Source organism: Colius striatus, chromosome 15 (assembly GCF_028858725.1).
Source record: "Colius striatus isolate bColStr4 chromosome 15, bColStr4.1.hap1, whole genome shotgun sequence".
Lineage (NCBI taxonomy): Eukaryota > Metazoa > Chordata > Aves > Coliiformes > Coliidae > Colius > Colius striatus.
This window is the reverse complement of record NC_084773.1, coordinates 9,805,841-10,062,926: the sequence shown is the minus strand read 5'-3', so window position 1 is coordinate 10,062,926 and position 257,086 is coordinate 9,805,841. Positions and strand designations below refer to the sequence as shown.

Below are 257,086 nucleotides of genomic sequence, written 5' to 3'. Positions count from 1 at the left end.
TTCTGCTTCTGGGTGGGGGGTGGGTGTCTGTATGTAGGACAGGCAGCAGCCAGGGGAGGGCAGCCCTCAGCCTCTGCCCAGGCACAGCTCACACCAGGCTCCAGTGCCCAGAGGCACTGCAAGAGCAGCTGCACACCAGCACCCATCTGCACCATCTCCTCAGCCAACAGATGACAGTGCAGGTTCTAAAGAGTGGGAGATGCCACCACTGTGGGCTGCCTGGTGTCCCCTCTGCCACATGCAGTGGGCTGCACTCACACGGCTGTGGGCACAGCCCCTTCTCCCAAGGGGCTCAGCTGAGGGCATCGGCACTCACCTGCAGGGCAGCCAGCCTGTAAGGAGCAGTACTCAGGAGGGAAAGCACCAGCAGCCCTTCTGCAGGCAGGTACAGGGCAGAGGGAAGGCAGCAAGGTGACTCCTGTGCTGGTGCAGCTTGGTCAGGCAGCTGGTGGCACCTTCCCTCACAGGCTGGGCCTGCCAGGAGCTGTGAGCTGCTGACAGCCCTGAGGGCCAGGCTCCAGGGAGAAACATGAGCCCTGAGGCCATGCAGAGGCCAGTGGCTCATCACCCCAACACAGCCAGTCCCAGAGCAGAGGTACAGGGCTGGTGAGGCACACAGCCTCCCGCAGAAGAGAGGTGCCAGGCCTGTTCTTACCTCCCCCTTCAGGTGCCCCAGAGGAGGCAGGGAAGAGCCCTGCAGCTCCCCTGCCCTCTCCCTGACAGAAGCAGAAACCAACCAACACCCTTTCAGGCTCATGTGACATCCCTGAAGGCTGTACTCAGCCAAGTCCTTCACATTTTATGAACTCAACTGTTCTGATTGGATCCAGGAGCAACAACTGCCTCCCAAAAAAAGCCACAAGAGCCATCTCTGGAAGTGCCAAGGTGACAAAGTCCAACCCAGCTTTCTAATGAAGACCAAGAGTTCTACTCTCCCAGCCGTGACAATGTGAGATGCGAGGGTTAGGAGGTGATAAAGGCCAAGCACTTTAGCAATGCTTGGCCAGACAGACTGGATTTCCTTTTCCTTTCCCAGCTGGCCCAGCAAGCAGATGGCAGAGGAAGTTCAGAACCCAGCTGGAGCTCAGTGCCCAGGGCACCATGGGTGTCACCAGCTCCTTTGCAGCTCAGGCAATGGCCCTCAGCCACCCCACAGCCACAGTGGTTACTGAGTTCCCAGCACAGCAGCCCCAGCTCTGCCCTGGGACAGCCCAAGCCTTTAATGCTCAGCTCTGCCTCTCTCTGTGGCCCAGGCAGCAGCACACTGCCCTGCAGCTCCAGTCCTGACCTTCAGTTTCCACAGCCCAGCACAGACTCATCAGCACCCAACTCTGACCACACAGGAAGTTGTCTCAGCTTCCCACAAACCTTCCTCCTCAAAACCTGAGCAGGAACCAACTCTGCCTTGCACACCAGACACCAAACTGTCGGGAGATGCCCAACAGAGGGAGAGCCTCAGTCCTCCCAGCCTGGGGGCAGCTCAGGCTTCCCACTGCTGGTGCGCAGGGAGAAAACCCAGAGAGGGGCCTGATCTGCTCCCTAGGGTAGGGAAAGGCTGTCAGAGTGAAGGGTACACAGAACCACTGCTAGGCCAGGTCTGGTGTTTTGGTAGTCCTTCTCTGCTTGGAGAAAACTGAGCCCAGACACCAAGCTGCCAGCAGAGAGCCAAGTCCCACCGACCGCTGCCAGGCTCAGGAGGCCTGGGGAGGCCACAACACACAGCACGTGACAGCATTCAGCAGGGAACCAGTTTAATCACATTGGCTTTGCACTGCTCTTGTCAGTATCACAAGTTATGCATTTTCCTAAGAAACACAAAGCACACTTGGGTTGTACAGAACACTGGTCCTGCCTGGAGAAAACAGGGAGAGAACAAGACACATTGACCACCATGCTGGGCAGCAGAAAGGACATCTCATCTCTACATCGCCAACAGTTACTTTGGAGAAGGAAAAGACCCCTCTGTGCCGAGCTGCCCCCACCCACCTGAGGTCAGGGCACCCCAGAACACATCTGCATCCCCACTAGCACAACAGTAACAAACACACCACACCCACATCCAGAAACCCCTTCTTAAAACCCTCTGATGAGGTTAATCTACTCTAGGCAATAAATAAACTGAGAGCCAGGGTAAATTTGCTCATCTACAAAATTAACAGCTGCTTCCATAGGCTGCACACATGCTACTTACAGCACAGAGACAGAAGGTGCTCTGTTTAAAGTTAAACCCACATCACGCCTGCCTGTTGTCTGAGTGCCCAGGCACTGCCATGGCTGTGGGCCTCCCAGCCCCGGGCTGCTCTGGGCACTGAGCAAAACTGCTCTGCAGCAGCTCCTCCAGGCGTCACGGGACAGCCAGCTGGCCTCAGGCTCCACAGAACCCACACTGCCCTTCAGGAAATTGGGTCCTACCTAAGAGAAGGCTTGAATACTAACTCCAGGGTTGTTTATCCAAAGAAGTATTGATCCATGGAAGGTTACAGTTAACACAGATCATCATCACTTTATTTCTCAGAACCAGAAATGGTGTTGAACAAACAAACAGCAACAAGAAGAAGAAAAAAAAAAAAAGAGACACACAGCATGTCATTTCCAGAAGTGCAACCAGGGTAGAGGGTGGCTCTCAGCGACACGAAGGGCTTCTGCAGCGGGGAGAGGAGGGGAGCCACGGCAGAAGATGGCAGCTCCCGCTCCCGGCGGGCGCCTGACCTTGCGACGCTCTCTGAGGGGATTCGTCACCGCAGCCTCCAGCCCACCCCGCCAGCAGGACCCACGGCCTGTGAGACCCCCCCCAGCACCCACCGAGCCAGGGAGTTGCGGGAAGGGAGGCTTTGCAGGGAGCAACCCCAAAACAACAGACCTTAAAATAAATAGGACCAGAGCTTCTTTACAGTAGGCGATGCACTAGTTTTACCAGGAACAAAACTAAGACAACAGTCACTTCTTGCCAATGGAGAAACTTTTCCTCCTTTTCACATTTCCCAGCGCTCTGTCTTCCCCGCTGCAGTGCGGCCGGGACGGCATTGCTGGGGGGTGGGGGGGGAGAGTGGGCAGCAGCAACAGCGAGTCCTATCCTCATGCCAGGGCGAGCAGGACCAGCTCGGGGGGAGCCTTGCACAGCCCCAGGCTGGCAGCCAGGGGAGGCAGGCAGGGCTGCCCCTGGGCATCCCCACGGCAGCCAAAACAATCCTCAGGGCAGCACCCAGGGGCTCTGCACCGTGACCCGGCCGTACAGCTCCAGATGCCGCCACTGCTGCCAACAGCTATGATCCAGCTGCCCCCTCCAAAAACACTTCTTCCAGGGGGAAGAGGGGCAGGGTGGGGGCACAAGCGGGGCCTGACCTCCTCCATGCTCTCCCAGCACCCCACCACAGCCGAGGCTTGGGGGGACTAGTGGAGGGCCGGTGGAGTGCTGCCAGGGTTCACCCTCCAGCCCAGGCTGGAGGACAGGAAGGGGAACCCAATCCCCATCGCGAGAGGACAGTGGGGCAGTGGTGAGGGGGGTGGGGGGGGGGAAGAGGTGGGGGACAGGCAGCGCTCACTTCTTGGAGCTCTGTGTCTTCTTGGGCAGCAGGACGGCCTGGATGTTGGGCAGGACGCCGCCCTGGGCGATGGTCACGCCGCCCAGCAGCTTGTTGAGCTCCTCGTCGTTGCGGATGGCGAGCTGCAGGTGCCGCGGGATGATGCGCGTCTTCTTGTTGTCGCGGGCCGCGTTACCCGCCAGCTCCAGGATCTCGGCCGAGAGGTACTCCAGCACCGCCGCCAGGTACACCGGCGCCCCGGCGCCCACCCGCTCCGCGTAGTTACCCTTCCTCAGCAGCCGGTGAACCCGACCCACGGGGAACTGCAGCCCGGCCCGCGACGAGCGCGACTTGGCCTTTGCCCGCGCCTTGCCGCCGGACTTCCCCCGGCCCGACATGGTCGGCAGGCAGCGGCCCCTCGCCGCCGCCTCCCGAGAAGCGCCGCGCACAGACGGTCCCGGCGCCTGCAGGGAGACAAACGCGGTTACGCAGGCCGGATCCCCCCCCCGCCTCGGTCCCTGCCCGCCGCTGCCGCCCTTACCCGCAGCCGCCGCCTCTCCGCCCTGCGCGCCGCCCGCCGCCGCACTACCAGCGCCGCCGCCGCCGCGCCGCGGATATCGCTGCCCGCCCCGCCGCCCGCCGCCTCCCATTGGCTGCTGCCGCCGACGGCGCGGCGCTGATTGGTCGCTGCGGCGATCCCTGATTTGCATAGGGCTCGCAGCGCCCCGGCTGTGCCGCGGGGCCGGTGCTCAGGGCAGCGCCCGGCGGGGAGCGCCCCGTGTGCGGGGCCGGGGCCGCAGCCGCCGCTCCCCGCGCCTCGGCAGCGTCTTTCCTGGCTGTGCCGAGGGCGTGAGCGGGGGTTGGCCGGGGCCCCCGTGGGTGTCCCAGCAGCGCCGCTCCCCACCCGCTGCCCTTTTTGCTTTGCCAAAACCCCCACTCCTCGGGCAGCAGGATGCCTCTGGGAGCAAGGGCCCGTGAGCAGAGAGATGCTCCGGGGGGGCAGAACCAACCGCGGGGGTTCTGCACCTCCCGGAGCACCCCCCAACCTCAAGCAAGCCTCTTTGCCAGAGCATCAGGCATCAAAGGGGAAAGTTGCTCACAAGCCAGTTTTTGGGGCCAGGTTATGGCAGGTCGAGCAGAGTCGCCTCCTTGCCAGGTAGGAGCAGCTGCTGCCAGGCTCCAGTTTAAAGATGGTACAGTTCAGCAATTACACTCTTCCTTAAAGCCTCAGCAAAGGTTGGGGTTTTTTGTGCTGCGGAATCTGACAGCCTGAAGGCTGTAGCCTGTCTTGGCATCACCCCTGCCTCCCCAAGGGAAGGATTATGTTCCCCGGAGCAAGGAAAGGTGAGCATCCCCCACTTCTGCTCAGCATCTTCAGTGCCTCCACAGCAACTGGAGACCTGAAATGAATTTGAGATGAGCCAGTGACCTCTGGAAGAGGCTGATCTGCAGCTAGCACTGACGGCCAGGGCAGCTGAGCCACTCACCCTGGAGGAGCAATGGCTAGGTAGGGAGAGAAAGGACAGGCATTGGGGCGATAGTCCTGGCACCCACAGACCTATTTACTCTGAGCTGCTAATTAGAGCTGCTAATGCAGCGACTCTCTTGCCTCAGGTCACTGTGGGAATGATGAGAAGCCAGCTAGCAACAGGCTTTCTGTCTGGAAATCCTAATCCAGCCCTAGCTTCCCATAAGCCAGGAGCCCTTCTGGGCTCAGCTGCCTCTGTGGCACGCGAGGGACTGAGTGACAGATTTAGCTCTGTGCTTGGGGCTCCCTGGGTGCCCATTCTGCAGCTCCTGCCCTGGCTTTGCTGTCCCTCCCCAGGGTCAAAGCCCAGCTACGGCCACCCCTACGGCTCCCCTGGGACAGATCATTTGAGAGGAGCCCCAAAATAAATCCCCAGGGAATATTTTCCACTGGCAACTGGAAATCCTCCAGCAACACAGACCTGCCGCTACCCTGAGGGCTCAGCAGCAGTGAGCTGGGCTCTCCCTCAGCAGACAGAGAGGAGATACGAGCTCCGCCTGTGAAACAGGAGCAATGGGGCTGCACTAGGAAAAAGGGACACAGAAACAGGCATGGACCAGTCAGCCAGTTCATCTCATTTTATTGTTTCCAGTAAAAAAAAGTATTGCTTTCCAGCAAGGGTCCCACCATGTAAAGCTTTTGTTCTAGAACATCTGGCTCTGTCCAGCCTCAAGAACCACTGCCCTGTGCTGTTCTGTAACGGCATTTGGGTTATCTGGGCTTTAATGAATGACCTTTATGAACACGGCAGAGCACATCCCTCCACAGATCAAGAAAATCCTCTCTGTCTTTCAAATCTCATTACAAAATGACTGTACAAACAACGTGACCAGGACTTGCTGTCCCACTCCACTGCCTGCAGGGAAATCCAGGCAAAGCCCAGCTCCTGCCAGGCACTGCCTCAACATCGCCCTGGTGCAGAGCAGGGCCACTCTGGCTGATCTTACCAGCCTGGGATTTCTTCCTAGTAGTTGTTTCATGCCCCTCTGCACTGCAGCCATCCTTTGAGGATGAGAGCATTAGAAAAGAATTTGTACAGAATCAATAGGTAATTAAATGGAAAAGAGGTATCAGTTTAATACAAAGAAGAAAGAGGGAAAAGAGAAGCAAACAGAAGGAGACACAAACTATGAACACAGGCAGAAGGAAGGAGCTTCTCCTCCCTAGCAGGCTGAGAAGCTTCTCAGGGCTTTATCTTTGTTTGGCACGAGTGACTGGCAGGGAGGGAGGCCAGCAGGTTATATTCACTCCTGTCAGCACCAGACAAAGCCAAAACATTTAAAGACAAACACCAACCTTTAAGAAAACACAGAGAACAGAGATAACAAACTTTGACAACAGCTCAACACCTGAGAATCTCAACACAAGCCTGCAAAGCCTTCCAAAAAAAACCATTCCTCATCTGCTTAGGAAAACCAGGAAGAAAAAGGATGGCCAGCCATCCCAGCTAGTGCCTAAGCCTTGTGCTTCTTTGCAGCTGGCTCTCCCTCCTTCCCCAGCCACTGCTGCAGGATACCTGCGCTGGTTTTCTTGGGTGAAGGGTTGTGGATGAACTGACTTGTCCACTTGGGCAAATCATTTTCTTTCTTCTGGGGAGAGCTCTCCTGGGAGTTTTTTAACCAGCCCAGCATCATTTTGCTGCTTGGGGTGGCTTTGACCTCCTGGAGAGATAAAAGACCGTGTGAGAGAAGTCAGAAGCATGGCGAGAGCAGAGCACGCAGCTGACTGCGTGAGTTGATCCAGAGCAGGATGTGGAGGCTGGAGCAATGGCCCTGCCTGCCACCAGGCAGGAGACTCCCTGGGCTGCAGGGAACAGGTTTGTTCCAAGCCCCATTTCATATGGAATTTGCCTCATTTGGCACAGAAATCCTGGCACAGGGCGACAGCTTATTTCTGGAAGCAGAGTGAAGGGAACCTGTTTCGGGCTCTGCACTCCAGCACCAGGCACAGGCATGCCCTGCAGACACTGCCCACTGCTGCCCCTGCAGAGCCTGGCAGCACTCTCCTTGCTCAGCGACGTCACCGTGGCCAAGGTGTCCCTGCCAAGCCCCTGCCAGCACTCACCTTCTTGGCTCCCAGCTCGATGGGCGCGAGGCACTCGGGCGCGTTGTTGCGGACGCTGTTGACAAAGGTGGACACTGGGTGGAAAACGATGTTCTCTGTGGGCTGGATAAGTTTAATCGCCTCTTGGGTTGGCACTTCAGCAAAGTCCAGCCACTTCCTGATGGCCTCGTCCCCATCCAGGATGGCTGGCATCCTAGGGAATGAGACAGTCAGAGCCACAGCCCAGTGCTGACGTGGCAGAGCAGGGTGACAAAAGCCAGGCTTGTAAGTTAGCAAGGAGCCAGCAGCTCAGGGGAAAAGTGAAGCAGATGCTCTTCCCAAGGCAGAGCATGCATTCACTTGGCTCAGGCAGCTACTTTGCTGGAACAGGCAGTGGGGTCAACTGCCAGGCCCTGCTCAGGCAGAGTGATCCAGCTCCAGAGTGATCCAACTCCAACTGCTACCCACTGAGGCACAAGGATAGGGATTTACAGAAAGGGCATGAGCTGGTGACCCAAAACCAGCTGGTAACAGCGTGTTTTTCTCCGAGGGTATGAGGAGAAGGCAGGACTCCCTCCCTGCCTGTGTGCCACCAGACTGGTGTTTATGAGTACAGCTTTCCTCCCTTCAATGCCCTGCAGCCCCCTTGCCAACTCTCACTACCTGTGATGGATGAAGCTCACATCCTTGGAGGCATCCACGGTGATGATAGTGTAAGTGTACAGCACTTCTCCTCCTGACGGCGGCTCCCAGCAGTCAAAAATCCCAGCCATGGTCAGTAACCTCCATCCTCTCCATTCCTCATCTCCCGCCTTCCCGTCGGCCTGCAGGAGAGGGCCCCTCGCCCCAGTCAGTGCTGACCCACAGGCAGCTGAAGCATTGCAGACTTGCCAGGGCCACGGCAGGTCAATGACTCAGATCTAAGTGATGGACAGGAGCCCTTCTACTAATTTGATGTAACTCCAGGAGAGGTACCTAGAGGCTCATCTTCCCCCAGGCAAGCCAGCATCCTCCTCCCCTTCTGAACATCTCAGCTCAGCTGATGAAAGAGGTAGTGAAACTCCCAGCCCAGTCCCCTGTGAGACACATCACCCTCTCATGCAAATATCCAGCCCGTGGGGAGCAGTGAGCGTGACGGCGGGGAGGCTGTGGCAGGTCCCAGCCACGGACCGCAGCGGCACAGACCGCTGCCCACAGAACACAGCCCCCTGGGGAAACGCAGCCCCCAGAGCTGGGCATGGCTGGAGGGAAGGGGGGCACTTGGAGGGAGCGCAAGGGCTCAGGGCTGGGCAGGGGCTGAGTGTTCAGACACGGTGAGGGACTCCGTACCGCAGCGTCCTTGCTCTGAGGGAAGTAAATGAAATAGGGCTGCTTCCCCCCGCTGTGCTGCTGCCACTCGTAGAAGCCATCTGCCAGGACCACGCAGCGCTTGCCCTTGAGGAGAGCACCCTGTGGGACAGAAAGCACGAGGAGCAGTGAGCAGCCACCTTGGGCACTGCAGAGCCGGGACGGGGCTCCTGGGACCACCCAGTCCTCTCGCTCCCTCTCGGGCTCCCCAAATCGCCCTGCAGGGTGCACAAACACCCCTGTCTGCGCTGCCCTGAAGGATGAGCTGCACCAGCAACCTTGGCAGGTCTATTGGAATGAAACCCATCAGCTCTGCAGTACACAGACATAATGCCCTGGGCTGCAGGCAAACGGTGACCGGTCCTTACTATGGAGATGCTTCAATTTTGCCAGCTACAAGATCTCTTCAAGCTGGACACATAGAGAGGGGCAGCTCACCTTGTAGGAAGACTTCTTCAGCATGGTGTCGCTGCGGCAGTTGGAGGTGTTAAACGGCATTTTGGAGGGGTCATCCTTTTTGAACCAGGAGGGGATGAGGCCCCAGCGCATGTCCATGAGGACTCGCTCGGAGGAGTCGGCATCCTTCCGAACAAACAGAAACACCTCGGGTCAGAGCCACGGCGCAGGGACCCTGAGCATCCCCACAGCTTGAGAGGGAGGCTTCTCCCTTTGCAAGGGGGGAACACTCTGCCAAGTGCTGAGCTGAGGCTCAGCTCCAGCACCAAATCTGTCTCTGCTCTTGGCAAGGTTGCCCCTCACAAGCCCTGCAGAAGAAGCTACTAATTAAGAATATGCAAAGGCTTATTTGTAATGGCTTTCCCATAAGAATTACTCCTCAGCAGAAAGTGCAGGAATGTGTTGCAGGAATAACTAACCCAGTGTCCCAGTGAGGCTTGTCTGACAGTGCTCTGGAGGCACGAACACAGTTTTGCTTCACCAGGAAGGGCCTGGACACACACAGTCCCCACATCTTGAGTAAACGGTGACACTGGGCTGGTGTGAAAGTCCCCAGAGCCTCCCTCTGCCCAGGCAGCATGCCCCAGGGTGCAAAGTCCCATCTTCATTTCAATAACGTGATTTCTGTGGGCCCGGCTCACTTTCACTGCTCACGCTTTGCATGTCACCCGCTGTCAGGCAATGGAAACGCCCGTGGCTTCCGCTTCTCCCGCGCTCTCGCTTTCTGCCCTCACTGCCAGCCCCAGGCGGGGCACAGCTGGGCTCAGCTTGGCCCTCGTAGCCTTTGCTCCCCAAAACTGCAGCTCATATGCACACATACCTACTAGTGGTGTGTAGGTATGCACTGACCTAGGTACATGTCCTCAAGTTGCACCAGGGGAGGTTTAAATTGGAGTATGAGGAAGAACTGTTGCCCTGAGAGGGCTGTCAGCCCCTGTGCCATGCTGCCCAGGGAGGTGGAGCTCCAATAGCTGGAGCTATTGCAGAGCCCTGGAGCTGAGGTGCTGAGGGCCATGGGTTAGTGGTGGCCTGGGCAGTGTAAGGGGAGGGGTTGGACTCCAGGAGCTTGAAGGGTTTTCCAACCAAAATGCTTCCATGATTCTATGATGCATATAGACCCCGTGTGGCAACAGCTGAATGGAACCACACAACCACACAGGACCCGCAAGGCAGGAAAAGACGGTGCAAAGGGTGCCCAGTGGCAGCACCCAGGGCACTCCAGTGGCATCCCACCCCCTCCCCTGTGCCCTCACGGCTGCAAAGTGCTGCAGCCCCTTCCGCTGCCCCGGGGCAGGGCAGGAAGTGCAGAGGGAGCCCAGACTGGGGTGTTTCAGCTCAGTGCCCCCAGCTTCACTCTGCTGAGCACCAAAGAGCAGCAGTTCACTGGGCACCCTCTTACGCGGAGACCAAAGGGCATGCAGAGAGCTGTTCAGGCTGCCCAGGTGGGCTGGGGAAGGGCTGTTGAGGCTTAAATTAGCCGTGATAACGGTCACCACAGGTGCACAGTTATCTTACAGCTCGGAAGTTGAGGGGTTTTTTCTCTACCAATGCGAGCTAGAGACACTCAGCAGCGTTATGAAATGAGAAAATCCCGTTCAGTAAAACAAAATAAAACCAACAGAGCAATTATAGACGTGGTAGAGAAAAATCTATTACAGTTAATCACTTCTATATCATTTCTTGGCAGAAAACAGGCAGCCACTAGGCTGAAAGGATGACACCGATTCCCCGCCCTCCCCAGGAACACGTAGATACTAACAAAGTAGACACCGTTGCAACTAGAAAATTGAGCCCCTGGCCGGTCGAGCGAGCACAGAGAAGCCAAGCGAGCCGCTGGCAGCCAGGCCGGGTGCGGCAGCAGCGCGGGACCCGCAGCCCTGCCCGCGGGCTGGGCGCAGCGGGACCCGCCGGCCCGGGGCCCCGGCTGGCGAAGCGAGGAGGGAGGTACCTGCTGGAGGTGGCGGCGGGACAGCAGCACCGGCCCGCTGCTCTGCGGGCCCTTGTTGTAGGAGGGCCGGTAGCGCTCGGCCTGGATCCAGTCGGGCTGGCGCCGGCGGCCGCCGCGGTCGCGGTAGGCGCAGGCGCGGCGGAGGTTGTCGGCGCCGAGCGAACAGGCCGTGCGCCCGCACATCGCGCCGCAGCCTCTGCCTCTGCCCGGGGCCGCCGCGGCACCGGCCCGGCCCAGCGCCCGCCCCCGGCAGGCGGGAAGCGGCAGGGCCCTCCCCCGGCAGCGCAGGGCACGGCCCGGAACAGGGCTTGAGGAGGGGCGGCGGCCGCCCGCGCCCGGGGTCACCTCTCCCCCGCCTCCCGCCCCGGAACCGCGCGGCGCGGGGACAAAGCGCTTCGTACAGCCAGAGCTCGAACCGCTCCTTGTTTTACAGAGCCGCAGGGAGGGCCGCGCGGAGAGACACAAAAGCTGCTGGGGTGAATGTGAGCCCTGTCCTGCTGCCAGAGGGAGAAGCGTGGCCCGCGGGTGGGAGCGCGGGGGCTGGGAAGGTCCCGGAGGAGGCGGCTTATCCGACGGAGGCCATGATGACATCCACGGGCAGCTCCTCCCCGCTGCGGGCCGTGACCTGCATCGTCACCGTGTCCGTCAGGACCAGGCGCGACCGCACCAGCAGGTCGTGGCCGCCCCGGAACACACCTGGGAGGGAGAGGGGGAGGAAGGAGTCAGCACCGTGCAGTGCAGCCTCTCCTGCAAGTCTGATATCAGTGAGTGATGTTGCTGCTCAGTCAGTGCAGGTTTTCCACAAGTGGTCGGTTAAATGCCCTGCCCCGGGTCCTGAGAGATCCTCCAGAAGCGCATTTCACTGTAATGTACTTGGGACTCTTGCTACTGTGCAACTCAAAGCAGTGTAAAATAAACTCTGAGAAGGGATTCAGGCACTGCGGTGTCACTCCTCTAAGAGTTCCAATAGAACTGCAGAAATCATTTCTGTTGGAAAAGACCTTTAAGATCATTAAGCCCAGCTGTTAACCCACTGCAACATCCACCACTAAAGCCTCAGCACCACAGCTACAAGCCTTTTAAATACCTCCAGGGATGGGGACTCCAGCATTTCCCTGAGCAGCCTGTTCCAATGCTTGATAGCCCTTTTAGAAAACACTTTTTCCTAATATCTAATCTAAATCTCCCCTGGCACAACTTGAGCTATTTCCTCTTGTTTGTCATTTGTTATTTGGGAGAAGAGTCCAACCCCCACTTTCCTACAACCTCCTTTCAGGTAGCTGTAGAGAGCAAACACACACTTTGCTGGGCAAGGGGGGCTGTACCTTCCCCCACAGCAGTGGGCTCCACCAGAATCAACTTCTCAAGCAGAAACCCCTGGTTTTCAAAGGCAGCTCTGTGTAAGCTCCCAGAGAGCTGCTCCTCAAGCAGAGGCCTCACCCCACAGCTCACCTGCCAGGTACAGTGTGTGGGAGTTCTTGTTCTCTGGCACCTTATCCGATCGCTCACAGGGCTGCATCCCCAGGAACTTCACAATGTTACTGACTGCCTCTGTAGGGACAAATAAACAAAACAGGCTCCATGTCACAGGTACCTTAATAGGACACACAACGAGCATCTCAAGACAATCCTTCCTTCCATGTCAGGGTTCATGGTCCTTGTCCCGATGAACACACAGTGTTGGGGCTTTGGAGGCCAAGGGAGGCAAAGGCAACACACAAAACACCCACTGCTACACATCAGCTGTTGTCTGATGCAGCCAAGGTGCAGCAGAAATTAGAGGGTGAGTCAGCCAAAGGAAGCCGGAGTGCAGGTGGCTGCACACTCACTGCACAGCCCTGACAGCCCGCTCTGGGGACAGATGCAGAAGCGAGGAGACATCTTGCAGGAGCACAGGCCTTCAGGAGGAATATGAAACGGCCTCAAGGAGGGTATTTCCTTGCACAACAAGGGTGGTGCAAGGAAGCAGAGAGATGGATACAGGACAAGGACACCCTTCTAAGCCACAGAAAGGACTGAGTTTCTGCAAGCTTCTCAGGAAAAATAAAAGGATTCTTTATCACATGATGGAGAAGAGGGTTTGTACCACAAGCCTGCCCACCAACCTCATGTCTTCTGCTCTGTGCATCTTTTCTTACTGGTCTCAAGAAGGAAAGTGGGAGCTCACAGATGAACTATGATCTGTCTGCTTGGGAGGGTAGAGTACGAGAGCAAAGCAAGATGTTCTCCTGCCTCCCACAACCCAGCCTGGTCTCCACAGGGCCCAGAATACTCATTTGGTTTTTTGAAACCTGTACTAACCTGTTACCACAGTATCTCTGCATTTAACAGCTCTGGTGCAATAGCTTGTGAAGGGCCATTAGCCCCATTAGCCTTTCTGTGAAATCTCAAGTCAAGCAAGACCCTTTCCCCAGATGTTGCCTGCTGGAGCGAATGTGAAGAGCTCTCTGGGCTCAGACACCTCCTTACCTTCCAGGGTTTTAATGGCAGATAAAGTAAAGGTCTCTTCCTTTTCATATTCATCGCCCACTTCATCCCAGGCTGCTCCAAAGTTTGGCTTCAGAACTCGCTGGATGTGATCAGCCACTGTCACCTCCAGGTCTTCAAGCTGATGGTATCACAGAATGGCAGAAGAGGTTCAAGTGAAACGTGGTTGTGAACTCTAGACTGGATTCCCTAAGGTCAGGTGAATGTAGGAGACAGCCCTCCCTCCCACTGGTGGACATGCTAGAGCAAGCCCTGCCCCTTCTGCTTTGCCTGGACAAACACCACTTGGCTGCGCAGCTGCTCAGCCTGGCAAGGGCACCAGTCATGCCACTGCCAGGGCTCACTGAGCAGGGTGCCCTTCTGAGCACAGCCCTGGGCCTGACAGAGATCAAAGCACTAGAGAAACACCCAAAACACCAGGAAAACCCCCAAAGCTGAGAAACAGCTGCTTGTGTTCACACAGATGCAGCATTTGCTTTGCTGGAATGCACATAAACTTGGATTTTGCCTTTCTGCCTTATTGCTTTGTAGGCTGATGAAGTAGTCGGACACTGTCAGGCACTTGCTATCACCCAGCTGTGTGCTGGGCTAGGGAACTGCTCTTGTGACTATGTCTGTGCAGGCTTGTCCCTCCAACACCAGCAATCACTGCAGCAGTTGATTCTAGTTGATTCACATCGAAGAGTTTGTTTAAATATGGCTCAAACGCCCTGTGACTGGCGGGAAGCAGAGAGAAGGGTTAACCTTGCACATGCCACTGGGAAAACCCCTCCCCACTCCTGGGAGGAAGCTGTGTCCTCACTGCACAGCAGGGCCTCTAATTGGATTCAAAGCAGTGACTGGTGCTGAACAGAAAACAGTCTTTGGAGCTAACAGGGCAAGCTGAGGTTGTCACAACATCCCTTCCTCTCCAGAGGGTAAGCACCACCCTCTGTGAGCCAGTCTCAGTTTCTGACCAAGCATAAGTTCAGCACAAGTTCAGCTTCCTCCTTTGTGGTAAAATAGCCTGTGGAAATGGCAAGGGCTGGAAGAGAGGTACTTCTGCAGCATTAGTGCTTTCATCATTCTCAGTCCTGGGGAGGGAAAAGCACCATGTACCCCAGAGCAAGAACAAGGACAGCCAGCTCCCTGATCAGACAAGCCCCATGGCAGTTAACTGCAACTCCTGGAGAACAAAAGATGTCCAACAGCCCTCTGTCTCCAACAAACCTGACTGTGCCATTGCTGGAGCCTGCAGGGCACAGCCAGCCAAACCTGGAGGACATACCAAAGCCTCCCAAAACATCTTGCAGAGTCAGGTGTCTGCTTAGAGAGCAACAGGAAGATACTCAGATGAGACAAAGCAAACTGTGCAAGCCCACATCTGCATCTGGGGACAGACACTATAGAGCAAGAACCCCCTTTTCTTCTGCCCACAAGATGTCATTGCTTGTACAGATTCGAGTACAGAACACATCCCCCCCTCAAAGTGAGGGCAGTTTCCACAAGCAGGTGCACAGCCAGCTCCTTACCACATACTCATCCTCGTAACCCTCGTCATCCGTCTCACCCGTGTTGGGGTCACAGTCCTTGACGGTGAACTTCATCATGCAGCTGAAGGTGCAGGCCACTGCGGGCAGGGGCAAAGCAGAGCTGCTGTTACCACCAGCCCCCCACTCCCCGGTGGCACAGCAGTGCCAGGAGACTCAGGGAAGCCTGGTTCTCCCCACCACTGTCAGCAGCAGCACAGGCTTAGCCAGCCACCTAGAGAGGGCTCTGACAGTTTTAGTCTCTCAAGGACAAAGTATTTATCTGGAATATTAAGGCTAGCAAACAGGCTCACGGTGGTTGTACAAGACTAATCCTCTGGTAAGTGTTATTCCTGAGGAACCTCAAGCTGTGTTGGGAGTATTAACTAAACATGTCCCACCAGCATCTTGTGAAGAGGCAAGCTCCTCATTTAGGGATGGTTCCTGCACCTCTGAAAGAAACCCCCTTGTACCACAACAGGGCAGCTGATTAGCACCTGCTGGGCTGGGAGATGACATGGTGACTCCTCTGAGAAGATAGGCACTGCTGTGTGAGTAGCAGCACCACAGAGCTGAGCAGTCCCACAGCACTAACCAGGGGAAACCAAAGCAGAGGTAAGGACTGATTCATGTTCTGGACAGTCACAAATGAGGGGATGTTCAGTTCAAACAGGCATCCTTGAAATTCTGGCCATTTGTCTGAATTAGCCCTTTGAAACTCAGACCACCTGGGCACTCACAGTACTTTACAAATATCAGCCTCCCCACATGCATAGAGCAGGCTAAAGGACATGCCAGTGTGTATGGGAGGTAACTCAGCAGAGAGCTGAATGCTCGTCTGCTGCCTCTCATGGCCTGACTTGACAACCAGAAGAGGAAAAGGGAGGCCTGACAGCTCCCAAACAGCAAAGTGAAGTCATGCTCAGCATTGCTCAGGGCTGCACCCACACACAGGCTATAAATACGTGGCTAGGATGCAAGGTAGAATGTGTGGGGGCGAGCAATACGGTACACTGCATTTGGGGGACATCAGGAAAACAGAGGACAAACTGTTTACCTGCTGTTGGATCCTCTTCAGACAGTGCCACCAGCGTGTAGCAGGTGCCTGGCTGGTTGTACACCAGGGTTTTGGCAGGTACATAGCCAATGACCTCATACCCCTCTGTTGGCTCCATCTGCACCGTGACATTCTCCAGGATCTGATCATTCAGGGTGTTCGTGCAGTCAAACTAAAGAGGAAAGGGGAAAGCAGCAACAACTTGAAGCTGCTTGCAGTAGATCTAACAGCAGACTCCCTTTAGGCAGAGTGGGAGTGTGGTGTCTACTGGTAGAGCACTCCTCTTGGTGTTTCAACAGCCGTCCTGCCATCAGCTGGCTACTCACAAAGTTCACACGTTCCAGTTTAGTCACAGAGCAACTGGCAGGAACACAATTCAGTGAGGACAGGAATCTGTCAGTTTCTGCCTCTTCAGTTCACCAGTTAGTATGGAACTTTTTCCTCTAAATACACTCTGTCCTTTCTCCCTGGATGGCAATTCCCAGGTGTCATAGTTTAACCCCAAACGGGAACTCAGCCCCATGCAGCCACTCACTCACTGCCCCTCTCCCAGGGGGTGGGGAGGAGAAGCAGAGCAAAACCAGTACAACTTGTGGGCTAAGAACAGTTTACTAACTGAGATGAACTAAATATAATACTAAGAAAACAGATATTAATAACTGTAATGAAAAGGAATATAATAATAAAAAAAAACCAATCAAGAAAAACAATCCCAAGTGATGCCCAATGCAGTTGCTCCCCACCCATGGACTGGTGCCCAAGCAGCAACCCGCCCTCCCCACCAGAATACCCAGTAGATAAACTGGGGGGAGATGTCCTATGGATTGGAAACTAGCCCTTGAACTAGTTTGGGTCAGCTGCCCTGGCAATGCTCCTTCCCAGCTCCTTGTGCCATCCTCCCAGCCCGCTCACTGGCAGGGCAGAGTGAGGAGCAGAAGCGGCCCTGATGCTGTGCAAAGCACTGCTCAGCACTGACCTGTGTTACCAACACAAATCCCAAGCATAGCCCTGTACCAGCTACAAGGAAGAAAATAAACTCTATGTCAGGCAAAATCAGGACACCAGATGAACCCTTTGCTGCATGGAAATGTGAGTACTCTGTTGCCTACATCTCCTCACTTTATGCTACAGGGACACAGTGATCCTCAGCACTAGGGACAGCTTGAGCAAGTTTCAGCAAGCTTGATGGTTTCATCAAGTGTAATCTCAATGCTTAGATTTCATTCCAGCTGTAATGACAAGTCACTTGTCCAGATGCAAGTGTATGAGGTTAACAGCAACAGCGATCAACCCCTATGAGGACTGTGTAAGCAGTTCTGAGCTTTGCAGGAAGGAGCTGGCCAAGGACAAAACACTGCTGCTCAAAAGCTGGAGTAGGACTTGCTATGCCTTGAACCCCCCACCAAGGCCCAGGCAAAGATGCTGCCCCATCAATCCTAACAGCTCCCATGGAGCAGTAGGACAGCACAGCCAAGACCAAGGTGTACAGAAAAAAACACCTGTACTACACAGGCTAAAACAAAACACAGGGGATGAAGAGCTCTCTCCCATCACATCTCTTTCTTTCAGCCTCTCAGATATAGTAATCTTCACTACAGAAGATATAGTATCTTCAATATAGTAATTGCACAGTAATATATGCCCAAACCACATGCTTAGGGACCCTGAGGAAAGAAGTCAGCTCTGCCTTGCCAAGTGCTTTGTGAGAATGGTCCCATCTAGTGCTCACTGGATTTACTGTGACCGTGCCTGTAACACAGGCACACATACACAGCCTAATTAATTTCTTCTGGAGCTCTGCTGCCCTGGATGAGAAATTAAGGAATCCTCATTGCAGTGACAGGCTTTGGACACAGATATCCCCGAGTTATTTTTTCTCAGAGGGGCTTTTAACCAGTCAGGAGCTTATTTTGCAATCCTCTTGCAGCACCACATGCCAGAGCTACCCACCTGGAACACCATGTGGTGGACAAATGTGTGCTTGGTGCAACGAACCACATACTCCGTCTCCAGCTCTGTCAGGGCCACAGGCTCTGGGGAAGATTTGAAGAGAGGGCCCAGACCACGAAACTCTGGGATCGCCCCCAGTTGCTCTGAAACAGAGGACATACAAACCATTTCATTCTCAACCCACAGGAAGGTGCTTGACATTTCAAAGTCCTCGTTTCAGCTGCCAGAAGCTGCAAGAAACCGTCCATCAGGCATCCACAAACATTCACTAGGGACTTTTAAAATAAAAGGCAGTCATCCTTTGCCCACATCTATTACAAGATAGCAAGAACAGGACTGCAGGCACCTCCATCCCCCAGGAGTGAACAGTTGGACTTAAAGTTGGGAGCCCACATCACTCTCTGAAAAGAGATGGGAAAAAGCCAGAAGGGCTAAGGCAGGCTCAGCAAGAGGTGGCTGATTGTTCTCACACCCAGGCATAGGGGAGGCCTTGGAGCAGCTTACCTTGGAATATCTCTTGCCGTGTTGCTGCCACCTTCTCTGGCTGTTTGGCCACAGCAACAGGAGCATTTTCTGCAAAAGAAGAAGAAAACAAAAACACAAACAAAACCCTAAATGACTTGAAGGTGAAGAGTAAGAAGTAACTAAATCAGAATGCAGAGCAATGTCTGGAGAAGGATTTGACTAGGGAAAGGAAGAGAGAGATCCTTTCTCATCTTGCTATGGACAACACACCCATATTGAGCTTTCTAAACACCTCTGGAACTGCAGCAGCTCAAGTAAGGATTATCAATGACTCATATTATTAGTAGCTGGACTAAACCAAAACACTAATGTGGGAGCAACCAAATTTGCTGGCCTTAGTCTTTACCGAAGATGTAATCCCACAAAACTGAAACAGGATGGAGCTCAGCAATTCCCAGCAAGCCCAGTGCAGTCTGTTGCCTGAGGGCTGGAGCTGCAAGGGCATTACTAGCAGTTTAGACTAGGGTTCTGGGGACTGTTGCTCACCTGCTCTTTGTTCAATGACAGGAGCTGTTGCCAAAGGAACAGATTTCAGGTCAAAGGGTTTCTCGGAGGGCTCCAGGGTGTACTGATGCAGAGCCCTCTCCAGGCCAGGGATGGAGACTGTCAAACCTGGACACAGAGGGACAGGTCACTCAGATCACAGACAGTGCCATCTCTTTGTCACCTGTTACACCAGGAAAGAGATGCAGTCTTCTTTTGAGGGTTGCCTGCATTACCATTCAAGATGTAGCCAGCATTGAGGGCTTTCTGCTTCTGCTCCAGAACATTCAGGTAGAAGGTGGCTCTGTCTCTCACTTCGTTGTCGTCATCCATCACACACCTGGGAGAAAAGCAGAAAACTTTCTTCAGTGCAAGGCAGCAGAGTCCACAGAAGTGAGTCCAGGTGACTAAACAACCTTACAGGGCCAGAAAGAACATTCCATAGGAGACAATCACCAATCTACTGGTAATTGTGTTAGAAAAATCAATCATCTGCCACGCTTGGCTTCTGGCCACTTTGTGGTGCTGAGTGCAGTGGAGATCTCATCACAGGATCCCAGGTACTCACTGCAACTTGTCCCACCCACAGCTAGGAGAGACTAGACACGTATAGGGATGCTAACAAGTTCTAAAGCAATCAGGGTTTTTCACCCAGAATGTTGAGAAACTCTGAGGTACAACTCACCTTTTGAGTAACACCAAGATACTGGGTAACATCTCCTCATTCTGAGCTCCAAACTTGGCCAGGGCACTTACAGCACCTGCAGCACAAGTCATGAAAACAGATTTAGATAGCAAAGATATCAGCTGAAGTTTCCTCTGCTTTCTAGCCTTGTTCAAATGCCATATCAGAGATGTTGGCAGGAATATAAAGCACTAGTGTGACTAGAAAGAGGCAGAGGCTTTACTGCAAAGTGCCCACAAACCTCTCTCTAGTTTCAGAGCCACTGCACTTTCCTCCCCTTTTCTCAGCTGTAGGCCACCTCTTCCATCAATACTACTGCAGGATCTTTGCTGTGTAAAAAGATCTGCTCAGGACTAGAGCAAATCACAATCCCCTGAAGCAGAGGTGTTCATTCAGTGTATTTCCCTGAAGATCTGTCATAGGGCAGACAGCTTTCCATCTGTCTCTTACCTGCCCGGACTTCTTCATGCTCCAGGACAACTCTGTTGTAGATGAATCGAATATATTTGGAGGGGTTGTTGGTTTTGGGCCCTTCCTGCCCTAAGAGGTGGAGGATACGAGTGGCCAGCACAGTGAACTCGCAGTCCTCGATGAATTCACAGAGGTGAGACAGCCCTGTCTCTTTGCTCTCGGAGTTCTCCTCAATGATGCTGATGATGCAGTCCACGATGGCTCGCTTGTACTCAAAGCCACCCTAAGGAGCAAAAAGGGAACCCCTCAGCTGGAAAGCTCAAAGTGGTTCAGAGACTCCATAGTCACACAGGAAAGAACTTCCTTCAAAAGTGTCACTCATACTCAGCGCTTTTAATCTGCCTTTGAAAGGAGAGGGGCAGTAATGCTGCCCCCACTTTTGACCCTCTTTATACCCAGAGGGCCAGCTAACATTCAAGCTCTTTTGCCAGCTCCCTTCAGAATGGCTGCAGTGAAAAAAAACAAAGCAAGCGCTACAGAGAATAAAAGAAGGGTTTAGATCTCTTTCAAAATCCTCTGCTGCTAGAATTAGCGCATAAAAACAGCCATATGGGAGGAGAAAAAGCCCAACCCTCTCCCCTTGAGCACCAGACATCTGAGGATGAATCACAACAGAAATATATTAAGGATTATATCTGCCACAGCAGGACCCAGCAAATAGCCCCATTAGTGTGGGAAGACAGGCAATCAATACCTCCCCAGGCACAGCCCATAACCTGGCACTCCGTTCATGCTTGGTTATCTTCAGACATTATTTACTAGTGTCCTCATATCACACCAGGGGATTAAACTGAACATTGTCCTCTGCCAATTACATGCACAGTGCTGGGCATTTGGGGAATGTTTCTAAAGCTACTTTGGATTACAAATAAAATTTAAAAAAAGCTTTCAACCAGAATGGTTGGAACTACAAAACCACATTGAAAACCATACCATCCACCCACAGAAAACCTGGGAATGGAGAATGGTCTGTTTTTCACAGGAGCAAAACGAGATGCTCTGGCTTGTTCTCAAATGAGAGGCTATAATTGGCAGAAAGTGATGTCAGAGGCAGCCGTGGTGCCAGCTGTGTTGCAGGCATGTTAGCTCATTCAGAAACGGCCTCAGTAAACCTCTGTAAAGCTGTCTTTCTGCAATTTATGTCTGACTGAATGCAGAGAATGGTTAGAGGTACTCGTGATCCCTGCACTGCCACAGCACAGAGTACGAAACAAAAGTGGTCCCGTGTCATCAATAAATAGGTTGTTATCGAATCTTTGTGTACAATACAAAACTTCTTGGAATTTGCTGTCCAAGGATAAAAGAAAGCTGGTTCAAATGTGAAATACACACGGGCTGCCAATAGATCTGCTGTTGCCTGCATTTGCTTTGAGAGCTAATAAACCCCCAGAAAAATCAAAGAATGAAAGCCACATCAAAAATATGCCTGGCAGTATGTGTATAACTATTGTGCACAGCTGGCCATCGCTGCCAGCTCGCCTGTAAGCCTTTCAGAGAGAGGCTCTTGCCGCACAGCATGATCTGTAAAAGCTTGACTCTCAGAGTTCATCCACACAAACAAGGAACACAAAGCAGCTGTCCTGCAAACTGACCTCTTCCCGAAGCATAGTGAAGAGGAAGTTCATGAGGACGGCGTGTTTGCGAGGGTACTTCTGGCACAGCGCGTTGATGGCCTGCACCACAACGACCTAGAGGAAAAAGAGGCAAGTTACAAAGGATTCTGTCTCACCAAGCAGGAAAAAAATAATTGGTTTGTGTCAATTTTGTGCTGGTCTCTAGTCTGGAAACCTTGGTTTTGCTTTTATTTACCCAGTAAATGTAGTTCCTAGAGGTACACTCCTAGGAATTGGAGGAGACTTATCTTTATGCACTGGCTAACCCCTAACAAAAGTCCACACCCACTGGAAAGAAGAAAAAAGGGATATAATTCTCAAAGGACTTGTCCCCAGAAGACAGCATGTGACTTTGGAGCTGTGTGCTGCACAACCAAGGCATGGTTTAGGCCAATCTCTTCCCTGCAGCCCAGCTCCTCTGAGTGGCTCCAGTCAGGTAGCAGAATGCACACATAAACATGGACAAAGACACAGGAGTTTCTTCAGGAACATACATGTCACCTCCTCCTCCCAGCGCCTTACTTTGAACTCATCTGAGATTTCTGACATGAAAGAGGAGATCTGCTTCATGAGCCGGTCGATGCTGCTCTCACTGCCGGTTTTCAGCAGCGTGGTGATGGCCAGGGTGGCTATGCTGCGGTTGGAGTCTGTCACGAGGTTTTCCAGGTCTAGATTACAGGCAGTCACAGCAGATGGGTGCTTCATGGCCACCTAAAAGCAGAGAAGAGTGGAAATCACTCAATAGATGCATGAAGCACAGCTGGAAAAACCCACCAAGTCTCTATAAGCTCTCACTCCTTCCTGTACAAACACTACAGACTGTACATGAGGGTCATCTCAGACAAACAACTAAGCTGAGGTTAAAGTAACAAGCTCTTTAATCCTGAAGAACTGCATCTCTTGCTGGAACAGAAGCAGTAGTAATAAACAATCTTTTACTATTTTTAACACACTCATTCTCTTCAAGATGTTATGAAAAGCAAGCTATAAACTCCCAACAGGAATTCAGTGAGTCTAGCTGTGAAGAACACATTTGTGGGTGGAAGCACAGCAGTTACCAGACACTGCCAGTCTCTTGTTTGGAGTTGACAAGGTGGAGGGAAAAGCTGGAGCAAGGAATGCCATGGAGCAGACAAGAAGCAGTATCAAAGTTTGATCCTTGCTTTACAAGCAGCTCCTTCACCATGGGAAGCTCAGAAGGGACATCAGTAACACACAAGACCATTGACACTTCTAGAGACCTGTGAAAATGACGGCTTTTTTTTTCCTCCTTCTGTAAAGCATTCTCTGAGGTTTTCTTTCACTCACAAAGCAATGAAAGGTAAGGCTGTAGCAATTCACACAATTCATGTGGAGTTATTCATGCGAAATCATCACAGAACCTGGCCTCCCTCCTCTTCTGAAGTCTGCACCTCCCTGCACATGAGAAGCTGTTACAGGCCCCTAAAGAGGGGCTCCTACCTTGTTGAGGGTCCTGACGGCTGCATATCTCAGGGCTGCCTTCGGGGAGCTGCAGAACAGCTGCAAAACTGCAAGAGGGGGAAACCAAACAAAGGCAGACGTTTAGGCAATCTACTATGGGGAAGCACTTCATACCTAAAACAATGAAGGGACAGCTGCAAGCACAATAGAACTAGAAGCATGTTTAAGAAGCTTCCTCTCTCCCCTTTGCCACACAATCCCACTGACCAGTAGCTCTTACCCAGCACTCTCTTGTTCCACAGCAATGCTATCCTTTGCTCCTCTTAAAAGACAATTTCACCACCTTGTCATCTTTTCTAGTAAGTCAATTCCCCATTTCTATGCAAACCTTGTTCCTTTCCCAGGGCTGGTTCATGAAGGGAACCCTTCCTATACAGAGATGGCACACAGCCTCTGTGCCTGCCAATAGGCCCGGCTCAGGTGAACCTTTGGAATGGACTGAGCTGGGAAGGCAGGAACCCCTCAACACCTTAGGCTCTTGCACAGTTACACTCAGTCTAAAGCAGGGAGATGCATCAGAATCCATCTCTGTTTCACAGGTTTAAAAAAAAGAGCCCACACTTGAACATGACACGCAAATACCTTCCCAGGAGCAAAGCTACTCACACACACCACAGACTCTCAGCAGAAGCACAAAGCAGCAAATGGTAGGGGAACACTACAAGTCAGAAACTACACCAAGTCCTTATTTCTTGGAGTAATCAGCAGATGTTAGCCCTAAATGCCCACCATCTCCTCCCCCACTGCCGTGGGTGCCACATTTACCTGAGACAGCTGGAGCCAGCTCCTTGGCGGTGCAGGTGGGCAGGTTAACAATGGCAGATGCAGCCTCATACACCACCATCTCATGTTTGTTTCTGAGGCAGCTCTCAATGAAATCAAACAGGGGGCTATCACGGCTAAGGGACAAAAAACCCCCACAAGAATGAATTAAAACAAAGGTGCTAACAGAAATTAAGAATCTGGCAGCGGAAATGGGCAAGTCCCACAGCTGATGGAAAGATAAAAGCAGCCATAAATGCACTGTCATGAGATCTTGCAGTGATCCTTACATTGCACTTCCAGTATGCTTGGGCTAGAAGTCAGGCTGCCTGCTGAGAAGACATCCTCTGCCTTACATGCTAAAGTGAATCTCACACACCCCTCACACACAGCTGACTGTACACACCAGTCTTACTCACCGGGAAGCCACACTGCATATATGGTAGCTAAATAACTACAGAAGATGGAGAAAATGAAGTACAATATCTCAGTGAAGAGCAGCTATGTTCAGAGAAAGCAAGCACACAGATAAAACTCAGAGAAACCATCTCATTACAACCATGAGAGCATCTTGTATTTCATCTGCTGCCTTTACCAACAATAAGAGGGCAGAAGCTGCTGCTGCTCTTCCAAGAGAGAAATAATTGCCCTCGTGAGATGGCAAGTGAGCCTGCAAGAGGAGAAGGAAGCAGAACCTGAGGAAATGCTTCCAGCTGAGTGAAAGAGACCCCTCACCTGCCAGCCTCCTCCTGCAGCAGCTTGCTGGCTATTCGAATCATCATGCAGTAGGCAAATGGTGACTTGAGGCCGTGGCGCGTGAATTTGCTGAGCATCTTGTTGACTGCCAGCCGGTCGTTCTTCCGCACATGGTACAGCAAGCCCAGGGCGTGATACTGCACAGGGAAAGAGGCTGTCATAACCCCACACCCTGCTCTTTCTGCTTTTAACCCCTCGGTTGCCCAGAGGGGCCTGGCTGACCTCTAGCAGCTTTCTTCACTCCCAGCTGCTGCTTGCTATGCCCTGTGTTGGTAGTGAGCTTCCTACCTGCACCATGATGTTGTCACTGGAAGCTGCCTCCTGAGCCTCGTTCACCCAACGTTTTACCACATCATAACTGGTCTTCAGCAGGTGCTGGGGGGAGATGAAACCACAGATAACCCATCAGAGAAGGATGGAAGCTTTGGGAATCACAGCTCATTGTAAGAGGCAATGAGCTCTCCCCACGAGGGTGCTGGCAGCAGCAACTTATAGAAGAGCACAAGATAAACACGCAGAAATCTGGCCATGATGGCTGCAGCCTCAAGAGGTCGATGACTTGCCACAAATTCAGTCCCTCAGTTCATAAAGAGAGGTACAGAAACAATGAAACCCTGAAACTCCCACCCACCGCAGATGACTGCTTCCCAGCTTGACTGTCCCCACTGCAGGGAGTACATACCAAGGAGGACACGAGAGCAGAGCTGGACACACTTGGCATTTTGTCAACAATCGCCTGCTTCATGTAGCGCTCGATGGCCTGCAGCATGGTGCTCTGCAGGGAGAGGGAAACAGCAGCTGACATGGAAAAGGCATTAGGAATGTGACAGGGGAGATGCAAGAGCATGAAAAGCAGAGTGCAAAGTAGGATGGGGTGAAGCAGGGAAAGATGAAGGGTCTAGGGCTGTCCCATGGGAGGTAGAACTTACATCAGTGATTTGACAGAGCGCTCTCACAGCAGGGCCTCGGTAATTGTCATCCTTCCCGGTCATGTCTTTGGTTAAGCTGGTTGGAAACAAGAAGCTCTCAGTACAGCACTCCTGAGCTGGCAGCACAGCACAGGCAGAGCAGCCAGCACCACAGCTGCGTGCCAAGCAGGCAACTGCAGCTCTCAGTCTCACCGGGGTGGGGAGGCAGCAGGAAAAGATCAGTACTCGGGTTCCAAATATCAGCAGGCTGCAGAGGCTCCCGAGCACCAAGAAGGCTGGAGCACACACTCAAATACCCCCAGGGCAGTTGCCTTCCTTACTGAATGCTCATTCCTCCCCTTTCCCCAGGGTCAGTGTGAGACTATCAATGAGGGGACAGGAGTTCATCTGCTCTTGGTGCAGCACTTGGAACTGGCTTCTACCTGCAGCAGGGTACACCCTGCAGCCCCCAGAAGACCCCTACACCCTCCAGCTCCTGACCCCTCACACCACACTGGCCTTTCAGTGGGATCATCAATTCAGGAATGACTCAGTGGAAATTTTTCTCCCCCATGAAGTCACATCATGTGCTGCTACAAGAGCTGTAAGTCCTTGTCTACCTGTTGAAAGCCTTGGGATTTATGCCAGAAATCTTCAAAAAGCTTTAAAGCATTCAGATAAGAAAGTAGGAATTAATGAAACAGCCTTTTGCAAAAGGGGAAAAACCAGCAATACTGCTGTCTCATGTAACAAAGAGAGACAATACAATTACCCATGGGCATGGGATTGGGGGCATAGCACATTTCACATACATCACTAGGAGTTCAGGGCCTGTATTTTAAGGGCCTCTTTAAAGGAAGAAAAAAAATCCTCACTAAGAGCATCTCCTATCTTCACCCTGCTTGACTACAGTTACTTACAAGAGGTTGGACAGGCATTACTGGAGGACACGTGAATGTAACAGTAAGAAAAGTGAAGTGTCTGACCTGCTAGTAACAATGATTACATCTTCTGCAATTGAAGACATCTCTTTGATAGTCAGGTAACACATCCTGCGGATAATTGGCTGACAAGGAAAAAGGGAAGACAGACAACATCAGAGAGGATCCCAGCTAGGAAGGGATCTCAGTTTTCCCTGCTTCCATGACTGTATTGTGAAGATCAAGAACCTGATACTTTCAGACAGCCCCAGTGCCTGAGTGTAAAAAATGCACAAGCCTCATATTGATTAATAAAGCTCCTCTTTGTCTTCTAAATCCCTCAATCTTAGGGTGAAGCTGCAGAGACACTAGATTTAGCTGGATCTACAGGTTCATCTTCCACTTGTCATTCATGTGAACATGGAGAAAAGCTTGAAATCATCAGCTGAATGCATCCTGTTGCTTCTAAAGCAAGAAAGCAAGCAATGTATATTCCTGACTGTGGGGATTTCTACACTGGCCTCATGATTTTAATGCTTTGTGGTTTGGGGGACAGCTAGTGACAGCACTTCTGCTGTGGGTAGGTACTAATTCCTGGCCTCCTCTAGGACACATAGTTGTTGACTCTCGTCAGGATTCAGGATTTTTTAATCCTGGGCACAAAGCATAATGTATCCTAGCTGATTATAGGCTTGATCTGTGCCTAGCACAGTCTCAAGAGTTAAACTGCAGTTCAGAGGGAGGAATCTCTCTCTTAAGAACACAGAATGCTTTGGTCAAGTAGCTATAAGGTCTGGGAAGGGCTAGGAAAATGATCTCTGTTTCTAAATTTTCATCATACTCTTCCCACTCAGATCAGGAAGCTCCAGGCAGGACAAAAAAAGATGGTTGTATAAAACTGCACATCATGAGGCTGAAAAAGGGCACTGTTCACATCTTGTCTCACCAGATAAATACAGCAGGAAACAACAAGCAGACTTACATCACTGGACTGAAACAGCCTGGTCATAGCAAAGAAGGACTCGGTAGCTTCCGTGACACCCAGGTGCTCCCCCTGGATGATGTTTGGAAAGATGGAAGGAAATCCCAGTTATCACAGCCAGCTTTGGGCCTGCTGTAGGTGTTTCTGTACAAGTGTGAATTTTCTCTCCCTTACCTGGTTTATGAGATACAGAATCTTGGTGAGGATATGAGCACATTTTCGTGGGTTTATGGGAGTCTCATTAAACACCCGTGCCTGGAAACGAAGCACAGACAAGGATGCTGACACCAGCACCCCCTCACAAAGACTGCCCTGTCTGGTCTCGGCCATCAATACAAACACCACCTTGTGAGTGAGGTATGGCAGGATTCTTAATTACTTTAGATCAGCTTTCCCCCTTTTAAACAGCTAGTTCTACAGCCTAGGATGGTAAATTAAGGTACATTTAAGATTTAAAGACCAAATTCACATCATACTTTCACCCACACAAGTCTGGATTCTGTGCTAGCTAAAACATTGCTCTTCTGAGAGACGAACACAAGCTCTGTGAGGCTAAGGGGAGCCAACATCACTCACATGTCAGAGATCATGCTAAAACAACAGGCTCTGGGAACTGAGAAGGTTGCCTGCTGTTCAATAGGAAGGCAGAGTTCATAGTTTCCAATCTTGCTGTTTTAGGGTGAGCTTTCCCAGATAACTTTATTACTATGTATAGTTCATGGTCTTTAATTCATTAGAGACAAGTTCACACTCTTTCTCTCCTCTCTCCAACAAAGTAACAGAGGGTTGCCCATTTCTTTCAGAGCTATCAGGACTGAAACAGACCCCCACTTCCATGCTGAAGTTCTCCAGTGACCTACTCAAGAGGGAGAGATTCTATCGGGAAAGGGGCACACAAGGGAGGTCATCTGAGGACTTACTTCTTGCAAGACCGCACTCTTCTCCAGGTGCTGGAATGGGTTGGAACCCCCACCTGCAAAATAGAGTAAAAGTCTTTCCAGGGATAGTGCTATGGAAAAGCAACTTTCTAGCTATGCCCATGAACACCAGGCAAACAGACCTCTCTCTTTACAGTAAAGTGGATGTCTTCACAGAAGTCAGGGAAGGTAGCATAGACACATCTTCTTCAGTTTATCATCCCCTCCAGAAGTGACTAGCCATGAGCTAAGGCAGACTGACTAGCTGTAAAGTTACTGTGCTCCATTGTTTTCCACAAGGATCTACTTGCAGCCCCTGGGCTAGGAGTCTGCAGAACAGTTAGAGCATCGATAGGACAGGCCTGGAAACAAAATCTCAGACAGAAAGAGATATGGCTTGCCAGACTGGTGGGTCAGGAGTGATTTACCCCTCCCTTGTAAAACCAGTCAGGAATCCATTTGTATTTTTGGCTCTATCACTAATTAAGAGATAGTGGACTAGAGAGTCTAGACACGGAATAAACTTCCCTTGTTCCACTTAACAGAATACATGATATTAAATAACTAAAAGCATCACCAATTAAGGACAAAATTATCAGAGGGAAAAGCACTATCATTCTGCATGGGCTCTATTAGCTCATCTCCTAAGCATTTGTGAGCTGCAGCTTTTCAAAAGCTGCCAGTTATTGATAAGGAGGTGTTAATTAGTAACTATGTTCAGTCTGGCCCTGGGACAGAACACAGTCATTTCCAGTGCTGGTCTGACGTTTAACAAGCCTGATCTGTTAAAGAGCACAGGTCCTGGGCCCAGCTCCTGTCTGACCTGGGCCTGAAGCATCCTAGGTTGCTTCCAGAAGCCTTTGCAAGAGCAAGCCTTACACTTAAAGGTGAACAGATCCACACTCTGGCTCCTTCTCTGTTCACAAACTGCCCTCCTCTGGCTCAGGAGGACTTTGCAAATGCAGCAGGTGGAAGAACAAAGCATAGACACTTACATGGTGTCATGGAGAGAAGAAAACAAGAGGAAGGAACAAAAACATCTCTACTATGAGTATGAATCAGTTCTAGTACAAGCATGTGAGTGGGTTCCAAAAAAACCCTGCCCAAGCAGCACAGTATTTCCCATGGCCCAGGAAACCCACAATCCCCAAATCAGCCATGAGCAGAGCAATGTCTTTTCACCTCTCACAATGCTATGGACCTTGACATGGACTATACACGAGAGCTCAGCCCTCACAGGACCCTGTACCACAGTTCATCAGAGAAGGAGAAAGATGCAGGGAAGGCAGAGTCTGTCTGTTCAGAAAGCTCCTGGCATTTGATGGCTAACATCAATTTGCACTGATTTGCAGAGAAATAGTCACTGACCGAGCATGGATCTTGGAACAATTACTTGCCCAGAATAACACCTCAAAGTGCATTTCTGAGAGGCAGTGGAAGTAGCTCATCCAAGGCCACCTGAACTATCCATGACAAGGAAAGACACAGAAGCCAATCAAGTGGACACATTCATCCCAACAAAAAATCTGTCCTCTTAGTCTTTACATGGAAAGAATGGGTATACAAGGCCTGTAAACTGAGGAATGATGAGCTCTGGCCAATATCAAGAAGTACAAGCACTCAGGCTCTGCTTTTTGGAGATTTACACAATCCACAGGAGAAAGGCAGGTGCAGTAAATGCTATAAATCCTCATTTGAGACAGGAGGAATAAGATGGGAAGTGAATGCAAGAGCAAAGAAAAAAAAAGTTAGGAAGCACACAAGCAGCAGTGTCAGAAAGAACGGAAAGCTCTGTGAGCTCTTGGTATGAACAAAATCAACAAGAGTCAGCACTACAGAACAAGGAAGTGCATCTCCTGCCAGCCACGGCCAGAGGTAGCGCTGATACCTTGAAGCATATGGTGGATGCAAATGAAGAAAAGCCCCAAAGATGAAAACCAAGAACAATTCCCCTCCAACAGTTGCCTCAGTAAATTCTCTGCTTATCATAGCATCACTAGAGGCTTTGGACAAAGGAAACAAAGCATTTCATGTACATTAAAATAAAACATAAGCATAGTCACATAGAACAACCACTAAGATTTAGGCTGAACCAAGTAGCTTCAAGACACACTGATTTGTTACACAGAACAAGCTGTACAGAAAGCTTCATAGGAAGACTAAAAAGATACAACAAGGCACAACCATGAAAGTAAATACTGTCATATCTAGCCTCAATTCCACCTGAATTACACACCACATAAAACATCAACTTCTTGTGCCTAAGGGTTTGAAACTTCAAGCAATCACTTCGTGTTTCTTCAGTGCTCTCAACCTTTCAGATCCACTGAAAGGATCTGAAACGCATCTTGTTGGAAGAGCAGACCATGTGTCAGAAAAAGCACTAGAAACTACAAACTGAGTTCTACCAGAGTTGGGTAGTTGCGAACAGAACTAATATGCTCAATGTTTAGTCCCAGACTCCACAGTTAGTGATGCAGCAGGTACCCTCGCTGGGCTGTGCCAGTGCTACCGGCGTTGCCTCTGGCTGCAGCAGTGAGAGGACGGCAGTAGATCGCTCTGGTGTTTGGCACTGCACTCTGGGCACAGCAGCCAGCCTCCCTCCAAAGCTGGTATCGAGTCTCCTCTCATACCTCTGCCCCCTCATCCACAGGCACAGTCTCCCGCCACGTCTCCTACCCACGGGAGGGGCCTCCCCTCAGCCCCCCAGGAGGAGACTCTCCTCACACCACCCCCCTTACCCATAGGAGGAGTGTCCCCTCACACCTCCCTCCCTTCACCCCCAGGAGGAGATATCCTCACACCTCCCCCTTCACCCACGGGAAGGGGTCTCCCCTCACCCGTCCCTCCCCTCACCCCCAGGAGGAGCCTCTCCTCACACCTCCCCCACAGCCGCAGCCTCCCCTCGCGCCCCGCCGGGCCTCCCCTCACAGCCCGGCTTCCCGCACCCGACTCCTCGTCCTTCTTGTCGAATTTCTTCAGCATGGTGCTGCCGCGCGGCCCCGCTGAGGCGAGGCAAGGCCCGTCCCGTGCTGTCCCGTCCCGCCCGCGGCAGCCCCGCTCCCGGCCCGGCGCGGCGCGGCCCGCCCCTTCCTGCCAGCCTGTCACCGCCGCCGCACTGCGCATGCGCGGGGCCGCCCCGTGACGTGGCGGCCGTCTGGGGGCGCGGGCGCGGCGCGGGGCGGGGACTGACGGCAGGGGGCGGGGCCCGGCGGGGAGGATGCGGCCTGATTGGCGGGGGGCGCCGGGGGCGGGGGGCTCCGGGGCCGGGGGGCGCCGGGAATAGAGGCAGCGTGGCTGGGGGTACGCTGGGAATAGAGGCAGTGGGACTGGGGAGGCCCCTGATCCTGGGACGAGAGACAGTGGTACCAGGGGACACACTGAAGGAGAGAGAGCATGGAGGGGGGACACATGGGGAGGAAGGGGGCACTGAGATCCCTGGGCAGAAATTGGGCAGGGGGGAGATCAGGGGACACCAAGGACTGAGAGAGGGGCAGAGCACGGTGGGACACACTGGTACTCGGGGAGATGAGGCAGGAGATAGGAAGGGGGATATCCTGGCAGAGGCTCAGTGTCCCAGGGGACAAGGGAGGTGGCAACGGAAAACTCCTTCCTGGGGATGAGCACTTGCCACCCTGCCTGCCTGTCCTGGACTGTCACCACGGTGACACACCATCTCTGGCAGCTCCTCGCATGCCCTATGTCCCTGCTGCCACCGGCACCCACACCCAGCCCTGTGGCACCCATCTGCTGCTGTGTCCCCAGGCATCACCTGAGCCCTGGGGTGGGGAGAGGAAGACAAAGGACCCACTACCCACCCCACCACCTCACCCCAACCCCTCACCCCAACCCATTCATCTCTGGCACATCCCTGACTACCGAAATACCTCTCTCCCATGAGGCGTGGGGCCATTCCGATCGCTTCTGCCCCCTTCCCAAAGCCAGCGCCTGCTCCGAGGTGAAGAAGTTGCACTCACCCTGCAGCACATAATCCTCGAAGAACATGGCTGTGTCCCCCACCTGCTCCAGCTGGATGTCACCTGGCAGTGTCCCTGGGCCTCTGTCTCGCTCGTGCTGCCCTGTACTTTGCACGGGGCGGCCACTCCGTGCTCCTCACCACTCTTATCTCCTGGCCGCACGGAAGACGGCGGCGCAGTGCAATGGCCTTGTTGGCCCAGAGCTGCTGCAGGCACCTTGGGCTGGCCCCACTGACAGTGTAAGGGCTGACACCCCTCATTTGGGGTTTACCAGTGCCAGCCCCTGCTCAGGACATACCTCCACTGCAGCTCCAGAGAGAAGGAACACAAAACAGGGGCATATAGGGGTGCAGAACCAGTATAAATAATAACAAACTGTATTCAGTGACACCTTTTATTGTGCACGCTCACCAACTCTGGCTCCAAGGCTCAGCTGAGCTTCATGGAGGACATTGTGTGCTGCAGCCACCTAGAGAGACGTGGCACAGGGGAAAGCATGCCTGGCTGGATGTGGCCCCTTTGGAGATATCCCAGCAGGGCACAGAAACCCCCGTGGTGCCTGGCGCTGGGACCCGGCTGTGCTCCAGCCCTGGCAAACCTGGCTGTATCTTCTGTGGTGGTGCTGAGGTGATGGCTATTAAACCAAACCCTCCCATGGCTGCTGCATGTGCCGTGGCCACCAAGCCGAGGGAGATGCAGTTCCCCACAGGCACACCGATACCACCCCACGGTCCCCTCCATCCCTGCCTCCTCAGGGAGGTTTATTTCCTGCGCCCGAGGCGGGCCATCAGCTCAGCGTTGGCAGCTGCCTTGGCCCGCAGCTCCTTCTCTCTGGCCAGGTCAAGCAGGATTTTCAGTACATGTGTGGGGACATCAAGTGACAGGGACACCTTTCTGACCCTTTTCGCTGGAGCAGCTCTCTTGGCAGCTGGGCTCATGGGCCAGGGCGATGCTTTCCTTGCTGACTCCTCTACCAGCAGCGGGCTGGCTTTGTCCAGATGACACCCTTCCCCAGAACCACCATCACTCCTTGTTTCAGGGACACTCATCTGCATCTCTTTAGTGTTAGTGCTTTCCTGCCTCATCAGCTTGCCTCCGGGTGCCAGTGGGAGCTGCTGGTGCCTCGGCCCCTTGCAGGCTGTTGCCGATGCCCTGAGGATCACCAGGAGGACGAGCAGTGTCCTGCGGTGCAGCACAGCCGGGAGCACCTGCAGGAGCACACAGTTGGCCCTGAGCATCACCCCCCGACACACTGCCATGGCCCCACAGCCTCCACAGGCAGGATATGTCCCCATCAGGGTGCCACACACAGAGTGCCCAGCCCCATGCCAGCCCAGCAATGGGGCTTCACCTCCCTTTTGGGGAATCTTCAGTTTTCCACCCTGATTTCAACATTTTTGCAAGAGTGTAGGCTGAAGGGATGTGAAAAGGAAAGCAACTGGGTGTTCCTATTCTTTCTGGCAGTCTCAGGCCAAATACTGTCTGTCTCCTCCATTTCACATCCTCCAGCCCTCTGCCACCCAGGGGAAGGGACATTCCTGCTGGGGGTGGCTGTCTGGGGACTGTGGCTGCTCCCCAGCCCAGAACTGCCCTTTGACTGCAGATGTGCCTGGGGTTTTGAGGCTGCGCAGGCTCTGAGGCTTTCTTCCTCCCACACCTTCCCCAGCAGATGCCAGCCCCATGGGGCTTTCTGGGGCACAAGCCATCCTGCCAGGAGGGACACAAGCCACTTGGCCTAAAATACACAGCAGCTCAGTGGCAGTGAGGTGAAAAGGGCAAGGGTCTGGCCACATGTGCTGAGTTGTGACATGCCTCAGCACCTTCCTCTGTCATCCACCCTGGTTCCAGGAGGGTCCTGGGGGATGCAGAGTGGTGGGTGAGCACCTCACCTCTGCCTTGCATCTATTGCCCAGTGGGGGTTGCCCAGAGGGAAGGAGGGCAGTGAAAGGCATCCAACCTCCTGAAACCCATCTCCAGGGCGAAACCCTTTGGAAAGTACCAGACTGGGCAGCTGGAGGCAGTTTAACTCTCTGGGAAGCCAGTAATGAAAAGCATCCAACCCCTGCATCCAATTTCCCAGCTAACAGCCCCCTGGAAAGCCCCCTGTAAGGGTGCAGTCTCACCATTTCCAGCAGTTCCTCGTCTTCTGATGTTCAAGCAACGCTCCCAGGGTGCAGGGACCACGAGCTGGGGGTTTGCCCAGCTTCCCACCAAGCCCCGGCTCTTATCCTGCCCCCAGCTCCACCTCTGACCCACAGAGGGGGTGATGATGACATGTGGGGGGGACCACAACGTTATTAATACATTTTTGCGTAATAGCAGATGAAATCATGCTGAGCTGTGGGTGGATGTGTGCCCCCTCACAGCTCCATCAGCTGCATCTGGAGGGGATTCCGGGAACTTGGGGCAGCTCAGGCATAATTATTTCAGGTCTGACTTGTGAGATAGTTCTTCTCCATCTAATTGACCCTTCCTGCTCCTGTCAACCTTTGTTAATCACTTAAGGAAGGGAGAAAACACACATGTACATGGCTTCCAGGCTGTGCCAACCCTGGAGCATTGCTTGGGACACTGTTTTCTGGCCGGCTGCACCAGTTTAACCAGGACACTGCTAGTCTGCAGTCCACTTTTACCCAGTCCAACTGGGATGCCACTGGTTTGCAGCCCACCTGTACAAGTCCAGCCTGGCCCAGCTTCTCTGCCAGCAGCCTGCAGTGAATAACCTGTAGGCACTGCTGAGGGGTATGCCCCACACAGCAGGGTTTTGCCCCAAGTCCTCCCTTGGCAGCTATGAGAGCATCCAGGGGCTCTCCAGCTGGGCTGGCAGCTGTGTGAGATGAGTTGGTGGGTGCTCAGTCTGCAGGGCTAGCCAGGGAAAGGAGCCAAGGTGCCTGGGGCTGGAGCTTGGAACCTCAGGGGTCTTGCCCACTCCCGTGCCTGCAGAATGATCTGTCCCATGCCAGCCTCCCTGGCAACACAAGGGAGAGGAAATAATGCCAGCTCTGTTCCTCCTCCTGGCGATGGCCAGGAACTCACCCCCAGCAGCCAAAATTAGCTGTTGGCACTGATTCACCCAATGCATCAGGCAGCCTTGCAGCCTCACGTGCCAACACGTCACAGCCCGGCCAGGGGTCAGGGCATGGCTTGCATCAGCTGGGCACATGGCGGGCACGGGGCATAGGGATCCCCGGGGGGGATGAGGACCCCCAGTCAGCACTGCTGGCACTGAGCCCAGACAGGAGTCATGGCTTAAAATGAGTCAGCTGGCCATGGGGACAGAGCACTGTGATCCCTGGGTGGGGGGTGAGGACCCCCAGCAGTGTGCAGCAGGGAAGGGCATGGCAGCTGGGGTGGGCTGGGGACACTCTTGCCTCAAGAGCTGCTCCCAGACTCCACCAACATCTCTGCTGATGTGTCAAGACACGTGGCATCTCTCTGTGAGCACAGCTTTAATGTCACAGCACCCCACATTGGCACACATATATATTTGCTGTGTACAGATATGCAGAGAGCAGTGGTACCTATGGGTGCCACAAAGCCCACCCGCCAGCCCACAGCCCCCTCTGGGCCCCAAGGTGCAGGGAGCACGTCTCCACTCAGTCCTGGGGCTGGGGGCAGCAGGGGCTGCGGGCCCCTGGGAGCTGACATCGCTTTCACGAAGCCTTTGGGAGCGAGCGTGGGTGAGCAGGAACCTCCTCTAACATAGCACCATGCTCAGGGTTTCCTCTCGGGCAGGAAAGCCCCCCAGATTAAAGGCAGACGTGCTGCTGGCAGGTGCGGGAGCTGGAGGGCAGCACACAAAGTCTCCAGCCTCCCCCACGGGCTTTGCCAAACCAACGCAGCCTCAAAAGGGGAAGGGGGCCCCAGATGAGGTTAAAGTGAGAATTATTCAGATGGAGGCGGTTGAGGGGTGGGGGTGAGGGATGCCATGCAGGGGGGCACTGGCCTGGCCACTCTCTCCTGGCAGAGAGTGGGGAGCAGGGCAGGGGTTGGGGGTCCACGGTAGGGTAGGGAAGGGGATGAGGGTGTTTGGTGAGGGGAGAGGAACCCAACCATGCCAAGTCCCAGCGCTGCTCCTGGGCTGCCTCAGAGGGGACACGAGCCCAAGCACCATCCCATCAGCAGCAAATAAGTTAAAAATCAATCTGGGAACAGCCCAGGAAACCTCCCGGTGGGACAGAGGGTTGAGGGCCTGTGCAGGGCAGGGACTGCTTCCCGTTTGAGATGAGTTTCACCTTAACAGGCAATGAAACTGATACGAAAGGAAAACCCCACGAGCAGCAAAAAGACACGTTAGAAATAGCACCAGGTTCCTGCCGGGGGTTGACGGGCATGCGGCCCCCAGCAGCACGGGCAGCCCAGCCCCGGCCGGGACGGCACCGGGCAGCCCTGGCTGCCGAGCCCCGGCCCGCCGCTACGCCCCGGGCTGCTGGCCCGCCGTGCTGCTGGCATCCCCGCGGGCACCTGCGGGGAGAAGCGAGGCGGGCGGCGCTGAGCGGGCGGCACGGGCCCCACGGCTGCTTGGGGCCGGGCGATGCCGCGGGCCCGCCCGTGCCCGTGCCAGCGGCCTACCTGCCCCCAGGCGCGGCCCGCAGCGCTGCTCGCACTCCTCCTTGCTGCCGAAGCGGTTGAGGCTGCCCCGGCAGCCGCTGTAGACGAAGGGCCGGCACTCGGCCGCTCTTTGGTTGTAGTACCAGCGCAGCGTGTAGCGCTGGCAGTGCCCCTCGTCCAGCGGCTGCCGGCATGGCTCGGCTGCGGGGAAACGGCCGTGGCGAGGGCAGGCAGGGGCTGCCGGCCCGACCCGTTCCGCGCTGGAGAAACCCCAGGGTGGGAAGGCAGGGGATGGCTCCTGGCTGAGCACGGGCAGGGATGGGGATGGAGGGCAGAAGAGAAACCCCAGGGCGGGAAGGCAGGGGATGGCTCCTGGCTGAGCACAGGCAGGGATGGGGATGGAGGGCAGAGGAGAGGCCCCAGGGTGGGAAGGCAGGGGATGGCTCCCAGCTGAGCACAGGCAGGGATGGGGATGGATGGCAGAGGAGAGACCCCAGGGTGGGAAGGCAGGGGATGGCTCCCAACTGAGCACGGGCAGGGATGGGGATGGAGGACAGAAGAGAAACCCCAGGGCGGGAAGGCAGGGGATGGCTCCCAGCTGGGCGCGAGCAGGGATGGGGATGTGGAGCACATCTCCATGCTCTACCCAAGTGCTGGGAGGGAGGGCAGCAGATGCTGCTCTGGGCAAACCCTCTCCCATGGGCAGCTCCCAGCAAAGGCTGGAGATAGAGCTGGGAGAGAGGTGGCATGGGGATACAACAGCCACAGCATTCCCTGGAAGGGTTCTGGAGGGACCCTCTGCATGCTGCTGCTGCTGCCGGGGCTTCTCTGCTCTCCTGTGGGCTTTGGGATCCCTTCCTGCAGCTCACAACCAGGAGCACAGGAAACCTGCCAGGGGCCAGCAAACCACCCCTCACTGCCAGTGACAGCTTCAGAACGGGTGCCAGAGCAGGGCCTGTGTGAGTACAGTGGCAACCTGCACCCTGCATGGGTTCCAGCAAGAGGGCTACAAATTGCAAAGTTCCCCAGCTAGAGGAGTGCAGGGACCTGCTGCTGGGTGAGATGTGGAAGCCTCATCCCAACAAAGCCTGGGCAGCCCCATGGTCACCCCAGGGGCTCCATCCTCAGTGCCAGGCAGGCACAGGGAAGCTCACCATCCATCACAGGTTGCTCTGAGCTCTCCATCTCCAGGACCTCATCATAGTCTTCCTCCTCTTCCTCATACACATTTTCATACTCGAGGTCCTCAGTGTCGAGTATGACTCGTCTGTCCTGCCCTGGGAGACAGTGTCAGGGTGAACAGCCCTCCCACCCCCCTCCATCCCCTCCAATTTGCTTCCCCCAGCCACAGTATACACCCCCACCCCTGCACACACACACACACTCCTTCCTGCCCTTTCATCTCCTCTCTCTTTAATTAAAGCCACTTGGGACTGGCAGCACAGATACTGATGAATTACCCCTCAGGGTCTATGAGAGGAGGGCAGGGTTGGGATGTGACGAGCCAAACACATGGAGCTGGGGAAAACGGGGCTGGGGGCAGAAAGCACAGGGGTGACACTCACCCTCCTCTTCCTCAGTGTGTGACAACTTGAGCACAGGGACTTCATGAGCACTGCCAGCAGGGAATGGCTGAGTGGAGAAGAGCCCTGTGAGGGGAAGGACATGGCACAGATCTCAGAGAGGAGGTGAGGGGGCCTCAGGCACTTCCCCCCTGCCTCCCAAGGGGAAATCACCCCTTGCAGGTGCAGAGCAGCCCAGCACTGCCCGGCACTGCTGTGGCCTGTTGGGGTACAAAGCCAGGGATGGGAGGGGCCTGAGGACACCCAATCCTCTCTCTGCACCACAGACCAGGTCTGCTGGAGGCTTCTGGAGGAGAGACAGGCAGGACGAGCTGCTGCCCAGTGAGACAGCACCCCCTGGGAGCCCAGGGGAGAGGGATAGGGATGACGGTGATGGGCACAGATGTTGTAGGCCTCTGGGCTCTCCATCACCTGTTTGTCCATGCTCTCTCTCCTGACGGACACTTCTTCCTCCTCCCTGGGCAGAGTGGATGCCGCTCCTGGCCAGAGCCCCCCAGCCTCCTTGGAGAGAAAGCACTCACCTCATCCCACCCACCCTTTGCCCTTGTCCCTCCAGCAGTCCTGGGTCTGGCAAGCCAGCCTGCCCTGGCACCCAAGCATGGATGGGGCACATCCCCATGGTCCCTTCTCCATCTGGCAGAGCCTGGAGCCTGCTGTCACCATTCCCAGCTGCCTGCCCCTGGGGATCCCCACTGTGCCATCACTTCTGCCATGCACCAGCCCTCCCTCCTGCACACTGTCCCACGCCGATGCAGGCCCTAACCAACGAGGTCTTGGAGGGTCCCAACCACCTCTAGTCCCCCAAACCAGTGGCACACGTGGGTGCCGGGCTCCCCTGGTGCCACATGCATGGGACAGGGGGTTAGGAAGGGAGAGCTGCAACCTGAGTGCTCACGTGAGTCCAGGCGCTGCGGGAGATGGCCACCACAGGCTGTGGGAGAGATGGGGCAGAGGGTCAAGAGCAGTGGAGTCAGGAGCAGGGGGGCAGACCCCTGGCCCTGGGGCAGCATGGCAGGGGATCCTCACCACAGTGCTGGTTCATCTCCTGCCTGACAAAGGCGCGGATCTCCTCCTCCTGCCGGGCACACAGAGGGGAAAAGGACCCCCCACCCGGGTGCAATTAGAGAAGAGGAAAAACCCTTTCCCTGGGCCATTGTGCTGGAGCAGAGCCCAGAGGTGGGGGAAGCCTCTCCATCAGTGGTGGTGGGATGGATACAGAGCCCATTCCCCCAGCTGACCGGAGCACTGGGGGCCTGTGCTCGCTCTCTCCTGGCTCCTTACCGTCATGGCCGGCTCCCCCTTCTCGCCACGGAGCCCCTGGGTGCCAGGACTGCCCTAGGGACAAGCAGAAGGGAGGTGGGAGGCTGGCCCTGGCTGGGGATCGCCCAGGCAGGGCCAGGCACCCCTCACCCACCTGCTGTCCTCTCTCGCCAGGGATGCCAGGCACACCACGGTCCCCTGGCACTGACTGTCCAGGAGGTCCTCTCTCCCCCTGCAAAGGACACATGCTTAGGGGCTGTCTGGCAGCTCTGGAGTCTCTCTGCTCTCCCCAGCACCATGGATGTGCTGCTTTCCCCATCTCTGTACCCAGGGGAGGCCTGTCTAGGTGGCTGTGAATGAATCCAGCCCAGCCCCAGGACACTGTCCCTACCATCCACCTCAGGCTTCCATCTCCTGGGCAGGGGGACAGAAGAGAGGACTCCAGAGCCAGTGAACTGGCAGGACAGGGACAGAGCTGGGACATGGCTCCTGATGCCACCAAGCCTCCACCCACTCCAGAGACTGAGAAGGAGACTAGCCACCCATGGTGGGGACTCACCTTCTGGCCCTGCATGCCCTCAGGACCTCGTGGGCCAACATTCCCTGGGGGTCCGGGGGGGCCAGGGGCACCGTCACTGCCCCGGGGACCGGGAGCACCGATGATGCCCGGAGCACCCTGTGGGAGAGCAGAGGGTAAGGCTGGGGTGCTCAGAGCCCCCAAACCCAGAGCAGACCTCATGAGCATTCTCCAACCCCACAGCTGGGAATCCCTGAAGGACTGTTGCTTTTTGTAAAGAATGTAAAGATTTGGTAACACTTATAGTTTAGTGACATAATTTATAGCAGTGCTGGATGGCTCTTTTGGGAGCACCAGGCTCTGATGTGCTTCCGACCAGGGCTGGATCCCAGTAAACGCAATGTGGTGCTACAAGTCCCACCCCTTTCCAGCCTACTCACCCGATCTCCTTTCTCCCCCTGGTCTCCTTTGGCTCCCTGCTGCCCGTCGAATCCCCGGTCACCCTGTGAAGAGGAAGGAGCAGGCAACCAGGGGACAGGCAGCCAGAGGATTGGCAGTGGGGAACAGGCAGCCAGGGAACAGGCAGCCAGGGAACAAGCAGTTAGGGAACAGGCAGCTAGGGGACTGAAGTGCCAGCACCGCTCTGACCTACCTTGGGTCCCATGAGCCCCTCCTTCCCAGGGATGCCCGGTGGTCCCGACAGACCCAGCTCTCCCTGGGGGACACAGCAGCTGTGGGCCAGGCATGGGCTGTTTGTGCCAGTCCCAGCCCAGTGCCAGCGCGGTGCTTACCGGCTCGCCTTTCCTCCCCGGCAGCCCTGAGCGCCCCGGGATCCCTGGCTCTCCCTACAGCGGGCAGGAGAGAGGCAGAGCAGTCAGCCCTGTGCCCCTCAATGCTCAGCCCGAGCCATGGGCAGAGGAGGGCACCCCACAGCCCTGCCATGGGGCTGAGGTCTCAGCCCTCTCCCTGCTGCCGCCACCAGCAGTGGGAATGGATCCGAAGGGCCGCAGCCTCCAGGCGCCGTGGGGGCTCCTGTGGCACACACTCACCTTCTCGCCCTTGTCCCCATCGAGGCCGCAGGCGCCTTTCATGCCCCGGTCCCCCTGTGAGGATGAGGAGGGGGTCAGAGCCCTGCCGAGCTGCCGGGGGCTCTGGGGGGGGTGCCCTGGGTGGGCAGAGGAGCCGACCCACCTTGGGGCCGCGCATGCCCAGGGGTCCCGTGTCCCCCTTCTCCCCGCGGGCTCCCGGGAGGCCGTGGCGGCCGGGCTGGCCCTGTGGGAGAGCACACAGCGTGAGGGGGCTGCTCCTGCCCCAGCAGCCCCACAACTGCTCCTGCCCCGAGACGTGGCTCCTCACCGGCTCGCCGGGCTCTCCTGATGCTCCAACCTCTCCCTGGGGAAGGCAAAAGCATGGGTCAGGGCAGCTGAGGGAGATGGTTCCCCCCCAGCACCCCAACAGGGCCCAGGGGTACCCAGATCCTCCTTTACCTTCTGCCCGCCGGGGCCGCGTGCCCCAGGGAAGCCCGTGGAGCCCTTCTCGCCTTGCTCGCCCCTTGCTCCCTGCAAGCAGAAACCCAGGTGAACACAGGGCAGGAAAGAGAGAGCTCTGGCTACTGAACAACCACGGTGGCCTCCAGAGCCGGCTCTGGCAGCTCCCCTTACCCAGGGTGCCCAACGCACAGGACACAGGGATGCTATCATGGATGCTATCATGTCTTGCCTGCAGCCATCCGTAGTCCCCAACCCAGGACCCTCAGCCCCACACAAGCTCCCCTCAGCCTCATACCTTCTCTCCAGGCATGCCTTGCTCCCCCTTGTTGCCCTTGTCCCCTTCCATGCCCTTGAGGCCACGCTCTCCCTGCACAGGGAGAAACACAGGGAAGGGTCAGGGCCTGGGGAAATGCTCAGACGTGTATGAGTGGGGAGGACAGACCCTCTGGGGCAGGGACATCAGGGCCGAAGGAGAGGGGACAATATGCTCTGTGACAGAGATTCCCTTGGGAGCAAGAAGCCTCTCCAGCTCTTCTAGCAGGCAGAGGTACTGGGGGGCTGTCCTGTGCCACTCAGGAGAGGGGTTGAAGGATCAAGACCATAGGGCTGGAAGCTGCCCTGGCCAGGCGCAGGGCAGGCAGGGCCCTGGGAGAGGGATGCACAGGAGAGCCCCTGCCCACCAGTACAAGAAGGATGATGTATGGGTGACAGGGAGAAGGGGGACATGTCTTACCGGCTCCCCCTTGCTGCCCTGTGCTCCAGCAGGCCCCTCCAACACCATGGTGTCCCCCTGTGTGCCCAAAAGAGGTGGGGAGGGTGAGCAGGGTGGCACTGCTGCCCTCCCCCCCTGCCCCCCATCCCAGGGACTCACCTTGTCTCCTTTAGGCCCCGGGGCCCCAATGTCTCCCTGAGAGGAATGGGAGATAGTGAGATGCTGCAAGGTTGCACGGCAGGGACCGAACAGCACCTCCCTGGGGACCCCCATTCCTGGGGGTGCATCTCTCACCCTCCCCAGCTCCCCAAGGCCCTTACCTTGTCCCCACGCTCCCCTCGGTTCCCAGGCAAGCCCTGTGGGAGAGAGGAGGAGCTGGTCAGGGAGGGGCCTGGCTGGGGGTGCAGCTGGGAAGGGGGCACTTACCGCAGGCCCACGATCACCTTCCAGCCCTGGGCGCCCATCTTCACCCTGCAAGGAGAAAGGGATGTGAGAAGGGGATCTGGGATGGGGACACTCCCAGCATCACCTCATCCCAGGGACAGGCATGGTTCTGGCTCCCCAGAGCCATCCCCTCAGGCTGGCACCATGGGACTTCCAGTCTCTAATGGTAAGGATGCAGGGGAACTGTGGTGAGGATGCAGGGGGACTGGTGAGGATGCAGGGGGCTGTGGTGAGGATGCAAGGGGGTTGTGGTGAGGATGCAGCGGGCTGTGGTGAGGATGCAAAGGGAACTGTGGTGAGGATGCAAAGGGAACTGTGGTGAGGATGCAAGGGGAACTGTGGTTAGGATGCAAGGGGAACTGTGGTTAGGATGCAAGGGGGTTGTGGTGAGGATGCAAGGGGAACTGTGGTGAGGATGCAGGGGGGCTGTGGTGGTACCTACCCGTGGCCCTGGGTCTCCGCGCTCCCCTCTGGCTCCTGGCAGTCCAGCCCCTGGGGCGCCCTGCCAGGGGGAGGCAAGAGCTCGTCCTGTCCTTGCTGCCCACAGCTCCTCCCAGTCATGCCATGTCCCACTACCATGCCAAGGGACATCCCACAGACCCCCACCATCTCAGGTGCACCAAGCTGGCTCCCATGTGCCACTGTCCAGAGTGGTTCCAGCCTCACCCAAGGCTGGCTGCAACAGGGACACTCCATGAGAGGAGTATTCCCACACCCCCTATGCTATAGGACTGTTCTCATCCTACCTTGTCACCCTTCAGGCCAGAGGCCCCTTGTATACCCTAAAAGAAAGGAAGGGTGTAGTGAACTGCAGGAGGAAGGCAGTGCCAGGCACCCCACAAAGCATTCCTGCGGCTGCCACAGCAGCTCCTGCTCCGTGCCTCTGGCAATTGCCATTCCCAGGGGTTGGGGCTGGGAAGGTGCAGAATGGGGGAGCCAGGGGGACAGACTCTCAGGGACATTAAGCCCCAGAGACCCCTACTCACAGCTGGCCCTGGGGGTCCCACGGGTCCTGGTGGTCCAGGGGTACCATCTCTCCCAGGAAAGCCGATCAAACCCTGGCAGGGAAACAAGGTGAGCAGAGGCCAGGTCTGGGAGCCAGCAGAGCTTTCAGGGACTCAGCCACTGCCTGAGGGTCTGGAGTCACCAGGATCAGAGAGGCCAAGCACTGGCCATGGCCTTTACCCTCTCTCCTGGGGCACCCGGTGGGCCAGGCTGCCCGTTGTCCCCTCTCAGGCCTGGCTGTCCTGGTGTCCCAGCGATGCCTCCTAAGCCTGGGGGGCCTGGTGGTCCTGGCAAGCCGATGTCACCCTGCAGCAGGGAGGAAAAAAAGATGGGGCACGTGGAAACAGCCCCCAGGAACCTGCTTCTCTCTTCTGCTGAGCCAGCACAGCACCTGGGTGTCCAGGACACAGTGAGAGCCAGGGGGACGTGGCGGCAGAGGTTACCTTCAAGCCTGGAGGCCCATCCTGTCCTGGAGGTCCCCGCACACCAACACCTGGTGCTCCCTGTGTGGTGGCAGAGCATGTGGTGTGTCCCCTGGCTGGTGGGCATCGGGGTGCCGGGGTCACCGTCCCACCCAGAGTTGCCCCACAGCACCTGGGTCCCCATTCCCCTTACCTTCTCCCCTTTGGCTCCAGAGGATCCCTTAGCTCCCTGCAAAGACACCAAGCCACTGTAAAAGGCTGGGTCACTGGTGGTGGAGGCACAGATTCCCTCCTGACAGCATCTGCTGTGCCCTGCGCCCACCCCCCAACCCCCCATCTGACCCCTACTCACATCTTCCCCAGGATCCCCTGGCTCCCCGAATCCTCCTGGCTCCCCCTGGCAAGGTGGGTAAACAAGCAAAAAGGAAAGTTGGGAGATGATGTGCAGGGGGAGTGGTGGCAGCCAGACACTCCCCTGCCATGGGCCCCCATGGCTCCCTCCCCATCCACCTCCAGGGCAGCACTCACCTTCTCGCCCTTGGGGCCAGGTAAGCCTCGGTTGCCCTTGGAGCCCTGCCAGGGGGAGAGCGGTGTCAGAGGGGGGGACCTCAGGGCTGTCTGCCCCCTAAAACCATGGGGTGGCGATGGGGGGTGGGGGGAAGAGGTTAATGGGGCCAACTCACAGGCTGTGCCAGCAGCACTCCCTCCAGCAGCGCCGGCTCGCCCTGCAGCCACACAACGGTGCTGAGCTCTGCCCACAGTGGGTGCCAGAGCCCAGTGGGCCCCTGCCCACCCTGGGGGCTTTGGCAGCACCTGGGGCTGGGGGCCCCTCCACCTCACACCCTGGCTCCTTACCTTCTCACCCTTGGCACCGGGAGGGCCAACGACAGCCTGGGGCACAGGGCAGAGAGGGAGCAGATGAGCAAGGCTGTGCTGGGATGCTGCCCCTCAGCCTAGCCCTTGCCCGATGCAGCTCTGCACTCACCTGCCCCGGGGCTCCGGCATCCCCTGGCTCTCCCTTGGGGCCAGTGGGGCCCGATGGTCCCGGCATACCCTGGCACAAGTGGCACAGCCCTCAGCCTCAGCTGCAGGCAGCCCAGGCTGAGCCCTGCAGGGCTCCCACTGGGATGGGATGGGATGGGATGGGATGGGATGGGGAGAGCAGACACATACCATCTTGCCGGGCATCCCCGCCTCGCCGTCTTTCCCCGGTACCCCATCCCTGCCCGGCACACCCGGCTTCCCACTCTCCCCCTGCGGGCAGTCAGAGAGGAGCTGGAGCATGGGGGTGCTAGAGCCCCCTGAGGCAGTGCCAGGCACCCACAGCCACGGCAGCTGGGCAGTGGGGGGATGGCACACTCACCACTTGTCCTGGCAGCCCCGGGACACCCGGTGGGCCCTGCAAGGGAGACAGGAGTAGAAAGTCAAGTGGCAGCTTGGGCACCAGAAACAGCCAGAAGGCAGGTCAGGGGGATGAGGTACTTACCCCTGGGCCGGGGGGGCCAGAGGGGCCAGGCAGCCCTACACTGCCCTGGGGACCAGGCAAGCCCTGCAATGGAAACAGCCATGTCTGAGATGGGACCCTGTGGCAGGACCTCAGCTGCCCTCACGGGAAGGTGCAGCAGGGCCAGACAGCTTTGGGGCTGGATGGTTGTGGGAGGGCCAGGTGGGTGCTGGTGGCGAGGGCACAGGTGCTCACCCGGATGCCAGAGCCAGGCTCCCCTGGATCACCCTGTGAAGAGAATGCCTGCATCAGTCCCACCACCCCAACACACCAGCCAAGGTGCTCACAGCCATGTCGCTGTGCTGGATCCGAGAGGGAAGACAGCCCAAAATGCCCCTCCCTCCATCCCTCCATCCATGTCCAGAAATACAGCCCTCCCTCCAGCCTCCAAATCTGGCAAGGCATTGCTTTCCTCTGCCAGGCGGGAGGTGGTGATGCCAATGCCATACCTTAGCTCCAGCTGGGCCCTGGGTCCCCGGTGGGCCAGTGCTGCCCTGTAAAGGACAAGGGGACATTAATTCATGGCAGTGCCTGCTGGTGGCACAGGTCTGGGAGGGGACAGTGCAGTCCCAGCACTGCCACTCCTCCCCTGTTCCCTGGAGGGATGCCTGCCCAGGCTGACGTCCCCCTCACAAGACAGTTCCCAGCATGTGGGGCAGGGTGGCTCCTTACTGGAGGTCCTGGGGGTCCTGGGTCTCCCTGGCTGCCCTGGAGGGAGGAAGAGATGGGGGTTACTGCAGGGGTGGGTTTTCCCTGGTGAGTGCAGGGGTATCCCTTGGGAGAGCAGACCCAGACAGTGCCAGGGGCTCTGGTAAGCACCCACCCCAGGTGAGGACACACAGCCTTCACCCAGCACCTGTGGCCATGAGCCCCCAGCTGTGCACTGAGGCAAGGGGGACACAGGGGCATGGAGGGGGAACACAGGAGCACAGTGGTGGGACACACAGAGGCACGAGGAGCACAGGCACTTACCGGACGTCCCAGCACACCAGGGAAGCCTGGTAGGCCCTGCAAAGAACATCAGAGCTGGTGGGCAGGAGGGAGCCTGTCACCCCCAAGCAGCCCTGCCTGCCCCCAGGGGTGCCCCCCAGGGATGCTCCCCGTTCTCAAGGTATTTAAGGGAGGAACCGGGAGGTCCCCTAACACCCTGCAGGCCCTATGTGGGGTGGATAAGGAGGTGAATGGGACATGAATGCTCCCACTGGTGCTGGTGGTGGCTGCTGTGGGACCACAGGACCTTCCCTCCATGCCAGCCCTCATTCCCCCACCACGCTCCTACTCACCGGCTTCCCTTCGGGGCCAGCCAGCCCTCTCTCACCCGGGAGGCCCTGGAGCAAGACACAGGGGTGGGCTCAGCAGCTGGTGAGGTCCAGGGTCAGTGCCAGGCAGGGGTCAGTGCAGTACTCACCGGGGCACCATCCCTGCCCTTCTCGCCGGGCTCTCCTCGCTCACCCCGTGGGCCACCCTCACCCTGCAGCAGGGACAGGCACAAGGTTGTAGGATATGCAGGGACCTCCTCTCCTGTCCCCTTCCAAGGCCTGCTGACACCCAGCAAAGGATGCTCTCAGGTAGAATTCTAACTGCAGACCTTATCTCCTTTGGGTCCTCGCTCGCCCTCAGCTCCTGGCTCACCCTGCATCAGGGAGAAAAGAGATGCCATAAGTCCCTCTGCCCCCCTGGGGACATCTGTCCTCAGTCCCAACCCAGCTCATCCCATTGTCCCCAGCTTGGCTGCCTCACTCCCTTTTGCCCAGTCACACACCTTGGTTCCCTTGGGTCCGGTGGGGCCACGCTCGCCCGGGAAGCCCATGACACTGCCTTCCACATCCGCCTGTGGGCAGGGAGCAATCAGGGTCGGTACCCAGGGGACCCCAGCAAGGTTCCCCCAGGGACATAGCCCTCTCCAAGCCTGCATGCCAGGGGTCTGGACATGGCCATCCATCCCTGGAGGTGCAGGCTGGCACCCTTTGGGGATGGTTCCCCGTCACCTACCTTGGGCCCTGGGGGCCCTGGGGGGCCGGGCAAGCCGTCCCTGCCCTGGGTGGGGGAGAAATGTAGATTGAGCACCAAAAAGGACATCAAGGCACAAGGGAGCAGGGACATCATGGTACAGCCACTCCTCACCCCCACAGGCCATCTCCCTGGCCCTGGGGAAGCCCCCATCCTGCCGAGGACATGGGGGACAGAGGGCCCACGTCCCATCCCAACTCACCTGCTCGCCCCGCTCGCCCTTGTCGCCCCGGTCGCCCTGGGAAAGCAAGGTGGTGGCTGTCCCGGGGCTGCCCCTGCACCAGGTGCCCCAGCCGTCCCCCCACACCTCAGCTCACACTCACCTTCTCCCCGGGCCGGCCGGCCTCCCCCAGCTCCCCGGCGCGGCCCGGCACCCCGGGGATGCCAGGCTTGCCCGGCTCCCCCGGCTGCCCGGGCGGCCCCTCGGGGCCCCGTTCACCCACGGCACGGCCCGTGGGGCCCTGGGGGCCGGGGGCACCCGCCTCCCCTTTGTCACCTTTGGGTCCTCGCTCGCCGGGGAAGCCTATGGAACCCTGTGGAACATCACGCCGCGCTAGCAGAGCCATCCGGTGCCAGGGGCTGCCGGCCCTCCCTGAGCACGCCAGGGCTGGGCGGCTGCACAGCCCCAGACAGCCCAGGGTGCCCGTGCATGGCCCTGGGCCCCGCTCTGCTCACCTCGTGGCCCGGAGGCCCCCTCTCGCCTGGCTCGCCCCGGCTGCCCTTCTGTCCCCGCAGCCGCTCCGCCAGTGGCAGAAACGAGTCCGAGCTCCCGTCATAGGCACCTGTGAGCTCCTTCAGGGATGAAACCTGGGAGGGAGGGTCGGTGCAACTCAGCCATAGCAGCACCCCATGGCCCCACCAGCGCATCTCCCGGGTCCCGCAGGTCTGCCGCCACCTCCCATGCCCATCCCCCACTGCTGTGCAGCAGCAACAGCCCCCAGCCCAACAGCTGAGGACTATGTACCTTGATGCCAAGTGCTTCCAGGCTACGTTCAACGTTCTGCAATAAAGAGATATTCAAAACAACGTGGGCATTGGCCTGCTCCCACCAAGGGAGCTGTGGAGGATCCTCCATCCCCTGGGGCTGTTATACCAGCCCAGCAGAGCAGGGAGGACTCACCACTGCAGTCCCGGGGTCTCCACGTGCTCCAGGGCTGCCAGGTCTCCCCTAGGTTTGCAGAGAAAGGGAATGGAAAGATGTACAGAGATGTGGTAGGTGAGGGGAGCAGTGCTGATGCTGCCCTCAGTGGGTTTCAGAGTTAACACCAGGGGTGGTACTGCCTGAGCAAGAGCTGTGACTGCCACCACCCTGGGGTGCTCAGAGATCACTGCTGGGTACTCACTGGCTCCCCTTGCAGTCCAGGCTCCCCTGGGTCCCCCTGAAACACAGCAAAGTTGTCAAGGGAGGCAGAGTCAGGCTGCCCGCTGCCAACCCCAGCGCTGACAGCCTGGAGGCAGGGAGTCCCACCAAGGACTCATCCCCTCTGGCATGGGGTAACTCCAGATCTTTGCCCTGGGGGGGCTCAGGGGCAGAAGCACATTTACCTTCAGTCCAGGCACCCCACGGAGTCCTGGCGAGCCCTGGAAGGTGCAGAGGGGAGACAATGGATTATAGGGCAGCGAGAGAGCTGTGGGCAGGGGTCCTGCCTGCCCCCTAGCAGCCCAGACTCCAGGGTCCAGTGCTGGGCAGCATCATGGGCTAGAGGATTACACACCTGGCCTGGGGGGCCAACCTGCCCTGGGACACCGGGGAGGCCAGGGGGGCCGAGGGGGCCTGGCACACCCCTGTCCCCTTGCTCACCCTTGGCACCGCTGCGGCCCTGCCAAGAGAGCAGCGTCACTGCAGGAGCTGGGAGCCGGGGTCTGTCCCCGGCGGGGGCACATCCCCAGCACCCCCAGCACCGCGCTCCGCTGAGGGACGTACTCACCTCCCTGCCAGGAGGCCCCACGTCACCTTTGTCTCCCTAACCAGGAGGGAAAGGAGTTAGAGGGAGGCAGCCCCATCCGCACACCCCGAAATGATACTCCCGGACCTGGGCAGGGAGGAGCCACCAGACGTGTGAGGACCACGCAGGGACCATGCAGGGACAGCCCAGGGCTCGGCTCCTTACCTTCCTGCCATCCTCTCCCGGTGTCCCATCTTCTCCCTGGGGACATGGCCTGACAGTCAGCGCCCGGCACAGGCACCACGTGGCAAGGGAATGGGCACCAGGGGCCACACACACCCCTCGCCTTTATGTTGTACCAGGATCACTGGCTCCCAGGAACCCCAAGTGAGCCCCACAGCCGAGCCTCACTGCCCCTACTCACATTCTTGCCACTGAGGCCAGGTTTGCCATCGTCACCTGGTTTGCCCTGGGAAGAAGCAGAGGCAGTGAGAAAGGTCCCCTCCTCTGCTGCCCCCAGCCCCACCACCAGCACCCAGGGGACCCTGGGCCCCACAGCAGCCACAGGGTGGGGGGAAGGGGGAGGTGCCCAGGGAGACTGGTACTTACAGGGGCACCGGGTGGTCCCAGGGGTCCCACGGCGCCAGGGGGTCCCTGCTCCCCACGTAGCCCAGGCAGCCCCTGCAGAGAAAGGAGATGGGGAAGCACAGGGAGACAGGGCACCCATCTCCCCCAGATGGGTCTGTGAGGGGGGAGCATGTCCAGGACAGTGGCACTTTGCAAGGTACAGTCACCCTGCGCTGCCCCAGAACAAGGAGCAGGGACAGGACGTTGGCCCCTTGATGGCCCCAGCGGGAGCACAGCCCAAACCCACGCTCTCCAGAGGTACTTACATCCCGGCCGGGCTCTCCCTGCTTCCCTGGGTCCCCCTGCAGGCAAGGAGGGCGTGAGGGCTGAGGGCAGGGACTCTCACCCTACCGTGGGCCCCCCACAAGCATCCCCAGCCCAGAGTAGAGGGCATCCATGGGTGGAGGGAGACTCCTCCTGCCCCATTGCCCCTCCACCTCCCCCAGTGTCCCCCCGGAGCACACTGACCCTCAGCCCTGCGGGGCCTGGGGGCCCAGGTTTGCCTTCCAGCCCGTTGCGGCCATCCAGCCCCGGTGGGCCACGGTCCCCCTGCAAGAGAGCAGGGCAAGAGGGCTGGAGCCACGGGGCGGCACAGAGGTGTTGTGGGGCAGCCCTCAGCCCCTAGTCCCCTCACCTTCTCTCCTGGCAGCCCTCTGTCCCCGGGGTCACCCTGTGGGGTGGCAAGAGGAGTGGGTGTTCTCCCTGAGCAGCAGCCGAGCAGAGTGCAGCCCCCTGCTCAGAGCCCTGTGGGGAAGGGGCCACTCACCCGTGTGCCGGGGGGGCCGCGGGGACCCTCCACGCCCTGCAAGAGAGAGACAGACTCAGCAGTGGGGCAGGAGGGGAAGGGAAGGGGGATAGAGTGCTCATGCCCTGCACCCCAGCACCCCCATGTCCCCCACAGAACATGCCCCTGGTGCTGTCCCCTGCCTCCCCCGGCACAGAAGCAGTTCGTACCCTCTCTCCAGGCAGGCCGGGGGGGCCAGCATCGCCCCGGGAGCCCTTCGCGCCGTCCTCGCCAGGATCACCGGGGTCCCCCTGCAGGGAAGGGCACTGGGTCAGAGGCACCACCACCTGTGCAGAGCCCCTGCCACAGCCCAGGCTGAGCACCTCTGCCTACACTGTGGGGTTTAGGGGTGGGATGACAGCAAAGGGCTCAAATAAAGGCACAAGTTGAAAAAACAAGAGGTTGCTGGGGTCAACATAGCACCTGGGGGGCAGGCAGGAGCCATTGAGCAGTGCTGCTGAGCCAGCAGCCAGCTGAGCCACAGCTGGGCACCATGGTGCCATCCAGCACAGAGCACAGCCCAAACTGCCCCAGCCTTGGCTGCCTTGTAAAGCAGCACACTCAGAGTGTGGGGTGCTGCCGTGTGATCCCTGCGGGGCTGGGAGCCAGGAAGGTGCTGGCTGTCAGCCCTACAGGGACCTGGTCAGGAGTATCAGCCCAGCACAGGGCACCCAGCTGCCAGCATCCCAGGGGACCCACTCCTTACCTTCTCACCCTTCTCTGCCACTCCCCCGAGTGCCATGTCAACCTGTGGGCCAAAGAGGGGCTGTCAGAGCACACAGCGCTGGGCACCAGCCCGTGGGCAGAGGGGCAGGGAGGGGGGCAGAGCTTACAGATCGTCCTGGGGGTCCAGGAAGCCCCTGGAAGAAGGGTGAAGGAATTGAGTTAAGGAGAGTTGTCCCAGCCCTGGGGAGAGCAGGGCTGAATTCAGAGTGGGGGTCAGGCCTGTGGCCCCACGGCACTCACCGGCTCCCCACGATCCCCTTTGCTCCCTGGCACTCCGGGGCTGCCCTGCGGGAAAGGGGGACGGCGTGAGGGGAGGAGGGGACAGGGACCTGTGGGGTGGGGAGTCCCGGGGGGTCAGGGTGGGAATGGGGCAAGAGGGCACATGGTGCGGAGGGTGCCCACGGGGCAGTACTCACGCTCCTGCCTTCGGGGCCTGGGTCTCCCGAGTCGCCCTTCTCGCCAGGGGGGCCGCGGTAGCCGGGGAGGCCCTGGGTGCCGGGCAGAGGGAGGGAGCTGTCAGCAGGAGGGACCCCAAGCCCACCGGGCAGCCCACCTGCCCCACCATGGCCACCCTCCCTGCCATGCCCACCTGCCATGTCATGCCCATCCACCCGGCCGTGCCCGCTCTTGCCCCCGTGCCCACTCGTCCTGCTGTGCCCATCAGCCGTGCCGTGCCCGCCCTCCCTGCCATTCCCACCAGCCCCATGCTTACCCGCGGGCCCCTGTCTCCAGGTTTGCCAGGCAGACCCGTTTCACCCTGTGGGGAGAGAGGGGGTGAGTGGGGGCAGTGGGGAAGGGGACAGTGGTCCTGGGGGCTCCTCACTTACCGGGGCGCCTTCGTCACCCTTCTCTCCACGCTCTCCCTGAGGCACAGGTCAGTGGGCACCGGCCAGGGCAAGAAAAGCACAAGTCAGTAGCATCCCCCTGCTCCCTGCCAGCCCCCTCCTCGGGGCCACAGTGCCCCACGGCCCCTAGTCTCACCCCCTCACCCCACGTTACCTCTTTGCCACGCAGCCCGGTCTGCCCTGGGACCCCCGCTCGGCCCGGCTCACCCTTCTCCCCCGGCTCCCCTGGATCACCCTGGGCAAGAGACAAGGATCAGGGCAATGTGGGGAGCGTGGAGGCTGCCGGGGGAGGAAGGAGCTCAGCAGAGCACCCTCTGCTCCCCAGAGCAGCATGGCCTGCAGGGACAGCCTCTCCAGAGCCTGAGGATCCCATGGGTGGACAGACAGACATTACCTTTGGGCCACTCCTGCCCGTGAGGCCAACGATACCCTGGTTGTTGAAGAGGGAGAGCATCAGCAAGGACAGGGTGGCCTGGTGGCCTCATGCCAGGGGAAGGACTGTGGCCACGAGCCAGTGTCCCCAGGACAGAGCCCAGCCAGCCCCAGCCCTGGGACACTCAGACTCACCCGATCACCCTGCTCGCCTTTGGGGCCAGGTGGCCCTGGGATGCTCAAGCCAGGGGGACCCTAGGCATGAAGAGACAGGGTTTAGAGCAACGGCATGAGCACTGTGAGCCCAGGGGGGCCATGCCATGCCCTCTGTGCCCCTGTCCCCAGGCAATACTCACACGGGCACCTTTATCCCCTGTGTCCCCTTTGGGGCCAGGAGGTCCTTCTGGTCCTGGGAAGCCTCTGTCACCCTGGAGCAGATTAAACACTACCATCAGCCCCTCAAAACCATCCTCTTCCCCCTCATCGTAGCTGGGACCAGCCAGCTCTGGAGACCAGCACAGGCATCCTGTTGGGTCAATGCCCAGCTGTGCAATGCCCCTCCCCAGCCCATGGTCATGCCTAGTGGGGAACACAGGGCTGGGGGGCACAGCTGGGGCAGGGTTACCTTTTCTCCAACACTGTCCACACTGGGAGCCTAGGGAAGAAGAAGAAGGGATGGTGCTGGGTGCTGCCCACGGCTCCAGGTGCAGGGGCAGGCAGAGGTGGATGTGCATCACTTACCGGCTTGCCGGGTGGTCCTGGATCCCCCTGCAGAGAAGTGGGTGTCAGTGCTAGCCGCTTCCCCAGCAGCCCCCTGATACCTTCCTGCCACCCCCCTGGGACCCCGCTTTGCCCTCACCTTCTCACCCCGGGGGCCAGCTGGTCCCGGAGCTCCCTGTAGCAAGAGAACAGGCCTCAGGGGCTGGCAGTGCCCGGGGCTGCACACCCAGGGCATGGCACCCCCCTCCCAGGACCACAGCATCCGTGGCCCCCACTCACCTCTCTGCCTGAGGGGCCTGGGCGCCCAGGGGCTCCCACCTCGCCCTGGAGGAGGGGAGGAACAGGGAGAGGTCAGGGGCATCCTCCCAGCCCATGCCAGGCTGGCTGCTCCAGCGCAGGGCAGGCATTGCCCTGGCATGCCCATGAGCACCCCAGCCCACCTACCTTCTCGCCCTCGGGGCCTGGCACACCACGGTCCCCCTGCAGAGCCAAGCAGAGGGGAGTGTCAGGGAGCCTTCCTGAGGGAGCTCAACAGCTCACTTACCTGCTTTGACAGCGGCCCCCAGGCACAGCCACCACAGGGCCAGCAGGACCTGCCGATGCTGCTGAATGCCACAGTCACACCCTGCACCATCTCACCTTCTCGCCCGCCTCTCCCAGCTCGCCCGGTGCCCCGCGGTCTCCCTGGCACAGGAGGAAGACAGGGTCAGGGGCAGCAGATGTGCAGGGACTGGCGTGGGGGACGGCGTGGATTCTGGAGTGGCACCCTCCCAGAACCCCTATGTCTGGGCTGAAGGCCAAGGTGAGAGCAGCCCTTTGGTCCCCACACCACTCACCTTCCTGCCCTGCTCCCCCGGCGGTCCCCGAGGGCCCTGCAAAGGAGGATGGATGGAGGAGATGCCACCTCTGGCGTGGCTGGAGCAGGAGCCCTGCGGGGTGCTCTGAGGGCTCGGCTGGCCAGTGACCCCAGCTCCCGACCACCTCCCCTTCTCTTGGCAAACTCACCCTGTCTCCGGGGTCCCCGGGGCGGCCGGGGGGCCCTGGGAAACCTTCTTTGCCATCACCCTGGGGATTAGGAAAGGGGACAGCCGTGCCATGAGACAGGGATGCCCATGAGAAGGGGATGGAGAGCAGTGTGGGTTTTGTCTCCAGCACAGAGCATCCCCACCTCCCTCACCTTCTCTCCCTTCAGGCCGGGGTTCCCAGCAGGTCCCCGGGGCCCGGGGTCTCCAGGCAGCCCCTGCAAGAGAGCACAGCTCAGCCTCAGGCACATAGCTCAGCCCTGGCAACACATGGCTGGTGCAACTCCACTCCCCTTTGCCATCCCCACTGCCCCAGGGCTGAACTCACCGGTGGGCCAGGCTCCCCTCGAGGTGCTACCCCATCCACGATCCCAGGGGGGCCCTGCAGAGACAGGGTTCAGCTCCTGTGTGATGGCCCCAGGGGGCTCAGTCCTTCCCAGCACCCTGTGGTGGCTGTAGCACCCTTGGGCACCCATGGGACCTCTGTCCAGGAGGGCAGAGAAGCCAGGGAAAGGCAGAGACACTCACTCTCTCCCCACGGTCACCTTTCTCCCCCTGCAAGGGTGGAAAAGGAAAAAAAGCAGGTTAGGGCCAATCTGGGCTCTTCCCACGCCCCCTCAAATGGAGAAGGATATGCTGGACAGAGCCCATTGCCAGTGGTCTCTGGCCACACCATGCCGTGTGCCCCTGCAACAGCTCCTGTGTGTGTATGTGTGCGTGGCACAGCCCATGAGCGGGACCAGGAGCTCTGCTCAGGGCAGCAGCCTCAGGCTGTGGGCTGTCCCTCCATCCACACTGTCCCCATGCAGCCTGGGGGGATGTACCTTCACAAACTCTCCTGGAGGTCCTGGTGGCCCCATGGGTCCGAGCAGACCGGGGGGGCCTGGATCCCCAAACGGTCCCTGTGGGCCAGGGTTGCCAGGGGGGCCAGGGCTGCCCTGGAGGACAGATGCTGGGTTAGCCAGTGCTGTGGCACAGGGAGGGGGCTGGCAGACATCCCTTGGCATTGGCACCCCCATACCCACCGGTGTGCCTGGCTCCCCTTTCCGGCCTGGCAGGCCCTGTTCTCCATCCACAATCACCCTGGGCTCTCCCTGGATGAGAAGGAGGAGGAAAAATCAGTGTCCCCATGTTCCCTGTTATGTCCCCAGTGCAAGGAAGTCACAGTGCCAGAAGGCCAAGAGTCTGGCAGGGAGATGGGAGACCCTGGGGTCAACCAGACACCAAGTATGAGGTGATGCCAGGGGTTGAGATGTGCCCCCAGGGTCCCCACGGGGCAGCCCTGTGCCCATTGCTTACCGGCTCGCCCTTCTCCCCCTTCGGGCCAGAGAGCCCCATCGGCCCTCGCAGCCCCTGGGAAGGAGAGACGAGAGTGAGGTGGGGGCTCGGGTGACTCAGGGCTGGGGAAGGGATGTGCCATACTCACAGGATCCCCTCGGGGGCCAGGGATGCCCTGGATGCCCTGGAAAACAATAGCTCAGGAGGTGAATGGCCCTTGCTGCCAGCCAGGGGAACAGGGGATGGGATGGGATGGGATGGGATGGGATGGGATGGGATGGGATGGGATGGGATGGGATGGGATGGGGGCTCCAGCCAAAGCAGGGATGTACAATCCCTTCACAGTACACTTGGCCTGGGACACACACACACACACACAGAAGGGATAGCAGTGACCCTGTCAGCTACAGAGACCCTTTGGCCCAGGGAAACAGTAGATAGAGGCCAGCTCCAGGAGACCCAAGGGCCGCCCCCACTCACAGGCTGGCCGGGTGATCCAGGGCTCCCGGGGCGGCCGGGGCTTCCCGGTGTCCCGTCAGCTCCAGGGAACCCCTGCAGAAGAGAGGAGCAGCGTGCCAGCATCTGGTGCATCCTGGCACTGCCAGACCTCTCTGATGCTAGTCCCAGCACTGGGAGCCCAAAACAGCCCCATGGCAGCACCTTTCCCCTCTGTGCTGAGCTGGGGTGTGTGGCTGGACCAGGGCTCAACAAGAGGACCCCCCTCTCCATCCTGGGAGACCAGGAGGACGAGAAAAGAGAGACAACGTGCAGAGAGAGGCCCTGTGGGCCCAGGCCACTGTGCCCAGGGATGCTGGGGTGCCTGGGGGAGAGGGTCAGGGGTACTTACTCTGTCCCCCTTCTTGCCTGGCTGCTCGATCCTCTCTCCCGGCAGACCCCGCGGCCCTTGGGGTCCTGGAGGGCCAGGCAGCCCGTGGCGGCCCTGGAGGGACAGCAGAGAGGATGGGCTGGGTGGTGGGTGGTGGATAAGGAATGCTCCCTGGCAGCCGCTGCGGCCAGGGCTGGACAGGTCCCTGCCCCACACCGACCTGCCGGCAGGACAAGGGGACAAGGGGATGGAGGGCCCATGTTGCTGTCCCCTGGCAGGGAGCTGCCCCCCATCTCCCCCTATAAGGGTATTACCGGCTCGCCAGGAGGGCCTGGTGGCCCTACACGTCCTTGAGGTCCCTGTGGAGACAAAGCCAGCTCTGAACATCCCCTGTGGGCTGGCATCAGCATGGTTTGGGGGACGCAGACCCTACCAGAGCCACTAGCCCAAGGGAGAAGATGCCAAAGCACTCACTGCCTCGCCACGGTCTCCCTTCTCACCCTGCAAGGAGACAGAGGAAAAAGCTTAGGGGCTGTACCCCCATGCTCGGCTCTCTGCTACACCACTGGCAAAACCAGGGTGTCTCTGATCCATCTGATGCCTGTGGCACAGTGGCATGATGCTGCATAGCATGGCATGGGGATGCTCACCCTGGGGCACTGCACAGTGCAGGGCTTTGGCTCTGTCTCCGGCTGGCAAGGCAAGAGAACCTCACATGAACCCAAGGGTAGGAGAAGTCCCTGGCCTCCACAGGGCTTCTCCCCCTGCACACCCCCTGGAGCCCCCTGGCCCTTACCCTGGTAGAGATGATGGTGCAGAGGTCGTCAGTGAGCTCCTCCTCCAGCTCTGACACGGTGCCACCGCGGTAGATGTACCGTGGATCCTCACCAGTGACCATGCGCCGGAGCTGCTCCTGGTCCGCCCCCTCCAAGCCCACCGCCAGCACCCGGACCCCTGAGCCAAGAGCACCCTCAGCACCCCACAGAACTCCCCACACACCCTGCTGGGACCCCATCCATCCTCACCCCCAGCCTTGACGTCCCTGGCCGCAGCAATGGCATCGTCCGCAGAGGGGCCGTCGGCCAGGACCACCAGCACTGCCGGCACTCCGGGCCGACGGCCCGCACCGGGGCTCAGCAGGTACGTCCTGGCGAAGGTGATGGCTGCTCCTGGGGAGGGAGAAGGAGGAACAGGCAGTCAGCAGGAACCCATCAGCCGCTGCCCCAGCTCCCGGTGCCGCCCCTCACCGATGGCATTGCCGCTGGGCTCCTCGTAGCGCATGGTGCGGATCTGCTCCAGCACGGCGGGCAGCTCGCTGGAGCGGTTCAGGAGCAGCCAGGGCAGGCTGCGGTAGCTGTACGTGGCCAGAGCCACCTGCCAGGTCACAGGGGAGCAGTGGGCACCTCTGCCCGCTCTATCCCCCAAGGTCTCCCCTCCACCATGGCAGCCCCTACCTGGGTGCCCTCAGGGCCCAGACGCCCCAGGGCAGACACGGTGTTGGAGAGGAGGGCGCGGACTGTGTCGGCACCTGAAGAGCTGTCACGGGTGCCATGTACCAGGAAGACGATGTCACCGCGGGCACCCCTGCAGACTAGGGGCAGGACAGGCGTGAAGCAGGTGGGAGCAGACACAAGCCCAGCTTGTCCCTGAGTGCCCCCTCCATACCCGTGCGCTCGCTGACGGAGGTCTCTGCGCCCGGCGCGCTCCCCAGGAGAGGGCGGAGGGTGAAGGTGTAGCGCTGGCCCAGGCGCAGCCCGGGTACCTGCTGGGAGCTGGCAGTGCCAGGCAGGGTCCGCCTCGCCTCGCCACCGGCTGCCACCACGAGGACAGAGTCAGGGCCATAGGCAAGCTCCCATGGGGTTGCTTCCTCTGTCCCAGGGCCACCCACCAGCCTCACCTGCGGGGGGGCTCCAGGAGAGGATGTAGCCAGAGGCACCAGGCACAGGAGCCCAGGAGAGTGTCACCGAGTCTCTCCGCACCTCCGTCACCTGCAGGCTGGTTATGTGGCCTGGGGTAGCTGCTGAGGACGAGGAAAAGGTGTCCCAGCCCCACAGGGCAGCCTCCATCCTGCTCCCAACTCCCACCCATCACCCTCCCCAGTTCAAGTCTCTGAGAACCCCTCTGGGCTCCATCCCCCTGCCGGGGGGCCAGTGCTGCCCTGGCCCCATGCAGTCCCTCACCAGTGATGGCAGTGACAGTGGCTGGTGCGCTCTCCCTGCCGCTGGCCAGGCTGGTGATGCTGATGTGGTAGCGTCGGCCTGGCTCCAGCCCCCCCAAGTCATAGGAGCTGGCGGTGGCCGGGAGCTGCTGGCTGCGCTGGGGTCCCCCTGCCCAGGGGGAGGGAGTGGTGAGAGGGTGCAGTGTGGGGGCTGGCAGGGTTGTGGAGGGCAGTGGGGATGCAGGGGGGGCATCCAGCCATGCTCACCCTCAGCAAGGCGCCAGACCAGGCGGTACTCGGCACTGCCGGCTGCCGGGACCCAGGCCAGGCGCAGGCGGTGCTCCGAGGCCTCCGTCACCTGGAAGTTGCTGACGGGGGGCAGCGGGGCTGCCTCCGCTGTGGGGAGAGGGGCAGGTGTGAAGGGCAGGGGTGCCTGGTGCCAGCCCGGGGTGCTGCCCCCCATCCCAGCACTCACGGGTGGTGACGACAATGGAGACGGGGTTGCCCTCCCGGTTGCCGATGAGCGCCGTCACCTTCACAGTGTAGGAGACACCTCCCTCCAGGTCAGGGATGTTGAAGGAGCTAACATGGCCAGGAACCTGCTGGCTGCTCTCCGACCCCCCTGCCAAAGACCACAGCATCAGCGGCCCTGCCCGCTGCCCTCGCAGCCCATCCCCACCCCCGTCCCACGCTACCATCCCTGCGGCTCCACACCACGCGGTAGGCGGTGGCTCCCGGCACGCCAACCCAGGTGACGCGGGCGACGTTGCTCCTGGACGCCTGTACCTCCAGCCGGGACACCGTCCCCACCTGCTTGGGTGCTGCGATACCCAGAGGGCCACAGTCAGCTGGGCTGGCAGCGAGAAACTCTTGGCAGCGCAGCTGGGCGAGGGGACACCTCACCTATCCGTCCCGTGGCGGTGACAGGGCTGCCCTCGCGGCCATCCACGACAGCCGAGACACCAACCGTATAGATGATGCCGGCACGCAGCCCCTCGATGGTGAAGGTGGTGGGGTCAGCGGGGAGGAAACGAGATTGCTCCAGACCTGGGAGACACAGCTGGGCTGGGAAGGGCTCTGGCACTGCCACGGCAGCATCCCGCAGTGCACACACTCACCGTCGCTGCCGCGCCACGTCAGCCGGTAGCCCCCGGCGCCTGGCAGCCCTTGCCAGGTGACCCGCAGCTGGCTGGGACTGGCCTCCGTCACCCGCAGCTCTGAGACGCTGCCCACCAACGGGTACTCTGCACCGCCCCACGGCACCACGGCATCACCATGGGGTGCCCAGAGGGGCCCACGGCCACCCCAGCACCCCGAGGGCTTCCAGGGGCAGAGAGGAAAAATGCACGCCAAGGAGGGGAGGGAAACAGAGTACCGGGGCTTTGGGTGCCAAACCCCACTGTGGACTTACTGAGGCGGACGGTGATTGTGGCAGCGCTGCCCTCCCGTGTGCCCACGAGCGCCGAGACACGCACCAGGTAGGTGATGCCTTCCCGGAGGTCGCTCAGCTCCAGCCTCGTTTCGCTGCCAGCCACACGCCTCGTCCTCTCTGTGCCATCTGCCGCAGACCCGCAGACGCTCAGTGTGGGCTGGGGGCCACGAGTGCTGCCCACATCCCTGTCCCTGCCTGCAGACTCACCCTGGTTGTTGCGCACCACCACTTTGTACTCAGTGGCACCAGGGACGCCGGTCCAGCCCAGCTGTACACGCCTGCCCGACTCCTCAACCAGCTGCAGGTCTGACACAGTGCCCACAGGAGCCTCCACACCTGCAAGGGGATGTGGTGAGGCACAGCTGAAGCAGCACAGCCCAGACAGCACAGCCCCATGCTCATCTCGGGCCGTGAACGAGGGGTCTCATGGCTAAAGAGGTCTCGGGGTTGAGCAATGCCACGTGGGATATCTCTCCATCTCAAAGGCTTGGGAGGGTTGGGGTCAACCCAGGGCATCCACGGTGCTCACCTACCTGTCTGGAAGGTGGTGACGGGGGTGGCCACCTCCCCACCATCGTAGAGCGTGTAGAGGGTGATGCGGTACTCGGTGCCCGGCTGCAGCCCCGTCAGCTGGTAGGTGTTGGTGCTGCTGGGCAGTGACACCGTCCTGGGGGGCTCGGGACCTGAGGGGAGGATGATTGCCAGCTGCTGGCATTGGGGAGGGGGCATCTATGGGGGCAGTCAAGCACTCCAAGCCCACCTGTGGCTCTCTTCCACTCCAGGCGGTAGCCACGGGCATCACGGGCGCTGGTCCAGAGCACCTGGATGGACGTGGGGCCCAGAATGTTGGTCCGCAGCGTCTGCTCTGCACCTGCTCCTGCAGGAGGAACCCTGTGAGCCAGCTGCCCCGAGCTGCTCTGCTGCTGGCCACCACCTTGAGGTGTCCCTGGGCCCTGCAGGGGCAGGGCAGGGAGCAGCCCCATGGTGTGGGGTTATGGGGGCTGGTTCCCACCCCCTCCGATGGCAATGACACCAGAGCTGGAACCAGAGATCAGCAATAAGTTGGCGTTAGCTATTCCCATCACCTACCTGTCCTCTGTCGTATGGTGGCCGTGGGCCCCTCCAGCTGCCCGAAGAGCGGGGTCACTGTCGCCATGTAGTCGGTGTTGGGCTGCAGCCCCACCAGCACGTGCGACGTCCGCCCGGCATCCAGGTCCATCCTGTGCCTGTCCTGCCCTGTGAGAGCCGGCCCAGCAGTCCCTCAGGGGTTCCAGGCAGTGGCTGCCACCACTCCGCTCCTGTCCTCCTCCCTAGGGCCACCTACCTGTGAGAGTTGCCCAGGAGAGCCGGTAGCCAGTGGCACCGCCGACAGGCTGCCAGGCCAGCAGCATGCTCTGTGCTGAGACGTTGTGGACAGTCAAGTGCTGCACGCCCATCAGGCGCCCTGCAGGCAAGAGGTGCCCATCACATCCCATGCTCCCCACGCTACAGTGGGACTGGGGGCAGCGGGAAGTGCGTTTGCCTGCAAACCCGCCTGCCCTGGGGCAGAGGGAAGCCCCCATGCCCCTCTCACGGATGCTGCACTGTGCTGAGGTCACTGAGGGCAGCCCGCGCCCGGGCGGCTCCTTCAAAGCAGCCCAGCTCCAGCAAACCCAAGCTCAAACGCCTTCCTCTTAATGCCTTAAATACTTTCTGCAGGTTAAGGCTGCCTGGGGCAGCTGAAAGAATCAGTGTGCCAAAAGTTGAAGCTTGTAAAGGTGTTGCCCCAGGGCCTCAGGGCTGCTCCTGCCCAGCGATGCTTCGCGCCGCCCCCGCGGAAGCTGAACCTTCCTCACCAGGAGTGAGGGCTGGAGTTTATAGAGAAGGAACATGCATTTGCTTCATTGACAATTCTTCATCACATGGGGAAAGCTTCAGTGGAAACAGTCCCATTCAGCCACGAAGGAGCTGGGAGAGCACACAGTGCTTCTTCCCCCAGGAGCACCTCTGGGCGCTCAGAGCACTGCCCTGTAGTTCCACCTGCCCGCATCCCCCTCTACAGGTAGAGATCACTCTCTACCACCACCTGGAGGGGCGGAGTTATAGTTTGGGACAGGCTGCCCAGGGAGGTGGTGGGGTCTCCATCCCTGCAGATATTCAAACCACACAGAGATGAGGTGCTGAGGGATATGGTTTAGTTCAGCAAGGGGCCTGGCAGCATGAGGTTAGTGGTTGGATTTGATGATCTTAAAAGTCTTTCCCAACCGTAACGATTCTGCGATTCTACAATCCCCATCCTGGCCACTCCCAGTAGCAATGGGCTGGGCACCCTCATCCCCATGGGGCCCAGTCACTGGGGGGGCCATCCCTGTGCTGGGAACCCACCCTGTGCTGGGAAGCCAGCCCTGTCCCCGGCTGAACCCAGGGCTGGGCGCAGTGCTTACGTGTCCGGGCGGTGAGCGTGGCAGGGACGACGGGCTGCTGCATGCGGCGGGGCCGCAGCGTCACCACGTACTCGGTGTCAGGGCGCAGGTTGCTCAGTGTGGCCGACTGTGCGCTGGCCCCCAGGCTCTTCTCCTCCCTCTGGGCTGTTCCTGGAAGGGAGGCAGAGGGGTGAGGGTGGGCGTGGGGGCACAGCACACACCAGGCCCGGCAGGGAAGGGGTGTCTGTGGGCCGGCACCCTGCCCCGGGGATGCCAGGCGGTGCCAGGGGTGGGGAGCACGTGGGGAGAGGCTGGGATGGCGGCCAGGGCAGGGGCACCCCCGGAGCGCCCGGGGCCAGGGAGGGGCTGCCAGGTGTGCGGCTCCAGGCCGGCGCCTGGATGGGACGGGGGCTGCCGCCTGCCCCCCACGCACAGACACCGTGGGGCACACACGTGACTGTGCTTCCAGCTCCGGGCACACAGTGGAGTCTCCACCATCATGGGCACCCGAGCACACATCCCGACCCTGCACCCCCCATGCGTGCACCATACCACGCACCCCCTGCCCAGGGGCAGCCAAGCAGCACCATTCCTTCCTCCCCTCACCTTGGATGACATAGCTGAGGCTGTAGTCTTGGAGAGGCTCGGGGCCGGGCTGCCAGGCCAGTCGCAGGAAGGTTGGTCCAGTTTCCACCACACGGAAATCCAGCACGGAGCCAGCCCGGATCTCTGGGGGCACGGGGACCCAGGGATGAGCCCCCAGCCCCATGTGCTGCAGGCACCCAGCGCCTGCCTGCGGCAGCCCCCTGGCACAGACACTCACGAGTGCGCGCTCGGCCGGACACCGACTCCCCGCCGCTGTTGGCGTACTGAGCGGTGACAGTGACCAGGTACTCTGTCCCCATGCGCAGCCCCCGCAGCACAGCGCTGGTCTCCCGCGGGCCCAGGCTCACCTGGGCAGGGGCAGGGACAGCGTCACCCCCGCACTATGCACAGGGCCCCTGGGGGCTCCAGGCAGGCTCGTGTGAGCACTCACCTCCTGCCTCTCCGCCGCAACCGGCTGCCCCAGCCCCGTCAGCGGCACCCACTGCACGTGGTAGCTGGTGACGGGGCCGCTGGCTGCTGTCCAGCGGATCTGCAGCTGGTCCAGGCCCCTCTCCAGGATCTCCAGGTTGGAGGGGCCACTGTGGCTCGGCCCGTCTGCAGGGGAGCACAGGGGCTGCTGGCTCCAGCGTGCACAGGGTGATGGGGAAGAGCTTACTGGGGTGGCACAGCTACGTGCCTGGCAAGATGTGATGGCCAGGAGAGCATTTTGGGGAGGATGAGTGCTAAGGGTGCACACAAGGTGGGCACGGCCTGGCACTCGGCACCACTGGCACCCACAGCCCGCAGGGAGGAGGATCGGGGCCCATACCCGGCAGGTGCAAAGTGCCCCCGACACTCGTGCACACCCTGCGTGTCATCAGTGGCACCAGCGTCCCCAGCAGCTTGAAGTCACCAACGTAGGAGAAGAAGGCATCAGTGGGCATCGAGGCCACTTGTATCAGCTCCTTGCGGTCGGCATTCTTGACTCCTGGCAGAGGTGGAGATAATGGATGAGGACAAGGACCCTGAGCCCAGCAGGAGCCTCCTTTGCCCAGTGCCAAAGCCTCGCTCACCGACAGCAAAGATCTTGATGCCCTGGCTCTTCAGCTTCGCTGCCGGCCCCTCTGCATCATCCTGGGACTTGCCATCTGTGATGAGGATGCAGATCTGTAGGGCAGAGCAAAAGCTGTGAAGGTCCAGCCTGGGACTTGCAGACCCCCTGCATCCCCTCATGGGTGTCCCTACCCAGAACATACTTGGGGGACCCCAGGCCGGAGCTGCGTGGGGCCGAAGAAGTTGTCAGCGACGTAGCGGAAGCCGGCACCGGTCCGTGTGTTACCACCCTTGTAGGTCAGCTGCTGGATGGCCCTTCGGACGCTGGTGCCATCAGTGTGCTGGGAGAAGGTGAACTCCAGCCTGTGGGGCACAGGGGGACGTGTGAGCTCCCGGCCCTGCAGCCCTGTCACCCCGCGTGCCCCCTCCGCAGGGCTCACCGAGGCTCGTCGCTGTACTGTGCCACGGCGAAGCGCACGGCCTTCTCGCCCACTGCCTGCACAAAGGGCCCCACCAGCTCCTCCATGAAGGTGCGGATGGCACGGAAGTTGTTCCTGCCAATGCTGGAGGAGCCGTCCACCAGGAAGGCGATGTCGGCCTGCAGCACGTCCCGGCACACCGCTGCGGGGTGGTGACAGTGCTCAGGGCATGGCCTGGCACCAGGGCACTGTGCTGCTGGGGCCCTCCCGACCCACATCCTCACGTGCACCCAACGCTCAGCACCCACCTTGGCTCCTCTTCTGCGCTGCGGCAGGCGGGGGGGCCAGTAGCATGTGCAGCAGGGCGAGGAGCAGGAGCCAGCCACTCATCGTGGGAGCCTGTGGGCAAGGATGCTGCTGCCAGCGCCCCACACCAGCCCCACGCCTCTGGGGACTGCGGTGATGGAGTTGCAGGGCCTGGGAGGTCCCAGCACCGTGCCGTGCTGTGCCAGGAAGCCCGGCAGCCTCGAGAGGGCAAGGTGCCAATGCCACCCTGGGCACCGCTGCCGGCACCCCGCGGCACAAGGGAGAGCCCCTGCTTTGGGGCTTTTGGCTGTGCCCGGCCACAGTGCCGCACACGTCCCCGGCACCAGAGGAGCGGCTGGCTGCGGCGGCTCGCCGGCGCGCAGCGGGCGGGCAGCAGCTGGCCAGCGCCCGGGCGGGCGGGCGCCGGTGGCTGCCCCGCGGTGTGGGAGGGCACGGCGGCGTGTGCCCCGCGCCGGCCCCGCTCCAACCCTCTCCGCTCGCTGCCCGGCGCCGCTGCCCGCCCCGGCTACGGGCTGTGCGCGGGCTCTGCCTCCGCGAGCCCTTCCCGCTGCCTCCCGCCCGCCCTGCGCCCCGCACCCTGCCCTCTCCCCCCGCACCCCGCCTGCAGGATCCCACCCATCCAGGACGGGTGGCAAAAGCTCCAGGGCAGCGGGGTCCCCCAGAGCGGAGAGGACCTGGCGAGGTGGCAAAGGCTTCAGGGTGGGCCAGCCTTGCCCGCCGCCTCGCCGCTTCCCACGCACGGGGCTGCGGGGGCAGCCGCCCCGGCACCGCGGGGCCGGACACGCCGGGGCTCAGCCCGAGCACAGCCCAGCCCGCGCGAACACAGCGAGTGGGACCCCACGGGCGCCCGCGCGGGAGGCTCGGTCCTGCCCCGCAGCCTTCGCGCCTGCAGCGAGACCCCCTTGACAGCGCCCTGGCCCCAGGCACTCACCCTCTGGCCCCGCGGGGCTGCACCGAGACTCCGTCCCGAGCAGAACCGAGCCGAGCCGTGCCGTGCAGAGCGGCTCCAGGCGCAGGCGGTGCCGGCGCGGAGCGGCCCCGGCGCTCCCGCCCCTTTATGGAGGGCGGCCCGGAGCGCGGTGCCGGGGCGGGGCGGGGGTGGAAGCGGGAGCGCCGCGGTCCCCTCGCAGCCCGGCCCCCGTGAAGAGTTTTTCCCACCCGCTCTCCGGCGGACAGAAAAGCGGCTTTTCGTGCTGTTCACCGCGCAAAGTGCCGCCCCTGGCTCCCCCGCCGGTCGCAGCAGGGGATTTGCTGCTGGGCTTACCACGGGGACTTCGGCTCGGGGCTCAGCGGGCTCAAGGCAGCTTCCCCTCCATCCCGGCATCGCCATCCTCCGAGTGCCAGGAGGGCGGCGAGCGGCTAAGGGAGCTGCCAGCCGGGAGCTGGCCGCACGTCTCCATCCAGCTCGGGGGGCTGTGTGTGTCTGCAGGGACCTCGGGGCACTGCCTGGCGCTGAGCAGAGCGAGACGGAGCTGCCACTGAGACCAGAGCTCCTGGCTCACGCTGGGTGAGAGCCTGGCTCTGAGCACTCGCCCTGGGAAGGATGAGGGTGGTGCAGAAGGGCTGCTCCCCATACCAGTGCAGATCCCACGGGGCTGCAGGATGGCGGGACTTTGGCCGGGGCCTTTCCTGCACCCACAGCTCGTTGTGCTCATGAAGGGGGCCCTTAGCACCCATGGGACTGCCCTGGAGACAGCTGTGGGACATTCTCGCCCCCTGCTCCAGACACCATCTCCCAGCAGCCACACAAGCAGATGGGTGGCCAAGACCAACCCCAGAGCTGGAGAAACATACTGCAAAGTCGTTGGCAGCGTGACTGTGATTGGTGGGAGGAGGTGAAAGGGAAAGGATGCTCAGCAAGGTGAACAGGGAACCTGTGCTGCCCTGGCTTCCTTCCCTGCACGCCCAGCATCTGGCAAGACTGTCCTCTGGGGCTCCTCAGCCCAGGCTGCACCGCAGACCTTCAGGGTGCCCCTCATCCCCAGGGCACCCCATGGAACCACACTGCTCCTTGGGGCACACACCACGCTGTACCTCATCCTCCCCACTGGTTCCTGTGCTCACCTGGGCCTGCCTGTGGCTCATGGGCCCGCCATGTGCCCCATGCCACCTCCCTCTGCCCCATGGTCACCCCACCTGCCCTTGCCCCCCGCACCTCACATACCTGCACTCTCCCGGCTGGTGGCCCAGGGGCTCTCCTCCAGCTCCTGGTTGGGCAGCAAGCAGGTCCAGGGCCATCTTCCTTTGGGCAGCAATGGCAGCAACAGTGGGGGTCCCTGGGGCCCAGGGCCACTTCACAGCTGGGGGCCTGGGGCAGGGCCACCTGCCACCAAGTAGAGATGCTCCAGGGCCCGCTGCAGGCAACTTTCCCAGGCACACACTGTTCCCAGGCAGGGGAGGAGCGGTGATGCCCCCGCTCTTCTTAAAGGCACAGCAAGCAGCGCATCCCTTCCTCTTCATTAACCTTATTCTCGTTAGGCCCCAGCCCCGGCCCCCAAACCTGGCCAACCAGCTCCAACATTCACTATGGTCATGGATTCCTGCCTGCCTGCCCCAGCCCTATGGGCCCAGCCATGGGTGCAGCGTCCCCAGGTCAGGACCATCCCCAAACCCTCCTCCCACCAGAGCCAGTTAATGAAGGCAGGGTGGCCTGTCCCAATTAGACAAGGGGCTTCGTTAAACAGAGAGCAGAGAGGTCTGCCAAGGGCTGGCCCTAGGCCCAGAGCTGGCGGAGCAGCCCCAGGGCACGAGTGGCCAGGGGTTGCCCTGGCTAACAGGGGCAGTGCCGGAGCAGGCAGTGCCCAGCGAGCACCGCAGGCAGAGGCTCTGGGGCAGAGATGCTTTGCAGCCGTGCTGGAGGTTCTGCCCGTTGCCTGGCACCCAGGAACGTGGTGGGTGTGGGGTGGTCCCCAAACCCTGCTTCGCTGTAGGCAGCCCGGCAGCATCTTGACCACCTTTCCAGCAGCAGCCCTCTTGCATTGGCACAGGAGGAAGGCATACAGGGGTGCTGGGTCCCCAAAACCAGAGCAGCTCCTCTGCCGCCTTCCCCAGCTCCTCTGTGCATACCAGTGCCGGGGAAGGAATCTGCGGCCCGGGGCGCGGGCTGGTGCTGCCTCTGCGCAGGGAGAGCACCAGGTGTGAGTGAGTCAGGCAGCCGCCCCAGCCGCTGCACGCCAGCCCCTCCGCAACAGCCCCAGAGCTCTTGGCCCTTGCCCAAGGCTGGCAGGCGGACGGCCAGGACACCCGGCCTTACTGCCACAGCCCCAGCTTGGGCTTCCCCATCTCCTGCCTGGCCTGGCCCCAAGCCACGCTGACTTGTCTCCACTGCTGTTAACCAAAGCTTGCAGGGCTGACCCTAAGCCCAGCCCCTCACCCATACCTGCCCTCGACATGCCCCCCAGATGCCACTCACCAGCTGGCCACGCTCCCCCCATGTCACAGCCTCTGCTGCCCCATAAGTCTCGAGTCACAAGAAGCCACAAAACATCTCTCCAGGTCCCACTGGCCCTGGTCCCTGCAGGGGGAAGCACCAGCTTCCCCACTCCCAGAGATGGGAGCTGCCCTGGTTTGGGAGTGGGCACGTTGGAAGCATCAGGGCTCAGCCTCTCCTAGCCTCTCCTCATGGCTGCTTTAGCAGCAAATGAAGAAAATCGTGTTTCTTCAGCCACAGGTGAGGATTCAGCTCTGTGTTGAGTGGCAGGAAAGATGAGTCACATGGCCATTGAGCCACAGCCTGGTGAGCCCACTGCAGGGCTCTGGGTTCCATTCCCCATCCTCTGCACTCTCCATCCTCTGCACATCCATTCTCTGCACTTCCCATCCTCTGCACCCTCCACAGTCACTGTCTTCAGTGCTGATCCACACGGGCTGGGCTTCAGCAGAGCCCTAGAGGATGTTAGTTTCCCAGCCACACAGTAATGTGGCAGCGCTGCCGGCTCCAGCATGGTGTGGGCATCCCCAGCATGGAGCTGCTCCCTCTCTAGGCCCTCTTAAATTTGGGGGCTTCCAGGCAGAGGGGAGCAGCAGGGGCTGGGCTGAGGCAGGGCAGGGGAGGAGGAGCTGGCCAGGGCTGAGGGGGAACCTTGCCTGACGCAGGGGCTGGTTAGGACACGCTCCAGGAATGTCTCTCAGCACCAGCCACAGCCAGCTCCCCATAGCAGCACCCACCCCCCTGCCCTGGCATCCCAGGAGAGGGGCCCAGGGACCCCCCACCATCAGCAGCCAGCTCGGGGTGATTGCCAGGGGGCCAGTATCATGCTCACAGCATAGCCTCAGGGATCCCTGTGTTGCCATCTCACAGGGCTCCACGGTAAGCCTAGGGGCCACAAAATGAGCCAGAGTGGGGAAGTGGTCACCCCTTACCTCCTGCTGACCTTCCCCAAGGGGCCTGGGGGGCAGATGGCTGTGCCAGCACCTCAGCTGCACTTCACAAGGGGGACAGCAGACCCCCAGCTCTGGTGCCAGAGGGGATACCTTGCAGCACCCCCTATCCTGCTGCTGCTCAAAGCCACATCCCTGCAGGAAAAGGAAGCAAAGTATCCCTGACTGATGAGTTGCCCTCTCTGCCCAGCACCTCTGGGGATGCCCAAAGTGAGGGGCCTCCTGGCTGCAGGGACCACAGAGGGTGCAGGAGCATCAGATAGGAGGGCCTGGTGGTGGGTGAAGGAGGATGGAGGCAAATGGTTCTGCTGCAGCCAGGCTTGGGGTCAGGCTGAGCCCACTGCGCTCCCAGGCCAAGGCTCCCCTTGGGACAGGCACGTGCCCTGGCTCTCCACACAGCTGCTGTGGAAGGATGGGAGAGTTTTGCTGGCCATAAACTATTGTGTCTGGAGGCTGCTGCCGGTGTGGCCGCACACCAGCATCTCACGCAGCAGTGCTGGACTGTGGCCAGGCCCTGCTGTCCACACAGACAGGGCTCAGGGAGGGACTGGTGCATCTTACCACCCAGCAGCCTGGCTGTCCCACAGGCTTCTCAGCTGCTCCTGGCCATGTGGCCCCCACTTGCAGCAGGGACCATGCTCTGCAAAATAAACCTGGCCCACTCCTCATGGAGAGAGTGGAAATGTTGACTTTAGGTGCAACAAAGCTCCCCCAGCACCTGTACGTGGGCCCAGGGCTGCTCCTGCAGCGCGCATGCCCTAGAGACACCCCAGCCAGCCCAGCATAGGCTGTCACAGAGGGAAACTCCTGCCTCTTCCTAGGGACGGACAAATTCCCTGCCTCGGGGCACGGTGGGTTAAGGCACTCCCGATTAAGCCCAGCCCTGGCTGTGGGGTACGCAGGCAGCACCCAGGGCACAGCTGGGGCTCAGGGTGCACGGAGGGGGACCCAGGAACCCATGGCAGTGTGAGAGTAGGGGCTGGCAGAGCAGAGGGAGCATTTTCTCCCCAGATGCCTGCAGGAAGGAGAAGAGGGAGAGCCAGCAGCCCGCGGCACGCGCGCTCAGGGCATGTGTGGGCCAGGCCCGCGGCACAGAGCGTGACTCGACACGTCGGGCGGCTGAGCCAGTGTGTGCCGTCTGCGCCGGGCGCCTGCACCCGCCGGGGAGGAGCAGCCCCCCTGCCCACCCCAGCCTGCCTGCCCCAGCCCCCTGCCCACCGCAGCCTGCCTGCCCCAGCCCCCTGCCCACCCCAGCCTGCCTGCCCCAGCCCCAGCAGCCGTGGGGCCTCCCGGGAGCAGGGGCCATCGGCAGCGCAGGGCCTCGGGCCAGGCAGTAGGATGCAGGGGTGAAAGGTGGCATTCCTGCAATGTCCCCTGGGAGAGCAGTTTGGGGCAGGGCCAGGTCACTGGGGGAAGGCCAGGTCACTGGGGCTTCCCTATGGCCCCAGGGAAGGCAAGGAGGTTGTTTTACCAGGAACAGGCACCAGCACTGCAGGCAGCATGATACCACTGCTCTCTGCTGCAAACCAGACGGATCCAGGGAGCAGAGCGTGGTGCCTCCCGGCAGCACAGCAGCCCTTGACATACATGGGGGCAAATTGCCCAGCAGTTTCCAAACCCTGCAGCATCTCCACATGCCATCAAAGAGAGACGAACACCACAAAGCACTGCCTGCCCCATCCCAGAGCCGCTGCCTGACACCGAGCTTTTCCTCCTCCCAGGGCTGGGAAACAGCAGCTGCCTGGCTCCTAGCATGGCACCCATGGCCACAAAGCCAGCTGTGGGCTAACCCAGCCTTGGGAACCCTCACAGACCCTGGAGTCCTGTGCGAGAGTGGGCAGCAGTGTGGCAGGGGTGTCACGGGGAGCAGTGCAGTGGCAGGGGCACACAGCAGCCACTCACCGGGCGGGCAGGAGGAAGGGCAGGCGGGCAGGAGGAAGGGCAGGCGGGCAGGAGGAAGGGCAGGCGGGCAGCACGCAGGCCTGGGAAGCTGGAACCATTCCCAGGATGCTGCCAGCCGCGCTGCAACAAGCTGCTCCTCGCAGGGGGTTCACACAGCTTGATGGGGCCCGGAGTGTTTGTTCCTCCCTCCAACAGCAACGGCAGATGCCTCCCAGGCTGCAGCAGCTCAGGACAGCTGTATTCCCAGGGGAGGAACGTTGCCAAGAGGAATAGCTGTGAGTCCGAGGAGACAACCCTCGGGGGCCCCTACCCCAGCCCCAGAGGGAGGACATGCCAGACCACCGTCCTGGGACCCTTCTGCTGCACTGAGGCTCACCATGGACTGTCCCTGGCTTCCCAAAAGTTAGAAATATGCAGTCACTAGTGGCCGGGCACAAACCCTTCTGCTGCTGAGGCACGGGCAGAACCATGTGCGTGCCTGCGCTCATGTGCCCCTGGCAAGAAGGACCCACTCAGGAGCTGTAAAGGGGTGATTTGCTCACCCCAGCTCTCCAAATCCAGCTCTCCCCAGGCCCTGCACCACAGAAACTCTGCCTCTTGCTCCCTTTTCAGTCTATCCTGCTCTGGCTTCTCTGCTTTTCCATCTGAGATGACAAAGTGGTTGCTCAATGCTTCCTCTGTGCCTTTATTCAAGTGTTTCACAATCTGCACCAACACCCCCGAAAAACTACCTGCGGCTCCATATACATTTCTGGCAGAGCTCATGGAAGAGCCCCCGTCCTGTTCTTCCTGGGGCTCAGCTGCTCCTTGCGCAAGGGGGCTGCTGGAGCATCGCCCACACCGGAGAGCAGAGGCCGTGTGGGGTGGCCCTGAGTCTCACTGGTGTGTGTCTCCCCAGGGACAGCACATGCAGCTCAAAGCAAGGCACAGCCAGGGAAAAGGTTAGAATCATAAAATCATTTCCATTGGAAAAGACCTTTAAGGTCATCAAGTCCAACCCCTCCCCTCACACTGCCCAGCCCACCACTGGCTCTCAGCACCTCAGCTCCACGGCTTTGCAATAACTCCAGGGCTGGGGACTCCCCCACCTCCCTGGGCAGCCTGACACCCCTCTCAGTTAAGAAGATTTTTCCTCATTCCCAATCTAAGCCTCCTCTGATACAACTTGAGGCCATTTCCTCTTATCCCATTCTTTATCACTTGGGAGAAGAGACTGACCCCCACCTCATTACAGCCTTCTGTGAGGGAGTTGTAGAGAGTGATCATGTCTGCCCTCAGCCTCCTTTTCTCCAGACTAAACACCCCCAGCTCCCTCAGCTGTTCCCCATCAGCCCTGTGCTCCAGCCCCTTCCCCAGCTCTGGTGCCCATCTCTGGCCGCACCCCAGTCCCTTGGTGTCTTTCCTATAGCGAGGGGCCCAGAACATGTTCAGCTCCTGTTGATGAACACCCCCAAAGTCCTTTTCCACTGCAATCTCCAGGAAAGGGCCTTTTGTCTTGGGTTTTGGTAAAAGCTTGTGAAGGGCACAGGTTCCTTCAGCTGCTGGATGCCATTGTGCCTTTCCCTACCAGGGACAGTGCCAGAAAACAGCACTGTAGTCCCAGCAGCTGCAGGATGCTGTCCTGTGTGTTTTATGTAGCAGCCACCTGTGGTCCACGGGAAGGAGGACAGAGGTTTGGTCATTGGGATGCTCGAGGGGCAAGGGGCCAGAACCCAGGGGCCGCTGGTTGCAGGAGGGGCTGGGAGCACCCCCACCTGTGAGGCAGCAGGCAGGGTGCGGGGGGGACTGTGCAGGACTGTGCTCTGGAGGGATTTGTGCAGTTCACGAGACCAGACTTGTCCTCTCCCCCGCCAGGCTGTGCCACTGCTCCTTCAGTTCCTTGGCTGGGTGCCCGACTCCAGAAGAAAAGAATAGAAAGGACGAAGCACCCGCCCTGCCCCGTCGGGTGAATCGCTGTCTGTCACCATGGGAACTCCTCCCAGCCCCCCCCGGATGACTTCACATCCCCAGCGAGCGGGACGGCTGCGTCAGCGCATGGCCCGCGGCGGGTGGACACGTACCTCTCCTGCCAGGCCCCTGCAGAGGCAGCGGGCACAGGGCTCCCAGCCTGGGGAAGGAAGAGCCTGCAGAGGATGGGGTACGCTCCACACTCACGCAGCACAGCCCCAGGGGAATGTCAACAGCTCCTTGCACAAAACATGTCTTCGGCCCCTCTGCACCCCTGCTTGCTGCCATCAAGGGGGGAGGAGCACAGGATCCTGCCTCTGCCCAACCTCCAGTGTCCCAAGCCACCAGCCTGGGCCCGTGAGGCCCTCACGGCTCTCTCCATCCTCCTCAAAGCCGGGACAGGGTCACCTGTGAGTCACCGCCGCGCGTGCGAGGCCGGAACAGGAGATACTTGTGTTCCCATGTCATAGGGGCTCCTGCCAAGTCCTGCACATCTGGAACAGCTGTAAACAAAGCAGGGAAGCTGGAGAGCCATGGTGGAGAGCGGCGGGACCTCCAGCTTCGCAGCAGCTGGGTTGGGGGGAAGGCAGAACAGCCACGTGGAGCCCAGATGCCCAGCTCAAGCATGCTCACCCGCTGCCCCGTCCTCCTGGAAGCCCCTCGGCGTGCCTGGGCACTCCCCCTGCCAGGTGAGGTGAGGCAGGGTCACCATGCACACACTGCCTGCTCCCAGGCTCTGCTGCCTGCTCTAGCTCCTACCAAGCCTCCCAGGACAGGCCCCAACCCCACTCACTGTGGCCGTGGGCAATTACTGCTCACAGTAACTCATCCCTGCTGCACACTGCCTCCCTGGAAATGCCATCCTTCCCCTCTTCTCAGTTGCACCAAGTCTGCTTGTGTATCACTCTGGGCACGGCTTGAGCACCCTGTGGTCTGAATGGAGAGGGTATGAGTTTGGTATAGATGAATCTCAGCCGTACCCTGCACCCCGAGAGACTCAGAACACAGCTCTCTGAAGCGGAAATGCATCAACTGCCAGACCTTAAACCACCACAACTTCAACTCCCTACATTAAACACTGAAGTAAGGATGAAAAAATCCTGCCCAGAAGAGTCAGCTCCCTCTTCCCTAAATATAACAAACGAAAGATAAGCAGCACGTTCCCTTCACAGTGTTATCCAAGTTGCTATCTGAATGAAAGCAGAACACAGTGCAGAGCACCGGGGCTGCTTTACAAAGCACTTTGTGCATTTGAGCACGGAGAAGCTCCATGTGTAATGCACTGAGGGCAGTACCCACAGCCACAGCACTCAAGCTAGCTGCTCAACATTGTGCTGCAGGCTCTTGGGCAAAGGAGGAAGAGCACTCATAGTCAGGCTCCCAGTTCAGTATCTTAATTGCAAAATTAGCCTCACTCAAATTGGGTCATGTGGTAGTCAGTGCAGCTCCCCCGTGCTGGCTGTGCTATGCAGTTCTCACACTGAGGCAGCCTATGGACCCTTAAATAATTCCAGAGCGTGGTGGAGGCTCAGTGACAGACAATGGGACACCAAGCACGAGCTGTGTCTCCAGAGCGCTTCCCAGGTGATCCAGCACAGGCATTACTCCTATCAACAGCTCTTTCTGTACAAAAAAGAATCCTCCTGCTCTCACAGACCAGGGCTGGGACCTCCATAGGCTGCCACCCCAGCAGCCTAGCACTGGACTAGCAGCTCCATTTCCCTTTCCCAGTAACCTGGGCAGATCCTCCTCCAGGCACCGTGCTTCTGATGGCTTTTCTGGGCATCCCCAGCCATGGGCAGCAAAGCCAAACCTCAGCCTGGCAGCCCCACTAAAAAGCTCAGAGGCCCAAGAAAGTTAAACACGTAAGGGGAAAAGAGCTGGAAAGAGACTTGCATGGCAAAGTGAGAAGCACTGATCCTCTTTGAATGGCGTGTGGGGTAAAGCAGCTTTTAATGAGGGTGTTCAGGGCTCAGACTCGACCCCTTCCAGACATACCACTGAAGAAAGAGCAGAGACAAAGGCGAGTCGTGCCACTGTGCCCCACTCAGCCTCGTGCCTCAGAGCAGCCCGGGATGGCTGGAGCTGGCAGTCAGGCTTGGCTGGGCCCTTTGTGCGTTGCTCTAGACGAGCTGTTTCCTCTTCCAAAGAGGGAAGGGGATCCCTAGACATGGGTACAGACACTGCTGCTCCCTGCTCCTATCCCTGCTGCACCCAGTCCCAGTGGAGCACAGGAGGGGAAGGGGAAGAGCAGGAGGCCAGGGAAGCACCAGGGACCACCCCTCTCATCACTGAGGGAACTCAGCCCTCAGCAAACCGCACCCGACGGAGGCTGGTGGGGGCAAAAGACTCCTGGTCACAGCCACAGCACTGCCTCGGCCAGTCCCTGCACCAAGGGCTCCAGCAAGGACGAGGCACCTCTGCTCCATGGCCATGGCAGCCCGCAGGGCTGTGGGCTCTCCTCCCAAGAGCTCTCTGGCACCGAGGAGCGGCACAGCTCCAAACCTCTCCTGTGAAAGCCTCTGCGCAGCTCCGCACTTCCCCGAGGACAGGCTTGGCTCAGCACCTATGATTAGTATCAACTGTACTTTCCAGGGTGGGTAATTAGTTCAGGTGAGGCAACTACTGACAATTGGCTGCTGTGGCCCCTCGCTTGGCAAGCGCCTGAATCCCAAACAGGCAGCTCACATATCAAAGGGACTGCTTGCTCCAGGAGCAGACCCACCCTGTACCTCTGCCCTGCACAGCCCCACGCAGGGGCACCCACAGCTTTTCCTGCTAGAGACCAGGGGAAGCCAGAGCACTCAGCACAGGTCCCTAGCAAGCGCTCCCTGGATTCACTGTGGGACTTCAGGGACTCAGAAGGGGTCTGTATGGTGGCAAAAGTCACCGATGCGCTGGACAGGCGTCACCATGTCGCTGCAGGCCCTCACAGTGTGCACACCATGATGCATAGGATCCTCCTTTAAAATCCTCCCCTCTCCTGGCCAAGAGACAAAGTGCCAAGGTGTCAGGGAGGAAAAGCGATTGCCTAGAGGTGGGTGGAGAGTGTGAGATTCAAAGAGGGAATTTTACCAGGAGGGGATAAGGCAGCACAGTACAGAAGGGGAGGGAGCAGAGGCTCACACACCAGACTAAATGTATCAACACAGTCTAACGGGATCACAAGTGACCTTCCACGTGAAGTAGCTAAATAAAACACTTAAGCCATTGAAAACCAGACTGGTCAAAGAGCCCCGCTGAACAATCCCTCATTGTCCAGGCAGCCAGGAAACAGCTTTACTAGGTCACCCAGGCCATCTCCAGTTTCAGGGAAATTGCCCTGTCCTAGGGATGGCTCCAGCTCCCTCCCCTGGCACTGCCCCTGCCCTTCCCTGGGCAGCAGAAGCTGCAGACAGGAGAGGTCCAGGGAAAGATCCCACACGTTCAAGGCTTGGGAAAAGCACTGAGGTATGACACTTCTGCTGTGCTCCACGCTTCCGTTTGGTTTCCCTTGGCTGCTCAGGTAGAGGAAGAGAAACACACCCTACAGCTCAGCCAGCAAAAGACCTGCCCAGAGGATCAGAGCTCCCTTCCTCCAGCACTGAGGGATTCAGCAGCCAAACACACCACCAGTTCCAGGCTACACATGCCAAGCCGCCTACCGAGGCTGAGAGCACCAGCGCTCTCCACTCCTGAAGGGCTTTCTCCTCCTCACCTTTCAGATCCCATTTGGCTTCCTGATGTTTTACCAGGGCAGTGCTTTGGCCAGCCTCTCACTCCGTGTGCTTCTGGAGGCACAGGCTGCCACAGCACCCAAACATCACAGGCACTACAAGGCAGAGTGCCATCGGAACCACAGCCAGGAGATGCCAATGTCCTGGGCACAGCTCAGCATCGACTCCCAGCTGCTAGCAGGCATCCAACAGCACTCCAGTGCCTCATCAGAGCACAGCTCCTGGCCCAGATACTCAGATTTCTATGTGGATAAAAGCATCTACAGTATAACCTCTGAGGCTGCCTGAGCCACCTGCTCTGCAGGGCTGTGGCCTCTTGGTCAGGAGGGAGGGAGTGATTTGTCCCGAGTGCTGGAAGCACAGCACTCAGCACAGCCAGCTGCTGCTTTCACAGACACAACCACATCTGCTTCTGCAGAGAAACAGGCTGATGGATGGGCCTAGGCCAATTGTACAAGATTGAACAAGGTCAAGTGTTGGATTCTGCACTTTGGCCACAACAACCCCAGGCAATGCTAAAAGCTGGGGCAGAGGGGCTGGAAAGGACCTGGGGGTGTTGGTCAACAGCCAGCTGAACATGAGCCAGCAGGTAACCAAGAGTATCCTGGCTTGTATCAGAAAGAGTGTGGCAGCAGGACCAGGGCAGTGATTGTCCCCCTGTAGTCAGCACTGATGTGGCCGCAGCTCGAGTGCTGTGTTCAGTGTTGGGCCTCCTCACTGCCAGAGGGACACTGAGGGGCTGGAGTGTGGCCAGAGATGGGCACCAGAACTGGGGAAGGGTCTGGAGTACAGGGCTGATGGGGAACAGCTGAGGGAATGGGTGTGTTTAGTCTGGAGGTGGTTGAGGGGAGACAAGATCACTCTCCACAACTACCTGACAAGAGGTTTAGGAGGTCATAGATTGACTCTATGACTCTAATCTGGAAAACAGCAGTTGCAGAGGGATTTGGATCAATTCCTAGCACAAGGCAGCACAAGAGTACCTGGGGAATTACTCAAGGAAGGCAGTTGTTCCCAAGCAGGTACCTCCAGAGAAGAAAACTTGTAGGAAATGCTAAAGTAAGGATGTACATCTCCCTTCCTTTGTATTTCTCACCAACTGCAAGACACCCTGGAAGCTCACCCTGGGGGGAGAAAATATATAGCAATGGAAGATAAAATAGGATTACAGCCTGATTGCAGTCACAAACCCGAGGCAGAACCATTTACTGGTTCCACAAGGCTCAAAGCACGAGCTTGTTTAGTTTTTCAGCCCTCAGTGCACTTGTAACGAGCCGGAGCTTGCGATGCCAGTTAAACCCAAATTGCATCAAGAACATTTAACAGTTTCAAACTTGCCTGTCTATGCAATGAGTTCAGACACACTGACTCTCTCATCAAGAATCCAGATTCAGCACAAATGATTTAGTACACTGGATTAGTCTCAAGTGTAATGACTAACTCCTAGAAACACTATTTTTAAATCCCACTTGTCAGGGCAACACCTGGAAATTAAATGAGAGTCCAAGGAAGATGTATCCCAAAGACAAAAATTAAATGGGAGCACCTCAAGGCTTCCAAGGGAAGTGGTGACAGGCCAGTGCCACCTGGTGGGAAGCTTTTCTCCATTCCCTAGTTTCATCCTTTCTGTTCCATAGTCCAGTTTCAGAGGCAAGACAAGGGACCAAGGACCAGACTAACACCCAAAAAAGCAGAGAGGGCTGGATTGCTCTTTCAGCTCTTCAGACCTAGAGATTACCTTCCAAGTGTAGGCCAAGCCATCCAATACTTCAGTCAGCAGCTTCTCAGCTACTGCCTGAGACTGACTGGACAGATGGAGGATCTTCTGCCAGAGGAATGTGTACACCAACACCAACATACTCCACAACAAGCTCTGCTCATTACTGAGCTGGTTTACTGATGCTCCAGAAGCTTAAGACCAGAGGTACACATCCCCATACAGGCTCTGGAAAGACATTTTTCTAGGAACAGTTCCATGGAACACCATCCCTGATCTGCTAGAGACAACCTCCTCAATTGTGTTGTGCAGGCATCAGGCCAGGCCAGGCCCATCAGCTCCATGAGGTGGTGGGAGCTTAGCTGACCAGTTCTGTGTGCAAGATTGAGGGGCTGCAGAGACAGCTTGTGTCACAGAGGCAGCTGCTCCAACAGCAGAGTCACAGCCAGGCCAGAAACACACCACATTCCAGGGACAAGACGACCAATCTTCCATAGATACATTTTGATCTGCCTGAGGAGCAGGAGAGCACGGAGGCCACCTCAGACGAGGGCTTTGTTCTTGGCTCCATACAAACTTCGCTTTGCCCAACCTAGAGAGGCCTCTGAGCCAGGACAGAGGAGGTGGGGCTTCAGACACACAGACAAGATTCTAGAATGAGCCTTGACAAATCAAGACTGGCTGGTCCAATATTACACCAGTTTGTCAAGATGAACAATGTCTCCACACACAAGCCAGCGAGACACGGCCGACTCCCAGCAGAACCAACTCCACATAGGATACATTTATTTTTTACACATTTAACACCAAGAAGTCAGCCACTTTGATGGGATTCATCCTGCTCCCGGCACACAAGACATTTGGGGCCCGGGGGAACCTGTTGCAGTCCACAGCTTCACTGTTTCCACCCTGCAGGGACACGTCCTAGAAACGGATCCAGTACATGCCACTGCGGATGCGGTTGTAATCCAAGAGCTGCTCAATGGGACCTGAGTGAACAGAACAGGAGTTTCACAGTAGTTAAAATCCCTGTGCAATCTCCCATGGTCTTAAAGCAGATGGTGACAGAGCAGGCTGTGCTCACAAACCAGAGCAGCAGTGCACAAAACCAGGCAACTGTGGTTCAAACATGCAGCAGGAAAACCAGCAGGTACCATCTCCTGACAGAGACACTGCTACTCGCCTCCTCAGAGTAAGCTGTTTTCTCACACTGCACCACAATGCTCAGTGCAGCTCCACATACAGGTGTGAAACACAAGGAGCCACAAAGTTACCAAGATTTTGGCTACCTCACTCCTATTTCCTCTTCAACAACTGCCTCCCTTTGCAAAGCTGCTCTGCTTTGGAGGCCTGAGGAAACAGCTGCAGGGAGGAGAGGAATCCACAGCACACAGGAAGGAGGCAGCAGAGCAGAGCTGAGCTGCTCAGGCAGGTTTTCGACGAGGAATTTGTCCTTGGTCAGACAGACATGCCAGAGCAGCACAAGAGAATCAGGTCCCTTCACTTCCTTACATAAGGCACTGTGACCCCGGGGTAAGGACACCTGGCAGACACCGCTGGGCCCGCACCCAGCCGCGGGACTCCCCGTCTCAGCCCCAGCTCCACAGGCAGAGAGGTGGGAGGAGAGCCAGCAGCTCACTGCCACTGCGGCTCCAGCACCCGCACACTGGCTCTCCTGGCAAATGTGCAGAGGCAAGAGGACACCAGCAAAGCACCAGAGTGGTTCAGAACAGACCGGTGAGCACTGCCTGCAGCTCGCTTTCACTCAGCTCCCACCGCCTGCCCGATTTTGGGGCTGCTGTGTACTGCCTGCCACATGCTACTCACCAACTGCTGCAATGGCCGGGCATTTGTCGTAGATGTATTTACTGCAGACCTCTCTCACCATTTGTGCATCAACAGCCTAATAAATATCAAAACAGGCAATTAATGACCCTTTGAACAGGCCTGCCATTCTCAAAGTTATTATTGCCATTACATATCAAGACCATTACAAAGATCCTGTCAGATCCTTGGGGGCTGCACTGACTGTCCAGCTCTCATCTGTGAGGAAGGCTGATGTTCCACACAGAGCATTCCTCTGAGGGTAAGAAGACATGGCAGTCCAAGATCTGAAGCCTTCCAAGAGATACAGTGGCTGCAGAATTAGACAAACTAGATGCTGACTATCCCCAGGGAAACTGTTAAAGGCATTTCTAGTTGTGCTGCTTAACACAGCCATACGCCCTCCTTCTGCGATGGGCTGAATCTAGTCAGAGTGGCACAGGATACACTGAGTCTATGCCAGAGATTCTGGCACAGTTCTGTTGGTGTCAGTGAGGTAACTGCCTTGACTCCAGGCAGCTTCATAAATAAGGTTCATGTTCCTGCAGCAAACTAAGGCCAGAAAACACTGACACCGACTATGCCGAGGTAGCATGAGTGAAACAGAGGGATACCCACCGCAATCCTGGCATCCCACTCCTCCAGAGGGATGCGGCGCCCGTAGTTCAAGAGATGGCTTCCAATATTCTCACACACTGGTGTGGTACCTAGACAGTGAAGATATCACAGAGTCAGCACAGCCTTCCAGAACTGCACAGCCTGGTCATCAGTCAAAGCAGGCAGAGGAAAACTCCAGCTGCTAAACCAGCTTCTAATGAAGTACCAGCTGTAGCTACCACTCTAAGCAGGAGTTAAGCAATACAAGATTGCTTCACCAGTCTCCAAAGCTTTACACCCAAGGCAGACCAGTTTGAGGGCCTCAATTCTAACTTCACTAGGCAGCATGCTATTCACTCTCAGCAACAGAACAGCCAGCACTGCAGGCTGGGCCCAGCTGCTTTGACAACACCAGAGGAGTGCAGAGAGGGGAAGTAAGTTTTGACCAGTGCCTGCCAGCAGCACTGCAGTGGCTCCCCAGGACAGACCTAAGTAGTGACACTCTGAAAGCTGCACAGTAATTAAACCATAAAGCAGAACATACCATCCAGTTGAGCCACCATGGCATTTCGGAGATAGTTCTTGGCTCTCTTCACCTCTGACTCTGTGGTGCTAGTGCACAGACGCATCCTGGAGATGGAAAGACCACCAAAGCTCTTAAAGATGCCTGCCTGCTCAGACAGAAAGTGAACTCCTCCCTTTTCTAAACCTCTGTAGAAATAAGCTCTTATGAACATCACTTGTCTTGCAGGCTTGAGATTCACTCTTGATCACTGCAGAGCCTCTAAGGATGGGGCGGGGTGGGGGGAGCACTGCACAGCAGAAGGCCAGAGCCCAAGCTGACAGACAGGGGGTAGCAGCCAGCAGGCTACAGGCCCAGTTACACTCACTAGGGTGTAAGCAGCCTTGGTGCCAACTCTGGCTCGCCCCTCAGGCACAGTGACCTACACTATGCTACCACAGCAGGAGGAAGGCCTGTAGGAGGAGGAAGGTCTGTCAGTGATTCCCACACATGGCAGGCTGCTATGGAAACTGATGCTGAGAGAAGGTGACAGCTCCTCAGAGTCGGTTGGGACTCCAGCTGCTAAATCCCTTCCTCCCCTGCCAACTGCAACATCTGTGGGGCAAGGGCTAACTCCACCTGCCCACAGACAGCACTGCTCAGTCTCAGATGCACCCTCAAACTGTCACTGGGATGGACATGCACACGGAAAGAGGGACAGATGCCCCCATGGCTCCAGCAGCAGAGCCTTTAGCAGCCACAGCACACTGGTCTGAAAGGCAGGAATGCTGACTGCTTTGCTCAGGCTTAAGCCAATGGAGGTAAGTCTCCCAGGCACCTGGGAAAGTCTTGTCTCTAAGGAACAATCTCACTTGTCTAAAAAGACCAAAGCCTTGGAAGCATGAATGGAAGACCTGGAGAGCTCTAAGGGGTTAAAATAGCTCCTCAAAAGCCAAGAAGTTCACAAAGAGACACAGCTTTCTGAAGATCTAACAGGCTCTGCCCCCAGCTCAGCCTCCCACAAGATGGTCAGACCTCAAACAGGAACTTTTGCTGATGCTGTACTTACCATTCCCCCTGAGCACAGTACATCATATCATCTATGGACAGAGGATCAGAAACAAAATGGAAACCAAAGAGGCCAGTGTCAGAGTAGGAGGTGTTGAACGTCTGGAAACTGTGGCAGAGATTATGCTCCACTGCGAGCGTGGCCAGCCTGCTGGACTGGTTCTGTAAACAAGGAGGGACTGTCAGCCACTGCAGTCTCACAGCTTCCTCACAGCTCAAATTCTTTCCAACTGAGCTGTTTTCACAAAGACCACAGGCAAGACAGAGTGGAACCCTTTGCTGAAGAAGAGTTTAATTTAAACCCTTCATGTGGTCAACAGATGAGGTTCAATGGTAGAAAAGGCAGACAATGGCCTAAGAGTCCGTCCAGCGAAACCATTTCCTTTCCCAGGCACAGCTGGGATGCATGCCACTGTAAGAGTGGGAGAAAATGGGAAGTGCAGGGTCTCCCTGTTGCAGTGGTTAGCACAGTTATGCAGGCCAGATTCCAGACAAGACTGGATACAAGTTCCATTTGCTCTGCAGTTTTAAGGCAAGTTTGCATCATGAGACTATAGACTACACTGTCCTGCTCCCATCACTGCTCCCACGGAGTGGTTGGTTTTTGGGGTAGAAATAAGCTGCTGAGAACTCATCAGCTAAATCTCTTCCAACCCTGGCAGAGAAGGCTCAGTTCATCTCCCAGCATTGCCTCTCAAGAACTGTCCTGCATTAGCCTCCATTACACTTCCACCCTACTTTCCAGACTCCTAATCACTTCACAGTTGCAAGCTCACCAGAGCAGCCTCCCATAAAGCACAGGCACCTAAGGTCCCAATAATATTTCACATGAAAAGGCTGCAGAATCTCCCCATGCCCCTCACTCTTACCTTACCACCTCCAAAAGTGCGGTCGTAGCGCCCAATGATGGCGTTGGCCACGTTGAGGACAATGTTGTCTGGATCAGCCCATCCTGGTCCCTCCACAGCCAGAGCAATATGGGCCACAGGCAGCCCATCATCTCTGGCACGGATCTAGGAAATGGGAGAGCTGCATGAGCACCGTGGCCTGGACTGCAGCCTGCTGCAATGCCAGGCTGACACACCGGGGGATGTGGTATCGCCCCACTGAAACAAAACAGTCTCAGGCACTAACAGGCTGCACTGATATGAGTTTTCCAGCAAGTGATGTGAGCAACAGACCCACATTCCTAACAGATTCGGGTCCTAAGACCAAACACCTTGTGGCAATAAGCCCCAGGAACACAACATGGAGTCGCTACCAAGATGCTGCATCATCATCTCCTCTGAGATACACAAACAGATTTTTCCTCTGGGAAGCAGCCAGAGCTGGTTTCACACTCATCCAACAGTGTGGCAACAGCTGCTTGTTTTGTCCAAGACCAAAGCAACTTTACCTCACTGCCTGTGAAGCGACAGCGTGGGACAGCCGGCACAGCATCCTCTTTGTATGCAAAAGGCACTCCACTGAAGTGTTGCTTGGCTGCATCCACCAGCTCTTTGTGGGAAATACCTGGCAATGGCCAAGAGAGAGATTCACAGTCTTCAACAGCATAATTTAACAAATTACCCTGATTTTACATTAGAGATGCATGACAGGGGTTTGACCACCAGCCTGAAAATACTCAAGCTTCCCAAAATCATAGGGATCTAGAACATACCTCCAGCAGCTGCCAGGACCATACGAGGTGCCTTGAAGTAAGTATCAACATATGAAACCAGATCTGCTCGAGTCAGATGCCTAGAAAGAACACAGAGAAACCCAGCCTATCAGTACCCCTGAGCTGGAGAGATAAGAGGCTGAGGAGAAGGAAGTTCACAGGGCAGACACAGTTGATTCTCCTAGTTGTGGGGCTACAATACTTTCTAGAAGCAAGACTGCATGGCGTATGTTGCCCATGTGCTCTAATTCCAGAACACAGAATGAAAACTGGTGTCCAAGTTAAGGACAGACGGACAGTACTGACCCTGGTCACTGAGCTTCCAGTACCCTGACATGTGTATGCTCTAGGCTGTTGCTTTCATGAGCACTCCTAGCTCTTCACTTCTATGTGTCAAACTGAGAGGAACGGAAGAAGGCTTAACCTGGCCCTACCCACCCCACACTTTGTGTGAGGAGAATTCTAAGAAATGTGTGCAGCATGATGCTTTCACCAGCACCAGGCAAGGAACAGCTGAGACACAACGAGAAGCCCATGGGCACAGGTTTCCTCCTGTAGCCACCTCGGGGAAGCAGCAGTCACACCCCAAAGGACCCAACCCATGGGCTGTGTACCCCATCCAGCGCCTTGCTCACTTGATGTTGTCTGTGGTCCCCTCGACAGTGCGTGCCAGCGGAGTCCCCTGGAAAGCAGTGGCATGGAGGTAATCAAAGGTCACATCTGCCAGGTTGCTGTCGATCTCTTTCATCTCCTGAAGGACGACACCACGCTCCTTCTCGATCTGAGACTCCTCCAGTGCACAGTTCTGCACAATGTCAGCCAGAAGCTCTACAACTGCAACACATTCCTTACATTAGCAATCCCTCTGCCTGGCTGTCACCCAGTGCTGCTGGAAGGAGAAAAGACACAGAGGCAGCAGGAGGAGCAGGAGTGAGCAACAAGCCATGCTGGGGAGGGGATGTGACAGAATGGAGACGAGTACTACCCATTCCCACAGCATCACGGAGGGACAAACAACACTTTTAGCAGGAAGTCTCCAAGTCAGCGTGTCAAGCACCCCTGCCAGGGTAAAGCAGGCAGCAACTGCAAAAGGGGAAGGATGTCAGAAGCAGGGTGCTGTTGCAGAAACACACTGACTCCCTGCAGAGAGCTTGTGACATCTACAGCACAGCCTACATGGACAGTAGGGCCCATGGCTCCAACTCAATCATTGCTTCCAGACAAAACCAATTCAAAGGAGTTTGCGCACAGCAGTCTCACTGTAGAGCACAAGCAACACCTGCAATAGCTACACTGAGGACTCCTGAGACAGCAGCTGTCACTGACCTCAGTTTCTCAGCTCCACAAAACCACCACAGACTACTAAACCCCTCTTTCTTGCAACATAGTGCAGCTTGACAAAAGAGCTTTGCAAAACTGGTGTTAGGAACACCTGACCTTGCAGCCTTGAAGCGCCACCTCACAGCAGCACTCTTGTCAGCCACCAGTAGAGCCTCCAATTTACTCCCCAGCTACAACTTAATTCCATGGTCTGCTGTTAGAAAGGATTTTGGTGGGACAGAAACACAAGCACACACACTTGCTTGACCTCCAAAGCAGCCTTTGCCCAGTGGCCATCCTACCTTTGGGCATGTCCTTGGACAAGGCTTTTATGTAGTAGGCAGTCTGCTCACGTGAGGTGTACCCATTCAGGTGAGCACCCATGCTCTCCACCTCCTTCTCAAAGGCAGCCCCAGCACGCTTCTTTGTGCCCTGAAGGAAAACAGACACAGTTATGAAAGGCAAGGGTCTCCCTCTCAGGCAGAACTAAAGCAATAAAGACCTAAACCAATAAAATCTGTCATATGATTCATAAAAGCCAAGAGCAAGTGCAGAAGGAAAGAGGTTTAAAACTTGGCTTGTTTACTCTAGCTAAAGGGTGGTTGAGGTGTATTTTGAAAGACCAATAAAACCCAGGAAGGAGAAGACCTACACTAAGAGACAGCAGTGGCTGAAGACAACATCAGTGGAAGTAAACCAAGAAGCAATCTAAACCAAAAACAGTAAGCAGGTTTCTAGCTATCCAAGCAGAAGCCAGGGTAGAAGCAGAAAACTACTTTTAATAGAGAGTCCATCCCTTCAAGAGCAAGTCAGATGCTACAGTTGCCCACAACCGTACAGGCTGGACTTGAGTCTGCACATCCCAGGCCCAGCTGCCTACAGCCCTAGGGCTGTTCAGCAGACACACTATCAGAAAAGTAAGAGCTGTGACCTCTAAACTTTGCTGCTCCACTAAGAAAACCAAAGTAAAACAAATGGCTACAGGAAACGCTGCTTTGAGCTCTGCCTGCTAACCTGAAGAAACATGCTTCACAGCAAAGTCCTCTGTGTGCCCTGCACAGCAGCTGGACAGTCAGGGACTGGAACCACAGCATCACAGCCTCAGTCCCACTGATCACTTACAACTTTTTCTCCTTGAAAAGGAGAAATAACAGCTAGCAAATAGAAGCCACCAGGATTGGTGCCCACTTGCAAGCTGCTGCATATTCCAAGAGCACCATATAGGCTAGGGACCTCTGGAAGTTTTCTTTTTATACTATGTGCAAAGTCTCTGGGCTCAGATGACCTGATTTATACTCTCTTATCGGCTACAGCCTCCCAAGCAAAAGCACAATATTTACACAGAATATTCAGAGCAGCTCTCCATGTAGCCTGTTCCAGGCATATCATACAATGGCAGGGGTTCAAAGAAGCCTCTAGAGGTCCAGTCCAGTCCCCTAGTAAAGCAGGTTCCCCTCCATCAAGGGGCACAGGAATGTGTCCAGGTGGGCTTGGAAACCTCCAGAGAAGGAGCCTCCACACCCTCCCTGGGCAGTCTGGGCCAGGGCTCCCTCACCTCAGCACCAAAGAAGTTTTTCCTTGTGTTTAAGTGTAACTTCTTGTGTTCCAGCTTTTGTTCATTACTCCTTGTGCTGTCACTGGAGACTACAGAAAAAACTGTCACCCTGTCCTCTTGACATCCACCCTTTAGGTACTAGTGTTAATGAGATGCCTCCTCAGTCTTCTCCAAGCTAAAAAGTCCCAGTTCCTCCAGCCTTTCCTCATAAGAATGACGTTCCAGTCCCCTCACGATCTTGGTGGCCCTGCACTGGACTCTCCAGCAGTTCTCTGTCCCCCTTGAGCTGGGGAGCCCAGAAATGGACACAGGACTCCAGATGAGGCCTCACCAGAGCAGAGTAGAAGGGGAGGAGAACCTCCCTCAACCTGCTGCTCACAGTATTCTTAATACACACCAGGATGTCATTGGCTTCTTGGCCATGAGAGCAGATTGCTGGCTCATGTTTAGTTCGTTATCAACCAGGACTCCCAGGTCTCTCTCTGCAGAGCTGCTCACCTTAAAGGCCAGATGTTCCAGGAAGTAACCAGCCCCGTTGTTCTTCTCATTCTCATGGCGGCTCCCCACCCCGATCCACACACCCACCTAAGAGCAAAAGCAACAAGCAAACATGTAAGGAAAGGAACAGCATGCTCAAGCCTCATGCCCCAGATGTAACAGAAGGGACCAGAAGCCACAGACATTGCACTTGTAGCACCAAAATAAGCACTAGCAATCATGTCCTGGATATATTTGTATCTACTAGCTCCACAAAGGCCTTTGCCACTTTTGCCAGAGAGATAATTACTGCTGGTCTCTCTCTGCTTACACAAAAACCATAAGGCTGGGAAAACTTGTAGAGCATGAAAGTTTGACTAGAGACGCGTACAAAGCCAAGCTAGACCTTCTACTGCAAATTAACAGTAATCCCACCACTTAACAAAGACAACTGGTAGGGTCTCTCACAAAAGCATCAGTTCAAACAGGGGTTTGCTGCTTTTGAAGAGCAGCCACAGGCCAGACAAGGCTGGCTGTTCCAAGCAGGCCCTTTTCCCTTTTCCAGCTTACCGTACACGTTGGCTGGTTGGACTCCTCTGAAGCTACACGGAGGCCGTTGTCCAGCGTGGTGACTTGGGTCTCAGGGATATTTTGGAGTGTCTGGGCATAGGTGGCAGCACCTCTGTTCCTCGTCAAAGTCAATAAAGCCGCCTAAAGAAAGGAAAGGCTGTCATCGGCACCAAGCAGGCTCTACTCTCTGCAGGACAGCCCTGAGAACGCAGCCTGCGGAGCACGCAGCCGAGCCCAGCCAGGCCACACAAGCTCCTTCAGCTTTACGCGGGGGATCCCTGCTACACACCGCTCACTAACCCGGGGCCGCAAACCCTCCGCAGGCCCGAGGCTCCGGGGAGCCCGAAAGCTTCAGGGTGGAGAGCCAGGAACGCAGCGGGGCGGACAGCAGGCCCCGGCAAGCCCGCAACGAGAAGAGGCCGCGACCGCCCCCGCTGCGGGGCCGCGGGGTCTCCGCAGCGACCGCTGCCCGTCCCGCGCCGCCCGCCGCGTCCCCGTGACCTTCCCGGCCGGCGCGCGAGTCAGGCCCGGCAGCGCGCGGCCTCGCGGGGCCTCCCGCCGCCCGCGCCGCCCCGCCGGCCTCCCCCCGGCCCCGCGGCCGCGACTCACGGAGGAGCGAAGGCCTCGCAGCACGGCGCGCCCGGCCGCGCCGCCCGCCCGGCACACCGAGGCCGCCGCCATCTTGTCCCCGCCGCCGCCCGGCCCTGAGCCGCGCGCCTGCGCCGGGGGCGGGACCAAGCGCGGGGGCGGGGACAAGGGGCGGGGCCAAGGGCGGGGGAAAATGGGCGGGGCAATAGGCGGGGGGCAAGAGGCGGGGCCAAGAGGCGGGGCGGGGGCCAAGAGGCGGGGCCAAGAGGCGGGGCGGGACCAAGGGGCGGGGGAAAGGGGCGGGGACAAGAGGAGGGGCCAAGCGCCGGGGCGGGGCCAAGCACCGGGCTCAGGTGGCGCCGGGCGCCCCCTGCCGGGGAGGCGGCGTCACAGCCGCACAGTCACCGGCCCCGCGCGGCCGCAGAGGCTGCGGGAACGGAGCGGGAGAGGGAACGGGAGCGGAGAGAGAGCAGGGCAGGGGCGGGAGCGGGGGCAGGAACGGCAGCGAAGGGCTGTGGTGACGGTGGCGGCGGGACAGCCAGCTCGGCCTCGCGTCACCTTTAGTAAGGAAAGTGCATTCAAGCGAAGCCTGAGAAGCGGTACACGGTTTTATTCGCGACGCCATCCCGCTGCCGGCAGCGGCTCCTGGGACCCCTCTGCTGCCCCCCAACCCAGGGCCCGTCCCGGGGGAACCAGCCGGTGCTGGGCCGAGCGGGTAGAGCCCTCGGGGGCTGCTGGGGCCGTCTGGGTAGCAAAGCTGCCCTCGCCCATCCGGCTCCTCGGGGAGACGTCTGCAGCTTGGTGGGCTACATCTTGGTGCTGAGGTCCACCTAGGGACAGACAGACAGAGCAGGGCTGGCGTGGCTGCTCCCCGCGCGTCCCTGCGGCAGGGCCTGTGAGGCTGGGTGCTCACCGAGCCCTGGCGCCGCTCCCTGCTGACGTGGGCCACGGCGTCGTGCACCGAGGGGAAGAAGCAGTGCTTGGTGATGGCCGAGCTGAAGAAGTTGCCTTTCTCCAGCTGGACGAGGACGTTCACTGTGTGAAGGGAGAAACGTGGGAAGCTATGGCACCCAGCGGACACCCCCACCCCCCACCCAGAGCAGCCTCTCTCCCCCTGTGCTGTGGGGGACACCGTGGCCATCACCGAGGCTCCGGCTGCCTTGCCAGGGACTGTGGGGCTCAGACAGGGGCCGTGGGACATCCTGCAGCACCTGTTCCTTGGGGAAACCCTGGGGATAGGGACATGATGAGAGGAGCAGCCCTGTCCCAAAGGGGTGTCCGTGCCCAGCAGGGGCTGGGGGCTCTCTCTGCAGGGCCTCCTCACCCGAGCAGCCAGCAATGAAGACGTCCACTTCTATATCATGGAAATCCCTGAAGATCTGCAAACAGCAGGTATCATTTCACCTGGGAGGAAGGATGAGCAGCAACCATCGAGCTGCCCCACAGGGTCGTAGGGACGCCCTTAGTGAGGCTGCCAGCCCTCCTGCTCTCCTGGCTGCTTACGTTCTTCAGGATCTTGATGGAGACGGTGTCCACGAAGCTGACGGGGCTGAAGTCCAGGATGATGGTGTGGAAGCTGGGCTGGGGCAGCCCCAGGGTGTGCAGGGTGGGCTCGGGGAGTGCACTGCCCTCTGTACTGCTCACATCGATCACCGCCACACCTGGACCGTCCTCCATGTCCTGGGAGAGGGAAGGAGGCCTGGCCTCGCTTCATATGCCCCCAGGCTTGCCCTGCCCCGTAGCCCAGCAGGGCTTGGCAAGGCTCTGTGGCCGCATCAAGGCACAGGCAGGGTTTGGTTGTGGCAAGGGGAGGCTCGCTCACACCTTCACTCACTTGTGGGCTCTTTCCAGATGTACCCACCCCCCTCCCTAACAACCCTCTCCAGAGCTGGGCTCATTAGATAGTGCCAGTTCAGCCTTTGCTCTTGCTCCTAATTCTGATTAACTCACACAATGGCTAAAGGCTTGCTCAGTCACCTAATGATTAACGGCCCGGCTCTTCCCGCCAGCCTTGGGTGTGACGCCACAGCCCCACTTGGCCCCAGGTGTCCCGTGGGCCACTGAGCCCTGTGAGGGCAAGGGCACGAGGGCCAGGGCCAGGCAGGCAGCTGACAGAGGGTGGCACCAGAGGTGTACAGGGAAGCACCTTTTTCCTCTTTGCCTTCTCTTTCTCTGCTTTTTTCTGCTGTTTCTTCAGCTTCTTGAGGGCCTTCTTCTTCTTCTCGATCAGGCGGTCCACATTGGTGCCACTCTGCACAACACCACAGCCCCATGTCCCCATGAGCCCCTTCACCACCCCAGTGCTGGCAGGTGGGGGGTACCGGGGGGGCTGTCACCTCTCCTACCTTCTTCTTCAGGGCCTCAGCATACAGCTCCACATTGGCAAAATAGAGGGTGGAGGAGGAGCGGAAGATCTTCACCCCCGGGATCTCCTGTGCCTGGGGGCAGATGGGGGTCTGCTACCCTAGGGCCAGAGCCCCCTGCTCCCCTTCCCTCCCCCTCCTAAATGCCCCCAGCTCCTTTTGCCAGCAAGCAGCCCCTGGGGGTGCTTTGAACTCCCCCCTGCACCGCAGGCAGCTCTTCTTCCACCCCCTAGTGCTGTTACCATCTGGTATTCAGCCACGTCCCTGTAGACATCGGTGTCGGAGATGCGTCCCAGGACAGAGTAGTGGGGGCTGTGTGGAGCAAAGCAGGGGGCTGAGGTCACCACGGGCTTCCCCTGCCCTCGGGAGGTGGCCCTGGCCTCAGCCCCGAGGTACTTACAGCTGGGTGCGGAAGATGACGGTGAGCAGCCCAAAGGCCACCGAGGCCCCCAGGCCAATGTCCAAGTTCAGCAGGAGAGTGGCCACGAATGTCACAATCCAAACCAGCTGGAGGGGGGACACAGTCAGCGGCGGCACAGCCTCCCTGCCAGCACCTGCAAGCCTCAGGGAGAGTGGAGAAACCTGCTCCAGGGACAACAGCAAAGCCCTGGGCTCAGTCAGTGCCTTACCAGGTCCACACGGTTAGACTTCCACAGCACACGGAGGTCAACGAACTGTTTGAACATGCCCTTGAGGTTGATGATGATGATGGCAGATAAGATAGCCTAGGAGAGAAGTCACTGCAGCTGTGGGGATGCTGAGGGCAGGTCTAGGCTGTTCTCCCACATGGGACGTGTACCATGGGACAGAGACAGGGGTGGAACGTGGCACAGAGGCTGAGACTGGGTGTACCTTAGGCAGGTCCCGGAAGAGCTCTCCAATCTTCAGGATGGTCACCAGGATGACCAGGGAGGCAATGACACCGGCTACCTGAGCAGAAGGAGAACGGGAGGCGCAAGGTGAGCTCCCCAGCACCCGCTGTGTTGCTTGCCCTGGCCCAGCCCCATGGAAGGGCAGCGCTGCCCAGACCCACCTGGCTGTTGCCACCCGTGCTCTCCTGCACCAGGCTCCGGGACATGGAGCAGCTGACAGCGAAACACTGGAAGAAGCCCCCCAGGAAGTTGCAGAGGCCCAACGCGATCAGCTCCTGCAGGGATAGAGCAGCAGTGGGGGAGCACCATGCCTTCCCCTGGCTGCAGGAAGCACCCGGGTTCCAGCCACGGAAGGGGCCCTACACCTCAGAGCATCACCTGGTTGCTGTCCACTTTGTAGCCGTGCTTGAGGGCAAAGATCTTGCCCAGGGAGATGCAGATGGCGTAGCCCACCACGGCAATGGCAAAGGCATTGCCCACCACCTGCCCAAAGTAGCTGAAGTTAGGGACCACGGGTGGCTTCAACCTGCAGCCAAGAGAGGGAAATGGGACTCAGAGGGGGTGTCCCGTGGTTGGCAGAGCGCCCCAGCACCCCCACTGCCCGGCCCTGCTCACCCACTGGGAATGTCCCCCACCACGGAGATGCCAAACTTGTCGCTCAGGTTGGCGCCGTAGGAGATGCCAGTGGAGATGATGATCTGGGGGAGGGAAGATGGCTGGAGTGAGGCAGAGCCTTCCTGCACAGGGACCGTGGTGGAGGAGTAGGAGACCTGTGCCTTGGAGCTGGGCTCGCCAAGGCACCTCATCCCAACGCTCCCCACCCTGGGGGGAACAGGGCTACCCATGACTGAGTCCCCACAGGGAGCTGGGGCAGCGCTGGGTACCGTGATAAGCTCGATGGGGATGGGCATGGGCAGCTTGGCTGCGAACTTGTGGTTGAGCTCCTTCACAATGAAGATGGCCACCATGGCAATGATGGCTGTCACCAGGGTGCCCACGTTGGTCTGTGGCAGCTTTTGACAGATGTCAATGATGCTCTAGGGGACATGGAGGAAGGAATGATTTAAGGAAAGCAGATGCCTCCTTGGCAGGTTTTTGGAGGCCTCTGTGTGCCCTACAGGTGGGTTCTATCCAGCAGTGAACCCTCACTCACCTTGAACATTGAGAGTGGCCCTGAGTGCTCACCCACGGAGACCCCAAAGACATTCTTGAGCTGTGAGACCAGGACGTGCACGGAGGCAGCAGTGGTGTAGCCACGCACCAGCGGGTCCGAGAGGTAGGTCACCACAAAGCCGAACTGCAGGAGGCCCAGGGCCACCTGGAAGGAGAGGCAGCAGAAGTGACCCATGGCTTATGGCTCCAGGGCACCGTGGCTGCCCATTCCCTGCCAGGCTGGGCTGGGGCCCCCTTGCCTGGAAGATGCCTGTCAGGACAGTGATGGTGGCCACCAGCTCCACCCTGGCAGTGTCCCGCAGGGCCTCATTGACCGTCGCGTTGCTGCCGTTGACGGAGTCCATGAAGTTCTCGCTGGGCATCAGAGAGTCCGTCAAGCTCCCGATCATGACGGAGATGACGGCAAAGGGGCCTGGGCACAGACAAGGTGTGGGCAGGAAGCACAAGGTCGGCAACGGGACCTCTCCGAGATCCACAGACACATCTCCTTAGGCTGAGCTCAAAGCACACACACGGTGCTTTGGCTCCAGTTTGGCTAGCCACTTTCTTGTGGGGGGGGGCAATAAAGGGAGGAAAGGTCCCCACGACCACTGTAGCCATACTGTGTTGTGGGTGAAGGCTCATCCCTTTCATCCTCACTCCTTCCCCCCACTCCCTGTGGGAGCATGTGCTCACTCAGCTCACCCACAGAGTTGTGCCTGGATGTCCCGAAGAAGAAGTAGAGGAAGACAGGGTAAAAGGAGGAGTAGAGCCCGGTGACAGGTGGCAGCCCGGCCAGCAGCGCGTAGGCAAGCCCTGTGCAGGGAGCAGGAACACGTGTCACAGCTGGACCCTGGCCCTTGACACATGGGCAGCACCTGGGCACGGCCTTGCTCACCCTGGGGCAGGTGCATGATGCCCACGCTGAAGCCCGAGATGATGTCCCCCAGGAGCCAGTCCTTGACGGGGTAGCGCGGCAGCCAGCGCAGGAAGGGCAGGAACCGGAAGAGCAGGGACTTGGCGGCGGAGGCCGAGCATCTGGTGGGGAAGGAGCGGGAGCACAGGGGCTTGGGGACGTCTGTGGGGGTGGATGGGTCCCCATGGGAAGCAATGGGTCCCGTGGGGAGCAACTTGTGCCTGTAGGACCCCCAGCTCCATCCACTGGAGCCGAGTGTCCCTCGAGGCAGGAGGACAGAGTGGGGACACGGGTGTTTGGGCTGCGGGGATGCCACCGCCGGGGTTCATCGCAGGGACTGCGGCAGCCGGCGCCAGGCTCCCCGTGGCAGTGGGGCTGCGCGGTGCCTGACGGGATCCCCGGGCCAGCACCGTCCTACCTGGTCTTATGGAGACAGCCACACAGCGAGGGCTCGGCGGGAGGTTTCCGCTGTGCCACCTCCTCCAGGTCGGCCTCGCTCAGCACCTCACGGGGTGCCCGGTGGCTCAGCGCCATCTCCGCCATGGCCACCTGGCCCTCCCGCATGCCAGCCCGCTGTGGGAGACAGACGGCTCAGCCACGTCCCCACAGCCCCTCCTGCAGCCCCACTCGCCCTGCAGAGCCATCCCGTCCCAGCCAGGCGTGCAGGATGGGCCCGAGGCCAGGGCTGAGCCAAGTTCCAGGAGTCCTGAAGCAGCGGGAGCAGCTCCAGGGAGGGCGGCAGGTAGCGGGCATGTGGACAGGGAGGGAGCTGAGGCCTCAGCACTTGGCACTGCCTTCCTCTGCCCCATGCCAACTTCTCTGCCTCGTGGGCTGCATGGGGGTGCTCCCCCTCCACCTGCCCATGCAGGACCCACCTCGGCACAACCAGCGTTCTGGGTGTCCTGCAGCACAGCCAGGGCAGCGGGCCAGCGTGGCTGCTGAGCAAAGCCCCAGACACCCACCACCTGCCTGCAGACTTTGGCCCTTTACACATGAGGGGAGCAGGAATGTCCAGCCTCCGGTGCATCAAGGGCTCTCACGTGCCATCACTGCCCCGGTGCCCTCCCTAGGAAGGGAGGACCAGGGTGTCTCTGTGTGGATCTGCAGCCTGGCTTTGCTCAAGGCTCGAACTGAGAGCTACCACCATCCTCTCGGGCTCACCTGGCCACTCCTGAGGTGCTCACCCACCTGCAAGCTACTCGCGGGATGCCCAGGTCTGTGTCAGCCCGAGTCCCCGTGTTTCCCTCAGCTCCCCTGCCTGCTGTACCCAAGCTGGTCAGGTCTCACAAGCCAGGAGACAGCTCTGTTCCGTCCTTTTTATTAATACCAGCCTGTGATCTTTGAGACACCGCTCCCTGCCTCCTGCTCTCCCTCCTGCCCTGCCGAGGAGCTGCCACCCGCTTCCCAGCCCCGCTGCTGCGTGGCACCTGCCGCACTCCACCGCTGCTCTTGTGCTGGTTCCCTGGCTGTGGCAGGCCAGGCTGTCACTGCTGTCCCCCACGCCATCCCATCCTGGGGACTGCTGGCCAGTCTCAGCTCCCAGCCCACAGCCACATCCAGAGGGTTGCTGTGCCCCAGCACCTGCCAGGTGCAGGACAGAGGTCTTACTCCCACTAGCCACATCCTAGTGCCAATCCCTGCCAAGAGCTGCTTGGCACTCGCCTTCCCGGGATGCTGCTTGGGGTCCCACCGTCACCTTCCTGTGCTCCCAGGGCTCCTGTGGCCATCCCCTCCCCGCCCCACGGCCTGGAGCAGGAGCTGTGCTGTGGGCAAGGTGGGTTACCTGCAGCCGCCAGCTGTGGCATCCAGGGTATTTCCCCCAGGCTCCAGACCCCGCTTACCTGCTTGAAACGGGAGCGCTGTGCCCTGTGGACTGCCCTGCTTTTCCACACTGCTCACAGACCCAGCCGTTATCTTGTTCCAAAGGTCCCCAGCGGGCACAAGTGTCCCACTGAACCCATCACACCTTCCTGGGCTCCACCATGACCTGGTTCTGATATTGGTTTCGGGGCAGTTCTGAGTCACGCTTGGCCCAGGCCCGTGGGGACATCGCAGTGGAAATCCAGGCACCCGTGAGCTGGGCTGCCTCGCGGCAGGGAGCGGGTGGAAGTCAGTGGATAGGGCAGAGCAGGGCAGGCACATGGGACTCCTGGGTGCCCTGGGTGGTGGGATGGGGCTGGTGAGTGGCACGAGTGGCAGCAGCCGGGACTGTGCTCTCCAGGGTCAGAGCGAGCCGTTCCTGTTGCTGCTCGGTTGGATGAGGCAACCCCTGGACACCCCGGCTGTCCCCGGGCTCGGCGTGAGCCAGGTCCCACAGGGGCCACCCGAAGAGTCCTTGGCTGCCTTTCAGCAGTGGGGCCCAGCCTGCTCCCCTCAGCCTCTCCATCCCCACCCCCCACCCCCCCGTCCAGCGCATTGGTCCCACAGAGGCCAGGCAGCGGCCGCCGCCAATGCAGCTGTGAGCGCGCAGCCGCTGCCTGCCCGGCGCGTCTCTGCTCACCTGGCAGTGGAGGCTGTCACAGGGCTCGTGCTCGATAGCAGCTGATAGTGCTGAAGGCCTTTACTGCCTCCTTATCACAGCTCAGTCCCCACCCTGCTCCACTTCCTGCTCCCCCCGTGCCTGGGGCCGGCTGCTCGCCCTGGGCCCCCCAGCCCCTGCCAGCTCTGCCCAGCGCCCAGGCCCCAGGCAGGGAGGGACTGCAGCCGCTGCCCAGGGGCCACCCTGGGCCAGGTCAGGCTCAGGCCAGCGCTCAGGACGGAGGGACGGCGATGGACGGTGACCCTTGCTCAGGGTGCCGTGGATCAATGCTGCCCTTTGCTCACCTGCTCTTTCCCCTCCAGCAGCAAGAAAGGGAGGGACGGAATGCACCAGCATCACATTCAGCCTCTGCTCCTCACATCCCCTCTCCTTGCCCGTGGCCCAGACTGGCCCCACTGACGTCACACTGTCTTCACACAGTGAATTCTCTCCCAAGGCACGGTCCTGTGGTCAAACACAGCAACTGTGGTGCTGCAAACCTGCCAGCCAGGGTCTCTGGGCACCACAGCAGCCCCCACCTCTGGGTGAACCAGCCTGGGCTCAACCAAGTGTAAGCAACTGGCAGCACCTGAAATCCCCGTCAGCTGGTCACCCTGGGCCACCACGACTGCCCTCCTGCCCGCCGGCATCGCCTCGAGCCCGGGCACTGCACCCACAGCCCCAGCCCCTGGGCACAGGGAGATGGCAGAGAGGCCAGTACCACTTCATAGACTTTTATTTCCAAATCTGGCGCTTCCATGACACACTTTTACACAGCCGGGGTGGGAGGGAGGGCGCGGGCATGTCCCCGCTCCCTGCCCACAGACTCGGGAGATGGAGAGAGGGGAAAAAATCCAACCAAAGCCCTCAAAGAAACAAACCAAACCCAAGAAGGGTGCTTCCCAGAGCCCAGGCCACAGCATTACAATCAGGTACCAAGCTGCAGCCTGACTCCTGCTTCTAGACCAGCCCGTCCCTGTGGGGACAGCCACCGGCTCCGCCACTCTCTTCTTTTTGGCACTTGGCACTTGCTCTCCATTTGGCACCAGCACAAAGAGCCCCTTGCACCCAACTTGGCAGAAGCATGGGCCCTACAGCGCAGTGGGACAGGGCTGCGGGACTCTGGTGCTGGTTCTGCACAGCCAGAGAAAAACATGTAAACGAGCTTGTTCCCAAGGCAAAGACGTCAGGCACAGGGGCCCTGGCAGGCGCTCCCTCTGCTCTGCGCGTTGGTCCTGAATAGAATGTAAACAGGTCAGCAGGCCCTTCCCTCCCCATCCCTGGGAGAAGGGTGGCAGCGAGCCTGCCTCACTGGGGCTGTGCTGGGGGCAGGCAGCCCATGGCATCCCCGTCACCCAGCCCTTCCGCTCCCTGCACGCTCCCCTCTCTGTCTCAGGATGCAGCCAAGAGGCCTTGGCCTCCCCGGGGCCCCAGAGGACAGCAGCACAAGTCCTCTCCTGTAAACGTCAGGCTGGGCTGCAGTAAGACGCTGTGGCAGTGTGGCAGTAAGGCAGTAAGGAGCGTGCTGGCATGCAGCTCCAAAAGCACCGTGAGGGCAGCTGAGCAGAGGCCCCGCACTCGGCAGGTGAAAGGGAGCGTGCTGGCCTAGGGGCCCAGCGCCCCTGACCCCAGGCTAGGCCAGGCACAGAGGAGTGTTGCCTTGCAACAGGGTCAGTGGGAACCCAGGGCCAAAAAAACCATCACGGTGGCCTGAATTTCCAGAGAAGGCAAAGTGCTGTCTGTTTCCATCTGCCAACATCCAGGCCACTCTGAGTGGGGCTCCTCAGCCAGCCAGGGAGTGCAGAGATGTGTCTGTTTGTATGCAGAGCCCACAGGGAACTAGCTAGATATGACTTCTGTGGGTAATGCTGGACCTCGAGACTAGAGCTACATCATGGTCCTGTGGGTGCTGATCCTCTGTGGGGCGAGCTCTGGCTCTGGGAATTGCCCAGCCTGCTGCTGAGCAGGGCCAGGGTCATCCAGCCCCCTGCCTGGACCCACAGACCAACAGAGCTTTGCTTTATAACAGCCAGGTTAATGGGCACAACATACAGCAGGGCAAACCAGCTCACGGACTGGGGGCAGCCCCAAGGGGATCCCACAAGAGGGCAGAGGGGCTGCAGGGGGCTGAGGGATGCCAGGCAGGAGGATGGCCCCCGGAGGTGTGGGGCTGTGGGGTGGGAGAGGAGGGGCAGCAGCCTCGCAGCACAGGGGGGATGACGTGGCACCCGCCAGTCCCCTGGGAGCCCGGCCCCTGGTATCCCCAGGGAAGCTGGCAAAGGGCTGTTGGTAAAACAAATGCTCCAGGTCCTGGGAACAGACCATCCGTAAAAATAACCATAGAAATTTCTCTTCTCTCTGATTACAAAGATACAAAAAGGTAGAAAACCCTCCCCTGCGCCCCCGTCCTGGGCTCTGTCCCCTGCGCCGGCCCCCGCTCCGCACACACTCACCCCCGCACACCAGCGGCTCTCCGGAGGGCTGGCAGTGCCACCCGTGCCCGAGCAAGCTCCTGCCAGGCCCAGCACACTGGGCAGGCGTCGGCGAGCTCAGCGGCAGCCCAGAGGCTCCCGGCAGCGGGCACCGCGGGCTGCCGGCCCCTCAGCCCGGAGGGCAGGGGAAGGCAGGGGTGGTCCTGGGCCTCTGACCACCATCAGTTCTGGCCCCTGCGCCCTGGGGATACCAAACCTCAGCTGGCAGTGCCTGGCCATGCCAGGGGCTCTGCTTCTTCTGTCTCTCTTGTGGACAGCTTCGGCCCCTCAGGAATGGCCCTCGTTTCTCGTTATTCTTGGAGGAAAGAAAACCAGTGTTAAGCTGTGACATCTGCCCTGGGCTCCAGCTTTATCCCCCAGCTATGTCAGATGGGAACAGGGCAGAAACCCACTCCTGTGTCAGGGCAAGAATGTCTGTCTCCAGGTCCCTGAGTTCAGGGAAGGGGAAAGGAAGAATGGGATGGGATCATAAAATTGTAGAATCACACCCGCCTCTCACCCTGGGGCTCACCCTTACTCAGCCCTCTCCCCTCAAGCCAAACCTGCTCTGGGAATGAGCCAGGCAGGTGAACGATGCACGAGAGCAGTTGGACAGGGCCTGGCTGAGGCAGGGACACACTTACTCTGAGTCTGGAGACAGCTCCGAGATGCTGTGGGAGGTGGCAGAGCGCGGCGTCGAGGGGCACATTGCGGAGGGTGTTGGGGAGGTCTGCACGGCAGAGGGGGTGGCGCTGGTCTGGGGGCCTGACGGCGTGCTGGAAGATTGCACCGAGGACAGGACGGAGGAGTTAAAAGAAGCAAGGATGGAAGAAAGGATATCTAACTGTTCGGTGGAAGGATGTCGGCTGGGAACGGCCTCTAGGTTCTCTCTGGAGGGCTGTCTCCTTGACAGCGGCTCCAGGCCTTCCCTAGACAGCTGCCTCCTGGAGAGGCTCCCCAGGTTGTCCTGCGAGGGCTGCCTGCTAGACACTGTGTCCAGAGGCTCTCTGGAATTAGATCTTCTGGACAGAAAGTCCAGCTGCTCCCTTGAAGTTTGCCTAGCCGATGCCAGCTGGTCCCTTGAAGGCTGTCTTCTAGAAAGCAAATCCAACTGTTCTCGAGAAGTATCTCGACTTGGCAACGTGCCTATTCGGTCTCTGGACACTTGCCTACTTGGCAATGTGTTTAGCCACTCTCTCGAGACCTCTCTTACTGGTCCACAGTCTAGCTGCTCTCTTGACCCAAATCTGCAGGGTAAAGAGTCAAGGTGATCTCTGGAGCCCTGCCTCCGGGGCAGCGTGTTCCCATGATCTTTCTGACTGGGCCTGGCAGTGAGCAGATCCAAGTTCTCCCTAGAGCCGTGTCTGCTCGGGATGCTCTCCAGATGTTCAGCAGACCCGTGCCTGCTGGGGATAGTGTCCAGCTCCTCCCTGGAGCCGTGCCTGCTGGGCACAGCTTCTAAGCACTCTCCTGAGTTGTGTCTGCTCAGCTGCTCCCGGGACATCTGTCTCCTCATCAGCATGTCCAGCTGTTCCCGTGAGGAGTACCGGCTGGCTGGCTGCGACAAGCTGCCCGCCCCGGAGTAGATCCTGCCGTAGGAGGCAGCGGGGACAGCCCTGTGACCCAGCGTGGAGGTTTTGTACCACGTCAGCTCGTTGGTCATCCTGCCGACGGCTGGCAGACCTTGGAGAGGCGGCGGGTACTGCAGGCGGTTCTTCAAAATCCCTGCACCCAACAGAAACAGGAGTCAAATCTTTGCATAACGGGGAAAAGGGTGCACAAGCTAGGAGAGGTAAACCATACTTCCCCAAGGACACAAGCTGGATCTGACGCTGAGGCTTCAGGGCCATGTCACCCTGAGACAGGTGAGGCCACCCTTGCTCTGAGCCGTTACCTTTTCTTTGCCGTTGGGTCTGGGTGAGGGAGTTCTCATCCCCGCTGGTCAAGGCCAGGTCTGGCTGATTGTTGTTGGCTGCATCCTTGTTGATGTCGAATCCCAGCTTCCGCTCAGAGCCCCACTTCTGCAGGGAGCAGGGGTGCACCTCGCACTCACCCAGAGCTGGCCAGTACGACATCAGGTCATTGCCATCCACGTCTGGCAAAGGACACAGCGGAACAGGCGCCGGGGAAGAGAGAGAGTATTTCTGTGAACAGCTATCAAAGCCATGCCAAGACACAACCTGGCCCTCAGGGACCTGAGCTCAGCCTTTGCCCTGCCAGGGCCCCGGGACTTGCCTTTGGGAGTGGTGTTGGTGGGGTTGGTGAGGAGGCGCTCGCTGTGCGCCGCCCGCTTGAACTGGCGCTGGAAGCGGCCCCGCAGGCGGACGTTCTCCTCACTCTCTGAGGAGGGGATGGAGAGGCTGCGCTCCTCATCCAGAGACAGGTCACTGTCCGAGTCCGAGTCCTGGTCTGCAGGGACACGGTGTGTGTTGGAGAAACGTTTGGAATGAAGGTGGGAGAGGCTCCTGGTGACAGGGCCAGGAAGGCAGAACCACTCCAGGGTTGACAACAGGCTGCCTTACCCCTGCCTGCCCTTCCCTTGGCCACAGCTTGTGCCTGCTCCTTTGGCCCTATCACTGTGCCCACGAGAGGAGTCTGGCTCCGTTGTGCTGCACCTCTCCGTAAGGCAGTTGCAAACACCCATAAGATCTCCTTTCCTCCTCCTCCAGGCTGAACCAACCCAGCTCCCCCAGCCTCTGCTCACCCATCTCCCCCAGCCTCAGCTGTGACGGTGGCCCTGCTGGTCACACTCCGGCAAGTCAAATGCCCGTGCTGTCCTGGGGAGCCCAGAGCACCAAGGAATGCTGCAACAGCCTATGCCCCTCCTGCCTCCTTCCTTTCTAGCTCCTTGGAGCCTGGCTACGCTCTTCACCATCTGTCCAAGAGGAGACTGTGCTAAGTAACATGGTTGCCGCCTCTCTCTCCTATTCACACAGCATGTTTGGAAGTCACAGCTGAACGTGGCGTGGACCAATGTACTTGTACAGCCAGAGCCCACACTTGGGAACAATTTCCTTAAGCCAGGAGTTGAGATGTGTGTGGCCAGTCCCAAACCCAGGCACAGGGCTCAGCTTTACCTGCTCCAGCATCGCGGTGGAACATGGCCACATCAATGTCCGTGGGACCGGCATGAGCCAACAGACTATGGTCCAGGGCCGAGCCCTGACGTGCAGCCATGTTGTCTCTGAAAGACAGGAGGCCCCAGCAGTCATAGCAGAAGTAGCTGCCAGCCCTGCCCTGGCACCTGAAGCCCCATGGTAGCACCATCAACCCTGCCCCGGCACCCACAGCAGCACTGCCAGCCCTGCCCCGGCACCCACAGCCCTGCCCTGGCACCCACAGCCCCACAGCAGCACTGCCAGCCCTGCCCCAGCACCCACAGCCCCATGGCAGCACCACCAGCCGTGCCCCAGCACCCGCAGCCCCAAGGCAGCACCACCAGCCGTGCCCCAGCACCCGCAGCCCCACAGCAGCACCACCAGCCGTGCCCCAGCACCCGCAGCCCCAAGGCAGCACCACCAGTCGTGCCCCGGCACCCACAGCCCCACGGCAGCACCACCAGCCCTGCCCCAGCACCCACAGCCCCACGGCAGCACCGCCAGCCGTGCCCCAGCACCCACAGCCCTGCCCCAGCACCCGCAGCCCCATGGCAACACCACCAGCCGTGCCCCAGCACCCGCAGCCCCAAGGCAGCACCACCAGTCGTGCCCCGGCACCCACAGCCCCACGGCAGCACCACCAGCCCTGCCCCAGCACCCACAGCCCCACGGCAGCACCGCCAGCCGTGCCCCAGCACCCACAGCCCTGCCCCAGCACCCGCAGCCCCATGGCAGCACCACCAGCCGTGCCCCAGCACCCGCAGCCCCAAGGCAGCACCACCAGCCGTGCCCCGGCACCCACAGCCCTGCCCTAGCACCCACAGCCCTGCCCTAGCACCCACAGCCCCACAGCAGCACTGCCAGCCCTGCCCCAGCACCCGCAGCCCCACGGCAGCACCACCAGCCCTGCCCCAGCACCCACAGCCCCACGGCAGCACCACCAGCCCTGCCCCAGCACCCGCAGCCCCACGGCAGCACCACCAGCCGTGCCCCAGCACCCGCAGCCCCACAGCAGCACTGCCAGCCCTGCCCCGGCACCCACAGCCCTGCCCTAGCACCCGCAGCCCCATGGCAGCACCACCAGCCGTGCCCCAGCACCCGCAGCCCCGCGCTGGTACCCGCAGCAGCCCTACCTGAGGTAAGGCCGCTGGCTGGAGTGCGTGCGGGCAGAGCGCACACTGCTCACTGACGAGATGGTGGAGGCGCCCAGGGTGATGCGGATGAGCCCACTCTCCTCGAACAGCGCCGTGTTGTTGTAAGCGTTGGGGCCCTGGGAGCGGGGGGAGAGGGCACAGTCCCCGGTAAGGAGGTGGATGGCCTTCCCACCCACACCTGCCATCCCCCTGGGGAGGCAGAGATGTCCCTGTCAGCTCCCGTCCCCCGTCCCCTGAGCTGCTCCTGCCCACCTGCGTGCTCCGTGTGGGCTCCTCGCCCTGCCCCTTCTTGCCGAGGCAGGCCAGCTTCCAGGCCTCCCGCACCTCCTCGTTCAGCACGCAGAACAGGAGCAGCGCAGCCAGGCCCTGCAAGGAGAGATGCCATGAGGAGAGACAGCCCCTCGCTGCCAGTCAACCTGCTCGCCTGCCAGTGCTGGGACAGGCCCGGGCTCCTCCACAGCCCAATGTGCTGGCCCTGGCAGCCACCAGGACTGGGATGCACCTAAGAGCCCTGATGCCAATCGGTGGCCATGGGTGAGAAAGGAAAGGGCAGGTTGTCCTCCTGGCTAGCAGAAGCCAAGGAGAGGCTGGCAGAGTCCCCTGCAGCAACACCAGCCATGATGGTGGCAGGACATTTGCAGGGTGCTGCCACTGTGGGTCATGTTTGGGGTGTCCAACACCTCTGTTGCAGGCCACTCTCTGAGAGCATGGAGGCCCCTTCCCTCCAAAGACAGTCCTCACTGCCCCTTGGTTGTCACCTCTTAACCACCTGCCTTGCAGACACCTCCTGATCAATGCCACAGCTCACCATGGGCAGAGGAGCCAGGACTGGCAGTGGTGACAACAGAAGGGATGAGGAGCCCCATGGGATGCCGTGGGCTCATCACAGGCCAGTCACTCTCCACAGGTGGCCACAGGGACCACTAGAACACATGCTCTCCTGGGCTGACCCATGCCCTTCCCTGGCAGAGGCCAGGCAGTTACCTGGAGGCTGCAGAGGACAGTGTAGAGGTAGTGGAAAGCCAGGACACTGTTGTTGACAGCCAAGAGGCCAAAGAGCCAGGTAGTGCTAATAACTAGAAGCAGAACAAAGGAGCTCCGTAACGTCATGCTGGAGAGAGAGAGACAGACAGACAGGCACAGACCCAGAGGTTAGTGCGGATTGTTAATCTACAGCCTAGTGCTCACAGACAGAGATCCAGAGGGGAAAGCCCAGCCCTTCCCACTGTGCCACGCTGCGGCATGGTGCTTCGGCTCCCCGACTCCCAGGACATCCCTTCTGGATCACACACACGGGCCCAAATGACACAGGTCATCTGGAGCCACAGAGAGCTGAGCTGAGCTCCAGGGCTGGCCCTGGAGCGAGTGGGGAAAGGTCTCGCAGGAGCACGTGAGAAGAAGCAGGTGCTGAGAGTTGACAAGGGCAGTGCTGAATCCAAGCAGACAGGAGAGGTGGCTGTGAGGGCAGGTGGTGGAGGAGGACAGGCTGGCAGGACAGTGTGGGGATGGCAACGTAGGAACAAGAGGAAAGGACAAAGTTTAGGAAGGGTTAATGCAGGTGTGGGAGAGGAGAGTGGCTTTGAGGCTGACACTGATGCCCAGAGGGGCACTCTGCAACGGCGGAAGAGGGAGGATGGTCACTGAAAATGCTAAAACTCATGAGCCACAGGAGCTCTGCTGGGAGTTTGGCCACTAATACTCACAGAACTGATTTCTTCTTGTTTTCCTTTTGGCCTGGGGAACAGGACATCTTGGCCACAAGCAGGAACATGACCCCATTCATCTGAAAGTGTTGGCACTGATTAGAAGCTGTGCCAAGGGCTCTAACTGACATCCCCAGCGCAGAGCATGGGCAGATACCAGGTCTGCCAGGCCCACGTGACCGTCCCCTCCTTTCCCCTTCATGCCCAAGCCATGGCCTCCCCCAGGTTCAGCTGCAGCGAGGAGGGACAGAGGGAGGGCCACTAACTGAGGAAAGGAGTACAGAGATCGGGGCAGGCAGTGGGCAGCCGAGGAAGGGGAGAGTGCCTGCGGTGTGGAGAAGGGAGGCAGGAGGGGGCTGTGGGTGAAACAGGACAGGGTTTTACCACAATGACGACAGTAATGGGGCCTGCAAAGCTCCAGACCAGCTTATCATGAATGGAAATCCAGCAGAAGTCGGGGTTCCCGTAGCCCTCAGGATCCAGGCCAACAGCCAGCCCTGCAAGAGGAAGGCGGAGGTCAGGCCCAGACCCAGCAGTCTTGGACTTGTTGTAGCCCTATCGATCTCATCTCAGCACTGAAGGCCGCAAAAGGGTTCTCTCCTGGCTCCTTGCCCTGCCCACAGGCTTCCCCGCCACAGGGAAAGAGCCAGGGCTGTGAACCCCAGCATCAGGGCCTCTGTTTCCTTCCAAACAAGCCGTGGGGAGACGTGCTGAGGAATCACCGCTCCCCAGGACGCGCGACAACAGCGCTTGATTCGTGGTCTGCAGCTGACCAGCACAGCACTGCTGCCCGTGGCAAGCCCACCCCCAGCTCTCCCCATCGGGCAAATCAGCTGGGCATCAGCAGGGGCCGGGGAGGCTGCTGAGAGCCGGGGCTGTGGCAGGGCTGCAGGACGAGCAGCTGGTACCGGTGATGATGGCGGGCACTCCCCAGCCGATGGCATAGTAGAAACGCATGGCCCCGAAGTTGACGTTGCGGGCCTCGGTCTGCATGCGGTAGATGTGCAGGCCCTGGACAAAGAGCCAGGCGAAGGTGGAGAGGAAGAAGCAGTGGAGGAGGATGGCAATCACAGTGCAAAGAAACTGGGGAGATAGAAAGCCATTCAGAGATGGTCCCACTCTGCCAACGGTACCCACATCACCCACGCCTCACCCCACCCCCTCCAGCTGTGTTTCTCCAAGCCCACAGACCTGGTTCTCGGTGCGGTTGATGCCCAGGAGAAAGAGCAGCTCAGAGAAGAAGAGGGTGACTGATATGTTGGAGTGGATGCCCCGCGTGTTGGACTTGAGGCCTTTGAGGCAGGTCAGGAAAGAGAAGGTCAGCAGCAGAGCCACCAAGGAGAGAGACACCAAGGAATAGGTGACAATTGCCAGTGTCTCCAGGTCGCCTTCCAGTTGCTGCAGCAGCAGAGAACCAAAGGCAAACGGCAGTGTTAGGGGCAGATGGGGGAAGCCTGCTGAGCTCTCAAATTCTGCTTGTGTCCCACAGGGAATTTTCTGCCTCTGCCTGTCTATTGTGGCACCCAGCAGCTAACAGACCCCCCAGTCCCAGCCCCACAGGCCGTGGTTACCTCCCGGTGCGAGCTGTCCATCAGAACCCCAAAGGTGCCAAACTGGGAGCACTGGCAGTGGACGTGTGTGGTGTTTCGGTACACAAGCTCGCAGTCCCTAGCTGTCCAGAAGCCGGAGGGGTTGGTCCTGCAGCCACCAAAAAGAAGAGTGTGCTTAGGAGAGAAGACAGATGAGTGTGGTGTGTGGGGAAGGAACTGCAGAGCAGAGGTCCCACAGGCGAGGCTTTTCTACCAGAAGATACAACTGAAGTACTGAAGTACTGCAGCCAGAGCCCTACAGGAGAGGGCAGAAACCTCTGTGCCCCAGCACTGCCCAAGCACACAGCTTGTCGTGACCAGGAAGACTCGGGGAGAGAGAGCAGGTCCCTAGGGAGAGCAGCTCAAAGAGAGTGGCTCAGCTGTGCTCAACTCACGGGTTGGAGTGGTTCCACTGGACACAGAGAGGTTTGCTCCTGTTGGCTGTCTCCAGTAGACGAAACTCCAGCACAAGAGGGGTGTCCAGGGGCCCCCGCAGGAAGGTGTGGTTGCTGAACACAGACACGCTCACGATGGGTGAGTTCATCACGGGATTCTTGGGGAGTCTGCAAGGAGTGACAGAGCCCTACTGTCAGTGTGCCTGGCAGCTGCAGCCCTTCGGGGACTCCCTGACGACCACGGAGGAACAGCTCTGCCCAGCTCACACCCAGCGGCCAGGAAACACAGGGCAGGGCAACACCAAGGTGGGCAGCAGGCACGACCATCTGAGTGGGAGCCAAACCCAAGCCACTGCAGACAGACAGAGAGCCTATGTGGAGCAGAGTCCAGCCTGCCTCTGTGCACTGGAGCCTGGGGAGGGCAAGGGGGAGGCCGTACCTGAGGCTGCGTCGATCCACGCGGTAGCGCGCGGGGAGCAGCCCGCCCAGCGTGCGGTACATGATGAGGATGACAACGGTGAGCGGGGGCTCGGGCTCTGGCAGCGCCTGCTGCGGGGACGAGCTCTCCACGCTGTAGTTCCCCTCGCCCCCAGACGCTGTGGGCACCGCTGTGGGGGCAGCTGTGGGACACACAGGGGGATGGATGGTGAGAACACAGGCAGGCTGCTCTGACGGCAGCTTTTGAGCCCACTGGGAGCCCTTGGGATGTGGTGAAGTCAGAAGCTCTGAGCTCTCAGAGGTGACTTGCAGCCCTCTGACAGAGCCAGACGGCAGCAGGGGCAGATCTTCCCTTCCATGCCCACCCACGCTATTTCCCCAGTGATGCTCACACACTCACGTTCAGGTCTGGGGGGGCTCAGCACCGACAGCGGCAGCACGACGTGTGTGTGTGGGTCCCAGGCGGGCTGGCCTCGGAAGAGGCTGCTGTGGTAGCGCGGGTAGCGCCGGCGGACGTGGGAGTGGTTCTCCATGCGATCGATGCTCAGCACTGCCGAGGAGTGAGGGAGTGAAAAGCAGCTCTAGGATGCCACCTGCAGAGCCGCTGTGCACCGTGGCACCCCAGGTCTGAAATCACCAGCGAAGGGACCATACAAACCACAGGCTGGGTTGTAGATATGCCCTGTGGTTGGGCAGGCTAAGGGGGGATCTCACCAACGCCTATAAGCTCCTAGCGGGTGGATGTCAGGAGGATGGGGTGACACTTTTTTCTGTAGTCTCCAATGACAGGACAAGGGGTAACGGACATGAGCTGGAACACAAGTTCCACTTAAACACAAGGAAAATCTTCTTTGCTGCAAGGGAGAGGCTGCCCAGGGAGCGTGTGGAGTCTCCTTCTCTGGAGGTTTTCAAACCCCACCTGGATGTGTTCCTGTGTTCCCAGATCAAGGTGAACCTGCTTTAGCAGGGCATTGGACTGGATGATTTCTAGAGGTCCCTTCCAACTCTCTGAACATTCTATGATAATGTGAGATCCCAGCATCTACAGTGCTCCTTCCCATCCCAGAGCCTTGCTCTGCTGGAGGGCAGGCCACTTCTGCCACTGGGACCAGTGGCTTTTCACCAGAGACTCACGTTGGACTAGGGGTAACTGGGAGAGGGCAGCACACTCCTGGCTCTGCTGGCTGTTAGGGGTGTGTCTAGGCAGGAACAGGACCAGTATGTCTCCCACAAATATCTCCCTGTGTTTCAGAGAGCCACCAAGAGCTGTTCAGCACCCTTGCTGAGGTGCAGAGAGACAAGGGGATGGGGACAGGGTGTGCTGGAAGAGTGGCTCTGCACCCCCTAGCCCGGCCCCACCACCGGCTGGGTGCTACTCACTGATGTTGGGGGTGACGACGCCGACGGGGTTGAGGTAGGTGAGTTTCATGTTGCTGGCCAGCGTGCCCGAGTAGTCCCGCAGCTGCTCCATGAGGCTGGCGCTGCCGTGCTCGCCGGGCGGCAGCATGGCCCAGTGCGCCCGGTTCTCGGGGGCCAGCACGGAGCTGCCTGCGCGCAGCAGGTTCTGCATGGGAGATGTCGGGGCAGGGGATGAGGGAAGCGGAGCCTGTGGGCCCCGGCCCAACCACCCCAGGCTGCGGCACTGTGCTCTCTGCCCAGCTTGCTGCACAAGGGCTCACAGAAGAGTATGTTCTCCTACAACAGGCCCTCACCCTGACTACTCATCAGCCAGCATTCTGCAGACATCCTCCCTGCATCCCTGCCATTAGCGGCCTGCAGACAGCAATGAGACCTCCCTCTGCCATCCCTTCCCCAGGCTGAACAAATCCAGCTCTCTGCCTCTCCTCATCCACCCTGTGCTCCAGCCCTGACCATATAAGGCGGCTTCCACAGTGGGTTAATGCTTGTGTAGCACTGGGGAGCCCACTGCTCCTGACATGGTCTCACAACAGCGTCAATCTCAATAGAGACCCGGGCTTGGTGGTGGATGATGAAGAGAAGCAGCATCAGAAGCCACCCTGCTGTGGTGAAGGACTGACCTCATTGAAGTGAGCATCCTGTGTGGCTGTGAGGCCAAAGCCACGCTGCTGGCTCTCGAAGGCCATGAGGTGGGACAGCAGGCGGAAGGTGATGTGCACGTCGTTGCCAAAGTAGTGGTCCATGTGGTCTGTCACAGCCCGCAGCCGGTGGGCCAGCTTCTTGGCTTCAATTGTGTTGAGCTCAGTCTCGTTCCTCTCCAAGCCCTCCAGCTGCCAGCAGGGAGGAAGAAGGGGATTAAACAACTAAGCAGGTTGCTCACTTGGAAATTGGGATGCTGCAGGCCCCACTGAACCCAGAACGGTTTTGGAAACCATGGCATAAGCCAGGGACACTCAGAGTGGTGGTCACTAGAACAGGAAGCATCTCTAGATGACAGCCTCCAGCAGCACACAGGGCTGTACTGGGCCAGGCCCAGCTAACCCAGTACCCTATGTGATAGAGGCTAAGGAGATGAAAGGACAGGGCAGGCATCTAGCCAGACTTCCCTGGAAACTCTCCTGGCTTCAGCTACAGTTCAGCTTTGGTGGGATGCAAGTGTTCAATAAACTTGCCTCCATTTTTCAAAGGGATTTGGCACTGTCTGAGGGCTACAGAGGTCCCAAGGGCAAACATGCTGCCAGCATCAAGCAGTTCAGCCCTGCTCAGGATACTTTTTTACTTCTTAAATACTGGGGCAGGACATAGGGTGTTTCTGATGGGGACGCTCCAAACATTACACTGAAGTGAACTTCAGCTCAGATCAATGCTCCCACAGGATGGGTTTGGGGGTAGGAGATGAGCAGAAGTGGTGAGCACTGTGGCAAGGCCCTCTCCTGCTACAGGTGCCCACGGACAGCTGAGGTCTTTGAAACATGTCTATGAGCCCTTGTTTGTATGGCTCCTGCCCTGCCAGGGCTGCAGAGCTGAGCGGGGATTACCAGCACAGAGAGCTCCTTGAAGGCAGGCGACGTGCAGTTGAAGAGATCTGGCTCCAGCCAGCCCTTCTCCTCATCACAGTGTCTGATGGCTGCACCTAAATCCGGGAGGAAAAGCCCATCTGAAATTCAGCACAGGATGCAGGGCTGCCCTGCTGCACCTCCAGAAGGGACTCTCTGCACCAGCTAACCCCAAAGAGCATCACTGGCAAGGGATGTGAAGGCCTGTAATGGCCCCAGGACCATTCCACCCCTCCAGTCTGCATCATCTCAGCAAGCTGCTGCCATCATGTCCCCTCCCTCCCTGGGCTGGGTTCCTGCGTGCACCTGGGCTGCATCACACCAGGTGCTATCACACAGAATTGCGAAGAGGAGTAAGTGACTTGGCAGGGCTCAGGCTGGAAATCCCTCTGGCTCTGGTGGGGATGTGTCACCCTGACCTGCCAGGCACACCTGATCCCAGACTACTGAGGCCCATGCAGCTGTAGGCACCTCCTGGCTGACTGCCTGCAATGCCTGCTGAGGCCCTGCCTCTCTCCACAGGGCAATGTCCCCCTGGGACACAACACCTCCGCAGCGACGAGCCCCTGCAGTTGAGTGGGATGGAGATCTCCCACCAGCAGTGTGGGCTGAGTCCCCAGTGCCAGAGCCCAATCCCTGGCTGAGGCCCAGCCATGGAGATACCACCACTGAGTGGGATCAGGTGTTGAGCACCTGCAGAAGCTCTGCTAAAGCCACACGCAGAGCAGTGTCCTGGGCTGGAACTGTCACCATGCACACTTTGAGCAAGAGGAACTTGGGTGACCCCTATGTACTCAGTAGGACTGTGGGACAGGCCCTCCTGGGGACAGCTCCAGGTGCCCAGGGGTGGGAGAGGGCAGGGGCACGGCCAGAGTGGGGAGAGGGAGCCTGGGGCAGACTCCAAGTGCTGCTTGGAAGAGCCCCAGTGAATAGCATGCTCCCCTGTCCATCTCCAGCTTCAAGCTGTCCTCTCCAGCCACCAAAGGCTGGGGAACCAGTGCCTTTGTAGCAGGGAGAACAAAGAACCTCCACACTGCAGCCCTTCCCCTGGGAAAGAACAGAGATCATCAGAGATCAGTCAAGCTGCAGATCTGGGCAGGATCTGGTCCCTGGGCCCCTCTGCCTCCCATGCCAGCTGGGCAGAGGGAACAGGACCTCGTGCTGTGTGTGCCCATCAGTTCCTGCCCCCATCTCCTGCTCCCCACCCAAACAACTCCTCGCTTCCTCCACCCCACGGCCATCCCTCCATTGCTGATCACCAGCTCCCATCCCCTCCCAGCCCAAGCAGGCAGGTGCCAGCCCAGGAGCCAGGGTCTATCCAGAGGCAGTGCAGCAGGCTCGGGCTGGGCAGTGTGCTGGGAGAGGGCAGAGTGTGGGGCAGCAGTGAGGCCAGGCAAAGCAGTGGGAACACACTCGGCAGCTCCAGAAGCAGCAGGGAAAGCGCAGGGGTGTGCAGCGTGCCAGGCAGGGAGCAGGGAGGGAAAGCTGCATGGCACAGCCCTTACAGCACAGAGGGAAAGAGATGGGAACAACCTTACCTGAACCCCTCAAGCCTGAGCACGGAGGGCGAGAGAACCGGGGAGAGAAGCGACAACAGTTAGGAGCCAAACCTGCCTCCTCCTGGGGCGAACGGCTGGAGAAGGACAGGGTTTGTATTGTCCTCTGAGGCTGGCGCTGCCCTACAGTCCCAGCCCCTGCCCATGCCTTTGAAGGATGGTCTCCTCCAGCTCAGGATGCTGACTCCTCCCAGAGACACTCACCTACCAGCTCACTGTGCCCTGCTCCCCTCGCAGTGCACCCTGAGGCAAGGTGCTGCGGGCAATGAGCTGCCAGGCCAGGCCTGGCCCCAGCCTAAGCCAGCTGAAACCAAGTAGCAGCAGGGAGAAGGCGGGCACTGAGGCTGAGGGAACAGCACAGCCCTGGGGCTGGGTGATGGGTCTAGACCCCCCAAGCCTGTTCTCCAGCCCTGTGGCCAGCTCCCTCTGCTCTCCCCAAAGGCTATGGCATTTCTCCTCCAGTTGCCTTCTCTCAGATCTCAAGCCCAGCTAAACATGACCGAGACAGCACAAGAACACTATGATGTTGCAAGGGCTGCCACAGCCCTGACAGGACAGCCAGGCTGCCCTCTCCCCATTGCATCCCCACTCACCCAGGGAGCCTTTGGGACACAGCACCACGGCCGAGAAGCCAAACTTGGTCTGGGGCCACCACACACCCGCCTTCAGGCTTTTTGGGCAGCCATCATAGAGCACTGTGGAGACACGCAGGTGGAGGGGCAGCTCAGAGAGGGTGTCTGTGGCTGCTCAGCCCAGGGCACCAGCTCCCTCCGTGCCCACATTCCCCTCACACCAGCTCCTGCCATGCCCACACTCACCCTCGCAGCCGCTCGGCGTCACCTCGGCGAAGGGGCTGTCGCAGCTGTTGCACTGGCGGCCGATGACCCCCGGCCGGCACTGGCACCGGCCCGACTCCCTGTCACAGGAGCGCGAGGTGGAGCCCACGGGGTAGCAGTCGCAGGGCAGGCACGTGTCGCTGCCTTTGGGGCGATAGTGGAAGTCCTGGGGGAGATAAGGGCAGCCATCAGGCAGCTGCTGGGGCAGCAGCCAGGGCAGGGAGGGCCAGGGAAGGGATGTGTGAGCACTCCCTGCCCCCATCATCACTGTGCTGGGCCAGGAGGGCTGCGCAGGATGCCGAGCTGGGATCCAGCCCAGAAGTGGGCATACAAAGCAGGGCCTGGGCAGATGCCAGGCCTTTGGAGGAGAGAAGGAACAGCATCCAGGGCTCCAGGCAAGCCATAGGCTACGTCCTCATGGGCACAGCTGCCTCTCACCTTGCAGTGGCACTGCCCGTTGGTTTTATTGCAGTCAGGGTCAAAGCCCTTGTTCACATCACAGTTACAGGGCCCGCAGGTGGGGTTCCCCCACCAGCCCTTCGGACATTGCTGGTCCATCCTAGGGAGAGAAATACCTTTGCTGTTACAACAAATACCCTGGGCCTTCTCCTTCCACCAGCCCAGCTGCTCAGCAGCTCCAAGGAGCCGGGTGGCACTGAGAAGTCCCTGGTCAAGTAGCCAAGAGAAGAAGGCAGTAGAGCCAGGCACAGAGGCAGTGGCCATGCCCTGTGCCCCACATCTCACCTGTGCTCACAGTACTGCCCAAAAAAGTTGCCTCCACACTCGCAGACGTAGCCCAGGGGTGAACCTGGCTTGCGGCGACACACTGACTTGTTCTTGCAGGGGTTGAGGTGACACACATCCACGCAGTCCCCTCCATAGTACCCTGAGATGTGGACAGAGGAGAGGATTCAGGGGGCTCAGGAAGGATTCTGCCCTCTAGGGATGTGACTTGCCCAAGGGATAGACAGGAAAGCAGTCACAGGGGGAGAGGAGCTGACAGACAGGCATGGAGAGGAAAGCAGTGGCAGGGCACTGCAGAACCTACCTGGCTGGCACACACAGGAGTAACTCTGCCACTCATCCTTGCAGATGCTGTTGGCCGGGCAGGGGTTGGAGTGGCAGGGGCTGGGCACGCTGCAGCCAGCCTCCACACGCAGGGCATGGCTGGGCTTGGGCAGCACAGTCCCGGTGACACTGTCACCCAGGCGCACCCCCTGTAACACAGGCCACAAACCCACAGTGAATCTACAACAGACCCACGACACTCCCAGTCCTCCTGCCTTCCAGACCCCCAGGGTGGCCATCTCATCACCCCTGCTGCCCCAGGATTCATTAGTTTAGGATTGATTTCTGGCTGCCCCACAGCACCTCAGAGCCTTGAATGCTCAGAGGGAGTGTCACTGACAGAATGGACATTGACAACAGCTGCCAGGCCTGTGTTTCCACCCAACCATGTAACAGACCTGCTGGAAAGTGAGATCTTAAGAGCAATACTTACCTGAATGCAGCCCCTCAGCCCGTTCTGCACCTCACCAGAGCCCAGGACTCCCCCCACGTGGAGGTGTTTCACCTTCAGCCCATGCAGCTCATTTCCGACAACCACCGTGTCCTGCAGAAGGAAAGGGAGTAACGTGGGGCAGCTGGCAGCAGCCCTGCCCCAGCGCTCCCCAAGGGTGCAGCGGCTCAGCCTGGCCTGTGTATGCCAATCATCCCCCCCAGTTTCTGTCCTGGTGCTGGGATCTCAGGCAGCACCTACCTGGTAGAGCCCAAAGTCCACGGTGAGGGTGATGACATAGCGCGAGTCTCGCCCGCTGTGCACGTCCCGCAGCTCCAGCTGGAGGTCGTGCCACCTCCCATCGCTGAGCTGCAGCTGGTCCAGGAGGAGGCTGGTGCTGCGCCCAGAGCCTCTGCTCACCACCAAGGACAGCAAGCCCCCAGCCAGCTGCAGGGATGGAACCAGCAATGGCAGCAGTGAGCAAAAGCTCTGCCAATGCCCTCTGAGCATGGGGTGGGACACACAGCCCTGCTAAAGGCCTCTCCCCACAACCACCCTTTGCTTGGGCTGGAGCCAACATGGAGGGGCAGGGTCCTCCCACTCTCCTGGGGCAGAGGGCAGAGGAGGCAGGGGCACGGTGCTGCGGCAGAGGCCGTGGCCCTACCTGGCAGAGCAGCGTGGTGTACTGGCCGGCGTGGGCCTGCAGGAGCACCCCGTCTGGCTGCCGTGTCCGAAACGCCAGCCCCACGTACCACGGCACTGAGATCTTCACGTCTGTCTTGAAGTCCCAGGTCAGAACACTGTTGCCCTGGAAATAGTGGGCATGGTGCATGGCTGGAAAGGAAAGCAAAGGTGAGGAGAAGGGATGGGCACTGCGCAGGGAGCACTAGATGCAGGGATGCCAGAGCTAGTTCCTCTCACATGGGCCCCTTAACTCTGGTTCCACAGTGAGCCCAGCAGCGCCTGGCCCGTGCCCGGCCTGCCCTGCCCGCTCCGCAGTGCCCACACTCACGGTGACGGCAGTCCTTGCCCCCGAAGCCCACGGGACACAGGCAGGAGTAGGTCCCCCAGCTGACAGAGCAGGTGCCGCCGTTCTTGCAGGGGCTGGAGTCGCAGAATGTGTGCTTGGCATGGCAGCCTGGAGGTATCAAAGTCACCCATGTCAGCCTCAACCTGCTCACAAACTTCCTCCAGCCCAGATGGGACAGGACCACTGCCCACCAGTCCTTGCCCCAGGCAGGCCCAGCTGCTCAGCCCCTTTGCACATCCCTGCCTGCTCAGCAATGAGTCAAGGCTGCTGCCGCTCTTTACACCAGAAGAAAGACACTGGGGAGCTGGACTGACTATTCAGCACCTCCCAGCCAGCTCTGTGGCCTCTGCAGCTAAGATCAAGGGACGTTCCCAGAACATTAGCTGGAGTGGTGACTGGCTCATTTAGGGGGATCTGTGCTCTGATGAGAAGCTGCTCAGCTCCAGCTGTGCTGCCGTGATGCTGTTACAGGCCGGCAGTGCTGGTGCACGAGCAGCAGAGGCTTCTCAGGCCAGAGGCTGGCAGGAGCTGGGCACCGGTACCTGCAGCAGTTCCGTTGTTGGCGATGTAGGAGGCCAGGTCGATGCGTTTGCTGTCAATGTACAGGTCTCTCATGCACCCCACAAAGTCCCGGTGAGCAACAGGGAAGTTCTCTGGCAGGTTGGGGACTCCTCCGAGGAGCAAGGGACCGGTGAGGTCCAGAGACCTACAAGGAAAGAAGCCCAGGGCTTTAAGAGGCACAGTGACCTCAGGCTGGCCATCTGGCTCCCCAGTGCAAGGGGCTGGGAAGCAAACATCCCTGGGGACAGGCACACACAAAGCCAAGGGCCCAGCTGTGAAGGGCTGACTCTGCAGGGCACCCAGACACCGTGCTGCTTTCTTTCCCCATCGCAGCACTGCCCAGCAGTGCCCAAGGAACTCACTTCTTGGAGCTGGTCTGCACACCCTCAGCAGCACAGGAGTAGTTCCCGATCTCGCTGCCAAACTGCAGGGCCACCGAGGCATCACATTCATCCACTGTCAGGATGGCCACCTTGTCCTTGGAGGGGCCCTGAACAACCCCCAGGGCGTTGACCTTGGGCTGAAACCAAAGGCAGAGTGTTAGCAGCACACGTGCCCTCAGGCCCAGGAGCCCAAGGGCTCACAGGGCAGCGAGGAAAGGGCCTTAGTGTGGCACAGGCACCCTGCACTGCTGGAGCTGAGTACGAGGTGCAGGGATGTGGGCAAGGGCACTGTGTGCAGCCTCCAAGGGGGTCAATCTCCCCCTGCACCTAGCTGCCTGCTCCATTGTACCTTCTCTCCACAACCTCCCCATGGGGCAGAGACAGACAGCAGGAGAGGCAGGGAGAGGGAGAGGCAGAGCCGCTCTCTTGAGGCCCATGTGTGTGGGGCAGCTGGGGCACACATACCTTGTTGTAGTAGTGGAGCTGCAGCGTGTGCCACTGCCCATCGCTCACACCTCCTGGCACGTAGGGGCTCACCACCGTGCTGGACTCTCCTGCAGAGAGGGGATGAGGGCACGCTGAGCGAGGCCAGGCAGCCCACACCTGCAGGCCCTGAGCTCGCTGTGCTGCTGACAGCCCCGTGCAGGGATGGAGACAGGCTTCAGGGAGACAAGCTCAGTACATTGGCCTTGCAGCGGGAGCAGGACAGGGGGAGTCACAGCCCTGGGACCAACAGCCAGCACCCCGGGGTGGCTCCTCTCTGGCCCCTGACCAGCCACTTGGACTCTCTCCCTGAGGAGACCAGGGCAACCAGAGCAGCAGCAGGATGGTCACGAGGCACTGTGTGCAGGGCAGAAGGAAGGAGAGCTAGACCCAGGATGAAAGGGAACCCCCAGCTGTTAACAGGAGGGCTCCTGGCAGCAGATCCTAACATCCCTCAGGGCAGGCAGGATGGGCACAGCAATGGCACAAGGCAGCACAGAGAGGCAGAGGCTGGCAGGATAGCAAATATCCTCCCAGAAGAGCCTTCCTCTCCAGACTGGCTCATGGCATGGCAGGAAGTGAAGCTCATGGTGACATAAGAGAAGTGCAGCAGAGACCTCAAAAGGGTTTGTCCTGGTTTGTACTCACCCTTGTCACTGCACTCATACTCCTAAGCCTAGGAAGGGTCCTCATGCCCACTCCCTGTGCCATCCACTGATGCTCACCAACACCTCAACCCGGTCTCCCTTAGCACAGGCTCCACCCAGAACAGCACAGCTCTGGCAGCTCCCACAGCACAAATCCTGCGACAGGCAGGGCCGAGCCTACCTGTGGAGTACTTCAGCTGAACCTGCCCCTGGATGATCTCCACTGCCAGGAAGTCGTGCCTCTCGTTCAGGCGCCCGTTGTAGAGCAGGAGGCCGCTGGGTTCCACTGTGCTGAACCTGGGGCAAGGGAGGAAGCGGGAGGGCAGCACGTGCCAAGGAGCACGCGGAGATCCCGTTCTCCATGGCACGGGGACAGGGTGAGACCTGAGCCTGGCCCCGGCTGCAAGCCCAGGTGGGAAGGGGCTGCAAGCTTGATCGCGTGGCTGCTTTGGCAGCATGGGGGCCTGGCAGGGAGACAGAGAGCTGGCAGCAGGGAAGGGCAGAGGCACTGAAGGAAGGGCGGGCTGATGCCATGGGAGACGTGGCAGGGCATATTCAGAACCCTGTAGCTAAAGGTTCCCCGTGGCAAGGCAAAGACGGTAACGCAGGGGTCTGGGAGCATCAGCGAGTCCCTGGCCCGGCTCAGGGAACATTAGAGCCGCCAGAGCAGGGCCAGGAGACCGGCGGGTGCTGGCGTCCAGCGCAGGAAGGAGAGGACTCACGAGAGGGTGAGGGTGAGGTGGAAGCGCTGGCGCAGGCCCCGGAACATGACGAAGGAGCGCGGTGGGAAGGAGCGTGTGGACACCTCGCAGAAGGGTGGCTCGAAGCCGCCGGCCGGGCACTGGCAGCGGAAGCCGCCATCGGCGCCGTTGGTGCAGGTGCCGCCGTTGCGGCAGATGCCGGGCACGCAGCGTCCCGAGCGCCGGTCCACCTCGCAGTTCTCACCTGTGGGGAGCCAGAGGAGAGGCTCGGGCATGGCCTGGCTGAGGGGAGCCAGAGGAGAGGCTCAGGCATGGCCTGGCTGAGGGGAGCCAGAGGAGAGGCTCAGGCACAGCCTGGCTGAGGGCCACGTGTGCAGCTGCCAGCCACCCGCTCCTCATCCAGGGAAAGCAGAGCTCAAGCCCATGCTTGAGGCAGGAGTTTGTGGGGCAGCTCTGGGTAGGCAAAGGAAGTGACAACCCAGGTGGCACCGAAGTGTATCCCATAGTAAAAGGCAGGTTTGGACCCAGGATGGCACAGGAACAGGACAGGAGTGGACTGGCTGCAAGTGGGCTGCACAGTCCTAAGGATGGAGAGAATGTCAAGGACAAGGCAGGGAAGTCCTGGGGAAGCTGAGAGTGCCTGCTTGGGCACCATCACTGGACACCAAATACCCATGCACCTTGCTGGCATGGGTGAGGGGGATGCCCAGTGCAGAGAAGACCAGCCCTTCTTCCATGCTGTCCCCACAGCACACAGGGAATCACTCTGCAACCCTACACCCTGGGCCCTGCTCCCATCACTTAGTGGCACACGAGGAAGACATCAGGAGACAGCATGAAGTGACAGGGAAACGAGCTCATTAACCCTTCCACTAATGGCTGTTCATGCTTCAAATGCCAGAGGTTAATTACCACTGACTACTTATCTCACCAGGAGCCACTACAGGAGATCAGCTCCAAGGCAGCCATCTGCTGCCAAACTCCCTCTCTCGGCAGGGAGGGCAAGGCAAAGGCTCCCTCCCCAGTAGCCACAGGCCACCCTCCCCCACCTGCAGGTTGCCAGTGGCTGGGTATAGGTCTGCACAGCCTGCAGGGAACTTGTGGCAACAAGACACTGGCAACAGTCCCCCAAATAAGACACTGACCCGCCCAGGGATTGCTCCCATGGCTGGTACTGGATCAGATCCTGCCTGGTGAGGCAGCTAGGCCCAGCCTCCCCTTGTTTTGGGTGGGCAACATGGGGCTACTGTGGACTCCACACCTCTGCCAGAGCAGCTGAAACCAGCATCTCCAGTTGTCCCAGAGCCCATCACCCCACTGGCACAAGGCAGAGCTGATGAGCCTGGCTGAGGCCCAGCTTGGTCCTCCTGCTCTGTGAAAAACAAGGGTGGTGGCCAGCATCCCCCAGAGCGCTCCACACCACCTCCCTGCAGGACAGACTTCTGTGGCGACCCCAGCCTTGCACATGCAGCGCATGGAAACAGGGGGAGCCGGGAGCAGGGCCGGACCCCTGCGGGCAGAGGGGCTCTGCCTCCCGCCACCCCGCCGGGACGGGCACCTTGCCACGGGGACAGCAGCGCTGGGACCCTCACCCTGCAGCCTGGCACTCACCGCTGAAGTGCTGCCGGCACACGCAGGTGTAGCCCCCCTCCCGGCGCCGGCACAGCCCGCCGTTGCGGCACGGGTTGGAGTAGCACAGGTTGATCTCCGTCTCGCAGTAGTCCCCGGTGAAGCCCTGCGGGCAGCGGCAGCGCAGCCCCGTGATGGGGTGGATGGGCCGGAACAGGGTGGAGGGCGAGGCGATGAAGGGGGCCGAGCTGTCGAACTTGAGGACGGAGATGCACTTCATGTAGTTCTGGCAGGGCTCCCGCAGGCAGACGTTGTCGTCGAAGGGCAGCACGTCCAGCATGGAGGCCCCGGTCAGCGCCATGCGCTTCATGTACAGCTGCTCCTGCAGCTCCTCCGAGCTCAGGTACCGCCCGCCGCGCGGCGACAGCGCCGAGAAGCTGACGTTCAGCACCGCGCCGCCCACGTCCGTGTCATTCTGGATGTTGAAGATGAAGATGTCCTCCTTGGGCGTCGCCAGCACGGTGGCCACCCCTTCCAGGAAGGCGGCCAGCAGCGGGGAGAGGAAGCGCTCCTGCCACATGTTCTCCAGCCGCACCGTGATGCTGTTGGCCAACATGTCCTCCGTGATGATGATCACCCGCAGGACGCACTGGGCTGTCACGCTGTGGATGCCGTCTGTGGGAGGCAACGGGGACATGATGCCGCAGGTCTTTGGCTGCTTGTTGGAGACTCTTCTCCCTCCCACCCCGGGGCAGAGCCCCACACCACAGTGAGGCCCCAGAAAGGCCTTGGCTAAGGAAGCTTGGAGTCGCAGCCCCAGGGGCTCGCAGGGTGACACCCAGGCTGGAGGAGGAGCTCCCTCCAGTGAGATAACTCGGGTTCTCTCCTTGTCTTGGATCTCGGCAGCAAATTGAGCTCTCAGGAACAAAGATGCTGGTGAGATCTGGGCAGAAGGAAGTCCCAGCAGGAGGCTAGGCAAACACAGGAGCTGATGCCAAGGCCTGGGGTGTTTTCCTTCCCTGCTGCGCCCTGTCTGCCTCCCCCACGCTGCCTTTCCCTGTGCTCCCCTCCTCCCGCTTCCTCCTTTCTCCTCCAGGGTCTCCAAGGCTTTTGTGCTGGTTTCCCTGCTTCCCCCCTTCCCACCATCTGCTTTGCATCTCTTCCTCCCTCGGCCCATCTCCGGTTTGTTTAATTCTCTTTAATCTTTCCCTTCCTTGGAAGCAAACTCCCTCCCCTTGGGACCCAGCACCATGCCAGCAACCTCCCGGGGTGAGCACGCTCCCATGCACACACGCTTGGCTGTGCCCGGCCAGGACCTGGGCCGTTAGCAGCATCTCAGCCCCACAGCAGGCATGCTCAGGTGCCAGCAGCTCAGCCTGCTGGGCCTCAGCCAGCCCTGCACCAGCCCAGACAGGCAATCGCACAGCTCCCACCACAGCAGCTAAGCAAATTGAGGTCCATGCCTCCCCCCACTCCCAGAAACCCAGTGATCCAACCACCTTGGAGGGTCATACCCTGCTGTAAATTAGGGACAAGACAGGTGTGACTACATTCCTAATTCCTCCAGGAAACCCTCCTACAAGCACACGCAGGTACACAGCATCCCTCCCAGTGACAGAGGCTGCAATAGCCCCAGCTGGGGACCAGCCATGCAGCAAGCCCCATATCTTGCTCAGCTAAAACTCCCACCAGTTCCTTCTGGAGCACAACTGCCCCAGTCCATTCCTCAGCCTCACCACTGAACACTGCCCAAATGCAAGCTGCATGGCTCTTCGCTGGGGCTGTCACTCTTCCCCCTCTCTACCTGGGCAGAGGTTTGAGTAGTGGTTTTATTTTTCAGTCATTAACTCTCCTTTCCACGTGATTTAAGTCAGTGGCTTTGCCAGGAGGTACCCCACAAAGCAGTCTGGCTCAGGCCACTCCAGGCACCTTTCCTAGCAGCTTTGGCCAAGACACTCAAGGGGTGAAGCCTGTCTGCTGCTCCAGGATACCTCCTCTTTCACAGCCCTGCTCCAATGTAGGCTAGAGCAGGCAGAGCTGGCTGGAAAAGCAAGGATCACGTCAACCTCTGTAGCCCCAGAAACGTTCAGTGAGGCTCATCAAGAACCTCACTGCTGCTGGTGAAATGGGGTGACCCATCTCCCAGCCACTGCCAGCACACCAACACTTACGGCCCATGGGTGTCAGCAGCACATGGCAGCCTGCTGCTGTTCCCATCTCCCACCCCACATCCACCCCAGAGCCCCAAACTCCCACGTTTCCTTGGAAACTCAGCCCTCCGTCATCACATCACGACAATATTTGCATCAGCACATCTCAATGGTGACTCCCAGAACTACCCCTGGGTACCCAGCCATGCTGTAACATCCCCTACACGTGACCAATGAGGAGCAGGGGTGTAAATGCCAGCTCCCCAGCCTCTGCCCCAGCTCTATGCCTCAGGTGCAAAGCTGCCTTTACTGCTCCTCTCCTCCTCCCACAGCTGCTGTGCTGCAAAGCCTTTTGATTCCCCTCAGCTCCGTTTGAAGTTTGCACTGCAGGAGGATTTAAAGATTGAAATGTCTCCCTTTCTTCCCCCTCCTCTCTCTTCCACTCTTCAGAAGGTGAAAGCTTTCTGGTGACCCTGCAAGTTCCCAGGCAAGCAGCAGCCTGTGTGCCGGGGCTGGTGCTCTGGAGATAAGGCTTGTGCCGGGCTGGGGCGCAGCTGTGTCAGTATGGCCCCCCAGGAGCTCATCTCCTGAAAGATTTCACTTCTCTCTGACATCAAACTGCACCCACCCCACATGAGAGCACGGTGGGAAGCCACCCCTGTGTGCGACACCCTGCCATGGAGGGCAGCACACGCAGCAAGTACTGCACAGCTCCATCCAGCACCCGCTGGGATGTGCTGGGGATTTAGACCTGCCTGGCCTCAGAACAAGGAACTGGATCCTCCCTTTGTACCCTGAGGCACCTTCCTTCTGCAAGAGGCTCATGGGCTGCCAATGTCCCCCAGCCCAGGGGAGGCAGGAGTGAGGGGAAAGCTACAAGGCAGGCTCAGCCATGCCTGGCACGAGATGCTCCCCAAGCCCCTGAGATGCTCTCACAGCCCTCCCTAGGGGCCTGCCTGCTGAGGCAGCATCCTGGGACACCACCCCTTTGACACCAGCCCCTTTTGTGTCCCTGCTCCCTCCCCTCCCCCTTTGTCCCCTCCTGGCAGTCTGTCTCTCTGACCAAGGTGGGCAGGAGCTCAGTTAGAGCCCAGCCACCTCCCACTCCCCTGTCTCCAGCTCGTGGCTCGCGAGGAAGCAGCCGTGGGGCCGGGGAACAGCTCTCGCCCTCCCCAAGGGCTGCTCAGCACCCAGCAATAGGCAGGCAGACATCTGCCTGATTTATGGCTGCTATTAGGCCTTGGCTGATGTGATGCTGCGTCCTGGGGCAGGTCAGAGGCCAGCAACACCTCCCAGGAGCGAGGACGCTGTGGCTGGGGTAGAAGGTGGGCTGCAGGGTGCTTGATGCCCCTGGCACTGCCCAGCCCCCAGCAGGACAGTCCAAGGGCCCCTTTCCCAGCCCTCTGCAGCAATGTGGAGCCAGCCCTGACCCACAGCCCTCCTCGGTAAGCTCTCCCACAGCATCCATCCCCATGGCATAACCCTCAGGGCTGCCTCCCCCCCTGCTCCAGGCACGGGGAAGCAGATGGTTAAGAGAATGACCTGCTGCAAACAGGGGCAGAAAAAAAAGCCACTGAAAGAAAGCCCAAAGCTGGCTGGAGGCACTGACCCCCCTGGGAAATATTTTAATCACGAATGCTCAGCCTTTCTGATTAAATCCTGTGGCTGGTGCCTGGTGAATATTCATTCAGCAGGGTGAGGAGCCCTGGAAACAGGCCTACAGGGAAAGGAGCAGGGAGAAGGGACACAAGAGACTCTAATCCCAGTGCTGGACAGCTCCAAGTCGCCGTGTTTGCATTTCCAAGACCAGCAATTACCACTCCAAAAGCGGTGAAGCTACAGAAAGAAGTGCTGGGTGAGATGGGCAGCAGAGTCCTCGGGGAGCTGCACTGTCAGTCTGGGAATGGAGCTCCAGGCCTGCACCAGAAACCTCCTGGAGGGAGCAGGGCTGCTGGCCACTGCCTGACAGTCTCCTGGGGGTGCCAGGGACAGAGCCTGTCTCTCCTGTCCCCTGTATTGCCAGAGGCTCTCCAGACCCCCAGGCAGCACCCCAGCCCAGCAAGGGGCACAAGGCACGGGCTTCAGCCAAGAGAGTGTTGGAGTCATTGGTAGAGTTTCTCCTTCCACTACAGCAAACATTGTGGCTTTCAGCATCCCCAGGAGCTCCCAGGATTGGGAGGAAGGCAGCTCACCTCAAACAGCCTCCCTGACCCAGGAGGGGATGCACCCCTCTCTGGGGAGACCAGGAGCTCAAGGAACAGGCTCCAATGCATCACTACCTGTCCTCTTCCGAGGCAGGCCAGTGTCACAGAATGCTCAGGGACAGTCAGGGGCAGCTTCCGTGTTTGCAGCTGAGGAGCAAAAAAACACCTCCGGATGGAGAAGTCAGGACAGGAGGAGACAGGTATGGGTAAGGTGAACATTCCCCACCACTTCTGAAGGGCTTTTGCAGATCTCTCAAGATTCTGATGATACTTGACAGGTTAAGAGATCTTGGAAGTCAATCAGACTCCACTCACCACAGAGTATAAATGCAACTCTCCTGGGAGCTTTAAAGACAGGAACTAAAATATAATAACCAAGAAGACTCCAAAACCATTCCCTAACCAGGAACACAAATCCTTAAACCTCTCATCCCGGTTTTGTGGTCAGTAACTCCAGCTGTGATGGACAGGAGAGGAAGGTCCTGAGAGCAGGCTCCTCCAGAGAGAAGAGGCAGCCCCAGGACTCTTACCTGACTTGAAAAGATGACTCTCCTATGTTCAGACATAGGAATCAAGACAAATGTGCTCTTGGGGAGGTCTTCCCTGCCAGACTGGGATTTTAGGTGAGGTATCTTGGGTCTCCTCACCAGGGCAAGCTCCTGGGCTGCAGGCTGAGAGAAGCTGTGCACAAAGAACTTGAGGGGAACCAGGCAATACAGCAGCCACAGCTAAGCGCAGCTGAGCTTCCACCCTTGCCAGTCTAGCCCAGTGAAACCAGTCTGGAATGATTTAAGTCAACAGGACAACAGTCTCCTACAATGCCCTGATTTCAGGCTGTGCTGTTGGTAAGGGACACAGCCCCATCTCCCCACTGCCTTGCATTGTCAGAGGCAATTTTAGCAGCCATAGGTGCCTACACACCTGCAAGGAGCTGGGGTCAGTTTTGAGGCTGTCAGTGCCCTGGAAAGGCACTGTCTTGTGATGGGCCAAGCTTTCCTTGTCTACTACAAGGAGCTGAGCTGATAATATGGCCCATAGGCAGACAGAAGGGCCCCCTGCCCTTCTTTCACAGGCATCCAGCCTCTCTCAAAGCCCTCAGGCAGGGAGGCCGCTCCCTCCTTGGATGCTGGTCCTCCGGACACACACCTAGGCCCTATTGTTGCCTTCCTGCAGGGGGAAGGTGCTCCTGCTCCAGGCAAACAATGCAGCTGGGGCTGAAAGTCCTGACCACCAGCTCTGCAAACCCACCCACCAGCCCCCCCTGCACACAGCAACAGCACGGGGCCGGCAGAGCTGCCAGCTGGGCGGAGGGCTTCGAACAATAAGAACGGCAGAACCAAACCAGACCTCCACCTCCGCAGCCAATATCAAAGCCAACAAAGGGCCCGTTTCCCGGTGTCTCGCTTCCCTCCCTGGCACAGCTCTTCCCCTTCCATCCTCTCCCCTCCTTCACGAGCTCCTCTCCCAGGCTCCCTTCCCGCTGAAGATGACGACACTCACTGCACGGCCCCCTCGCCGCGAGGCAGCTCAGCCAAGGACTCGGGGACGTGATTGTCTCCTGCCTTTGTGCAGGGTTAAGTGTGCAAGGAGGCAGGGCTCTCGTGCACACACACTCGGGCAGAAGCTGGAAAGGTCAAAACCACCCCCCACCTCCGGTGATGGGCACGTCTGCCCGCTCCCGGTCAGCCGTTACGATTAACCCCCAAAGAGCCCCAGCCACGGCCGGCTGGTGCTGGCCACGCAGCACTGCCTCGAGCAGGGCTCCCCTCAAAGCCCTCACTCCATCCTTTGAAATAAACCCTCCTCTTGCTGAATAAGTCAGACAAGGATGTAAAAAGGGAAGGCAAGTCGGTAGCTGAGGACCAGGGGACCATCCTGGTTTAATGATGGGCTCCCCAGGCACTCGGTAATTCGGTGCTTGGCCCTTCCCATGAAGGCTCTTGCCCTCCCTGTCCTCAAGCCGCTCCTTGGCTCAGCCATGGATGGGTGCCTCCATTTCACATCATGCATCTGCCAGCAAAGAAAGGCTGGTGGGGAAGGTAAAGCTCAGCCAGCAGGGAGCTCTGGGTCCAAACCCCATGTACTCACAGCCAAGCCCCCTGTCCATCCTTGTCCTGCCCTCAGCCCGGCTGGAGGGGATCCCAGCACTCCCCAGAGGCCCCCCAAGCAGCTCCTGCTACCTTCTGCTTTCAGATACTCTGGCAGTGCACATGATGTGAGAGTTTTCAGCACCACGGTCCAGGGTTGGTCACAGCTGTCCCCTACAACGCCGAGCTGGCTGCAGAAAGGTGGTATGGTGGCTTAAGAGCCACAGCACAAAGCACAGGGGAACAAGTGCCATGGCAGAAGCCACACTACACCCGGTATTTTGAAGAGGGCTCTCTCCACACTGAGTTCAGTCTCTCCCCCTGGAGCACAGCCTGGAGGAAGCACTCGGTCCCACAGGGAGAAGAGCCACCCAGGCTGGGGAGTGAAGCGGCGCTCCAGCCCCTGGGCGGCAGCTTGGCCACCCCCAGCACCGGCCACTTGCCCGGCCGGCTCCGTACAGCACACATCACAGCCTCGCTGCTGACGGCACCTCTAAAGATGTCTCGCTGGCAGCTACAAGCGATCCTCACAGCTGAGCAACGAGGCTTTGTTCTTGCAGAGCACCTCGGGCCTCGGCCCCCTCACAGCACGCTCCCCCTGCAGCCTGCCCTGCTGCTGCCATGCCCGGCCCCCCAGCGTTACTGGAAGAGGCTCCTGATATAAACCTCCTTGCCAGTCACCAACCTGCCCCCCGATGCAGAACAAGCTCCCTGAAGGGGGCCATGCAGAGCCCCCCCAGAGGTACTGGACTGGTCTAGCGCAGTACTAAAGGTGCTACTGGCTTAGCCGTTTTCAGACCCTACCTGTGACAGTCACCAGCATGGAGGCCACGAGCGGACGATTGTTGTCCAGCTTACGGCTCAGCCTCAGCTCCCCGCTCGACTGATTCACGAACAACAAGTGCAGTTCATTTCCCCGCTCAAAGGTGTAGGACAGGCGGTCGGACACATCTGGGTCATAAGCCGGGACCTTCCCTATGACCCCTGAGGGGAAGGTGTTGGACTTATTGGACACATAGTTGTTGAAGAGGATCTGGAAGTTCTTGAGAACGGGGCTGTTGTCATTCTGGTCAATGAGTTTGATGTGGACCGTGGCTCTGCTGACCAGAGGGGCAGAGGTGGCCTGCACCACAATCACATACTCAGGTTTTGTCTCATAATCCAGGTCTATCAAGGCTGTGAGCTCCCCAGAAAAGATGTCCATCTGGAATATCTCGGGGATGTTGCCTTCCACAATTTGGTACATGATCTGGGCATTGGGTCCCTCATCCGGGTCAACGGCCGTGATCTGGGCCACGACAGAGCCTACGATGCTGTTCTCCTTTACCAAGACCTCAAACTCTTCAGCGGGAAAGACAGGAGTGTTGTCATTCACATCCTGGATGGTGACCTGGATATGGACAGGAGTGCGCTGAGGAGGGATGCCCCTGTCCACGGCATACGCCGTCAGCTCGTAGACGGGAACGTTCTCACGGTCCAGCCTGCGGACGGTGCGGATGATCCCCGAGGTGGGCTCTATGGTGAAGTCCCCATCCCCGTCCTCCCCGTTCTGGAAGGTGTACTGCACTCGCCCGTTGGTGTGCGCGTCCCGGTCAGTGGCAGAGATCTGGAGCACGCTGGTGAAGGGAGGCGCGTCCTCAGAGATCACGCCCTGGTAATGAGGGCTGACGAACTGAGGGGCATTGTCATTAACGTCATTCACCATGATTTCAACGTAGGTCGTGTCTGCTTTCTGGGGGATCCCGTTGTCCTTGGCAGTGATAGCCAACGTATATGTGACCTGGTCCTCATAGTCCAGTTCTGCTTGAAGAGTGATGGCCCCAGAGTCTGGGTCAATGCGAAACTGAGGGACGTTGTCTTCTAGGTAGTACGTGATGCGAGCGTTTTCGCCCACATCATCGTCCGTGGCACTGATCACCACCACGGTGCTGCCCACGGGCCGGTCCTCGTTGATGCTCACGGAGTAGTGGGCACTCTGGAAGACGGGCCGGTGTGTGTTGGCATCGGTGATGTTGATGTGAACGTGGCAGTTGTCACGCAGGGTGCGATCGGAGGCCGTCACCGTGAGCACGTAACGCCTCTCCTGCTTGTAGTCCAGCGGCAGGGACAGGGTGATGAGCCCCAGCCCGCCCTGCGTGCTGATGGAGAAGCGGTTGCGCGTGTTGCCCCCGGTGATCTGGTAGGTGATGGCACTGTTCACGTCCCGGTCGATGGCCGTGACGCTGAGGACGCTGGTGCCCACAGCCGCGTCCTCGTTCAGGCGGATGAAGTACTCCTTCTGGGTGAACTCGGGGCGGTTGTCGTTGACATCTATGACGGTAATGGTGACACTGGCAGAGGCGGATAAAGACGGAGAGCCGTGGTCCCGAGCCTCCACCCCAAAAAAATAGTGCTCAACCGACTCCCGGTCCAAGGGTCCACTGACCGTGATCCACCCTGTGGCACTGTTCACCACGAAGGGTGTGTCAGCCGAGACCCCCGTCAGTTTGTACTCCAGGCGCGAGTTCTCCCCGTAGTCCGCGTCCACGGCCTGGATGTGGATGACGGAGTGGCCGAGGGGAGCGTTCTCCAGGACGGAGATTTGGAAAGGGGTGCTGACAAAAATGGGAGCGTGGTCGTTGATGTCCACCACCTGGATGCTGGCCATGCCAGTGTTGTTAGAGAGGGGAGGGCGCCCCGCGTCCTGAGCCCGGATCCTCAGGGCGTACTCCCGCTCTACCTCAAAATCCAGCGGGGCCACCACCTGTATCTCCCCGGTGATGCTGTCGATGGAGAACTGGCCCCGGCTGTTCCCGCTGATGATGTTGTAGTGCACCAGCGCGTTGTTGTCCTTGTCTAGGTCCGTGGCGGTGACGCGTAAGATCTCGGTGTGTGGCCGTACATCCTCCCTCACCTGGACGATGTAGCGCTTCTCGCTGAACTGAGGCGTGTTGTCGTTCTCATCAAGGACCGTGATGTAGACTTTGACTGTGGCGGAGCGCGGCCCCGGCTCCCTCCCCTGGTCGTTGGCCTCCACCACCAAGGAGTACCGCTCCATCTTCTCCCTGTCCACCGGCCCGCTGGTGGTGATGAGGCCGGAGCGCGGGTCGATCTCGAAGACAGCGTGGGCAGCCCGCTCGTTGACGAAGCGATAGCGGATGTTGGCATTGGGCGAGGAGTCGACGTCGGTGGCCCGCAGCTGCAGGATGGGGTATCCCTCCTCCACGTTCTCCCGGATGGTCTCCCGGTACTCGCCCTGCTCAAACACTGGGTCGTGGTCGTTGCGGTCGGCCACGGTGATGGCCACCATGGTGGTGGCGGAGAGCCGGGGAGCGCCGTGGTCGGCGGCCGTCACGCGGAAGTAGTGCAGCTCCATGCTCTCGCGGTCGAGGGGCTGCGTGGTGCTGATGAGCCCGGTCCGCTGGTCGATGCTGAACAGCTCCCGCGAGCGGCTGTTCATCAGGGCGTCCATGGAGTACGCCAGCCGCCCCGCCTCGCCTCCGTCGGGGTCCTGTGCCGCCACCGCCACCACGGCCGTGCCCGCCGGCTGGTTCTCCGCCACCTCCGCCTGGTAGTTGTACTGGGGGAACAGCGGGTGGCGGTTGGGGGCTGCGCGCCGGCCCCGCCGTCCCGGGGATGCGGCCGGCGGCGGGCGCGGCGGCGCGGCGCGAGGCGGGCAGCGCGGCGGGGACCGGCGGCGCGGAGACGGGGGCAGCCCCGGGGGCAGCGCCGCCGCCGCCCAGCACGGCCCGGCGACCGGGCAGCCCCCGCGGGCCGGCGGCGACCAGCCCGGCGGCGCGGCGGCCCCCAGCCCGGGGGGGAACAAAGGGAGCAGCAGCAGCAGCGGCAGCAGCAGCGGCGGCGGCGGCGGCCCCCGGCAGCGGCAGCAGCGACGGCGGCGGCGGCGGCTCGGGACGGCCACCGGCTCCTCCGCCGCCATGGTGGCTCGGCGGCCGCCGCCCGGCCCGGGCTGGACGGCGTCCGCGCTCGACACCGCCCCCGCCTAGGGCCGCCCCCCGCACGGCTCCGCAGCTGCCGCCGCCGCTGCCGCGGGTGGCGGCTCCTCCCGCAGCCCCAACATGGCTCCCGCCACCCCGCCCCGCCCCGCCCCCGCCGCGCGCCCCCGCCCGCCCCAGCGCCGCCATCTTGAGGGCGGGCGGGCCGCGGCCGGGCCCGCCGCCGGGAGCCGCCTCCCGGGGCCCGTGCGCAGCGCGGGGGGCGGCCCCGGGGAGCGGGCCCAGGGACGCGGCCCCGCCGCTGAGGGAGGCGCCTGGCGCCGGTCGGCTTCGCCGCCCGCCGAGCCCGGCGCCGGCGAGATCCCTGCGGGAGGTGCGGGCGCCGGCGGGCACAGTACCCAGCGCAGCCCGGGCCTCGGGCAAGGGCGCGCTGCTCCGCACAGCCGCCCGCACGCAGAGCCCGGCCCTGCCGGCTCCGGCCACGGCCGCCGGCGCTTGGCCGCTGGGGTGGGTCAGGGGCTGCCCCCAACCGGCCCCTGGCCCTGCCTGGTGCCGCGGGACGCTTGCCCACAGTCTCCCAGCCGAGAGCACAGCGTGTCAGGCCGGGCTCGTGGCACCCACGGCGCGGACCCACGGTGCGGACCTCCGCCTGCACCCCCCAGCAGCGCTGCCGCGGCTCTGCCGGTGCGCCGGGCTGCGGGCACGGCGCTTGTGCCGCGGGTGGCACCGCGTCCCCGGGCCGGGCTGCGGGCACGGCGCTTGTGCCGCGGGTGGCACCGCGTCCCCGGGCCGGGCTGCGGGCACGGCGCTTGTGCCGCGGGTGGCACCGCGTCCCCGGGGCCAAGCTGCTTCCCCAGTGCCGGGGAGTGCTGCGAGGTCACCCGCCGTGCCGCTGGTAGAAGGGTTGAGGCCGGAACGCGGCAGCGTTTTGGCAAGAGGCACATGTTGGGCACCTGCAGCAGCCTTCCAGCCGCTGCCACTCGGCTCCACCACCCACGGGCACCGAGCAGCGCCAGGGATTTTAGGTACTGTGCCCTGTGCAGACCTCCGCTGCTCCCACCTGCCACGTACAGCATCAACACTGGGGAGGAAGTTGCAAGGTGTTTTCCCAACATCCATGAAAAAAACCCCACGTTTCCAAGGACCACTGAGTTTGGGGCCCTTGCACCGGGGTGGTTCATTAGCGCATCAGCCTTACAACTTAGCTGTTGGTTTGATCTCCATCAGCTAATATCACAGCCTAATCCACTGGAGCTTGTAATAGGCTTAGGAATAACAGGGTTAGGAACTCATTCCTGCTCAGTGTGCCATGGCAGGGGAGTGTCCTCAGCCCTGTCCCGCTGAAGAAGGGAGCCTGAGGCACAGTGCTGGGGGAAGAAAGAGCCATGTCAGGGTAGTGTAAGGCTGGGAGATGGGGGGGAACTTTTGATGGGGTAGGGAAGGGCAGGGAGTACACAGGACATGCACATCCGAGCTTCAGGGGGCTGCAAGAGCCTCCAGGACACTGGGGGTGGTGGGCTGGGGGTCTCTGTGCACCACAGCCATGCTGGGCACCGCCAGCACCCCTTCTCCAGCACTTGTGTAGCTCCCCAGGGGCTGTGCAAGGCCCCTTGGCAGAAGTCTAAGTGGGCTGAATGCCCAGAGCTGCTTTGGACAGTGCTGGCCATCTGCACAGCAGGGAGGAGGCGAGAGGAGACATGGTGATCCCTGGGCACAGCAGATCTGGGGACCTGGAGAGGGTCCAGCTGCCAGTGGCCTCTGTGCCAGCTGTGGACAGGGCTGTGGCATCCCCCATGCTGCTGCTGCAGTGCTGAATGCTGGTGGCACCAGCACTTTCCCCCACAACTGCGACCACAATGGCCTTTGGTTCCAGCAAGGTGACAGATGGTCCCCTCTCACTGGCTGTTAGTGTAAACGAGAGGGTGGGAAGAGCCCATGCTGGCTGCTGATTTGGAGTTTGGCTGCAAGCAGCCTCCCACTCCCAGTGTGGAAACTAAACAAACACAAAGCAGGGTCTGCAACATGTCCAGCATGTCTCCACACCACCTTTCAGCACCCTCAGAGCTGGTGCCTCTCACCACCATTGCCCAGGCAGAAGCCCAGGCCTGGCCTGCACCCGGGCGGCAGCAGAGGGCCCAGAGCAGCAGGGCTTGGCCTTGTCCCACCTGGGCTGAGGATGCTTCAGAACCACCACAGCAAAGCCCAGCAGGAGAGAGGTGATACTTCCCAAAAAGTATGATGGCTTTCAAGTTAATTTGTTCCCATTACCCAGCTGACAGCCCAGAGGAGGAGGAAATCATCAGCATATTACTACCACAAACTAGTGTAACTGAACCCCAGATCCCAAAGCAGAGCTGCAGGGCATGGGCAGGGCATTGCTCCCCTTGTGCCAGCCCCCACGCCCTCTGCCTGCTGCACCACAACAAAGCCACAGGCAGAGGAGGAGACACCAGTGCAGGAGCAGCTGCCACAGCTTGCAGGAGCATGTGTTATCTGAAGGACCGGGGTCAGGAGTTTGCCTGCTGCTGGCTGAAAGGCTGTCACCAAAGCCTGAGCCAGGCTGTGCTGCTCGGCTAGCAGAGCCACCGGGCCTGCCCACTTCTGGGCTTCTGCTGGGCACGGGGTCTGCCCCAGCCTGGCACAGCAAAGCCTGGGCTGCCTCACTGGAGGCAAGAACCAGAGGAATGTCCCCCTCCTGCAGCGCAGGAGCTGCCACCAAGCCGAGGTTAGCTCAGGGGGATGTGTGGCCACAAGCTGCAGAGAGGAAGGAGGCACAGGAGTGCCACACAAGCACACACAGCCCTCGCGTCCTGTGATTCTTTCCCAAGGCGTGCAGCTCCACATGCTGCAAGGTTCCAGGCCTGGGAGAGAGCAGCCTGCGAGGCAGGAGCTCAGGTGCAGCCCTGGTGCTGTTTCTGCAGGCAGCTGTGTGTGATGCAGCCCCCACATTTGGAGGGACACAGCCTGTGCCTGGCCTTCGCCTCCCTGCTCTTGGCCAGGGCTCTTGGCCCACTGTCCGTCTGGCTGCCTGGGCATGCAGCCAGGACCAGAGACCAGCTTCCCTGCTGCCAATTCAGTGCTTTACCCTATGCCTGCTGCCCTCCCCACACACCCCTCTCCCCAAGGTGGCACCCGCAGCCAGAGCACGATTTATTATCGCTCAACTCGAGCCTGTTACACCCTGCAGCGCTGGCAGGAGGCAGCTGAGGCTGGGCAGGCCTTGTGGGAAGGGAACTGCTGGACCCTGCATCTGGAGCACAGACACTGGGCAGGTGCTCAGGGGTGAGGGCTGTGCCCCTCAGAAGGGTTGCTGCCCGTGTTTGCCAGCAGTGTGGTGGGAAAACACAGTGCAAGCAGCTGAATGTGGGGAAACTACTCAGCACTCAGTGGTTGGCCTGAGCCACTCCTGTCGCTTCAGTCCCCTCAGGACAGGCTGGGCTGGGCAGGGCGACTTTCACAGAAGTCCAGTTTAAGACATTTTTATTCCTCTTCATGTTACACTTAGTGTTTAAGAAAATACAGGATCCCTTTTCACATTCATACATTTTTACAGGGGAAAAATAGGTTTCTCTACGGGGGTGGGTATTAAGCTTGGGCATTGCCAGGCTGACTGCAGGAGGCCCTTGCCCCGCTTGGCTGCCAGGCCAACCCCCTCCGTTCCCGAGCACCACTGCCCCAGGGCCCGGAGCCCAGGCCTGCAGAGCAGAGCTCGAGTCATCACCTCAAGCTGAAAAGAAATACAGTGCCCAGTATTTCCAGTTCCACTTTCCAATAGCCCCTACACTGGATACTGCAAAGGAAGAGCCGGGGACAGGGAGTGACCAGACCGCGCACACGAATATCTAAGAGACCCACGTTAGTGTGTGTGACTATCTGTAACAGGGAAACAGGTTAATCCCGTTTGCTAGAAACCTACAGGAAACATAAATAAGGGTTCCCCACACTCGTGCATAGTCACAAACAGCTACTGGACACGAGGCTGACGCTGCCTCCGAGCGCTGCCAGGGGAGCGGGAGGGCAGCGAGGCAGAGCTACGGTGAAGCTCACGGCAAGAAATGCACACGCTTCGGGGACAGAGCGTGCCTGCCCACACACGGCCCCTCTGCTCAGGGGGAGAGAGGTGGCGAGTGGCAGCTGGCTCTTGGCAGGACACCTCTTTGTGCTGTGTCCCAAGGGCAGCGTCACCCACGTGTTGTTACTTCTGGGCTGCCGCGGTGTGCAAGAAATTCAGATCTCAACGTCACTATAGAAAGCAGATTGAAATAAGCAGCTGCTGGGGTAAGAACCTCTATGAGCCTGGGTGGGCTGCTAGCCAGAGGCAAAGCTGAGGGCCAGGGGGCAGTGAAAGGCTCACTACACGAGGCGTTAGACAGCGAGCGAGCTACCTCCCCTTGGCAGGGCCGCGGCACATTGGCACGAGCAGCAGAACAAACGGGTGTGACAAAAGCTTCTTCCAAGCACCAGCGGACTCCACTTGGTCACTGCAGGGAGAGAGATGCACATGGGAAAGAAGTGATACTCCAAGGCAAAGGCCTTTCTCTTCAGGACCTCGGGGACACCAGCACAGCTGAACATCCCCCACCCCGCTGCTAAATCCCTCACAAGCTCTGGTTCACCTTCCCATCAGCACCAGCGAGCCTCCTCCTGCCCCGGGCGCCAGGCCCCGGGCACCCCGCCGTGCCCCTGCTGCTGCTGCTGGCGTCTCTGAAGGGCCTGCACGCTGTCCCAACCTTAGGCCTCGCAGGGAGGGATATAAGGTATGAGCTGTACTGGATGGGAATGGGGAGAGAGTGTCAACAAGAGACGTCGTTGATCCAAGTGGTTCAAACTCCGGGCAGAGCTGAGGGGCGGTTAGCTGGTACCAGGAGAGATTTCTGGGAACTCCTTATAAATCTCCAAGATGATCAGTTTGTCCATCTGGCACTGCTGGTCCTCCTCCTCCTCGCCCAGGATGCGCTGCAAGATGCCCTGCAGGTCGGAGAGGCGGTGCTGGTGCTGCAGATAGGGCGTGGAGCGGATGATGGCGTGCATCAGGGACAGATACTCCATCCTCAGCTGCCAAGGGGGAGGGGAGACAAAACACAGAGCACAATGGAAGATTTAAAGTGAGATAAACAAGCATGCCAGCCTCCATTACAGCATGAGTGCAGAACAGCTGCTGCTGCACCACCAGCCAGAGAGCGACTCCAGAGGCACCTGCTTTTCCTTCAGGCTCATTAGTAGCTGGGGGAAACTCTGCCTTTGCCACAGCAACCCAGTGTTGCGCTTCACTTGCTCTCAAACCTGGGCATTCCCTGTCTCTTGCAACACCAATACAGAGAGACCCCTTCTACTGCTCACAGAGGCTCCCTGGCTCGCAGAAGGCTGCAGACCACCAGAAGCCTGACAGATCTTTCCTCAAACACACTTTTCAACTGCTATGTGCTGGGCAGGATAAATCCCCACTTCCTCCTCAGTGCCCAAGGTCGATTTGAGCACCCAGAAATGTTGTGCCCACCCCAGGATTCCACTCTTGCCTGCCCCAGCAGGCCCCATGGAGGGCCAGGAGAAACACCATTGCTCTGGGACTGTGCTCCGTTCCCCAGTGCCTGTGGGTTACTGTGAGCACCTTGTCTCCTGGAGAGAGATCAGCAATCTGCCGCACCAGGATGTCTATCAGGACCATCATGTCTGTGTGGTAGAAGATGCTGGCTGTATCCTTGCTGGCAAAGATGTCCTGCAGAAACTTCAGCACAGAGTGTGGTGGCTGAGGCTGATGCTTGAAGATACAAACTGGATCATCTAGAGAAGGCAGAGACACTGTGCTAAGCCACATGCTCCCCACTGTCCTTGTCCTGCATCTCCAGTGCACGCCCCTTCGCTGGGCCCTCCAGGCTTTGGGAAGCAGGCTGCCCCTGCCCCTGGCCAGCTGCTCCCTGCCTGGGGCCAGCTGTGTGCCAGCAGACCTTAGTGCCTTGTACAGAGCTGTGCAATCAGGACAGCAGCTCTGCAGGGTACGAAGCAGAGACCAAACTCATTAGTATTAGCATTAATCACTGTTTATGTTTCACCCACCATCCCAGGTGAGAGCTCATTAGCACGTTGCCTCTCAGTGCCTCCCTTCTTTGCTCAACAGCTACCACTCATTTTCTCCCTGGTTTATTAAGTCTGGTCCAATGACCCCTCTGAAAAGCCCAACAGAGCCTGCACCAGAAAGGAGCTGTCACGACAGAGATGAGGGTAGTACCATCCCAGCAGTAAGAGAAGAAACCAAGTTTCAATAAGCCACCACAATGCTGTTCTCTCCAAAAACATATCCCTGCAGACCCCAAGAGGGGCTCTGAGACACTGTGCCCCCAGCTCTAGCAGTTGCCAGGAAGGCAGGCAAAAGAGAAACATCTTTATTAGGTTGTGGCCCTCCTCTTTCTTCTCCCAGCCCCTCACAGTAAGGTGATCACTGCAGGGAATCTGGCAGGAAAAGGGCTAAAACAAAGGCTTTGGGAGGAGGCCAGACAGAAGCACTGAGATGCTGGCTGCCCTCAAGCTGAAACAGTGTGGAGAAAGCGATTTGCAACCCCAAAGAGAACTAAAGCCAGAGTAAGATGAGCTGCAAGCATCACAAGATGAGTTATTTCCCAGTAAATCAACAAATGAACCTCAGGCAGCAAAGCCCCTGTGCTCTAGAAGGTATTAGAAAGCACAATAGTGGCACACAGCACAGGCAGAAATACCTGGCACCGCTCTTCCTGAGGCACCTCCAGCTTTCTAGCAATCTGCTTTGCAAAAGCTCTACACCTACAGTGGGTTTCACACTCTGGCTGGAGCAGACACAAAGCCAACCCTTTGTGGCCATTCTGAAATGGGAAGTGCCGCTCCAAGCAGCATTTTGGAAGGCAAGACCTCCCTTTGGAGCTGTTCCCCAGGGCAGCTGATTGCCAGCATGGGCTGAGGTTTGTGTGTCAGTGCTGACAGGAGTCCTGGCTGTCCAGGGACAGAAGTGGCCCAGGACCAGCTTTTCTCCCAGACCAGAGCTTGCTTACATTGCAGCTGGCCATGCTGTGAGATGGGGCTGATCTGACCCCCAAATACATGGAAACCACAACCCAAAGGCCTCTCCTCTTTTCCATCAGCATCACTGCTTCCCTTGTGCAGCTGCACTCTCAGCAAGGCAGCCTGTCGCCCTCACAAACTCAGCGGGAAGCAGCACGTCCTGCCTGGGCTGACAGCTCCTCAGCTGCCCCATCCCCGACACATCCCAGCCCTTAGCAAGCAGGGGGCTCCTCTCCCTGAGCCCCCATTAGCTGCACCCCCTGCCAGGCATGTCACTGCCAGACACTCACCTCCCCTGTTCAGCAGCAGCAGCAGCTTTTCTGTGAACGTCTTGACATTCGAGTGCTTGCTTATTGTAGTCATGATCACACTGTGTTCTGGAACTAAGGAAGAAACCTGTTCAGCACATGCCTTTGTTTCCTCAAGACCATGGTGATAACAAAACAGAGTGGAGGGCTCCTGATTTGCACCAGTGCTCTGAGGAGCTTTGGCGAACCAGAGTCTATTTGGGCTATGAAAAGTTTCAGCCCCACAGAGCAGGTGGGCAGGGAGAGGGAAGGGGAAATGAATCTGGGAACCATGCCTGAAACACCTGGGACTTTGTGCTTCCTATGTGCATCCAATTCACATGTGGGCTCCAGTCCTGCCAGACAAACCCTGCTCTCTGGCACCTTCTTATTTCCCACCAGCAGTGCCCTGCTGGAATTTATTGCCTTGCAAACTCTCATAAGAAGGGATGATCAGGTCCCAGGAGCATGCCAGAAGAGGAAGGTTGTCCTTCCCAGCACTCAGCACCAGGCTGTGCAAGTGTAGGGGCCAAAGATGTCTAGTAAATACCCCCCAGCCTCCCTTAGGGGTGATTTGTTTGAACTAAATATGTTCACCCTGGCAGACCTTACACATGTGTGTGAGTGTGCAGTTAGAAGCATCCAAACAACACAGTGTGGCTATTTCTGTGGCACAGGATGGGCAACCCCACAATGCTGCACAGGCTGCAAAGTGCTTTAGGATCCCCTACATTGAAAGCCATCAATATAATACTTTTAGGAGTTTTTAACTAATGCTGTACCCCAGACTGTATGATGGATGAATCTTGCGGACAGAGGAAGGAAAAAAAAAAATCAATCAAAAAGCAAGTGAACATCATTTAGCATGTTCTTAGCATGTGAGAACAAGTTGCTGCTCTCAGCTGCAGCGCAGATGGACAAGAGTCCCCCAGCACCACACTGCCCATCATGCATTATTGCCTAATCACTGCAGCCAGGAAGTACAGGGGTGTGAGAAGAGGTAACAAGCAAAAATAGCACAGACTGATTAAATATAGTCTCTGTGCAATCAACTTCCATATGAAATCAGAAACTTTGCACTTCAGTAACATTTACATGAACTCAAAATACCAGGTAAATTACTGGACTTGTCCTTGCTGCTTTATCCTCCTCTCTCCCTCCCAAGGATAAAGCCATGAAGCAAAACAAGAGGAAGCAATTAAAGACAATTGGAGCAAGAGGAGGTTTTGAGTTGAAGAATGGCCTTTCTTAGCAGGACCAGGAACTACTTTCCAACCTTCCAACAACAGGCTTCAAAACTCACCAGCAGCGAGAGGGCAAATGCCCTTCTCTCGGTAGCAGATGTGTTGTCTGTGCTCGTGGAGCTCACCAAGGAGGGTGAGGGCAATCAGGAGAGACTGCAGCTCAGGCCAGCACTGAAGGGCCTGGACACATGCACTGAATGAGCAGATGAGTAAGCAGGTTTGTCACGACCTGCAGAAGGCAGAGGTCTGTCTTTCCGGACCGGTACTGAGAAATGCCTGATGAAGTGTTTTCTCTCCCAGATCAGCTGTGCCTATGAGTTAATCCCACTGTGCTCTGCAAGTGCAGCCCAGCAGCTGCTTTGATCCAGGCATGGTGCAAATACAGAGAGAAACCTGCTGGGCTTGAGAGAGCTGCTGTGCTCCAGGTCAATTGGTTGGACACAGGCTCTTAGACCACTTCTTCCTCTAAGGTTTTGCCTAATATTTAAAGACAGCGTATTGCCAGAGGGGAGCTGGAGAAGTTATCACAGCACCATGAAGACCCAGTGAGATCCTCCTTCCCCATTCTTCACACCCTCACTCCACTGAAATCCTGCCAAGGCAGAGCAGCACCAAACCCACCTGGAATGTGGAGATTGAAGGCTAGAAGGACATTGACAAATAAGTCAGGCAGCTGGTCAGTGGTGTCCGAGGGCAGCCCGTCCTCAATCACATCCAGCAGGAACTGCACAAACTGAGAGTTGAGATGTTCTGGGCAAGGAGAAAGAGGGGCATTTAAACACAGGGAAAATGCACCAAGCACCAAGGGACCATGCAAGCCACTTCTCCATGGCTTTATGCTTAAAAAACATTAGTGAAGTGACAGTGTCAGCAGCCAGATGTGTTAGATGGACTGGACGGACCACTGAAGGGTCTTTATGGCAGAGCCAAGTAGCTCAGAGAACTACACACAGTGCAGGGAAACACTGAAAGTTGGTTCCCCACTGGCAATGTTTTTGAGTAAACAAAACACCAAATCCTGCTCTAGCTGTTGTTGCAGCATCATTGCCACCAATGAAGGCTTCAGGCAGAAAGAGATTTGTATTCTTGACCAGTGGTTTAATCCATCTATTAAAAAAGAGTAATCATCTAGTTCATTAGTAATCTCCCATTTTTCAATTTAGCTATTAGGAAAGCTCAGGAGCTCATGGAAATAATTCCACCTTCAGGAAATAATTGCCAGGGTTACATGAGGAGAGCAAAGGAGGAGGTGTGGAGGCTCATTTCACAGTCTCTCCTGCACCAGCTTAAATCTTGTGTTTACAGAGTGTTATGGTGAAGCTGCTGAGGAGATGCTTATAAAAATCTCTACTGCACTTTGGGGAAAACCGGGCCCAGTTTCCCAAACTCAGAGAACATAACATGGCCTGGGGAAGAAGCAGGCAGGCAGGGGCTTTCTGGATGAAGGTTAGAATGAGAGGATAAAACAGGCAGATCTGGCACAATGTTTGCACTTCCTCATTGGCTGCGATACCCTTAATCGTCCCCATTTGCCCAAGGTGTTTGAAACACACGAGGCTGCACCTTCTGCTTTCATGTGAGAGGTAAAACAAAACACTGCTTAGTCACAGCACTGGGCAAATCCACCTCTTCTGCAGCGTGGCATCAGTCCTCTGCTGCTCCAACCCAGATTTATGCTGCTCTCTCTGGAAATCAGGCATCTAAGCACAGCATTTCTGCAGCCAGGAGCAGACCCTACTCTTGCCCTGCTCCTGCTGGGCTGTCCCCACCTTGGCCTCTTGGTCCCTTCCCTGTGTCTGCCAGCACACCCCAGCTCTCCCACCACCTCTGCTGCCCTACCAAGCCATAAGCATCAGCTGCTCTTACCATAGTGATGATATGGCAGGGGCTCCCCCATGGAGAACATCATTGCCAGCACCAGTGCAGAGTAGCACATCTTTTGGTGATCTGCAAGATAAAAGTCCCGTCATTACTACTTCTGAGGGTGTGAAACACTCTTCCCCAGCTGTAGCTGGGAAGTCACACATTTAACACAGACATTTACCACTGATTAGACTTCTCCTGGTTCCTCTGAGCTCTAAGGGTGTTTTTCCCCTTGTTTAAGCACACCACATGCCTTCTGTGCCCTGCCTTTCCAAAGCAATTTAAAAATAATCACAACAAGAATTGTCAATTTTCTTTTTCCCCCTCCACTTCAGATGATCTGGGCAAACTTGATCTGAATAATTAAAAACCTCCCCTGCACAGTCCCAGGACACATCCCATAGTTATGCAATTACTGAACCCAGAAAAAGCATCCATCTGGCCACCTTGAAATACTGCCTGTTCCAACCACCACCACCCCCGGACAGCCATGCTGCTCGTTACTGTTGCCGTGCTGCTCTACTTTTGCTACCTCAGCTCTGCCTGGAGGTATAAAAGGTCTCTGGGGAGACCAGATCACTGCTGATGACTTGGGCTGTGCATCTGCCCACCTCCCAGGCCACACGTGTCTTCAGCAATAACACAGCCCCCAGCACAATTTTTGCTGGCAGCAGCTCTATGTGAACGCTCCACAGAACCACAGCCAGGGCCTTGCCTGAATGTTAATTAACAGATACACCTCAATAGATATTTGAAGAAGAAGGGGGCGGGGGGGGGAAGTAATGAAAAAGGCTCTGTGTCATCATCAAATATTGTGTCTGTCCACTTCAAGTCTGAAGACGACAGGAAAAGGGATATCATATTTACAAAGTGGGTTGCCACATATACTGCCTCAATAAAGTTCAGCTACACCTGCCAGGAAGAGCCCAGGGGCACTCTTTACAAGGGAAATGAAGGTGTATTTATGAAGAAGTGACCAAAACTATTTTTAAACAGAGGAGAAAAAAGTCACTTCAACATATGCTGCTCCTCCCAAGTGCTTCCCTGCACAACACGTGCTGCTTCCAGTTCCCCCTCCAAACTAAGACATTTCACTTCTCTATGCACAAAGCAATCCATCTCTAAGCACCTGCACTCTGCAGCTTGGTTTTCACTGCACAGGCTGATGCCTTCACTGTCACCATATACTCCAGGACTTGCCCAAAGGACTCACAACACTTGGCAGCTCTTAGATTTACTGTTGGCACAGGGGAAAAAAAAAAGCCCTATTGAATCCTTCCAGCCTCGTGCCCCTGGAAAGCCAGCTCTGCAAGCAAAGCCTCTATACAGGAAGAACAAGAAGACTTTGTCAGAGCTCCACATGATGCCTAAGTTTCCAAATAACAAATACTTTGAGTAGATCATTTGGGGCTTAACCAGAGATCACAGAATCATCACAGAATCATTATGGTCAGAAAAGACCTTTAAGACAATCAAGTCCAACCACTAACCTCACACTACAGCATTAACAAGATTAAGAGTTTGTAGGAGAGCACTCTAGACCATGTGGCAGCAAAGGAAAGCTGGAAACTGCTGTTTACTCTTGGTTAAACAGAGTGGGAGCATATTCAATGACTTAAATATAATTCACACTTACATAAGCTCTCAGCAATAAAGTGTCAGTGATGCCAAAGCTCACTGTAGCAGAAAAAGAATCTGACAAACTGTTTACCACACGATTTCTTCATTCTTTCCTCTCTGGCTTCTGGAGTTGAGTATGTAGGTAGACAGAGAGACCTGCTGTTCCCATGTTCCTAGTAAAGCTTTTGTGAACAAAACATTTTCTCTCATCACGTCACATGCAATGAAATAAGGCTCTGAGACCCAGAAGCCAGTGATAAACACGTGGCTGTGGCAAACAAGGACGAAGAGATTCATCAGAGATGGGGGAGAGAGGGTAGTTTTACATGCCCTTGGCTCATCTGCCATGACTGATGTCCCTTCATCTTGACTGACAGGAGACTCCATGACAAGATGGCAAATGTTGCTGTATTTGCCTAAGGATGCTGAATCCAGACAGAATAGCTGAACTCAGGGCAAATCCAGATTAACCCGGTGCACTCGCTCAGCACAGAGCCTACAAGTCTTCTGAGTGTCCCGGCTGCAGCAAGACTCACCACGCTGAAGAACAGAGTAATTACCAGGCAAAGCACAACTTGTTTTTTTCCTTGCAGAGCAGCACTAGTGGCTGAATGAAAGTAAACAGTATTAACAGAAGTCTCCTGAAGCACAGGGGCTTTGCTGACGACAGACTGATAAGCATCACTCAAGTGGCCATGAAGGGCAGGAGAGACACAGTTGTTTGCTCACCAGCCATTTCCAAAGCCTGCTGAGGAACTGGGAGGAAAACTGCTGTTATGTATGAAAGATATTTCTCAGAAGCCTTCAAAGACCTTCCTTCCAACCTCTAAACACAGCAGTGCAAAGTCCAGGCACCAGGAGCAGACACAACTGTGTACAACTGAAGTGAAAAGAGCCTGACAGGTGACTTGGTTGTACACTGAGCTGCAATGAGGGAGAGTCACAATTACAGACTGGATTATCCCTGTCTGTTTTCTCTGGAATTGTTCTGGCTAATTCTGCCTCACTATGGCTTATTATGAGCTCTTCTAACACGGATAGATGTGCAGGCCAGCCGCAGCAGTGGGAAGTGGCTGTTCAGAAGCAATAAGACCCAAGCATCTGGCAGAAGAACTGGCCAGCAGCCAACAGGCCTGCATCAGCCCCAGGGTAAAAATGCCTTCTCATCAAAGGCACCCAGCATCCATGAACAGAGCTTCTGCCTTGGCTGCTCTTCAGTAACAAGCCAGGAGGGATCCCACTGAGCTGCTGCAGCCAGTTCAATGCTCCCCAGTTGCTTAGTGCTGGCACCGCTTGCTCTGGCCCCTGCCATCCGTAGAAGGGATTAGCTCTTCCACAGTATGTCACGGATCAGCTGCTATTCCCCAGTTTTTAGTACCAAAATAAGCTCAAGTCGTTCTAGGATTCAAGGTCATGTTTTCACACAAAGTACTGCCTGCTGTTTGCTGGCAGGACATGAAGCAGTAAGCACCAGAATGGCAGGAGAGGCCTACTAACACCCTAAAACACCTCTGAGGGACACACAGGTTTGGGTTGATGATGGTTACTTCCCCAAAGCAGAGCTCACACTTGCTGGGAGATAGGCCTGCTTCAACCAGAAGTGCTACATGAAGATCAGTGCAGAAGTCACTTAGAAGTCACTTAGAACTCAATGCTCCATCATACCAAGAGGCTGAGTTAGCTGTGCTATCTGGGTGATGCAGCCCCTGGGAAAAGCCCTGGACAGCAACACTGCAACCAGACAAGGAGTAACAAGGGCAGACAGCCTGTCCTATCTGCACAAAGGCAGCTCAGGAAGCAGAGCAAGAGACTGAAGCCTCTTTGGACATGGTGCAGAAGACACTCACCTGGAGATAGTCTTCATGAATTAATGATGGATGCAGAATAAAGGTTATTTTTGAAAGCACAAAATCAGGACTGATGTTGCCACACAAAGCACAGTCATAGTCCCATATACAAGTACTATTTGCTTCTTGGGCAGTAAAACCTCAAGCCTAGAGAAGCAGCCTCTTAGGTGTAACCAGATAAACCATCAACAGGCTGGTAAGTTCTCTGCATGGAATTGATAAGCAGTGCTAGCACAAAGAGAAAGTGTAGCCAACACAGGCATAATGGTCTCTGTCCCACACCACACCACCAGTGCTTTGCCCTGCCCTGAAACACTGTTTTTCAGACACTGCCCACCTTTGAAAGACAAGCACAAAACCTTCTGCAACAGCCTTGATTTTCACCTCTCATTTCCCTGTCCAGACACCAGGTTAGCCCTGTTAGTCCTGTCCACCACACAGCCACATTGGCATAGTCTGTGGTGGGATGCTGGGGACAGAAACACTCATTATGCACATCCAAGGTGGTCATCCTGGACATTTACTTGGCTCACATGAAAGGATGTCACAGTCCCTGTTGTGTAAAGACTGGGCAATCCCTCCACAGCCTCATCACCAAATCACACTTCTCCACAGCTCCGTGACCCCTGCAGCAAACCCACAGGCTACAGACTGCCATCAGGGAAGCAGGGTTCCAAACACTGGGGCTCTTTTGATTTGATTCACATGGTCACTCAACAGCTACTTTAATTATGGGTCATGATTAGCACAAAACAATGGATTTTCAATACTCCTTTTAAGGGAAAAAGTAGTCTGTACCACTGCCTGCACTGATGGCCTAAAGGCCGACTTCAAAAGCGGTGACTAGCCAGGGCTGGACACGCATGGGGAGCTGGAAGGCAATGTCAGGGGAGTATTGCTACACATTCACCTTGTTCTTAGGCTCTCCCTCAGCATCTGCCCCTGGCTGCTGAAAGGAAAGGATGCTGGGCCAAGCCAGAGCTCTGAAGAACAATGCTAGGAAAAGCCAACCAAACCACCACCACGGAGCTTTTGAGCACACAGATCTCCAAGGGCAGGAAGGACATTCCTGTTAATAGCAGTGACACGTTGTCCTAACAGAAGCATGAAGTGGAAGGAACTTGAGGGCTGTGGCACTATCCTGCAGAGGACCAGGACTGCAACTTTAATAGCACTACAGTGGTGGAGAGAAGGTCCTTTCCTTTAACCAGTACACATCTCATTTACCAGCTACAAACACCACAAAGACCTGGTGGTGTCTCTTGTCAGCATCATGAAACACAACTGGAACAGCTCAAAATGTGCTTTAAGACATCTACAAGACATGATGCAGATCATTAATGGCATGTTCAGGAGTTAGAGGGCCTTGCACCATTGGACTGAAACATCCCCTCCTGTGCACTCTCCACTTACAGCTGCTAAGAACCTGAACAACTTTAAAATCATACACCATTTTCCTCACAGCACTGAGCACATAGAGCAGTCAGGCAACAAGGAGCCACCAGTGCTGCTGTAAACCATCATCTAATGGAAAGGCACGTTCCTGAGGAGGTGGGTGCAGAAGCTCTGGCTCACCTTGAGTGTGTGTCTGCATGTCCCGGGCCAGCTCCATCGGCAGCACAGAGTTTACAAGTGTTGAGATGACAGCAGCATCCAGGTTGCACATGGCTCCAAAGCACTTGAGCAGCAGCAGCCGTAACGGCACCCTGTGTTCCTGCAAAGCCAATTTTTAGATGAAGTGATGTCCCAGACAAGATCTCACTCTAAGGCAGGGACATAACTGGCTAGAAGTTCCCACTGTTGGGAAGCCAAACACCCTCCCAGGGTGACATTGAACCCAGAAGCTCCATCACATTTTAACAGCAGCACAGGAGTCACTTTATGATAACATTCAGAACTGGACTGGCTGGAGGTTGTTGGCATGTGCAGTCAGAGGGCATATGGCAGCCAGAGCTCAGATCTGAAAGGCCCCTCTTCATCCACTAAATATGACATGAATCAACAACCTATACCCATCTCCAGACTGAATCTGCTGGGCAGCCAGGGTTCTCTGAGCACAGTGACATCTTTCAGCTGCTCCGAGGGAAGTTTCCTGACAATATAGTATTTGCAAACCCCCTTTAGCACATTAACCAGCAGGATCAGGGCAGCTCCTCCACCCTGGGTTTGTGATGGGAGCAGAAGGCATATCCAGAAGGTTTTGGGACATGCAGGGATTCCAGCGAAGACAATGCTCAACCTGCAGCTCCCACACAGCAGCTCTGGTGCTGGGGTAACCCTCATACTCCAGCCAACAACTCCAGTGTTTAAAGAACAGAAGCGAGTCAAGCCCTGACACTGGCATGACAACAGCCAGGACAGGAGACCCAACTGCTCTCCACCTGGTCAGACTTCCTTGAAATCCTAGTCAGAGAATAGCAGGCAGTGAAAGCCAGCAGGCTCCATTATGCACAGCTTGCCTTCCCACTGCTCTCAGATCTGCTACAGCCCCTGATGCTGAGCTCTCGGTTCTGACACAGAAGTGCCAGGTGAAAGCTAAATGCCACAAGGCTTGGAGCATCTCGAGACTTAGGGACAAGATGGGGACAAACTTCCAACCCCCACTGAGTCCTACAATGATATATTTCAGGAAGAAGAGGAGCAAAGCAACAGGGCATAGGCACTGAAGGCAGGACTTCCATTTCTTCCTCTGAATACTGATTTCCTTCCCCACTCCCAAGGCTTCTACTCACAACCTACTTTCCAAGCAAAGCTATTTACTAATGCACCAGAGTGCATCAATTAGAAGAGGAGCAGCCACAGCCTGTCAGCCTTCCCAAGGCAACCTTGGAAATCCTTCCTCTAGGTATTAGTGATGCCAATTCTGTCCCTCAATGGAGCTCATAAAAGCAGCAAGCTTTACCCTTCACAGTGCTTGCTACGCTTCCAAGGCCGTAGCATCCTCTGCTCTTCCACACAACTTGCATGCATAGCATTGACATTAGCACATTAGCCAGCACTCCAATCCAAAGGGAGGTGCTACAACTGCCCTATCCGGGGGGAACATCTTACATATATTCATCACAGCAACCCTGCTCTTTGGCATCTTCAGGGAAATCTCAGGAAGATAAACTGGATGCATTCTGCCACCTTACCATCTGATAATATGCCACGAGGGACAAGACGGATTCAAACTCATTCTTCTTGCACATTTTCTTGCAAACTTCTGGGTCTGCATCTGTCTGGAAGTAGGAATGAACAGGTCAGCCCAGTGGCACATCATAGCAGCAAGGTGTCTGCTGCAGGGACCTCAAGGGAGGCCAGCTGCTTTCAGGTGTCAGTAGCCCCAGCCCAACCATCTCAAAGAAACTGAAGTCAGAGCACAAAGCCAGCTCAAGAACTGCCACCCTGCAGATTCTGCATCCAAAGGAATTCTTGAGAAACATCTCTGCCATACAGCATGTCTTGGGCTGAAAACATCTAACAAATCCATGACCTGAGCAGCACCTTGGTGAGGGCATTGTGCAGTTACACAGGGCAGCTCCAGCACCAATTCCATCCTGCTCAGTGTCATACATCTCCCACTCCTAAATGATGAGAAAATGGTTGCACAAAATCCCCTTCAGCCTTGCCCTGCAGGCCCACAGTGAGGTGGCACAGGCTGTGTGCTGGGGGACAAAAACACTGGCATTTATTACACAGAAAAATATGTGTTCTGCTTATTATGTTAGAACTGGAGAGGAATACAAAGCAGGTGCCCGAGCCAAACAGCAGCACCTGTAACACAGAGCCTGTCACTGCACTGAGCAGCAGCTCCTGTATCACCACACTCACTGTACACAGACAGGCTTGCACATGCCAGGAACAGCACTGGGACGGTACTGTCTGCTGCTCTCACTATGGGGTGCATCTCTCCTGGATGCAGATGTGGTGAAATGCTTTATACTTTCTCATTAAAATAGCTTTAAAGCTCACTTTCAAGGCAACAAGGAATTCTCTCAGCATTTAACGGCCCTCACCCTGCTGCAGGTACTTTCCAGCCTCAGAGGATGTTTTAAATGGAAGACATTTTAAATAAGTCTAGGAGTGCAATGAACCCTCAGAGCAGGCTTCTGGGTTTTCTGTGGGAAGGTTGGGTTTTTTTGGAGGTGAGAGTTTATATTCTCCTGTGATAGAAAATACCACAGTTACCATGAAGAATGGCTCCACAACTCTTTTCAGAGCAGCTTTATAAGCTGGAGTGGAAGACAGCTCAGGAGCACTGCAGACCCCACATAGGAGGGCAGGGCTTCACATCAACAGTAAAGGATGCACAAGAAACACCCTCTGAAACAGCAGATCCGACGGCAAACAGGGGCAAAGGAGGTCAGACAAAAGGAACTTCATCGGGGCCATCTGCTCTGCCCTGCCTGTAAAGAGAGAAATTTCCTCACCAGGATGCGAAGCAGCTCCTCCAGGTAGCAGCAGATGACATTCTCATCCTCGTAGAGTGCCCAGCTGCGCTGCTGAGCATCGTCCTTGTGCCTGGCCAGATCTGCAAAGATCACCTCCAGACGCTGCTCGTCGTGGCAGATCTGTCCCGAGGGCAGCCCCGCACTCAGATTCTGCACAATAGCAAAACCAGTGGTTACTGAGGTCCTGACAGCTAGCTGTTGTCTGGGTGCCTGTTTCCTCTAATCTTTGTCTTGGGACTGGCAGTTGACCTCATTCAGTCAAAAACTGGCAGCAAAAAAACCAGCAAGTTTAAGACACATGGGTTATTTCAGCTCTCATATTTTTGAGGCCTCCACCTGCCTCCTCTCCTTGCACAGCTAATGCAGTGAATGACTCGAAATAGGTACCAGAACTGGTGCATGGTCAGAAAGTCCTGAAATCCACCATCCTGCTGAAGCATTAGCTGTCCTCTGAGTATGTCAAAGAACATAGAACCAAGCTAGAATCTTTGAGTCAGGGGCAAGGCACCCACAACACGAGTGGCTGTCAGCAAGCAAGGCAGCCGAGCACAGGAGCTGCATCCTTCCCTCCTGCACAGCTTCCTGCACACCTTCAGCCCTCTCTGGGAAAACCTCTCCAGGTTTAACAGTAACAGCTCATCTGCTTTATTAGAAATACAATTGTTAGCAAATTGCTTCGGGGTATTTGGGGTGTGAATTCATTAGGACTTCAGTGCTTCAATTATATAATAAAAAACGTATTCTTGTCAGCGCTTGTTACGTGGGTTTTGTGAGGCAGGTAATGAAGGAAGGAGCGTGCTAGTGGGACACAAGCCTCTGTACCCTCTTAAAATTTTGGGAAGCTGTGACTGGCCTAGCAGAAACCCAGGTAACCAGCTGTGAAAGAGGACACCAGCTTTCAGAAGCTGAGCACAAACACAAGAGGTAAGAGGTAAAAATCAATCACTGAATGGTGATTTAGCACAGAAACAAATACGCTGGTTAAGATGTCAGCATGGTCCTGTCACTTCTCTTTAGGAGGACCCACAACACTGCAGTGTCACCTGCCTGTCCTTGTGCATCCCAGCTGTTTGAGAGAGAGTCATCCTTTTATGTACCTTACTTACATCTTCCTCACCAGAATACTGCAGGGCTGGTCCTACCTCAGTCCACTGCTGGTAGGTCTTTTTGGATGAGCATTTTAATGAGTGCTCGTTTTAATGATCACTTTGTTCAGCCTCTTATCACTAATCTGCTTCCTCCAGTCCATCTGCAGCCCTTATGACTCCACCAAGCACCAAGTTCCTAATGGACTCGGATGAGATCAATCCATTAACAAGCTCGTCAATCTGAGGGTGTAACTACACCACACACGTCTCAGTGCGCTCTCAGCACCATCCTCAGCCCTTGTACCAGCAGGGGCAGGTCTGTGCTTATTAAACATCCTGACAGCTATTTCAGCCTGCAGCTTTGTCATATGGCCACTTCCAGGAATCTGCTGGAGAGCCCACAAGCAGGAGGTGGTTTTGGTACTCCTGCCACCACCGTTGGGTATTACCTTGCTGCTCCAGATGGTTTTCCACCTCCCCAGCCCAGCAGAACAAACTGCTGTGGGGATTTTGTTTCTCCTGAGCAGCCCAAAACCATTTTGGGAACCTCATGGCACCCACGCTGCTCACAGGTGGTCACGCCTGCCATGCAAGCCCAGTTGCCATCCTGTTGAGCTCTTCCCCCGATTTCCTCCTCATCCCCTTCTGTGTGTTCCTCCCCACCATCCCACCAGCAAGCCAGTGGTGTACTGCCAGTGCTGCAGATACACACATCTAACCAGCAGTTTCCCTCCAGAGGAGCCCAAATCATGTAGCAGTTTTTTAGACACATTTCAGAGGGACTACTGTGGGAATCCATCCCCTCCTCTGGGCAGCAACCTATTCCCACTACAGCACTATCCATGACAGCCAGGTGGGTAACACTTCCCTCTTGGTCTGCCAGTCTTCTCCAGCAGCCACAGAAACAGATGAGATGTGGTGCAAGACTCGGGCTGAGCCAAGCTTGCCCAGGCAGGCCTTCCACAGCCCTGTCACGGGGCAGGTGGGCTCTGCAGGGAGGCAATGCTGGCCTGTGGGGTGTCATGGGGAGAGGGGCACTGCACTTTCAACCACCACGTTAGCTACACCTCAGGCAGGTCTCTGCAGCCCTCGCTCTTCAGGTGTCCCAGCCATCTGCAGCCCCACACACATTTGCTCTGCAGATGCCCTGGCAGCAGCTCTCTCTGGATGAATGTATCCCACCTATGGCTGAACTGAGATGGATATGTGTGAAGACTCTGCCACAGTCCTTCATAAAGGCTCTTCTCACAATTAGTGAGCAAAGGACTTGCCTAAGCATGAATATATTCCTCCCACCCTCCAGATTCACTTTTGTTACAGTATTTGTTACAATAGGGACGTCAACAGCCCAGCCAAAGGGCTCAGCCTTGAAAGCACTCACCCTGCTGACCTCCCCATTGTCCCAGGTGAGCAGAAGGACAACGCTCCCCCCGGGAAAAGCTGAGCTTCAGAGCAGCATCTGTGTCTTGTCAAAGGCAAGTCTCCTTTAAGCAAAGCCAAATCACTGAATGGATGGGAACTGCAAGAGAGGCAGCCCATGGGGGTTCAGGAGGAGGAGAGGGAGCTCAGCCACATTAGCCAAGAGGTTTGCCAGAGCTCGGGGACAACGGGTGGCAACTGGGCACTGGTGATGGGCAGCTGGGAGCAGTACACAGCCCAGCACTACAAGGAAAATCTTCTCCAGAAATATATCACTTCCCACACCAACATCCTAGCTTTTTCTTCCACCTCTGACACATCCAAGAAGGGTTTGCCCCCACCCAGCAGCCTGGGCTAATCCATAGAACCAAACTGAATTGTGCACCTTTGTCAGCAGTCTTCAAACTTAAGGCAACCAGAGATGGGTCTGAGTCACACGTGTAACACAGCATTGCTAATTTAATAAAAAGCAGATAAGTGATTTTTAAGTGCTCCCTTTCAACATACAGCTAGCTTGTGTATTAGCCAATTTTGCTTGCCACACACTCAGTTTAATACATCCTCAAACCGACCTCCCTAGACAAGGTGTCTACAGTACTACCCCCTCTTCTCAGATGGGAGATAATTCAGCAGAGCTGAAGGCAATCACATATCACCAATACACACTAATCTGAGTGACTCTCTAGATGCTTGAAAACCAGGCAGCGTCTATATTATCTTTGCTTCAGTCCAAATTTCACACAAGCTGCCAAGAAAGCCAGCTCCAGTTCAGTCACTGCAGCAATGCCTTTGAAAAGAGGTTTAATTTCCCTTTGCACATCTTGCCCAGTCACCATGCCACTCACCAGGAACTGTCTCAAGGACAAGAAAAGAGGCATTTTCCAACTACAGGCCAAATCCTGACATGGGGAAGACAACTCAGCACCTTTGCTCCTGCAGATCAGGCTTCCAAGCACTATAGTACCTCTGAAGCATCTTACCTCTCTGAAAGCAGGAGCATGATGCTGGCCCAGCAGAAGGGTCTTTTGTTCCCTTGAAAACTTGTGCCTGGGCAGACTCAATGGTGGAGGAGAGGAAGGTAAATTAGAGGGAAGTGCCACTGCGATTCAACCTTCAGAAGGCACTGGGGACTGGGAGCAAGGTAATGGATTCTAGTATTGATTTTTTAAACTGGTGATCTGACTTCAAATTAAGACTGGAATAGGAATAGAAAGGATATAACTAATTAAAGGACCTGACAGAAAAGGTTGAAGCAGGTATGATATCTACCAAAGCTTTAAATCAAAGCTGATCTCTCTGTCTGTTTTGAGGGGGGAAGGGAAACCTTGAAAAACATGCTAAAAACAGAAAAGAAGACATGACCATGTATTTGCATGGGCTGGGGTGAAAGGGATTTCAGAAGTTATAAATGAAAGAAAAAAGAAAAGCCCTTGACCTAGAACTGAGGACTCTGCAATAATTTTACACAAAACCCCCCGAGATCATGGAACTATTTGGTATCATGAACAACAAATTTGTACCATTGAACTACACCAGGGAAGGTATGGCAGTACAGACACCTCACAACTATATGTGACTGCCCTTTTACCTGTGAGAGCTGGTTTTCTACACCTGTTGAACAACCGCATCAGGGACCAGTCACCTGAATATCTGCAGAGCTGTATTTTCTGTGTGGGACATTGAGCAAAACCACACAAATGCAGCATTTCCAACTGAGTGATGTGCAAGCCCACCCAGGCCTTCCCTCTGAAAGCAGTACTGCAGAAGAGGAGATGGGACAGGACCGTTCACTGTGTTTCCATACGGTACCAGACACTTTTAAGTCCCACAGATACCTCAGATGACAGACATCCCATCAGTCATGGGTAGGACCATACCCCTCCCTGCACCAGCACCACAATTTGTTCCCATTTGTTTCAGGCTGCTCTGCAGCAATGGCTGTGAAACTTAGGTTTTCAAGTTCTCTCTGCAGAAACCTGGCACTAAGTGACTTCTGTGGAATTAAGCTTCTGGTGTCCCAAGAACAGGTATTAAACATGCAAATAACATTCAAATGTTGTCCAAGGTCCAAATAACAGAAAACCAAACCTCTGAGCATGTGAGTCAGAGCCAGAACATTTGCTTGAAACAGCTACATTTCTTTTGCTGAATCTAGATCACACATTGAAGCAATATTGTTACTGAAGTAGGAAGCAATTAACTGTTGGGTTATGGCCACAAATGGAGACGTGATGATTGCTTACAGGACCCTCTATTCAGAGCAGACAGTTCACCAGATTACGATTTCATCTAAAATTTGAATGCCATTATTTTTCCATACTCAGATGCCTCTGAACAGTTCATTATAATCTTGCCATTAGCAATGGAACTTCAATCTTAGATGTTTATCTGAAATGTACTCCTCAGGGCTGTATTTAGCAAGTAAGAGTTGAAATTTATTATCCCTCCAAGCAAAGCAAGGGGCTGCCCAGGTGCACTTCACCATTTCAATGACTGCTGCAAGAAGCATCCTTTCATTTCCTTCTTTGTGTGTCTGCAGCAGAGGAAAGAGGAATATATAATTGTTTTGGCACAAGGTCTATTTAGAATGAGCTCAAGATAACGCTTTTTCCCCCTCTGTGGCTGAGAAACTCTGGTTTATTCAAACAAGCAAGGCCGAGAAGCATGTGTTATGGAATAACAGAGGTTCATATCTACAGAAAACCAGTTTTCATCACTTTGATGAAGGGCCAGGCCAGGCACACAGAAGTTTTGAGTGCACCATTGTCAAGGGAGATGAGAATGCGCACAGATCTATAGCATGCATAGGCATGCTGAATCTACACCGAGGATGTGCAACACTATAGGAGAAAACAAGTCTATACAATGCATTGTTTTCTAAAAGGTTCCCATAAAGAAGCACTTCTTGCAAAGGCTCTATTTTCCTCAGCTTCCATTTGTCACATTCATAACAGAAAAGGCCTCTTTGAAAAGTCCCTATTCATCTCTTTCTCCAATTCCAGCTGCCACAATGATTCTCCGTGAGCCTTCACAAACAGTAGTCAACAACTCCCATCAGAGCTTTCTCACTGCACATCAAGTCCTATTGAACCCATTCCCACCACTGCTTTGTCACCAGGGCCATCCCTGGGACCTGGAGGTTCATCACCTCCCACGTGATGTGCTGACATGGTCCAAACTGCAGTCTCACCTGAGATAACACCGCTCTGCCACAGCCCACCAGTGCTTCCCAGCCCCCCTCAGCTGGATTCATCTCTCAGCTCCAAGCTCAAAGTTATGCTGTACATCAGCAGCTCATCTGGGGATGAACTCACTTGTTTTCCACTTCCCTGATACCACTCCTTGGACCCAGCTTAAACCCCTGGCTCCCTTGACTAGACACTTACCCATCTAGCACCTTCCTTGTTTGCTTTGGGATCTCCCCTCAATTCTCATCCCAAACGTTATGAGACCTCATTGAGCTGGTAACACCGTGTGCCCGCTGCTAGGAGGTGGCTCGCAGCAGCCCCCCAGCCCAGCCCCACACACGTTACCTTACTCTCCACCACGGAGATGAGAATCTGCTCCATGATGCCGCTGGTGGCTGGGACAGAGGTCTGGATGTGGCCGATGACCACGCCGATGGCCACGCGGGACAGCTCGTAGCTGAGGTTGGTGTTCCTGCGCACCAGCTCGATCAGCTCGGCACCTATGGTCTTGGGCACGGGCGCTGCCAGGCCCCCGGGCTCTGCCGGCACCGGCTCTGGCGCCACGGCCTTCTTATCCTCCAGGCAGAGGGAGCTGAAGGCATCCAGGCTTGCGGGGGAGGCCTGGCCAGCTTTCTTCACCTGAGAAGTCTTCTCCCCATCGTGGGACCTCAGGGTCCCCCCTTCAGCCGGTGGTGCCGGGGCAGCCCTCTTGCCCTGGGGAGATTTGCTGGCCCCATCCTTCGGGGACGTCCCGTAGCGGGAGTGGCCCACGGAGCCCGTGTCCAAGTTGCGTGTGATGGTGGTGTGGACGCTGCGGCTCGGCACGGGCGGGGGCGTGTTGGCAGGACTGGACGTGGCCGTCGGGAGCGCGGTCTCTGACGCAGAAGAAGTGGTGTACAAGGTGTCCAGGGACGTCGTGCTTACAGAGGAAGCACTAGAAGCTGACCCAGGGATAATTTCAACAGCATCTGAAAGGGAACAATTAAAAATGCCTTAGCAACAGCATCAAAGGAAAGGGGAAAAAAAAAGCAAATTGCTACAGCACAAGCCATTAAAAGGCTCATTGTGCATGGACCGGAGCAGTTTAACTCCTCTTCCTGCCTCACTTATCTCCAAGCAAAATTGTACCAGTTCTCTCTGGAGGTTCCCACACAATCACCCCTTTAAAAAGGGGAAAACTACTCTATTGAGATGAATACCCTTCAAAGGGCTTAGTGTTTTATGCACAGGAAGGGAGGGAGGGACAGGACTAAGGGACAGAAAAGTCTTTTCCCCCTGGCTTAGTGAGGGCCCTTTTCTAGGTTCAGCATCTAAGCCCTTACTTTTGAATGATGGTGCCTGAGAACTGCAAGACACCAAAGGCTTCACATGTCAGCCCACATCTCCCTCTTGCATGCACTTCAACTGCACACCATGGTTACTACTGACAGTGAAGGAAACATTTGGCTGACAACACCTCTAGTCTCTCTGTTCCAGCACTCTCCAACACTTGATCACAAGCCCCGCAGCCGCTTTCACAAGCCTCCACCTTATCTGCTCTACTGTATTTCTCCCCCGCCTCTAGTTTTGACTGGCTCTAGCAGTGGTAGCTGTCCCACCTTCCAAGGAAAAAAACCTCACTACAAGCAAAGAGACATTAAGATTTTTCTCTCCTTTAACATGATCCAACATATATATTTGGTAAACCTCACCCATTTGCTTCTAGGGGGAATAAATGTATCCACATCCTTCTCTGACTGAAAACAGTTACATGGGCAAACATTGGGCTACCTTCACCTCCAGCTTCACCACAGCAGCTGATGTTGGTGCTGTAAGAGGAACGCACCACACACCATTGGGAGCCCAGCTCTCAGGGAAGGCAGTTGCCCACAAGTCAAAGGAAGGACCACTGGGACAGACATGTGGGAGTCCTCCACAATCCTATCCACCATTCCACACCAAGGCAAGGCAAAAACAGGGCCCTTTCCTCCTACAAGGGTTCAGCATCCCTTTTTCCCTCCTCCTCCTCACAGAGGAGCATTCACGACTCCTAGCTCCCACCATGCTTCAAGATGATGACTTGATGGAAGCTCTGACCTTTGCAAACTCCCACTACCACAGTGCTCAGCACCGTTAAGTACCATGAAGTAAGCTGGTGCAAGCCCCAAGTTTCAATTAACTACCTGAGAGTCAACAGCTCTGCCCTGCTCCTCACAAGGAGACACGAGTGGGCTTGAGATGGGCCATGTCACTAATGCTGTGACTGTCACAGCACCAGGAGAGCACTTGGGCAAGCAACTCAGCAGGATGACCACTGTCTCTGCTAGGCCAACCACACTGAAGACGTATAAGCTCCTGCCTTAGCTCTGGTCCTGCTCTGAAGTGCTCATGACTAGCAGATCCCCTGCCTGTGAGCAGCATGTACAACAGCTGTGCCCTGGTACTATTCCTGTTCCTTACAGACACCAATCCTCAGTTTTATGGAAATCCCACCTGAGCATTGTCCAAAGAAAGTGCTGGACAGACTTTGAGCCAAAAGCAGACTCTGGCCTGCCCTAAAACTGCTACCAGTGAGTTCCCCCCAATGAACAATCCCACTCTGCACTGGCAGGGAAAACTCCCTCTGCCTCACTGGGAGATGGCCGTGGTGTCTGTGGGAGTACAACACCTACACAAAACAAGAAAGGTTGTGTGATGGTCAGATTAGCCACATGAGCAGGCAGAGAGTTTGCTCCTTGGAGAGCACCATGCTTCCCTGGGCCAGCTGGTACTCCACCAGGGCTGTACCTGGCACTCATCCACAGGCACCAGGCTGCCCAGGCCCTCCTGGATCAAAGAGGACTTGAAGGAGCAGTGTCCACCAGCTCACTCCCATTACCATTAAAACCCATAAATATATATAGCCTGAATTCCTACAGATATATATAAAAGACACAAACCCTATAGGAATTTAGGAGAGATATCTCTATATTTATAAGGATATAAAACCGATAGGCATTTAGGATATAAATAAGGATGTTCTTCTGAGCACAATGAAGATGCAGCCAGGCACCAGGAGTGCTCCATGGCCCGGCACCTGCTGGGATGGGGAGCAGCCTGTCCTTACTTTTGCCGGGAGCAGCGATCTGCACGTTCTTGCGTTTCTCTGGAGGCGGGGGGGTGACGGGAGCAGCACGCCGGGGCTGGGGGGGGATCTGCAAGGAAAGATTTCAGAGCAATCAAAGGAGGTTGACAATAAAGACATCCTCTGTTATGAAACCTTCTTTCTTGCATACGTGTGTAGATTTGTCCTTACATCTCTGTCATCATTCGGGGAAGTTTTCTCAGGAGGACAGATATTAATAGGCGGCTTCCTAGAAGAACAAAGCAGGACTCGAGCCCGCTTCATCCCCTCCATGTGACAGGCAAAGCAGCCCTTGTTTAATTGCTGTGTTCAGCAGCACACGGCACACATGTCGTGTAGACCTGTCAAGCATTTACTCCTCCTTTATTCCGAATGCAATCCCACACACACACCGTGACTCCACATTACTCTCAACAGCTCCGCAGAGGCTGCAAACAGAGCGCATATTTAGACACTCTTCTAGAGAGATCCATTACATCAGCTACAAATACCCTTGCAGAAAGACAAAGCCAAGGACTGGAGACATGTAAATGCCTTTTCCATGCTTTCAGAGCTATTTCTGCTCATGCAGGGAGAAAACAGGGCTAGGCTCTGGGCAATTCTACACTACCTATAGCAAGACCAGCTGGGAAGAGCTTTTGCCAAGGAGTTGAATTAACTCTGCACATCTGGGGCTTCTCCTGCAAGTCTCCTCTGCTAGGAATGTGAGCCAGCAGCATACGAGTCCCAGACCCAGATCCCTACACCTTTCCTGTCAGATCCAAACACTGTGATCACTGACATGGCTTTCACTTGGAATTACTCCAGTGGAGTGTACCCTCAGGGTCAGCCCCTGATCAGCAGGACGGCACTGAACACAGCAGCCCCGCTAGGTGGGAGCACACTGCACCAACACTCTTGACTCTCACATCCCAGAGGCTCAGGGACAGAAGACTCAGTTTGGGGTCTCTTAGGACTTCGGTGATTCACAGCCTGCTGCCTGAAGCATGCCTTTCTTTGTATGGCTTATTGCAATCACTGCCTGCAGCAAACCACCTATGGCAGCAGAGGAAGGGAAAGAGCTGATGGCCTGGATGTCTCAGGTTGCTCGGTTTGAAGCCAGCTGGAATCTATCTACCATAGTGACAACAAGATCATCACATGGTGACTGTTTCACGGGTTTCTTCAGCTCTGGAAGATAAGTTTTTCTGTGACCTGTCAGTGCTGAATAGCCCTGTAACACTGCATACGGCACAGAGCAATGCCAGGCCCTGCAGTGAAAACCTGAGACAGGTCTCTGAGAGGTCTCTATCTTCAATAGCTTGGAACAAGGAGAATGCAAAGTGTACTTTTTAATTCTTTCCCCCTGGATCCAGGAAGGATAGAAACTTCCTCTGAAATGGGAGCAAAGATATTCCTGGAAACAAGACATCTTCAGGAGCCACCCTAAATGTTCAAGACTCGATGCCAAAAGCTGATGACACAGTGCTCACAGCCCATGTCTGCACCCTACCAGATAAGTGAAGACACAACAGTTTGCCCAGCTTACAAAGACTTTTAAAAAAGGGATCTCTTGGACCTTTTCTCCCACCCAACACCTAATACATACAACCTTTTATGACGTCACGTTACAAGTCACTTCTTCACAAGCACTTTCAGCTGGTGGATTAGCAAGAGATGGCTGCAGACTCCCAGCCTAAGCTCTTCTGCTCTTGTCAATCCATCCCACATTGTTCTCTGGGTAAAATGCTATATGATACTTGCATACAGCTTCAAAAGTGATCTGTGTCAGCCAAAAAGAGACTTCATAGCTGAGAGGCTGAACAGACGAGGAGGGAATCTCTGCATCGGTGTTTGGGAGGCTGGTCCCAAATCCAGACAGCTCAGCTGTGCTGGAGGCAGAGACCTCTCTGCAGAGGATGGAGCCAAAGGGCTGGGCCAGCACTGCTTGGCACAGTACAGCCACGACTACTGCAGCACTTGGATTCAGCAGACAGACAGGCCCAGAGCTTAGAGCAGCCGCCTGACGTTACATGGAGATAGAGAGGGCTGGGTCATTCTGGAGTATTTCCATGGCTTCATTAGTCTTTCCAAATTTACCATGCAAGTTTAACACAGCTATTACAGACTAGTGCTTACGTTAATAGATGTACAGCTAATGTTAGCTCGGAGCCCTGCCAGCCTCATTTAGATGGCCACACACCACAGGCCAAGCGGCTGCAACAAGAACGTGAAGCATCACATGAACTTCCCCTTGCTAGTGTCTGCCCAAGCTGTGAGCCACCACAGCCAGGAGTCACAAAGGGCAATCATTGGCCATCCCCTCCCTCTGCTTCACACCCTAGTCACTGTACGGGGCTGAGAGGAGGATGTGGAACACCAAAACCCGCCAAGGGAAGAGGCTGTGGGGAAAGTGACCATGCAGGAGGCCCTGCAGCTCAGATCCCTTCTTGTCCAGAGGGAAGGGGAGAGACCTTACTGAAGGTCAAGACAAGCACCTACCCACATGCTGAAATCTCCCTTTCCCCGACCCTCTACAAGGGTAGGTAACTGTCTCAGCTTCCCACCTTATGCTAACTACAGGTGGAGCTGAAGAGATGCTGAGCACAGGTGCTATCCCCAAGTACTTGTCAGTTCAGCCCTAGGAGCAAAGCCACTAACGGGAAATTTGCACCTCAAATTTTGTTCCAAGTTTTCAGATACAAACACCCAAGTGCACCTGAACATCCCAAGCACATCCTGAGATCTCTGCTTCTTCAGAGTCAGTGAAACCTTACATTTCACTGGAGCCTCCTGGGCAGCTGCGTAACCAGTGGAAAGAAGCAATGTCAATTCCTCTGTTTTATATTTTCAAAGCACACAGGAAATCCCTCAACTGAGCTGTTAAAAACTCAAGGAGCCCTTTCAGCACAGGTCTAAGCTGGAAGCCCTTCAACTGAATCCTCAGTGCCACCCAGACAGAAGTAGTTCTTTGTCAGCCAAGAAATCTGCCCTGCTTCTTTTTGGCAAGTGACCAAACCACAGACCAGATAAAGACAGGATAACTAGTCATAAGGTACTCCATTCACTTAGCCCATCATGCACAGGCATGAGAAGGGAGCTGGTTTGGCTGCCCAGGAAAGAAACCAAATCTCAAGGTCAAAAATGTGGTGTATAGGGTTTGCTGTGTTCTGCACGAGCCAGAGCTCTCTTCTATCTCAGCAGACTTGCAGTTCAAGTGTAAAACAAGCCTCATCTGCTAGGAGTGACAGTGGCCAGCACCTTACAAGCCCTGCCTCCAGACACTTATTCCAGACAGTCAAAGAACTATAGTGTGCATGTTCATCTGCAGGAGAAAAAAAAAATCTCCACATTCATCCTTGCTTGGTGTCTTTAGTCCCAACATCCAGCTACACCTACGCAGTGTGGTCAGCCACACCATTCACCCCCAACAACTGCTGCAGACATCCTGGGCTACTTCACTGAAGCCTCTCTGGCGTCTCACAGTAACCTTGGAATTGTGTGCTGCCAAGTCTGTTCTTAATCATGTTTCCTGCAATTTACCTTTAACTCATCATGACAAACAACATTCAGATAAAGCAGGGACTTTCGGTTTGGATTTTTTTTTGAGTAGTAAAAATAGGCAGCCACAGCAGATAAAAGGCTTAAGGACCAAAGACCTTGTTGCGCAGATTTAACAAGGAGGAAACAAAGCAGTGCAGAGTACTCAGAGAGAGCTCTGCTGCTCACGTCAAAACTGGTTTTCCAAGTATTCTCCAGGGAGCTTGCAGCTCTTTCAGAAAGTTATCAAGAGACTGTCACACAGTATAGAGGGGATCCCATGTGTCACCAGAGAATCAAGGATCCCAAAAAGCATCACAAGTGCAAATGGCAGAGGGCTTGTTCCAGACCTCTTGCACAGAAGCAGCATCACCTTACCCAGCAGCAATCCCAGGTAGGCAGCACAAACGCTTCCTTTGCGACTTCAGCTGCAAAGTCAGTTTATGAAACAGGACAAGCCGTGCCATGCCGTCCAAGGAGGAATCTAAAAAGCGTCCAGCTGCTGTTACCTGATAGAGCCCTTCATCCTCCTCCTCGAACTCGGTGTTGGGGAGGCTGTGGTGGCGCTCGTAGCCGGTGCGGCACACGCCGTTGGGCTGCCGGGACACGTCCAGGTGGTGGTCGCTGGAGGACTGTGTCATCACCATCCCCTGCGGGGACGGAGAGTGGCCTTTGCGGGATACTGTCTCCTTCCGGTGGTGGATCAGTTTCCTGCCACAGAACAACAACGTCAGGCACAGCAAGGCTGAAGGAAGGGAGTGACTGTGCTGCAACGTTTAAATGATGTTTTTAACTGATTTATTGCATTTGGGCTGTATAAACCAGAATGGGCTACACAACTCCGAACACCAACTCCGGTTTCATTAACAACTGAGGAAGCACTTCTGGGGGAGGGAGGAAGAAGCTTTGCAAGAGCCCATGATTTATTCATCAGTTAGCTAGAGAAAAATGCCTCTTCCTTGGGGGAGAGTCACATATTGCATTGCAAGCTTCAGAAATTGCCTGCACTTTAGAAGCGTTGTTCAGCTGAGATTAAACCAGCATGCCTCAGCACGGAGTGTGAGGTGGCAGGAAAAAAATTCTCCTCACAAGCAATTATTTGAGAACATATTAAGGACCTTATGCCACATGCCAACAACCTCTACAATTCCTGGCTGAGAGAGAGGAGAAAATGCATCTGGAAAGATTCTGGATTTCTCCTCTAAGCCTACAATGCAGCTGAGGGCTTCCTCTTCTCTACACACACAGGGAGAAAGGGGCAAGACCAAAGCACTGCTCTGGGGGATGAGGTTGACAGCACTGGCTACCAGCTCTAACACCGGGAAGCTCTCCCAGCACATCAGCACTTCGCAGGAGCTTCTCAGGAGCTCAAATCAATGATGTCCAACTTGATCCCCAAGAATAGAAGAGATACAAGCATATGTGCTGACCACCTCCAGCTCTTCTAGACCCCTGTTGTACTTACTGGAGGACGTCTCTTTGCTCCAGGTTGTACTTTCCCCCATTCTTCATGGCTGCATTGTGCACAGCCTCAATGGCACGGTCAATAGACTGGAGAACCACATCTTGCTCCAGCACCTGAGAAACACAACATGCCACATTACTGCACTGCTTCAGTTGCAGTTCTTTTGCACTAGAGCTTACAGCAGGAAAGATCAGAGTTTCTTTTTTTTCCCCAGAGCAGGCACCATCCAACCCAAATAGCCAACAAACAGCTCCCAGAGCCAGAACTCTGTTTCACTTTTCCCTCCTTCCCCAAGAGGGAACATATTTGAAGCTGTGCTTCAAACTGAGCCTGCCTATTCAAAGTCACTGTTCCAAGCACTGCAGACCAGTGATTCCCACAGGAAGATCAGGGACTGAGCTTCAGGACCATGTTGTAGCCTTGAATACTCGACCTGCTGCAGGGAGCTTTCAAGATCCCACTGCAAAGCCCAGCTTATCCCAAGCTCAATTATTTCTGCTCTTCCTGCCCTGCCATGAAGCAAATATGTAGCTGTGAATGTTACAGAGTTGAAATCTGGTGGCCTTAAGGTTTCATTGGCTCTGGGTTTGCCTTTTTTGTTCACTCCTTTCTTGATGGTTTTTGTACTTGTTTTGCAACTTGAAGTGCCTTTTCCAAATCTCCACCCAAACTGTCATAGCAACATTTATTCCTCCTGCCAGCCAGTTTAGCACTCATTACTGCAGCTGAAATAAACACCAGCCTTGAAACAAGAAATACCAAAGACATCATTCCCTGAGCTTCCACAGGAGGCTGGGAGTGCTGTGGTGAAGGGCCACGGGAGGGTAAAGCGGGTTTCCACGCTTGGGACATTCTACAAGGCTGTGTTCATCAACAGTTGACATGCCTTCAGAAGAAACGACCTTTACAGGATTTGGGCTGAAGCAAAGGGCATGCTACTGAGTCTTTGCCCTGGATCCCGCAGACCTGCAGATCTCTCAAGCTGCTGGTGGTGCCACTCGGTGCCAACCCAGCAGCCTCAGCCCGGCACACAGTGGGGAGCAGGAGAGGACGGCAGCGCTTGGACTCCAGCGCTCATCGCAGCTGTTTGAACACTAAAACCCCCTTCATCTCTGCTTGCTTTGTCCCCCCCTCCCTACATCAGAGCAACCATTTATCCAGCCAAGCATCGGTTGGAATCTCATCAAGGATGCACCTTAATTGGCCTTCGGGGGCTGCAGAGCAGCATAAGGCAAGCCCTCCCTGCAGGGGCCCAAAGTGCCTGCCTCCATAGCACTGGCATGCAGTTTGCTGATAATATGCTATGTATTATTTATATCCTGATTAATTACTAAACCAAATGTGAATTAGCAGCTACTGCAGTCTGAGGGGAAAAAAACCAACCTCCAAACCAGGTGAGGACGAGAGGCTCCTCCTGCAATACTCCGCTTTGAAGAACTGAGGAGGGTTTTTGTTTGTTTGTTTTCTCAAGAAAGAGAGATGGGTAAGGCAGCAACTGGGGGAAAGTTTCAATTAAACCCAGCTCTACTAAATTTGCTGAAGTATCAGACGAAGGGCAGAATCAACACTCAGAACCCAACTTTGAGATGACGCCTCCAAGCAACCCCATATGGGCTGGGGAGCATTTCACCAGCTCTAACTACAGATCTCAGTAAGGAAATTGAGCAAAGTGCATTAGAACACGTTTAAAGGAGCGCTGGAAGGACAGGCAAGTCACTTCAGAGAATGTATCTCATTTTCTGAGAAAGCAAGAGGCAGTTACATCAGGCTGCATGCACTCTCTGGGAAAGGGGAGCGGCACAGAAGTCTCCAGCTCTGTTGTCCCCAGGGGAATGCCAGTGCTGCTCTGAGCACAGGAGACTCCTGCCCTCTGCACAACCTGCCCTCACACTGCTCTCACATGAGCTCCCATCCCAAAATGCAACACAGCTCCTGCTACAGCCTCCAAAAATCCACCCTGGTGCACTCCCTGATCCTTCGCTTCTAGTCCCTCCACATTCACCACCACGCCTCCAAAACCACCCTCTCCACGAGACGCACCCCTTCATGCTGCCCTCCCTCCCCCTCCCCAGCCCATCAGGCTTTCACCCACGCGCGTTTCAACCCTTTCTCAGTCTGATGTTCCCAGGGAGGATGGCAGTACAGAGTGCTCAGTCCTCCCGAACAGCTCATCATCTCTGCCCTCTTCCAGGGAGCACATCCACATCATCCACAGCCCCCAGGAACTCACAGGCTGGAGCTGCTACTCGCTGGGGGATACAATTTGTTGTGGAGAGGGCACTTTTCTGACAAGCCACAGCACTTTCACACTAACGCAGCAGCGCTGTGACAACCGGCTTTTAGCTGCTGTGCTCTTTCCTTTGTTTCCGCCCCCCAGCCCTCTATTAACAGGGCCCTGTCAAAAGGGCTGGAATGAAAAAAGGCAGCATTATCTTGCCACATGTTATTAACGCTGCTTGTAAATCATGACCTCCTCCCTTGCTCAGCTGAGCTGGTCAAGGGGCAGGGTCTTCAGCGCATTCAGGGTCTGTAGGACACGCAGCACTGGGGATCCCCAGCATCAGTCATAAACTTGAAAAACAGCAATCAGTATCCTGGATAGATTATGTCATTCAAAGCAATCCACACACACACACTGTGCATGGCCTTGCTTTGTTTAAGAGGATGGACAAAAAAGCACGTTGCAGTGGCTGTGCAGGAGTGGAAAGTTAAGTTTACTAATGTTTCACCTACAATCTCCCTCTCCCTAGGACTGGAGGGATTGCCTGCTCACAGCAATTCAGGATCATGCACATGCCTTGCTGTTCTCCCCATGCAGTTCAGGGAGACCAGTCACTCTGCAGCACTGGCAGGGGACTCCTGCCTGCATCCAGCATCCACTCCCCAGGATGCTCACAGCTGGGGTGCTGCAGAGGTGCAGAGTGGCACAGTCAGGCAGTGCTTGCCCATCTCTCCTCACACACTTGTGGGCAACTCTGGCACACATGGCTCTACAGCCTGCAAGACACAGAGGTCACAAACCAGCAGCAAGGTAACAGAGCAGAGCCTCTGAGCCCAGGCAGAAGGCTGCTGCTCAGAAGTCTGCTCTTGTCACTGCAGGGCCCCGCGCTAAGATCCTGCCCCTCACCCTGCCATGCCGCTGGATACAGAAATGAAACCCTGCTCACGGCAGGCTAAGCCACAGCTCACACGGAAGCAGCGGAGCGCACGCAAAGGGCATCGCTGCTGACAGAGGAACTGTGCCAAGTAAAGCCCAGGAATTCAGATGGATTTACTGAAGCTGTGCTGGTATCTGCAGGGGCGGAGGCCAGCAGGGCCCCCAGCTACTACTGCTGCATGCTCACTGTTAACTATATCCTTCACTAGTGACCAGCTCAACAGTGGCTCTTGGAAGGCAGCAGGGACAGGACGGTGGTGGAAGGTGCCAGTGACACGTGCCCACCTTTACAGGGTAAGCATGGAGGTCTCCTTGGTTGGCATGGGGTGGCACAGCTACCAGGCCACGGCCAAGATGCATCGATAGGAAACCATCTTCTGCCCAATGTATTGTGAAATTAGAAGGGTATTTTGGTGTACATTCATGTGGCATCTCAACCCAGAAAGGAGAGTCTGCAACCCGCTCTATCAGATATTTCTGGTTTAATCAAATAAAATGTTCTATAAACAGCCTGTCACGACCAGGCTGGCTACATCAAGAGGCAGGGGAAGAGCAGAGCAGTGACCCTTGACAGTCACTGGACTGGCTGTGGGATGCTGTTGGAGCATCACATCCAAGAACAGCCGGCACCCTGCAGGTGAGCTGCCCTGCAGGAACAGGTTACAGCTCAATTACAGCCATGAATATCAGCCAGGAAACACAATTTCTTCCTTCATAGCCCGGTATAGGAGAATCACAGAAGCATCAATAAATCATTACTTCCTCTCTCCTTGCTAATAACACGAGCAAACAAAGGGTTTCCCCAGAGCCCACTGCCAATTTCCTCCTGCCCCGGTCTGCAGGAAGGGGGAAGGCATTACCCTGGGGAGCTCTGCCACTCTCCCCACCCCTGAGGCAGGCAGGGAAGATGCTTTTCCCAGGACCAAAGCCAAGCTTTTAAGAAGCATCCTTCCAGGATGTCTCACAGTTACCTAAGCACAGCCAACACTGGGCACTGTCACGCACAGGAACGCCTTCATCCCCACAGCTCACACTGCTCTCTTCACTGTCCCAGGAGCAGTGTCCCCAAAGAGAGCACGTGTACACAGAGTGTGTCACACACCTCTGCCTCTCCACAGACAGGCTGATGAGAGTCCCAAGCCTTTCAGATAACCCTAGTGTCCTTGCTGTGCGTGCAGCACAACCTCCTCTCTTGCTCTACCAGGGCAGGGAGAAAATGTCATCCCCCTCCCTCTTTGAGTCCTTCACCACATACTGCCAGTGTTGTTTCAAATGTACTCACAGAGAAGAACTTGCTCAACAGTCTAGAATAATCATACCTTTCAGAAAAGCATTTTCTAGACACACAGGCTGACAGCTGCATCAGCACAGACAGGCTGAGCCACCCCGCGTGTGCGAGACTCCCACATTTATGAAAGTGGTCCATTAACATACGGCAGGTTTTTCTTTGCCTCTGCAGGAGCCTGAGCCAAAGCAACATAGCATTTTTTTTCCTCCTGCCTCCCCAGTTTTTAATGAACAAAGGTTTGCCCTTCTGCACAAGCAGGAATCGGTGCCCTCGTTCCTTGTGGCTGCTTTTGCAGCCACAGGGGTGCCCATGCAAGGCTGTGGATATTCACTCTCAGTCATTGCTCCCGTTCTCACAACATGAAAACAAAAGACAGACAAAGTTTTGTCTCCAGTGACAGCTCATTTCTCACACAGCTGCATGGACACAGATCATGGCTGAAATTAGGATATTTATCCCTCTAGCATACACAGGCACTGGCTGGTTCTTTGTTACTCAAATCAGAGACGAATGCCACCTCTTAGGTCACATACCGTTCGTCCCCAGTCACCGCCAGCCTGTCTGCATGCTGTATTCCCTCCAGATTTAAGTGATCATGGCAGCAATTTACAGAAATCAGCTAGCTTTTGTCCAGGGCAGAGTGATGTACCAGACACGAGTTCCCCTTTCTGAATCATACAGCTCAAATAAATGGGCTGAGTTCTGCTTTTTGCATTGTTGTGGAATATTTAGCTCTTTTCTCTTCCCCTTTTTCTTGCAGCCCTAATCAGAAATTTTTCATCCCCAGGCTGTTGGCTAAGAGAAATGCACTAATTCTTGTCAGCATGAAGATTTTGTGCCTTGGGGCACTTAAAAATGCAGAATAAATACACAAGTGAAAATATGGGCAACTGTCCTGGTTACTGAGCACATAAGATGAGAAAAGCTCCAAACAAACCTGCAGCATCCCTGCCTCACTAGTGAGCAAACAAAGACATGGCTGAGCTCTTCTGACAAAGAGGCAGCTCAGAAACAGATCTGGAATTCTGGCTGATATGCTGTAGTGGGTTTGTAACAGATTGGTGTTTCTGCACTGTGTGCTGACAGCAGCCACTCGAGCGGACAGCCTGCACCATGAGAAATGAAGAGAGAGGAGAGCTGGGGAAAGAAAGGGCTTACACTGTGCAAATCATGCGAAAGCTTAAGCCAGACTTGTGGCAAAAGAGATACACTAACTAGGCCAGTACAGGCAGGAGTGGCATTTGGGATAAATAAAGTCCTGAAGGCAGCAGGATGCACAGCAACCAAACTTCAACTGATTTCTCTCCCAGCAGCGGGAAGCCTCAGAGTCAGACAGAAAGGGGCAGAGATATGTCAAGGGACAATGAGATACATGCAACCCACCACTGCACTCTTGTACTTCCTGAGGTGGAAATGCTTCATCCTGAGTCTCTCCAGCCATGCTCAGACCCCATTAACTGGCCACGATGATGAGAATTGGCCACTGATTCCTCCCTCTTATAATTCTGCGCCCTCCAGTAACAAGAACACGTCTCAAGCCAAAACACTCTAAGAGGATAAAAGCAAAGACAGAAGTTTTAAAAATAAAACAGTCAACACATACTTACATAGCTTGCCATTCTCTGTTGCCTTAATTCTTATAGTTCGAGGCTTCAGGGGACTTCTCTGGCTCAGCCTGGCCCCAGGTGAGCAGCCACCAGAGCTCAGTTTACCTGTTTAGCATCCTTTCTGACACACAGTTATCAAGCCAAGTCAATAGCTTCCATGGTCAACATTGCATCTGTGCAGGTGAAATGTATGTTTCTACTTACAGATATGTACATACAAGTTATACACACACACATACATTACAGTTACCAGCTACACTGAGAAAGAAAACTACAGATAGTTTCTACTTTGATGAAAGCTCAAGATTATGAACCAGGAAAGAAAGACCCTGCAGTTAAGTGCTACCAGCTTTCTAGCACTTACGACATAGTAGCATTAAAAACTGTAAAAGAAGCCCAACAGTACAGGTTGTGCCAGTCTTTGCAGAGTCTTCAGCTCAGTAGCCCAGAAAAGTTGCTTCAGATGCCATTTGCTCCCCAAGATTCAGGACAACTCCTACATCACTTGCATGCAACTAGCACAGGGTCATAAGAAAGCCTCTTTATTAAGTATGATCAAAAATACAACTAATTTCTAGCTTCCCAGTGTGCTGTGAAGACTATAAGGTGCTAGTCTCAGCCCATCATCGACTGAAGTGGCAAAAAGCGTGAATGTGGGCTGAAGAAGCTGCAGGAATACTCTTGGCAGTTCATCAGGTCTGCCAAGCGTTGCCAGGACAAGGGGCAAGGACAGAGCTCAAAGGAAGAAATGAGCCTGGGAAACTGTGCAAGTTCTGGCTGCTCTCCTGGCATTCAAGAAGGAAAGATTCAGTTTTCCCCAAAAATCTGTTTCCATGGCAGAAGTTGCAGGAAAATGCTGGAAGGGTGACAGTCATGTGAGAAGCAGGACCAAGAAATTAAAATTTCTGCTGTGGTCAAGAGAACTCTCTCCCTTCCCATTCACTTCCACCCTGGAATACATTTCCTGGACATGAGGATCAAGTAAGTAAAGTCTTCAGAGGTCAGGCAAGAAATAATGCAAGTAAACTGGAGATTCAACTGATGTGCAAAGAGATGCAAAATAAGAGCACATATGAACATTAGCTGAAAGGGACTTCAACCCTGCATGCCAGACTGGCACTGATTTCACAGCATGGAGTTACGTGTTTGAGAAAGAAATAACAACTCATCATTTACCTTGCAAGGGAATTTATGATTTATCAGCTTCTCTTCTAAAACCCTCCCTCTCCCATGACCAGCCTTGTGGCAAGGGACACAAGGCAGCAAACTGCAGTTTGAAGCTCTTGGAGCATGATTACAGCGTTCCCTAAACCTGAAACAATGGACAAATCGTAACGCCTCTCTGGACTCAACAGGAAAGGGGAGACTGGAGAAGAAAATCCACCTATCATCTTGGCCCAAGAGAACATGGGAAAGCAGACCTGGCAGTGGGCATGGGCATGCAGCCCATGAACCCCAGACAGGCTGGAAGAAGGGGCAAGGAGGGTGGAGAGGTCACCACCCAAGGGAGTGCAGAAACCCTAGGCACAAATGACTCGAGTACACATCCAGGTGGGATTTGAAAGCCTCCAGAGGAGGAGACTCCACACCCTCCCTGGGCAGCCTGTATCCGCTGTATGAACAGCCATATGTACTGCCTTAAAGCCACTAATGAGGGAAAGGAGTTTCCATGCTCACAGGGCAAAATCATCAGCTAGTTTTATTTCTGGACAGATGTAAATTGCACAAAATTGAACCAGACATAAATCCCCAGGATCTTTTTTAGCAGCAGCAGTATCAGAGCTGCCAGGTCTGGCTCAGCCAGTGCTCCTTCCTGCAAAGCTGTCACTGCAAAGATTAAAACCTGCCTTGCATTACCATGAGCAAACCTGAGAGAGGCCTTGGAAAGTGCTCTGCAAACAACGATGATTCCAGTCGGAAGGATCAAAGGCAGTTTGCTTGCTGCAGGATCAGGTAACAGTCTGCCTACAAAATAATTTTCCTGGCTCCTGCACTCTGCACACAGAGCAAACGTTGGCTCTTCTGCCACAAAGGGATGCAGCTCCCCCTGCACATCCCAAAATAAGAATACAGTATGGCAGAATCAGCCACCACATTAACTCATACAGAAAACCCAGCATTTCTGTAATGAGCATTTCTCTTCCAGTTCCTTGTGCATCTTATCCAAAATGCACCACTTATCACAGTGATGTGATTGGATCAGATCTGCAACCTACTGTAATAAAGTGACCCCTAAACCACCATATGGAAAAAGATGCGTATTTGTTACCAGGAGTAGAGTTCCTCCAAGCAACAGCAGAGTAACAGCAATCAGAAAGGCTGGGTTTGCACTGTCTCTCTGCTCGAAGAGAGACGCTCTGTATTCCCATACAGTAAGGTTTGTTCCAAGGTGGAGGGATCACTTACAAACAGTCCTTTCAGCATCCTCCCTTCACACAACTCCCAAGCACATCAGATAGACCAAGGTTCTTGAGGACTTCTTCCACTAACGATCTTTCAGGCCAGGAACACAAGAGAGCAAGCACACTTACAAAGCTTCTCCAAAGTAAGTGCCAAAAACCTCCCTCATTTCTATATAATAGTCTCACAATACAGACCTCATCAGCGATTTCCCATCTGTCCACAGCCCCTCCTGGGTCACAGGCACAGGTACTTGAAATACCAGTACTGGGAAATGTCAGCATACCCAACCACCTTCTCCCCAACATTTTCAGGCTGTACAGACCAGCCTCCACCGATGTGGACCAAGCACAGCTTCCCTGTACTGGGCAGATACTTCCCAACATGGGAATCCCAAACAACATTCCCACTCAAGTAGAAGGGCATGTCATCTACCTCCATCTGTCATCAGCAGTCCTCATGACTTTAACCAGAGTACAAAATACTCGTTAAGGAAATTAAACAAGGAGTATGACAGCAGGGCTCCAGGTAAAAAAAATAACCCTCAAACACTCTTTGGCTTTCAGGTGGGCCATTGTAAAGTTAAGGCAAGAAGGAACACCTCCTTCTGAAAGAAATCAGACATCTCTCTTGCTCCTCCACCATGGATTTTGGTATCTATCTATTTCGACACATTCAGAGTAGTGCTATTGGGATGCTATTCTTGCTTTTGGCTTATTGGTGCTACACATAAAATTTACATGAAGTTAGGAGTGCCAGCTAATTATAGCAAAGCCATTTACAGACTGTTGAGGGTGCAGCTGCACAGCAGAAAGGGAGAGGGTACCAGAGGGGCTGAAATACTCCATGTGGGCTGTGCTGTCAAGAGCTAGATCATGTTAATTGGCCACAGACAAAATACCCAAGTATGCCAATGTGCTTGTTAGCTGGGAGCTGCTCCTGCAGGCACATTTTTTTCCTGGTAAAGTAGATGTTTCTGCTGAAGCAGTCAGCACTCAGACACTCACCAAACCCAGAGAGTCAATGCCACTGAGCTTCATTGGGTCAATGATAAAGCCAATGCTAACTCATGTCCAAAAATAACCAAAGATACCACTGATATCTATAGCACCGTCTAACAAGTGTTACACGCCTGATCATAAAGACAGAGCACAAGCCAAAAAAACCCACAGAAAATTGTGAACTAAAGATCCTGCAGCCTCCTGAGTTGCTTTGTGACTGGCAGGCAGTGGGAGTGGACAGCACATGATTTTTATGTGCTGCAAAACTTAGACTGACGGTTTGCGCTGACCTACAAAAGTACCTTGAGGATTGAAAGTTTAGCTATGCTTATCTGAGGAATGAGGCTAACATGCTGTTATCTCCAGATTTGTTCAAGAACAAACTCTGGGGTTTGTTTAGTGGGCTTTTTTACCTTCCAAAAAGATTAAAGGGTTCAACTGGATTTGCTGACATTTTGCCTACAAGTAAGCAAGAGATGAATCATGGAAGAAAAGCAATTCATTAGTGTCCCACACTATTTGGAGGGAAAAAATAGCCTACTGCTCTAGCTGCAAGTTATAATCTCCTTTTGTGGCTTAGAGTGGTACTGGCTCCCCAGAAAACACAAAGAAATGGGAACAGGAGGGGAATGTCCTCTTAGGACATTATGCTACAGGCAGCAGAAAAGTCATAATCCCGTTTTCCTCACTTCCTGAGGCAATGAACAAGAAGTCCTGCACTTCTTGGACTGTTCACTATTTGAGCACTAAGCTTTCAGCTCACACACCTTATTACAGCAGCAATTTCTTGCCTTCATACGCCACATTCACCTGTGTCAGCATCCACCTCGCTCAGCAGCATCAGCGAGGGCAAACTGCTCTCTTTCAGCAAATCTCCGTCGCCCATGTCCAGTGGGATAAATCCCACAGGAAAGGAGACCAGAAAGGCCAGGACTCATCTCACCTTCACCCAGCCCAGCCAGTGGCCCCTCCACGCAGGAGGTGTGGTGCAGGACCCCTCTAATGCACAAGGCCACTATAGGGCACAGAAGGTGCTGGAAGCTGCCCGACAGCAAGTAGGAAGCTATAGCAACTCTCAAGCTACATGGTTTCAGAACCTATGTGCCTGCTGGCTTTCTCACATCCTTCCCCCCCCACCAAACTCCAGGTCAGGCTTCATTGCTCATAGCTCCCCACAGCCCAGTTATGAGAGGTTTGGGTGTTCCTCCACACCTGGAGTCACAGGAGACCAAGCATTGCTGACAGTGGTTTTCTTGGGAGAACCTTTTTGCTCAGCTATTAATAGTATATTAATAGTGTTTTAAAGCTTTTATAGCTATCAGAGCTTGCCATCATTTTGAGATCTTAAGCTTCTGAGTGAGAGCTGAAGCATACAGCCAGTTCACACGTGTTCATGCACATAAAAGTCTCAGATGCTGGCCTCTCACTGGGCAATGCTTCTAAGGCAGCTGGAGACTGTAAACAAGATGACACTTCCCAAATCTGGATGCTGGGGGGGTTTCTTTCCATCTCTGACGTAAAGAACCATACTGGACAGGCCCCTTGGTAACAATTCCACAATTACTTTAATGCTGCTGCTATGTCTTGTCATTAAGCTAACAGAAGACAGACATAGAAAATCAATTCAAAAAACAAATTAAAGGGGATTTATTTTTCAGCTTAAATCAATATTTTGGGGTAGACAAAAACTTGCATTACTTAGAACTTAGCACTTGAAGGGACATTGCTTTTTTTGATGTCAAATGGAGAATGTCTTCAGCTAGAAACACTTTAATTCAGACAGGCTCAGGGAAATCCCTAAGCTTCTGCATTAAGTAGGTAATGAATTTTTAAGATCATCATTCTTACTTGAGGTACTGGGTTTTCATGCAATTATTCTTTTTACATGGAGAGAAATGTGGGCTTCCCTGATATTTCCCACATATTCCTTAGGGACACCCAAGGCTGGACATAGAGGGAAAGGGACCAGGGACCTGCCTTCTGGCATGTCACTTGTGAGTGATTTATGACCTGGGCATAGCACTCTCGAAACCATGGTGCCCTCTTCATCCTCCTGCAAACACATCCTTTCCTCAGGAGCAGATGGAAAAATGGTATCCTCAAGTAGCCTGGAAAACCACAGAATTCAACGAGTTTACCCAAAAAGCAATTGGCACCACACCAGACTGAGAGGCCCTGAAGGTTTGCATATGTCTGCTTGATGGGGAGCTTCAATTTGATCTCTTTAGGCAGCCATCTGGTTTTTACAGGAGCTGCCACAGTTCTCCATACAACCATCAGAGCACAAGGGCACTGACTTGAACTTGCTCCTCCACCCTGAAAACCTGTCCACCACTATTCCCATCTTCCCCATGGGAGCAGGTAAAAGTCATCTGCATGGTCCATTAAAGCTTTCTTCTGACCTCCAGAGACGAAGGATGCAACCCAGAGGCTCAGTGAGAATGAGAGCAGTAGAGCTGGAGCAGTGGGAGATGACACCAACCGCATTAGCAGCTGTGGGGTCTCGCCCCAGGAGCAAACCCCATGGATAGGCACATTCAAGACCTTTTCATCAAGACATCATCCCAGCTTCGAGAGGTGATTCCCTCCTCCTTGTAGGCCAGTGTCTATTTGTGCAGTGCTTGCCTCATCCCTTTGTTTTATTCAGTATAACAGAAGGTTTGGAGCTGGGCCTGCCCTCATGTTTCCATACTACAAGACACTGCCCTTGTTTGAGGTAGAAAAAAAATCCAAGAAATAATTAATAGCTATTACTTAGAAGAGACCTTAATTGGAACTTGGAACTAGCAATTTAGCAAGAAATGACCCACAGCCTGCAATTATCTAGCATGCTCAGTCTGACAGCTTGATTGACATATTTCATTTTTTAAATTAAACCTCTTGAGCAGCTGAACAAACTAAAATATCAGCCTATGGTGGCACCTCCAGATCACAGGCACAAAATGCAGCATCTCACAGAACACCTTCATGCACACCGCTCCAGCCTGAGCAGGAAAGAGGGACAAAGCAGTGCAGATGGGACCCCATCAGTGTGACAGCAAAAACAGACACCTATCCAAGAGGACACCTCACTAGCATGAAAAGCAGGCTGAGCTGGAGGAATGGGCTCACTAAACTTGCAGCTGGGTGATGCTGCCCCTTGAGCTGTACCAGACGGACTAAAGGACAGAGGTGGGCTTCCCAACTCAGTAATCAGCTTCCAGGGAGGAAGCAAGTGACAACTTCTGCTAAACAACTTCACCAGGCAAACAAATAACCAGGAAAAACAAACCCATGAACTTCCCACCTCACTCTAAAAAGCACACACTGCCAAATGTTTACTTCCCCTTCTTGTTTAAGCATTATGACAAAAAAGAGAAAACTAATAGTGCTTTGTTCCCTTGCAAAGGAAGCAAACAGCTCTGCCAAGTGAGCTCTCAGGGCATGAACTCAGACTAGCTAACCCAGTGAAGCTAATACTCCTCTCTTGCTGCAAGGTGGTGAGTCTTGTGTTTGGGATAACTCTTGTTTCTCTGTTAGCATTGACATTGCTTTGCCCACAGCTGTGCTCAACACTCTTGTGGCAAGAAAGCAATGGGGAGTGGAGCTGAGAGGAACAGATGCAGTCATGAATCGTATCCTGTGTTCCACTTCTCACATGACAAGCTTCAAAACCCTTCTCTTTAAACTGAAAAAAAAAAAAACCACCAATAAAAAGGTTTTGCCATGTGATAAATATCAAGATAAATTAATCTTGACAAATCCCTCCTGTAAAGGTCAAAACTTTATCCATGAGCCACTGGCTGAGGACACAAAGTGATGCTCCCCCAGAAGCAGGACTGGGACTCACCACAATTGCTGCTGCAGCCCACAAGCAGAGGCAGTGAGGGTGGTCAGGGTCCACAGGATGAAGTTCCAATGGACCTAACCAGATCATCATTTCCAATGACAATTTTTCCTCTACATACAACATTTTGCCTCGCCAGATGCAAACTCACAGAAAAGGCACAAACTGAGGTCCTCCAATAGTGCTGCTGCCCATTTCTCTCTGCCACATAGCATGGATCAAACTGCTTCTTGCAGCCCAATAGCAGCAGCACTTGGCAGCAGCCTCAGCAATCAAGCTCAGTTATTTCTCCCGGGCCTTGCAACACAGCTTTGTCACTCCACTCACTAGGCCAGCCCTGGAAACGGGACCTGCTTCCCCATTGAGGTTAGCATCCATCAGCACAGCTGCAAAGGTAGCAACAGTAAGCCTGAGCAGCAGCATGTCACCAGCCCCGCTGGACCAGCATCTCTTCCCAGTGGCACTGCAGCTGCCTGCACCACATTTACTCATCGTGAACCGCTGTCCAGGACAGGCAGCAAGTGACACAGGCAGCCCTGGCCCAGTCTCCTGGCCAGGCACCAGGCTGCATGTCACTACAAAGAGATCAGACATGAAAAAACAGGGCAGGTCTCCTGGTGAGAGCCTGGGAACCAGAGCTGATCTCCTGGTCCAACAGCAAATGTTTCCAGCCCTCACAGGCCTTCCAAGTTCACATTCAAATGCACCTCTTCAGTGCAATAAATGGAGCCAACTGTTACTGCCATGGCCAAGAAGAAAGCCTCAGTTTAAGGTTTTGTCTGTAGAAGAAATGCAACAAACATGCATTTTCATTTAAAAATCTCTGCAGACAGAGCTCTATTCAAACCTGTGGCTTGTAAAATTCTGGTTGTAGCATTGGCCATGCAGGATGTCAGCATCGAGAAGTCCAGTTTTTCTGTGGGTTATCTAATGCTATAGTTGCACACCAAGGCTCCTCGTCATTCTCTCCTTATAAACCCCTTCTGGAATGTATCCTTTCTCCAGCTCCCAGACTGACAGCTTACAGGCTGAACACATAATCCTGGCTGGGAATGCCAAAGATTAAATCCTCGATGAGGGAGTGAAGCTGGGATGCTCTTAAAAATTGTTTGTTTTGATGGAAATCTCAGCTATATAAGTAAGAGAGGAAAAAGAAGCTCTGGCTGTTGCAGAGCCAGAGCTAGGACAATAACAACCACCTCAACAGATTGGTTCAGCTGTTTTCGATGTTTCAGACACTGACAGATGTAAAGACTCATTTTACACCATCCCCATGGGCATTAATATGCCCCAGATTTTACACAGGATCTTCTTAGGTCAGCCAGCAACCATGATACAGTCTGCTGCTTTTGTCAAAGCCTTTCCTAGTGCACAGGCTGCTCTGACCACAGAGGTTACTCTTCTCTTGCAAGGACTCTTCATGTCGTTTTCCCATTACCGCTAACACCAGCACATTTTTCTCCAAGGACAAGCAACATGAATTCCTCCCTGCTCTTCAGTGTCCTGCTCACTCTGTACTTCACACAGAGCAACAATCAAAAGATCCATTTCCATGAACTTCCTGGTTTATTGGTTACAATACAAATATCTCCTCCCGTGACTGTTTTTTTTCCTACTAAGAAAAGTTCAACTGATGGGATGTTGGAAATCTCAGAAGGAAAACGAGAGTAGAATCACAAGGGTTGTACAAAATAGAGCAGGTGCAACTCAGCAAGCCCAGAGATGCTCAGATCTTGCATTCAAAGACATCTTTCAGCTCCCTTTGGCTCTGAAAGGGCAGCCAAGGCTGAGCTGTTGGTGCCCTGCTCAAGGTGAGGATGGCATAAGGTTGATCTTCTGAAGCATCAGAAGACAGTGATGGCTGAAGGCAAGACACCTTCCAGGAGGCTTGTTGTGTAGCACATCCACCAGCTTGACTTGCTGTCAGTACTTATTTTAGAGAGAGGTATCTACACAGTCAACAGCTGGCTTTCCCATGGTCTGACAGCAATGTTGATTAGCTTAAGTTCACATCAATTAAATTTCAACATTAATGAGAAATTCAGCAGAGTCACATCCTTCCTGTGGGGCCTCTTGCTCACATCCACACTTAACAGGCAAGGGAGCAAGACCTGGTGAAGAAACCCACAAGCATGGAGACCTACAGATTGCAAATTCATTCAAATCTGATGGCAGATTTGAACAGAAACCAGTCCCATGTGTTCATCACAGAAGCATTTTGCTCAATAAATACACACCATTGTTATTACTAAAGACCTTTTTCCTGCAAATGAGGCAAGAGGAGGGGTGTCTGTGTCTGCTGTTTGCCAGCATCAGCACCTCACCAGCTATTTTAAACAGATGTTCCTAGTTCAAACCTGGCAGTTCTTCCCTTTGCAATGAGAAGTTGATCATCTCCCAGATGTAAGCCAAGGAAGGAACACCTTCTCCTGTTGAAAAGCGTTCAAAAAACCCATACAGCAGGCAGCCCAAAAACCCCATGAATTTAATCAGTCAAATTGCATGATAACAGCAAGTGAAATACTCAAGGCAAGACCCCAACTAGGAAGCTGGGGTGAAAACAACCTGGTAGCTATTGCAACTCTGTGGGGAAGCCAAAAACCAGAGCATGTCTATCAGCTCCAGGCAATCGCCCCTCCAAAGGCCTAGAAGAAAAAGGCACATTTCGTCTTTCCAGTCTGCCCCCTCACCTTGCCACTCCTCCAAGGCAAACACTGTCACATTGTTCAAGAGTGGCTGTGGGCTCTCAGACATCTCCCCACTTCTTTCTTGCTTCTGTCCAAGACCCTGAAACAGGCTTAACATTCCCGGCCCAAAGCAAACCCATGGGGAGCACCCCCACTGCCACCAGTGTCACCCCAGCCACACTCAGCCATTATGCAGCTGCAGGAACAATAAGCCCAGGCTGTCAGCGTTGCTGATACACAGCATCCAGGTCACATCAGGCAAATTTTATCTGGTATCAAAAAGCCTAATTAGTTTTAATCAGAGAAAAAGTGAGAAGAACATGTCTCCACAGCCAAGCAGAAGCAGAGGTTAAAGATCATTAGCGTATTTCTACTTTAATCATTCTGAACCGTGAAAGAGTGTAGAACTTCTGGCTAAAACGTTGAGCTTTAGCCACAGTAATTAGAAATGGTTATAATTCCCCTGACTGTGTAATTTAGTCTCAAGGATAAAACTTCATCTCAAAGCATTAGCAGCTCTGACATGGCAACATTTCTGTTACTGCGACAGCCCAGATTAAAAATGCTTGGTTCTTTCAGTTTCTTGCATATGTCAGGAAAGGCAGCCTCAGCTGCAGAGCACTACCAGCTGCTTATTCTCCAAAATAAAACTTTATTTTTAGCCTAAGTGCTTATTTGGGATCAGTGTGAGTATTGCCATTACGCTCTCACACCCATTGAAAGCTCCAGCAAATCTGCAGCCTATGACAAATAAGGATGCAGGCTCCAGCACAGGAGATGATCTGTACAACTCTGTATGATCATCACCTCTGTTCAGGAGCAATGAGACAAACTGCCAGGGGTCAGGAGCACTGAGTTTGAAGCTGGATTTTACATAGACGGAGAGAGAGACCCTTACAGCAAAGCACAATTGCCAAAGCTTGGTTTCCCGTAGCTGGGGATTTGCTATCAGAATGTCTGAGCATTTGATTGACACCATACAACCAACTCTGTGCTCACAACCATCAGCATCTCCATGCCATCGTTGATAGGTCTGACAGCACCTGAGCTACTGCAGCTCACTGCTCCTCAGCAGTCCTACACTGCACCAGCTCTAGTACGTGCTGCTCCACCACTGAACCAACACGGCTGCTATCCTGGCAAAAAAGCAATCCAGTTAGAAACAAAGAGTTTTCCAGCAAACCACTGACTGAACTGAGAGTGGGGCCAACAAGGGCAGAAGCATCATGGGGGAAGGCTAGACCTGGGCTGAGAGTGAGATGTGGATCAGGCTGGAGTTGCAGCTGGGAGTTGTCAGACCTGGGCTTTGAGCCCTGGCATGCCCTGGTCTGCAAGGAAAGTGGCTCCTACAGTGCCTCACTGCACAATGCACTCAAAAATCACATCCAGGCTACAACATAAACCCAGACAAAGGGGTTTCCTGCAAAGAGAGAGACCTCAACATTCACTCCTTTGCAGAAATCTCTCTTCTCTTTGCAGTTTGAGAGGTGAAACACTACTCCTGCACCCGCCTGGCCAGGACTACCTGGCTGCTGCTGTGCACTTGTTCGTGCCGCAGAATTTCAAGTTGTTGCTAGGCTACACAGAGCAGTCTCTTATTTTTATCACTTGTCTGTTTATTCTTGCAGAAAAAGATATGGCAAACAGCAATCTAAGACATTCTCCAAATGCTTGTAATACTCTGGGCAGAGCCCCCATTTTCTCATCAGGTGGTCCAAAAGCTTGTTGGCCTTCAGCACAGGCACTTCCACACTCAGCCCTCTTCTCGCTCCTCCAATGTGAGATTGGACTGACCAGAAAATGTCTCATCTGAACAGAGACTCTGAACCCACATTGCAAATAATTTTGCAGTTACTCCAAATAAATATCAAGTAATTTTGAAAAGCTATTAATAGTAAATTCAAAGCTATTTCCTAATGGCTTAATACAGCTGAGCAGCTGACTGGCAGCAGCCAGCATGCTAAACCATTCCCACTTCACAGGAAACATCTCCCTGCAACTTAGCACTTATTTTTGCACCCCTGACATTTACCAATACAGCATTTTACAGCTGCCATTCTCCTCCTCGGCATGCAACATTAACACTTCCACTGGTGGGGAATACAGCCTGGGTCAGCAGACAAGAACAAGGCAAGACCTGTCCTGGTGCTTCGTGGAGACCAGAGCTGAAGCAGGCTGCTGCTCCTGGAGGTGGGTCCCAGAGCCAGAAGCAAACCAGCCCCTGCCATGCTCCCTGCCCTAATGGGAGTAGAGAAGTGCTGCTTCCCTGGCAGCCCAAGTGTCACCCGTGGGTTTGGCATCCTCCAGGTCAGCTGCTCGCTTTGTGCTCCCATGGTACAGCCTGAAACCTTCATCTAAAGCTGCAATAACTCCAGACTCCAGTTACAAAATTACACAGCCCATCACAACAATAGCAACACATGGGCTACTCAGCTTATTATCCGCTAGCCTTGGTGTTTGACCCTTCCTGACACCAATGAGCCTTCTGCTCCTAAGGAAGCTTTCTAAATTGACTCTTTTACAGCTTCACATAAAGCTCTGAAAGGCCCATCTCCTGGAGTGACTGTCTGGCTCCAGAAGGCGCTTCAATTTAACCTCCGCGTTTCTCTGCCACTCATACATGGCTTAAGCACCAGCACACAGCTGAAGGCGAAAGAGCAGCCTGGCGCCGACGGGCACCTTTCCATTTGCTCAGAAGCCACAGCACTCACGCCCACAGCTTTGCTGCAGCAGTATCACCTGCACCTTCTGGTGCCCTGGCTTGGCCCTAACCTGTTTCAGAGACATACGTGTTCCTAAGAAGGATGTGTTGGTTTTCCCCCACCCCGTAACTAACCCCCTTTCAACAGCACTGCTGAGCCACAAGGGTTTCAGTGCTAAGTTTTGCCGCATTTGCGACAAAAAGACATCAGCCAAGGACACGCTTTAAATAATAAATGGGATTTTTTTTCCTCTAGAGAAGCCAAGGCATGAATTTCCTGTATCTATGAAAGCTGAGCAAAAAAAAATATCCAACCAGGAAATTGAGAGGAGCTCAGGAGAAAGCTAATGCTCTCCTAACAGCGGATGGCAGCAGCGACAGCAGCCTAGGCCTCTCCCCTGAGCATCCTCTGAGGGCCTGCTGAGAGGGGTTTTGCCATGACTCTTGTGCAACCTATTGCTCACCTGTAACCTGACTGTGCTGCTAAGGAAGCCCAAGGCTTACTTTTACAATGGTGACTCCTGTTGGCCACTCTCTCTCCCTGCTAAGCACACTAACACTAATCATTAGCTGTATCATTTCTCTGTCATGATTGGGGCAGCATTAATTGCCTCCCAAATCTTTGTCACTAATTAGTCTCAATGCCCTTATTAAACCAAAACTGGGTGGCAAATTGTTTGCACTCATCCTGGACACTCAGCTAATGGTCTTGAGCAAGACTTCAGTGAGAAGATGCCTTCTCCCATGAATAAACACAGGCTTGTACATCAGATCAGCTCTTCAGGGCTGGGAGGATGCAACAGCAGAAAGAAAGTAATGGAGACAGAGCATTACTGCAACTGCAGAGCAGCAAACTAGATCCTGCTGCCTCACGCCTCATCAGGCAAGTTCTGGTGCCAGAAACTTAATGGCCAAAAGAGACCAGCAAATGCAGGGAAAGCTCTGCTGTTTCCTGCTACCAGGTGTAAGGGCATTCGGGAAAGTTAACCTGAACTAGAGGAGAGTGCTCACAAAGTCAACAGCAATGCTGCTTTAATATTAGTGCATTACTAATAGTGTCAGGAGTCAGTCTGGCAGGCTGCAAGCTATCCTAAGGCTGTAGCAAAACATAGTCTGAGAAATAAATGTAAAGTTAGTGAAGAAATGCTTTTCCTGGAAGATTGTGAAAACGGTGTGAGCAAGAGGTGGAGAGGTGGAGGAAAGCTGCTCCAGAAGGCAGCCTGGGAGAAGGCTCCCGCACCCACGGCAGCAAGAAGACGTCATGCCACCCAAGCAAATGAAGCAGGGGACTGCAGAGAAGAAACTCAGGAGCAGCAGCCTGGAGCTATGCCACTGTGAGGTTTTAAAGTCTAGTACTTTAACAAGGTCTTTGCTCTGTAACTAAATATCTCCTGTAAACAGCTTAAGGGCTTAGTGATACACAAGATGTCCTCTCCTGTCAGGTCGTTCTGCCAGGATGCAAAATAGGCCCAGCCTCATAGGGAGGTCAGCTCCTGAACCAAGCAGGTGGCAGAGAGACCTGGCGTTGCCCTAACACACATCCAGTCTCCCCAGGTAATGCTCAGCTCACTGAAGCATTCTGCAAAGCACACACCCACACTTACTTACAGGCTGAGTTACTGCTAATCAAAAATTCAATGGCATCTGAAGAAGCATCAGCTGCACACTGAAATAAAAGGGTTTGTCATCATTTTCATCCAAGCATTAAAAGGCCCATTTGTAACACTCACGTGCATTTGTGTGCAGTTACCCATTAGCTGATGCAGAGAGTTTTCAGCATGTGGTTCCCACAGTTAGCCTGAGGCTCACAAGTACAAAAACCCCACAGATCAGCCTTATGTGAAAGGCCCTCCTTATCTTCAGAAGCCTTGTTGTCCCTCAGAAGCCTCTGCTAAACAGTCTCCTGCATTGTACAAGCCATAAGCTACCTCTGCTATGACACCTGCATGGACACAGGGTTCAGCCCTGCAGCTGCAGCAGCTGAAAGGTGCCCTACCTCCTCTGACTACAGTTAGGGCCAAAGCAGTGTGCTCAGACTCTCTGCAATTACCCATACCACCAACTTAGATGGAATCAGTGGCATCGCGGCACAGGCAGGTACCTTAGCTTCTCCTGGACAGTACAGGTCTGCTATTGGTGTCACAGTATGTTGGTGGAAGGAGGATGACCACCCTCTCACTGCCTTCATGGTGCCAGGCTGCCACACAAACAGAAACTCTGTTAGCTGAACAGCTAACACCAAGACGGCCACACAGACACTGCTTACTTACACCAACTGGGGCTACTAGTTGGCAGATTCCAGGGTTATCAAGCCATCACATATGCTCCTGGAAGGAGGATGGCCCTCACCATCTCCCCAGGGCAAAACCTAAGCATTTTTCTGTCTTCCTATCCCAAATCTGCAGGCTCGACACCAGCCCTTCAGTCCCTTGTCTCCTGCCAGTCAGTGCCCAAGGGATTCAGAGCTAGCCCATCTCTGGATGAAACTGCTGAGCTTTCATTTTGTCCCTGATTCGCACAGCTGGTACTCCCTACACTCTGCTCTCCAAACGTGACACCCACAGACAAGGTCTCCAGCCTCTCTTTAAACTTCTCCTTCCCACCCCCAGCAGGAACGTGATATCCCAAGAGGTTCCTGTGTGCTGAAGCCCGTTGCAGCGGGTAACCACCTCTGCAAGAACCGCCAGCCCCGTTTCTCCTCACCACTGCCTGCGGCTCCCCAGGGGCCTGGAGAAGGGCCGGCGAGGAGCCACGGCAGCACACCGGGCTGCTCCATCGCACCGGGCTGCTCTTCCCGCCCGGCACAGACCCGGACCGAGGCCGGCCGCCGCAGCAAAGCCCCACCGGCCGCCCCCCGGGCCCGCCGCCCGCCCGCGAACGGCAGAGGAAAGGGCTGCCCCTCGGAGGGGAGCACAGCAGCCCCCCAAGCCCCGGCGGCCCGGCCCACCTGCAGCCGCTGGAGGTAGGAGGCCGGCGCGTAGCCCGTCTCGCCGGAGCCGGCACGGGTGACGAGCCACCAGTGCTGGTTGCTGCGCTCCAGCAGCAGGAAGGTCTCGCCGGCGGTGAAAGGGAGCGAGTTGGGCTCGGCCGAGCGGAAGCTGTACAGGGCCCGGTACATGGCGACGGCGGCAGCGGCCCGTCCGACCGCCGCGGCCCGGCTCGGCCCGGCCCGGCCCCCGCCGCGGCCCCGCCCCGCGTTGCACCGCCCCGCGTTGTACCGCCCCGCCGCCGCACGCCCCGCGTTGTACCGCCCCGCGTTGCACCGCCCCGCGTTGTACCGCCCCGCCGCCGCACGCCCCGCGTTGTACCGCCCCGCGTTGTACCGCCCCGCGTTGTACCGCCCCGCGTTGCACCGCCCCGCCGCCGCACGCCCCGCGTTGCACCGCTCCGCGTTGTACCGCCCCGCGTTGTACCGCCCCGCGTTGCACCGCCCCGTGTTGCACCGCCCCGCGTTGTACCGCCCCGCCGCCGCACGCCCCGCGTTGCACCGCCCCGCGTTGTACCGCCCCGCGTTGTACCGCCCCGCCGCCGCACGCCCCGCGTTGCACCGCCCCGCGTTGTACCGCCCCGCGTTGTACCGCCCCCTGGCGGCGCGGCGGCGGCGTTCACTGCCCGCGGCGCGCGGCCCGGCCCCGAGCGCGTGCGGCGCGGCAGGGGGCACCAGCGGCCCGCGCGCGGCCGCGGCCGGGACGGAGCTGGGCGTCCCTGTGCCGCCACGGCTCTGCGCCTGCTCCCGCCTCCGGCCCGTCCGCCGCCGCGTCCAGCTGGCGGATTACACGAGCACATCACTTCCCCGCCCCAAATACACCCCCAGTGCCCTCGAGCCGCCCCCTCCTCTGGGCAGCCTGTATCTCGTCAACCGGTGCTACTAAACCCCTCGGGTGCCCGGCAGCCCTGGGGCTGGTCCCTTCCCCCGCAGACACCGGCAGAGCGGGCGCTGTCCCCGCGCGGTGCCCACGGGCACGGTGACCACGCAGGGGGCGGTGTGGACGTGGGTGCATTGCCCGTTAGGCCAGGGGGACTCAGAGAGACGCAGCCCTCCCAGCCCTATCCATCTCCGTGCCTTGATGCCCCATCCCAGGAGAACAACCCTTTGGGCCACCACCCCAAGCAGCCCTGGACCCCCGTGAGCAGCCCCTGCTAACACATCAGCTTCCCTCAGGGACAAAGACCCAGCTCCCAGCAACGAGGGAGTTTTATCCAGAAACCATCAACAATCAAATCCAGCCAGTGCTTGCACACCAACAGCCCCCTGCTTGCTGCCATCGTAGCCCCCGCCCAGACCCCTGATTTTCCCAGTGCTGCCGGTGAGGTAACTCTGAGCTGGGTTACGAGGTCACAATGGAGTTTGGTCCCGGAGTGAGAGGTTGTCTGCGCTCCCCCACTGCAGGTGGGTACCAGGAATTGCCATCATGAGCTGCATCTGGGTACATTCAGGCTGGAAGGTGACAGGGTGCTTTGAATGGGAACTGTGAGATGCAACTGGGGCTGAATCCTTCAGGGGCCTTTGGAGGCTTGGGCTCCATGCCTGGTCATAGCTCCTTTCCACATGCCTGTTGGGGCATTGTGTGCTGTGGGCAAGCGCTAGGCAAGGAGCAGCACCACAGGAGGGCAAACCTTCCCATTCATGGGCTTATTGCTCTTGGATTCACCAGATCTCCAGGAGCTGGAACTCCTCATCTGCCTATGGCACTGCAGCCTCCCACGGCTTCAGCCACAGTGCTTGTCCAGCCTCAGGGGTCTGCTCACAGCCATGGCCCCGCTCCAGCTGAGCCCCAGGCGCTCCCTGGCACCAGCCCAGCTCCTGTTTGTGCTGGGATAACGGCGCTTTATTTCCATGAAGTTGGCAGCACAGGCTGTGCTGGCTGGTGAAGACAGCTGAGGGGGATGCAGGCACCCACCTCCTACACACATGGCAGCAGCACCCTGGCCTCTCCCTCTGCTTGGCATAGCTGGCTCTGCCAGCCAGCACCTGGGAAGGGGCCCAAATTCCCTCTGTGAGGACTCCTGCAAACCTTCCTGCACCTGAGTATGAAGCACCAGGGGCAAAGAGCCTGCGAGGGTGTCGAGAGCCCAGGACAGAATCCTGCTGCTGAGGCATCAGCTCCAAATCACAGGCACCACGATTTATCTTGGACGGGGAGGAGCAACGAGCAAGGATCCCGCTGCATCATTTGCAGGTGACTTTTGAAGCCGAACATGAGACCTGAGATAGCACTGCTTGCATCCCTTGCCCTCAGAGCCACAGGGACCTGGATCACCACGAGCACTTGAAGGGCTCGGCGCGTGCCTGGCAGCCTCTGCTGAAACACAGCAGCCCCCACACAGCCGCTCTCCTCCAGGGCTGTGGAGGGGAAGCGTTGCACAACAGCACTTGGATGATTGAAGCACAAACTTGCCAGCTCCACGTACATTTATATAATTCTGCACCGCCTGGTCGTCAACACATTGCAAAACAGCAGTGGGATCAATCATTCTACTTTTAGGTATACAAATATTATTGTACTCCTGCCTCCCCTCTCTGGGTGAAAAGTCACACAGGATGGGAGGTGCTGCGAGGACCCCAGGCCTGTGGCTCTGGGAACAATGCCATCTGTGTGACCCGTGGAGACTAGGGGTGTCCATGGACAGCATGGAGAGGCACTAGGATGTCTTTTGGGCCTGTTCCTATTTCCTAATGTCCTGGCAGCCCTTCCTCCAGGAAAATCTCATGGAAAGGCAGTGGATAGGACCCCCCAACTGGATGCCTCCCTCCTGCCAGCATCAGCTCTGCCACGGTGCTGAGTGGAGCAGGGCCAGCTGGGGAGGGGACAGTGGGAACCGCAGCCCTGTCTCACTTCTGCCATCTCATGGCACAGCTGGCAGAGGCTGAAGACAGCGCATTGTGCTCTCGCCCACACCAGGGGTGCTGCTGACAGCTGTCACAGCTCACTGGAAGCTGGTCCAGCCACCTCCTCTCAGGAAGGAGGTTTGCAGGTGGGATAGCCATCAAGGCTGCCCCGGACCAGAGGCACCTCTGCAGCAAGAGGGCAAGCAGGGCAGCGGGCTGCCTCCTCGCCCACAGCTGGGCCAGCCCAGACCTTGGTGCACATGGGAGCTGGGTACTGCCTGGGGGTGGGTGGCTGCGCCATGGCAGCCTTCACTCCAGATACACACACACCCCTGCTTTGCTTTAAACAAGAGAGGTGTGGTGCTGGGCTGGCACAGGAGAGGTAGGGACAGGTTTGGGCAGCTCTGCACCCTGTGCCATGTGTACAGCTCCGAGCAAGCCAGAGTGGCTGCCAGCCAGGTGTTCAGCCCCACATCCAGCCTGCACAGGGCATGCACCAGCAGTGCTTACAGATCTCATCCCTCTAACTGTATCTGCTGCCTTGTGGGAAAAGCCTCCAAAAACAGCACTGCCTGCTCACAGCAGGGAAGGCCACTGTGCCAGACAGGAGCACACCCTGCCACCACCTTTTGCCAGGGTCACAAAGCTCCACAACAGAGCCCCAAAACACCAGTGAGAGGCTGCTCTACTGGTGGCTGCTCCCCCATAGACCCCAACATGCAGAAGAGCTGAAGGGGTGATGGGTGGCTCTGGGACCCGCTCTGCTTCTCCTGCCTGCAAAGCTGGGGCATCCGCAGGGCTCCTTGCACAACGTGTCCTGCACAAAGCCCATCACAGGGCTGGCAGGAGCCCAGGCCCCTCCTGCAGCTGGGAGGAAGGAGCGGTCAGACTCTGCCAACAGCTGTGCTTCCTGGAAATGAAGAAGACAGAAGGTCGGGAGAGTTGAGGGGACCGAGGTAGGGGGACCGAGGGAGATGCTGCAAGAAAGATCAAGGCACTGCAGCACACAGCCCTGCCCACCCTGCAGCTCTGTTTCAGGAAAACAAGCTCTCTGGCTTTGCACAGCAGCGTCCTGTTCTTTGTTAAGCTCTCTGCTCGCGTCTTGACCCGCTGAGCCTCCTGCCAGCCCACATACTCTGCCTGCCAGCACAGCCCCTTCCCGGATCTCCTCCCCCAGGGCAGCTCTGCGGGCTGCAAAGCTGTGCTGTGGCAGCAGCAGGGCTAGGGAAACACGGCTTTTTCTGCCACCAGCTCAGCAGCCAGACTCCTTGCCTCACCGTACCTGTGGTATAAAAGCTGGGTGCAGGCAGAAAGCATTTGCATGGTGAGAGAAGAGAGGGAGGAGACCTGGGGTGAGGTGCTTGGTAGCGCTGAGAGTGCAGCCCCACATCTCGGGCTTTCCACACCAACCTTCCCACCGCAGGGCTGCCCGGACAAAGACACTCGTATTCATGTCCCTGACCAAGGCAATGCTGCATTGCCCAACATCACCCTTTTCACAGCTTTCCCTGTTGCACATGTGCTGGACAGGGAAAAGCCATGAAGCAAGGGGTTGCCTTGGGGTGCGAATCCTGGCCCTGGAGGAGCTCCCTTGCTTTCCTTTCAAAGACAGACCGAAGAGAGCCTGTGGGGCCAGTGCAGCCTGTCACAGCTTAGCTGGTGGGGACATTGCAATGCTGCCAACCCAAGGAAAAACAAGAAAACAGAGCCCATGGCCTCATCTGGAGCTGGCAGCCTGTTGTGGTGGATTCCAGTCTGCATGGCATGAGGCTGCCTACCAGCATCACCCTTTGCTGCCTGCACTGTTTATGGGTAAGAGATTGTGTCCCTGCCTGTACCCCTTGTTTGAGGGGGAGCCTTGGGCAGGCGGGTGTGTGAAGCAGGTGCTGGCAGGCAGGAGAGAGGTGCCAGAATAGGGGTCCTCCCCAGAGGAGCAGCGTGCTTGGCATGGTGAGGGCTGGCTCCAGGCACTGAGCTGAGCTACACTGCAGGCTGAGAGCAAAGGCCAGGCAAGAGGCAACTATGGGAGGCCCCTCAACCAGCCCTCATTTCCATACAATTCAGGGAAGGCAGCTTCACCCCCTGGCAGCTCTCAGCCAGGGACACTAACCATTCCAGGTCCTCTGTTCCCTGTGTGGCTCCAGGCTGGCGCACCACTGCAGTTGGCCAAGTGACAGCATGGGATCCTTCGCATCCTGCACCAAGGACAAATCCATGTGTGGGATGGACAGGCATCTCTCCCAGCCCTACTATGGAATCACCATAGAAACAGCTTTAAACCAGGTTTGTAAGGGTCCATTTACACCTACTTGACTTCACCACCATAAGAAACAGCGAAGGCACGGCTGCTTGGCCACACACACACACACACACATGCAGTCCCCAGGGCAGTGGGCAACATGGAGCTGTGAGGGCTCAGGGCCCCTCTGTCCCTATATACCAGGAGCCACCATGTCCCCAGCTTGGGGCAGCAGGACATGCCCTGTTCCTTGCTGAGGCATGAGCACTTTGCAGCCCTGCGGGCAGGGGGTGAGTAGGTCACACTATTCTCCCCTGGGCATGGGTCACAGTGACAACAGGACACTGCCCTGCAGGGATGCTGCTGCCCAGCTACGAGGAAATATTTTGCTGTTGCTGCATAAAAGCCATTTGTGTTTCTTCCTGCTGGCAGGGACCCAGCTCAGGGGAAGATATCCAGCGGCTACTCAAAAGGCAACAGACAGGATGGGATCCTCTGCTCCGGGGGGCATAGGCTGTCCATTGCCTCTTCTTGCTTCTGTCTTGGCCAGTCCCAATGTCAGGGAGGCCACCTACCAAAACACCCTGGTAGGTCCACAGAAGCCTGTCGTAGATCTTGGTTCCTCACCACCACATCAGAACTCAGCTCACTGGAGAAGCCGGCGCCAGCTGCAGGAATGTGTTTCATCTCTGGCCAATTAACTCATATCAATTCCTGGCAGCCACCCCGCTTTTGGGCTAGAAATGACGTATTTTACAGAAGGCGGGCTCTCCCTGGGCCCGGGGACAGTGTAGCACCACACAGGGGAGGCCATTAAAGCAGAGCCACGGGCACCTGGGGCCAAGGACCAGCCAGGCCACTCACCAGCCCCTGAAAATCTCCTGGGGCAGGGTCAAGCCATGCACGTTGCAATCACCCTGGGCAATGGTCTTGCTGGGGCTGGGCTGGCAGGAAAAGGTGGGTCCTCTCCAGCACCAGGAAGCAGCCAGGGAGGAGACCAGACATAGGGGAGCCACAAGGAAGAGGGACGTGCAGTCAGCATCGTCCTCCTGGGAGCAGAGGCTGCAGAGCCCACAGAGCACGGTGTCCCAGCTCCCCGCCCCTGCCCACTGCCTGGCTGAGGAGCTGCTGCCAGGGCTCAATGCTACCCAGGGCAGACTCAGGAGCCTGGCAGTGCCAGTGGGGAGTTTACAGCCCAGGGAAGACCAGACAGGGGGGAGCTGTGCTCAAAGCACACACAGTGAGGGTAGGATTCATCCATGGCTGAGGCAGAAGCACTAGCTGCCACAGCACACATGCCCCAGAGCCTGCTGGAGATTTTCCTCTCCCAGGAGCATGGAAGCTGGGCTGCTCCATCACCATCCCACTGCCAGCCCTGGCAGGGAGGGACACTTCCAGAGCATCTGCCTGCAACATCAGCCTGGCCCTGACTGCAGAAGCCCAGCACCAAGAGAGTTTACAGGAACAGAAAAGCCCTCAAGTCTTTTTCCCAGCCCAGCTGCTGCTCTCATGTTCCTCCAGCACTCCATCCTTGGCCATGCCCCGGCAGCTGGGCAATTCCATACCATGCTCCCCTGACCCATAGGCTGCTTATCCCTGCCCTGTCTCCCCAGGAGCCTGGGCACAGGGACAGCTGGTGGCTGTTTGCAGGAAGGGGCTGTGTCCCACCCCAGCATGTCCCAGACTGGCAGTTATGCAATTGCCTTTCCACAAACACAAGGAACTGCTGGGAGGGATTTGTGCAGAACAGTATGGAAGGAAAACAAACCCATTCTCAACTTGGCAAGAGATGTCATTCAGAGGGACTTGCCATCTGGGTCATCCCTCTTTAACCCTTGAGGACACAGTCTGGGCCACGATGCCAGCAGTTCAGATCAACGTGCAGCAGAGGAAGATTTCTCCTCCTGATTTTTGCCCTCCCAGCTTTTAAAACAACTAATAAAAAATGTCATCTGTTTCTGCTCCCTGCCTCGTACTGCTTCAGACCCAGGAACCTCCCAAGGACCTTGCTGTTGTTTTGCAGCACTGGCACAGCCCCTGCTAGTCCTCAGACAATGTTGGAATTTTTGCAGCACAGGCCAAGGACCAGGTTTCTCTCCCTGCCTCCCTACAGCAGCACGGATTCCACCTGAGGTTTTATCAGTATATAAGGACCCCAAAGTGCTCCAAGTCTAGCTGGTGACAGCATACTGGTCTGAGACCAGGTCTAGACCCAGGCTGAGGGAGCATTTCTGAAGGCAGCTCCCTGCCTGTAGCTGGGGCCCTGTCCACAGGCAGCAAAACAAAGAGGACTTGTTCTGGAAGCAACGTGCATCACAGCAAATGTGATTGTGCTCAGCGGATTGTATGAATTCCCTCCAGAGTTCCTACGTAACACAAGCACATTAGAAGACTTTATCCCTGCTAATTTCAGACTACAAAGTCAAACGGTGTATCAGATGAATCCGCAGAGGCAGGCTCACTCCCAGGCAGCTCCAGGGACAGGCGCCTGCAGCGCCTGCCAAGAGGCTCCTCAGGAGCTCATTAGCAGAGGGCATTGTACCCAAGGAGAACTGAAAAGGAAACATGACCTTGCAGCTGCAGCCCCTCCTCCAGCTCACACCTATGGCACAGCTGGGGGACAGCTGCAGATAGCAGCCACCAATTGCTGACCAAAACATTTTGCAGTTAGAAAGATCAAGAATGGGAAACTCCATCCTCTCCCCAAAGCTTTTCCCAGTCAGTGCCAGGGGCAGCTCAGGAAGCCCTCAGACACACCACAGGCACTGCAGACTCATGAAGCGGCAACAACGGCAAGTTATGGAAAGCCCCTGTGTGCAGACATCAAATAGTGCGGCAAGATGTAAAGCCATCTGTTTTAATGCTGACATCAATTTGTGCCTCGACACTATGGAACCAATAAAATAGAGGAACCAGAACACAGTGCTGTAAGAGCAAAGGTAAAAAAAACATCTCTTCAAAAAGTAGAGACTGGTGACAGGTGAGAGACTTTGATCAGAACTTGACAGCCAACAGCCAAGGAATATGAAACTGAAGCTGCCACTGTAGGTGCAGGGCTATAGCCGATTAAAGAGGACAACCTTCTGCCAGCAGACCTCTGGCCTTCCCACCACAGCCCACCTCTCCTCTGCCCACACAGGCAGCCCCAGGGTGGGCCAAGGGGATGATCCCAGCAGTACCCATTTCCCCACATTCTTAATTTTAACATAAACTTGCTGCTTTATCTTGGGCCACTGTAACATGCAGCGACATCCCCACACTCACCTCAGCACCTCCACATCCACTGTTGTTCTGCACTATCACCATGACGTTACAAGCTCCACCAGGAGAAAAGTCACTTATCTAAAAATGGTTAGATAAATAAATGTTCCTCTCTAAAAAGAGGAACCAGTGGTTTCAAGTCACTCTGTTATTTTTATTTCAGTTCCTTGCTGTCCTCTCACTTTCTGACGCTTCCTGTGTCCCAAGTAAGACTTTAAGCCACTTAGGATACCTTCCAGCTCAGCAGCTCTTCCCTGTGGCTGTCACTGCAGATAATCCTGTAGGAGTTTTACGCATGTTTTGGCTCAGCTTAGATTTTAAAATGTCAACAGCTCTCCAGAAACTGGTGACACAGCACCAGATCTAGTTTACAAGATCCTTGAAGAGGAAATATGTTCCTGCTATCAGTCATATCACTCTGTCTGGAAGTGACCTCCGGAGGTGTTTCACCCAGTCTTCTGCCATTTGGCCTCTCTAAGCCATCTCCTTCCCCCATCTGTGCAGGCCCTGTTGCCATGGCCTCTCCTCAGAGGGTAGGTGCGGTGGTCCCTGGCCAGCTCAGTGGCTCTGTTGGACGTGCTCACAGCTCTCAATGCAAGCCCAGTAGAGATGCTACTGCAGGTGTGGCTCACCAGGCAGCTGAACCTTGGTGTTCACATGTGGCTTTGGCACCACATCATCACCAGAGATCTCCAAGCTTCATCTCTTCTTCAGTTACCAGCAACAAGAGAAGCATCATTTACAATGAGCAAAAAGAATTTTATTGGAACATATACACACGGGATAACAGAGGTATCTGAGTAATCAAATATGGAATGTTTAAGAAAGTTTAAATAAATAAAGATACCAAGTTTTGCCAGTGCTAGGTCCAGCACCAATGTAAGTAAATGCCCTCTGAACAAGTCTGGCTCTGAGGGGACCATCCCTGCAGAGCCTGTAAAGATTCCTACCACCAGAATGTGGCCAATAATTTTGGAATACAAAGAGTCACAATAGTGCTTTCTACTGCCGTACATTCACACCGTTTATTCACTGCTTTCGTCTCTTATTTCTTTAATAATATCTATTAAATTTTGAAGTCCAAAAACATAACCCGTGTCTTGGCCCTCATGCACCACGCTGTCTTCTCCATAGTACTTGCAGGTCGTGTGGGCAAAGTCTATCATGCGGACATCGACAGTACTAGCAGTTGGTTTGTAGGCGTATGCTCCTGCCGACTCATCTGAAGATTCCTCTGAAAGGTCCTCCAAGTCCTCTGGGTCCGAGTCGACAGCGACCTCCTGCCTTTCCTTTCCATCATAAATGATCAGCAAGGAGCTCGAGTAGAAGCGGTAAGACTCTTGTTTCTCTAGGACAGACTTGAGTTCAGTCAGTTTTTTAATAACAGATTCAAAGAGTTCCCTGCGCAGGTATTTGCCGTTATGAAAGAACTGGTAAAGTGCTTCTTTAAACCCTTGGACCGAGAGTTTTCTTCCATGGTACTTATTCATGAACATCAGCTGGCCAGTGCCTGCCTGGTACACCTGCACATACAAAGACAAGAGAAAAAGAATAGTTGAAACTGCTGATAATACTGACCCCAAAAAAGATGAAAAATAGACATGCTATGGAAAGCTGTTACAAGCTGACATGAGTCACGTAAATGCCAACAGATCCAGCAGTAGCTGGGGAACTCGTAGGCACAGAGCAAATGGAAAACTTTTCCAGTTTAGATTTGAGCTTTTTCACTGGGAACGTAAGAATGAGAAGTTCAGGTGACATTAGGAAGGCTGCAGCCAAGATCTCTAAAGTCAAACTACGACCTGTACCACTGTCACTCATTCAGCTCGCTGCCTGCCACGGCTCACAGGCCAACACGTTGATCTCCACAATGCTGAGCTCAAAGTGACAACAAACACTCCTAGAGCAAACCGAGGTGTGCCCTGTAACACTGTATTTAAACAAGTCAGAGGTGCTCAGGCAGGAAGGTTCTTCCTCCAGGAGAAAGGTCTGTACACCACACAGCCTGGTAACGCCCAAACATCTGGGGACTGCAAGTGCCTCTCAGGTTCCTCCTTCTCCAGCACAGGCCTACTCTGGAAGGTGAACAACGAGCAGGCCCTGATCAAATCCCAGCACACTGTGCTTAGACACACAGCTCCCACCCTTCCATTTCTGCCTCATGCTTTTCTCCACAGTCAAACAGCAGGATGAACACCCAACATGCCAGTAGTTATGCTGTGGAACAAGTCCTAGCAAACTCTGCTGGCATTCCTGGAATCTACGAGACGGCAGGAGAGAGGTTTTGGAAAAGACTCAAATACAAACAAGTTATTTCCCATTTGTCACTCTGGGAATGCAGAAATAAGTAAATAAAAAACTCAGGTGAAAGTCCACACAACTCTACCTCCTTATTTGACCACAAATCTTATCACATTTACCAGGCCATTTCTCGTCTGCACTTTGTAACAAGTCTACTTTAAGCAGTGAAAAATTGTGGCTTTTCAAAGTCTACAAGACACAACGGATAGCAAATTTCCACATGCTTTATTCAAAAAGCACCCGCTGCCATACCCTCCTTCCAGTTCTTTCCTACGCTACCCTGAAATGTCAATCGGATCTAATTTTACCGCAGTTTTGAATTGCTGCTATTGTGCAGGAGATTGGTTTTGTGCTCAGAGAAAGTGTTCACTGATGCAGAGCGTGTGCTGCAGGTTGCTCCCGCAGATGCTGCCATTGATGGGTGATACCAAAAAGCCTCGTTCCCCTCACTGAAGGAAACGCAGCACCGCAACTCAAGGACAGCAACCCACAGGATGACTAAATAAGCCAAAAACTCCACTAACAGATACAGGGACAAGTCTGTTGGCCTATGCATGGTTAGATTTCCTCTCACCTGCATGCCACAGACTCGGACTCCGATCACAGCTGACGTGCTCTGCTGACACTTTCGGATCTGGTTGGCTTTCTTCTCTTCCGACGCGTCGTCACCGTGCTGCCGGGTGCCCATCTTAAGGTCCAACACACACGGCACTTCGTATCGAGATGTTAGGTTTTCCAGCAAAATGAATTCTGATTAGTTAAAGAACAATCCTCACAATGAGGAATATAGGTTTTAAAAAACATTATCACAGATTTCGTAGTGCCATGACCTTAACATCAAGCATCTCCAAAACATGCCCATTGTTATAGTAGCCTGTCAAAATTTAGAGTTATATAAGCTTAGCATAAAGCAGAGGGGATGTCTAGTTCCAGTTTCACTGGTTTCTAGAGAAGATTGGTGAATTTCCACAGTGAAAAAAAAAAAAAGTAGAGTCACCTAGAAGTATAATATGGCAGCTGATTGGGAATTATGAAGTACTTCCTGCCCAGCAAGAGTTTTGTGGGAAATTAGAGATTGTGCGCTTCAGTTACCATTCAGATACAGTGAAGCATTTTCATGCCACCTCTGAAACAAAGAAGTTAAAAAGCACTTCAGAACATCTGTAGGAATACTGTTCCAGAGATATCACACACTTCTGCTTTGGTAACTTAATAATCACCCATAATGAAAACGATGAGGATACCAGTCGTGAAGTGCTTTCTGTCATTTTGAGCAGTTTGTTAGTCAGATGTTCCATTCACTGAAAGCCCTCACACACGAGGTATTTGTTTGCCCAAATATATAGATATCAGTATTTTTGCAGAAATGTATCAGTTGCATCTGAGCCTGCATACAGCAAGACCCTTCTTCCCCACAGAATGTGCACAATGGAGATGTTTGCCTATAGTTCCACAGCACAAAACCAGTGTGCTTCAGCATTCATGGACTTGGTCACTGTTTTGGTGTCTCCCAGGCCCCAAAGCTACATACAGTTTATATTCAGTTTTTCTTTGTCAAAAAGGCTCACTAGAAACAGACTACTAGAAGCTGACAACTCCAGGCACTAGAATATCCTCTGTATTTAAAAAGTTGATGAAACAGGAAAGATTAATCTAGTTTGTAAGATCATCAATACTAGAACAGTAATAAAGTGACAGAACTCTTCTCTGAAAGCTTTCCCTAGTAAACTGTTTCTGTGGAAGATCCCAAATATTAAGTTGTCTGAATTCCTTAGCCTAGCTACTTCACTACCTGCTGGAAAAGTACATGTTCTGGAAAGCACTGGCAATCCCTTCCAAGTCACGAAATAGGTCACAGCTTTCTGGACTGAAGCTAAGTCTACTGTGTACTTTAACCTGGCATGTTCGAGAAATAAAAAGCAGAGCCCTGCTGACTCCCTTTTTAGAAGGTATTTTCATGAAAGGATACTATATTGATTCCGGTGTTTTGCGTTTTCCTTCATCCGCTGTAACTGTTGCTGGTGACACTTCATGCTCCAAGGATTATGGTGTTTAAATTGTGAACTGACATTGCCTTTTTTCTCTATGGTGTAATACAAGACTTCAGATTTCTTCAGCCACTCAAATTCTTCCTCCAATTTGTGACTAGAAAACAGAGCAAAGCAGCAAATTAGAGGTAAAGTAGAAAAAGAAGCACTTTAAAGGAGTTGTCAGTGGATTTAACTCTATAAACTATTTTTCTCCCCTTTACTTTCTGTAAAAGTGGACAAGTCGCTCTTTAGTAGTATTTCAATCTTTTATAAAGCTACTTCCATATGAACATCAATTGGCATGTAGCCAAATACGTTACAAAACATGTAGTAATTCTGCTTCCATATTCTTTAGCCATGTGAATTACTTCCACAGAAGTAATGCAAGAAGTGGAGCTTATCTATGCTCTAATGTCGACACTTTGCCAAAGTCCCCGTTTTTTAGCACAATACAGCACAGCTCAGAGTTTACAGTGACCACAATTAACATAAATGAATGAGGGGAAAATTGTCACTGAGGGATAAAGCAGAACTTCTACAAAACAATGCCACATACAGTAACACTGGAATATTTTTGTAGGTTTTTTAGAACAACTATTGTGCTTTTGCAGGTTGGGGTGAGGGGATCCTATTTTTGTTTTTCTTTGCAGAGGCTTCAGAAATAGTATTAGGAAACCTTTTTCAGTTGACCTCAGTAAAAACCCAAAAGACTCATTATGCTATTGGGCTAAGGACATAGTAGTTTCACTATTGAATCCCTCTGTACAAAGAGGTCAGGAGAAACAAGAGAAGAAAAGAAAATGAAAGTTAAGAGTTCTGGAAAGTTCTCTGGAATTCTGGAGCCCAGATCCTAACTTGAGAGTAAAAAAAAATGTTATGCTTCAATGCTCCAGCTTGTAGTTCCCTTTATCAAACTTACCTCTTCATTTTTTCCTCCTTCCTGTGCTGTCGGACCCATTCCTTAGATATCTTCTCATTTTCTAACAACATTGTCTTTTTGTTAGTCCATCGCAACAGCTTACTTTTGGGTTCACAGTCAGAATTATCTAAGTTTTCTAAGTTATCGTGGTCCCCATTTAATGGATATGCTATTAAACACAAGTTTCCATCTTCATCCTCTTCAAAGCTCACTGACACCACACCTGAAGAGAGAAAGAACACAGACAGTTATGAATTGCTGAAGTGACAAGCAAGCCCTTTAGAACACGCAACTTTACACTAAGAATATAGCAACTTTTGTTTTTTCTCTTACCCTGGTCCTTAGTTTCTATCTTGCCACAGGCCAAATCTCATCTGCCAACCTAACAAATATCAAAAGATCTAGACAAAAATAATACCTCACAAAAGACAATTTATCATATTGATAAAACAACAATTCAAAAGGTTCTTTTCTCTCTCTGGTGCAGTCAAGTAAGAATCAAATAATAACAGGAGACAATTTCAATTAATAAAAGTTTTTATTAATTTTAAAAACCTGACTGGTCTGACCCTAAGTGAGATGTAAAACATTCGTTAACATCTTGCAGTGAGAAGTGACCTGCACAAAAAAAACCCATCACACCAAAAGCTTTAAGTTTTGCATGACAGCAAAGCAAAAAAACACTTACTCAAACAAGATTTGGTTAATAGATCCCCATGGGAGAGGAAGGATTTGCAAGTAGAGCAAAACAAGGAAGATGTCACATTACAACAGAAACTAGTCCAAAAGCTTCCACTTAGAATCACCACGTTTAATTATACATTTTCTTCTTTTTGGAATATATTTTATTGATATTGATTATGCAGCAACTTTGTGAAATAAGTAACAAAAATGCATTACAAAACAAATCTGTTCATGGTACAGAAACATGGTGAACCTTGAAAGCACCCTTTTTTCTCATCCTTCCCTCAAGAGTCTCTTGTGCACTGCATTGCATTTTTAGAGTCTTAGTGGAGCGCTCTGACAGAGATGCGCTCGGTACTACATTAGGAAGTTTCAGTGGTTAATGAAGAAGCCAGAACAATTGTCTGAATTGGTTTTAAGTTTATTTTTCAGTCCTCTCTCTTTATTCTCAAATCAGTCTGCACAGTTCTTGCAGCCCATCACTAGGCCAGAGGGGAGAGGTCTCGGCGAGAGATTGGCAGTTCTGAGCTGGGCAGGCGGCTCTGAGACCTACAGCAGCTGGGGCAGGGAGCACAGCAGCTCTGCCTGACAGTCCTGCTGCCACAAAGGAAGGGACAACAGGAAAAAAGAGGGGAGCCAGCTAGCAAATGGCCTTTGGCTTTATCCTGGAAAAAAAAATAACAGAGACGGACCAAGTGAGGCCCTTTACCCCTAAATCCCTCCCCACACTTCCCAAAAAGTCATATACACTAGTACAATTGTTCTATTACATTTTGAGAAGCAGCATTCAAAGACCACATTTTCTTCCAGTCCAACAGAACTTGTAGTTGGATGTGTCAAAATGTCTCTGTAAGCGTGCAGGGAGTATTAACTTTGAAACACCTCCTCTGAAGTCTTCCACCAGTTTCACAAACAGTATGCAAAACTTCATCACCCTTACGGTTGTTAAAAATCAACATGCTTTAAAAAGCAACTCTATTTTAAAAAGTGCTTCAGATATTATTTATCAATCATCAGGCAACAGTTGATGGAATAGCAAAGAGAAAGAAAAGTGTTTCTGTTAACTAGTGCAATTCTTAAGAGAACTGGAATTTCCACTCCTACATAACATCTGACTCAACCTCATCATGGCTACTTGATCCTTGCCTACCTAAATGCCATGAATTTTCATTTCCTTAATGGCAGTAACAACACTGCACATATTCAACAAGACCCCTGACAGGTATTTATTGCCATCAAAATCAGTCAGAAGAGAAATCCAGAAACAACTAAGCTTACACAAAGCACCGCCAATCAATCTTATCAAATCCCTGTAAATAAACATTAAAAGAGCGGAGAAAAAAAGAGAAAGCCACAAAAAAGGCAGCAGAGAATTACTGAAGACGTTCACAAGCTGTTAGCTACTTACCTGTGCCTAAAGGAGATATATGGGCTATCACCAGCAGAGCTGCTCTACTCTAATGCTGTTAGTCAGCCCAAACACCAACTTGGCAAGCATTTCCACCCTGCATCTCCACAGCCTGCCTCAGACAACATCAAAATACATGAAAAGAAAACCCTAAAATCTCTTCCACACAGAAGAGACTTCAGAGATAACAGAGCACAGCACGCTTGTATTTACAGAAAAAGCCCAACCCCATCCTAAGATTCAGTAACTTACCCTCATATTGCGGAGTGAATTTACGCATTTCTGTTGGGAGAGTCTCATAGAACTGGTGTTCCCTCTGAATAAGGGGCTTACAGATGGTCTTGTCATTAAACCGGAGGACACAGGAGTGTCCTCCAACCTGGTGGACAAAAGGCTCGAGCAGGACACCCTTGGAATAGTGCTCCACTTCCATAGCTCCAAATGCTGGGCTCATCCTTGTAGCACATTAGACAGAAGGCGACGACAGTAGTGAAGGTAGTTCAGAGCCAGAAGCCTCCGAGACCTGCAGGTGTTTATTCCGATACAAAAGTCTGTTAAACACAAGAGATCGGCGGGCCGTCAGGTCTACCCGCACGCTGCGGCCTGGGAGCGGGTTCCGCTAACCCAGATGGCCGCGAAGGCCCCTCTGAGCGGAGCTGAGTCGAGCGGGGCGGAACGGGGCAGAGCGGAGCAGAGATAAAGTGCGCCTGCTGGCCGGAGGCTGGCGACTGCGGGCCGGCGCGGGGCACAGCCAAGCAACCCCGCTGAGGCCCCGCCCTCCACCACCCCGCAGCCAATCGGAGCCGGCACAGGGTGGGGCCGCCAGCCCCGCGCCCCGCCCGCACCTCCCGGCGCGAGGCGCATGTGCAATCGGCGGCGCGGGTCGGAGCTGCGGTAAAACTCTCGGCTTTAGAGGGTTCTCATTAAAAAATACAACTGGCAAGGCCTGGCGAGTTCTTCTGCACGGTGCGCCTAACGCCCCATAGCCTCCCTTCACGGAGCCAGGCGCACCAGCCTTCTCAGCCAGTCCCCTGCCGAAAGTTACCGGTCACAGTCCAAGCCAGACCGGGAAACCCGCGGTGAGACTCCAGTGACCGCTCTCCCGCAGCAGGGGGCAGGCAGGACACTGATTTCACCCGTTTCTCCACAGAAACATGTCAGATATTTACAATATTACAGGAATGTTCACTTCTCAGGTGAAAACCGCAATGCTAGCCAGCACTTTTCCAAGAACTTGCTTTCGAGTAAATAGCACCGAGCAGAAGGCAACTGGCCCATGCCAATAGCACCCCAAGGAGCAGTGGCTGCTGCATCCCACAACCACACACTGCACAAAGCTGGCCAGCCTCACTTCAGCCAACCTGAACTTCAATACACCATTACAGGAGCAAAGCTAAAAAACATGACTCTTGGTCTCTGCCTTCCAGTAAACTTTTAAGTCAAGTTGCTCTAATTTTAGACCTGAGCTTTAATGATTAACTTTTTGCAGCTAAAAACAACCTCGTACTTATTTTGACTGAAGATCATTACAGGAACAATAATGTACTTAATTCTAAGAGACGACAAAGTGTTCTAGGTCACAGGTCTATTTTTATTTGGCCTCCTTAGATATCTAAGAGCTTTACATTAACCGGAAAAGCAGCAACCTATAGATGTAAAGCAGTGGAGCTGGCAGAGCTACAGGCGCCCACAGCATGGCCTATACGCAGGGGCTGTAACCGAATTAGACAACTAAACCGCGCACAGAAAAACAGATCGATCAATGAACTCCAGCTCCTGGAATGTTTACCTGCACCTAAGGATAACAGATCAATACTGTTTTACACCCACTAGCTCCCTGCCTGCCCCCCCTTCCTTCAAGGGCCTTATTTGACACCAGTTGTGAGGGTTTTTCATTACTTAATTCAGTAAACAAAGCTCAGGCCTACTCTGCAAGAATATGCAAAATTTTATCTGGGATAGTATTTTCCAAAAACAACACTCCCTTCTGATATTCGACTGATATTTTAAAATTAGATTAAAGTCAGTAAACTCTCCATCTCTAATTGGATTGCTTTCCTAGTACTTTCCACAATGCAGTACTGCCTCCCCAGAGAAGTTTCTAATCTAACTCAACAACTTGACAACCTGGAGATACACAGGTAAAAGCCTCTCAGTTCCACCCAGAATGTTAGACACTTCCAAAAACCTAGTTAACTACAACCATGCTGAGCAACACTGCAGTGCCTAGACAGCATGGAAAGCCATATACCCATCCTGATCTCCAGTTCTAGGTAGTCAGGAGGTGGCACTGTCAGTGCTTTATGGGCACAAACCTGCTTATAGCTCCCCACATCACCACCCTCTTCACCCAGGTCAGATTGCTCCTCACATTACTAGTCTGTGAGCTGCCTTACCAGCACACTTCACACACTTCAACCCTTCACCAAATGCACCCTTAGCAAGGCACATCAGCTCCCAAGTAAAGTTCTGATGGAGAGTTGCCTTTATTTTGTGTAAGAGAAATTTTAAGCATCAGTCTGTATAATGCACCAATCATTTTACAAGCCTCAAAAGGTTTCATCAGGATTTCCTAGAGTCAACGATGCCTCCAGTCTTCTGGGATTTCCCAGGGAAAGTCAGGAGACTGTCAGCTTTTGCTGGGAGACACAGCACATTCTTGTATGTATGTACAAGATTTTGTAGTGACAGAGCTTTACACTGGCACAAGAGCACCACAGTACAACAGCATTGCAAGAGTCACTCTTTCCAAGACAGCATTACCGTTCTGTGGTCACCTTCCTAATTACCCTTGATGTAGAGACACTGATTAGCTGCTGCAGAGATTCCAACTTGGAAAGTACTTGCAACATCCCTTAACCTCAAATACCTAGTTAGGCCTAGTCCTACGGCATCAGAGTTGCATCAGGAGTTAAGTCTGGAAGATGACGCTATAGAAATGAAATCTCTCACAAAAAGCATCTCCAACATAGGCATTGCATATTACCTTGTTTACTCAACGCATCTTCAGGGAGCTCATTAGTAGTAGCTCAACTTGTTTGCTTTCATAAATACTCAATTGGTCTGGACTTGCACATGGTGCACCACATTCACTTCATGGTGGAACTGCCAAGCACACAACTGGCCAGGACTACTGATGCAACTTCACTTTCCTGAAAAAGCAAGATCTGGCAGCATATCACATAGCATAACTTTCCTGATTCAAGGGATAACAAAGCCAGTTTTTTACAGCTCTGGTATTATAAAAATATCAGTTATGAAATATTCAGACAGGGTTGGTTGCTTTGGTTTTTTGACTGGGGGGATGGGGGGGGCTTGGTTTTGTTTTTTAAGAAAGAAATGTTAAAAACATCTCTCCATGGTTAGACACAGCATACCCAGTCTGCATGACCACAAAGCAAACGTTAATCTACCAGAAACAAAGCAGGCAACTCACACAAGTAAAGATGAGTTTACTGTGCCCATATTAGCAAGCTGTCTTCATCTTCCAAAACCACAGTGCCACTGCCACATGTTCTGGTTCTACTATGAGATTTTTTGTTGTACATGCCTCTGCTGAAATAGCTGTGTTAATACAGCTATGCAGTATACAGCTGTGTGCAAGAGGACTGCTGAACAGTGGCAGAAAGGAGTTCCTTGCTCTAAAGCCTTTAACCAAGCTCCTTATTTGTGCAAAGTGATTTACTGCTTTCTTACATACCTATAATGCAGGTATGATTTGAAAAGAAAAACAATGCTCAAGAAGGAAGCAGTAAGCCTGAGGAATCTTGTCAATAATTTAGATTTTAATGAATCCATATATTTAGTTTGCACTTTGAACAATTAATATATTTTAGCTTTTCCGATAAGAAGCACTGCTTAGCTAAGAAATCTAGTTTGTTTTCATCCAATGAAGTTTTCATTTGCAAAAAATTGAGGAAGACCTTAAGGGTTTGTTTTCTGCTGCATGCTTTAACATCTACAAACACTACAAACAATCAGGACTTGTCATTTTGACTCTGCTTAATATTGGGAATCTTGCTGCTCAGATTAATAACAGGACCTGAAGCATAATTCTAATACCCATCAATAATTCTTTGCAGTGTTTCACTCACAATTACTCTACTTCCATAAATAGCCTCACAAGCATTAAAAATTGGTTGCACTTAAAAATTCTGACCTAAACCCAACAGCTTCAAGTGACATTGATGCTGACCAGCAAAAGCACCATGCAGTTTTTCACTGCCTCTCCTCTGATTATACACCCAGTTTGTTTCTGATGCTCTTTGGGCAAGAGAACACAGGCTCACTGTACCCTGCCCTTTTCCTCCTACATATTTTTAAGTGCCCTTGGCTAAGATCTTTTATTAGAAAGACACATTAGCAAAAAAAACAAACAAAAAAAAGCACTATTCGTCACATCTAAAGCATTTCAAGAGAAAAATCTGACATAACTTGAAGGAAGTAAATAAAAACCCGTCTAGACACAGTAACAGCAGCTCATACAACAGCTCGAGCAACCTTACTCTTAGGGTTAGCAGCCTAACATATTTAAACCCCAAATCTGTAAAACAAAAGTGACACACAAAAACACCTTAGTCTTATTCATGTGTCACAATGTCCATCAAAAGAACCCACAATGAACTCATGTTTTCAGACTTTTAATATTGATCCCAGGTGACAGCATTCTTTGGAAGGTATTTCATGTCATTACAGATTCTCAACTTAGTCCCATGCGTAATTGCATTAACAAACACATCCTTCTGGACAGTATAGCTCTCAATTAAGCAGCAGCTCCTTCCTTCGTAACAACCTCAAAATAATACCTCTTCCCAAAACTATGTAATAGCAGAATTACCGATGCAGAGCTGCCCTCCTAACTAATCTGTTAAAACCAGGTTCTCTGAAGAACGGACTTTTTACTTTAGGTGACTGATATCTGCAGCTCTATACAGTCATAAATCAGCTTTACAGTGACAGAAATAGCAAGGCAGCAAAGCTTTCTGCCTGTCCTTGGTTCACTGGAAAGCACAAAGGGGATGCTGACAGGGAGCTACCCACAGAGCAGAGCTGCTTCAGAACCCTAAAACTGTGCTGAACCAGATAAAGCTAAGCCCCTTCCCCAGCTTCCAAGGAAACAGAGGAATGGCACAGCTAGACAACAGGAGATTTAAAAAAAAAAAAAAAAAAAAGAGTATCAGTGACCCATTATAGAAGTCAAAGAGAAAGCAGCTTCAAGCCAAGAATACTCAGAAAGAAATTAGTACCAGCTGCAAAAGGATATGGGAAGATGCAAGTATTAATATGGGAAGCATATAGTATGTTTGTGAGATCCCACTACGTGTAAACAAAACTGAATATGTACCTCAGGTTTGAGTTGGTTAAGTCATCAGAATGCTGAAAGAGAATGACCTTTCATGACCTAAGCTGAACAAACTTTAAGAATCTACAATATACCTATGAAAGTGGAATACTTACAGGAATTTTACAAGTCCTATGTGAGCAAACTGTATGTACATTACTAGTATTCTGTTACTTTACAAATAGCAAGGGACACTCCCTGAATCAAAGAACACAAAATACAAAACAGACAGTGCAACATCCGAATACTAAAAACATTAGATGTTAAATATAGTCAGGCTCAAAGTTCTTACACAATTTATCATTACTTTTGTTGAAAGCCAATGCCGTTTCTCTACACATAACATTATTTTATTAGCAATTTTGCCCAGTCTAACACTGGTAAGAAATCGCTTCCAACATTCACTTTAGTTGCTGCTTGGCTCATGAATTGAAGTTACTTTGGTGCATTCTGCTCCAGAAGAGCTTAAGACTAGAATGGAGATACTGCTGTTAAAGCAGTTGACTTGACACTAGAGGATTTAAGTCTCAGAAATACAACATTACATTTTAAAGATGAACTGCACATTGATTATGAAGCAAACTTCATGCAATATGATTTCAGCAACCTCTGCATTCATTTATCACAACTTTTAATGAATTTCTAACTTTGAGGATGCATTATACCTCTAAGGTGTATGTGAAGGGGATAGGGCAGCCATCCTTCTTTCTTTAAAAGAATAACTAGAGTAGACAAAATTGTTCTGTTTCATTAAGTATAACTTTAACCCAAATGACTGTGATAAGGAAAAAAAAAAGAGATGCTGAGCTATACATTTCTATGCAAATCAAGGTTAAATTCTTCAACAAATCAATGTAACAAGCACTAAGTTATCTCCACATGACTTGTACTCAGAGATGAGTAAGCATAACGTTTTGTAAAAATACTCGTCGAGAACATTTGCAAATCCAAGACTAAAATACCAGCTCCTCCATACCTACACACTGAGACTACACGTGTATTCCCCTTCCAAGCAGAAGTACTTTTGCTATAGCCCTCACTGGTAAACCATGAGGGTGACAGGAGTCAGGCACTGCAGCAATGAGTCTGTCATAACCACCTACAGATACAAAAAGCTGAGTTGCAAATTCTTCTTGTTGAATATACGGTTCTTAGGCTAAAAGAAACCACCTGTCTCTTAGAAGTTCTGATACAATGTTATTTTATCACCCTGATTTAAAATATATCCTCATTAAATGTCCGGTAACTGCAGCACCACATTAATGTAGTTTGGGAAAACGAAAGAATGCTGGATTAAAAGACAAAAAAAAATTACTCAGATGTATTTAAACAAAACAGATTGAATCCAGGAAACCAGAATTACACATGAACTCATGCACAACATTTCTGCAAAACATGTTTGCAAAAGCCTTTAGGAACGTAGCAGAACTAACTGGATAGCAGTCTTGGCCCATCAAGGTAGAAAGCTAATCCCATTTTAACGCTGGACTGTGAACAAAAGATTCCCACCAAGAAAGAATGGTGGAAAGTATTCAGCAATCCAATAACTTAAGTAGCAGCCCTTGCCCTCCGCCACAGCAATTACAGGAACTCCCCTCCCTGTTTCAAATGGTACACAATTTTCCCTGTTATATTCTTGAAGGAATTTAACAACAAATTTGGGGGACATACACTAGCATTAATCTTTAAGAACATTCTACAGTCTTTGCCAGAGCTCATCCATCACTGGCACATGACAAGCCAAACATTTTTTAAATGTTCCAACATATCTGTAAACATTTAACAGTTTAACATATCTACAAAAATACTTATTTTTTTAAATCTTTAGGCAGTTTTAAACGGCAGAAAAATATCCTGAAATGCTCTAGATTTTTCTGAGGTGCTCTGATCAGGTATATCACACCTAAAGCTATTACTCCTCTAGACCTTTTTTCTCCTCCATTCTAAGGTCAGTGGAACAATGGCTACAATAGTAAAGGACTCCCAAGCACTACATTCAACATCTTGTTCTGCTGTGAACTTGAAGAGTGTAAGGCAGAGATACTTTTGGGGTTTTTTTGGTAACAACAACATCAGGCCTTTTCTCTCCACTATGAATTTAGTCTATAATACAGAAATAAAAGACAATTTTTTTAACTAAGTTTATGCTATCTCCTTGCACTCTCTAAACACCGAGTTCTAGTTTTGTCTTCCTTTTAATATAACCCAAACATCGTAGTAGTTACTACCAGAAATAAACACTGAAGCACAGGTTAAGACATGTATTTACACCTCAACATTTAAAATCACAACTGCAGAGCCACCTCTTCTAGAAAACATCAAAAAGATTTTTTAATTCAACTTTTAACAGATGAAACTAAGAATTACCAAACACTAAAGTATTCAGGAAAGAAAACTATAAACAAAAAAAGTCTGAAAAAGTTGCGCAATCATTATCCCCATCTTCCTTACAACTATACTACTAGAAGAAACTCAGTTCCCTAATCCTTTTGTCTGGGAAAACAAGTAACCAAGGTGGTGTCCAAGAGCTTCTAGCTTTCTCTTAACAGGAACGTGCACAGCAGCCCTTCAAATTCAATTTCTTTAATCTCAGCAATGAGGTTATGTGCTCAGAACCACTAATATTTCAAGATCCCCAAAAGCAACAGTCTTCACCTTTCCCTACACTCTTTGGTAAGCTTAATTACATACACAAAGCTTTGGAGAAATGCCAGAGTTTTACATCTCATGTAAAGCTATTTTATCTCCCTAGAACTAAAATAAAACCAAGTTACAGGTTGCTAAGCATATTCCACCAGAAAAAAATGAAGAGTATGTAATTCTGACCCATGTAGTTTTTTCCAGGGATTGTGTAATTTAAGAACTAGACTCTCTTCCAAGTAAAAATACCATGGAAACTAAGAAATCCGAACCACCAAAACTAAGCTACTTAAACTTCCTATTTAGAAACTGATCCATCTTAGAAGAGTATTCTGGCACTAGGAGCTAAAAACACAGGTTGCTATAAAAAGACAATACTGCCCTTTGTCATGGAGAAAACCAAAATAGGATTCAGCCTTTAATCTTCTGAAAATATGACAGCAAGAGCTAAATTGTGTGGACTACACACATGGAAGTACTAGTCCAGATACTGAAACCCCCAGAAATTCGAGCCTTAAGATAAAAATAAATCCAAAGCTATGTCTTTCTTATTATCATGAATTTAGCAGTCTAAGAACTGCATTTCTAGACACTTGATAAAAGAATATGGTATATTTGTGCCTGGTCCTTGAGTTCTGAACAATTTGCCATGTATGAGAAGCTGCTCAGGACAACTGTCAAGTCCTGTTCAAAGGGTCTATTCATTTAATACACAAAGATTTTCTCTGTCTGTATTTCCTTCAGAAATCCCAATACCTAATACTTTTTAAACCATAAGCATAGGAGATTGTAATATTTAAGCTTAGATGCCCGAATCCTACAATCCAGTCTAACGCTTTGAGAAAAATTTCCAGCAGCACAAAGTGAGGATCATCTATCAACAAACTAGTACAGGAAGAATGGTTCCCAAAATGCAGTTATGTATTTATTTCATGCATCCTATTTATGTGTGTGTTCACTTATACCCTGAAAATAATTCAAAGGAAAAATTTTAGTCCCTGTCTGTAGGAAACAGGAGTCTTACAAGACACTTTGTTATAGCACAAGGGGAAAGTTGTGAATGTTTCCCCTGGTAAATGTAACTAATTTCAAGCACAGTTTCTTCCTAGTAAGAGACTAACACTTTTTGTGTAAGCACACCTGTGCAGTACTTCAACACAGCTTTTAAAAAAACTAGTTAAGTACTTCATGTTTCATCTTTCAGTGATCTCATAGTACACCATCTGGGGCCAATTACAGGCTCACCATAATAATAACAACTGTCAAAGAATGAATAAGTAAACTGTAGGAGATTAAAATGGATTAAAACAGCAGTACAAAACCACTTGAAAAAAAAACCCTTATCAATTTCAGTAACCTATAAAAAGCAGCTTTTGCAAGAGCTTGGCTGTATTTCTCTCAACTCCCCACAGGCTGAAACACATTTAATGATGTAGAGGAGCTAGCTAGCTTTATTAGCCCAGGTAATGGAACAAAACTGTAGAACATGTTCTTCCCTTAAACACATTATTGCGTTACAGGCAATTTTAACAGCAGCCAGTGACCGTACAGCACATGCAAGTGTGGTTTGCAAAACTGTCTCCCAAGAGAAACCATCACTGAACAAAAAGGGAAAACTCAGACAGGATAATTACAAAAAAAAAAAATCTTTTCAAAGCCTGCAATACGGCACCACTATCCACACAGGGACCACGATCCAATTCTCTGTTTCTAATAAACCGCAGCACACTATCAGTAGAGAAAATGTCAGGTGAAGCTTAAAAAAGACCATTTATTTTTTTGGAAGCAAATCATGCATAATGATGTTAAATCATTACTTGCACTTTAAAACAAGAAATCACCATTCAGCATTTACATTGATATATGTGATTTTGTTTAAACGTAACTGGAAGACAGTCCTCCTCTCACCACCAAATTCACTGCAGCTCCATCAGCACTCACTTCCTTTACCGCTCACCCTTGAGAAACTACCTCCATGAACTTTGAAATGATTCTTCAAACTACCTTATTCCTTTCCCATCTAGAGCTATGCCCTCAACTTCAATAGTCACTGATATCTCTTCAGAAAACTGACTGGTTCTATTAAGATCCAAATTTTTACTTGTTGGCTTGAACAGATTCCCAGTCACAATGCCAGCTAGATCAGTACGAACACACCCACTCACCAATTCACCACGTATCTCCAGTTAAATTGCCTTCTGAAAAAAGCTAATGCCTAACAGACATTAAGATGATGCCTATCACGTCATCAGTTTCACTTCTTATCTTTGTAACAAGGAACTGCAGTAATCTAATTGATGTCAAAATAATAATAATAAAAAATTTATTGCCATCACATTATCCCTCGTATATCCAAAATGCAAGGCAGATAAATTATTGTCCCTCTAGAAAAAAAATACAGAAAAGAGCAAACACTAAAAGAAAGATGTCATCTTCAAGAAGCATCAAACTAGGCAGCATCCACAGCTCCTCATCATGTTTCAGGCACTGTAGAAAATTTCTGCTTCACAGCACTGCACAGCTATTTGGATATGCTCAAAGCTCCCTGTGTTTCAAGAAAATACAATCAATGTTCTAATACAGATTCTGGCACAATCCACTCAAACTCTCACTTCTTCTATGTGTGATTTTCTGAGGAAAAATAGCCAAAATAATTGTATCTTTTGTCCTTGAGCTCATTCACTATAAATCTCAACAACCTGGGGCATTGTTTCAGCCCGTCATCCAATTTTTATTTAAGTCCCTTCCAACTTTTTACATGTCAACACAGCAGAAGAGAAGACAAGAAATCAAGAGAGGCAATACAGTTAAAAGGCTACTGAAGGAATTCAGCACATACCTATTGTGTTTGGGCTAACAATGGGCCGATGAGCACCTACATTGCTCCAAACCTCCTATGCACAATCTTTCATCATGGCACATACACAGTTGGTCTTCATAATGTAAGACTTTCAAGCTCAAAATCACAAGTAAGCACTTCTTTTATTTGAAACAATGCAAAATCAGGAACTAACTGGTTCCAGCTATCTACAATAAACAATCCTCCATATGCACCAGCAATCCAGTCATCATAGACTGCAGGTTAAATATCTAATAACCAGTAGAGCGAATAAGTACTTTCTGTACCTCTTACCAAGATTATAATTTACCTTATTCTAACACAGTCCATCTTTCTGAGACATAGTCAGCACTCCAAAGAATGTTAACACAAGTCAAGAATTTGCAAAAGCAGCAATGACTTCAAGCTCCTAAACACTCCATTAAACACAACCAATGTTAGAACTTTATATTTTAACAAACAGTTTTGCTTCCATTATGCCTTCCAGTATTTCAGATTTTTTTTCAGGAGCAGAAATTTCTAGCTACTTACATGACACAGTGTCATACAGCTTTTTGCAAAAAAGGGAAAAAAGAAATTATTTTGAAACAAGTTATTATGAAAAGCCCTAAAATAACATTCTCATTATATATTTCTAATAAAAGCTATGGAAATGCACATCTTCAATTGTACATTAAAACTCTTAAAATATAACCTCTTAATATTTGAAAACTAACCCTGTAATATTGTTTCAAAGATACAATCAACTTAGGCAAGATAGAAAGCCAAATAGAAGAATTAGAGAAAGGAAAAATCCTCTCCCCGCAATGGAAAATTTTCATCTCTTCAAGCAAGGCAGAGAGATGCTCAGCCGGACCTGCGTTGCCTGGAGACCAACTGCAGCTTCTTGCCAACAGGGACAAGCTAAGCATCAGCAAATTCAACAACTGGTAAGTGGATGAACTGAATGAGAGATTGCAAGCTTTTTCCACACACCAGTGTAAAAACCTGATAGCTTTCAGATAATGGTTCTAGCCCATGCTTACTAGTTAAACAAGAATTATTATGGATGTAAAATGTCTGCCTAATAAGGTTTCAAACTCCATTACCCCCACACTTCTGGGTACAGCCAGAGCAGTAGAGTGCATTCATGCAAAAATGTTTAGTCACAACTCAATTTATGCCTTTTCAACCCTTTGATACAGCATCTGAACTTTTGGAGTATGTTCCTACCCATTAAACAAGTTCTGTGTTAAGTACTAGTGCAGCAACATTAAAAAGAAACAATGAACTACATCAAAAAGGAAGAAGCTACACCTCAGCTTAGCATTAAAAACCACATCAAATTATGTCTCATTTCAAAACCCTGCCTTAACCCCAGTCTTTCCCACCCAAAGAACAGCTCCCTAGGCAGGAAAGCATCAGAAGCATTACCAAGGAGACGCTTGTTTTGCCTGTTCTGGATCTGGAATCCCTCCCTGGGGCTGGCACTAGTGCTATAAGAGCACTGCTTCTGACCTCCCAGAGAAACACCTGTGACATCTCCCAAACAGCACCAGATGAGAATTGTCAAAAGTCACTGACATTGAACACGTTAATCCAGAATTTTCCCAGACTTTATCTAAGGCAATTCACTAAAAATACTCAGATAGTAAAGAATTAAAGATTTTTAAGAGTGACTACTACTTAATGTATTCCTCTAGATACAAAATGCTTGCGGAATTTATGTCACTAGTCAAGTAGGTCTTCCGCCATCAAGCTGACAGCATACATTTCTCTGTTTTCACCTATTCCTAAAACAAAAAGGCAGACATTTATGACCTTAGCACCATAGCTGACAGACTGAGACACCGTTAGTGCCCCAGGGTTTACTCTTTTCTCCTATTCTTTACATGAAGAAACATCCCCAAAATAACCTCTGATACTCCCCGTCTGATCAGAGAACGACAAAGTACCACCATACCAGCAATCTGCCTGGAAGCCCATCCACTGACAGCAAAGAGTTTCTTTAACATCTTTTCTTATCTTGTTTTTTATAAACCACATGCCTGACAATTCCGAAGTCTTCTTTGCAAGCATCTGGTAGGAAAAGATTTTTTGCAAGTACAAAGCCCAGCATTCACGTGACCAACCACTATTCAGTTTTCCAGCACCTTCCCAGGTTACCACACCACATGGTTATGATGGCTCTGATCCACCCCTCCTCAAGAAGAAATGGGAACATAAAGTCTACGTTACATGTATGACCAAAGTATCACAGACTAACAGAGGTAACACATGATTACTTCAAAGAGATATAAACAGCAAAGAACAGGTAGGAATATATAGCTTTTCAATTAAATGAATTCATATAAACTTATTAAAAGCTACCTGGTCAAGTTTAAGGCCTGAAATTCTACAAACAAGTACATATGAATGGCTGTAATCCTTCCTTGAAATCCTTCCACAACCCTTAACCAGGGGACACTTCAGAGCACTTAAGACTACTCTTTTCTGAAGATTTTCTGCTGAACTCTGGCAGTTAAATCACTGGGTTCTTTCTCCTTTAGTAACATACATTAAATCAAGAAAATATTTTAAGACGCTGGAGGACACTAAACACGCCAACTTAAATTTAAAAGTCCAAACACATTAATCTCTCCATTGCTAAAATACACCTATTCGCATGTGGATGCATGTGTATATAAACTCAGTTTCCATGCCTTAATGTCCTAACTTCTGAAAATACACAAATTAACTTCGACTTAAAGACTATTTTACATTTCACAAACAGCTTTTGCCTTATCTAAGTCAAGCTATGAGCAAAGACACAATTCTCAGACATCTAAAAGCCAAAATAACTCTGACTTTATTATTCTCCAGTGTCAAATTTTAACTCTTCTACTCTTGTTTCACTGTTACATGTTGAATTGTGACCAATGTCACATCATATGACTGAAAAGTTAAACCAAACTCATATTAGCTTTAATGTTGCAGAACTAAGTATTAAAACAAGATTTCAAGTACAATATTTGCTCCCTTAGATGTTCATGAGTCTAAAAAAGCATATGGGCACCGGATGCATTTCTAGAACACCTGAACAGATGGGACAGGTAAGGCACTGTGTCAAAAAAAAAAAAAAAAAAAAAATCAAAAACCAGGCTAGAAGTAGAGAGCAATTAAATTCCAGCATCTATCGGGAAAGATATCAGTGTTAAACTTAAGTGTACTTTTCACAGTGGAATTAAGGCCAAGGACATTTTAGGGTGTAACTACCGACAGGCTGTTTTTCCATCAACAATGATAACATTTATTTTTTTAAGTTGAATGCCTATTTACAAAACCTCAACCCTAAGTGCTTTTTTGTTTAAGAGCCTCTGGGCCCCAAGCCACCTTAAGCAGGTATTAGACATCTGTGATGCTTAAACCAGCTCATAACAAGCCATCACCCAGTATTTCCATTTTACACGGAAAAAAGGTATTCGTGAGCAGTATGTCCAACGACACAACACATCCCGAAGTATACATTTTTCATTCTGTAACGTTACCAAGGGTATGAAACAGTTGTCAAACCTGTAGCACATCCATCACTCAAGACAAAACGGAAAGCCAACGTCTTGTGATTCAGACATCTGAGAACTGCTGAGTAACAGCAAGGGATGACATCCAGCGCCGGGTCCACCTAGCCACGTAAGACCGCCTAACTGCGGCCCCCTCAAGCTGAGCCAGAACCAGAGCTGCCGAAAGGCTCCCGTCCCGGTAAGCCCCACTGCTGCCCTGCGCAGCCCCGCGGGGAAGGGCACCGCTCGGCAGGAAGCGCGATGCGAAACGCGAACGGGGATGCTCCGTGACCCCAAACCCTGGCCATCTCGGATCATACCCACCCCTCCCCACTGGGGGTGATGTCAGGCCAGAGCCCGGCTCCCCCCGCCCCGGGGGTGATGCCAGGCCAGAGCCTTGCTCCCTCTCCCCGAGGGGCAAACCAGGGCAGTGCCCCCCCCTTCCCGTGAAGCCCCAGAAATGCCCCTCCCCCTGCCGCCGCCACACACCCGATGCTGCCGCCGAGCATCTCCAGCGAGAAGCCGGGCAGCCACCTACCCCCCGCCTCCGTCAGGCCCAGGCACCGACCTCCCGCGGCGGGCGGGGCTGGGGCCTGCAGAGGCAGGGGCCCGCCGCGCCTCACACGCCAGCGGCGGCCCCCGACCACCTACTCAGAGCCGACCGCCCCAGGGGAGAGGGGCGATTCGCCGAGCGCCCACGGCAGCGAGCGGGCCGGCCGCCAAGCCCGGGCGAGCAGAGGGACGCGCCGTTACCTGATGTCAAGCCGGCGCCGGCGGCGGCTTCGCCTCTTTTGTTCCTCAGACGTCAAAATGGCGTCGCGGACGCGGAGCCGACCCTCCCCCACCCCCTCACGCCCCGCCTTCCTCCCTGTCTCCCATTGGCTCGGGCCGCAGCGCCGCATGCTGATTGGCCGGCCGCCAGCGCCGCTGTTGCTAGGGGAGCCAGGGCGGGCTCGGGGCAGCTTCTCTGCGCTTCACCGGTGTCGCTCCGCAGCCTGCGCTGGGCCCGCAGCGTATCGTGGAAGCCCCAGGGAGGGAAACCCGGGTCCTGGAGAGCAGCACCGCGGGGAGAAGCAGCCCCTCGGTGGCTCCCTGCCTCAGTTTTGAACGTAACCTTCACCTTAGTGAGGCGAACGCTTCCACCTGTGCTGCCCCCGCCATTCCGTACCTTGTCCCCAAGCTTCGAGCCCCCACAGCGGTGCCCTCAGCCGGGTGCTGGCCCTCTGTGTGGTGGGTGGCGTTTCCTCTTCCTGCACCCTTAGTGATCTTTGAAATTACACCTGCTTGACTCGCTGCAGCCATAGATAGGGCTTTCATTAGCATTGCCTTAGTGCCTGCTGGAAAATGGGCTTGTGTCTTTGTGTGCAGTGGGTGCCGTTGGTTTGGATGTAACCGGGGCCTGGCTGCAGGGGACCCCATGCTGCTCACCCCATGGAGAAGAAATAGGAAGAGCATCTGTTGAGTCCTTGAAGCAGAGAACACTGATAGGGCCATGTGCCTGAGCCACTAGTTCAGTGTTTCTGTACCACCAAAAATCTCATCAGGCTCGTGCAGCTGAAAGTCCCAGAGGCTCCCCCTACTCAGCTTTACCCTGAATGACTTCTCAGAGCCTGCAGCATAATGCTTTAAATGCCATCACAGGTTTGCTTGAACTTGCCTGTAACACAGAGCCACCCCCCTAAGGAGAAAAGACTGAATAATGAGATGATTGCAGTTTAAATTACTAAGCAACAGTCTCTCTGACAATGAACTTAGTGAGGCTCTGGCATCTATTTAATCACATTAATGAGACAGAACAACTCCACTTAGATACAAATTACTCTGCATTTCATTTAAATAAAGGTCAGAAAGCCAAAAGCCACACAAGCCACCACAATTCTGCTGTACAACACACCCAGCAAAAGGCATCCTTTATTTCCAGAAGGGACCCAGACTTTCTGGCCATGGGCTGCTGGGGCAGGGCTGCATGCCCATGGCATCATGCTCAAACCTCCCACCTCCACTCCCCGACTGCACACCCCTGCATGGGCTCAGGGCCTGTCTCAGGAGTGGCTCCTTGGTTTGGAGAAGTGAGCTTTGGTTTACCAGAGATTCAGAAGGCGAGACATCTCTGTTTTCTCCTTGTTCTAAAGTACAATAGTGGGCACGGTCTTTTGTAAGACACAATTACACCCCTTGGTTCTCACTGGTTAAAATATGCCTCTGTTGTCCATCAGGCTGACAGTCAAAGCCACGCAGGGCTGCCTGTTGAGAATCTTCTCATTTATCTGGCTGGCACCATCATAGCATCATTTTGGCTCGAAGAGACCTTTAAGGTCATTGAGTCCAGCCTTTGTACCAGCCCCATCAACCACTGGACCATTTCCCTAAGTACAACACCCAACTGTCTCTGAAACACCTCTAGACATGGTGACTCCACCACCTCCCTGGGCAGACCATTCCAATGCCTGACAACCCTTTCAGTAAAGAAATTCCTCCTATATCCAGCCTGAACCTCCTCTGGGGCAACTTGAGGCCATGGTTATCCCAAACTCAAACCACATTTTTATATTTGTCTCACCTTTTCAAACTTACGACTTTCCTTGTACATTTAAAGATTTTGTTCTAAATCCATGCCTCTTTGGGCTGAAGCTGGTTGCGAGAGAGCAGGTCTGTAATTTACTCAAGAGACTGGCAGTTATGACTAGAGATTATCAACACATACTACTAGTTTTAATCTTCATTTTTCAAGCCTAGAGCTGGTCTAGCTGACATCTGGTTTATATTTTCGAGCCATAGGGAGAGGAGGCTGAGATGCCACCTCATGGGTCCCCTCCCCAGCACAATTCCTCCAGAGGCTAGGAATATTCCCACACACTCACAGCAGTGTTAGGTTTCTTCCAGCCTTGCTCCTTGTTGCACTTCTGTTCCTCTTAATTAGCAAGGCAGCAATTCCAGGTTATGTAAGTCACTCAGCCATCTCCTACCTCCCTGTGATCAGCTTCCCCGATACAGTTCATGCCTGTATTATCACATCAACATCAAGCTCAGCTTGACAAGCCTTTTATTCCTCCACTGCCCTATGACTATGGTCAGTTCTTAAACTTCCATCCCCCATCCCATTGGCTCTAGGATGAACCTCCAGCTAGCTGTGCTTCTAAACACACAAGCAAGGCTGATCCTTTGGCCGCCTGGCACTGCAGGTGACCCTACATTCCTTCTTGAGAACATTTCAACCTGAACAATAACAGGAGGCTGTTGAATATAAGACGCTTTGCTCCTGGAGTCACTGCCATAGCAATGTTCCCCAGCTCTCCTCCTCCTCACCAAGACCACCAAGGAGATGCAGCATTTAAGGCAGTGAGGATCTGCTCACACAGGCAGTTGGAAAGGTGCCTGTTTCTCCCATTGCCAAAGTCATTCACTAAGTAAATAGGCAATAAACATCCCACTTCTACAAACACCATCCTCTCCCTGAGTGCACACATATACACACACACATTTTTAAAGAGCTGGTGAAAACTGCCAGACTGACAGTTTAAAGAAACAAGCACTTCCTGTTATTTACAGAACTGGTACAATAGAGGAAGCCAAAGAGCAAACTTCTCCCTCTTGGGCTGTGACAAATCTGTGATCCAGAGGAAACATCCTGGAGCATAGGATTTTTTTTTTTGTCTCCCATGCTAAGGACCTAGGAATTATTCATTTTACAGAGGGCTACTACAAAGTTCCCCAATTCAAAAGTATTCTTGCCACGATGAGGACTACAAAATTTCATTTGTATGAAAACTGAGACCTTGAATGAAAAAAAATGTAACACCCTCCCCCCACCAAATTCAGCCACTTATGACCAAATCAGCCCAGTTCCAACCCAACAGTTTCTAACTGCATTGTCCGAATCCCGTGCTCTGTCTGTATGCTGTGGTCCATGCCATTTTCACCATGCCTGTGGTAGTTCAAATTAATGCATATGGTTCTAGTTACTATTTACTTGCAAAACATTTCATCAGGTGATGTATCTGATCCAGGGCTCAAAAAGCCAGGCCACTAAAGGAGGCTTAGCACTTAATTTAATGAACTAGGCAGGGAAAACTGTCAGATGAAAAGATGCCTTTCATGGAAATAGATTCCATGTTCTATCCTCAGTCAAAAATAATCATTGTGAGAATGGAGCTGGAAGAAGGGTGATAATGATGGGGTTTTTTTGTGCAAGGCATCAGCAAAGCCAAGTGCCTGAGCCCCAGGAGGTCAGCCACCCGCCAGGCTGACCTGTCCCTTGCTAGGCACTTTCTGTCACTCCTGAGTAATTACAAATTGGTGGGTGAGTCACAGAAGAAAAACACAACTGGACTTTGTTTACTGGGATGGAAGCTCAGCTCTGGGATTTCTCAAGAGCAGCAGAGATGGAGAGGTGACAGCTGCTGCCCGAGCCAGGGTGTAAGGGAACCCAGGTGAAGGATCTGTGCCTTCCCACAAAAGGCTGTAATTAATGGAAAGGTGTTTCTCTACCCCAGGTTCCTTTTAACTGATCTGACCAGCCCAAGGAACCACAAGCAAAAACATCTGTAATTTATGGTTTAGGGTTTATTTGTTGGCTATGCTTCAGGCAAGAGGGGAGCACACGTGATCCACGGTGTGCTGAACACAGGGATGGCAGCAGGGCCCAGACAGGCAGGCTGCTTACCTGCTGGGAAAGGGCTGAATGCCACAGCTCAGCCCGCCTGTGCTTGTTGGGATTCTGCAGAAGCCCTGGACTGACTGCATGTGCCCACATCCTGCTGCAGCCTGCTCTGCTGCTCAGGGAAGAAGGGGGAGAGCAATCAGAAAAGAGGGCAGCAACAAAGAGCTGCCTGTGAGCCAGTGATGCATGCAAACCACTCCCTGGCCCATCCCAGGGAGACCTTCAGCCTCCTCAGAGAGTCAAAGGTCTCTTGCCAGAGTCACCCCTGGGGTCCCAGATGAGCCCCCGCAGCCTCAGAAAGCCCACTCAGCCACACTGAGCCCTGGAGACAGTGTCCATGGGCGGCTAACAGAGATCCAGCTTGGGCTCCTGGTAACACACCACCATTTATTGTCCTATGCACTCACTCCCCGCCCTTCTTTAGTCCTGTCTGCTTAGGCTATAACTTTCTGCTGCTGCCAATGCAGAATTCATGTGTTATCTAAAAGAATCACTTGCCAAATACACAAGAAGAATGATCCATAGATAGCAAGTGCCCAAACGTTAGGAGAAGCCTGGGCGGTTTTTTCTCTATATTCTTTTTCAAGTTGTCCTGTGGGGCAAGACAGAGCCTTTAAACACACAGGCAGGGATGTGCCAATGCACCCTGGTAATACTGGTAGTAGGCAGCTGTACAGTGGCACCCCCCCCCACACCCAGGCTTTCAGCTCTTGTGGAAGAGTGCACTGGGGATCTGTCAGGCTGGTGAGGTGCGTGGGGCAGGTCACAGCCTTGCTGTGGGCTCTACAGCCAGAGTGAAAACCCAAATCCACAGGTCTGGGTCAGTCCCTTGCTCCTGCCTTCCTTATCAGCGATGCCATGCTCTGTGGTTGACCATCTTAGCTGTGGCTGAAGCAGGAAAGAGCTGGCAGGTTTGGTTTCCTCTTGCACTAATAGCTGCTTTGTCCCCCAGCGCCTGCAGGGCCAGGCAGTGGCACAAGAGCCATACCAGCAGGCTGGAATAATTATCTCTATTTGTGTTGTTATTTGTGGAATAATTATGTTCATCATGGTGGTGCTCAGGGCCAGACTCCCACATCTGGGACTGCACTTTCTGCTCTAAGTTGTGCTCAGAGACTCTTTGTCTTGAAGCACCCAGAGCTCCTTCACAAAGCAGCTCATGTGCTCACCCTGAGGCATTGCTCTCTGCCTTCTATATGTCACAATTTTATGGCTTTGCCTTCAGCAAAACAGCCCCAAATCTCCAGCATGCCAAGAGGAGCTCAACTCAGAGCTGAAACTCCTCCAGGGAACCTTTTGGGTACTTCCCAAGCTCGCTGATACTGGGGTTTGGCTGGTGTCCCACGGTTGCACACCCTGCCACACCTACACGCCTGGCACTGCCAAAATGTCACCATTACTGCTCAGCACAGCAGTGCAAACTATTTAGGGCAGGAAAAAGCCAGTTCAGATATAAATATTAATCAAAATAAGTCAGCTTGTCCTTCAGCTGCTTTAAACCTGCCTTGGATTTCTGTTTTCACTTCTGCAGCCACAGCCTGGTTTTGCCCAGAGATACACCACAAATCCTGCTCCTGCTGCATTTCTGTGGGATCAAGGCCAGTCCCAGGAGACCCTCTGGAAGGCATTTGCAGATGAAAGAAGGTCAGAAGCTTTTGCTCAGCAGGCAGCTGCAGACATCCCTCATTGAGTCTCTCTGAGAGAAGAACCAGTTACAATAAACTTCTCATCCCCACTCAAAAAATTTAATGCCTGCAAGGTTTTGCACCAGAAAGTCAAATGACAGAACTAAACACTGGCAAAAATAGCATTTTGAAAGAGATTGTCTGTATTTCACACTTCACAGAGTGCCTTTTGTGCAGAAAGGAAAGGGCTCATGACACCTTGCTCTACACCATCCACCTCAGTGCAGCTGAGTCAGGTGCTGTCTGTAATACCTGCTTCCTCACAGAAATCAAGCATGGCTCTGTCTTGTGATGGCACAGACTCACCAGCAGCTCCATTCCCTGTCAGCTAAGCCTGCAGAGACCAAATAACTGCAAACACTCCAGCACTAACCTCCTGCCTGACACAGGAACCAAAGCCTCCCTTTCCTCCCTTGGTCTGTCCCCGGAGGCAGCTCTCCACTGCTCTCTCCCAGGAAGGAATTTGGATGTGTTTTTCCTCCTGTTCCTACCTCTGGCCTGCTCCTTCTGTTAGCTATCCTCTGAGCAGTCACCTACCAGTCTGCCCCTTACTCCAGCCACCAAGGACGAGATAATGCTGTAGAAGAAGAACATACTCCTATGTATCTTTTAGCTTTGCAGATTAGCCTTGATGGGAAAAACTCTACCAGGTTTTCCTAAATCTGGTCTAGCTCACCTCAGAATGAATCCTCTTTACTCATGGAAGAGCAAAATCCTTCCCCTCAATGGAATTGTCCCCGCAGAGGCACTGACAGTGCTCATGGCAGAGCCCACAGTGCTGCAGGGCAGACGGCAGCAGCTGCGAGCTCCAGGGCTGCGAGGTCCCTCAGGGCCACCCCGCAGGGAAGCTCAGCTTCATTTGATGGACACCATGGAAAAACAGGCTCAGTTATTGCAGATTTTGTACTTATTTCACAAGGGACTTATCAAGCAGATTGCTCCACTCAATAGTAGATCTGTCCTCTGCCAAAAAGTGCTGTTAACAGATACGTCTGTGGCTGGGACCTGCACCCTCCTGCCCCCTGCTGCAGGCTCTCCCTCCTGCCCACCATCTAGCTATAGTTTTCCCCATCTGCTCCCCATTGCTAAGGCTGCAAACCAGAAAATCCACGAGTCAGGCAGGATGGGGTTGTACATGCTCCATCAGGTCTGCAGGGCCCAGGGAGCCAGCAGCAGCAAGCACTCTTGGCCCATCACTCCTGGAGCACCAGCGCTCTGGGCAATGCCAAGGGGATGGACTGAATCAGCATGAATTGGGAATGTAATTTCTCATGAATTCAGCCCTCTCATCTATCTTTTCCCTGCAGTTTCTCCTGCTGCTTCAGGGACTCTTCCTTCATCTATTTTTAGTACTGGGTTACATCACTGACAGATTCTGCTGCTTTGAAACAGGCACTGGCTGTGAACATCCAGGCATCAGCAACTGTGAGCTGCAGGGCTGTAAGGATAGGAACTTTATGCCTTGGCCAGCACATAACCAGGCTGCACTGTTAAGCTGCCTGATGGAGCCTGGTTTGGGAGAGCAAACAAGGAACATCTCGGTTGTGCCAGTGCCTGATGGGGAGGCCACTTGAGCCCCTTCTTCCCTTGGGACTGGGGGATGGCAGACCTGCCATTGCTGTACATGGCTGTACAATACCAAGCAAGTTAATCCTCTGTGCTTCTCCTCTTTCCACAGAGAGAGTGTATGCTGACCTATTTCTTACAGAGAAATTTGCAAAAGGCTTCAGCATCCATGATGAGCGAGTGATACCAAAAGCGCTAATTATGCTGGCTGTTCCCAGCACACAGACCACTGCGGAGCAGCAAGCAAAAGCAGAACATCACAGCTCCCAAGCAAGTAACAGAGAGCTGCTCCTGCAGGGAGGTGACTATTTCCAGCCTGGCAACAGGCACTTGCTTTCGGGGAAGAGCAACTCATGTGCTGACCAGCCACGTGGAAGGGTGGCCTAGGCCATGAGATGGCACGAGCAGCCACGTGGCAAAGGGGAAGGCTCACCCTGCACCTCTCTGCAAAGATGCTGTGCATTGGACACAGGGATTCCATCAGCCCCCAAAGCGGAAAGCAGCACTGGGGCAGCAGAGAGAGGCAGGGAATTTCAGCAGCGAGCCCTTGGCACAGGCGCTAGGCATGCTGACACTGTCACTCTGTGTACAAGCACCTCTGGGACCTCACAGAGGCTGCCTGAGCCACAGCAAATTTTAACCTCTCTCCTTACCACTTCCCCATCTTTAAGCCTCCCTGGTAGCCAGGGCTACAGAAACCTGTGCAGGAGTCATTCACAGAAATGAGGAAATAAGGGGATTCAATCTGGCCAAACACCCTTCCCCAGAGGCATCCTGGTCCACATCTGCCCTCCCTCTGCATCCCAGCTGGCCAAAATCCCTCTTCCAGAACACTCTGCCCAGAACAAGGGCTGGAGCTCTTAAGGAGGAAATTCTGAGTAAAATTCCTTCCTCCCAAGTCATTTGCAGCAGGGAACAGCATGTGCTCCTAGCACAGAGATGACGTCTTGTTGGCCTCCTGCCGCTCCTCAGCAGCCTGTCAGCGTGGGGCCGGGGCTCTCCCTGCAAGGCAGCAGGAGGATTCAGCCGATGGAGGACTCCAGAGGCTGTATTCACTGTGCCTCTGCACAGGGAAGGGCTAGCAGGCACAGGGTGAGCAAACACCTCACCAGAAAAGCCCAGCATCCCCTGGAGGGACAAGGTCACCAGAGAGCTGCAAAGATCCCCTCCATCCCCCAAGGGAAATGGAGTAACAGTTTCACTGCAGATTATAGGTGAGCCCAGAGTAAAGCAATTAGTGAGGGCTCAATAACCAAGCCCAGGATTAAGTGGAGGGACCAAAGCCTCATCCAGTGCAAAAGGCCACAGATGCATGGAGGCTGTGAGCCTCACACTAACTCATCCTCAGTTCCTCAGCAGGAATAATGAAACAGTTAAAGCACCCCAAGGAAGCTGTTCATTTTGTATTTGTATTGAGCTGCTTAAAAAGTAAACACAGCAGGGTAAGGCTAGGCCTGCCAGCAGCTGTCACTGACCTCAAAATCCAAGATGCTATGAGCTGATCCAAAGTAGGGCAGGCTCATGAGCAGAGCAGGCACAGCAGCCACAGTAGAGAAGGGAACATGAGGTGTGTCTGGCACAAAGTAAAGGCTGCTGTCCCCCCTTTCCAGGCCAAATCTGTCAGTGGGGTCACAGAGCTGGTGAAGTTATCTGAGAAAGATATTCCTGATGATTTTCTCTTATCTCAGAGATGAGGCAAACGCTACCCTGATCTGTAAAAAAATCAGTGTAGGGTTTATTAAACCAAATTTTATCTGGGCCAAGGTTAATGAAACAGTCTGCAAAATCCTCCTGGCCACAGAATTTTGGTAGCCTCCTGGCAAGTGGCCTGGCGCCGTGCCGGCGGGGAAGCAGGAGGCTGGCGACACACACACATGCCATGAGCCACAGGGAGCCAGCTGGGGCTTGCCTTGGGTTTCCCATCCTCCCAAGGCAACAAGAGCCTCACTTCAGGCTTGCTTGTGAAGCACCTCTGCTGACAGCTGGCAGGGATTATTGTCATCTGTCACCACCATCACCTCACAGGGACATGCTTTTAGCAGCTCAGTACAGGCTGCAGCCCCGTCTGAGCAGCTCCAGCACTGATTGCCCCATCTAGGGCTTTCAGGGCAGGACACATCACCCTGCTGTGGCCAGTGACACACAGGAGACCCACAGCTGAGAAGCTTCCCAGGCAGAGCCACACTGCACCCATGGCATGTGTGGGTACCCATCCAGGAGAGTTTTCCTCACTTATCTGCAGAGTCCCACATTTCACACCTCTGCTTGGGCAGCTTCAAGGCAGCCTCACTGTTGTCGACTGTCCGAGAGAAGATAAGAAACTTCTCAGGCTCCCTTTATTTTAGGTGAATAGAGTTATTCAAAGTGTGGGCTTGGGAGGTTTTTTTTCATTTTCCTCTTTTCTTATCATACGTGGCTTTAGAAATGGAAAACTGGGAGCATCTCAGCTTGAACTCACACCTCCCTGCCCTGACAGGCTCCTGGAGCAGCTTCCAGTATCTTGACATTGATGTTAAGACAATGGTGGTCTCTGGCCACCAACGCAAAGAAAATCTAGAAATCACAGCATAGCAGTAATCAGGGCAACAAGTTCTGCTTCCACCAGCATGAGGCTGCCCAGATCCTGCTGCCTAAATCTGCTGGGAAATCCAGCCTCTCTGGTCCCAGCTGCTTCCCAAGGGCTCTCACCAGAACACTTCTCTTACAATGCCAGCTTCTTAATACTGGTTGTTCTTGTCACATTTCCCTCACCCAGACAGTGACGCCAGCCCTGCTGGCAAATGATCAATTTCCTATTCACTGAATCACACAAATCCATCAAAAGTCACCCTAAGGAGGTTGAGGGGTGAGCTGCAGCAAGGGCCCATGGTCTGGAGATGTAGCCCCCTGCAAGAGACTTGGCACCAGCCATCTGTCCTCATCTTGCATGACAGGGCAAGGAAGAGCTGCCTGCAAATGAGGGAAGCAGAGCCCATACCCCATCAACACATACCCTTCAATGAGGCACAATTATCTGTTTACTTAAGAGCAAGGGTAATTAACCACCCAAATGGTGACCAAGGAATGCAAGAGTAACAATAGCCCCTATTATGAGCAGATCCACTAAACGGAGATCATTGTTCTTCTTGGCCTTAAAAACCTAGCAATGCACCCCAGCACCTTCACCTAGTGCAGCCTGGCACCAAAAACATGCAGGAAACTGGTATCTCTCAAGGGCAGCACTGAGAAGTGATGCCAGCTATAGACCAGAGCGAGGCAAAGCCGACAGCTTGCAGACATTTCTGTGCAATGTAGGAATCTGTGCATACGGCTTCCCAGCAAGGCAGGTCACAGCCACAATTTGATTGCTGTAAATATTTGACTTTCATTTGCAATTTAACCTGCCTGCCTTCAGGCTGGAGCAATTTCCAAGTAAATGGCTGACTTCACCGTGCCTCGGGGGATGGGAACTGCATTACCAGCCCCCAAACTCTGGGGAGATCATTGCCCCAGCAAACATCCCCAACACCAAAGGAATCATGGTCAGGCTCAGCTCAATCCCTGCCAGGATTTTCAATGTCTATAACTTCCCAGGGGTGGGTTTCAATGGAAGAGGAGACTGAAACTCCCTGCATCAGTCCTGAAGACTCTGACTGCTGTCCTGGCAGGGCTGTGGGCTTCGCTGGCACCTCCACCCCTCTCCCCAGCTCACAGCTGTACTGGGGATATTTGTGTCACCAGGCCACGCTTGTGGGACGCCAGTTGTGTGACTGAGCTGCATTTCAGGAGGACCCATTTGGCGGGCACAGCAGCCACCTGTGTTTATCTGCTCCTGTCTCGTGCTGACACACACACGATTACAGCTTTCGGTTTCAGCCTCCCGTCTATTTTTATCAAACACCTCTGAGTGACGTGCTGCTGCCTCCCGGGAGCGGTGCTTTGCTGGGCCAGCCTGCCCAGCACTTCCTCAGCAGAGATAGCTGCAGGGTGACTGGATCACAGCCTGAGGGCACCTACACAGCGAATAAAGCTCCTATTATAGTCTCTCTGTTGTCACTGGCACACTGAAACTGCGCTCAGTGAATATGTTGTATCCTGCCAAGATGTGACTGAAACATGGGATGCCAAGTGGCTGCATCATCCCATGCCCAGAGACAGGGACCCGCCACGCTGCCCAGCTGCTCACAGATACTGCAGAGCAAGGTCACAGCCTGGATGTTCTGCTTCACAGCTCCAAGACAGCGGGAGCTGGTGGTATGTGACAGCAGGATTTGGGGTCAGCACTTGGAGGACAGAAGAGATGCAGGTGAGCAGCAGAAAGGGATACTGTGATGACAGTCAATCAGAGGCACCTACAGAGCTATTGCCATAAAAAAAATAAAAGAAGGGGGTAACCCCAGACACATCCACACAACCCTCCATTCCCAGAGCCATAAGGAAGTATTACACAACCCTGCTGGGAGGATATCTGCTCACGTCACGCCTGGGCGTGAAACGGGAATAGCTGGGGACGTGTAACCAGGAGTAAGCCCTATTTATAGGCCCATTTAATAAGCTATATCTGAGAAAAGATGAAAGGGAAGAAAAATGAGTCAACAGGGTAAACATGGCTGAACTTTCCCACTATTGGGGCAGCTGGTTCATATACAGAGAGATGTTACTGGGAGACCTCTCCCCAGCAGCATCACTTCCTGTGGGTAAAAGCCGACAGCCACCTCCTACCCAGGACACAGGCAGCTCCCACAGAGGCAGCCCTCATGCGCTCCTGGGGAGAGAGGCTGCGGCTGGGCAGACCCAGCTACTAAGTTATTGGCATCATCCTGCACTTGAGCTCCAGACTTCCTCCTTCCTGGCAGCGAGGAGAGGCTGGGGCTTCAGCAACCCCTTGCTGGCACTGCCCAGCTGCCTTGTGAGCTCCACGCCATTAGCAGTGGTCTCATAGGGGTTCTCCATGTCCCCACCCAGCTAACGAGGGCTCATATAGGGAGAGGGATGACTCTGCCCCAAATGCAGCATAACTAAGCAAAACTCCAAAGAAAAGCAACCCAGAGCTCAGCCTGTGAGCCAACCCACAGGCTCCTGTGCAAGGAGGGTGCCTGTGGTCACAGTCCCTGGACCACCATGTCCCCTCTCGATCTCATTGAGCAGGCAGCCCCTGCCCAGCCCAGTGGCTCATGCAGCCAGTGGCTCACAGAGGGCTATTTTTAGCCTCCTTGCTCAGCCTTTCATTTTAAAACCACCCACAGGGAACATTTCCATTTTATCATGAAAATAAAAGCAGGAAAAGAAAGGCCTCCTTATGGCTGGGAGCAGGGAGAGTGGAGGGGTTGCCTTGCTGCCTCCCAGCAGGCTGGGTGCTAAGCTCTTTCAGAACAAAATAACAGTGCAGTAAATGAGAAAAGCAAATTAAAATGAGAGCTGCAGCAGTGAGTGGATGCACTGGCAACAAGCCTTCACGAGGCAGCTGGCTCTCCTTCATCCAGGCTGGGGTGGGCCTTCCCCAGCCACCTATGCCAGGATTTCGTCAGCTCGCATCCCAGGGAAACCTTGGCTGCACATCACCCCTGCTCCAGGTACAAGCTCTGGGTCCCAAACAGCCAGTGAGGTGGTGGGACCACTCTATCCAGCTGGGAGCCCCCCAGCACCAGCCCTTGGCTGCCTGCACCTTTTCAAGTCATGAAGAAGATCCATCCATATACCTTTGCTTGCCAACCCATGGCACTGGGAGCATAATGTTTCTGGGTTGTACAAAGAGCCGTGTGTGTGCTGGGAACAGGGGTGGGCTGTGGTCAGCACTGCTATGCCAGCCAGCAGCATGTGCACCCTCCCTTGCCTGGCAAAACTGGCAACATCCCAAGCATGGGGTGATGCCAAGGCCACTCCAACCTCTGTGCAGCTCCCGGTGCCTTGAACTCAAACACTGGAGGATGCCCTGGACACCCTCTGTTCTCCTTGCCTGTCTCCAAGACCCTAAAGAGAAGCTTGTACACCACAAACAGCCATACCAGTGGATGCCCACAGCAAGTGCAGGGCAGCCAGCACAGATGCTGTCATTGCCCTCACAACAGCTGCAAGGAGCGCAGCCTTTAAATGAGGGCAGGTAGGGCAGGGAGCAAGACAGGAGCCTGACCCCTGTTTGACATTATGGCAGGTGAAACTCAAACCTCAACCAACAGTATCTATTACCTAATTAATAGATTATAATATGCCCAAGGAAATGAACCTTTCCCAGCCCAGTGGCAAGGGCTCTTGCAGGGGGTGCAGGAGGCAGCTGTCCATGCTCCTATACTAGCATTCACTTGTGCACACAGCCCAGCTGCATTCAACTGTTCTGGTTTCAGTGATTCAAAACCTTCAGCCCTCTGCAGAAAACACACAGGGAGAAAATGCAGAGGAGCAAGGCACAGGGCTGTCCTTGCTCCCACAATGGCCACCACCACCCTTACAGCATCCAGGGTGCAGCAGGAGGGACAGGCAAAGCCAATCATCATCTGCCAGCATGCTGGGGAGAAGCCACAGAGAAGTTACCCGTGGGGCTGTTGACGCAGAGAGCAAAACCCAAAGCCAAACCCCAAAGCATGGGGTCCTGTGTGCCAGGAGCTGAGGAGGCTGCAGGGACCATTGAATCATAGTTTAAGGCCTCCCCCCATGCTGATGCCATGGGAGGCAGCGGTGTCCCACATAGGGAGTGAAGCCCCCAGCTGTGCCATCACCTCACTGCCACACAGCTCAGTGAGACCAGGCTGCACTCGCTGTCCCTGGGGAATGACTTGCGTCAAACTGTTCTTTTCCAGGACAAAGCCTGGCACTGATGCTTCTCCTCTGCAGCCATCTAACCCTGGACCCAGGCAATGGCTTCTCTAAGAGACTCACCCTCCACAGTGTCCTCTGTCCTGGGCAGGGCTGAGCCATGGCACCCTGGCAGCAGCTCTGGGCTACACCAGCCCCTCCTGCAGTGGCAACCCCAGAGCATCCCATGGGATGCATTACTGTCCCTTGGGCACACCAGGCAGCCTTGCTCCCAGGGGTGTCAAGTGCTTCCTGTGGTGTGGATTTTCCCCCTGCTCAGCAGCAGCATGGCACACAGCACAGGGGCAGGTAAGTCCCCACACAAGGTGCTATCGCTGCCACAGGAGGGATTTGGATTTAGTGCCAGTGATTTAGATAAAGCTTGTCAGCAGAATGGGTCTGCACACAGTCCACTGACGTCACGTGGGGAACGTGCTCCATGGCTAAGTATTGTCAATGTTCCTGACACGAGGGTAATAAATAGCCAGAGGCAAACAGGGACATGAGAACAACCCAAGGGAGCACCCCACTCCAACTGGGGGCTGCTCCCAGGCCCAGGACACAGACAAGGGTCAGCACTGAAGTGCCAGTGGGATCTACAGAGGTGTCTGCAGGGTTGGCCAGTGCAAGCACTGGCCAGTCGCTGACAGAGCGGAGAGCAGCAGGCAGACAGCGCTTGCTGCAAGGAAGAACTCTGCTTGGGAGCCAGAGCAGCATTTTGTGGGCTCAGCAGCCCCCATGTGTTATGTTGTCCCATCCCTTGTACCTACCTGTGGCTGCAGCACTTCCCCACCCAGTTAAGAGGCTCTCATTTCTTGTTTGGTGTGGGTTTTTTTTTTTCAGTGTTGCCAATTTACCTGGATAGGCTCCTTCCCTGCATCAGGGCTGACACACCAAAACTACCTGCTCCTGTTAGCAATTAACTGTAGCAATTAACTCCTCAGCCCAATTTTTCAATTAAAGAAAAGCCTTTAGGGGGAAAAACTCACATGTCATATCATTAACAATGACATCAGCCTACCTACATTCACTCCAAGTGAGAAAGTTGGGGTGCCACAGGCAGCTGTTAGTGCAGTTCAGCCTTGCTTGGTCCATGCAAGATGGATCCATGGTGAGATGAGTGAGGTGATACTGCAGCTCAACAGCACAGGTCTCCTGGAGCCCTCCAGGATCATGTCAAAGAGAACTGTTTTGGTTTGGTCTCACTGCACTAAACACACTTGCTTTCTGGTTATTTTGAGAAGCTATCACGAACAGATACACAGGGGCTTTCTTTGGAGTACCAACCTGCAACAGCCACTCCAGGGGCCAGCTGGACCGGTCATTAGCAGAGGTGCAGATTTCAGGGGTGTGGGTGACTTTGCTCTGGATTTTGCACAAGCACTTGTTTTCCTTGGTATTCACTCCTGCAGCTCCAGCGCTTACCTGGAAGCCCAGCTCAGCCACCTACCCCTGCAGTTCTGACCTACCTGGCACCACCTTCCCCTTTACTCCAATTTCAGATAACTTCAGGCTTTGATGGCTAAAAAGCAATTAATCCCTTTCTGTGAGATGGGACATTCCCCCCTCTGCAGAGAGCAGGTGGAGAAGTGAAGCCAAACCACACCGAGCTGGAAAACCCCGAGTGAGGAGGAGACCGGTGAGGCAGTACAGTTCTGCTTGAAAACAGAGGCCTGAAAGGGGACACACCTCTTGTGTAGCTCACACCCACTGCACCAGCTGAACCCCCATCCCTGCACAGCTATTAATTCAGAAAACTTAGAAGGAAACCAATCTCTAGTGCTGCTGGTGGGGGGTTTCTGCTGCTTGGTATCCTGGTGCCACCATGGCAGGTTATTTACTCCTGCTGACAAGACCATGCCTGTTTCTCAGGAGAGCGTAGAGGAGAGAACAGGTGCTGTTAAGTGCCTGACCCCATGGGCAACTTGCTCTTGTCCACAGGAAAGCTGCAGTGAGGCCAGAGCTGAGCGAGGCTGAGCCCAGAGCCCTCCATAACAAAGAATGTTCCTGCAGCTGCAAGCAGCAAGCCTGTGGCTGCTGTGGCTGCTCCTCCATCCCAGCAGACATGATGGAGTCCCATCCCCTTTGACACACTGCAGAGGGCTGCAGCAACACCCGGACCAGTCCCCATACTGGCCAGGTGGGCCACTACCTAACACCCTCCCACAGCCTTTGCAAGGGATTCCCCAGGGTGTGCTGACCCCCAAGTTACCACTACCAAGTGCTGTCACACATATTTCCAGCACCAGCATCCATCCTGGGGTCACCAACAGCCATTTAGAGTCTCAGGAGAGATGAGGTGATAGGAGGTGACACTTCACCTCCAATCCTGGCCATGCACATAAGCTTCTGGGGGGCTTTGTGTCTCATGTGGTGGCCTATTGGGGTCCCCAGCCCAAGTCCTAAGCAGAGTAGGCAGATACACTATATATATTTGTGAAGTTTTTAATGTATATACACCCCTAGAGTTCAAAGAGAAGCAGAGCCTACTCAGGCAAGCTCCCCAGCTCTACCGTGCCTGCCTGGGGCTGCTGGTTGCCCCGGTTGCTGGCACAGGGCTTGGCTTGGGGTGACAGTACCATTTCTTGCCTGGTGCTGGAGCACGGCAGGTGAATTTCCCTCCCTCTCACCACCCTGGCCTTCCCCCTGCCTTCCCTGCCCTTCCCCAGCTCCTCTGTCTCAAGCTGACTTCCACAGCTCAATTTTAGCACGAGAGACCGCTTGTTTCCCTGTCAGAGGTTCAAGTTTTTATTTAACTCCCTTTCAGCTTCCCAAATTAGCTCGGACAGGCGCTTGCTCTGTTTGCCTTGGAAGAAGATGTGTTGCCACAAATTATTTTTGCTTCAAGTAAACAAAGCCTCTACCTCTCTCTCTTTTTATTTTGTTTTCCCTCCTGCTCCCCTTTGATGCCAATGGCTAATTTCAGTGCTTGGAGAAGGGAGTGCAAGGGTGCTGGCTGGGGTTCAGCACAAAGTACTGGGGACACCGTGGGCTCCCTGCCCTGCCACAAAGCCAGTCCCAGCTTGCTCTTGCCCCCAAGCCCCGAAACGGTCCCCAGCTGAGGGCTCACCCTGACAGCAGCTCCTAGAGTACTGGTTTCCAAACCCACTAGCAGGAGGCATGGCAGCTGGTGCAGTGCCAGGCTGCTCCATCCCTCCTGACACTTGTGCCTGCTGATGCCAGGACAAGGGCCAGGCCCCGCTGGCACGCTGCAGATCTCTGCATCATTTTCCACACCCATCATGACATGATGGGGGTTTCCCAGAACTGAGCAGCTGGGGAGGGCATGCAGCTGCCACTGCTGCCAGGCACCGCATGGCCAGCCCAGCCTGAAGAGCTCTGGCTTGGCATCGCTCAGTGGTGACGCGGCCCAGGACAGTGGCCATGCCGGGAGGGGACAGCAGCCCATTCCCAGCATGGTTGCTAAAGCAGGGATTTGTCCCTGTTCAGCCCTTCCTAGTGGCTGAGCCAAGGGATTAACTGGTGCAGTAATTCCTCCTTAACCTGCCAGGAGCAGTGTGGGTTCCTGTTCCCATTCTCCTTTCCTCATCCAGTTGTTCATTCCTCTTCACTGAGGCACCCAGCTACATCACTCTCCCCTCAGAGGAAGAGTTTCCTTCACTGCCTCCATCCCAAGGCTTCCTCTGTGCTGGCAGATGGGAGGAGGAACACCTCCCTGGTGGGATTGCTACAGGGGAACAGCCAAACCTGGGGTTCAGGGATGAAATTAGGGTGTGCTGGCAGCCTGCCCTTGGCCATTGTAGAGCACCGCAGGGGCTGTAGCAAGCCCTGGGTGGCACAGTGTGGCATCCCAGCATGAGACTGCAGGCAGGGTGGGACTGGGTAAGACTCCCACGGTGCCTCTTGGGCAGGGTCCTGAAGCTCTGATAGTGCCATGGGATTTTCAGGTGGTGAACTGCCTGAGGCCCCATATTAGCAAGGGTGCACCAAGGCCATATTTACTCAGCACTCATCCTAGACTATTTTTGGGACCTGTTTTGCAACGGGTCAAAATCTCCTCACTCGTTGGCACGTGGTTACCTTGGTGGCACAGCCCTTCCGAGCATGGTGTCCCCCTGGAGGGGCAATGCAGTGACCTGGTACAGAGACACCCTCCCATAGTATGGCCAGACCCTGTGGGGAACAGCAACCACCCCTGCCTCCTGCAACCACCCCCCGCAGCCCCCCCACATGGCCCTTCCCGACATCGATCCACCTAGACACACACACAGAGCTATTTATAGCTGGGGCTGATGTTGATTTTGATCAAGTAGAAGATAACAAGGTTATTTTTAGGTTTATCTCTCAGGAAATAGGCTTTGCTGGCTCAGGCAGGCTCTGCCCAACCTGTCGGGGCATGGCTGGGTGCTGGGACAACTGACTCCCACAGTGGAGATGGAAGGATGCGCCTCAGTTGCACCACAGCACATGCAACAGGACAAGCCCCAGTGCACTGCTCCCTATCGTGCCACCCTGCCTGCCCAGCGGGTCCGCTCCTGCTATCCCTGTTGGGGAGCAGCAGCACAGGCAGGAGGAGGTTTCAAACCAAGAGCTCCAGCTTAGCAACATCCAACTCCCAAAACAGCTGCTTTAATTATAAAGTCCCCAGCACTTGCGTTTGCTGTGCCAGGCAGCACCTGAAATTATCAAAAGCACTAAGTCACCCTGTAATGAGATGTTTGGCGGTGGGAGCTGCCACAGAAACCAGACCAGTGGCGCCGGGAGGCCTTTCCCATCAGGAGAGCTCACAGAGCTGCCACGTGCTCCTCCAAAACACTTCAGTGAGAGCACAGCTTTGAAAGGAGGGGACACAGCTTCCTCACAGCTACCTTTCCCCTCTGCTTCTGCTCCCTGTGGGGGCCCAGTGGGACAGGGTCCCAGAGAGGTGTGAGGATGCCCCAGGTCAGGGCAAGTGTGCCCAGACTCACTCCACAGGGGCCCAGCACCTGTAATACCATAATATGTTTTCTTTGAGGTTTTATACTTCCTTTGTGATTATGCAGAGGTGATGATGTGACCAGGTTTGGCCACATCTAAAACAACCTCAGCACCTTGGGTGGGTGACTTGCCCCATATGCTGCCAGCTCCGTGGCTGAGAGAGTAAAGCAGTGAGCAGTTGCAAATAAAAGTTACAAAAAGGGAATTTCTGGGCAATTTTAGCACCAAGTGGTGCCAGTTAGCCCAGCCTATGACAGGCAGATTGCTTCATGAGTGCTGGGGTATGTTTGAATGGCCCAAATTTGGCCACACTGAAGTCAGCACTGGCAAGGCTGCAGTGGGGTGGAGGTGCAGGGGCAGCTCTTGGGTTCACTCAGATCTGGCATGACTGCAGCCACAGGTGGGCTGGCACAGGACACTAATTACCTTGAGGCAGATTACTGAAGAACATGGGGATTGTTAAGGACAGGAGGTGGTGTAGGGGAACTGGCTCCAGCTGGCAACAGAGCAGGGGAAATCACTCCAGCCACAGTAACAGTCCCAGGGGAGCAACCCCCACCCCCAGGGACTCATCTTAGACAAACTACTCTTGATTTCCCCAAAGGAGCTATGAGATCATTGTTCTTGGTATGTGGGAGGGGAACAGGGAGGCTCTGCTCCCACCAGCCTTTGTCCCTGCAGGCATCAGGGCCGGGTACACCAGCTGTGGCCCCGACACAGGGAGAGGTGTGGGTATGATGGCAGCAAGCTTTGGCCATGACCATGCTGTGGAAGAGCACTGCTGTCACATCCCATCTCTGCCAGTGTCACATCCCATCCTTGCTGTCTGGGACATGAGGGCACACCCCAGGAGGGTTCCTGGTCATGGTTCAGCTTTTGATTTACATCAGCTCTTATCAAGAAAGCTTGTTGTGCTCTTTAAAACAGTGAAAAAGCAGCTGGGACCACACAAAGGTTTCTGGCGCTCTTCTAGTCCCTCCCAGCAGCACCAGTGAGAAGCCAGCACTTCCCAGTGCCACTCATATGCCCACGCTCACCTGTCTCAGGACATGCCCTCCCCAGAGCAGGGTGATGCTCCTATCCCAGGGGTCGTCTGACACCCCTGTGGTGGCTTTGCCTCCTTTCCTGGGGATCCCAGAGTTTTCTGGAGTCACATGAACAACTCCAGCTGAACACACCAGCACAGCCAACAACCTTCCCAGCTACAGGAGTGACCCACAACCCCAATGCTTATACGTGTGGGTTAACACACGCAGCCCTGCCTGTGCCACTCAGAGCGGGCAGGAGGGTGCTGCCTGGGCACACTGCCCGCCAGCCCTCGATGGCCTTTTGCACTCCAGGCTGCCTCAGTCAGCAGGGCGAGACGTTGGCCTCCCTCCCTCCTCCTGTGCCTGGCACAGGATTGCACCTAGGAAAGCTGGAGCCAGCCCTGAGCTGCTCTTTTGGCTGGCAGCTCACTAACTCAATTAAAGGCAAACCCATCCAGGGCAGCAGCCCAGGCCTGCGGCGCAGTCAAGCGGCGAGTGTTTGGTTTGCAGCGTGCCCAGGGTGAGGGCATGGTCACCCGATTCCTGGGTACATGGGCATCAGCTAAAATAACAGTCTCAAAAAGCAGAGGGATTTTTTTTCAGACATCTGCTCCCTGCCTCATGTGTCCCACCACTCCCTCTGCAGCCCTGGATACCTCTCCTGAGCTGACTGCTTTGCTCTGGTGGACCACTGGCATGGTGGGGTGTGGGCCAGAGGTGGTGGGAGGAGAGCACTCCTTCCTGCAAGCAGCACCCCCAAGAAGTCAGAGGCTGAGGGGAGCAGCTGCCCCGTCCTACAGCACCCCGCTGCCAGCCACACATGGGCTGCTCTCTGCAAGCGGTGTGTACGCTGCCAGCTCTCAGTGCCCGGCACATATGGATGGAGGTAAGGCTGCCCTGCACCTCATTGCCACAGAGCCCTCCACCCCAGGAATGGCCAATGTGCCAACAGCACCGTGAGCTGTTGTTCCTATTTGCTCTGTGCCGGTACTTCGTTGCCAAGGGCCAGCACACCAGTGGGCAGCAGGCTCCTGCCAGCATTAGCAGCCTCTCCAGGGTTCCTTTTTCTGAATGCTGCCCATGCCCTGACATCTCTGGGACCATGGACAGTGTGTCAGCCACACACCTCATGCTCTGCCTCCTGCCCTGCATTTTGCATCTTGTCCCTGCTTTTCCCCAACCCCCTCCAGCATGGCCAGCTTCTCCCCAGGAAGCTCAACGCCCGCAGCTCTCCTGCCCCTCACAGGCCTGGGCCCACATTGCCCACGGACCAGCCACCCTGCACACCTCTGCCTGCTCCAGGAACCACAAGCAGAAACACACCAAGGTCAGAGGTAATTGCAGCCAAAATGCCTGGAAGCAGGTAAACAAAGGTCTTGCTAGAAGGCACTGGTTATAGTACACAGCTTTGTGCCTTGCTCCTTGCTCTAGCTGCACCCCAGGATCAACCTGGAGAGTACAAAGCTGTAACTGAGGAACCGGCATGTGGAAAAGTGACAGGTTTCAGAGCAGAGAGGAACTCACATCTCAGCCCTGCCCAGACAGGAGCCTGAAGCCCCATGGGCAGAGCTCACCCGAGGCCTTTCATACGAGTGGGATGATTTCAGCCATCTCTTGCCCCCAGCACAAGGTCTGGGACTGGCATGTGGGTTTGCAAAGTGCAGGTCCTCCCCATACAGGCAGAGTATGGATGAGTGGGCTTGTACCCTGTGCTCAACTCTTACATAAGGGCAGGAATGTATGTGAGCTGCTGGGTGAAACCGTAAATAACATTTGTGCCAGGATCCCAGCTCCAGAGCCAGCAGGGCCAGGGAGCCACGCTGCAGGGAAGCCAGGGCCAGGCAGGTGAGGGCTGTGGCGGTGGGCACGGGGAGCCCCCGGGGTCGGGATATGGCACTTCAGGGAAGACTAGGCAAGGTTTCTATTCCCTCTCAGCCTGTACTATTTAAATCCCTTGCTTGTGAAAGCAAGATCTGAAAAAAGCAAATATTATCTGGAAATACAAAAGCCCTGACAAATCTCCCAAAAATTCCCTCTGTGGGCTGCACGGTGATTGCACAACAGGAAGAGGCTGTTGTTCCTATTTGCTCTGTGCTGGCACAGCAACAGCCTCCACCCAGAGCTGCCTGCTCAGTCTTCAAACACAGCCAAACCCAGAGGCAGGCAGGGAGAAAGGCAAGATTTCCAGGCAGCCTGTGGCCAGATGCATCTCCCACTAACCAAATGCAGGTTGTGACTCTCAAGGGCTTCAGAGAGATCTGCAGGAGCCCCCCGCCAGGGCACTCTGGTTGCATGGATGGGAAAAGCTGGTATGGGAGTAGGTGCTGAGGAGATGTGGAAAGGAGAGGATGCTGCCTCATTGTCTCACCTGAGCTGCGTGGAATGGGAGGACTTGATCCCACAAACGTTGCCCCTATGCCATCCAGTTCCCCTGGGGAATGGGGTGCATGCACTGGCACAGCTCCCACCAGTGCTGTTCTGGCCCAGCACCCCCCAGTTTTCCCTGTTCACGTCACTCACATCATCCCCCCTCTCTGATCCAGAGCTCATAAACAACCTTTGTGAGCTGGTGACAGTGTCCTCAGGATCACAGAGGGGTTTGCTTGCAGGCCAAAACAAGGCTCTTGCAAAACAAGTTAATGATTTAACTCCTTTCAGGGGTAAGTTGCCCTTAAACTTCAAAGTCTGGATATCGTATGGAAGGAGAGAATATGAGCCCAAGAGTACCTAGAACATGAGACAGGAATGCTGGGCTTTGCCCCTAGATGGGCAACAGACAGGTTGGGAATCTTTGGAGCTACTCAGCTCCGGTGGAGAGAGTGGGCAGACCCTGCCCTGGCATCAGCCCCCAGCAAGGGGCTGGACCCCGGTGGGGTGCTGGGCTGTGAGAGGTGCAGGTTGGAGTGGGGAATGTGGTCTCAGGGCTCCCCTCTGCTCCCCCCAGAGCCTGCAGCACCTTCCCACACTGATCCCTTGCTGCCACCTGGTGCCACCTCACACAAGTGCTGGGGACTCGAGCTGTGGAAAGTGGGGATGCCACGGGTGGAGAGGATAGGGGGACCCCATGAAGCGCCCATGGAGTCCCAGGCACCAACACCCGTGGCCTCAAGCAGCCCCATGTGCCTTCCAAAGGACAACCTTCACCTGGCTCCTCAAACAGGTCAGTGACCTCTCTCTGCCTACAGGGTCAAAACCAGGACTCCAAATATTTCTCAACCTGCCCTCCACCACTCAGGGTTATTTCCCCTAAGGCAGGCAGCTGGTCCAGGCACGGCATGTGGAGGTGGTCCCCACAGTGTCCCAGTTTGGGAAGGTGGATACAGAGCAGCGTGGTAAATAACAAGAATTATTCATGTTACACTGAATCATTCTTCTTTTGCAATAAGGTAACAGGCCCCTGAAGCAAAGGGAGAGCAGTAAGGACTGCATTCCTATAGCAGTCAAGAGCGTGTCATTCCCACTGGTAAAATAAGGAAACTCAAGATTAAACTAACCTGTAGGGTGGCTGCAAAACATGCAGCAAGAATATTCTCCCTTGTAAGCAGTGGCTCCCTGTGGAAGTGGAAGGAGACACACTGTTTTCCACTGCTTCACCAGCAACTCACCAATTGAGCTGGAGGATAAGGCACTTAATGAACAGACAGCTGAGACTGCCCCAAAGGAATGTGCTGGTAATGCTGGGTGTGGGGTAAGATACAGGAGATCTTGGCAAACAGACAAATAAGAGAGGGGGGAGAAAGAAAAGAGGATGTAATTCTGGAGAGACTAATGCAGTATTCTGCTCTCAGGTATGAATAATCAGTGTGCAGAGGCAGGCTAGATTGCAGGAAAGAGTGACTCACGGGTTGAGCAACGTCATTTGGAGGCGGGAGCTGTTGTTGTTGTTCATATTTGTTTATTTTAAAATCAGTCTGAGGTGTTTGCTTTTCACACGTGAAGCAAGACACCTGCTGTTTGATGCCAGGAAGGTCTGAGCCCGGTTTCCCAGCTGCCTGCATTATCTCTCCAGGTACAGGATTTTATTCTGGACACATCAAGTGTCAAACACACAAGAAGGAGCTGCAGTGAGCTATGAAACTGCTCCCAGCATCTGATGGGAATAGAAGAAGTAATAAGCTTAAAATTCAGATAGAAAATTAGGCTACTCATCAGTATGTCCTGTGAGCCCAGCAGCTCCCCAGGGAGCAGTGGTGTGACATCCAAGACCCATGGGATTGTTCAGGCTCATGCAGGAGTTGATCTAGGGATGGCCTGGATGATCTCTCAAGGTTTCTCCATGCTTTATGTTACTACTATTGCATGTGATGTCTGTGAAGCAGCACAGGCTGCTCCTACAGGGCACAGGCACCAGCTCTGACCTGGTGTCTGAGCTCTCCTACACTTCCCCAATGCTTTGGTGGCAAAGGCCAAGGCAAACGTGCATGCAGCTACCCCTGTATCTCTTTTTGCCTGTGCCTTGTGAAGACTTTGTGTTATCTACCCAAGAAATGCAGGTCACCTGCACTGAGGTAGTCTGGAACCCAGGACAAGCAAATGCCCTGCAAACATGGGGAGAAGCACACATCCCCATGCTGTTAACAGAAACCTGCTGCCTCACCTAATGCCCCATCCAGCTATTCCCAGAACACAAGGAAACAACAAATCAATAGAGCAGCACAGCAGGGCTGTGTGTGGGTCCTGTTCTCTGAAGTGAGATGGCAGTTTCTGGGAAAGAGTGGGGTTCAAAACAGCACTCAGCTTCAGGCAACAGCCAAAGCCCTTCTCACAGCACCCTGCCAGCAGCTGGGCATTTAAAAACCAAACAAAGCAGTGACCCTGTTGAGATGGCTAAAGACACAGATTAAGCTCCAGGCTGGTGTCCCAGGCAGCAGGCAGGCAGCGCTGTCGGGCAAGGAAAGGCAGGGAGAGGCCACCGAGTACGGGCAGTATTCAATGAATGATCCCAACCCGCCCCCACGAGGCTGGTGCTCGGAACACGGGCTCCCAGGAGGAACAAGCGCTGAAATAACCACTCCCCGCCTCACATCCGATAGGCTTTCCTTGCACTTGCGAGTGTAGCTGGAGGGCGCAGGCAGGGCACCTTTGTCTTGTCGTGGGCAGCTGCAGGTGTAAGGGGAACACGTGCTCCTGCAGCGGGCACGGACACGGGTGGGAGCTGCCGTGCCCCCTCCCTCTGCGGGTGCCAGACGCCGTGCCCCGGGGTGCTCCCGTCCAGGCTGCCGTGGGACAAGCACCGCTTGTGTGCAAGAGGATTGGGAAACACACTGAGTCAGGGGAGGGTTCAGGCAGGTGATGGGCTCCCGGGGTTATGGGCACCCACGGCAGAACCCAAACCACGGTGCCAGACAGCCTGAGCACTGCTCTGCCTGCCAGGGGATGCGCTGAGCATGGCTGTGCTGCCGAAACCCCCATCCCCACAAGGCAGGAGACGCTGTTAATCTCCTTTGCTGGAAAAAAAAGGGCGAAAGATGCTTCTCCACTGCAGACAAACACCCGCCTGCAGCTGTGTGGAGCAGCACCTGGCTGAGGCTTCCCTGGGTGCCCATGTTTCAAGGGCCCTGGAGCACCTGGGCACATCTGAAGTGCCTGGGAGCAGCTGCCCCCAAGCTCTATCCCTCCTGGTACCCTGGCAGTGGAGACCCAGGTGCTCAGCAGCAAAATTGCTTGCTCAGAGGCATCATTAGGTTTGTTATTGAGCCACTCCTATTGTGTTTTGCAACCTCTTTTCAAGATACAGTGACTCAGCCTTAGCAGGACCCATAACAAGCAAGGGCCAGCTCCTTAGTTAGCTTTTATGTGAGCCTCCACCTCCACGAGCCTTGCCACCCAGCCCAGCCCCAGCACATGCCTAGTTAATTTACATAATTATAAGGAAAGCAGCACAAACACTAGGCAACAACACAAAAGGCAAATTACTCTCTCCTGCCATGCCAGGATGCTCAGCCTATGTGCAATTTCCCAGTGACACAATTGGAATCCAATGGTTTGCTTGTGGCTCTGTCAAACAGGAGATCCAACCCCCTAGGGAGCAGCAGGAGCCCCTGCTCCTTCCAGAGCCCCATGCACAGCCCGGGACACAGCCTTACCTGTTGATGTAATGCTATGCCCAGTATGCTGTATGAATTCAATAAGACTTGTAATTACAGATGAAACCAGTGTTTAACACACTTTCAACAGTTTAACAAGGGATGTTGGTGCTTAAAACCTAACTCCCCTGCGCCTTGAGGTTTTATTTTGCTTCAAGTCCTGCCTGGACACGTTCCTGTGCAACCTGATCTAGGCTGACCTGCTTCTGCAGGGGGATTGGACTAGATGATCTCTAAAGGTCCTTTCCAATCTCTACCATTCTGTGATTCTTGAGTGTTTAGGGACACCTTCTCTCAATAAGAAGATGTGACTTGAGCCTTCCTGGTCTTCACCATCTCTCTTGGTATTATCCAATATTCAAGGCACAACCTGCATCTCCCAGAAACGTGGGGAGGCAAAAAGCAGCAGAGCAAGTCCCCTGTGCTGCACAACACAACTCCCTTCTTCCTTAAAGGAAAAAAACACAATCATTGCACAGTGGACTCCTTGAATCACTAGATTTTAATAACCATATAAATCCTTTTTGTACAGCAATCTGTGGCATATAGATACCCAACACTTTTTTTTCCTGGCTTTTACCACATAAAACTATCATTTATTTAAAATCAACTCCTGTAGTAGAAACAATAACCAAGCAATTAACAGCAACTGTCTAATTTTCTAAAAGAACAATGTTTCTCCTCTTTAAAGAGCAGAGAAGCTGACGGGGAGTTTTCAGATGGATGTACAGATCAGGGTACCTTGGGGAGACGGTGAGAAGGCGGCTGTCAGCATCGCGAGTGTGCCGACCCAGTCCGACCAGAACGTCACTCAGTCAGGAGTCACGGCCATCGAGGACACCGAAGCACACTGGATGTTTCCCTCCTCGCTGCCCAGTGAGCCCGCAGCCCCACGCCGTTCACAGCCCCAGCCCTTCCCTCCCGCCTCCCACCCCTCACGGTGACGTTGGCATTCACAGAATTCACGGAATTCATTAAGAGAAATCGTTATTTACATCAACGTCTTCAGCAGCGCCACGTGACAGAAGAGCTGAGCCAAGAGCTCGCCCGAGTGTGCCGACTCGCACCCTGCCCACGGGCTTATTGCTGACTCGGGCTCGGGCACCGCATCACACCGGGCGCTTTCCATCCCCCCCGATTCACACAGCGGTGGCGAGGCTGCTGTCTGCACCCCGAGTGTTCACCCACTGCGTTCACCCTCGGGGGGAACTGTCCCCTGGGCAAGGCGGGCTGTGCACAGACACTGTGCCCTGGGCAATGTTAAGGCATTACATTCGCACAGGAGCTGTTGGGGGATTTAAAAATCCCCCGCTCAGAGTGTAAACATTTTTTGCACATACGGTCATTGGAATTCCACACAAGAAGGTTTCTGTTGTTTTCTGCATAAATCACGAGTGAAGGAGCTACACAAAGGGCACTCGAGCAGAGGGCGGGAGCACTGGGGCTCTGTTACAGCACGGCAGCATGCAACGTGACAGACTCGAAGTAGTAGAAATATTTTCAGTCTCAGTCCGGGATGCTTCCTCCTTCTTACACTGCTTATATAGCTTAGGTAAATGTCATTAACAACTATGTGCCGGTGACTTGGGTGGGATTGGCGGCTGCGTAAGGAGCTTCAGCACATGGCATGGATAGTGCTTGGTGATTTCAGCTTGTTTCTGCTTTATCTCTAAGCAGAGAAGGGAGAGATTCTGTTTCTGTTCCTGTATCTATGGAGGTTGTTCAATGACCCCAAGGTCGCTGTGCTGGCGGCGCTATCGGTTTAGGTATCAGTGATTCTGTCTTCCTCAGGGACTTTGGCACATTCACCCCAAATCATACAAGATCCCTGAGAACTTATCAAAACTGCAGTACTTTACAACTTCAAAGACGGGGCGTGGGCGCTGGGCTCCCTGCCGCGCTCACGCCTGCTTCTTGCTGTCCATGCTGTGCAGCAGCGCCAGGAACTCCAGGATGAGGTTGGCCGTCTTGCGCGGCCGCTCCACCACCACCGAGTGCCCGCAGTTCTCCAGGATGTACACGTGGCACTCGGGGATGGCGCTCGCCAAAACGCTGGCGCCAGAAACATCCAGCACCTGGAGGACAGGGGGAGGGAGAGAACAGTCACTCCCACGGGCAGAGGTTCTGCTGGACACTGTAGAAACCCCATTGGAGCTGCCCTTGCAAGTCCAATGCTGAGCTAGGATGTGGACATGGTCCTCGCAGTGCCAGTCTCATCCCGTGGCACCTGTGCCTGGGGTCAGGGCAGGGAGGCTGTGTGGTGCCAGTCTCCACATGCAAGAGGGAACTCTTGGAGCTGCTGGCTCATTGCAAGCAAATGCTTGTACCTTTGCATTTAGAGCCCTTTGCATGCCTGCAGCTTGCCTTCTTCCCCCTCCCACTCCTCCCTCAGCAACCAGCCCTACGAAGCTCTGCCTTTGCCTTGCCACTACCCACCAACAGCGCATCTCTCCCCAGTTGCCAGGACAACTCTCTTTGCTGGCACTTACTCCTCTTCCCAGGCCAGCCTGCTGTGGCACTGGCACCTGTCCCCACCTGCCCCCTCGCCCTCCTCAGCCCCATCTCTGCCCTCATGCTGGCTGTGCACTTTCTGCCCAGCATCCTGAGCCCCTGTGTCCAAACGCCCCAGGGACGAGGCCACAGGCATGCCAACTGGCCACAGAGCAGCAGGCAGCACAGCCCTGCCATGCCCTCGTGGGTGGATGCAGCAGAGACGGAGCTGCAGTGCTGTGGGGGAGCTGAGGGGGCCGTGTACCTGGTCCTGCTTTCCCCAGATGACCTGTGTTGGCGCTTTGATCTTGTTCATGTTCTCATGGAGAGAGTGCCTGGACTTTTCATCCACAATTTCTAAAAACACTGGTAAAGGCAAGAGGAGAGTCAGTCCTACAAGGTGGATGATTTGCCCTCCCTTCTCGCCAGGGTCCTTGTGGGCCAGCCTTGCCAGTGTCCCCTCTCAGAGCTGATGGGCAGGGCCCCAGTGGGTTGTCCTTGCACTGCCAGAGGCTCCACTGTGGAGAGACCTTCCTCCAAGCCCATCTCCTTGTGGGTATCAGTAGGAGGGTGAGGGGTACACAGTGACCCCATTGCCCGTGGGGAGGTGCATCATTACCAGCAGCTAAGATGCATCCCCAACTCTCTTAATGATGTTGCCCCCTCCCACCTTCAGCATGGCAACAGGGGATGCTGGGGCTGGGGGGCATGCAAGGGCTGTGAGGGCCAGGGACAGCCTATCCCCACACCCTGGGCTGCCAGAAAGGCTGGTGAAAGGGGCTGCCACCATACACTTACGTTTCCGGTAAAAATCATTGTGTGGGATGCGAACATCGACGAGGCCCTGGAGGATCTGCAGGGAGAGCAGAGAAGAGCTGCTGGGGCAACTTGTCCTGAACAGCCTGACCCTGGGGAGAGCTTCTTCCTGAGTTCCTTCCCAAGCAAGTCTGGCCATCACAACCCCGCTTGAGTAACACGTATTTCAACATGTATTTCAAGGACAACTATTTTTGCCTTTTATGATGTAAACCCAAATTTCTCCCCCAGGCCAGCCATGCACAGCCAGCAGGCCACCTCAGCCATGACTCTGCTTTTCTTCCTTCTTTTCTCCTTTTGCCAAAAAAAACCCAAAAAAGGTGTTGGCAGCTACCTTACATTTTTTTTCTGAGTCTCCAATCTACTCATCCCAGACTTCCTAAGGAAAACCAGCTTAATCATCAGCCCCCTCCACAAGTTCCTCTCGCCTGACAACAAAACAATTAACATTTCCATTCCTTTTTACTTAAAAAGCAGTAAACAATCCCCCTCCAGGCCTGACAACAGCTGCTTTAGTTAGCTACTGAATGCTTCCTGCCAGTCATATTTACTAAAAAGGCCGCTGACAAAGACCTCCCTGGACGAGGAATTTCAGCGAGCACTGATGGAGGGCAGTGGCAAAAGTGGGTTTGAAAGGAAAGTGCTGGAAAGCTGCTGGGAGCAGAGCTGGGGGTGTTCTGCATGGGGGATGGGGGGAATGACATTGCCAGCTCCACTCCAGGCACTGCCTCAGCTGCCACCGTTCAGGTCAGGAGGAAAGAAATTTGCCTCCCCTTCTCTGAGCCCCCCTTTCCCAGCCACCACAGCCAGCCCGGGCTCCTCACCTGCTGTGGCACCTTGAAGCGAACGTAGGAGCAAAGCTTCAGCATATCCGCCATCTCCTCGGGCGTCGAGGGGATTAGAGGGATCCTGTCGATGCGTTCAGACTCCTTCAGCTCCCGCAGCTGCTTAATGAACTTGCTGTCGGTGGTACTTGGCAGGCCTGGGTCAAATGAGAAGGTGGGCACAGGTCAAAAGGAGATCTCAACAGCCCCAGCGACAGAGCACCACTGTACTGACCTCCATCATCACTCTCTCTGGCCTTCCTTGCTCAATCATTAAAATCCTCTCATCTTAAAACTGAGGGGGAGAATAAAATCTGTACATCCAACAACCTTCCTAAGGAGCCAGAGGCACCCTGGCATAGCTCCTGCGCCAGGCTGTGACGCCACCGAGCCCTGACAGCTGACACAGCACAAGGTGGATTCCTACTTTGGCAGAAACTACAGCGTTTATTTGCATGTGGGCAGCAAATACAAATCCTAATACCCATGCCCAGCCTGCAAAGCATCAGGCAGAAGAGGTCAGAAGTCCCATCCTTGTGCAGCATGATGAGGAAGAATCCCCCAGCAGCTTAATCCCAAACCTCTCTGCAGCTCCCACGGAGGTTTCACATCCAGAAACACCTGGAGAGTCAGCCAACACACCTCCCAGAGCAGAGGGGGGCCCTTGCTGCCCCCAGAGCCTGGTAGCTAGGTAACCTTGTGCTTTGCTTCATTACTTGTTTCTTATCTGGAGCCGCTTTCCTTGCGTGGGAGGAGAAAGCAGCTGCCATAACAACCAGGGTGCAGCAAAGCTCTCCTTGTCAGAGAAAGCTCCCTGCCGATCCCCTGCTGTGAAGAACATCATGCCCAAGCTCCCCTGAGCCCCTCAGTCAAGGGGCCAGTGGGGATGGAGGAGTGAGGGGTTCTGCATGAGCATGGGAATACTCTGCTGACCTGTGCCCAGCCCCAAAGCCCTTTTCCCACTTGAGGTATCCCAAGGTGGAAGGAGTGAGCCTGCCGTCTCCCAGAGCCCTTGGGCATGCCAGGGCTAGCAGGCAACCAGACTAGAGAGGCTTTTGTTATTGCTGCCTGGTTTCCCTCTCCAGACAGAGAGGCTATGGACAGGACATGTAAAGTGGCAGCCACCCCGAGGGGAAGCACATTTTCCTCCAGAGCAGGACTTGTCCCATTTTCCCTAGTCCCAGCTCAGCCATGGCACAGCGGGGCAGACTCCAAAGCCTCAGAGAATCGCAGCCAGGACAAGGCTGTGATTTCCTCCCATGCCCTGGAAGGGCACTCTGCCAGAGATTTTCAGACCCTACATACAAAGTGTTTCAAAACACTCTGCACTAAAAGCCTGTTTTGCCTCCAGCACTGCTCTGCTTGCCCTCTCCGTCTCGCCTCCCCTGCACTGCCCACCTGCGGGACAGATGAGGGTCAGGCTGCAAATGTCTTCTGGGTACTGAGCAGCATAGACGCCGGCAACGTTCCCCCCCATGGAAGTGCCAACCAGATGAAAGGGCCTTCTGTTCAGCCTGATGCACTCCACGAACTGGCAGAGGAGCAGAAGAAGCGTTGTTAGGGGAGAGGAAGCAACAGCGTGGGGTCATTAGAGAAATCCAACTCAAAAGCTTGAGGCCAGTGTCTCTGGCTGCCTGGGAAGGGAGCGTGTGGGGCTGCACGAGGCAGGGCTCATGAGGCTTAGTACCCCTTACGTCCCCATATCCCTTATATCCCCGCATCTCTCTGCATCGGGGCTTTACCTGATGTATTCTCTTTGCTTGCCCACTAATGGAGTAATCATCCAAGTCTGAGCGAGTTGTGCCCTCGTGCCCGGGCATGTCAACACACACCAAGTGCAGGTTCTTTGGCAGGAACTGCAGAAACAAACCAGGGGTGGTTACAGCACAGGGGAAGCACTGCAAAGCCCAGGGATGGAAACTGGTGACCATGGGTGGGAGTAGAGGAATCACTCTCCTCCTAGCAGCCCCTGGTTATTTGTGCAGCAGATAACATCAGCTCACGTACCAGGGATGGCACAATGAGAAACCATGGGCAAGACTCACTTCCTGTGGAGGAGGCAGCTACATACTGCTCTTCCCCCGCATCTCTGCATGTCATGGGGGTGAAAGGGATCCAACAAACAACGAATATGGAGATAAGCATGTTTCAGTGATCGTCACATGCCATGCATGTAACTGTTGGGTCCTCACACTGCCCTCAAGCACAGGACTATCAACCCTCCCAAAGCAGCAACATGATGGAAAAGGAGTCCCACCTTGACTATGGACAGCCACATGTCTTTGTGGGCTGAGAACCCGTGTAACATCAGGATGGACGGCCGGTATCCAGGTCTCCCTCTATAGGAATAGCAAAACTGATAATCATCGTAGTTGGCGTATCTGACCTGCATACCCAGGGCTCGGCGCCAGTACCTGGAAACAAGGAGAAAACAATACCAGTCAGTGAGGTAAGAGAAGGGCTCTGTGGCAATGTGAGACAGGTGACAAGTCCAAACTCAGCCGCAGATGTGTGAGTTTGCCAAGGCCAGTGAGGCTGAGCTCACACCGGTGCTGCCGTGGCTTTAACAGGGACTACTGCTGAGCATCTGATCCCTGGGCCAGACCCTGTGCTTACGTGGGATCCCTTACGGGTGTAGTACCAGCCACTGGCTGTTCATGGCTGCACTGCAGATGGCTTGTGGAGACACTTCGTTCAGTAAAAGCTTCAAAAACTCACAAAATAACTGCTTTGCATGACTCCCTCAAGAGAATAGAAATGGGGCAAATTAACAATCCTAAAACTGAAAGCACCCAAAGGCTGGTATGAGGAGAGAGGCTCAAGTGAGACAGGCAGCACGCACAGCACGGCAGCAAGCAGGATGGGCAGGCTGAGTGAGGTTCTAGGTGGGTAAGGTGGATTTGTTGTGGGTTTATTTGGGCACAGCCCTGCAGCAATGGCCCCACATCACATCACCTCACCTCACAGACCAGCACATCAGATACTAGCAAAAACATGTCACTCCTGCTGTATCACAGAAACCCAGTTCCCAACCCCAGTTACCAACTAGGTCATCTTAAAAAGTGTATTTATACACATGCAAAGGACAGGAGGGGACCATCCTTAACACAGGGTCTAACACCCCAGAAGATACTGGGCTAACCCCAGGGAAACCTGGGCTGTTCCTCTGAAAGCAGAGGCAGGCAGCTCCTGCCAGCACACGCTTGCAGCTTGCTCAAAGAGGATGTAGTGAAACTGCCGGCCGGAGGGAACCTGGACAGAGATTACCAGTGACACTTTGGACACATGATGTGTACGTGCAGTCCAAGGCAGCCTTGCTTTTTCTGCATTGGCCCCATGCTCAGATGTAACCCTCATCAGGACAAGTACCCAGCTACTCCTCATGGCCAAGACACCAGCAAATACTTTTATACACGATATCAGAATTTATTTCAGACACAAAAGCAAGGTCACCAGCGCTGCTGGGCTGTCCTAGCTCTCTGCCCACTCAAAGCTTATGCATAGTGCAATCCTCTTTTAGCATAATCCCTTTTTAGAGGGAGTTAGTGGGACTTAATCAGCATCTCGGCTCTGTGCTGGTCCTACAAGGAGAGGTGAATTTCTCCCTGAATAAGTGTCTTAAGAGTCCTCGCCTCAAAGGCACCGGTGTAAACTACTGATGGGCAAGATGATAACATTTTTAGCAACTGATCCTGATGGATCAATTCAACAGAAGGCAAAATAATCTGCGTAAAGCTGAACTGATCCCTCACAAGGTGTTAACGCGCTTAGTGGCAGTGGCTAAACTGATTAACCCCTGTGGCAGAGCCGGCAGAGCGGGCAGCGCGGGCAGAGGGGTCAGCGGGGCAGCCCCGGATGTCACGCTCGCCAAGGAGCAGCATTAGCAGCAGGAGAGGGAGCGAGGCCATGGGTAACTGGGGCCCAGTGTGACCCTTGGCCATGCTGGATGAGGACACGCAGAGCAGCGCTGAGGAGGGCAGCAAATGGTGGGAGAAGGGAGAAGTGTCCCCAGGGACCTCTCAGGGACCTCCTGGGAGCAGTCCATGGGCTGGAACGGGAGGACAGCATGATGTGGTGTCTTGTCCCTGCCTATGGGGAAACAATGATTGCAGCCCCTAAAAAGCTGACTCAAAAGGAGGCAAATGGGAAAGGAAGAGTAAAGGGCAAACCCACTCTACTCCCCCGCTGTCTCAGACTTAGCTTCACAGTTACTCCTGCAAAATGCCAGTGCTGCCAGAAAATCAGAAAGAGAGAGAGATGGAGGCTCTTACCCTTCCAAAGAAAACAGCCTTGCTAGCCTCTGCTCACACGCTCCCTCCATCAGCCAGACATCGACCGACCTACTCATGGTGCATGTTCACTCAACTTCAAATTTGCAACCCCAAAGGGCAAGGCAGTAGGGTGTTCTCTCCTTCCAACTTGGCTACTCAAAGCTCCTGGCATCAGCCCCTTGTGCCACTTTCACCTGTCCTACCACCTCTTCCCATGGCCCTCTGAAGGCTTTGCCCTAACCCCACTCACTCTGCTCTGGTGCAGCAGTGCTTCTCCAGCAATCCTCCTCTGAACCCGGACCCATCATGGTCCTCCCCAGCTTCCACCATCACTTGTATGTCCAAATCAAGAAAACCCACCTTTGACCGACAAACCCTGCAGCATCTGGACCTGCCCTGGGCAGCAGCCTGGACACCCCCAGGGCATGAGGCTGTCACATTGCCTGCTCTCCTTTGCAGAGCAATGTTTGGCCTTGCAGGTCCCCACACACTGCACAACAAGAAGAAATTGTCCCTCGTGCCTATCCTGTGGCAGGGATTTTGATCCCATCCTCCCTCAGCCCCCAGACGCTTTGATGAGAAGGTTGCCAACAGCTGTGCCAGTAGAAACAGGCTTCATCACACTGCTGTGCCTGAGTGCTGGGCTGGGCTAACGTCCTCCTCTCACAGCAGGTCCCTTCGACTTGGGAACACCTCATCAGCCAAAACTGTGGAAGCCACCATCTGACAGCAGCATGTGAGGGCAGCGTGCCCACGGGTCACTGCCCAGCTCCTGCAGGCAGCCTCACCCTGGCGTTCCCCCGCAGCAAACCCCGATGGGAAAGCTGACCCCATGCTGCTCAGCACAGGTTGCCAGGGACAGGCAAGGGCAGAAGAATGCAGTTCTTGCCTCCGGTATTGGAAAGGACAAGATGCATCAACCAGAAACGCTCAGAGGCATCCCAAAGCCCAGCTGAGGCTGCCGAGAGACATAAGCCTCAGCAGCAAAAAAAGTAGTAAGAAGTTGCTATTTTCTTCTCTTAGAGACACTTAGAGCTACACATACAGCTGGTATGTCTGTGAAAGAACTCACCTGCTCCTATGGCCATCATGGGCAGGAACACCCACCTCTGTCCCTGCTGCCTTGCTGCCCACAGGCTGGCTATTTGTGCCCCTGTGTGTGTCCCAGGGCAGAGGGACCTACCTGGTGGAGACCAGCAGCAATTCCACCCCAGGCTACAATGACAGCAGCCGGGCTAATGAACTCACCAGTAGTAGATGCGGATGAGCGCTGAGGGCCAGAGGAGGAAAGAGGCCACAAACGCCAGGATGGGGATGGCCAGGGTGCCGCTGGCGATGACAAACATGTTCAGCACATCTGGGTCCATGCTGCTCTTCACTGCACAGCCTCACCTGCCCACATTTAAGGAAGGATCAGAAGTTAAAACACCAGAAACAATGACAAGTTGATGTTAGATGGGATCTCTGCTGCCAGCGAGAGTGGAAAGAGGCTCTGCAAGAGGCAACAGAAACCACTCAAGAGCACAGCAAAATCTCTTTCAGGTTGAAAACTCAATTATTTCTTCTGGCTCTTTAATGGATATCATTATTGCAATGTTATCCGCTCAAGAGAGCACATTTCAAAAAGTCCATGAGCCTCCTTAGCAGGCACAGACCACATCTGGGGCGATGGTGTGTGTTGTGGCCTTTGGGACACTTTGCAGACAGGGAAGCCCTGCCCTGCTCTGTTGGGTGCAGGCAGCCTTTCCCCTGATGGGTGCAGGCAGGACTGCCTTAATGCTGGCTCCATGCTGCTTTTTGGAGTAAGGTGTTTAGCTCTGGCTCTCCCCCCCATGTCAGATTCCAAATCCCCAGCACAAAACCACTGACCTAGAATTGATGGCTTGAGCCCGGCTCTCATTACTGCTCTGCACAGGCAGCAATTAATCAAGGGAGCAGAGCCTATTAATGGGCTCGGGAACTGAAGGAAACAACCTGGCAGGACGTTCTTTGGTGACAAGCCCTTATCTAACACAAATTCATCCCTGCCCCATGTCCTTGCTCTTGCCCCCATGGGCGTTTTGCACTTGCTGTTGTCATAGGTCCCCATCCCAGCTCTCAAGCATCCTTGAGACAAATCTCAGGGGCAGCAGCCAGAGAACGCAGGGCACAAGGACAAGCTCTCATGCAACATCATGCACGTCCCTGAACTCGCCCCACCACAGACAGCTGGGATATATTTTTCTTATTAAGGGATTAAACCCTGTTGCACACACATCTCCTCTAATTCCCCCTGCTAACCAACTTATGTCTCGCCCTTTCCTCAGCACTAAGTCTTTTGTCACACAATTGTAAAACGAAACCTCCTCAGTGCCTGCTCTCCCACCAGCCATACCCCCACATCCTCACCTCCACACTTCTCCATGACAGACCAGGCACATTTATTTCTGCTTCCTGCAAGACTCACGGCAGTGGGCAGCATTTGTATGTTATGCCGGGAAGCAAGAACAGAATTGCCAGTCACATCCTCTCCCCCTCCAACACTGTCACATTGGATCACATCAACACCCCCATATTGCACATGACCAAGGAAAATGGTTTACAGAACCTCAGAAACAATGGCTGGGTTTTCCCTCTTCCCCCAGGGAAAATAAGAACAACTGAAACTGAAGAAATACTGTGAATATTTCTCCCAGGCACCTCCTTAACAAAGCTAAACTTCATTTCCTTCTTCAAGCCTCAACAACACGCCGTTATTCGTTTAATTAACATTTTGTGGAAAGATCTTTGATCTCTGCAGGGCTGAGGTAACACTTTGTGCAACAAATAAACCTCCTAGGTGAGATCGGGGCTGCACAGCCCACCTATGACCACTTGCTGCCTTTCTCTATGCCACTAAAACAGGGAGGAAATTAAGCACAGAAAACCTCATCATTCCCATCAGCAATCCCTAACGAGGGAAGGCTGCAGCTAGGAGAAAGCACAGGGAAAGCATGAGACCATGGGAACCCCTGAGCCCCCGGTGCGGGGTCACCACCTCCACCTCTGCTGCTCTTGGAAAGCAAAACAAGAAAGAGAAAGCCTTTGAAAAGCACAGCTTACTTTGCAGAGATCCCCTCCTCCTCTCGGCACAGGAACCACTCACTGTGGGTAGTGGCGGTGGCTGAAAACACTGACAGAAGAGGGAAAGAATAAAAGGTTAAAATCCCACTCCTGCTTTTTCTCTTCCTTTCAGACTCCGGAGCCTGGTGCGATGGCGAGTTTGTGTTATTTAAGCCACCAGCTTCTCTTTATGATGCTTTCTTTGCCTTCTGACCAACCTTTCCCCTGCTTATGTTAATACAGCCCTTTGTACTACAAAGATAAACGAAGGCACTTGTGCCGAGAAGGAGCAAAGTGCACGCTGCCATCACGGCAGGGAGAGATGACGCCAGGGGCTCATGGGTGCGCTTGGGGTGATTACAGCTATTAAAACAACACCAGCGAAGCTGATTGCCATCCCCTTCCTCTTCGCCTTAAACGCAACTTTCCGGTGCTCTCGGTCCTCCCCCACGCCGCCAGCCTACCCTGTGCCAACGCACGAAGTCCCCGCAGAGGCACGAAAACACTGGCCTGAACTCGCCGGCGGCTTTTGACCGAGGAAACTGACGCTGAAGGCTCAGCGGGAGCACCGGAGCCGCTCCTCCAGGAGCGCCGGGGGCTGCCTTGAGCCAGCGAGTCCCCAAGTCCGGCCCTGCGGGGCTGGCAGCAGCCGGGGGCCCGCGGCGTTTCGGAGGCTGGGCCGGCAGCAGCCGGGGGCCCGGGGCGTTTCGGAGGCTGGGCCGGCAGCAGCCGGGGGCCCGGGGCGTTTTGGCGGGGCCGTGGCAGCCGCCGCTCGCCGCATAGAGCCAGGGTGCCCAGTGCTGGCCATGCGCAGGCGGCAAGCCCTGCCCGCGGCCCCCCAGCCGTGGGTGCCCGGGGAGGGAGGGGAAGGATGCCCGGGAAGCCCCGCGGCCAGGCCGAGCCTCCTTCTGCGTGGGCAAGAGCATCGCCACGGATTTCCATGGCAACCCATGATGGGGGCGATGGGAGGGAAAACACAGGCAGGCCCAGCTCTGTGATCGGGGACAGCCACCAGCACCCTGGTCCTCAGCACCTCCGGCCCCATAAAACCCTCCCTGAGCCCAGCAGCAATGCGGGCACTCTGGGCCCCCAAAGCCACGCAGGCGCACTCACGGTGCCAGCCCCCTGTGATGGTGCTTTGGCCAGCTGGTGACCACCCTCCCTGCTGCCCCAGTACCAGGGACGGGAGCTGGAGCTGACAGCATTGCCCTAGGCCCCATCATAGCCTTTTGCTGGAGAGACATTGTGGGCTTAAAGATAAAAGCAAGCCTCCTGGTAGCAGTCATAATTCTTCAGACCACAGCTCATCCATCACTTTGAGGTGCCCTGTGACCAAAAGTCACAGCAAACGGCCCCCAGCATTGCTACTGCTTCTTGGAAGGATCTCCAAGTACCTCATAAATTAACTCACAGACATCAATTAGGCAAGTCTGAGAAATGCTGTGTGAGCACAGAGTGAAGCGGCCCAGCAGCCTGCACACCCAGCCAGGCACAGGGTGCCAAAGTGCCAGCACTGGCTCCCACCGGCAGCTGAGCCATAGGCACTGACCACTGCAGCCCTCACATCCCACTGGGAAGGACACCCCAAACAACCTCCCAGAGAATGCCACAGCCCCAGGACAAGAGGCTCCACTTGTCTCCTTCCTCTCCTGTGCCTAATGCAAGCTGAGGCCTCATCACCAGCAAACGAAGAGGCCAAGAGGCAGGAGCGGTCTAAGCATGTTGGTGACAGTCCCCAGAGCCATCAGCCAATGGGTCAACAAATTACTGTGAGCAAGCTTTGAATCCACATTAATATTTTTTTCTCTTTCAAGCTCAGTGGGTCACACCAGCAAGTGTGGAGAAAACCCAACAGTGCAACTCAGGTGTGTATATTGATTGTTTCCAAGCCCCATGTAAGGTGCAGCAGCAGCAGCACACCCCAGGGTGTGGGATCAAAAAACCTGCATTTAGCTCGATAAAAGAACATGCAATCCAACCAATGTGAAAGCAACTCAGCTTGTTACCCAGGGAGACGGGAGGCTCTTCACCAGGATCAGCATCTCTAGCAGGGCCAGCCTTGCTGATGGGGCGAGAGCTGAGGGAGGAGAGGAGCCCAGGGGAGCCACACTGGGGGCCTTGACACAAAACTTCACAAGACAGAGGAGAGGCGCTCAGCCGGGCAGTGCAGAACAGCAGCTAATGTGCTAGGTAACCCCATGGAAGGGGTTACAAGACAGGAGTCACATGCTTGCTCTTACTGCCCAGATATGCCAAAATCAAGTGCAAAGGTTGTATCAGGCCGTGCTGATTGGGACGGGGTTGCAAAAAAACAGGGCTGCTGCCTGTGCTCTCACAGCCCCTCGTGTCTGACCAACAATAGACTTTAAAACTCTGAATCACTGAAAGCCAAGCAGCACGTTTAGCCATACTTTTTGTTTTGAAGAACTGAGGAAGAAAAAACATCAACCAGTTTTAAGATCCCACTGCAGAAACAGGGGGTTTGGTGAGCCTCAGCAGCTGAGGTGCAGCTCCCAGAAACCCTGACTCACACCACTAACAGCTGAGAGAAAAATCCCTGAAAGTGCTAGTAAGCCGTTTCCCTTGGAAACTGCCTCCTCCTTGGCATCCTCGACAGCCACTAAACCAATACTGACCATAAACCAGGACGTAACGAGTATCACGACACCTCAGTGGTATCTTTTGCAGCATGATCTTTTAGATGCCAGTCACTATGCAGTTATAATTGAAGATCTATTAATATTTGAAAGATCTCTGTCCATCAGCCAGCCCAGCTCTCGGTCTTAATCCAGCCTCCGGAGGGCTGAGAGTAGGAAATGTGCCCTTTCACCTTCATTTATTTATAGAAGGCAGCAATGAGATCATTATTTCTGCAGCGCCGTTTCACCAAACGTGTACCTCTGACCCATTTGTATCTCTGCAACATGGCTCATAAACCTAAGGGCCGCAGAAGTCCAGGCTGGGATTACACGGGGCCGAGCCCCTCAGTGTCTTTGGCGGCACAGGCCGAGGACAAGGTGGCTGAAAGGCCGGATCACAGTAGGCTGAATCCAAAACGTGCCCGTTCTCCTTCCGGACCCCGTCGCCATGCCCGTCCCGCCGCACGCTCACGCAGCGGAGGATGCACCGCACGGCTGATGTCACGCGTGCGCCCGCACTCCGTCCCGGGGAGGGGGGGAGCGAGTGGGTATCGCGATGGGGGCCACCTCCAGCTCCCCTCTCCCAGCACACAACCCCCTCTAAGCATTCTACTCCATCAAAATGATGGCATCCTCCGAATCGCAGCGGCCGAGATGCAACACCGCCCTCCTCCTCTTTGTGCCCCGTTTATTTGTTATTGGGGGGGGGGCAGGGAAAAGGAAAAGGTTTTAAGGCAATTCAGTCTTAAAAATACAGATATTTGAAATTATTTCTCGCGTTTTGGCTTTCGTCCTGCACACTCTCCCTCCCCAAGGCTGAGAGCAGGGAGGGGGGCGCCGGGGCGGGGGGAGCCCGGATGCTAGAACGGCGTCCTTGCCCTCCCCGCCCCGGTGCCCTCCCCCCGCCTTCCTAACATTGCTTCTGTTAGCCCTGCATCTCCCTCCCCGCCAGCCTCTCACCGTGCCGATCCGAGCCGGGCCGGGCCGCAATGTCAGGCTGAAGCGGCGGAACGCGGCGCCTCCGTTGCGCCCGCCCTCCGCCCCAGTGCCGGTGCGGCTCCGCGGGGGCGCAGCGGAGCGAGGCGGGGATGCGGAAGGGGAGGGGGCGGGCGTGAGGAAGGGGGGATGTGGAGGGGATAGACAGCGGTTGAAAGAGGGGGTGAAAGCGGGAGGAGGAGGGGATGCGATAGGGCTGCAGCGGAGAGCAAGGAGGGAGTAAGGCGGGGGTGAATAATGGGGTGCAAGGGGAGTGCTGTTAATAGGGGGGAAGAGGGAGAAACGGAGTGGGTAAAGGGGGTGTGTTAGGATTTGAGTAAAGGTGAAAGAGGGGCATGCGAGGGGGGCAAAGGGGGTGTAAAAGGAGTGTGAGGGACGTAGTGGGGTTTCCACGGAGCTGGAAGGTGAACACAGCAGCGCTGCGATGGGGTGTGGAAGAGGAGGACAACAAGGGGGCGATGGGGGCTGCAAAGGGTGTACAACGGGTAGCAAAGACGATGCGAAGAAGCTGCATAGGATGGGTTGCAACAGGGGTGCAAAGGGAGGGTGAAAGCCATACAACAGGGTGGGAGGGGGCTGCTATGAGGCTGTAGCATGGGTAGAAGGGGGTTTATAACAGGGATGCAATAGGAATGCAAGGCAGCTGTATAAGGATGTAGTAGGGATGCATATGGGGATGCAATATCACTCCAGTTGGGGTTACAAAAGGCGTTGGGACAGGGATGGAATGCAGCAGCTCAGGAGGCAATGCAACAAGGAGTGCAAAGGTGGGGGAGTTCAACGGAGTGCAAGAGGAGACATGATAGAGGTGCAAGGGGATACAGTAGGGAATGCATTGCAGCTGCAACAGGTACAACTGTAAGGGGGTGTGCAAGACACAGCAAGGATGCAATGAAGCTACAGAAGGTGTACAATGGGGTTGCCATGGTGATGAAACAGGGATTAAAAAGGGAATGTGATGTGGCTACAAAAGAGTTACAACGAGGAGTTACAAGGGTGGCTACAGCAGGGCTGTAAAGGAGATGCAGTACAAGTGCCTCAGCAACAGAAAGGCGAATGTAGT

General features: G+C 54.7%; 10 protein-coding genes across 27 annotated transcripts; all 10 read right to left on the bottom strand.

Annotated features, from left to right (window-relative positions):
* Positions 1-2,483: 2,483 nt before the first annotated feature.
* On the bottom strand, positions 2,484-4,095 carry LOC133626816 (histone H2A type 2-B). Its single transcript, XM_062008067.1, has 2 exons — positions 4,063-4,095; positions 2,484-3,985 (listed from the first exon to the last, which is right to left on the bottom strand). Exon 2 carries the CDS (start codon positions 3,917-3,919, stop codon positions 3,539-3,541), a length of 381 nt encoding a protein of 126 aa, XP_061864051.1. The 5' UTR covers positions 3,920-3,985; positions 4,063-4,095; the 3' UTR covers positions 2,484-3,538.
* Positions 4,096-5,603: 1,508 nt separating this feature from the next.
* On the bottom strand, positions 5,604-11,026 carry HMCES (5-hydroxymethylcytosine binding, ES cell specific). The gene is made up of 6 exons (XM_062008120.1): positions 10,844-11,026; positions 8,878-9,021; positions 8,422-8,541; positions 7,756-7,916; positions 7,114-7,306; positions 5,604-6,710 (listed from the first exon to the last, which is right to left on the bottom strand). Exons 1-6 carry the CDS (start codon positions 11,024-11,026, stop codon positions 6,504-6,506), a joined length of 1,008 nt encoding a protein of 335 aa, XP_061864104.1. The 3' UTR covers positions 5,604-6,503.
* Positions 11,027-11,253: 227 nt separating this feature from the next.
* Positions 11,254-31,453, bottom strand: COPG1 (COPI coat complex subunit gamma 1). The gene is made up of 24 exons (XM_062008119.1): positions 31,298-31,453; positions 28,353-28,405; positions 27,607-27,687; positions 27,433-27,504; positions 26,517-26,596; positions 25,552-25,627; positions 25,305-25,397; positions 24,911-24,997; positions 24,602-24,759; positions 23,870-24,003; positions 23,084-23,151; positions 22,145-22,333; positions 21,602-21,697; positions 19,989-20,232; positions 19,539-19,614; positions 19,090-19,193; positions 18,857-18,982; positions 18,350-18,418; positions 17,846-17,988; positions 15,896-16,067; positions 14,842-14,939; positions 13,313-13,451; positions 12,296-12,394; positions 11,254-11,539 (listed from the first exon to the last, which is right to left on the bottom strand). Exons 1-24 carry the CDS (start codon positions 31,332-31,334, stop codon positions 11,409-11,411), a joined length of 2,625 nt encoding a protein of 874 aa, XP_061864103.1. The 5' UTR covers positions 31,335-31,453; the 3' UTR covers positions 11,254-11,408.
* A 5,287-nt stretch (positions 31,454-36,740) lies between these two features.
* Positions 36,741-65,349, bottom strand: COL7A1 (collagen type VII alpha 1 chain). The gene is made up of 111 exons (XM_062008669.1): positions 65,268-65,349; positions 64,981-65,161; positions 64,744-64,903; positions 64,561-64,654; positions 64,317-64,475; positions 63,939-64,102; positions 63,726-63,855; positions 61,825-61,944; positions 61,590-61,736; positions 61,261-61,377; positions 61,034-61,183; positions 60,708-60,836; positions 60,480-60,626; positions 60,187-60,312; positions 59,972-60,115; positions 59,764-59,889; positions 59,544-59,690; positions 59,336-59,464; positions 59,091-59,237; positions 58,808-58,930; positions 58,576-58,722; positions 58,365-58,501; positions 58,158-58,284; positions 57,936-58,079; positions 57,707-57,864; positions 57,561-57,596; positions 57,385-57,411; positions 57,225-57,269; positions 56,932-57,024; positions 56,106-56,159; positions 55,832-55,900; positions 55,335-55,361; positions 55,135-55,188; positions 54,962-55,024; positions 54,790-54,849; positions 54,621-54,656; positions 54,424-54,468; positions 54,229-54,264; positions 54,064-54,108; positions 53,924-53,959; positions 53,806-53,832; positions 53,690-53,719; positions 53,421-53,492; positions 53,260-53,319; positions 53,087-53,122; positions 52,847-52,927; positions 52,675-52,710; positions 52,560-52,604; positions 52,264-52,335; positions 52,088-52,132; positions 51,955-51,981; positions 51,828-51,869; positions 51,292-51,372; positions 51,104-51,139; positions 50,972-51,007; positions 50,806-50,886; positions 50,604-50,639; positions 50,320-50,391; positions 50,135-50,179; positions 49,936-49,971; positions 49,753-49,788; positions 49,540-49,644; positions 48,945-48,992; positions 48,789-48,824; positions 48,500-48,631; positions 48,148-48,357; positions 48,027-48,062; positions 47,779-47,851; positions 47,577-47,632; positions 47,403-47,447; positions 47,223-47,285; positions 47,098-47,142; positions 46,867-46,970; positions 46,787-46,822; positions 46,185-46,308; positions 46,010-46,042; positions 45,797-45,859; positions 45,674-45,709; positions 45,484-45,564; positions 45,296-45,364; positions 45,166-45,201; positions 44,994-45,035; positions 44,839-44,883; positions 44,663-44,707; positions 44,504-44,539; positions 44,332-44,391; positions 44,069-44,194; positions 43,870-43,941; positions 43,630-43,665; positions 43,326-43,385; positions 42,866-42,910; positions 42,760-42,795; positions 42,599-42,634; positions 42,461-42,517; positions 42,023-42,094; positions 41,725-41,796; positions 41,594-41,629; positions 41,429-41,509; positions 41,287-41,340; positions 41,029-41,082; positions 40,890-40,952; positions 40,678-40,740; positions 40,280-40,396; positions 39,875-39,952; positions 39,742-39,795; positions 39,487-39,535; positions 39,356-39,391; positions 38,872-38,961; positions 38,032-38,154; positions 36,899-37,078; positions 36,741-36,790 (listed from the first exon to the last, which is right to left on the bottom strand). The coding sequence occupies exons 1-111, from the start codon at positions 65,347-65,349 to the stop codon at positions 36,741-36,743; spliced, it is 8,592 nt and encodes a 2,863-aa protein (XP_061864653.1).
* Positions 65,350-79,717: 14,368 nt separating this feature from the next.
* Positions 79,718-89,220, bottom strand: LOC104555018 (cytochrome b-c1 complex subunit 1, mitochondrial). Its single transcript, XM_062008357.1, has 13 exons — positions 89,131-89,220; positions 88,522-88,662; positions 87,973-88,059; positions 86,222-86,351; positions 85,235-85,433; positions 84,600-84,679; positions 84,336-84,451; positions 83,809-83,952; positions 82,941-83,101; positions 81,914-81,999; positions 81,391-81,479; positions 80,776-80,851; positions 79,718-79,937 (listed from the first exon to the last, which is right to left on the bottom strand). Exons 1-13 carry the CDS (start codon positions 89,200-89,202, stop codon positions 79,873-79,875), a joined length of 1,446 nt encoding a protein of 481 aa, XP_061864341.1. The 5' UTR covers positions 89,203-89,220; the 3' UTR covers positions 79,718-79,872.
* Positions 89,221-89,915: 695 nt separating this feature from the next.
* SLC26A6 (solute carrier family 26 member 6) lies at positions 89,916-97,580 on the bottom strand. The gene is made up of 22 exons (XM_062008668.1): positions 97,520-97,580; positions 96,196-96,382; positions 95,288-95,396; positions 94,831-94,985; positions 94,395-94,534; positions 94,202-94,312; positions 93,757-93,929; positions 93,498-93,662; positions 93,229-93,381; positions 92,960-93,042; positions 92,723-92,870; positions 92,506-92,619; positions 92,325-92,402; positions 92,102-92,197; positions 91,873-91,979; positions 91,715-91,784; positions 91,455-91,547; positions 91,256-91,360; positions 90,613-90,789; positions 90,434-90,488; positions 90,023-90,144; positions 89,916-89,939 (listed from the first exon to the last, which is right to left on the bottom strand). Exons 1-22 carry the CDS (start codon positions 97,578-97,580, stop codon positions 89,916-89,918), a joined length of 2,526 nt encoding a protein of 841 aa, XP_061864652.1.
* A 68-nt stretch (positions 97,581-97,648) lies between these two features.
* CELSR3 (cadherin EGF LAG seven-pass G-type receptor 3) lies at positions 97,649-130,377 on the bottom strand. Of its 5 annotated transcripts, XM_062008356.1 has the most exons (35): positions 127,263-130,377; positions 120,060-120,692; positions 118,470-118,692; positions 117,929-118,044; positions 117,083-117,171; positions 116,597-116,754; positions 116,216-116,379; positions 115,656-115,781; positions 115,308-115,477; positions 114,905-115,090; positions 114,647-114,757; positions 114,194-114,362; positions 113,890-114,031; positions 113,584-113,704; positions 113,128-113,311; positions 112,903-113,004; positions 110,736-110,830; positions 109,818-110,027; positions 109,159-109,342; positions 108,179-108,328; positions 107,780-107,960; positions 107,341-107,508; positions 106,928-107,054; positions 106,548-106,754; positions 106,265-106,439; positions 105,741-105,853; positions 105,357-105,436; positions 104,638-104,764; positions 103,906-104,019; positions 103,633-103,769; positions 102,479-102,585; positions 101,637-101,810; positions 101,296-101,496; positions 100,046-101,126; positions 97,649-99,717 (listed from the first exon to the last, which is right to left on the bottom strand). In XM_062008356.1, exons 1-35 carry the CDS (start codon positions 130,375-130,377, stop codon positions 99,690-99,692), a joined length of 9,468 nt encoding a protein of 3,155 aa, XP_061864340.1. In that variant the 3' UTR covers positions 97,649-99,689. The 5 variants fall into 5 exon arrangements, with proteins under 5 accessions (XP_061864340.1, XP_061864335.1, XP_061864336.1 ...); XM_062008351.1 differs by lacking the exons at positions 97,649-99,717; positions 100,046-101,126; positions 101,296-101,496; ... (2 more) ...; positions 103,633-103,769; positions 104,638-104,764 and adding an exon at positions 112,292-112,306 and having other exon boundaries at positions 103,911-104,019; XM_062008352.1 differs by lacking the exons at positions 97,649-99,717; positions 100,046-101,126; positions 101,296-101,496; ... (2 more) ...; positions 103,633-103,769; positions 104,638-104,764 and having other exon boundaries at positions 103,911-104,019.
* A 3,479-nt stretch (positions 130,378-133,856) lies between these two features.
* On the bottom strand, positions 133,857-193,140 carry NCKIPSD (NCK interacting protein with SH3 domain). 6 transcript variants are annotated; one of them, XM_062008640.1, is made up of 14 exons: positions 184,113-184,338; positions 183,267-183,362; positions 162,499-162,611; positions 161,543-161,744; positions 157,497-157,584; positions 154,757-155,379; positions 148,696-148,866; positions 147,418-147,504; positions 145,859-145,997; positions 140,820-140,900; positions 139,575-139,703; positions 137,713-137,805; positions 136,002-136,174; positions 133,857-135,448 (listed from the first exon to the last, which is right to left on the bottom strand). In XM_062008640.1, exons 1-14 carry the CDS (start codon positions 184,281-184,283, stop codon positions 135,245-135,247), a joined length of 2,370 nt encoding a protein of 789 aa, XP_061864624.1. In that variant the 5' UTR covers positions 184,284-184,338; the 3' UTR covers positions 133,857-135,244. The 6 variants fall into 6 exon arrangements, with proteins under 6 accessions (XP_061864624.1, XP_061864628.1, XP_061864627.1 ...); XM_062008644.1 differs by lacking the exon at positions 183,267-183,362 and adding an exon at positions 182,774-182,831 and having other exon boundaries at positions 184,113-184,194; XM_062008643.1 differs by lacking the exon at positions 183,267-183,362 and adding an exon at positions 168,327-168,491 and having other exon boundaries at positions 184,113-184,174.
* Positions 193,141-193,233: 93 nt separating this feature from the next.
* IP6K2 (inositol hexakisphosphate kinase 2) lies at positions 193,234-215,018 on the bottom strand. 6 transcript variants are annotated; one of them, XM_062008646.1, is made up of 6 exons: positions 214,929-215,018; positions 200,090-200,360; positions 197,746-197,968; positions 196,766-196,941; positions 195,371-195,546; positions 193,234-194,018 (listed from the first exon to the last, which is right to left on the bottom strand). In XM_062008646.1, exons 2-6 carry the CDS (start codon positions 200,289-200,291, stop codon positions 193,521-193,523), a joined length of 1,275 nt encoding a protein of 424 aa, XP_061864630.1. In that variant the 5' UTR covers positions 200,292-200,360; positions 214,929-215,018; the 3' UTR covers positions 193,234-193,520. The 6 variants fall into 6 exon arrangements, with proteins under 6 accessions (XP_061864630.1, XP_061864631.1, XP_061864633.1 ...); XM_062008647.1 differs by having other exon boundaries at positions 200,090-200,388; positions 214,929-215,010; XM_062008649.1 differs by lacking the exon at positions 214,929-215,018 and adding an exon at positions 202,824-203,044.
* A 26,828-nt stretch (positions 215,019-241,846) lies between these two features.
* Positions 241,847-256,085, bottom strand: ABHD6 (abhydrolase domain containing 6, acylglycerol lipase). 4 transcript variants are annotated; one of them, XM_062008243.1, is made up of 10 exons: positions 255,988-256,085; positions 252,389-252,458; positions 250,556-250,699; positions 247,294-247,450; positions 246,779-246,892; positions 246,435-246,567; positions 245,037-245,194; positions 244,195-244,249; positions 243,662-243,762; positions 241,847-242,981 (listed from the first exon to the last, which is right to left on the bottom strand). In XM_062008243.1, exons 3-10 carry the CDS (start codon positions 250,672-250,674, stop codon positions 242,808-242,810), a joined length of 1,011 nt encoding a protein of 336 aa, XP_061864227.1. In that variant the 5' UTR covers positions 250,675-250,699; positions 252,389-252,458; positions 255,988-256,085; the 3' UTR covers positions 241,847-242,807. The 4 variants fall into 4 exon arrangements, with proteins under 4 accessions (XP_061864227.1, XP_061864229.1, XP_061864230.1 ...); XM_062008245.1 differs by lacking the exon at positions 255,988-256,085 and adding an exon at positions 252,853-253,084; XM_062008246.1 differs by lacking the exon at positions 252,389-252,458.
* Between the last annotated feature and the right edge of the window lie 1,001 nt (positions 256,086-257,086).

Coding starts and splice junctions, on each gene's coding strand:
- LOC133626816 (XM_062008067.1), bottom strand. CDS start 3,919: ATGTCGGGCCGGGGGAAGTCCGGCGGCAAGGCGCGGGCAAAGGCCAAG.
- HMCES (XM_062008120.1), bottom strand. CDS start 11,026: ATGTGCGGGCGCACGGCCTGTTCGCTCGGCGCCGACAACCTCCGCCGC. Junction 7,307..7,755: donor GTGAGCTTCATCCATCACAG/GTAGTGAGAGTT, acceptor CTCATTCCCTAG/GATGCCAGCCATCCTGGATG. Junction 6,711..7,113: donor TCGAGCTGGGAGCCAAGAAG/GTGAGTGCTGGC, acceptor TTATCTCTCCAG/GAGGTCAAAGCCACCCCAAG.
- COPG1 (XM_062008119.1), bottom strand. CDS start 31,334: ATGCTGAAGAAATTCGACAAGAAGGACGAGGAGTCGG. Junction 24,760..24,910: donor GTGACAACATCATGGTGCAG/GTAGGAAGCTCA, acceptor TTCCCTGTGCAG/TATCACGCCCTGGGCTTGCT. Junction 20,233..21,601: donor TCACTATGCTTCGGGAAGAG/GTCAGTTTGCAG, acceptor TTTGCTCCTTAG/GGTGGCTTTGAGTACAAGCG.
- COL7A1 (XM_062008669.1), bottom strand. CDS start 65,349: ATGAGTGGCTGGCTCCTGCTCCTCGCCCTGCTGCACATGCTACTGGCC. Junction 51,982..52,087: donor AAGGGGATCGTGGGGAGCCG/GTGAGTGCCGTG, acceptor CCCTTCTTCCAG/GGGCTTCCTGGACCCCCAGG. Junction 45,036..45,165: donor CCGGTGCCAAGGGTGAGAAG/GTAAGGAGCCAG, acceptor GTGTGGCTGCAG/GGCGAGCCGGCGCTGCTGGA.
- LOC104555018 (XM_062008357.1), bottom strand. CDS start 89,202: ATGGCGGCGGCCTCGGTGTGCCGGGCGGGCGGCGCGGCCGGGCGCGCC. Junction 88,060..88,521: donor CCAACCAGCCAACGTGTACG/GTAAGCTGGAAA, acceptor TTTTGCTCTTAG/GTGGGTGTGTGGATCGGGGT. Junction 86,352..87,972: donor TGGAACATCTGGCCTTTAAG/GTGAGCAGCTCT, acceptor GTTTTCCTTCAG/GGCACAAAGAAGCGTGCTGG.
- SLC26A6 (XM_062008668.1), bottom strand. CDS start 97,580: ATGCCGGCGGGCAGGAGGGCAGTCGTGGTGGCCCAGGGTGACCAGCTG. Junction 91,361..91,454: donor CTGAGGCCCTGAAGAAGAAG/GTAGGAGAGGTG, acceptor GGTGTTGTGCAG/AGTGGCACCAATGTGGACCG. Junction 90,489..90,612: donor CCATCAAGATCCTGAAGAAC/GTAAGCAGCCAG, acceptor TGCTGTTTGCAG/ATCTTCAGGGATTTCCATGA.
- CELSR3 (XM_062008356.1), bottom strand. CDS start 130,377: ATGGCGGCGGAGGAGCCGGTGGCCGTCCCGAGCCGCCGCCGCCGCCGT. Junction 115,091..115,307: donor ACACCACGCTGCTCTGCCAG/GTAGGGCCACGG, acceptor CCATCCCTGCAG/CTGGCTGGGGGCTTGCTGTC. Junction 110,831..112,902: donor GTGTCCCAAAGGCTCCCTGG/GTGAGTGGGGAT, acceptor TCCCGGATTTAG/GTGCAGCCATCAGACACTGT.
- NCKIPSD (XM_062008640.1), bottom strand. CDS start 184,283: ATGTACCGGGCCCTGTACAGCTTCCGCTCGGCCGAGCCCAACTCGCTC. Junction 162,612..183,266: donor ACTGTCCAGGAGAAGCTAAG/GTACCTGCCTGT, acceptor TGTGTTTCTCAG/GTGCTGGAGCAAGATGTGGT. Junction 137,806..139,574: donor CTTCAATCTCCACATTCCAG/GTGGGTTTGGTG, acceptor TTTCTTCCTTAG/TTCCAGAACACAGTGTGATC.
- IP6K2 (XM_062008646.1), bottom strand. CDS start 200,291: ATGAGCCCAGCATTTGGAGCTATGGAAGTGGAGCACTATTCCAAGGGT. Junction 196,942..197,745: donor AAGGAGGAAAAAATGAAGAG/GTAAGTTTGATA, acceptor TCTGTTTTCTAG/TCACAAATTGGAGGAAGAAT. Junction 194,019..195,370: donor TCCGAGTCTGTGGCATGCAG/GTGAGAGGAAAT, acceptor TTGTATGTGCAG/GTGTACCAGGCAGGCACTGG.
- ABHD6 (XM_062008243.1), bottom strand. CDS start 250,674: ATGGACCCAGATGTGCTGAACATGTTTGTCATCGCCAGCGGCACCCTG. Junction 247,451..250,555: donor CTCATCCGCATCTACTACTG/GTGAGTTCATTA, acceptor CCTTGTTTCCAG/GTACTGGCGCCGAGCCCTGG. Junction 246,893..247,293: donor TGTGGCTGTCCATAGTCAAG/GTGGGACTCCTT, acceptor TTGTTTCTGCAG/TTCCTGCCAAAGAACCTGCA.